Source organism: Mustela nigripes, chromosome 6 (genome assembly GCF_022355385.1).
Source record: "Mustela nigripes isolate SB6536 chromosome 6, MUSNIG.SB6536, whole genome shotgun sequence".
NCBI classification, from domain to species: Eukaryota; Metazoa; Chordata; class Mammalia; order Carnivora; family Mustelidae; genus Mustela; species Mustela nigripes.
In genome coordinates this window covers 50276283-50532752 of record NC_081562.1, presented here as the reverse complement: position 1 = coordinate 50532752, position 256470 = coordinate 50276283, and the positions used below count along the sequence as shown (strand labels likewise).

The 256470-nt window shown below is 41.1% G+C and overlaps 5 protein-coding genes and 2 long non-coding RNA genes across 13 annotated transcripts in view; 3 read left to right on the top strand and 4 right to left on the bottom strand.

The window, feature by feature from the left end:
• Positions 1–71578: 71578 nt before the first annotated feature.
• On the bottom strand, positions 71579–77127 carry LLPH (LLP homolog, long-term synaptic facilitation factor). 2 transcript variants are annotated; one of them, XM_059402534.1, is made up of 3 exons: positions 77018–77127; positions 74688–74907; positions 71579–71942 (listed from the first exon to the last, which is right to left on the bottom strand). In XM_059402534.1, exons 2-3 carry the CDS (start codon positions 74890–74892, stop codon positions 71764–71766), a joined length of 384 nt encoding a protein of 127 aa, XP_059258517.1. In that variant the 5' UTR covers positions 74893–74907; positions 77018–77127; the 3' UTR covers positions 71579–71763. The 2 variants fall into 2 exon arrangements, with proteins under 2 accessions (XP_059258517.1, XP_059258518.1); XM_059402535.1 differs by having other exon boundaries at positions 77030–77122.
• A 70-nt stretch (positions 77128–77197) lies between these two features.
• Positions 77198–102067, top strand: LOC132019451 (uncharacterized). The gene is made up of 3 exons (XR_009404783.1): positions 77198–77383; positions 95246–95309; positions 100770–102067. It is a non-coding gene; the product is annotated as an uncharacterized LOC132019451 (long non-coding RNA).
• Positions 82775–111976, bottom strand: TMBIM4 (transmembrane BAX inhibitor motif containing 4). The gene is made up of 7 exons (XM_059402531.1): positions 111776–111976; positions 97893–98001; positions 96485–96590; positions 93589–93622; positions 91379–91496; positions 83870–83915; positions 82775–83042 (listed from the first exon to the last, which is right to left on the bottom strand). The coding sequence occupies exons 1-7, from the start codon at positions 111870–111872 to the stop codon at positions 82836–82838; spliced, it is 717 nt and encodes a 238-aa protein (XP_059258514.1). The 5' UTR covers positions 111873–111976; the 3' UTR covers positions 82775–82835.
• Positions 111977–112975: 999 nt separating this feature from the next.
• Positions 112976–123016, bottom strand: LOC132019449 (uncharacterized). Its single transcript, XR_009404782.1, has 3 exons — positions 122931–123016; positions 118141–118380; positions 112976–113591 (listed from the first exon to the last, which is right to left on the bottom strand). It is a non-coding gene; the product is annotated as an uncharacterized LOC132019449 (long non-coding RNA).
• Positions 122148–172697, top strand: IRAK3 (interleukin 1 receptor associated kinase 3). The gene is made up of 12 exons (XM_059402530.1): positions 122148–123614; positions 139147–139329; positions 142145–142209; positions 142833–142887; positions 144380–144531; positions 148251–148315; positions 154118–154232; positions 155170–155288; positions 168575–168773; positions 169039–169101; positions 169190–169354; positions 171125–172697. The coding sequence occupies exons 1-12, from the start codon at positions 123458–123460 to the stop codon at positions 171671–171673; spliced, it is 1887 nt and encodes a 628-aa protein (XP_059258513.1). The 5' UTR covers positions 122148–123457; the 3' UTR covers positions 171674–172697.
• Positions 172698–209460: 36763 nt separating this feature from the next.
• On the top strand, positions 209461–244798 carry HELB (DNA helicase B). 2 transcript variants are annotated; one of them, XM_059402523.1, is made up of 14 exons: positions 209635–209714; positions 210903–211048; positions 211184–211594; positions 212712–212881; positions 215016–215894; positions 219262–219439; positions 220601–220742; positions 222939–223093; positions 226444–226525; positions 227253–227312; positions 228489–228717; positions 229675–229818; positions 235493–235993; positions 239972–244798. In XM_059402523.1, exons 2-14 carry the CDS (start codon positions 211045–211047, stop codon positions 240074–240076), a joined length of 3060 nt encoding a protein of 1019 aa, XP_059258506.1. In that variant the 5' UTR covers positions 209635–209714; positions 210903–211044; the 3' UTR covers positions 240077–244798. The 2 variants fall into 2 exon arrangements, with proteins under 2 accessions (XP_059258505.1, XP_059258506.1); XM_059402522.1 differs by lacking the exon at positions 210903–211048 and having other exon boundaries at positions 209461–209714.
• Positions 244799–244895: 97 nt separating this feature from the next.
• Positions 244896–256470, bottom strand: part of GRIP1 (glutamate receptor interacting protein 1) — a 672623-nt gene continuing 661048 nt past the window's right edge. For all 5 annotated transcript variants that reach the window (XM_059402529.1, XM_059402524.1, XM_059402527.1 and 2 more), the window contains 2 exons: positions 248357–248503; positions 244896–246379 (listed from right to left, as the gene is read on the bottom strand). In XM_059402529.1, the coding sequence (XP_059258512.1) occupies positions 246152–246379; positions 248357–248503 (375 nt within the window). In that variant the 3' untranslated portion in view covers positions 244896–246151. The remainder of the gene's footprint in view (positions 246380–248356; positions 248504–256470) is intronic.

Here is a 256470-nt window from a genome sequence, read left to right as displayed (position 1 = left end):
GAAAGAAAGAAGGAAATGGATACATGTGAAAGAGATGAAAAATTACCCAAAACACTCTCATTTTTAAAAAATATTTGTCCATTGGGGCACCTCGGCGGCTCAGTTGGTTAAGCGACTGCCTTCAGTTCAGGTCATGATCCTGGAGTCCCAGGATTGAATCCCGCATTGGGCTCCCAGCTCCACGGGGAATCTGCTTCTCCCTCTGACCTTCTCCTCACTCATGCTCTCTCTCACTGTCTCTCTCTCAAATAAAAAAATTTTGTCCACATATTTACCATCTGTATTGCTCTTCATCTCTTTCTGTAGATCCCAATTCCCACTTGGTATCATTTTTCTTCTGCTGAAGGAACTTCTTTTAACATTTCCTTCAGTGAAGTTCTCTTATCTTTTATTGACCTGAAAGGTTTTTATATTGCCTACAGTTTTGAAAACACTCTTTGCTGGGTATAGAATTCTAGGTTGGTTTTTCTCTTTCAGCACTTAAAAGTTAGCATTCTATTATATTTAGACCTGCATGGTTGATGATGAAAACTTTGATGAAATTATTGTCTTCATTCCTCTGTACAAAATGTAGTTTTCCCCTCCAGCTGCTATTTAAATTTTCTGTTTGGCATTGATTTTGAAGTTTAATTATGATGTGTCTTAGTGTGGTTTTCTTTGTTACTTCTGTTTGTAGTTTGATGAGCTTCTTGGCTCTGTGGGTTTATATTTTCATAAAATGTAAGTACTTTTCAGCCACTGTGTCTCCAAATAGGGTTTTCATTTTCCTGAAACACATTTCTAGGACTCCAACCACACATATGGTTTAATATAATCCCAGAGTACACTGAGGCTCTGTTTGTATGTGCACATTTATTTTGGGTTTTGTTTTTAGTCTTTTTTTTTTCCATCTACAATTCATTTTGGATAGTTTTTGTTACTGCGTCTTCAAGCATGGTGATTTTTTTTCTGCAAAATTTAATATCCTGGTAATCTTAACTATTCTATTGTTTTATTCCATAAATTTTCATACCTGCAAGTTATATTTGGGTCTTTTCTTTATATCTTTCATTGTCCTTTCATTATGTTTGTGATTTTTTTACATCTTTAAGCATAAGAATAGTTTTGTAATGGTACTGTTATGGTCCTTGTCTTCTAATTATCTCTGTCATTTCCGAATCTGTTTCTATTGATTAATTTTTCTCTTGTTGTGAATCATATTCTCACACTTCTTGGCATGTCTAGTAATTACTTTTGGAATTTTGCATATTGAATTTTATTTCATTGGGTGCTGTATTTTATTGTCTTCCTTTAAAGAACATTGGATTTTATGGCAGCTCAGTTTGATCCATGAGAGCCTTGCCTTTAAGCTTTTTATGGTAGGTCCACAGGAGTAATGTAATCCCTTACTAAGGCATGACCTTTCTGAGGACTCTAGCCAATGCCTGAAGTATTTTGAAGTTTCTGCACTCAGGTTGGTGGAAACACAAACTCTTCCCAGTCTTGTGGGAGCTCTAGGTCTTGTTCAGCCCAGTGCATTCTGGGTAGTTCTACCCAGTCTTGGTAGTTTCTTCACATGTGTGTACAGATGATAATATTCAGCCAAATATTTGGGGTAAACTCTGCAGATCTCCACAGTTCCCTTTCCATTTAGTTTTCTCATTTCTAGTAATACACCTTGTAAATGCTACCCTCCTTGTTCTTCCCAAACTTCGATCTCTGCCTCTTCAACTCTGTGAGACCACCAGACCCTCTTCTGGTTCCCCAAACTAGGAAGTAGCCTGGAAACTCTCTCCAAGCTGGAAACTGTGACAATAAGAGGGCTCACTTCATTTGCTTTCCTACTCACGGATTTAAACCTTTTGTCTAATATCTGACCTTTTGTCTGATTTCTAATTGTTTACAGTCAGATGGCAATTGTGGTAGTAGTTAATCATTCATGAGCAGAAGCAGGAGTTAGTGTAGTTAGGAGAAGAGGAAGACAAGAAGAGGGAAGAATTTCAGGCAAGAATGATCACATAGGCCAAAGGAAATAGGTGAGAGACAGCAAACACGAGTATGAGGAAGTAACACTTTGGTATTGCTGCACCATAAGAAATAGGCAGACAGAGACTAGGAATATGTGAGTCTGGAGTTGGTGTCTAGAGCCAGATTTTGGGACCTCAGAGATCACATGATTCAGAACTGTGGAATAGGAAGAAAAACAATGGACAAAAAGGAGTACTTTGTGTGAGTTTTAGCCTATTATTAGCTGTGTAACCTTGACCAATTTTTGTGCTTTAGTTTTCTCATTTGTAAAACAAGAGGCCTTCACCAGTTCTTACCCAAGACTATATTTCAAGGCAAAATCTCTCTAATTGGGCTCAGTGGAGGCAGAGGACACTTGAGCTTGTGATGTTTTTAGAGAAAATAGGTTATTAACAAATAGTATTTACTTCTCACCTACTATAAACCAAGATTTTTGCCCAGTTTTAAATACATCATCTTTTATTCTTACAACAACCCCATCTCACACATTAGGAAAAAGAGAAGCTAATACTTTGTCAAAGGTCATATAGGTTAAAAATGATGCAAACAAGATCTGAAGTCTGGGTGGCTACATTTTGCTGCTGCTGTCCTGGGACCAGGAAGCAGTATGTCCTTAAAGCTCCTTGGATGATTCTAATGTGCTTCCAGGACCAACAAACATCTACTAAAAAGGCTAAAAGCAAGTTCGAGATATCTACCTAATAATAACAGGTAACACCTTCAATACTTTCAATACCTTCAATACTGTCTCCCCTCCCCCATTCCACTAATTCAGACAAACTGGGATTACACCTGTACGATACCCCAACTCTGTAAGAGATGGAGAGGTAGATGGATAGAAAAAGCTTTAATTTTTCCAGAAGAGGATACATTCAAGAGGTGTCCTCTTCATGGACCTTCTTGGCTCAGTGAGTGGTCAGGTGTCCTAGCTTGTCCTCTCTGTGCTTTTAGCAACCATACTAACTGACTGAAAATATATTATTTAATAATGTTGGAGTAAGTTGGCCCGTATTTTATGCAACTTGGTTTCTGGAGCATACCGATGGCTTTAGGGCAAAACTTTACTGTACTCACAGCAAGTAACTGAAACCTTCCTCGGGTCCAGCTGAGCACCGTACCTGTATTATCTCAGCTGATCCATATAACAGCATGGTAATTATTTCTGTTTTACAGGAAACCGGGGCCCAAAGTTACACAGTGGGTCATCCAGAAATGAGGCCAGGCCGTCTGGCTCCAGAGCCAAAAATTTCTGAGCCCTGCATTGCCCTGCTCCTCCCCTTGCCATGGCTGCTGGTGAAAGGGTGATGGTCTTTATTTCTCTTTCAACAATAAATAGTGAAACTAGAATAATCAAAAGAATTTTAAAATTTTGTCCTCCCACTCTTTGAAAAGGTAGACTACAACAGAAAAAGGAAAGTCTTGATACCCTGAGACCAAACTCTTACATTCCTCTGTTCTATTGTGGATGAAACCTCATTTTTGGCACACGGGTCATTGCTCAAAAGCAATGTGTGCCTTTATCTTTTTAATCTGTGTGTGGTCTCAGTAACGTACGTGTGTTATGGGCCGTGCCACAAATCTGGCTCTCCCTTCACTGGCAAGGATTTTACTACACAGACCACGTTAACATGAAAAACCTGGAACAAAGAGCAACACTGACTAGCAGCATTGTTTCTACAGCTAAATGGGCTAAATGATGTATATGACCCCTTGATGAGAAAAACAATTTCAAAATATTTTCTTGCACTATGGGAATCAACAACTCTAACTAGGAGATGAGTGCTTAAAAGGTCTAGGGAGGTAAGAAGCCAGCGATTACAAGTATGCCTCTGCATGCAGGTCTCTGATAGGAAGCAAAATGTTTTACAGAAAGGAATTGTACCTGAAACAAGTCTTGATTACCCAGCAGGTAACAGGCCTCAGTGAACTTCTCCAGGGGACAAACAGACATTTTTTTCCCCATGTGAGGTGACTTTTCATACTTCTGGAAGAAAAAAAATAGGGGAAGAAGTTGTTTTTCTATTAACCTCCAATCATAGATACCCATCCCCTCCCCAGCAAGACTGGCAGGGAAAACAGTATACATAAGAACAATGCATAATGACTCTATCATTTCATTTAGGTATTAGTTTCCTCAAACAAATGGGCAAAACTCTCTGATCAATCTCACCACAAAATATGAACATTAACATATCATTCCACACATACTCCCAGCTCCAAACACGGAGGAGCTAACAACAGCAGAAAGAGAAGCCAGATCCAACATGATAGCAAATCGGGTAACAGCCCAGAATAAACAGCTGGTCAACCTTACATTTTTATCACTTTTCATTTAAGAAGCTTTGGACCCAGCATAAAGTTTCTCTATAGTGTGGAAACCTGACAGGGGCGAGGGCTCTGTCCCGGGGCATATTCGGTGTCAGTCCTGCAGAAGGGAGGTACCCTTTGAGCAGGAGCCTGGACTGAATGATTCTGGATGTTGGATAGCACATGCTGAGCTGGCTGACAGACACATCCATCCAAGAAGAGAGGAATGCCTACACTTGACCTACTTGAGCTACCACAGAAAGTCACCTGGAGATGGGCTAGTTCCTTCTGAAGTGAAAACCCCACGCAGCCCTGGGTGTGCTCTAGTGGACAATTGCTATGTGGAGGGTGGGTGGGTAAAGGGTGCTCCCCCACCCCCCAGAGATTAGGTGGCTGCCTCTCTTCCTATTCTCTGTGGTCCACTGGCAAGGGTCAAGTTCCTGTACTCCACCGAGGCATCAATGCCTCCAGGAACTCAACCCCTTAGATCCTGGTTTTACACAGTAATGGGGAGATCTTTGCTGGGACTCTGCTGTATGGGGTCTGAGGCAAAGCAAAGCCCATAGCAGAACCCAGTGACCCCGTGGGCCCCAGAGAGGTGATCCCAATGGCTGCTGAGCAGCCCCCGGCCTGCCTGCATCATTCGAACAGCTGGACTCCCACAGTACTCTTTCTCACCTCCTGGTGAATCAGAAAGGTCTTCTCCTTTCTGATTCCAGTTCTCCAGATTAAAAGCTGAATACCCTCTGAATACAGTCACGTGGATATTGTCTTTTAGTTCTAAGTTTTAAAAAATTAAAATTACTATTAAAAGGAAAACCTTCATCACTGCTTTTGTCTTCTGAACTGCTAGTGAGTTATACAACTCACTTGGTCACAATCAAAATGTCCGAACCTGACCTGAAATGCAGCTCAGACCTGCACAGAGCCTTGGACTTGACGGCCACTTGAGCTGGGCTGCCTGCTTGCAAGCCTCAGAGAATGCAATTCCTTCTCTTTCCCTGTGCAGACAACTTTTGCAGGGCTGTGAGCCGAGCAGTAAGTGTCCAAGCCTATGATGAGAGCTTTCCTGTGTGTTTCATCAAAACCAAAGCCAAATCCAAAGGGTTATGTCAAGGAAATCACGTTAGACAGTGCCCTTTCAACATCTAAACACCCGTGCCTTAAAGACACTGAATAGAATCCATGATTTTTTTTTTCCCCCGGAGCTGTTTGCTCTAAGTTCATGACAACACCAGGAGAACCATCTCTCTTTTCTCTTGTTTGCAAGAAGCATTAGATGCAAAGGACAGGCAAGAATCAAGGTTGGGGGGGGGGGCGTTACTAGTAGACAATATTAATGAGACACCACAAAAGTAAATGCAAGCTGTTGTACTCGTCTTCTCTTAAGCTATCATGGGTAGCAAATGGAAATAAATATAAAATAAATGCATTTGCTGGTGGTGAGCGGGGCTAGGAGCGGAGTGGGGAAGGGATTCTTTCTGGTGCTTTCTGGTGCAGCTAGAAACTGCCTCAGGACAGGCTTCGGACTTTTGCAGCCAAAAGGAGTATTTGGCAGTAGAAGGATATGGTTAAGGGAAAAGTTACCCTAAGCTTCAGAAAGACCTGAGTTCGAGGCTTAGCTCTGCCACACACACACACACACACACACACACACACACACACCCGTTTATACTTGTGCTTACTACATTGGGCAGTTGTAAAAATAAGTAGTATTTATAGAGTACCTATTCCATGCTGGGGGCTCCTCTTACTGTTTTGTGTCTATTCATTCAGGTAACCCTCCCAGTGGTAGGAGGTACCACTCTCACACCACTCGATAGAGGATACAATGATGCCCAGTGCCATGCAGCTCAGAAGTGGAGGACCTGGGATTCCGACCCAGGTGTTCTGACCCCAGAACACAAGCTCCTAATGACTACACTGTCTTTCACCTGCACAAGACTGCACGAGCCCCGTCTTCCCTTCTTAACAGATGAAGGTTATAAAACTCATAGATTTATCATACGTGTTCAATGAGATAGGGTGCAGCACAGGGACTGGGGTAGGAGAGACAACCGAATAATGTGAGCTGGGATCTTCGGTCTTTCTTTCCTTCTCCTTTCATCCCAGACCCGAAGAGGCAGAACTCGCAGGGAGGACTTGAAAAAATCATGCTAGTTTCTTTTCTTCCCCACCCAGGGAATCCTGTGTCCATACACTACCGTGCTACACAGCTAATACATACAGGGATAACAATGGGGCTGTTGGGTGCCAAGAACATGGTAGGCATTATACAGAACCCGTCTTTCTCCAAAACCTGTCTGCTTCCCAAGCCTGCCCAGTCTCTGCCGCGGGTTTAAGATTACTAGCAATATATCCATCTCAAAGCCCTTTAGTCAAGAGGGTCGGCTCCTTTGTCTTTAGAGCCTTGTGTCTGCAAGAATACAAAACTTGTTTATTTCGGCTGCAAGAGTGTTTGGGTAGCAGCCAGAGTCTGTAACATTTGGGCTCCTTAAGCCTTTATGCCTCTGTTGTTTGGCCATCACGACTGACTGCATTGACTTGGTTGGAGTTACAACTCAATTTACACCCCGTATTCCCCCTTTACTTATTCTGCATCATACAGGACCAGAGATTTAACAGCATTTCTCTGACTTTCTGGCCTCCTCTCAAGACTTGATTTGATTTCTACAAGCCATATAATGGTGTTCTCTGCAGCCAATAAGAAGTCTTCAGTAGGATGTTTGAACGAGGCTCGTTCCCTGAGCAACAAGCCCCTGCAGCCTCCTCTTCACTCCTGCAGGCCGAGAGAGACAACTCTGCCAAAAACAGACAAACAAACAAAATATGCTCCATTGTCAGAACGAGGCTAAAGTTTGCTCAACAGGTAAAAGGAAGCAATCATCCGAGTGGGAAGGGTGGTTCCTCTGGAAGAAAACTCTCCCTCCGCAGGCACGTGATTCCTGAGAAAGCGACGAGGCCCATAGACCCGCTTGTAAGCCAGGCCATGAGGCATTGTTCCTGATGCTCACTTGGCCCGTGATTTAAGCTTATTTGCTTCTCTGGGACTTAGTTTTCACCTGGCACTTTCACCACAGAGCTTAAAACATTTCACCGTATGTGACATCGTCTTCTCACAATCCTGTAAGTCAAGCCAGATGCTTTGCTTTAGGACCTGAAAGGAAGCAGAGGAACAAAGAAATTGAGGGACCTGCCCAGAGCTGCAATATAGCTGGGATAGGAATTCACATTGTTCATCTTAAAGGTGAACGCCCTTGTTCTCTAGAAATATCTTTGCCACAGAATGGAATAATATAGAATTAAACCATTTTGCTTGCAAGTTGCTTGATTTGGGTATTCAGATGAACTTAGGGGGCTTTGAAAAACCTGTCGAATAGAAAACATTTACGTTCAGTCAGGAAAAAAAAAATAGGTTCACCAAAGCTGCACATTATAGAAATATTTCATCCTCGGGGTCTGCTACCATGAAACACTGACTACTTAAATCTACCTTGTGAAAGACATTATTAGTCATTATTAGTTCCATTTTACAGCTGGAGGAACTAAGGAAGAGTGTTCAAATGGCTTCTCTGGGGCCTCAGAGGAAGTCAGTACTGCACGGGAGAAATTCTCGTATTTGCTCTCTCTCCCTCACACAGATAGAGAAAACAGGTTGTCTGGAGAAGTTCTCACAGCTGAAATCGTTCCGGCAGCTAGAGGCACAGTCTGCTCACGCCAGCTTGGGGGTACCGTAGGAGCAACAGGATTTCTAAAAGACAAAATAAAAACAAATGTGAGCTCCATAGTGGAAAAACTCCTTGGAGGTTGTGTTTCTCTAACCATCGTCACTGGGTCACCAGAAATTTGGGAGGACCCTACAGCAGTCACAGACTGGGACACTTACTGTAGTCCTCATGAATTAACTCCGTATTTGATGGCAATCGAAGAAAAGCTGATGTCTTCATGTGTGCCAGGCTTTCCGCTGGTTTTCAAGATGTGGAGTGTTCGGTGTGGTGCTGAAGTGTGTGTGTGTCACTTCCTGAGCATTAGCTACCTATCAAGCTCTGTGCCTACTTGTGGGAAATAGAAACAAAAGTATTCTCTCTTCCCCTGAGGAATTTAAAAGTTAGAGAAGGAAACAAAACACAATATCCTAGGTTTTGATAAAACCTGGAGTTTAAATATGTTATTTTAAATTTTGCTGAACCCCCACATTCCTTTAGTTTGTCAAATTCTGGAAAAGGTTTGTTTTCTTTTTCAAAATGCACCTAATAACATCATTACAATTAGTTCTTTACACTTGAAATTAATTTTTTCCTCTCCCAATCAACATTTAGGATTAGAACTTCCTAAAAGGCCATTGCACTTAAACCCCCATATAAAGCAATTGCGTAAATAAAATGCAAACCAAGGCTGCTTAAATCACATCTACATTCCCTTCTTTAAGGGAAATCATGGCCTTCCTTCTGCCAGGGGCTATGCCATGTGTTGAGCATAAAGGAATCAAGCGTGAGCCCGACTGGAGGTTGGGGGGGGGGGGGGGCGGCCTCAGCGGGAATGAGACAGAAAGCACTGATTTCAATACAGTAAGGTAGACGCCGGTTAACACCCCTACAATCTACAAGGAGAGCCCAGAGAGCAGCCCCACCACCACGTGGGTGTGTGGGGGTGTGCCGAGGGAAGGCCGGCTTTCTTTATGGAGGAGGTGACGTTTGAGCCGTCCTCCAACAACAGCAGGTCCCCCCGGAGCAGGATGAGGACTTTTCCAGGCAGAAGGAGAAGCATGTGCAGAGACAAAATGGCATGATTTGGGAGTCTCCGGGGGTCTGCCGATCAAAAGAAAACCTCCTGAGAAGGTTGACAAGTCGGGCCGTGTCCGCAGGGTGCTTTGCACAACCAGCTGAGTCAGACACCAGACTGCTTCGGCTAATGAAATCTGCCGGCCGGCCGGCATCCTCTCCCCCGCGCCTGCGCTCCGGGAGACACCCCTGGCTTCTCTCTCGTCTCCCCTTCTTCCTCTGACAAATAATGGATGGTAGAGTCTGCTTCTAACTTTCCCAAGCATGGAAAAAAAGACCTTGAGCTCCACCCAGGAGAATCCCCGAGAAGCCACTGGCGGGTCCTGGGTGGTGTCGTCTTTGTCAATTGCAGGAACGAGCTTCCCGCAATAGGAACCTGTAGTGAAAATTCCAAGGCGTAATTGCTTCATATGTGTGTTAGCCGAGCCTCCAAGACCGCCTCCTTCTGTTGCTTACCCGTGGGCTATCTCACTGTTGACCCTTATGCACATAATTCATTGTGCCCTTCCAGTGCTGGCTACTGTGACTTCTCAGGGTAAGGAAAGTGAACACCGCAGAGTGTGATAAGATTTGGGAATGATTTGTGTGGACTGTTTCCAGTTTGATCTAGATCACGGAAAATAGAGATTTTTTTTTTCTATTTTGTGTAAAATTAACACAACTGTCAAAATGTTCTTTTACAGTGTTTTCAGCTGGTGTCTAAAGTCGTTGGACAGCTAAACTGCTGCTGAATTTCTTGAGTCTTCAGAGAAGTCCCCACAGCGAGGGTAAGCCCGTTGACATGGATAGCAAGGGGAAACACTGTGTAAAGATAATTCTGTTGTGGCTAAAGACCTATCTTAAACTAAAGACCTTGAACAAAGAACAGTTCCAGGTATCTGTGTTTGAAGTTTTGTGGTGAAATAATAATCGGAAGCTTGTGTAGATACGCCTTGATTGATAACTGTTGTATGAAAATATTTTTAAAAGGCTGGACATTTGCTAGGTGATACAAAGTGCGGTTTAAAAATTCCGTATTGACAAGGTTATATATATTCACACAAATCTTTACTGAGTTACTTCATTTGTATAGATACACTCAGATATAAAAGCTTGACATGTCATCTTTAAAAGAAGTAATAATTAGGAGCACTTGAGTGGCACAGTTGGCTAAGCGACAGACTCTTGGCTTCTGCTCATGACCTGAGGGTCATGAGATCAAGCCCAGTCTTTGCTCAGCAGGAAGTCTGCTCGGGATTCCCTCTCCCTCATCCTCCGACCCTCCCACTCATCCTCTCTGTATCTCTCTCTCTAAAATAAATAAATAAATCTTAAAAAAAAAAAAAAAAAAAAAAAGGAATAATGATTATAATGACCCAAGGAGAACTTATAGTGATTACCATTGGCAAAGACAAAAATGTAATAATATTCTATTACTATATATTAAGCAATTACTAAGTACCAAGCACTATGCTAATCACTCAATGTATATATTACCTCATTTAATCCTGTTGGTAACCCCTTGAGGTAAGTTTATTATCTCCCTTTTTATAGGTGAGGAATCTGAGAGCTAAAAAGATAAAGAAATTGGTCAAAGTTTGTCAAAGCTGATAATAACACACACAGCTAGGTTTTGAACTCTGGAGTCGCCTAACTGCAAGGACTGTCTCTTAACCACTATCTCTTCATTGTCTTAGGCAGTTTGCTTCCTAATAGGAGAGCTACTTGTGGTAGATACTTATCCCTGGTTGGTAATATGGTGACGTTCTCTAATAACAGTCTTTGATGTAGGTATTATTAATTCTTCCTTTTTAGAACTGAATACCTTGAAGCTCAAAGAAATTAAGGAACTTGGGGAACCTAGGTGGCTAAGTCGGTTGGGCATCCGACTCCTGATTTTGGCTCAGGTAGTGATCTCGGGGTCATGATTTCAGGGTCATGGGATCGAGCCTCAAGTGAGGCTCTGCACTCTGTGGAGAGTCTGCTTAAAATTCTTTTTCTCCCTCTCTCTCTGTCCCTCCTTTACTCACGTGCCTGATCTTTCTCCCTCTCTCTCTGTCCCTCCCCTACTCACATGCCTGCTCTTTCTCCCTCTCTCTCTTAAATAAATAAATAGAAGAAATTAAGGAATTTGCCTAAAGTCTTACCACGAGTATGAAGCAGAACAAAGACTGAAAGCCAGGTCTTTCCATCTTAAACCCTCTGCTACAGTTATGATTGTCGTTCTTATTCCAAATAGGTAGAAAAAGAAGTAATAGAAAGTTTGCTCTACACAACTATATATGCACATACACTCAACAAGTAAGGAGGCATTCCTATATGTTTTTGTATAAATAAAATAATAATTCACATCAATTTTTATTTTTTTACAAAAACTTAGTGGCAATTAAAACTTCTATCAATCTCATAATAAAGGTTAAGAGACTCAGATATTTATCAATGCTTATGAAATAAGATTTTACGAATTCTAAGATATAATTTCCTTAGTTCAGCGACTTAATAATCTTTCAAAAATGGAGACCTATTAAAATTATAAACAATGATGGGGCACCTGGGTGGCTCAGTGGGTTAAGCCGCTGCCTTCGGCTCAGGTCATGATCTTAGGGTCCTGGGATCGAGTCCCGCATCGGGCTCTCTGCTCGGCAGAGAGCCTGCTTCTCTCTCTCTCTCTCTCTCTCTCTCTCTCTCTCTGCCTGCCTCTCCATCTACTTGTGATTTCTCTCTGTCAAATAAATAAATAAAATCTTTAAAAAAAATTATAAACAATGATGAAAGTCTTTATCATGGTAGGCCAAAAAAAAAAAAAAAAGGAATAACTCACAATCTACCTGTTTTAACATGGCAAAGGGGAAATTTTTCCAAAATGAATTGTTAATGAAAATTCTGAAAAGATGATGTTCCTTGAGACCTTTGGATCTTGTTAGTTCTTGGAGTTGAAATTTTTACATTTAAAATGGAGAGAAGAGTAGAACGTTAGCCCTCTGAAGGATGTTTAGAGGATAATATCATTCAAAAAGTCGGTGCCAACAACAATTTATACACAGCATGAAGAGCAACAAATTCCACTTCTGTGGTTTGTATCTGGAGAGGCAAACAAGCCAAAAGGAAAAATTCCAAAGAAGGTTCAAATTTATTCTCTAACCTCAGAACCTAGTTCAGGTTTGCCTGTGTGGTTTTATTGCTTAGTTCACACACACAAATTAGCACTGGAGATCCTAAAAGCCAGCAGCTTAAAAAAAAAAAATCTTTTGCTCCTGGTGTTGATGAAAGAAAACACTCTTTCTCAAAAATGTGATTATTTGGTTCCTCACAAGTTCAAGATGTGTGAAAAGAGAGAAGGAAATTTCTTTAAAAGAACTTCCTTCTACCACATTTTAAAATGTTGCTCTTTCGTCAGTGATAGGCAATCAGGAGCTTCTAAAAGTAAAGAAACATAATGGTATCTTTCAAATTAGTCAACAGGGAACTTAGTGTCAAATTATGTATATGACCAGAATACCTTGGAGCTGCTTTCTGTAGTTATTTCTTTACAGGGAAAAAATACACACACCACACACACACACACACACACACACACACACACACACATTGTAATTTACATTCTAAATCATTGGAAATTAACAGTGACCTTTCCTACAGTAAAATCTCATTGAAAAAAAAAAAATCTTGCTACAACCTTACCTCAAGAATAACTTTTTATAGTTATAGTCAGATAAAATATGATTTGCTTTAAGGTGAAAGCTACTACTATATCCTACCATCTGCATTATATATTACTGTGAAATTATATTGAAGTTATAGTGAAACAAGTATTAGAATAAGACCAATTGTCTAACCAAAGAAAACATTCACAAATATAACAGTTAAAAAAATTATATGAGAAATGTAAGTTACCAAATACGTATTTTGCTCAAGTTCTATAACAACCATCAGGGAAAGAGTGTGCACACGGCGCAGGAGGCCAGGAGCTCAGAGTCCTGCCTGGAGCTCTGGGGTGAGAAGATTCTCTGTCCTGGCTTAACCATATGAGTCACTTGGAAACACACCACATGCATTAGCGTTTGAGCTTTATCTAATACCTTTCCACGCTTCTCAGGCCACTGCCGATCAAACTAGTTTTTAAAAATACATTGGCTCTTTTTCTCTCGGCCAACCTCATGAGGTTTTTGTGACTTTGCCCTGGGTCGCATCACAGCACATCCTAGATCTGTGATCAGGAGAATCTCCGAACTCATTTGTTTTCTCCTTAAAACATGTACCAGCTCCTAAATCTGTGTTTTCATTCAAATGTGTTCATTTCCAGTTATTTTATCTCAGCATCTTTTTTTACCTTCTGCAGATGAAAGTTTTCTTCTCGATTTAACAGTGTCAAGACCTATGACCTCTGTTACATGTGAGGATTTCCAAGCTGCCTCCTAAATTGGAAAGTATTATTTACATCCCAAATATTTTTTAAAAACTGAAAATGCTCAAAACAAAACAAAACAAAAGACCAAGATGCACCAATATGCCCATTTCAATATTTTGAATAAATCTAACTTTTAAAAATGATTTAAAAACCCAAACCGAGTCCCTTTGGCTGAACCCCCTATGACCACCTACTCTGGGTAGATGTAATGAAGCTGAGGTATTGGGGTACGACATCTGGCAAGGACTTGTGAATTACAATTTTCTTTTACAACTGAAAACCATATCCTGGGCAGGCCTCAGTGGGGTTTAATGCTGTCAGAGCACACAAGGTTTGTTTTGATCTGTTATAGAGCAACACACATAGCTTTCAGTTCACACTAATAACATCTCCATGTCTGGTATACACCAATCCAGAGGCTACTAATTAAAGGCTGGAATTAACCAAACACAGTTTCACTACAAGACATGTGAAACTTATTAAAACTTAAAAGTAACTGCTGATTCTCAATACAGGCAGAACTAAAGAATGTGGGAGTCTTGTGAGGTTACTTAAGCAAAAAATTTTAAAGCACTTTCAAGATGCTTTGGGCCGGCCTGTTCAGTACACAATGTGTTAACATAATAGGAAAATGTGCTCAACTGAAGATTACTGAAACCAAGAGATGAAAAGGATTCAACAAGGAAACAGATCATTTCCCTCACCAGGGTTAACTTCTACTCTGAGTCTTTGGTCTAACACGTAATTCTATATACACTTGTTGGAACAATTACCTTACCATTTTCTCACCAGAAACTGTGTGTTGATTTGGAAATGAAGGGGGAGTGGGGACCAATGGAAGACGGCGGAGAGGAGGTGGCTTTCAGCAGCTAAGTTGTGTAACTCAATGTGAGCCTACAGCTTTATTTATTTATTTATTTATTAGCAACGTGTAATGTACTAATAGGGAGGTGGCATGAGTATACAGTTTGCTGAATTTTCACAAATTAGATTTTTCCATGTAACAGGGACCCAGATCGAAGAATAGAACATTCTTGGCACTCCTACAGATTTGTTTTAACTTAGCAACATATCTTCACCCAGAGTAGGCATTTAGATCTCACTCTATGTCATGATTTGAAAGAAGAGCAAATCCCCAGACCTGGAAAGCAAAAGGGAATGACAATAATTTTCAGTTTTCTCTGCCATGTAGGTTTTGATAGGGCTACTGGGTCCTAACAAGCAGTGTGTGACACCAGCTGCTCAAGCTGGTTCCAAGAATGACATAAGAGAGGTGGAGAATGCTTCCGTTAATGTTCTTTTCCTGGGAGGTTCCCTCAAAGCTTAGGCTTATAAAAGTTATGGAAACACTGTGGTTTGGGAGGCGAAGCTCCCCCATTTCTGGAATCAGAGATACCATCCCTGCAACTTACTATAAAGAAGACCCAGTCCAAGAAGTGTAATCTCTCTGAGCCTCAGAGACCTCATCAATAAAATAAAAAAGTGCCAGTCTCACTGAGTTGCTGAGAGGGTCCAGTGGGAGTCCTAGGTGGCACGCAGAAGTACGGAACGCGAAGAGGCAATCAGAAGATGGCATTCATCATTGCTATCATTAGTACCGGGCCCAAAAAAGCGATTCCTCCATTGGAGAAAAGACCTCCAGCTTTCCCCTCCGTTAGATACCAACTCCTCCTCTTGGTGCAGACTTAGTTGTCTATCTCTTAGCCTTTAGAACCAAATTCAAGTCCAAAGAGTGTGTGACCCCTATTGGTGAAAGAACCTACTGTACCCCATCCCTTCTCTTCCGGACTTACCTCAATCTTTAAACAAATACCTCTTACCTTTTACCCTACCTAAAGTTTTCAAACTCTGGTGTGCCTAGGCGTCCCCTGGATGTCTGGGACTCCGCAGCTACCCATTCTCTTTCACCAGATCTGGGGCGGGCCCCAGGAATCTGCATGCTAATCAATGCCTCGGTGACTCTGACTTAGGTGGTCTCTGGGCCACCATTTCAGAAACACAGACCTTCTGATTCTAAGACCCCAGAGGTTATAAAGAGCATCTGTGAAAGCAGACGAACACTCACTTAATCTATTTTCTGTGCTGAGTAGACAGTGTCCACAACTGACACTTTCCAACCATTAAAAGAATTTTCCAAGGAATAAAAAAAAAAAAATTCTCCAAACATACGGGCTACTGGTTTTCATTTCAAGTAGATTATTGGCATATCATTTAAGGTCCTAAGCAGAAATGAGATGCTAATGAAATCAGGTGAGTTGAATCAATGCAACTTCAAAATTCATGAAAGAAAACTAAGATTCCTGCTAACATATAAATGAAGCATTTTTCTCATTATGGTTTCCTATTTCTTGGGCTTATTTCTTGGTAGCTGACATTGACTGTTTTTTCACATTTTCAGTTCCTCTTATTTTTTTTTTTCTAACAATAGGACCATCGGCACCACAGCCCAAGACATGTATGTAGAAAACTTTATTTGTACATATGCACTTAGAGATCTGTATGTATAGATATTCATTGAGATGAAAATAATGCTCTGTTGAGTGGATAATTCTTCCCGGCTTTCACATTTCCTCTCTCCACTGGCATTATCATCACTTCATTCAGTGTATATTGAATTACATCCACATTCGCTTAAAAGATATATCCTTTAAATAAGTTCAGTTATAGGTCATTGAAAAAAACAATTTGGCTTCCTTAAGTGAGGTTGCAGTCCAGATGGTGAGTTTCGATTTCTTCCATTGTGTTCCATAAATATCTCTGTAAGACCTACTGCGTACTCAATTCTGTTTGCTGCGTTGGGTGTTCTCCCTAGTTGAGAGGGAGATGAAAACCACATCGCGGTGGAGCACACGTTGAGGTGAGTACCTGGAGTCACTTCTCTCTACCGAAGAAACACCGTTAGCAAATCTGAGCTGTGGATAGACAGATCATTCGGCACCCAATACATCTGAATTTGCTTTCAGGGAACAGATCATTTTCATTTCCCTTCCTAGACACCCCACCCACAAATTCCTACCCAGAGGACACAGTTGTTGGAAACTCCTCTCTCACACAGTTCTTGGCTGCCCAACCCTAGTTCATGGCCTGACATTGTCAAATTTGCTTGCCTTCCTAAGACAACTTGAACCAATCCATTTCTAGGAAACCACCTGCTGTAGTGAGAAAGAAAAAGCTTTGGGACTGGGTGAAAATATATCAGCAATAGTGCTTATCTTGAGAACTGGGAATAAAGAAAAGTGTTTTTTTGTTTTTTTTTATGTCCTCCAAATTTTCCATAATTAACATGTTACTTTCATAATTGGATGAAGTAACTTAGAAAAAGAATGAGGAAAGCATACCTTCAGTTGGGGTGTCCCACCATTAAAAAATAGGGTACAGAGTCATTGTAATCAGTGCTATTACCAGATATACTTTTATTGGTGTTTTAAATTCAACTGCATAGTAAGTTCAAAATATTGTTGCTTTGAGAAAGGACCCTCAGTAAAATATACAATTGCTTTTTTCTTGGATGTCAAGATTTCAGGCATGAGTAAGATTGAAGATGGTTTTGTTTTCTTCCTTTTTCCCTTTAAGTTTTCTAAAATAAGCATGAATAACTTTTATAATTAGAAACATACCAATAAATGCTATTATTTGAAAAAAGATTTTAGGCTTGCTGAAACCCACAGATATTTAGACTGTGCCCAAATTTATTCCTACAATATAGGAATTTGCCCAACCACTTTCAGTGTGGTGGACAATTTCTTAAAATAGCACTCAATGAATTCGTTTGCTTTAATGATTTTATAATTAGATATCTTATAAATATTCTTGATTTTTAAGTATCTGATATTGGTATGAGTAGAATCCAGGAAACTATACAATTAACAAAATTCAATCTCCTTTGGATATAGCCTTTTAAATAAGCAAGCTTCAGATTTACAATGTGGGACTTGTGAAAATGTCTCATTACCTAGGATTATCATAATCCTGGAAATGACAAATTTTAAAATTTGTAGATTCATTTTAAGACCACAGAGAAGGCTGAAAGAAAGAGCCTATATTTATTGTGACCAGGTGTGCCTGGCCACTATCTTTAATAGCCGAGACCACATTGCTCTATCCCCAGAGCTCTGTTCAGGAAGGCATAAAAGGTATGAACATTTAAGAGGGCCTGGTAAACTTTTCACCTTAACTGCTCAAAGAGTACCTATTTCTTGGGGTAGAACTTAGCAGCTTCCAACTTAAGGTGAGAAGTGCTGAGATTTCTGAAAACAGATGTTGAAGTCAATAAACTCAGTCTAGGGCGCCTGGGTGGCTCAGTGGGTTAAGCCGCTGCCTTCGGCTCAGGTCATGATCTCAGGGTCCTGGGATCGAGTCCCGCATCGGGCTCTCTGCTCAGCAGGGGGCCTGCTTCCCTTCCTCTCTCTCTGTGATCTCTTCCCTTCCTCTCTCCTACTGTGATCTCTCTCTGTCAAATAAATAAATAAAACCTTTAAAAAAAAAAATAAATAAACTCAGTCTATGTCTAACACTTGATCCCACTGGACCAAATAAGAGTGTAAGAAATTGAATTCATTAAAACCAACACAAGAAGGCAAACAAACAGGAAAAGACAAATGATAGAACTGCCTGATTCTAGGCTCAGCCCGAGTGCACCCATCACGGAGATCATTTTTATTCTTCTGTTTCCTCTTAGAGGCAATATTTCACACTAAAAACAAAATTTAAGACATACGGTATTTTAAAACTATACCAAGCCGAGAAAAGGAGAAGGAGATGCACATCTGTCTGGTTTAATTTCCAGGACTCAGAGTTGCAAGCCTGGAAAGAGATTAGATGTCTTAAATACCACCAAGGATAATTTTCCTCAATGGAACCATCACTGAAAAGGAAGTTTTCTTATCATTGGACCCTGTAAACAACCTTTGTCATAAAGATTGAATTGACCCTTAGAGGCTGCATTACTTTAAGCAGCAAAGGGATGAATGGCCTCCAGCCAAGGTCACAGGAGCTGACTGTTCTCCAACACAGAGACCCAGAGGCTACTGGTGGCCTTGCAAGCTTCTTCCATAACTTCCACAGTCCTTGGGTTTGAGCTACGGAGGCCCTCTCAGAGGGCCATTTTGCAAATACTAGGGCTTAAATGGCACTGGAGTGTTGTAGTCAAGAGCTGGTGTTACTCCACTGCCAGACTGCTTGGGTACAAATCCCAGCTCCCTTTCTTACTAGCTTGACCTCAGGTGACTTATTCTAGTTCTTTCTACCTCCTGTAGATGAGGATACTACTACTACTCTAACATCAGGTTGCCATAAGATGTTAATAAAGTTAATCCATGTGAAGTTCTCCCATCAATATCTAGCGCAGAGTAAGTTGTAAGTATTAACTGTATTCATAAATATAGTCCGTGTGAAGCTACAAATAAATGAGAGAGATCAAGAAGGAAGAGCAATCAGCGAAGAGAACTGTGAACATTGCCTTAGGAAAAGCAGAAATTATACGCGAACGGATTCATAGTTCCAAGCTACGCAGTTCAGTTCGGGAATGGTCTTCTCTTTTCTCTTACGTCCAGGTGAAAGCCTCCAGGAAATACGACTGGGAACTTCTCTATTATCATCCAAACTTTGCCGTAAACAAACATCAATTTCCCACAAGGCTGGGATAGCATTTTTAAAGGAATAGCCGTCACTTGTGAAACATTTTCACCTGTAAAAGTAATAGCCAAAGCTTGTTCTCAGTTTCACTTAGAACCCATTGTGTTAAGAAGTGAATCTCCTGGGGACTGAACATCAGTTCCATGTCAATGTAGAAAGTATTTTTAATTGTGCCCCACCAGTGGGAAATAGCACGGAAGACTAAGGAGGCTGCCTAACGAATGGGAAGTACAATGACGAGTCTAATTCACCAGATTTCTCAAAGGCCTTTCCAACAGCTATTACAGCAGTCAAATGAAGGGGGAAGGTAACAGTGGATTATTACCTTTCACTCAACACTTCTCCCTCTGCCAAGAATTTTTAAATGTCACAGGAATATAATTCACATGCTTCACAGATTGTGAACAATTTTCCCTAAACCTTCAACCATGTATCTAGCAAGCACTGAGGCTCCATATAATCCAAGCACGACAGCAACGGGACAACGCATCTTGTGCCCTGCCCCCTTCTCCTCCAAAGCCCCCAGGATATGGAAGAGAGGACTCCCGTGTGACACTTGCCCTCAGGGTTGGGTGGGGCACCAGTAACACCCTGAAGCTTTGCCAAAACATGTGAAGAACTCTGAACCAGAAACTCTCCTGGATGGTCATTTTGTCAACTTGACTGGTCCTAGTAAGAAAAGGAAAGATACTCTCCAGCGTTCCTGGGCCACTTATTCCTAAGCCATGAATTCATGAGAGAGAGAATCACCTCCTTTCAAGCTTGGATGGCCAGTTTAACACAGTCCCTGCCATAGCAAAATCATGACGATCACTAACATTGTTGGTCATCATCACTAACATCAATTAGAAACTTATTATCTGGGGTGCCTGGGTGGCTCAGTGGGTTAAAGCCTCTGCCTTCAGCTCAGGTCATGATCCCAAGGTCGTGGGATCGAGCCTCGAGTCAGGCTCTCTGCTCAGCTGGGAGTCTGCTTCCCTTCCTCTCTCTCTCTCTACCTGTCTCTTTGCCTACTTGTGATCTCTCTCTCTGTCAAATAAATAAATAAAATCTTTAAAAAAAAAAAAACAACTTACTATCTACCAGGCACTGTGCTCAAAGTTTGACTACAAGTATTACCTCACTTAATCCTAAGAATCCTATCTTACACTTCAGCAGCCTGAGGCTCAGAGGTTAAGTCACCATCACCCGTGGGCAATTGTGACTTCCGTAATCAATACCCAATATGTACTTGAATGAATAAGTGAAGTGACACATTTACAAGTAGGTCTAGTTTCCCAACACACAGATTCACCAAATATGCACATATAACTAGAGCTGAAGGGAAAAGACGCCAAAAACTGGGTGAGAAACTTTGAAAATTACTAGTACTGCTGAACACAATTAGGAAGAAATATCATTGCCTACTGCAGAGAAATACAGAAATAAGGATACAGCCCTCCTCCTCGTTATCTTTTTTAAAAAATCTAATTTCTTAGGGTGCTTGGGTGGCTCAGTGGGTTGGTCCTCTGCCTTCAGCTCATGTCATGATCTCAGGGTCCCGGGATCAAGTCCCACATCAGGCTCTTTGCTCAGTAGGGAGCCTGCTTTCTCCTCTCTCTCTCTCTCTGCCTGCCTCTCTGCCTACTTGTGATCTCTGTCTGCCAAATAAATAAATAAAATCTTTTTTAAACAAATCTAGTTTCTTAGGAATATGCTTCACCTGGCTTGTAACTGTTCTCAACAACTGTGACTATTATTGCTGTTTCGTTTGGAGCTAACAGTGTATTAATCTCCAATAAATGGTGGCTACTCCCTCCCTCTTCCAGTAGGAACAGGGAGCAGCATCATTCTCTTGTTCATTCATTCTGCAGTTATACATGGAATATCTATCCTGTGTCAGGCTCCAGGGATATGGTGATGAATCAGACATGGTCCGGCTCCCAGGAGCTTGCAGTCCACCCAGGAAGCCAAATGTTAAACAATTACCTGGAGAGTTAGCAAATTACAACCAGGATACACACTATCAGGGACAGACACATCATACATGAGGGTATAGGGGTGGTACTTGGCCAGCCTGAAGGAGACGATGAAGGTTGGCACTGATGTGACTTTGAAGCTAAGACCCCAATAGAAAGTATGGAAAATGCATGGAAGTTTGCTGGGGTTGAGTAGTAGGTAAAAATGTCCCAAGCAGAGCAAACAGCCTGTGACAGCTCGTATAAAGACGTTAAAGCAGGAAAAGAGCTGGATACAGTATGGATATTCATTTTCTTTTCCTTTTTTTTTTTTTTTAAGATTTTATTTATTTATTTGACAGAGAGAGACACAGCAAGAGCAGGAACACAAGCAGGGGGAGCGGGAGAAGGAGAAGCAGGCTTCTTGCGGAGCAGGAAGTCTGATACGTGGCTTGATCCCAGGACCCTAGGATCATGACCTAAGCCAAAGGCAGACGCTTAACAACCGAGCCACCCAGGCACCCCTTCATTTTCATTATTAAATAATTAACACGTCAGTGGTTGACATCAGAGCAGTATTTTCTAGAAACTGCTATACAAACTGAGCTCTAGAAAATAGGATACAGCCAGACAGACCAAGGATAGTATCCAAACCCTAAATGACACCACTGGCCTTGGTGCAGGAAATTCTTGGGAGCATTTGCTCTGAGAGCCACCTCAAAAGTGTTGGTGAGCCTACCAGAAAATCCTATTGCCTCTCTCAGTCTCTGCCTGTCCCATCTCCCACCATACAGAATGAGTATGAGAGAGAGATTCCTACAGAAGAACCTCTTCTGAAACATTCACCCAGTTCAAGTCCCCTGGCAAAGCAAAACAGGGTGGCAGCTGGCCCCATCGCATTTCCATTCTCTCCCCCCACACACTTCCTTCCCTGAATGCCTCCACCCCCCCTTTAACTTGGACTGATGTATCTGCCAAAGTAAACAAGGATGCCCTGAAAGAGGGAAAGAAAGAGAGAGAGAGAGAGAGAAAGGGAAGGGAAAAGGAGAGGAGAGGAAGAAGGAAGGAAGAAAGGAGGCAGAAAGAGAGAGAGAGAGAGAGAAAGAGAAAGATGGATGGAGAGGAAAAGGGGAAGAATGAATAAAATAAATCCCTTTAGGACTTCTTGCACTTTGGGATTCATACAGCAACACTATCTGAATGCCAACCTGACTCCTGCAGCTTTTCAAAGTCCACAACAACCCCATCACCCAGCTTAAGTGGCAGAAAATCAGACCCACCAACTAATTGCATTCATGATGTGTGGTCCAGAAAATCAATCCGGTAGGAGGACAAAGCCCACACCTCTTCTTTGCAAGTTCCTTTGGTTACTTCACTTACTGTTTTCTCCAGGTAATGCCTGCAACCTAAGTAGGATCAGTAAAGTAAGGAGCCCTTGATAAAGTGCAGGAAACACAGGCGGGAGGGAGAGGGGACAGGAGGGCAGAGGGGGAGCTGGAGGCCCTCCATTATCCTGGGAGCCAAGGAAAAGTGTGATCAAAGCCTTCAAAGGCTTCAGTGTACTCTCAAGTTATGGAGAACAGAGCAGAGAGCAAATAGTTCCTAAATGTTTACTTACAAATTCGTATAAAGCTCCATCACAGGTTACTCAGCATTTTCCGAATTTTGAATCCCTGGAGACGGCTCTCAAGAAAAGTGCCAGTTTGGCATGGAAATGGGGTGAGTGCCTCCCAGCACACCTGGGATTTCAACAAGCTCAAGCCTTTTTCAGGAGGCTGGGCGGGAATTTAAACTTGCCCACCTTACTACACAGAGTCATTCACTGTTCATGACTGACTTTTAAAAGTGAAGTCGGACAACCCAGTACTAGGTAAGCCTATCCTTAGTTCTGTTTTGAGTTTTAAAACAATCTCATTGTCCTAACCAAACAAAACGAGTTGGTTTGTTTTTTTGTTTTTTTCTTTAAGATTTCATTTATTTATTTGACAAAGAGAGAGATCACAAGCAGGCAGAGAGGCAAGCTGGGCGGCGAGGGGTGGGGGCAATCAGGCTCCCTGCTGAGCAGAGAGCCCAACACAGGTCTTGATCCCAGGACCCTGAGATTATGACCTGAGCCAAAGGCAGAAGCTTAACCCACTGAGCCACCCAGGCACCCCACAAAATGAATTTTGACTTGAGCAAAATAAATAAATGTTACCTGAAAGAAAAAAAACTATATATATATATATATATATATATATATAATTTTATATATATATAATATTGTGGTGCCTGGCTGGCTCAGTCAGTTAGGCATCTGCCTTCCTCTCAGGTCATGATCCCAGGGTCCTGAGATGAAGCCCACCATCAGGCTCCCTGTTTGATTGGCAGCAGGCTTCACCCTCTCCATCACTTGTGCTCTCTCAAATAAATAAAATATTTAAAAATATATATATAGTATATATAAATAAAAATTTTAAAATATGTATGAATTATAGATATAAATATGGATCAAGTTCTCTCTTTTGCAGAGGAGTTTCTCTCTGTCAGTAGTTCTCAAAGCAGGAAAAAGTTAGAGCTGCAGGGTAATGGTCTGGTTTCTATTTGGTTCACCTCAGTTTCCACAAGAGATAAAGCCAAGCTACCATGTTGACCGACCGCAGGAAGCTCCGAATTTTTGTAAACCACAGTGTGAATGGTGCAAGGTGGAAGAGCTGTTCCACAGAATATTCTGTTCACAGAACACTCTAGAACGTTGGTGAGATGCTCATCAGCTTCTTCTTTTACATGTGGCTTCTCTCCACCACTCTCCTAAATGATGCTTCTATTTAAAAAAAAAATATTTACTTATTTGTCAAAGAGACTGAGAGAGTGAGCACAAGTGGGACGAGCAGCACGCAGAGGGAGAAGCAGGCTTCCTGCTGAGCAAGGAGCCCAATATGGGACTTTATCCCAGGACCCTTGGGGCATGACATCCTGAGCCAAAGGCAGCCACTTCACCAACTGAGCCAGTTAGGCATCCCCAAAATGATGCTTCTTTTCATCACAAATATTCTGTGCACGGGAGATGAAGCAGAACTGAGGAAGCAGGGCCCAGTGAGAACCGAGTTTTTAAGAAACACACATTCAGGGGTGCCTGGGTGGCTCAGTGGGTTAAAGCCTCTGCCTTCAGTTCAGGTCATGATCTCAGAGTCCTGGGATGGAGCCCCGGCATCGCATCCAGATCTCTGCTCAGCAGGGAGCCTGCTTCCTCCTCTCTCTCTGCCTGCTTCTCTGCCTACTTGTGATCTCCCCCTGTCAGATAAATAAATAAATAAATCTTTTTTTAAAAAAAGAAACAAACAAACAAACACACAGTCATTCCGCTTAGCCCCTCTTGCCCCAAAGAAGCCTAAAAGCCATTCCTTTTCTGCGTCTTCTTAAAATGAGCTATTTTCCAAGTGCCACTTCAGCCACCCCTCCCGATTTTGTGAACATACACAGGTTCCCACAATTCTCAGAGCCTGTAACTGTGGTTCACTCCGCAGCTGAGACCCTGAGCTTCTCACTTAGTTTCCCATTTCCCCGAAGCTTTTGCTCTTCAAAAAAGGACATCTCTGGGCACTGGCACAACTTTTTCTGATAGAGCTTAAGTCGGCTTTAGGGATCCTGGGCAACTCGAATTTAACAAAGGATTCAAAGCAGGCAGGACGAGGGAAGGTGCTTGGAAACTAATGGCTTGGCTTTTAAATCCTCAGTTTCCAGGCTGTACTCCCGAGAGTATCAAGCTTCGAGGACACTTAATATGCTGGTAAAGAGAGCCCAGAGAGAACCCCTCCGACCCCCCGGAAGCACTGGGAACGCAAAGATACATTTAATAATAAAATTTGACGGGGGTGGAGAAAGAACTTTTTTTTTTTTTTTTTTAATTTCCCAGGGAGAACTTCCTTTGGCACCACAAAATTAAAGGATTTTTTAACCCTGTCTTCTTTTCCACCTTTCCCAGAGGAGGCAATTGTAAAGGCCGGCCCTTGAAAAATAATATAGTAAAATCTAACTTTATTCCCCTAATCTCTTAATGATGCAGCACCTGGCTGTGATCTATCCAGCATCGCACCAAAAATACTGTATTAATACCAAGAACGTTTGAAATGCTTTAAAATAGTGAAAGCTATTTACTTGATTAAGTTAAAGTGTTTACATAAAAGTGCCGTATTTTGACATCAGTCATACAACACCACATCTGGTACTTCTAATTAAATTGTGTGAAAAAGATGACATTTTTTATTCAGTCGCAACAATATGGCTAATGGGAAGTACAAACGTATGCGTCATGCCTAGTCTGGGATCTGCTCTTACGGCACGCGGCTGCCGAAATCCCCAGATTTGGATTTTGCAAAGCCCTCATAGCTTCCAACACATGTTTTGCCTGAACAAAGACAAAGTAACTGGGCCCCACCTCTGTGAGTCAACGGTTATTATTTTTCCTATTTTGATTTAAACCTCTCCAAGCGCCCTTAGTGAGCTAAAATGTAACAAGAATTAGAAAGAAGTTATCTTAAGGAATTGGTGCTCAGAGCCCAGGTAAGGCGTTTTGTTTTGTTAAGCGTTAGGCCTGCAAATTAGGAAGTAAACTGGAGAAACTTTAATGGGGGAACAGGGGAGTGAAACCCTATTCTTCATTCAGAGCTGAGTTCATTTGTATCTTTGTTGAAGTGTGGAACCCATACAGTACCTTAAAGACAGCCTGCTCCTTCCTGAAGCTCTTGATTTAAACCACTGGTGTTGTTTTTTTTTTCTTCCAGAATTGAGATGAAATATTTTAAATATAACAAATAAAGGACAAAATGGCTTGGCTTGTTAAGGCATGCTTATTTCACTTTTAATATAGACAAATAATACTTCAAAATCCTTTTCTTATTTTTTTAAGTTAAATTATGTCCACCCCATGTGCAGATTCAATTTACGGACTAAGTACACAACCAAATCTAGCTTCCCTGGGAACCATCCATTTGCCTAAGAAAGTAGAGGATTCACTGCTGTATTTTCTTAAAGAGATTCCTGGCATTTTTTTCCTCCTTCGTTTTGCCTTAAAGACTACCTTGAGAAATGTTGCCCAGCAGTAAAAGGAAAATGAGTTCAAGCTTCAAAAATCAGGAAATTGGGGCAGTAAAAATGTAAGTTATAAAGTCAATGTTGATCAGAAAATAAACCAAGCTCTTTTAAATGGGTTAAGTGTCAGCCATGAAAGAAGGAAAGACCATCGGACTTCCTGTGGAATTAGTCATCCTTCCCAGGACAACGCTGCCTCCAAAAGGCTCTTTCGCTGCAAGTGGATACGTTGGCCCAAGATGGTAAAGTATTTGAACACGCATATGGGGTATGCACTTATTTACCATGTACTATGTTCAATTTAAAGAAAATAAGCATGAAGGCAGGAACCGTGAACAAATAGAGGGCATGGTTTTCCATAATTGCAAGGAGGCTTAGGTAATGCTCTCTGTGGTGTTTGATTTAAAATGTTAAAATATTAACAGAAGTTTTCTATAGCAGAGTGTTCCTATCACAGTGAAATGACTCATAAGAATGCTAAATTCAAACCAGATGGGCACAAACATTAACTGGGGAAAAAAATCGGATTTTTAGGGGTCAGCATGGGTCTTCATAAAAATGAAGACCTTGTCTGAGTTCGTGAAAAATGAACTTGCAGTGATAAAAAAGAAAACAAGATAAAATATTAGCGACTTGATTTTAATTATACAAGCCACTGTCAATTAGAAGAACTAACATTTACAAAACTTTACATTGCCATTTTAATTTGAAAAAGATGACGAGGGTAATCTCTGAGACTTCAGACAAGCAGGGACTTGGGTGTCTCCTCCTGGTCAGCCAGAGCCTGGGATGCAGGAGTGCAGTTGTGTGCCACCCTCAGATTCTAGAGAAATCTCTCCGCTTCCCACCGAGAAGGAACCCTCCTTGAGGATTTGTGTGGTAGAGAAACCTCCAGCCGTCTGCCCACGGCACGATGCCAGGCTCTGCTCTTCTTTCAACAGACCACAGAGGAAAATTCTCTTTGCCGGGTCAGACACCCCACCAAATCTCTCCCCGGCTCTCTCGTTAAAAATACGTTCCCTCGCCTTTCTTCCTTTTTGTTTTTTCTACCAGAGCTTTTGACCATTTGCAGATTGTCTACAACATGGGCTGTGCTTAAATGCGTACATACCCTACAAGAAGAAAAATATGTGGGCTCAGAATTAATATTGTATTTGACTTATAGGGAAATTCCAGTTGTGTTTAACTTGGACTGTGGGATCCAGGAACTTTACCGAGAGGAGAAGCGAATATGTTTTGCACAAAAAAATGTGTATGGGGAGTTCCCTACTGTTTTGTTGCTGGAATCTTGGACAACACGGGGAAAAATGACAAGCACATAATTCAGTCTGGCAGCCACACGGCTTTGTGCTGTGAGCCTGTCCGTTCTTACTAGCTAAGCGAGGGCTGGTCTGCTCTGGTGCAAGGATGAGAGACCTCCCAGGAACAAGAAGGTACTTCAGGAAATGGTGTTTCTCATTCAGTAGGTGGCCTCTCCTCTCCGGGTCCGTGTGAATCGATGCCCTGCGTGGTGTTGGGGGCACTGTGCTGCACTGAGCTGTTTACCTTTTGGATGAAACCTAAAACCACAGACCTAACCATTTGTGGTCACCAGAGATCTTATGGCAGACTTTCTAAGAGCAGTTGTGTTAACTCTGGAATCCTGGCGTGAGGCCAACTAAAGTAATTACATTCTGCCTCCCTAAAATTCCCCCTGCAGTTTCCACCCAATCCGAGGGTCTCAGGCCCTTCCCCCGCCCCCCACCGGCTCCCAGCGTGGCCGGGCATGGCCATAAGCAGGCCATGTTGGTCCAGCCTGTGAGTCTGGAAGAAGTAGGTCCCTGGTCCTCGCCAAGGTGGGAGAAGGTTTTGTTGACTAGTGCTCGTAAAAGTTTGTGGAGAACCTCACTTTAAAAGTGCTCCTGGTATGCAAAGGGGCAGAAATGTTCACACGCTCATCTGTCCCTCAGAGCCGGTGAGCGACGCGCTATTAGGGGCTCCAAGGGAAGTACAGCCTGAGGAAGGAGGAGGCAGGACTAGAGTCCCGCTGCTCTCGAGCTGGAAATACTGGACGCATTTCCAAGAGGCACCTCATCTAAATAGAGTATTTCTTCAGGGACATACTGTCATGAGGAGGGATCTCAACATGCTGTCCGATGAGGCACAGGCCTGAAGGAACTGGGGATGTTTGACTAAAAAGAAAAGAAGGAAGAAAGGAACAGAGGAAAGAAGAACAGAGAAAGAGGGAGGGAGGGAAGAAGAACGGAAAGCTGAAGAGGGAACATGCTTAGCAGCTTCACAGAAAAGAACCAGGACTGGTGGGCAGAAGTTCCAGAGAGGCAGAGGAAAGCCCTTCCTCTCAGTCCCAGCCTAGACTATCTTAACCCACCACCCCTGGGTGTTGGTCCAACTCTTACCCATTCTCGAAGACTGAATTCCATTCTAGCACCAGATGAAACTCATGCCATGTAAACTTATACCAAACTCACTCAGTACTTACTGTGTGTAACACTACTGTGGCCCTTGTCATAGGCACTCAATGGATAACTCATTAATTCTGCCCTTCCTTTCTCATCAGTATGTCTCTAAGATTTATCCCAGCATCATACCTCTCCATAACCGCAGAAGTGTTAAGTAAGCAAAGTACCTTCTCTCAGTTCTTCCCAGGAGCTATTTATTAAGGGACAGTGACATATGTGCTGGGTATACAAAGATGAATAAGACAAGCCCACCCTCAAGAGTGGACTCCCACTGCAGGCCATATATTATTTTTAAAGTTAATAAATAAGAGGGAGGAAAAACCAACATACTAGAAGCTTCCGGAAAGAGTTTCATGAAGAAGTGATATCTGTGGTGGGCCTTGAAGAAAGTGTACCTTTCTAATGGGTCGAACTGTCAGTGAAAGTCATTTTACAGGGAGGGAACCTTAGAAGCAGAGGCTTGAAAGTGGGAAAACAGAGTAATTTATTGGACCTATATAAAGACGTTTCTGAAATAGAGGAGTAAGTTAGGGAAGAGCAAGAAATGAAAGGGCTAGTCGAAATCTATTTTGGAGGGTCCTGAGAAAATAGTACTTAATCCAGCAATTAACAGGTGGCAGTGAGAGATTTTATCTTTGTGTTCAGGGGGGACAATATTAAGATGAGACATTTGCATTAGGATACGATATGATATGATATGATATGATTGATAGGGTATTGCTGAGGACTGGAGTCCAGTCCATGTTAAGGTAATTGCAGGTCCAACCAGGGCGCTAAAGAGGTGCTGCAAGGTGGAGTCGGAGGGAACAGAGAAGACTCATTGCACAGAAATTCAACAAGTTTGCCGTGGGGATATGAAAGGAGATCTCTAGGTTGGAAACCAGATTTTTTAAAAAAGAAATAAAAAAATAAAAAGAAATAAAGAAATCAGGATTCAGATTTGTTTTCCTTGGGAAAATGATCAATTTTGTCTTGTATATGTCAAGTTCAGGAACTTGGGCCGAATCCAGAGGAAGAGTCCTAGCATGCCTTTGGAAATGCAGTACTGCTCCCTAGTAATAGAATACACAGTGGTGAATCTACCGCCTCCGTCGACAAGGTATAGAGTGTTTGCAGGAGCAAACTTCTCAAGAAAGAGAAAAGATCTACCAGACCGTCTGCTGCAGAAGCCAGGCAGGACAAAACTTAAGATGATTACTGGTGAGCTTCAAGGATTCGGTAGAAAAGTGGAAGTGCAACAGCTCAGAAGAAAGTAGGAATGGGAATGAATATAATAAACATTTGAGTCCGAGGAGATTTAGAAAAGCTTCTATCAAGCATATGATTTTAAAAAGTTGAATCAATGAGGGATGGATTGAGTAGTATTGAACTGAGTGAGTGCCCAAAAAATATCATACACACCAAAACAAAACTAAACATGAGGAATACACACTGGCTTATGGTTTTTCTTGGCAGGGGCACTGAGAAGACAATAAGTGAGGGCTGATCTGGATGTGGATTTGATTGTGAGGGAGACAGTGAGTATAGATGGATGGCAGGTGCAACATGAAACTGACTCTCTCAGATGGCATCTAAGGTGAACCTGGCCCCATGGTCCAGTTGTGTAGAAATAAGAACGAAGAAGGGGTAGACGCAATCCCGGACTCCAGCCCAGAACCATGGGAGGTACTGGGGGATGGAGATGAAAATGTGTGTATCTCTTGGGGAGAGTTCAGAGTGGGAACATTCATGTCGATGATGATGCAAGGGTATGATGACCAATACCAGGCCCCACCCCTTAATGGCTAGGGCATCCTTAACCTCTAAGCCTCAGTCTCCTATCCTGTAAAATGGGCGTGGCAACTTACCTCACAGGGTTGTTATGAGAATTAAAGAAAATGCTTTTGGCTCAAGGTAAGCACCTAATAAATGGATGTCCCATGTTGCCATGTTCTCTTTAACCTATTTTAATCTGTAGACTTCTAGTGTCCCTTTCCTGTGGTGTTACCATCCTGACCTTCTGTGAGTGCTTGCCCTGATTACTTTCTCCTCCACAGGCCAACTGTGTTGTTATCCCCTGGGGAATAGTTAAGGATAATGAATCTCAACCCTACCAAGTGTTGGTGAATTTTCCAGCACTTTCTCTCTCTGTCTCTATAACCCATAGCAGCTCAGATTAATAGCGGAGGGACTATACCCAAATAAGGATGGGTTGTATACTGAGGAAAGTGGATTCACTTTTTAGTAGCTGGGTCTATCTCCAAGATTTCTCTTTCCTCAGTGGAACACCTTAGCTACAAGTGATTTCCCAGGATCATATCCTCAGGGAATCGGGTGAAGGAGGAACATAAGTAGCCAGCTGGTTAGAGACAGCCATAGCTAGGAGTAGAAAAGGAAGAAATCAGCACATGGTGGGGAATTCCAGTCCTTGCACTCTCTGCTTCTCGTGGGCCCAGAGACTTTCTCTTTGTCAACAGTGCTGTCTATGTATCCGGTGGCTAAGAATTTAGCTCTTTGCTGCACTTTGAGGAGACCACAGTATATTTTGCCTTAAAAATAAACCCCAACATTTTACCAGCCTTGCAGACTTTACATTTCATTGCTAACATAAATTTAAGAGGGAAAAAAATGAATATAATAGTTTTTCTGAAATTGAATGAAATCAACAAGTTTTTCTATCTTGGGGGGGAACATAAATTGTGACCTTCCCCAAAGGTTTAGCAAATTACTGGGTCTAAATTCTTGGAATGTGCTTCTGCAGCTCCCCTGTTTTCAGGAGAATATGGATAGTCCAAAGATAAAATCAACTAAATGTCTTATCAAGAGACAAGAGGGTGGGAACATAGAATAAGGGTCTTTCAAAGAGGTTCGAGATCAGTAGAAAAAATAACTCAATGATCTGTCTTGGACCGGCGTTCAGACCTGGCCAGGTGTCAGCTCCCTCTTAGAGAGTCACTGGCAAGCTGGAAGTTCCCCTCATGCCCAAATTTTCACTTTACACGTGAGAAACACTAACCTGAAAGAGAAATTTTTGTAAGTCCCATTTTAAGAAATAAACATGTAGGAACAGACTAGATATATGGCAACTTTCATAGTTCCAAGGTTTGGTTCCCTGAACCTATATTTTGTTGATCTACTAACTACAAAATCTAATGCAAGAGACACCGCTGCCTAAAAATCCATTCCTTGCCTAGAGCCTTAAAGAGGCAAAAGTATTCAATGACCATGAAAAGAGAAGATGTTAGGATTTATCTATCGCAAACTGTCATCTCATTTCAATCTCTTAGAGTCCCTTAAGGCTGGTATTATCACCTCGTTGTTAAGATGAGGACATCTATTTGTCTGAAAGTCACACAACTTGTAAAATGTGAAGCTTGGCTTCCAAGCCCCGTTGTCTGTTGCTCTGGTGTTCAGTCATGACATTGCATTGATTTCTGAGTTTGCATGTTAAAATTCCATTCTTAATTCCATTTTAGAAATGACTCAAAAAGAAGAAAGAAGAAGAAGAAGGAGGAGGAGGAGGAGGAGGTGGTGGAGGAGGAGAAGTAGTAGTAGTAGTAGTAGTAGTAGTAGTAGTAGTAGTAGTAAAGTAAAAAAGAAACCCTTCTCCAAAAACAGTGACCTCTAAATCAGATCCAGGGATGAGGGAAAGGTGGACAAAAGGGAATCCATTTGATCCCACTTTCCCCTTGCTGGATCAAGGCTCTTTCTTCACTCATTCAGCCATGCCAAAGAGAATTCATTTCACTTAAAAATGGAACTGCAGCAACATTTCATTCAAAAAACAGCTAAGGTATCTTCTGCTATTTTTAGAAAAGAAGTTGAACCCAGAAATTCTGAAAGTTTTCCTACACGTACCATCTTTTTTTTAAATTGTGAACACAAAGGCAATGACAAGGAATATTTTCTTCAAAGCGATACAAATTGTTTCTAATGAAAAGATACATTGCAATGAGCTCTGTAATTAATACACCCATTCGTTCTTTTAACAAATACTTCTTGGGTACTAATTATGGATTAGACACTATCGAACTTGCAATTTAGCCTCATAATTGGGATCTGAAATAAACAAAGATTTAGGAACCCTTGCCTCCCTAACTAGAAATATGATCCTAGCATTAAGGTGTGTTTCCATCTGGTAATGCAAATCATTAGTTAGCCTTTTCCTAAAAAGGGAGGGGAAATAACCAGATTTTATTATAGAATCTACATGTATTGATGCTAGTTGCAAGTAGGAACAGCACAAAACTACCAAAATTGATAATGAATGCTCCAAGCATTTCGTGCTTCCCACACAAGCATATATCCGGCCACTAATATAAACATAGTCCTCCCACGGAGTCCTGGCATTGCCGAGGGGAGGCATAAAGCAGGAAGGCCTAACCTCATGACCTCTTTGTTTCCCAGCTAACATATGGTAACAGAATTCTTGCTGATTTATTTTATTGAAATCCCAATCAACTGTCCTTAAAGGATATGTATTTTTTCAACATCAAAAATATTTCCATAATGTTTCCAGTTGGGTCCTCCAGAAAGAAAATGAAGTTTTCATTCAAAGTTTGTACTCAACACTATTATTATTACTGCCTTGGACATAAATGACATTTTTCTTAGAAAAAGTCAGGTTTCTGACAGAGTAAGTGAAATTCAGATGATTTAATTAATTTATCCACACATACAGATGGTTTCTAAAGGACGAACATAAAAATAAAACACTGCTGTTGGAATTGCTACACCTATTTTCGGACACAACAATTTCACTTCCAGGATTTTACTCTGTAGATATGCTCACACGCGTGAAGCATGATTTGAGGGTGAGAGCAGAGGGAGGAAAATGCCTTACAGATGAGTTTGAGGCAAGTATTCAATAAATCTTGGGTTTAAATTCAAACACTGAATGAGTTCAAATTCCTTCAGAAGTATCTGAGCCATTGTTACTGAAGCATCCAGATTGCCACTAGTACCCAGTGGCTGCACCCTCAAAAGACAAAATTCATGGAAAAGAAGGATAAAACCAATTTGCCTTAGAGAAAAAGAAACCAAAGGTCTCTAAATGCTGAGGAAACGGTGTACCAGAATGTATTCCAGATGGGACACATTTTCACCTCCCATTTCCCTGCCTGGAGAAACCCTCTTCCACTCTCGCCTTGGCACCATAGATGCCCCTGCTTTGCCCCCAACAAGGTTGGGTTGTAACGGGCTGCAATTCTCACACCATCTGTACAAAACCTATGAAGTTTAGATTTTTCTAAGTGTAACTTTCAATACATTGTGTGAGTGCATCATTGATTAACCATTTAATTCAAGTGTAGAGCAAGTTCTAAAAGAACAAAACTATTGGGACCCTGGTAAACTTTGGTTCCAAGAGAGCTCTCTTAGGTTGACAGCTTTGCTAAGGATAGCCCAAGGTCCTGGGTTTTCCCTGGGTTAGTTTGTGGTGAATCTGATGGAAAGGCGAAGCCTTTGAAACCTCACTTTGTTGGCCCTTTGATGCCAGATACATTAGCCACAGCTTGACCTTCAAACCACTCCAGGGTGTGGCCCCAATATACATTTCCAGCCTCACGATTACATCTTACCTCAGCCTCTGCTCCACCTTTCCTCATCTAGCACTTTCCCCTTTTTCCCTGCAAGAAACTATGACAAATAATATTGTACAATCTCTGAGGTGAGAAAGGCAGAAACTCCCTCAAATTAGCTTAAGAAAAAGACAAGACATACAGTTGGCTCATATAAGTGAGTGTTCTATTACCAGATAGACATACTTGAGTGGAAGAACTCTGATCATATCATTAGGACTTGTTCTATCTTTCAACTCTGTTTTCCTCAGACTTACCTCTGCTTTTATTAAGATTGATTGATTGATTGATTGATTGATTTGAGAGAGAGCATGGAAGGGGCGCACAGAGGAAGCAGACTCCCCTCCAAGCAGGGAGCACCCATTCGACCCAGGCTCAGTCCTGTTGAGAAGATCATAACCTGAGCTGAAAACAGAGTGGGACTGAGCCACCCAGGGGCTCCGATTTATCTCTACTCTTATGAAAACTCTGCCCTGGGGAGGTAGGATGGCTGTCCATACTCCAGAAAAGCCCCATCTTTTCTCAGCTTTAAGAGATTTTTGTCTTTAGCTGCTTTGGTAAAAATTCTGAAACTGAGGTTTATGGATCTGCTTGGGTGCCATGCCCCCATGCACAGTATTCACTCTGACCCAAGGAATGCAATGTTCTGATTGGTTAGGCCACTGCCACTGGCCCTTCCCTGAAGCCAAGAGTGAAGTCAGCTCCCCATAATCTACATGGAGTAAGAATGGAGGTGCTGTTATCAAGAAAAGGGGGAGTGTGTGTGGAGGGTGGGAAACAGAAACAGATGTCTGCTACAAAGATTGACTTCCCTTGCTCCAAAAGCCAAAATCTTGTGAGGGAGCTATATGTAGGAATAGGTGATGACCAATCTTGCGAAATTTTGCAGTTCTTACTATTTCCCAAAGAAATACATCAGTGTGATAATAATGAGTTTATTTTACTTCACTGCCATTTTTATGAATTGCTGTTGTTTGAGGCAGAAAAACTAAAACTGGTTTGTGTCCAATTCAATAATCAGAGATTGTTTTATTTGGGGGGAAAAAATACACATAACCCCATGTCTGAAAGCTATTTTCTTTTTTTTGTAACTTTGGGTCCTTGTTTTTATGCATGTATTTTCATAGAAACCTTGGTGGTAAGCAACATTTTGCATTCATTTTTAAAGTTAGATCATTATAAATATGTTTCTGTATTTTCACCAAATAACCTAATGATCTGATTCAGCAATTGCCTAATACTCCATGGAGCAAATCTCTTCCGGTTTCCTTAGCCATTCTCCTATTGTGAGAAAGGGAGGTGGTTTCCAATATTTGTTATGATACAACCCACTGCAACAAACATCTGTGCATATGCAATGGGCTTTCTCTGTTTTCTTTTGTTTTTCTAAGAATCGCTTCCTTAAGTTACATATCCCAGGGTAACATTACTGTGACAAAAAGTTTAAGTATGCAAAGAGGGTTAAAGACATAGGATTTGAAATCAGATAGCCTTGAGTTCAAATACCAGCTCTGTCACTTAGTATGTGACCCAAGACAACCACCCAGGCTTTGTGAATTTCCCCTTCTTACCTGTTAAGTAGGGATGAAGATAACTATTGTTTTAGGGTTGTTGAGAGGATCATATGGAATAATTTGTGTAAAGTAGTTAGCACAATGTATGGCACACACATCCAACATTATAATTAATATTGGAATTATCATCCTAAATCTCTTGGTGATACAGTATCATATTGTTTCCTTAAAAAAATTATTAATCTGCACAGAAGTTTACCCAGTTTTAATACATTTGCAAAACATATTTGTAAATCCTATAGCTAACCAACTTAAATTGGTACTACAAGGCTATTTTAAATGGGAAGTTTTATGATAACTTAAATAAACTTCCTCCTTATATTTTAACACCAAGTTGTTCTCAACTAAAAGGACACCATCACCTCAAGTCTCAATAAGTGAGCCACTTACAATTAGTGGTTCTCAAGATTTTTCCAGCCTAAAATACCTGAGGGATATAATGTACTTCATCAATAACAGTGACATTTTATGGCAGAGTTTTTCCATCTGGAGACCATATCCCTTGGAAGTTACACTAGAACTAAAAAGAGATGGTTTGAATAAGTCTCTCAGGTGATTTATCTCTTTCAATTAAGAATCACCAATGTAAATAAACATATACATTTAATTGTATTAAAAGTTCTATATACCAATACCCACAATTGTACCAGCCTTGTTTTTCTACCTATGAATATGAGATTGCCCTGTCTACAAGGTTAGAGGACTGAGAAACAGGCTATGAGGTAGGGGTATCAGCAGAGAAATCCCCCTCAAATGGGACCTCAACGACATACTTGTTCCAAATCTCATAGGTATAGAGGCTTAATCCTACACCCAACCCCTGTAGCTGCTGTGAAAGCAAGCAAGTGATTAGGCACCACAGTGATGGAGAGGATGGTGATGTGGTACAGTGGGAGACTGAAAGCTCATTAACAGTTGGTGACAGATTGATTGATTTTCCAATTTCTTCCCTGACCCAGTGACAGAAATGGACTACAACCACACAGGACCATGGATGGCCCCAATCTCAGGGGGTCTCTCTTCACACAGAGTCAGTGTTTCGAGCCCAGGTAAGACAGAAGACAGGATTTTGTAAATTAAAAACCCAGTGGAATAAGGAGGAAGTGGGAGAAAAGTAGCCCATGGGAAGAGTGTAATGGTACTAATTATTAAGGGGGAAAAAAAAGGTAGCCGTAGCATCTTCTTTGCCCATCAGCATCCCAGAAAGAGAAATGTAGATTGAGTCTCTAAACTCATTAATAAGCCTTAGAACACTGACTCCCATCCCCCATCATTACTACCACCGGCCCTTACTCAGGATGGGGAATAAGTAGTAGTTTGTGTAGATTATGCACACTGAAGATTAATCTGCATAGCCTTTGAGGTAAAAGTGATGGAGTTTAATCCCAAAGTGGGGGGTTAGAGTTCCTTTGAGACTGGGGAACAGATGAAGGACAAAGTAGCAAAGGAATCATCGCTTTATAGAGAGGGATAGCTCTGAGATGCTCATTCTGTGATCAGGGGAAGATTATTGGGAGAAGCATCTCTAAGCCTGGCCAGAGCATGGAGCTGAAGAGACAGAGGGCAGAGGCTAGGACAAACCAACTGCAATGGGCAGCACGGGGCATGAGAGGAAAGCCAGAGTGGTCCCAGACTACTGCCAAGTCCCACCTTTTATTTTTACTTAAGACCAGGATTCTTGCCTGATAACATAACATGAAAGGAGCTTCCTCAATGACAACAGATCCATGGCCGCTCAAACAAGTAATGGGCTGAAGCAGAATAAACTTTATCTAGAAAAATAAAGTAGGCTTGTGGTTAAAGATGGCCATAGCCTCTGCTCTCTCCCAAGACCCAATTAAAGTAAGAGTAAAGAAAACATTTTTAAAGCATATACCCACAAGAATAAAGAAAAAGAGAGAGAACACAACAGCACTTTGAAAACTAAAAAGCTCATGGACAAATGCAAATGCATTTAGCAGAGTTAAGAGCTAAATCCTAAGCAAACACCTAGGAATACTGACAAGCAACCTGAATTACACCTACAACTCACAAAGGCTCAAATATTCATGGTACAATATCTCTCTGGTTGTAGGCATGAGATGGACTTAGAAAGATCTGTTGGAAGTCGGCAGGTGAAATCATTAACTCCTCACCAGATCCCTCTAGCTGACTCTGTGCTGTTGGTTAACTGTCCTCCTTCCACTCCAGCAGAAGACAGGAGGCTCCGTCTCCAAAGACAAGGAAATGGAAGGTATTCAGAGTGGGGATACCAAGCTCAGTTGAAGACAAAGATATCATGCTGAAAACATAATGATGAAGTGAGAAGTGACATTCTTTATGTTGAGACCACTGAACCTTCTTCCCCATAGAGCTTCCAGAATCCTGATATCCCAGCAGAATATTCAAAGTCTTCTCTAGGTCATGTGATTAGCCTAAGAGGAAAATCCTTAATCCAACAGCCTGAACAGCTAACCATCCACATACTCAAGCCCCTCCCACAAGTACAAAGTTCCAGTCATCTTTTTACAGCTCAAATATTAAATATGAGCAGATAATAATGATCACCAGGCATTTGAAGAAATCTTCCTATGTAAAAGAAAGGGGTCCAATCCAACAAAGAGCAAAACACAATAGAGTTAATGACTACTGCCGGAAAAATAAAATGTCAAAGATAGTCATTGCTATCCAAAGAAAAATAAAACATTCATGACACAAGAATAGGAATTTACTTAAAAAAAAAAAATAGTACATAGAATATTCAGAGACTTAGGGGCACCTGGCTGGCTCAGTCATTAAGCGTCTGCCTTCGGCTCAGGTCATGATTCCAGGGTCCTGGGATTGAGTCCCGCAATGGGCTCCCTGCTCAGTGGGGAGTCTGCTTCTCCTTCTCCCACTCCCCATGCTGTGTTCCCTCTCTGGCTGTGTTTCTCTCTGTTAAATAAAAAAATAAATAAAATATTTTTTAAAAAAGAATATGAAATACTTTGAAAATTTTTATTAAATGATATCTAGTCATTTTTCGATACTTATTAGTAGGTAGGAGTGAATGTGGAAAAGCTCTGAATGTCAAATTGCCATCAGTATGGAGGGCTTTAAGAAAACTTACAGAAACAAGTTCATTGAATTTTAGTTCTTGGAAGCATGACTTCATATCACCAAATTGTACCAAACACTTGCTAATTTGTAAACACCACTATTTCATAGCATCTGGCAGTTCATTGAAACACCTTCATATGGCAGATTAGATTATTTTTCAGATTTCTTCTTCACCTCACCAACGTTGGGCTCAGATATATGATTTGCCTTGGTCAGCAGAATGTGGGCTGAAGTGACCAGGCAATAATTCTTAGCACGGCCTTAAAAGTCATTGCTGGTATCCCCTCATTCCCCTGGCACTTTCTGACTTCTGCCATGGAAAGAACATCTCCCAGTTAACTGCTGTTCCTCTTGCCTGGGTGCTGGAATAACACATGAATTCCACCTACACCCTAGACAACACATAGACCCGTGCAAGAGTTACCTGCTTATCACCGTCAGCTGCTGATGTACTGTGGCTGGTTGCTGCCCAGCAGAATGATGGACTTATAGATTTTTTTTAAAAAATTTAGAATTTCTAAATTCTATTAAGAAAATCAGACCTAATATTCCACACTATATACTATATACAGGCAAATAAGGCTTCACACTCCCTTCTGCTGTTATACTTATCACTTTTCACCTGTATTTAGTTTTCATTTTACAAATATCTTTTTCTGAATTGCACACATACCCATTTCAGAAACCCATTACGGATAAACCAGAGCATTAGCCATCCTGTAAAGATGGCAGAACTAAATCTAAATGGCTTCCTACTGAAGAAAACCAAAAGAGTAGACACGTCCTCTTAAAAGCATCAAAGAACTAACAAAATAGCAAAGAACTGCTGGCCCAAAATCCAGGTGAAGACAAGACCCCAGAGAGGTGAAGACAAGACCCCAGAGAGGTAAACCCAGGATTCAAAGCTGCTTGGGCCTTAGGGCATTTGTTGATGTGTAAGAAACAATTTTGAAACTTAGCTGTACTTTGAGCGGGCTTCAAAGGATCAAGAGGATGAAGGTAAAAGCCTAGGGCTTGCCAAAAGCAAAGACTCTGGTAAACTATTTCTTAAGATCAGTAGAAGGATGAACTGAAAATAACCCAGTCTTCACATGGTTTTACATCTAGCATCATCTGGCTTGTTCAGGAAACTTTAAGCCTTAAAAGGAGATTAAGATACTCCCAGATTGGTAGTGTGCCCAGGCTCCTGGTTGAAGTCAAATAATATGAATTAGAAGAAGACAAGTTTTTAGGCCTCAGAATAGTTGTAAATGCAGTGTCCAACACACAGACAAAAATAATCAGGCAGACAAGAGAGCAAGACACTTCACGTGACACCTGGAAGAAATAACAACGGACACATAAACACTTGAGAGATTGAAACGATCAGATGAAAACTACAGAACAAATATGCTTACATTTTACCCAGAAAAGTGAAGCCTGAAAATTGCCCTGGAGAACTGGAAACTATAAAAAGTGATAGAACAGACTAAAATGGAACCAAATAAAAATTCTACATATGAGGAACACAATGGGAAAAATAGACAGAAATCAAGGTAGTAGACAAACCTAAGGAACTATCTGTATCAAATGCAGGACAGATTATGGTACTACTCTTCCTCCAGATTAAACCAACTTCTGCAGCAATAATTCTTGCAGTTAAGAGAACCCATTTAATTCTTTTAAGCTATCACTAATAGTTGGTGCACAGCCAAGTCCATGAGAGAAGAATGGCCTATGTGCAAATACAGGGTGAATTCTATTGAAGAGGAGCACCTTAGCTTACTGTAGTTTGCATTTCTCTTCCCCCACCTCTCCCTCTCTCTCTTTCATTTCAAGACTGAATTATTTCTGTTGACTAGGGTAGAAAGCCAAGCCCACAACCTTGATCTGACCTATGATTTGAGGTAGTTGCTGGCAAATGTAGAATCTCCAAATACATAGTCATTTTAAGAAGCAGGTCTGTTGTAAGATATTGGGCCAGAGTCCCCACTATTTGTGTCTATAAGACACAATGTAGCGGAAATAGGTTCAGAAGAAAACTTAGAAAGAATAACAATGAAGACACTAGGGAAATCTGATAATACATCTTTGTTTCTTTCTTTTTAAAACCAGAGTAATAATCCTTTTCTTTCCCATGTTTTTGTGAAGGAAAGAATAAGCTCTATCTTCAGAGAGCCTTGCTAATTAACTCCTGCATTTTGACTTTCTCAGTCTTTGGGGGAAACAGGTTCTTCCCCATGACACAAAGTCCTAAACCAGCATCTAGGGCATAATTATTTATGAAAAAAAATTTTATTGAGCATCTGTGTTTGAATATAGTAGGCATTTAGTAACTATCAATGTGAATGATAATATTTCTATATTCATTGTAGCATGTTTTCATTTTGTTTTGAAGTAGATAAGATTGTCTTAACTCAGAGAAGTTAAGAAACTAGCTGACAATCACACAATAGTATATGTTAGAGCATCAACTCTAAAACCAGGTCTGTTACCAAGACTAGAACGGTACAAACTGTACAATAATACTCCTTTGTTGAATGAGCTGAATAAACTCCCACACTTGCCAACATCACTAGCCCCCCTGTGAAGTAGAAAGCACCAGACTTAGCTTGTTTTAGCCACTTAGAAGCAATTAGGTGTATTTGCTCTCTGTGCTCTCTCCCCTTGAAAATCTGAAACATTCCTGTGGACACTAAAGCAATCTTGCTTTTGTGATTACCTGTTTGCTGAAACGATGGCCCGGTCCCTTTTTGTGTGTTTCAGGCAATTCCTCAATAGTCTTCATATTTACTTTTTATGGTTTGCCATTTGAGATATCTACTTGGAAGACTGAAAATAAAACTACTTTTCCCACAGACCAGTCTCTGTTTCCATTTGACAAACTCCAATGATTTGTCTCTCTGCATGTTTCAAACTCAACTGAAGTCAACAGAGCTTTGCTCTTGGCCTTCCTTTTACTATTATCATCCTTGTGCATCAAGGTCAATGAGCTCTTAAATGCAGTTGCTTTGGGGAAGGGTGATATGAAGACCCTTACAGCCAATTGCATTTGAATCTGCTTCCAAATGCGACATGCATTTTTTCCCAATAGAGCAGCACTCCTGGGGACACTTCAGACATGGACCACTGACATCAGGCCTTGGGCATGGGTGCCATTGATCAGGATTTCTCTCTTTCGGCAGTTCCTCTGCCCTCTTGCCCTACTCAACTTCCTGAGGGATTTCCTCAAACCAACTTGCAACCCACATGATCAAAATTCCTATAAAAACCCAATACAAGCTCATCCTCTCTGGACACCCCCAAAACTCCAACTCCCCTTTGCTACCAGGTTACCTCAAAGAATAATTATTGTATTTTCTAGAAGATATAATTCCACCTGTACCCCTGGAGCAAATAATACATTATGTGTTAATAAAAATAATTAATAAAAAAGATATAATTCTGTGCCAAAGCTAGAAAATAAATGAACTAGGAATTAATAATAGAAGTCAATATTGGGGATTAAAGAGATCAGTAAGTCTACCAAAAAAAAAAAAAAAGGAGTGCCATCAAGAAGGGCAAGGAGACATCCTTGAAGGCAGATCTTGCATCTTCCAATGGAATAAACTTATAACCAGAGTTCACCCCAGGAAGCTAACTTTGTTCTGCTTACAAATGCTCGTCATCATGTGTGTGCATTCTTCATCTGGAGTCTTGAATATTCCCACAGTTTCTCCTTTTACATGTACCTTTGGGACTTGGGTGTCTCTCATTAACACCCTTCTGATAATTGTCCCTGACTTTGTTTCTATTCCAAATACACTTGTGGCGTTAGACTTAAGTCTTTCACCCTCCACTCCGCCTTATACTTTTTGCTTCATATCTACCAAATCTTGTTAGACTGCTCACTCAGCAGGGAGAATGTCAGCAAAGAGATAGCTGAACGTTTTGTCCGGACTTCCACCCAAGGCAATGGCTTGTTTAGTTAAGAGGTGGCTTCTCTTCCAATTGCCGAATCTACCACTGATCGCAAAGAATCATTTCCTGCCATGAAATCTTCAGGTTTGGAAGTGGAGAGGAGTCTGAAAGAGGGGCGGCATCCTCTGCAAAAACCATATCGCTTATTTGTCAGTTCAATCAGGAGTTACTGTTTCTGTACACATCTCCAAACAGGCGCACTCATGGGAATAAAGACAGATTTTATGCTGGTCTTTTAAAAAAATACACACACACACAGAGCGTGTTACAGTGCATTTCAGCTTCTTCCGATAGGAATGAGTTTCTTCTACACGGGTACTTAGATCATGAAAAATAGTCTCCTGAGTTTTACTGGGCAATGGTATGACACATAACCACTAGACCTCATATTAGGAAAAAGTGAGCTTAAATAAGAAATTGAAAAATCTGCCTGCAAATAATACTGTAAAAGTTTACAGTCCATCCTAACCATCAAGGATATTTTCCATAACTTTAGGGTTTGATAGTAAAATATATACACACACATATGTATGTTTCTAATAACAAAGCACTAAAGTAAAATAAACCTGCTTGTCCAAATACGGTTGCGTTTCAGTCAAAGTTTTGCTTAATATTTTGAGAAGAGCTTTGAGAAGATAAATGGTCTCAGCCTTGGACGTGATAGCAGGTGCTCATGGTGCCATCTACTGGCTGTTGGTTACATGACTCTCAGTTGAGAGACCTTCAGAAAGTTGTTTGCAACACAGAGCAAACTCCATGGTACCCCATAAGCACAGCTCCACTCGTAGCCCAATTTTAAGGTAATGACACCCATGTTGATTTTCTTTTTTATAAAAGGATATCCAAATTCTTGAGTGTTTTCAGAATTATGAGGCATCTCTTTTCTGAACAGCAATGCATCTGCTAATAAAACGCCTGAGCTACCTTGTGCGGTAGGAACCACAGATAAAAAACCTAACTGCACTGCGATGTCTGGCTCTTCCCAAGCCCCAGAATGAGGAGAGGCAGCACACCTGTGGCCAACTGTGTCTCCATGGAAATACTATCTTAGGCGCATAGAATGTTCCCAGGAGGGTGAAGCTAGACAAGAATGGCAGTGTTGGGTGTTGGTCTAAAGTGATCATTCCTCTGTAAAGACAAGAGTTGAGAGACCTTGTCCCCTTACCCCCCAACCCCCCTTGGAAGTCATGAGATTACGGCAGGTCGCAGGAGATGGCTCACCTTCACCAGGTTCTCTCTTGAGGTCCATTCCTGGAGAGCAGATCCAATGTCTTCTTCTTTCGTTACCTCCCCATTGAATGCATGCTCTTTCTGTGGTATCTTTCGACTTCCATTTGCCTTTCAGAAGTTAAGCTTGTTCTCCTCTTTAATATTTTCTGGGTCTCAGTACAAAAGGCCTTTATGGAGATTCTGCACATCACTAATGGGTTCATGGATTATCCCGCGTGACCTCCTGGGGAGATACTCTAAGTTTGGAGCTCCCATGGGCCTGGATGCTTTCAAATGTAAGCCCACCTCAGCCACAGCAGGAGGCCTTCAGAGCCACCCCAGCTGTCGGTTAAGCGGGTTGACTGAGCAGCCATGTTCCCTCTTACATAAGAGGTCACGTGCAAATCAGGAAGTGGTCTATCGGTTTCTGTGTGGAGACCACCTGAACAGGCTTCTGAAATCTCCTTTTTATTAAAAAATCTATGAAGAAACTATTTTCCAAGAATTAAATTAAATTCCAAACCTGATGTATACTTTGAGGCTAGAGTCCAAGATTCTGAGAGGAGGGTAGAGTCCCTCCTGAACCAAATATCAACCTACCCCCTTCCAAATGCAATGATAATCTGTGGTCTCTAAGAAAAGATGTAGTGAAATATTTTGTAGAAATTAGGAATCAAAGACAATTCCTTCCTCCCTTCACAGCAAACCCAGGTCTATCTGCTGTCTTTAAAAATGCTAGTAAGACTTACACAACAATATTGGAAGCATATTGATGATTTTAGCAATTATCTTCTCCTCCTGAGAAATAAGAGTTGGAAACCTTAAAAGGATCTAAGTGTTTACAAGAGCAAAGAGTATCAAGTCCTGGACCAACGCACATATTTTAAACAACAGGTTTTATAGGCATGAGTTATTTTAAAATAAAGGTTGTTCCTAAACATTGTTTTATTTTTAAAAAGCCGTCTCAATTTAGTTGGCATGGAAAAGAGGTCTAGAAGAAAAATCGTTGTTTCCTGAATGATCATGGAGCTCTGAAAACCTTGCTAAAATGCAACTGATGCCTCTGTAACAGTGGGATTAATGGAAAGGATTTGTCAGAAGAAACAAAACAGCAGTTTTTCTACCCGGGATATCTGGGCTACATAAGAAGTCTTTTAGAGAAGGATAAGTCCTTAATAATATAACTAAAAATGAAAGGATACAAAATAGATTTGTGAAGCACAGAGAAAAAATACAAGGTAAAATACTGACATCACTGACTGCATCCAGTCAGCTAATATAATTTGTGACTTTTCTTTCTTTATTAAAAAAAAAAAAAGATTTTGTTCATTTATTTGAGAGAGAGAGAGAGCACAAGAAGGGGGAGTGGCAGAGGAAGATGGAGCAGTGGGCTTCCCACTGAGCAGGGAGCCTGATGTGGGGCTTGACCCCAGGACCCTTGGATCATGACAGGAGCTGAAGGCTGTCTGTCTACTGAATGAGCCATGCAGGCGTCCCTAATTTGTGAATTTCCAATCTGATATGTCAGGAGGTGTAAGTTTCTGTCTGGATCTCTTGAGGATCATTCTTTTGTTTCAAGTTCTCTAAAGAAAACTACCAGTTTGTAAGTGCCATGTTTACTCTAGGAAGGAACCCAGGTTGTTCCAGAAAGGCACCAAAAATGCACAGCTCCCAAGGAAAAAATGCTCCTGCTGAACTAAAACTTCAATCATATTTGCAATGACAATGATGGGATTATCTGCCCAGAGAAACTAAGATAACATATTTTCTTTTAAAAAAAAAATAATTAATTTATTTATTTGAGAGAGAGATAGTGAGAGAGAGCATGAGAGTGGGGTGAGAGGGCCGAGAGAGAAGCAGACCCCCCACAGAGCAGGGAGCCCGGTGTGGGGCTCGATCCCAGGACCCTGGGATCATGACCTGAGCTGAAGGCAGACGTTCAACCGACTGAACCATCCAGGTGCCAGAAGATAACTTATTTTCATGCCCAAACTTCTAAATACCCTAAGTGTTCATTCATTTTTTGAAAGAAACATACACCCATTCTGCTTCCTTTGATCAATCCTTCTGGAATTTTCCAATACTTGTAACTAAATGGTGTTGCAAAGGGAAAATAAGATAGGTTGAAGGAAAGAAAAAGAAACGTGTGAGGAAGAGCAGGAGAGAAGAGAATACTCAGAAAAAAGAGAGATACTACAAGGAGAGAGGAAGGAGAGACCAAGAGACAAGAGGGCATGAGCAGGGACACAGCAAGAGAGTAAAAGAACCAGAGAAAGAAATCAACGGAGAGAGGAAGGAAAGAAGGTGGGGGTGGGCGGGCAGGCACTGTAAGAAAGCTGAGAAAAGGGCGGGGGGGGGGGGGACAGGAGAGAAAGGGTGGAAGAAGAGAGAAGAAGGGAGACAAAATGACAAGACGGGGGTGGGGAGGATTGAAAAGCCAAAGAAAGGCTCCTGCGGGGTTGGATTCTTGGAGAGGTTGAGCAAGAGAGGTAAGAAAGTAGTCACCCAGCCATTCAGAAGCACAGCAGGTCCCAGCTGGAGAGAATATTATGGAACATCTCCTCCAACTCTCCAGAGCACACATTCCAAAATAGAGGCCAGCAAGTTAAATAAACTGGACGGATGTCACACAGCTAGATAGCGCTGGTGGAAAAAGTCATAGAAACAGGACCAAAGAGCACTCGACGTTTCTGCCATGAACCGTGCGCCGGCAGCCCGGCGCCTTGGGCAGGTGGTGGGCCGGCTGGTCGGCGACACGGGACAGGGCCCAGGGCAAGGGGTAGGACAGGCGCATCCGGAGAGGGTGGGGTGTTGTCTGATGTCATTACTCTGCTCCTAGTGAATTCCCAGGGCAAGTGGCAGCTCCACTGTCAAAGAGAAGTGTCAAAAACAGAAGAGCAGTTCTAACAAAACTCCAGTCGCTCTGGTGTTTAGAAGAGGATGCGAGCTTGATCTCCAAGGTCAGGCTGCCTCCGTGTGAATCCTCACCGAGCCACTGCCCCTTGACTTTGGAAAAGCGTTTTCTTGACCTCGGTCTCCTACTTGGTAACTTGAGATAAGAATACTATTTACCGCCCAATACTGCGGTGCAAATGAAACGAAATAATCCGGGGTCCTGTATAGACCGCGATGTCCCGCACACCCAACGGGCACACATGGTGTTTGGATTCCCTGTTGATCCCTCCGAGCGTTGTCGCCCCCCAGCTGTGTTTAAAGCACTGAATCGACTGCCTTTCTTCTGGGTAAAATACTTCATTCTGAAATGCCTTTCATTCACTAATAATTTCATTCAATTATGAATGAAGGAGGAAGGAGAGTCCTAGGCTGTCTCTCTGAGGCCACCGCTTGGTGAGGTGTTCCAAGCACCCCTGACCTATTTTGGAGGACCCAAATTTCTGATGTCACCAGCCTTGGTTATGAGGGATAAACTTCATTTGGCATCTGACGTGCTTGCCTGCAGACCTACTGAATGCTATTTGTTTTGAATGAAAACAGAAAATTTAAACTACGGCAGGGATTATTAACGAGCAAGCATTAGTGCTCATCTGTGGCTTTTCCTATTCAGAAAGCCTTCCTTGTGCCCATCTCAGCTGAGGTGCTGAGCCCTCAGTGACGGCCTCTGTGGCTTTCATGTCACTTCTGAGGGCTCTTTCATGGCAGGAAGTGAAGTAAATCAGTTGGGAGACTGATTAGAATCCCTGCTAGAGGCAAGTGGACAAAAATGAGATTAGGGAATGTGAGTGCATCTTTAAATCACTGCACGTGCCCAAATCAATTACATGTAAATATGCCTTCTCCTTCAATCCAGAGGAGTGCGCAGTGATCCAGGAAAAGAGAGACTCAAATTCACAGAGTGGTAAGCGGTAGTTCCTGGCTTGGCTTGGCTTATATCTCTCTCTCTTTCACACAAAGACACACACACACACACACACACACACACACACACACACGAGAGCATGCGTGATTTTCATCAGGTGAAGTGGTCATTTTCCTTCTCTAAAACTTCTCCAGATGTCCTTAAATCTGCTTTGCAATAACCACTCTTCTTATTTATGGCGTGCATTCTAAGTACCCAGCACTGGGTTAGAAATTTTCCATATGTAGCTTCACTTCATCTTCACAACAAATCTGGGACGCAGATAGCGTTGTCCTCTTAAAGATGAGGAAATGGGAGCTCAGAAAATAATAATACCAATCCTCAGAGTTACATGTTTTAATACTTACATGTGCTAGATGGCTTTACATATGCTGCTTCATATCTTCTTAATGATTATGTGAGATAGATTTTTGTCCCATTCCAGTTTTTAAAGGGGAGAAGAGTGTGGCTCATAATTATTTATAATTACCACTGTGTACTGGATACCAACTGTGTACCAAGCACTCTGTCACACACCCCCTTTTTTTTTAAAGATTTTATTATTTATTTATTTGACAAAGAGAGAGAATAAGAGAGGAAACGTAAGCAGGGGGAGCTGGAGAGGAGAAGCAGGCTTCCTGCTGAGCAGGGAGCCCAATGCAGACAGAGCTCTATCCCAGGACTCTGGGATAATGACCTGAGCTGAAGGACACTTAATGACTGAGTCACCCAGGCATCCCTGTGTCACACCTCTTAATACAACACATTATTTTTTTTTAATTCTTACAACCTAGTAACCTAGTAACACAAATCTTATCATCTCCACTTTATGAATAAGTAAATGAGGACATAGCAAGGCCAAGAACTTACCCAATATCATGCAACTAAGGCAAGACTAAGCCAGGATTTTACCCAAGATTTTGGTGATTTCAAGTCTGACTCTTTAACCTGTGCCATGCACCATTCCTACTTCATTGCTTTTCTAATTTTGCATTTTTAATTTTGCTCTATCTCTATTTAATGTAGCATAAAGGGTATAATGAAAGAAGCTCCAGATCTAGAAGACATGGATTTGAAACCAACTTGAAGGGGCTCCCACTGTCTAAATCTGGGACAATTTGAGCATCAAAATAAATAATGACAGTAAAGAATTGTAATCCACTTAGTAAGAATTTATGTGTCCACACTGATATCAATGAATGTATGAAAGAAGGAAGGAAGGAAGGAAGGAGAATAAAGACAATAAAGAAAGAAAGAATGATGGAATTGGAAGACCACCATAGTGGCAATTACCATAGTAATAATTAACTCTTGCAAAAAATATCAATGGACATCAGAAGTAGTGGGTGGATGTGGAGTAAGGAATGAGATTTTATTTTATTTTTTTTAAGATTTTATTTATTTATTCAACAGAGAGAGACAGCAAGAGAGGAAACACAAGCAGGGGGATCTGGAGAGGGAGACGCAGGCTTCACACGGAGCAGAGAGCCCAGTGCCAGGGCTGGATCCCTGGACACTACGATCATGATCTGAGCCGAAGGAAAATGCTTAACAACTGAGCCACTCAGGTGCCTCAGGGAATGAGATTTTGTAGTCTCAAAGTATCTTCCCACAAAGTATTTGTTAGTAACAAGGGAGAAAATAACTCTATAGCAGAGAGACAAAGACAGACGCTGCAATCTTAATCAAGAGCTCAAAGTTAACACTCCCAGGAACAGGGCAGACAGACAAACATGCCTCTTATAAGATGCAACAAAAAAGATCATGAAAAAAGTATCAGAAGAAAACACCAACTGAGGGACATTCTACACATCAAAAATGTCAAGTCATGAAAAGACTGAGGATCTGTTTCAGGATAAAGAGACTGGAAACTCAACTGAGTGCAGCATATGTCTTTAGATTAGATTCTCCACTGTAAAGGACCTAAGTGGGAGAATTGGACAATTTTAAGTGAGGTGTCTGGGTGAAGAATGCAGATTTCTTTGTGCCATTCTTGCAACTTTTCTTTAAGTCTGAAATTTGTCAAATAAAGATTTTTTTTAAAGAATTCAACCGCTTTTATGTGACCTTGGGCAAGCCATCAAAATTCCGAGTTTGTGTTTTGTTCTGTAAAAATGGGGAAATAATTCAGTACTTCTGATGGGACAATAAATGAGATGGTACACACAAAAACAGTGTTTTTTAGGGGCTCAGTAAATACTGGTTCCTTTTCCTATTCAATCTGCTTACTAATACTTTGAACTTGATCTGTTGGTGGGGAGAGGGGTCGGAAGCAACAACGTGATTTATGCTTTGCTTCACAAGGTGAATGTTCAATGTAACATCAGAAGAAACATTTCACAAGCTCCAAGCTTTTCTTTGAGTGAACTTAACATCTGCTAAAAAATTATCGTTCTGTAAGGCTGTGATTCCAAAATCAGGGTCCACAGATCTATTCTGGGAGGTCCAGAGAGTTTGAGTCCAGAGAGTCTGAAGCAAGTTTTGTGTGTTTTCGTTTAAACTCAAATAAAAATCAATACATTCTTATCAGCATAATGATTTTCAATTGAGTGACTTTAGTATGCATATTTGTGATTATTTTTGCAATTTCAGAGCCCAGATTTACAATGGTGTTTATAATTACTTAGAAACCAAATAGTCCTACTTTTATTATCATGGGCTAATGAGAAAAAGAAGTGGATCCTATAAGTAATTTATGAATTGGTACCAAGAAAAGGTTACTGCTAGTGAATGCAGACCCCTTGTGTTAATACAAAAAAGATGTCCTGTCCTCAAGACATCTTACCTCCAACTGTCAGACAGATTATCCTACCATAAATAATAGGCATAACAAATTGATAAATGATACACTGTTAGAAGGTGATAAGTATTTTGGCTTTAACCCACTGAGCCACCCAGGCGCCCCAGAAGGTGATAAGTATTTTGGAAAGAGAAAAAGTAGAGCAAGTGAAGGGTAATCAGGAATACTGAATCAGGATTGGAGAAAAGCATCAGGTTCAATATTAAATATATTGAACAGAGTAGGTTCCATGGAAAGGTAACATTTAAGCAAAGACCAAACAGAGGTAAGGGAGATGCCTGAGGCAGATATCTGAGAGAAGCAGATATCTGGCGGAAGAGTATTTGAGGAAGAGAAAGCCAAGTCACCAGGGCAGGTATGCCTGGTGCATTCAAGGAACAATGAAAAAGGCCAGAATGGCTGAAGCAGAGTGAGGAAGGGAATGGTAGGAGATGGAACAAGAGTGTGGGACCAATGATGTATTAGATTTTGCAGGGCGTGACAAAGATTTGGGTTTTAGTTTGGAATGGGGTTTTGAGCAAAAGAGTAACTTGATGTGAGTAACATTTGGAAAGGATTACTCTTAAATTAAATTTACTCAATAAATTGTAGGTGGCAAAAGCAGAAGTAGGGAGATGGGTTGGGAGGCTACCTTAGTAGTCTACATAAGAAATGACTGGTTCAGACAAAGGATGGTCAATGAGGATGGTAAGAAAAAAGATTCTGGTTCCATTTTGAAGATAAAACCAATTGCATATGCCTAAAGATCAGATAACAGTGTGAGACAAAGATAAGATTGATGATGAATTCAAGGTTGTTGGACTGGATGATTGGGAGATGGATTGTCCAATCACTGAAAGAGAGAAGGCTGGAGGTGGAGGAGTGAGACGTACATACGGAGTTTGAGATGTCCGTTAGGCACCCAGAAGGATATATTCTGGGCCTCCGAACTGGTGGAGAAAGAACGGTGGATGTCACAGGCCACAAAGCAGGAGTACAATGTCTGGGAAGTCAGATGAAGGTAGGAATCCTTGGTCCAATTCCTCACTTGCCTGTAACAGGACTATACATCCAAACCATTCGCTGGGTCACTCTGGAGCACCCTCCCATGGAGGTAGGGATACTTCCCCGCTTCCACGGGGCTTGGGCATGCGAATAACTTGGGGGTGTGACTACAGCAGAGGCTTGAAGTGGACTTGCATGGTTTGCCTGATCTCTTGCAGTCCTGGCATTTTCCATGAGAAGAACATGTTCTGAGTAGCTGTTGGTTGAAGGGAAATGAAAGCCTCATGGGGTACACCTGAACCCAACCTAGAGCTTTAGCAGATCTGCCCCCTCTAACTTGTAGCCTTGTGAGCGTGAGAAATATATGTATTGTTATGAGTCACTGAGCTTGGGATACAACTTCAAGGCAGCGTTAGCTGACGATTATGATCACACCTACGTCCTCAGGAACATTTACACAACCCAAAGAAAAAGGGAGTCCCTCTTCCTTGGTCATAACTGCCTGCATCTGATTTAGATCAATGATGTAACATTTCTTGCACCTGCATGATTCAATTCGTTCCTGCCAGTGTGTGTGTGTTTGTGCACGCATGCGTGCGTGCGTGCGTGCGTGTCTGTATGTGATTTCTCAGGTGATGCTTAGGATCAGCCACAGAAACCACTAGACTAGATGACTTCTAAGGTTGCTTCCAAATCTAAAACTTCGTGATTCTTTATTTTTTTAAGATTTTTATTTATTTATTTGACAGAGAGACACAGTGAACAGCGAGAGAGGGAACACAAGCATGGGGAGAGGAAGAGGGAGAAGCAGGCTTCCCACCGAGCAAGGAGCCAGAGCAAGGAACTGATCCCAGAACCCTGGGATCATGACCCAAGCCGAAGGCAGCCGCCCAATGGCTCAGCCATCCTAAAAATGGCTCAGCGCCCCTAAAACCTCATGATTCTACGTGTTCCTTTATTTTTTCCTTATTTTTCACCATGTCACATGTAGATCCTCCCTTCTGGTAGCTTCTGCTTTAAGTCAAATGTTGGTCACTGTCCACCCCTAGGCTTTAAAAGTACCATTACTTCTGAGGTCCTCTGCAACCAGCAAATACACAGCCTGTAGATGAGGGAGGAGATGAGCATGGGGATGGTGTGGCTCCTGCATGGTGTGGAGGAGAGCCATAGAGACTGTCAGTCTCGAAGATACCAGCTTCCAGATCCCCGGACATCAAACGACTGCTTGCAATAGACTGGGAGGGGTCTGGGAAATAGGGCAAAATTCCTTTAATAGCACAAATGTGGAAATAAAAGTACCATAGTAGCAATACTGGACCAATATTAACACTTAGGATTCTTAGTAGATTTGCCATTGGAACAGAAAACCTAGGAGGAAAAATGAAACTCTGTGGAGTATTTGAAAGTCTCATCATCACAAATGTTCGCTGATACAGTGGAAATTCCCAGACAGGACCTGGACTTAAATGTAGGTGGATATTGGGGAGGGGGGGGAAGAAACTGTTGTGCTCACTATCTCTCTCATTCTCTCTCTCTCTCTCTCTCTCTCTTTTTAAATAAGCTCCCTCTAACTTCTAGAGAGCATACACAACTGATGGGAGATAAAGTCCACCTTTGGGGGAACTCTCAAGTACTTTTAAAGTTGTTATTCATCTTAATAAGGTGTCAACATGGAAAGCAGACCAGTATTTACATCAGCTCCAAAAGAATTTTTTTCTACCCAAAGACACTGAAGTTTTACTGCATTCTAAAGGGATTTCCTTCTTTATCTTTAGAGATTTTAGAATTTCTTCTTTTGTTATTTCCTTCTCTTTCTTTCCTGGAGGGCTGATCTATTCCTACATTTTTCTTCCTGATCCATCTCATCCCATCCCAAAGAAAGTGTCGAAGGTTAGACAGACCACAGACTATGTTTCATTGTTCAACTCCTTTGAAAGAGCCATAAGGATCCTACAAGCCCTGATAACTTTTCTTGCTCATCGTTAGTATCTTTCTTCGTGAATCTTCCATTCTACCTCCAGTGGTGTGTCTGTGTGTGTGTGCATGTGTGTGAGCACACCTATTAGAGGCAACACTATATTTTTAAGACACAAAAAAAACCTTTCTTGGCAAACTTACCTGCTGTTCAGTGACTCTGGGAGGCCATATGCTCTTTCTAGTCTTGACTCATTTGTTCCTTAAGAAGTCTTTTTTTTTTTTTTTTAAGATTTTATTTATTTATTTGTCAGAGAGAGAGCGAGAGCAAGAGCGAGCACAGGCAGAGTGGCAGGCAGAGTCAGAGGGAGAAGCAGACTCCCTGCGGAGCAAGGAGCCTGATGTGGGACTCGATCCCAGGACGCTGGGATCATGACCTGAGCCGAAGGCAGCTCCTTATCCAACTGAGCCACCCAGGCGTCCCCCTTAAGAAGTCTTAAAGCCTGGCTACATTGACAGGAGTATAGTCATGTGACAATATACTTTCCATTAGATTCATCAAACTCAATTACAAAAATCAGTTCAACTAAATAAAAATTATGGTTTTTACCTACAATGGGAAGTATTTCCCACTCTCCACCTGTTAAAAATAACTATCTAGCTTACTTCCAGGATCCATTAGAAAGTGGAAAAAAAAAAAAAAGATGCAACAGTGTGTTGAGTGCACTACCATTTACATAAGGGAAGGAAAGAATATATATGAACGTGTTTCTAAAAGCTCAAAATATGTCCAAAAGAATACACAGGAAAAAATTAACTGTGGCTGCCAGTGTGAGCGTGACTGCGGGAGGAGTAAGGAAGGACAGAGACTTCTTTGTGCCTGTGTACTTGAATTTATCATGCATATATTTTACCTATTCAACAAAAAAGCAAAATCGCAGAAAGAAGTTTCCATTGGCCCGATTTTTAGGAGTCATGTGTTAGAGCGCTCTACTGACATGAAGCTAGGCTTTGGGGCTGGCAGGTTAAGATCGGAATCCACACGCTAACTCTGAGACTTGCTACCAGTGGCTGAACTTGCCTGAAGAATGTTAACTACTGTAAAGGACTGCCTCCTGCAGGAGCGAAAGCAATGAGTGGAGGAACACAGTAGGCACTCAGATTCGTAGCCTGGATTTCTGCTCTGAATGTGGGAAGGGGCTGGCTCTGCCTACATGATGTCCTTCACAAGTCTAATTTTTTTAAAAAGATTTATTTATTTGAGAAAGAGAGTGGCGGGGAGACGGGCAGAGGGAGAGAATCTTTGAGCCGACTCCCCATGGAGCACAGAGTCCCACATGGGGGCTCAACCCCATGACCCAAGGGATCACGACCTGAGCTGAAACCAAGAGTCGGTCGCCCAACCAACTGAGCCACCCAGGCATCCGCTTTGTTAACTTTAAAGTTATTTGGTTGCCGCCTGTTTTTTTCCATCGGTCGCATCCAAAGGAACAAAACTTTATTAACAATCTCCTGACTCTGCCCCAGGGACCAGTTCTCGGTGCCTCAAAACCAAGATCCCATTGCCTTGAGGGGAAGATGCGTTTGGAGAAAAAAGAGAGAGAGAAACTTTTTCTACTTGTTTTGGTACAAAACTTCACCATGAAATGTCTGCCTTTTATATCTTGGTAGCTAGCAAATCCTTAGCAGCCTTAGTATAGATGATATTTAAACCTCATCTGCTAACACTTTCCCAGAATTAGTTTAAGCAATTAAAATCATTCCCTTCTCCAAACATCACCACCTACCCATAAAAGAGGACTTATGAAAGGCGAGGCCCACCAACCAGCCTCCCGTCTGGTCCAAACCAACTTGCTGAGATTTTAGAAGTAACCTTCTCCCCAAGACCCTTTACCGCCACCTGCTGGAAAACTGTGGGTATCAACTAAACAGATGCCCCTACACTGTGAGACCTTGGCACCCCTAGGAATTGTGCAACAGAAAGCGTGCACAATCAGAAACAATGTCCCCAAACAAGCTTCACGGTTTTGCCAAGGGCTGGCACTACTCCAGGTGCACAGGCACCTTGGATATATAGCTGTCATCCTCCGAGGTGCGCCCCGCAGAAATTTTTGCCCAAAAGGACTCTCCTTGCCCATCCATGGTACTGGACTGCATTGCTCCTTCCTCTCCCTAAAACCTCCCAAATGGACTATCTGTAGGTGCCCTCCAGACCGTTTCTAAAACCCCTTCAGGAGTCCATGACCTCCCCAGGTGAAAAAGGTTTTAAGGCGCGTGAATTCATCTTTCCATCATTGCTCGAGGCAGCACCATAAATCGTGGCAGCCCGGGGAGGTCGAATGGAATGCAGCATCGCATGCAGGCTCCGAGGATGGGAAACAGATCTGACTAGGTGTCATCAAAACAAGGCAACTGGCCATTGGAAACTCTGCTGAGGTCTCGGGTGCTGGGAAGTTGGAGAGGAGAGGAGGGGGAAGAAGTCCTGCGGGGTGCACACAGCCAGCCAGCTCCTCATCTCAAAGACACAAATGAGGTTTGGCTTCCTTTCAGCCCACTGATTGCTTTATTTCAAATTACCCTAACTACTTAGCATGGTAAATTAAGTTGAAACCCCCAAAAGTTTGCAGAGGATGTCATCTAATCTGATTAAAAGGAATATTCCCGTCACAAGCGAGGGAGGAAATGGAAATTACTCTGAGCCCGCTGCTATTAAATAATTTGCATAGACTTGCATATGCTATACATCAGAAAAGCATATGCTGTTTAGATTTAATGAAATAATTTTCCCTCTCTAAAGACTGTTACAGTTTCTGTCCTTCCCTATCTGTCTTTTTCCTTTCCCATCTGTCTCTTTTTTAATGTTAAAATTATTTCATGGGAAGGGCACATAGCAATGTATGAATTACATGAAATATGCTAATAATCTTCCTGCTGGCGGGGCTGGGAGGTCCTGAAGCTGCAGGGCCAAACTTCCCATGTACCCTCCCCTACGTCCTCCTCACATAGTTGAAGTCTCCCTTTACAGCCCTTAAAAGGCCCAACTCGATTCATTTGGGGCTTCCATTGATGGGAGGACAGAGGGATGGGGCAGGGTGGTTAAAACCAACCCTTTGGCTATACTTTCCAAAGGATGTTTTCCTAACCCGGAGGAATAGCATCTAAATCAAAATAAAAAGGAAAGGAAAAATCCCCATCAAGCCCATGTCATCTGTATCTGTTGAGACTAGGACGCTGCCATTGTGGTTGCACGTGTACAATAATCATCCTTGAAAGATTTTTGTGCCTGCTCTGCTTCTCAACGTTCAAAACCCTTGACAAATGTTGGCTGCTGTTAAAGCATCACCCCTATTTTTATCAATGGAGACAAGGAAGCCCAGATAGATGAACACGATGCAGGGGCAGGGGGCGGGATGGGGGGGTGAAATCTATCTATTTTTGTATTTTGTATTCTCTATGGATATTCACTAGTTTTGGGTAATATTTTAGCAGATCTCATGTTCAGTTGTAACGTAGCCAACAGAGGAATTCTAGTGAATTCCCCAACAAAATTACATTAGGATCAAATGTGATCGTTATAAACACTATCCAGATGTTGGGGATGGACTGGATATAACTCTTTAAGCCCCAAATTACAGTATAATAAATGCAAGCATGGGGATCTGCCAATACATCTGAACTTCGTGTCGGAAACCAGGTCTGACCTTAATTTAACTCTATAAGGAACTAAGAGTTTCCCCACTTGTATAGTTAGGATGCATCCAAAGATCTCCAAGTCTTACACTGTCACAAGTTTTATCACTTACTTGAAGAATGACCATATCAGATTCTGGAGTCAAGCCAATCTTAATGCAAGCATTTTATTAACACATTTAGAAAGGAAACAGAATTGCAAATAGAAATAACTACTGAGGTTATGAAACAAACCTGTGAAATGAAATACAATATAATACTAAGGTCACATTTGTCCTTGGTAAATCTGAGGGAGTTAAGATACTATAAGAAGCACTAAAATATTTTACTACATAAACCAGGGATGCTAACTAACACAGGCCCACAGAAAAAGATAAAATTGAGCAAGGAAAAACTTCATCCTCTGCCCCTGAAGTTTTCCTTTCCGTTGGTAGGGCTGATATAAACTGATAACTTTGTATTACAGCTCAGGACCAGTACTGAATTGTATCCTAATAAGAACATCAGTGTCTGGGTGCCCAGTGGGTTAAGCTGCAGCCTTCGGCTTGGGTCATGATCCCAGGGTCCTGGAATCGAGTCCTGCATCGGGCTCCTTGCTCAGCAGGGAGCCTGCTTCTCTCTCTGCCTCTGCCTGCCTCTCTGCCTACTTGTGTGCACTCTCTCTCTCCTCTCTCTCTGACAAATAAGTAAATAAACAAAATCGTAAAAAAAAAAAAAAAAGAACATCGGTGCATATAATAGAAGATAAATATTTCAAATATTCTAGTGTCAAATAAAAAGAAAAACAGGTACTCCAAAAAGCAGGAATCAATAGATTAACTAATGTGTTAAGTAGCATACTATGGCACGCCTACTAGCCGCATACTAATGTTCTGGATGTTGCTGGAAAAAACAGAAAGTAAAAGGAAATGTTTTTTTTTTTTTTTAAAGATTTTATTTATTTATTTGACAGAGAGAGATCACAAGCAGGCAGAGAGAGAGGAGGAAGCAGGCTCCCCGCTGAGCAGAGAGCCTGATGCGGGGCTTGATCCCAGGACCCTGAGATCACGACCTGAGCCGAAGGCAGCAGCCCAACCCACTGAGCTACCCAGGTGCCCCAAAAGGAAATGTTTTAAGGAGAGTCAAATACGCATCAAGTCATTTAAGAGATGTATGTTCTTTCTCTGGATATGCGAAACTATAGAATAGTCTCCTCCCTGGAGAAACTTAAAACATAGCATCAAAAACCTGAGATATACAACCCCCCAAATTCAGCAGTTAAATCAGCGAACAAAATAATAAATGTCACAAGTCAGTATTAACTACAGCATTGAGAGGCTCTCTGTATCTCCCACCACCGACTTTCTAAGCAAACAAACAAACAAAAGCTATTTGTAGCAGTCAAAAAGGATTGGGGGGGAAAAAAAAACAAAACATAAAATCAGCTACCAAAAATGTGGAACTTACAGTATGATTATAATTTTTAATCACAAGTAGTTTTCTAAATCACACTTTTTTTATAAAAAAAAAACAAAAATCTATCACTATTACATTTATATAGTCTGTGAACTCTCCCTCTGCTCCTTCCTGATGGTCTTCCCCATTATTTTCATCACTCAGTAAAAGAGTTTAAGGCAAAGGAGTTCAGACAAAGGAATTTCAAGAAGGGAAGTTTGTCTGAGAGCGGAGAACCTGGCTTAGCCGGCACCGTAATGAGACTCAAGATATTCTCCGTAGATAACCCAAGTGTCCACTGATGTTTTAATGGAAAAACACAAGTGGTATATCCGTACAAGAGAATATTATTCAGCCATTAAGATTAATGAACTTCTGACACATGTCAATATGGATGAACCTTGAGAACATTATGCCGAATGAAAGAAGCCAGGTGCAAAAGTATAATTCCCCTTGTGTGGGGGGAATTAAATTCTTAGAGACAAAACAGAGTAATTGTTACTGGAGGTTGAAGGGAGGATGGGATGGGGAGTTATTGTTTAATGGGACAAAGTTTCTCTTTGAGGTGGTGAAGACGTTCTGGAAACTGATAGTGATGATAGTCGTACAACACTGTGAGTGTCCATAACGCCACTGAGTTGTATACTTAGCAATGATTACAATGGTAAATTTTATGTTTTGTGCATTTTACCACAATAACAAAAATTTTTTTCTGGGCACCTGGGTGGTTTAGTGGGTTAAGCATCTGCCTTCAGCTCAGGTCATGATCACGGTGTCCTAGGATCGGGTGCTGCCTCGGGCTCCCTGCTCAGTAGGGAGTCTTCTTCTCCCTCTCCCTCTGCCCCTCACCCCGCTCATGCTCGCTCACTCACTCTCCCTCCCTCTCAAGTAAATAAATAAAATCTTTATAAGAAAAAGTTAAAATGAAAATGAAAAAAAAATTTTTTTAAATACATAGGAGAAAAGCCAGTGGAAACCAAGGTGCGCTGACAGTAACAGATCTGAAATGTGCAAGGGGAAGATTAGTGAGGACTAGCAGAGAAGGTTTGTGGAAGGTAGACTTCCTCTCAGGGTCAATTAACTGTGTACGAAACAGTATGGAGTAGGGACTACTACAAGAACTTACAAGTACCTGGGGGCACCTGGGCACCTGGTTCAGTCTGTTAAGTGTCTCACTCTTGGTTTTGGCTCAGGTCTTGATCTCAGGGTCCTGAGGTCGAGCCCTGTGTCGGGCTCCCTGCTCAGTGGGGAGTCTGCTCAAGAGTCGCTCCCTCTCCCTTTGCCCCTCCCCCTCCATGTGCTCTCTTTTTCAAACAAATAAATAAAATCTTTTTTAAAAGTAAAAATGGGGCACCTGGGTGGCTCAGTGGGTTAAAGCCTCTGCCTTCAGCTCAGGTCATGATCCCAGGGTCCTGGGATCGAGCCCCTCATCGGGCTCTCTGCTCAGCAAGGAGCCTGCTTCCCTTCCTCTCTCTCTGCCTGCCTCTCTGCCCGCTTGTGATCTCTGTCTGCAAATTAAAAAAAAAAAAAAAAAAAAAAGGTAAAAACAAACACTGAGAAGTGTCTGACTCACCTAAAGGCAATAATTCAACTAAAAACCAAGTAGACACTGATCGAAGTGTCTTTAGGGCAAGGGTACCAATTTCTCACTCTGGATGTTAGACATCTATGTGATGTTAGACCTACAATAGATATTTTATTATAGGGCTATTTCAAAGGACATCATACCAGAAACCGGAGGGACAATTTGAGGAGTGACAGAGGGAGATCAGATACAGCAACAAAACAACCACTGGCACGTATAGTAAGCTGACTATGTACTTGGTAAGCACTGGAAGTGTTTTACCTGTGTTTTATTTAATCTGCACAACCACCTAGGAGGTAGGAACTACAATTGTCCCCCGTGTGACAAATGCAGAAACAGGGGCACAGAGAAGTTAAATCTTTCCCAGGTAGTTAAGTGGAAAAGGCAGCTGGCTATCTGGTTCCAGTGTAGAGTCCCAGCCCTCAAAACATTAAAAAACTAAATTAAATTAAAATAGAGTAGACCAGCGATTCTCAAGTTGGAAAGCTGTTTCAAGCATACAGTGTTGAAAGAGACATGATATTGAAAGTTGGGAGCATAAATAAAGTTGGCAGATGATGATGAGGTCAGAAGCTCGTCTCATATCCACACTTAAGTGGAAAACGAGGGATGAAAATGCGTTAGAGACTGAGGATAGGTTATAGATGGAGGAAAACACCAAGAGTGTTAACGGCACAAGACAAAAGAAAAGACGGCTTCAAGAACCTCAGAGATATCAAATTCTACAGAGGAAGAAGGACCAAGCATAGGCTCATACCACCAGATCAGAGCACAATCGCAAACAACCCCTACCCTCAGGCTTTAGAAAAGCGAAGTCTAACTCTCGCTCCAGGTGCACATCCATTACTGGGCGGCTGGGGATTCTTCTTCACATTGATGATCTCTGTCCAAGAGCCAGGCTCATGGAGCGACAACCTCCAGAATTGCCCTTTGCCATGGGCGAGAGAACGGGAGAGCAGCTGCCTAAGGGCTAGCTCTTACGAGGTTTTGCCTATATGTGCACCTGTCATTTCCATTCCTATTGTGTTGGCCAAAGTCAGTCACGGAGCCACATCCAAATTAAGGGGGGGTGGAGCAGGAAAGTGAAATTCTACCATAAACCTAAATGAAATTAGAAATATTTGGTGAGGGGCACCTGGTGGCTTAGCAGGTTAAGCCTCTGCCTTCAGCTCAGCTCCTGATCTCAGGGTCCTGGGATCAAGCCCCATATCGGGCTCTCTGCTCAGCGGGGAGCCTGCTTACTCCTCTCTCTCTGCGTGCTTGTGATCTCTCTCTGTCAAATGAATAAATAAAATCTATATTAAAAAAAAGAAATATTTGGTGAATAGCACTAATAACTACCACATTACCCCCAAGAGTAGTCTCCATAACAATATACCCCCCAACATTTACAGATTAAAAACATTTCTTGCATATATCATCATGCATATCCCACAAATCAAAGTCTATTTGATTATTTCTATTTTAAAGCTGAGGAAAAGGACTCGGAGAAATTAACTTACTTGCCCAAAGTCACATAATACAGAGTGTCGGGGCTGGGTTTTGAACCCTAATTTCCTGACACTTTGTCTAGTCCAGGACTGTTTCTCTGAGGCCTCCAGGCAGAAAATGGGGGCAGATGCCAGACCTCGGTAGTTGAGGAATCAGTTGCAAGTGAAGAAAAGGAAGAGTTTCACTAAGAAATTTAGATTTGACCTTGCAGCCACAGGAAGTTTCCTAGCTGGAGAGGGACATATTGAAAGGAATGTTTTAAAAGGCTTAATTCACAGCTCTGCCTCAGATGCACAGACGCACACTCCTGGAAGAATTATTCATTGTTTCAGCCTTTTGGGAAAGTGGTTTGGCAATATGGATTGGGAGTCTTGGTAAGAAAATTCATTCTCGGGACGCCTGGGTGGCTCAGTTGGTTAAGCAGCTGCCTTCGGCTCAGGATCCCAGCGTCCTGGGATCGAGTCCCACATTGGGCTCCTTGCTCAGCAGGGAGCCTGCTTCTCCCTCTGCCTCTGCCTGCCATTCTGTCTGCCTGTGCTCGCTCTCTCCCCACCCTCTCTCTGAAAAATAAATAAAATCTTTAAAAAAAAAAAAAAAAGAAAGAAAATTCATTCTCAAAATAAAAAAAGAAAGAAAGAAAAAGAAAAGTTTGTTCTCTAGAACTCCTAAAAGAATATAATCAGATAAGGATTAGTAATAACATTAATATCACTGGAAAATATTTTCATCAAAAAAAATTTTTTCTGGGGCGCCTGGGCGGCTCAGTGGGTTAAGCCACTGCCTTGGGCTCGGGTCATGATCCCAGGGTCCTGGGATCAAGTCCCGCATCGGGCTCTCTGCTCGGCGGAGAGCCTGCTTCCTCCTCTCTCTCTCTGCCTGCCTCTCTGCCTACTTGTGATCTCTCTCTGTCAAATAAATAAATAAATTCTTTAAAAAAAAATTTTTTTTTCTGAAAAACTTTTTAAGTACCCCAAAATAGACACACAAGAATATTTTCAATTTCCCCATGGGATAGAATATAAGGGAACTTTTCAAACAACAGTTTTGAAGAATTTTCAGTGGCATGGGAAAAATCCTCCTGATACGAACTGAAGAAAGCAGAATATAAATTTATACAGGGTTAAGGCAATTATGAAAATATACACACATACATATATTCTCTGGGTGTTTGGATTACAAATGATTGTATTTCATTGAGACTTTCCTGGGTTTTCTAATTTTCTAAAACAGATATATGTTACTTTCATGTACATGAAAAAATTAGTAAAAATTACAATAAGCCATAGAAGTTTTACAAAAGAATAAAAGTCATAAAAAGAAAATAAAATTGATAACCGCACAGGTTAAATTACAAGAATAGAAGCCCCCCCCCAAAAATACAGCCTTTTCTGGGGGGGCACCGTGGAAGAGGATGGTCTGTCATTGTTCTGTTTCAACTAAAACATGTAGCATGGGGCACCTGGGTGGCTCAGTCATTAAGTGTCTGCCTTCAGCTCAGGTCATGATCCCAGGGTCTGGGGATCGAGCCCCGCATCAGGCTCCCTGCTCATCAGGAAGCTGGCCTCTCCCGCTCCCACTCCCCCTGCTTGTGTTCCCTCTCTAGCTCTCTCTCTCTCTCTCTCTCTCTGTATGTATCAAATAAATAAATAAAAATCTTTAAATCTCTAGAAACTCTAAAAAATAAATAAAAATAAAAAATAAAATAAAACAAAACATGTGACACCACATGTGAGCAAGGGGCACAGCCACCAATGGGAAGGGCTCGGTTATCAACCACAGAAGCAGACCTGTGGGAAAGACCACCAGTCACACACCCTCACTGCATTTAGCCACCCCTGTCTTTATCTTTTTAAAAGACTTTATTTATTTATTTATTTATTTATTTATTTGACTTATTGTCAGAGAGAGAGAGAGAGAGAGAACACAAACAGAGGGAGCAGCAGGCAGAGGGGGAAGCAGGGTCCTTGCTGAGCAGTGAACCCGATGCGGGACTCGTTCCCAGGACCCTGGGATTAGGACCTGAGTTGAAGTCAGATGCTTAACCTACTGAGCCACCCAGGTGCCCCCTTTCCTGTATATTCTTCTTTTTTTAAAAGATTTTATTAACTTATTTGACAGAGAGAGACACAGGAAGAGAGGAAGCACAAGCAGGGGAAGTGGGAGAAGGAGAAGCAGGCTCCCCACCGAGCAGGGAGCCTGATGTGGGCTTGATCCCAGGACTCCGGGATCATGACCTGAGCCAAAAGCAGAAGCTTAACCAACAAAACACCCAGGCATCCCTTCTCTTTGTATTTGTTTTTGGTTTTGTTTTGTTTTAGTGGCCCCTCTCTTTAGCAAAAGGAAAGGAACAGAATTAATTGTAACATTAGTCGGAATGTTACACTTGCACAGCTAGGTGTCACTGCATTATGGTTTAGGAAATATCTGGTCTAAAAATAAAGAGACTTGGGCTCCTGGACTCTGTGCTAAACTCCTAATATCTTGGGAAAATCAGAACCTCAGTTTTCCTTATCCTTTGAAAAGCACAGTGCTAAAATAAGTGATCTCTAAAACATTTTCCATCCTTAAATACTATGGCTATTTTAAATCCATATTAATTTCATGACAAACCAACCAATAAGTTAACGTGTATACAAAATTCTCAATGAGACCACCTGCCAAATCAAACTGAATTGGAATGTTTTTCTATGTGCCCCTATTCTGGGTGCCATCCTAAATTAAAACAGTGCCCTTTCTCCAGCTTCTAACATTTCCAAAAACAGATCGTAGGTATAAAAGAAAAGTTAGTTGTTAGATTTTTTTTTTTTTTTTACATTTACAATGGAATTTCTTTCCCCAAAGACTAAAAACAGTCCAGTCAGAGGTGGAAAATGGGAAACACATGTCAACACAAACACACCACAAACAACAACCCTTCGGTGTTACCCACCTTGTTAGATAGGATGAGCTTGTCTTTTTTCTTTTAGATACCATTGTCTTCAAGTAAAACATTTAGGGGAACATGAAAATATAAAAGGCGACTTAATTTCATTAAGTAGGGATAGGAGATCTAAAACCAATCCAAATCGCCTGAATTTCCAAATAAAGAACAAAGCCTTCACTTAATACAAAAATATCTTAAAGCAAGATTCAGAAAACTTCTTGAAAAACTAGATGGTAAAAATACGGCTTTGCAGGCCAGAAGACCGTCTCATTCATGACTACTCAACTCTGTCTCTGTAACACAAAAGCAGTCATAGACAATATATGAACGAGTGAGTGTAGTCGCTATGTTCCAATAAAACTTTATTTTAAAAGCAAATGGCCAGCCTGTTTGTCTTTCCCTGTTATAAAGCATATTTCCTAGTCATGCATCCAGTTAAGGTGAGGCAAGAAGGGTGAAAAGAAAGAGGAAGAAAAACGTAAGGAGCTGGAAGACAGGTGAAAGGGAAGAACCAAGGGGAAGGGAGTCAGAGCATGCCAGGAGGGTAGTGATTTGAGCCTGGAGAGGAAATTAAGAAATACCCACACAGAAGAGGACAGTGTAGAAATAGGGAGAAAAAAAAAAGGGGGAGGGAAAACAGAGGAAGAGAGAAAGACAAAGTGGTGAAGAGAAATAGCACAGAAGCTGGAAATCTATTTCTACCATGGGCACTGGGCCACAGAGAAAAATGCCCTGCATCATTTATAATCAAGAAACACATAGAACTAAACTTAGCAGATTTTTTTTTCCCTAAGAGGTAAATTTAAAAAAAAAAGTCTGACTTACAGCTTTAAACTTTTATTAAATAAAACAATTTTAAAAAATAATTTGCAAGAAACACAGACTGAAGGAGAAAAACTAAAAGTGAAGACATGCAAAGAAAAGGGAGGTACGGAAGGGAGTGCCAAGTGGGGACAGGGGCAGGGTGGTGACCACCGGCAGGGAAGAAAAAAAAGGTCAATTTTCCCTGACCTTGGTCTTTGTTCTCTGGAATTCAAAGTGCCAAGTTAGATCTGAAACCTCTGGTCTTTCTGGAGACTTCCTGGGAAAAATATTCTGCTGGAATAGGCCCCGCCATGACATGGTAGCTGTACCTGCTCCCCGGGCCTCCCAACCCATCCCGAGCCCAGTGGTCTCAGCCTACCAACCACTTGTCCTTCCACAAATGGCTCAGTGTCCAATTCCCCACTGGCACACCACGAACTCAGTGTGTACGCTGGTCTTCAATGATAAGGGTGGAAAATTAACCCTGGGTCCGCTTCCTCATAAATTGGCCACACCTTAGCATTTCCTTCCAATTATAAAATATACCAAAAGGACATCCAGACCTAGGGGTCCCCTGGCATTTTAGTTCTAATGACTGAAGTCTATCTGTTCTTCAGGTCTGACCTTCTAAGCCTCATAACCTGAGATGGGAGTGTGAGAAGAGAATGAAGCCCTCATATCCATTGGGCAGAATTATACTTAAACCATCTTGATTAAGGGGGTTATCTCCCACTCTTCGGCCCCCTTCCATTTCTTTCTCTAGCACGCTCTCTCTCCTCCAGAGACAACTCAGACAGCCTCTTTTCAATCCATACTTGGCTTTCAATCACACTCACATTCAGGAAGTTCTTCTTTACATTTAACCCAAATCCCTTCTGCTACAGTTAAAACCCGTTTCGTCAGTGGAGATTTGGAACAGCTGGTTCCCATTCTCTTTATGGCAACTCTTCTTAAAGATTCATAGTCTTAGGCAGAACGTCCATACCAACTACACCTAAGGCACAAAGCTTCCTTTTCCTTAGCATTTTCCAAGAATATTTTCCTATACAGTTACTGATAACCAATTCCTTAGTTTGCGAAGAGCTGACTCATGGAGCAAATTTCTACAGCTAAAGAAAGACAATAGCTGCTCTCCAATTACTCAAGGGTTTACCTGAATTTTAAATACTTTGGCTTTTGTGAAGACACTGTCAGTTTGAGGTTTGGGACAAAACAAAGACTAAAACTAGGGCAGAATGCTTATGGCTGAGTAGCAAAGCATGTGGGAATGACCAATCTTTGGCCAACTGCCTACAGCTCTGGTCAAGAATATCATCTCTTTTTGTAAGGCGAGGCATTTTAGAATTTTGACAAATGGCGCCCAATGTTGGTCTTTCACTTAAATTTGTAACTCTACCCCTCACCCCACCATCATATCTCTCAAACCATTTCTTCTCTATAGGATTAACAAACAAAACAAACAAACAATCAAAAAACCCTGGAACAAGACAAAAGATCTTCAGCTGACCCTTAGGAGCAAACGACATATGTTCTTGAACATCTGGGCTTTTCCCAAGCTATTTTTTTCCATTATTGTCGAGAGAAAAGAACTTGAGTGGAATGTTTCTCCACAGAGGCACAAGTCTATAATACTCCCTGTTGATTACATATAAAAGACACAAAATATTAGTTTATTAAAAGCAGCTTCAACTGTTGCTGTGCAAAGCAGTTCTCCGATGGAACAGATTTATGAAGTAACAGCTGAAAGGTATGCAGATCACAAGAGACATGACAAATGTACTTTATTACACGGATCAGAAATACCATATGTACTAGCAGTTACTGTACAATGATACACAACACCAAACTAAGACCCTTTAAAGGTTTTGCCGATATTGAAAACTTATAAAGGAACAATGTGAGAGTGAGAAAGTGTTTCATAAGATAGCATAATGCCAAGACAAGTCATCGCTTTAGGAAATTAAATACATTCTGCATAATATAAACAATGTATAATAGAACTATGCCATTCTCAAAATTAAAATGCAAACAACTTTACCCCATTCATTGTTTAAAGCAGATGTTGACAAAGATTTTCCATCCTTTACAGTGGAACTTAAAGGAATAAATACCAGACTTACCAACATTAACAAATTTAAGATCTCAGATTTTGTTATTTTCACCCAAAAGAGACTTAAGCCTGTAATCATGGGGCACCAACAGATTGTAAAGAGTAAAATAAGCACAACACGTTTCAGACGTGACAACTTCCAGCCAGCCATTTCTTAGCCAAAAAGGACTTTTGCAGGTTTCAACCCAATTTCCAAGTACCACGTTTGAATCCATTCTGCTGTGCTCCAGCCAAGTGGCTCTCCAACCTCCCACCCAAGTTTGATAGGATAGGGCCCCGAAGGCTGCCTATTCCATTTTCCATATCAGTTAGAAGATTCTTCCTTAGACTGAATCAAAGTCTGACCCTCTGAACCCACCATCCGGGCATTCATTCCACAGTCTAGGGCAATCTTGCTCACATCTTAATAGGTGCATAACTTGAGGCATGTATACTGACCTCTTCAAAGGTGTTTCCCCTTCCAAAAATCAGGACAAGGGTATTGATCCCACAGTATCATTTTAAAGATTAAATGAAATAATATAGGTAGAGTATTTAACACAACATGCTCTAAATGTTGGTTGTGATCACTACTATTATTCTGCCAAATGAGTCTTATTTGGTAACATATATTTTTCTCTTGCTCTGAAATAGGTGACGACTCTTGGCATTCAACTACATGAATTTAGGGTTTTCTGTAAGCAGACACAAATCTGGCCCTTGCTCTCCTGTTGCCTCATGAGGCTCTGGGAACAGTCGAGTGGCCTTTGACCTGGCCTGAGTCCCTAACAGTTCTCCATACACACCCCTCCCTATCCAGCATTTCCTTGTAAAATTAGTGTGTGCTGCAGCGGCATTTCAGGGGAAAAGGATCCTTTCTTGTGCCTAGCATGGACTTTAATCACTCTGCCAGGTGGCATCACAAGTTAGTCACTTGGCTAGCAGACTGCTTCACAGCCCAGCATCTGCTTCTTGAATGCAATATTTATAAACCTGGGAATTCCTCAACATGTCTTCAGATGATGCCCATTTATGGTGTGGCCAGGTCTGTGCTGATTAAACTATACACCCCTAACCCTCACAGTCACAAACAATCCATTGCAGGTATTTAAATCAAGGAATTTATAGCCACTTATTTTGAATTTTCCAACTCCCCCAAATCATATCCCAGATATAGGAATTCAAATTTTGAAAATATCTAAATTTCCTAATGAGCAAATATATTCCATGGTGTATTTATTCTAGGCAGCATAGGGGAGGAACAAACATATCTACATCAGTGTAACAATAGGGAAAAAAAAAAAAAAAAGATGTACTCAAAGCCACTCCTTGACTCGGCCTAGAGCTTCGACTGCGGCTCGCGTGACTCTCTGGGCGGTCCCACACCACTGACTCAGGCCCACACCTTTAGAATTGGGGTGGCCCATTCTATAGGAGTACTACCTATGGAGCTCTGGTCTGGGTTAGACTGAAATTTGAGAAAAGGTCTATAAGTCATGAGCCTGCAAACAGATTGAACCCAACAGAGGTGCTGCTGGGAGGATTAAGTGAGTTAATACTTTGACTGAAGAGTTTAGGATTAAGTCATATAGACAAGACCTGTTTAACAGACAACAAATAAATGAAATCAATTTTGAGTCCCCTTATTTTAATTTCTTAAAAACAAAAATGGAATGTTCTAGGAATGTTCTATTCAAGTCCTATTGTGATTTAGGCCCCTCTACTTCCAAAAAGTGATTTGGTGCTTAGCTTGAGCTCCATCTGGTGGTTTTACAGCAATTCTCTGGAACACGGGAGTCAAATGAACAATTTTAAAAAGCTAATTGTATAAAAGACGAAAGGACGATGCTGTACTTAACATAGGATCCTTAAGAATAAAGCAACAAAGAAAAGAACTTTGGTGGACTATACCCCTGTACAGTACTGATATTTTGGAATGTCAGTCTAAATTTCCTACCAAGCTTTGGAGGTGGGATGAATCTTGCTGGCTATCCAGTTCAGGACGCCTCAGAGGCCCCAGTCAACAGCCTCGTGCAAGACAACTTCTCTCTCAGACCCACCTGTTGAGAAGCCCTAGGATATCCGAGAGCATGTTTCCCAAGTATGTTTTCCAAGAGTGCGTTTTTATCATCTTAAGTGAAATCCTGAACAGACACATTTGTCATTGGACAAACATCAGTGAATGTCCTAATATCAAGAGGCCCTGGATGAGAGCTCAGAGCTGTTACCACTGGAGTCAAATTAGAAGTTACCCACCACAGAACACATGAACATATCCCGGGCATTGGCCTCTGATGTCAACTTCAGGAATATCCAGGGGCACCTGGGTGGCTCAGTCGTTAAGTGCCTGCCTTCGGCTCAGGTCATAACCCCAGGGTCCTGGGATCAAGCCTGAGCTGCAGGAAGCCTGCTTCTCCCTCTCCCACTCCCCCTCGCTCACTGGCCTCTGTGTTGTGTTCCCTCGCTCACTGGTCTCTGTCAAATAAATAAATAAAATCTTAAGAAAAAAAAAGAAAAAAAGAAAAGAAAAAGAAAAAGAAAAGAAAATCCAGCTACAAAATACCGGACAACACTGCTAAATTTTAAGTAGGCACCAAGTGTGTAACATCATCAATACGGTCAATTCCTATGATAGTGTAACAAATAAATAACTCGGCTAGTATATTTAGGCCGATATTGCCATTGGCTTAGATATTGTTAGCAACTTTTTTTCATGGATACACATGTATTTACTTTTTCCTCACAAACTATTTGTTGTGTGCAACTATACCAAAAGGCAAAAAAAGACCATGGGTAACATTTTCTTCCCAACTCTTTTCTATTAGCTTTGAGAAAAATCTATTTTAAATATTTAAAAACTATCCACTAAACTTTGGTGAACTAGTCACTGAGTAAATTAAGAAGAGTCTATTATATAAGATAATCTATATAATATAATCTACTATATGAGATTTTACTGGCACTGAATTTTATTAATTCAAATCTCCTCAAAGACTTTGGTCTTGTCCTCCTATTCCTCTCTATGATGGTGTCATAACCTAGCAGCGTGCCTGGCATGAATCTGTGTCTTGATGACTAAGTGACTTTATTCTAATAAGTTTTACTTTTAACTTGGTTACCCTCTAAGCTAACAGCCTCTTCTGAGTAGATGCCCAAAACCTCCTCGGTCTCCTTCCCTATGTCCTGAGCACGTGGAAAAGTCCCTAGCACTTGGTAGGCATTCAATCAATGTTATTCCAGTGAACATGTAAGGATGGTTAAAAGGACTACAGTAAAATTTCAGAGGGAATAAAAAGTTTAAATTCCTTAACTAAAACTAAATTTAAATAAGGGTGAGATTAGTAAACTGTAGCAAGACATGACTTAACAAAAGTCATCTCATTTTATCAGCATTTCTGACAGCATATTCTATCCTTCAGAACACTAGTTTGAAAGTCAAAGTTGAACAGTTTTCTCGACTGTTAGATCTCTAGAATACTATACTAATACTTTCTGTGAATCTTCAAATATGTGGCATTTCCCAAACTGATGTGACTATCAAATGTGTTTCTCACCATGCATTCAGAAAAACTGCATCTGAGAAACATACTCTGGGGAATGCTGTGTTATACTAGGCTACATAATATAAAAACTGAAGACCATTAAACTAGTTTCCAGGATATTCTACCTCCTGAACAGATGGAGCATACAAATTGTAGATGTTAATACTCTACCCAAAAACTTCAGTTTTTTTTTAAACAATTTAACTGAAGGTGGTCTTCTCTACTACTAGAAAACCTGAAGGATAGGTGAAAGAAAAGCTCTTTAAGATCTTGACAAAATATCTTTTACTCTGAATTAAACAAAAGCAAAACTCCAAACAAGAAATGCTTCTACTCACATTGTATTTTAAATTGTATAAAAATTTTCTTTAAACCTGAATCACCTCAAATTTGTCAGTAGGTCTTTTTTTCTTCATCTTTACTGAGACCAAATAGTCACAGCCACAGTAACACTTGAGAGAACTGTGATATCTGAGAATCCCTTCACACTGGACAGCATCCAATTAAAGTACCAGCATAGCTCTCATTTATCAATGAGAATATTTTATTCAAGATCCCAAAACAAAGTTGAGGAGTTAAGGTAGGTTTGAATTGAAGAACAAGGTCAAGTTAATTCTGGAGACAAAGTTTTCACTTGGTGGAAGTTGAAATCCATGTATACATTGTAATCAAAGACCTGTCCCATGTAGGAGTTTTCAAGTTTTTAAGAGTCTACCAGGCCAAACCCTTGGGCGCCTTTGCTGCTTTTGCTTTGCTTTTCCCCTTCCCTTTTTCTCGCTTTGCCTTCAGCCTTTTCCTTTGTCTCTGGTTCATCCATATGGGGTACTGTCCATGCTGGTCTAGAAGACTCTTTTTGTTTCTCTTAATTTCAGTCTCCATTTTCATGTCATCTGAATAAGAGACAGAAAACTATTAATGCTCATCAATGAAGAAGCAATCTTATGAAAAAGCATGTTAAGGCAATAACAACATGAGACTTGAAAGTGGTCTGAAACTACAAAAGGAAAAAAAATCCCTTTTTCTGTGGAGCACTCTTTGACTAACACTGAAAACTTCTCACAGCACATTCAATGGACTGGACATCCTCTGATGTATTCCTACAACTGTGAAAGACATAAAAAGTGCTTATAAGGAACTAGAGATGTCATTTAGTCACTAAGAAACTTTCTGAAGAATGTGTCATGTGTGCCCATCTTTGGAATAGAAAAGTTAAACAGGAAACATGCATTTAGGCAGTGTAGGTTTGTGTCACTGCATGAAAGGTAAGTGTATGGCTGTGAGGATATGTGCATTAGAAGAACATTTCTCAGTGCTTTCCTGAGCTAAATAAGACAGTTGAACCTATTAAGAGCAACCACACTTTCAAAGGACAGGCCTTAGATGCAAATGAACTATCAGGAATGGCTGGCCACTTCCAGAGAAGTGTACGTGGAAGGAGTGGGGTAGGAAGCAACAAGACTGTGATGACAGAGATGGGCAGATGACAAAGAAAAATCTGGATGGGGGGGCTTGGCTAGCTCAGTCAGAGGAGCACGTGACTCCTGACCTCAGGATCCTGAGTGTAGAGATTACTTAAATAAATAAAAACTTAAAAGAAAGAAAGAAGAAAACCTGGATATACGGGCACCTGGCTGGCTCAGTTGGTAGAGCAAGTGATTCTTCATCTTGGGGTCATGAGTTTGACCCCCACAGAGGGGGTAGAATTTACTTAAAAACAAAATTATATGAAAGAAAAGACAGGAAAGAAAGGGAAGGAAGGGACAAAGAGAAAGAAAGGAAGACCTGGATATACACTGGGCTGCGTCTCTTTCTTACCCAGAAAACACGCAGAGATCCAGCTCCACTGAATAGAAGACCTGGCAGGAAGCCCAGTGTGGCCACACTACGGTACATCTATCACCAGCCTTATCTGCTGTGAATGGTCTGCCCAGAATGTCCCTCTCTGGGAACTTATCAGGGTATACAGGGTCTTTCATGATCGCCGCTGCCTGACATAACATTAATTCATTTATCTGGTTCACTTTTAGTCTCCTCCGATATAATGTAAATCACATCAGGATGGAGGCCAGTTCCCTTGTATGTATCATGTTTCCTCAGTGCCTAGAATAGTACCTGCTACAGATCAGCCATTCAATAACTAGTTGTTGAGTGATTATTTTACGTACTGCACTAGGTTCTGGGGATACAATGGTCCAAACATGCTGTCATGGAGCTTACAATGCTCTGTAGAAGGGAGTATAACAAAGCAAACTGTAGCCTATGTTAAGTGGATTTAAAAAAAAAAAAAAAGTACCAGAACCAGATTACTTAGGACCCGGTAAGCTCTGATGAGCACATGGAAAGACAATGAGATGTTTTAAGCAAGGGAATGCCGTAACTTACGGTAGGTAAAAGAAGTCAGGCACAAAAGGTCACATGTTATATGATTTCTTTTATTTGAAATAGCCAGAACAGGTAAATCCATAGATACAGAAAACACATTAGTGGTTGCCAGAGACTACGGGAAGGAAGGAAGAAAGGTACAAACTGTACAGGTTTTCCTTTTAAGGTGATGAAAATGTTTTGGAAAGACGTGATAGTTGGCCAACATCATCAATGTACTAAATACTACTTACTATATACTTTTAAATGGTTAATGTTATTTTATGTGACTTTTACCTCAATGACCAGAGAGCCAATGGGTAGAGGCAGTGTACCTATGAGGAAACACGAGTGTTAAGAAGCTTCAAGGAGAGCTGAATAAAGCAAAAGACTGAGAAATGTGAGATCAAAGGGAGGATTTTTTTTTTTCAGAAGGAACATTCCAGAACACAATGGTTGAAGAAACAACCCAAGGGAGAAGAGAGATTGATAAGCAGGATGCATGCCGACAGCCTTTGAGAATGGAGAAGATTCAGAACACAAACAGAGAAACTGGCCTTTGAGAGAGTATCGGCAAGCGGGAAAACGTCTCTGATTGGAGGGCTGAGGATTGCTGCTCCCTTCCTTGGACACCACATAAAATAATTCTATTTTAAGAAACTGATTATCATGCACGCTTATTTCAGTTTGTTGCCAAACTGTTACAGTATGCGAAAACCAATGAGTCTTTTCCCTTGCTGAAACTAATATGCTGATATACACAGCGTCCCTCTGCAGACTATGATTAAGACAGAGATACCTAAAATCTGTCAAAATTGAATACAGATTTTGAAAACTCCTGTTTTTTTCAGGAAAATGACATAATGGTATACAAGGATTCTTGGAATGGGAACCAGATGTTGCAAAGGATAAAATGAAGAAAGATCTCCCACCTTGCCTAGTCCCTGACTGAATAGTGTACCCTTCCAATGAGGATACGTCTACGTCTGTCTACTCGTGTTGTACTTTGTACAACTGAGACACTCAGGCTACTGCATAAGCACCTGAGGCACACTATGAATAATCCAAAACACGCCTATTCACATGAACCAGCTTTAAAATAGTTCAGCATAAACTACCTAGCAGCATTATAAGTCTTCAAAAAATTACACGGGCATGGCAGGAGGCTTGTACGAAGCATGTGCAGCAAAGAACGGAGGGCAGTCAAAAAGGGAAAAAGTCACAAAAGAAAACGGATAGAATTACTATTTGTAAAATGAAGCACATAAACTCACCTTTTTCATCTTGTACCACACACTGAGTTTTCTCTTCACAATGTTTGGGTACCACCACAGTTGCTATCTCTTGAACATCTTTCATTAAAACATCACTATCTATTTTAAGAATACTTTTCAGTCGGCTGAGTTCCTTTGGGGCATTCTTTTTTCTCTTTTCTGCACGCATCTTCCTCTTCCACTTACTCCGTAAGCTTTTAGCCATATTTTACCTGGAAAGCTAACAGAAATACAAATACCAAAGCAAAAATTTGCTATTAAAGAACGGCAAATCCTTGGAAAACCAGGTCAAAAGGTATCTCTACAGAACATGAACAAATGGAAGGTAAAATCACTCTGTTCATGATTTATGATGGCATAATGAATTACGTGAGGGTCAACATGTCATATACAGCCATTAAATAACAAGAGCACCAAGTTAAACTCCCTGTGGCCGCTGGCAAACTCTAAGTCAAGCCAATTTCTGAAAACTCCTGGTATTTCCATACAAGATGCAAAAATTTAATTTCCCCCCAAATGCAAAGAGCATCATCAACTTATATTTACACAACTTACAAATTACAAAATGTTTTTTTTTTGGGGGGGGGCGGTATTTTTAAAGTAGGCTCCATGTGCAGCTTGAACTCAGCAGCCTGAGATCAAGATCTGAGCTAAGATCAAGAGTCTGACTTACCTGACTGAGCCGCCCAGGTGCCCCTAAAATGTTTTTATAAATATTTTTAAACTTGATTTCCTCCAAGCCTATAGGACATCCCACCTGTCTTCCTCATTATCCTCCCCTCAATTCAATGTAGCTATTTTAAGGTTGTCTATTTCCACTCCTGCTGTTCTTCACCCTCAGCCTCAGCCCTAAATCCTCCACAAAGCAATAGTATGAGCTTTTTTGTTTTTTTTTTTCCTTCCTTCCTTCCTTCCTTCCTTTGGCCCTAGGGGTAGGGGCAGAGGGCGAGGGAGATACAGAATCTTAACAGGCTCCAATTCACAACCCTGAGATCATGATCTGAGCTGAAATCAAGAGTTGGGACGCTGACCCAACTGAGCACCAAGGCACTCCTAGTGTAAGCTTTTAAACTTTGAGCTTTTCATTTTTTTTTTTTTAAGATTTTATTTATTTATTTGATGACAGAGATCACAAGTAGGCAGAGAGGCAGGCAGAGAGAGGAGGAAGCAGGCTCCCTGCTGAGCAGAGAACCCGATATGGGGCTCAATCCCAGGACCCTGGGATCATGACCTGAGCTCAAGGCAGAGGCCTTAACCCACTGAGCCACCCAGATGCCCCTGAACTTTTCATTCTTTCATGGGATTCTTTACTGATATCCCACCTCATACTCATGATTACAAGATTATTTTGACTGAGCCCTGCCTCCTTCAACTCTTTTCATGATCCAAGCTCCATCCCATCCCCAAGCAACAATTACACCTGAAAAGAGTTAACTCAATGAAAACCTAGGGACAGGGTGAGGAAGGAAGGAAGTATGGGTATTACAGAGGGCCTGGAGGACGGCTTCTGGGAGTGATGTGCAACATTATCTTGATTGTGCTGATGGATGTTTGTATACATATAGGAAAACTTATATTACATACTTTAAACATGTGTAATTTATTATACACAATCAAGCAATTAAATAAAACATTAAGACATGATTTTAGAAAAAAAGAAAAATTTACAAGTCCCAATCAGGTCCACTTTAGCACCTTTCCAATGTGCTGCCCCTAAGCCTGGGAGTGATCTTCCCAACGCTTGCACCTTCACTTAAGTACCTCAGAGAGAGCTTCTCTGACCCCTACCCCTATAGACTCCCCTCCTTTTATTCTCCACCATATCACCATTTTCTTTCCTTTTAAATGGAATCTGGAGTTACATTCTTTATTTTCTGTCATTCCCTGTGGACTGTGGGCTCCACGAAGGCAGAGGCTAAGTAAATAGACCTTGCTCTCCGTTGGATCCCCCAAAGCAGTGCCCATGTGTTGAATGGCTAACTAATGGAGTACCAGTTTTTGGACGTCAGCAATCACAACTCACTCTGTTTCCCTGTCCACAACAACCCAAAACTTCGAGGTATAGAAGGGTTCCGGTAAACGACCTCGAGGGCCCAGATTAACCTAAGCGAGACCACCGAAGAAGGAGGGCTCCACCTCGCAAAAAGCACAGGGAAGCCGGGGGCCATCACCAAGACCACGGGAGACCCTCGTCCTGGAAACAGGTCTGCGTCTCTCCCGGACTCAGTCTTGTCCAGAGACGGACCGGGCTTGAGACGAGATTCTCTAGCGGCGACGGGATCCAGCGACAGGTTCCACAGCCCACTACACCGAGAAAGCAGAGAACTCACCGGGAAACTCACCGACGACACTCAGAAGCACGCTGACCGGAAGCTTCCGCACTTCCGCCTTCCGGCAGCCCCGTCCACAAACCGCAGGGAGTCCCGGGCGGGCGCACTGCACGCCGGGAGCCAAGATGCCCCGGAAAGCCTCAAGAGGCGGGGTCTCCCGAGTCCGGCGCACGCGTACTTCCTTTGATGGGCGGGCGACTCTGGAGCTTGGCTCCTCCCTTGTGGGTTTCCAAGGGGCATTTGGACAATGCGTAAAATAGCGGTGGAGGCTGGGCGTGAGCGAGTTAGCTCGGACCCCAACAGCGATCCTGGCCAGGTGACCCTGCCTGCCCAAAAGTGAACTCAGAGCGGACCTTCGCTGAGCAGGTACTGAGTCAGATAACGTGTTTTTCGAGAAGCGTTATTGAAATCTCTTTTGCTTGAAGCCCTTAAATTTTCCCATCTTGGGTGATGATCTCAGGAATGTGCCATTTGTCAAAACTGATCAGGAGGGCGCCTGGGTGGCTCAGTGGGTTAAGCCGCTGCCTTTGGCTCAGGTCATGATCTCAGGGTCCTGGGATCGAGGCCCGCATCGGGCTCTCTGCTCAGCAGGGAGCCTGCTTCCCTCTCTCTCTCTCTCTGCCTGCCTCTCTGCCTGCCTCTCTACTTGTGATCTCTCTCTGTCAAATAAATAAATAAAATCTTTAAAAAAAAAAAAACTGATCAGGAAACAGAGGGCAAGTTGAGGACAAAGCCTAAGCCGACACCCTGCAATCTCACCTCCACTCCTAGATGGGAAACGTGTGACATTCTTCCAGGAATTTCCCAAATGTTATTAACATTAACATTAGTGTTAATACCTTGCTAGAGGGAACAGAACCTTAACCGACAATGTCAAGACGTTGTTATATTGTGGGTACTTTGGAGGTCCGTCCTCTTTAGCATATCAAAGTTGTTTTGAAACCTCCCTTTTCCTTACTACCCCCAGTCCGGAGTATATACGCTCAAGACAGTGTGTGGTGCAGCAGCTCTTTCTGCACACAGGTCCTGTCCCGGTGCTTTAATAAAACCACCGTTTTGTACCAAAGACGTCTCAATAATTCTTTCTTGGTCCTCGGCTCCCGACTCCACCCCACCAAACCTCACTCGTATTGCAAAACCACACTGTCAGTATATTTGAAAATCTTTAATTCATTCCCTCATTCCTACATGAGTATGCATTCTGTGATAGGCTCTATGTTGGTTATACAAAGATGACTGAAACTCAACTACGGGTTTCAGGAATCTTTAGCCCCTGAGGGAGGGTCGAGGCTTAAGAGTCACTCAGAGCTCCAGCGGGAAAAATCCCCTGGGACCCCAGGCACAGTGGAGAGCCTGACTGGAAGCACACTGGTTGCTACACAGCAAGCACCAGTCAGTAGGGCCCATGGAACGCCCAATCTGAATAATCACTCAGTGAGGACTACAAAGGCTTCCTGGGATTCAGCTGGTGACCCCATGATGTCTAGGTTGTGGACATATAGGTGGTGGGGACTTCAAGGCAAAGCTCTACAAAGATGAACATACCTCTCTGGGAAAAGAGAATTGAGGATGGGTGGTATGTCAGGGCCTGCACAGCTATTTTTTTTTTTTTTTAAGATTTACTTTATTTATTTATTTGACAGAGATCACAAGTCGGCAAGAGGCAGGCAGAGAGAGAGGAGGAAGCAGGCTCCCCGCAGAGCAGAGAGCCCATGCGGGGCTCGATCCCAGGACCCTGGGATCATGACCTGAGCTGAAGGCAGCGGCTTAATCCACCGAGCCACCCAGGCGCCCCAAGCTATTTCTTATTATAGAGGGAATAGCACTTTTTTTTTTCTAATTGTATGTTTATTACTTTGATAAAAAACACACTCTGTCATCAACCTGCTCTTCCCTCCTGTACTCACTGGTACCTGTATCTGGCCTGGTCTTACCTTTTTCTTCTCACAGAGAAAGTAGTGTTTTCCTGTCTCATTATCTGTGACCTAGATCAGTAGTTCTCAGACTCTGCTTCACTTTGTAATCACCTGAGCCATTTTAAAAAATCCAACTGTCAGACCTCACCTCAAGTAATGAAATCAAGTATCTGTGGGTGAAGCTTAGGGATTTTTTTTAAAGTTCTACAGGGGATTCCAGTGTCCAACAAGTTTGAGAACCAGTAGTCTAGATTCTTGCTAATCTGAGATCTACAGAATAGTGGTATCAGCACCACTTGGGAGCTTGTTAGAAATGCAGAATGTCAGGTTGCACTCCAGACTTACTGAATACATTTTAGTAAGACAACCCAGGGATCCAGGTTGAAGTTTAGGACTCTTTAGTCTACATGTCATCCCATTCCTTCTCTTTTGGATATTTCATCATTGCTCCTTCTGCATCTATCAATTTCTTCAACTGTCTCCACTGATTTCTTCTCCAAACACATTCAATTCCTTTATATAATAAAATAAAACAGAACAACAAAAATACCAAAAAGAACAAAAAAATTTGAAAACAAAAACTCTAGAGTACTCCCTGTATTCCACTTTTTACTAATTACCTATATGCCTCCATTTTCTTCATAATCCATTTTATTGAATATATTATGTACACATTTTCTCCTTTATTTTGGATCCAGTTATTCATTGCAATCTGGAATCTTCTACCATGACATGGAAACTGCTCTTCAAAAACAGCCAGTAAATTTTAATGGACTAAAATATCCTTATTTTCACTATGTGTTACATTTCACTATTGATGTCATTCCATACACAGCCCTTTTAAGCAGTTATCCCTCTAACTTCATGATACTGCTGAAAATACACATAAGCAGGCTCTCATTGATCTTGATTGCTTCTAAATCCTAGGTTTTGTCCTCTTTTTTTCCCTTAAAAAATTAATGTAAAAGGTATATTGTAAATGTTTCAATGAAAATAAATAAAATTATAATACAAAAAAAAAAGATGAATAAGCAAAATTCCCAACTGTTCCAAAAAGGCCCACAGCTGGCTGCTGACACTACAAATCTCCCAAAGTGCATCAAGTGGATCAAAGTGTGGTGTGGAGAAGACTGCAGGAAAACATGTAGGCAGCCAAGCAGAGTCCACTGCACCTTTCGCAAAATTACATTCCGTACAAACAGTTCTCAGCACTGCTCTGTCTTCCTCCTACTTCTGGCTATACTTTGTACCTTGCGTGTGGAGTTGATCACTCTGTCCAAGTCCTGCTAATTCCACTTTTTAATATATTTCTGGAGTTTGCATATTTTCACCTTTACTTTTTATTAGAAATTGAAGTTGCATGTACCCTTTATCCAGCAATTCCGCTCTTAGGTATATCCCCGTCTAGGCAAACTAGTATCTGTGCACACTGTGACATATAGGGACAAACACAGCAGCACTGATTTTGCCAGTAAAAAAGAAGGAACCCCATAAAATTCTTCAACAGGATAAAGTACAAATAATTATGTTTCACTGACCGAATATAATAGTCTGCATCAGTGGTTTTCAAACTTCTTGGTCTTGTGATCTCTTTACAGTCTTAGAAATTCATCATTTGTCATATCAGAAATTGAAACAATTTTTAAAATTTAACTCCTTTAAAAAGATAACTGAATTACATGTCTAAATTATTTTTGTTTAAAAAAAAACCTATTTTCCAAACCAAAAAAAAAAAAAATTAATGAAAAAGAATGGCATTGTTTTACATTTTTTAAATGTCAAATATGCATTTGCTTACTTACTATCTTTAGTCACAATTCAATGCATTCTGCTTTTGGACTGCCTATAAGAATTAACAGTAGCTGACATTAAGCACTTAGTTTATATGACACATCCATCTCAATTATTCCTTACAGTAGTCCAGTAAGGCAGGTATTATGATTCTCATTATAAAGATGAGGCAAAAGACCTAAGAAAGGATAAGTAACTTGCCAAAAGTCACATCACCAGTTGGTTGCACAGCAAGGATTCCAATTTAAATGCTCTTACCCACTATGCTATGTTAAACTTGAGTATAACACCATGCAACTGAGGATTCAACAATTAATTGATAATGGTGGAGCCAAATTTGCATCTAAAATTCACCAAAGGCTAAATCTCTATTATTAATTTACTTCAACTTAATAGCTGGAGAATGATGCTTAGTGGGTGTTATGGACCGAGTTGTGGTCCCCAAAATTCAGATGATGAAGTCTGTCTTAAGTCATTTGGGCTGCCACTACAAAATACTAGAGCTAGTTATAAACAGCAGAAATTTATTTCTCACAGTTCTGGAGGCTAGGAAGTCCAAGATCAAGGTGCTGGCAGATTCAGTGACTAAAGGCCCTTTCCCTGGTTTGAAGACTGTGTCTTTTTACTGTTACCTCATGTGACATGAAGGGTGAGGGATCTCTGTGGGGTCACTTCTATAAGAGCACAAATCCCATTCATGAAAGCTCCATCCTCAGGACCTAGGCATGACCCAGATGACCTACCTCCTCATACTTCTACACTGTCATTAAGTTTCAACATGTGAACTGGCGAGGGGGCAAGGGAAAAGACAACAAACATTCAGACTGTTAAAAGGTCCTAACCTCTAGTATCTCAGAATGTGTCCGTTTTTGGAGACAGGGTATTTAAATAAGTAATTAAGGTAAAATGATGTCATTAGGGTAGGGCCTAATCTAAAATGACTTGTGTCCTTTTAAGAAGAGGAAATTTGGACACAGACAAGTAGAGAGAAAACCATATAAAAACACATGGAGAAGATGACCATCTACCAGCCAAGAGAGAGATCTCAGAAGAAACCAAACCATGATCTCGGACTTCTAGCTTCCAGAACTGGGAGAAAATAAATTTCTGTTGAAGCCACCCAGTATGTAGTACTTTGTTAATGGCAGCCTAGCAAATTAATACAGTGAAGGAATTCATGAAAGTTTGCTTGGTCACTGGTACACTGCTATAATTTCTATACAGAACCTGTAGTTTAAAAAAACTAACAAAGTCAATTTTATATCAAAATATCTGACTTTCAAGAAGATGTCGCACTTTTAATACATCATTTTATAAAGAAATGTCAATCACATTTTAATATAATGCTGAATAAGTCAATGGAATTTATCTTTTATACGTTTTCCTCTCTAATAAATAAGATCAAAATCTTCTAGTAGAAAGAAATTTATAATTTTTTTAAAGGATTTTATTTATTTATTTGACAGAGAGAGAGATCACAACGAGGCAGAGAGGCAGGCAGAGAGAGAGCGGGGAAGCAGGCTCCCTGCTGAGCAGAGAGCCCGATGCAGGGCTCGATCCCAGGACCTTGAGACCATGACCTGAGCCGAAGGCAGAGACTTAACCCACTGAGCCACCCAGGCACCCCATATACTTTCTAATGGTAAGAACCCCAGTACTTTTAAATCAAAATCAAATCTAACATTAATTAAGGAAAAATTTAGATAAAATCACTAGACACAGATAAACTGACATTCTAATCTACCCAGGAAATTATTTTTCAATTGCAGATAAACAATCTATATATGGCAAATTTCGGATTGAAAAAACTGAAAAACAGAATTTTGATTATCTCCTGAAAATACAAATCAAGGATTCAGAAATGAGACACCATAAAGAATAGTAAGATTTATATTATTAGTATATAATCTAGTAATTGTATCACATATTTAATATATTACACATAATCAGAATTATTATAATCCCTTTTATACAACAGTAATACAGATACTACTATTATACTATATAATAGCTCAGAAGTACATAGCATACGAAGAAAGTCACAGAAGTATTTAATAGTTAATTTTATCTCAACCTTTATTAATGAATCAGTTTCCACATACTGCTTTCAATCACTTTTTATTAATTGCTTCCAAAAACCGCAACACATGCATGAAGAGGTTGATGACATCCAAGTAGAGGCTGATGGCAGCTAATACATACTCTTCAGGTGACAGCCTATGCATCAATGAGTGTGTGTCATAGATGATGAATCCACAGAAAAGAAGGGCTCCCATGGCAGCCAAGACCAATTCCATTGTTTGACTATAGAAAAATAACTACAGGCAAGAGATTAGTAAGTTTATATTTAAGAACCCTATTAAGAAGAGTTACATATAGCTATATACATATTTAATAATGCTTTACAGTTTGAAATGCAAATGTTAAAAAGCAGAAAACGACAAGGCAGGTTCATCCTCATTTCTGTTGGATGTAAAGATGAATGGATGAATTCATTACATCCTTTCTATGCCATTACCCACAACTTTGAACAGCAGCATTCCAAATATAAATTATTTAAAAATATATTTCTTTTTCAGAATTTTATGTGCCACATACAACAGTAATTACAAGTGAGGGCCTCTTTCTTTGTAATTTAAGTCACATGTTTATCTTTCTCCCAATCAATAATATTAACATAAGATTTTGATGTTTTTAAGATTATTTTTCACAATTTATACAGAATTTCACAATTCTTTTTTTTTTTTTTAAAGTTTTTTTTTTTTTATTTTTTTTTTTTAAAGATTTTATTTATTTATTTGACAGAGAGAAATCACAAGTAGATGGAGAGGCAGGCAGAGAGAGAGAGGGAAGCAGGCTCCCTGCTGAGCAGAGAGCCCGATGCGGGACTCGATCCCAGGACTCTGAGATCATGACCTGAGCTGAAGGCAGCGGCCTAACCCACTGAGCCACCCAGGCGCCCCAGAATTTCACAATTCTTTAAATCATAAATCTTTATATAGAATTTCACAATTCTATATAAAAATGTTCCAGATAATCATAACTAAGTGTCCTAGCATAAGAGTACCTCTTACAGTTTTTGAAATTATTTATAGTGACATGGCCAGAATTATATAATTCAAGTTACCAATTTAAAACAACTTACCTTCAAGATTCCTGACAAGCACAAAATCCATAAAACAGCAAACAGTCTATAAAAACAAAATATTAGTAATTTAGAATATTGTTCCTTTACAAGCTATGTAAATGGATATAACATTTACTGAAAAAATAAATCCATCCTGGTATTTGCCAAAGAATAAGTAAAATATAAGAGTTCATAAACATACAATGAATACTACAAATACTCAGAAACTTAAAAAACAGCCATCCGCTCAACATTTGTTTTTATGGTGAACAAAACTAATTGAAAGTACCATTTTTAAAGTTTTTGACTGGAATACAAAGAAAATATTGATATAAGCAGAAATATCACTAGAAACATTTTAAGACAAGGACCTGCAAGACTTCTAGAAAATATATACATGAACAAATGAAAGATAACTGCATTTTTAAACCAAATAACAATAGCAAATTAGTCTGTGAACATGCATATCTGTTAAAGTACCCGATGTACTCCCTATTTTATTTTAATGTATTATGGAAAGTAATATACACAAATAATAAATTTGCCACTGGTATAATGAGTTACCACTCATATATATTATATATAATGTATAGTTATTATAATATAAAGTATAAATATATGACAAAGGACACCTAAGCAATCAGACCTTTGTTATCAAATATGTCTTAGAAGCCCAAACACACACATGCTGCTTCAGACCACAAGGAAGTACTGGAGTCAAATTTACCCTTCCTCCTTACATAAAAACCACACAAAACATATGACTGAACAGCAGGCAGCACAGTACAGTAATTCCCGAGATAAGGGAAGCAAGGAAGGTAAGCTCTGCACCTGACCCAGCTACAAAGTGTTTCCAGACCATGAGAACCCATATGAAGCCCCACAGTCTCCCTGAATTGAGATGGTGAGAATTCAGAGGTCAGAGAGGCCACGGGGGCTAGAATTTGTGGAGCAAAGTTCCAGAAAGGGGAAAGCTATAAAGAGAGCTAGCTAGCTCTGGTGATATGTAGAGAATTCTTTTCAAGTCGTTAGCTGAGCACAGATTAATGCATACATATGAAGAAGTGACAAAGCCTTCTGTGGAGAAGCAGGCAGAACAATCCTCAAAGCTCATACAGGGCCAGAAATAGTTCATGTTCACCCCAGCCAAAGTGGAAAGACTTCCTAAGACATGGGGCTTTGAATAATTCTTAGAAAGTTACTGTCTCAAGAGAGTGGCCAGATTAGCTCTCACCTAAATGTTGTTCTGGACCCACCTAACAAAGTGTGTAAAAGCAAGTGTCAAAAGGTTCAGACAGTTTCCAAGAAACGTAACAGCTTTCTAGAAGAGTAAAACCAACATATTTAAAGGAAAACAAAAAAACTCACTATCCAACAATATAAAATTTACAATGACCAGCATCTAATAAAACATCATAAGGCATGCAAAAGAACAAGGAAATATGACCTATAACAACAAGAAATATTAGTAAATAGAAACAAATTCAGAAATGACACAATGATAGAATTAGTAAACAATGACATTAAAAGAATATATTCTGTATATTCAGGAAGGTAGAGGAAAGCATCATCATGAGAAGAAAAATGGAAGACATATATTTTTAAAAGACACAAATTAAATTTCCACAAATGAAAAATATGTCAAAAGAAAAATATTCTGGTTGGACTTATAGATGCTGAAAAAGAAAAGATTATCAAACTGAAAACAGCAACAGACATTGACCAAAATGAATCCCAGAGAGAAAACTGGGTGGTGGCGGGGGGATAAACTGAGCATCCCATGAACCACAGGACAACATCAAGAAGTCTAACATATATGGTGAAGTCTCAATAGAGAGGAGAATGAAGGGGTACATAAAAATGTTTGAAGAAACAATTCTATTGGTGAAAACTTTAAACTGATAAATCCAAGGGCCAGAAGAAACATGAAAAAACCACACCGAGGAATATGATAATCAAACTACTAAAAATGTTAATCAAATTACTTAGAAAATATAAAAGGTGGCTGGAGGATAAAAGACACGGTGTACAAAGAACAAAGATAAAGATAAAAGACTTCTTGTTAGAAAATATATAAACCAGAATACTAGGGAATGGCATCTTTAAAATACTAAAAACAGAAAAATAAACAACAACAACAACAAAAAAAGACCTAGAATCCTACACTCAGCAAAAATAACAAATTCAAAAAACAAAGTTGAAATAAAGATTTTTTTCGGACATGCAAAAGCTGAGATCAAGACACCACCCAGCACTATAAGAAATATTAAAAGGGGGCACCTGGGTGGCTTAGTTGGTAAGCGACTGACTCTTGGTTTCAGCTGATGTTGTGATGACCTCAGGGTTAGGAGATCAAGTTTCCCATCAGGCTCCTCACTGGGATGGAGCCTGCTTAAGATTCTATCTTTCCCTCTTCCTCTGCCCCTCCCACCCCGCCCCCACTTATGTGCATGTGTGCTCTGCCCCACTCTAAAATAAATACATAAATAAAATCTTTTCAAAATATAATAAACATTAAAAGGAAATCGTTTGGGCAGAAGGAAATACAAGATGGAAATGTGGATTGACACAAAGAAATGGAGAACAGAAATGACAAAGTAGTGGGTGAACATAAAAGTCTTCAACTATTTTTTAATCTCATTAAAAGATAATTTAATGTGGGCATCTGTGTGGCTCAGTGGGTTAAAGCCTCTGCCTTCGGCTCAGGTCATGATCCCGGGGTCCTAGGATCGAGCCCCACATCGGGCTCTCTGCTCAGCAGGGAACCTGTTCCCCCCATCTCTCTCTGCCTGTCTTTCTGCCTACTTGTGATCTCTATCAAATAAATAAATAAAATCTTTAAAAATAAAAAAAAGATAATTTAATGTTTAGAACAAAAATAATATTATGAGGTGTATAATATATGTGAAACTAAAAGTCATAGCCACAATAGCACAAAGGTAGGGGAGAGGAGATGTAACTATGCTCTACAGGAAATGGTATATATTATTTACAGGTAGACTATGGTGATCTAAAGATATATAGGGATGCCTGGGTGGCTTAGTCAATTAAGCCTTTGGCTCAGGTTATGATCCTAAGGTCTTGGGATTGAGTTCTGCATCTGGTTCCCTGCTCAGCAGGGAGCCTGCTTCTCCCTCTGCCTGCACATCCCTCTACTTATGCTCTCTCTCTCTCTGACAGATAAATAAAATCTTACATTTATATATGTATTTTTTAAAGATTTTATTTATTTGAGAGAGACAGACACAGAGAGAGAGGGAACAGAAGCAGGGGGAGTGGGAGAGGGAGAAGCAGTCTTCCCACTGAGCAGGGAGTCCAATGTAGGGCTCAATCCCAGGACCCCATGACCATGACCTGAGCCAAAGGCAGATGCTTAATGACTGAGCCACCCAGGTACCCTATATATGTGTGTGTGTGTGTGTGTATAAATATAAAATACATTAAAATATATATATATATATATATATATATATATATGTAAAAAAATACACATACACACACACACACACACAGCCCCTGTAGGGGCAGCTGGTTGGCTCAGTCCATCAAGCATGCAACTCATAGGTTCGAGCCCCATGTTGTAGAGACCGTTTAAATAAAAAAGCTTTAAAAATCTGGAGTAAGAAGAAGAAAGGAAGGAAGGCAGGCAGGCAGACAGGCAGGCAGGCAAGCAGTATACTGTTTACAGTATACAGTATAACCTAGAGTAATACTTATTTAAAAGAGCTATAGCTAATAACTAATAAAGGAGATAAATCAAATCAAATAATCCAAAGAGAGGAAAAGAGGTACAAAGAACAGATGGGACATACAGAAAGAAACATAACGGCAAGATCGGAGGCTTAAATCCAACCAGGTCAATAATAACATTAAATGTCAGTGGTCAGGGACGCCTGGGTGGCTCAGTTGGTTGGACGACTGCCTTCGGCTCAGGTCATGATCCTGGAGTCCCGGGATCGTGTCCCGCATCGGGCTCCCAGCTCCATGGGGAGTCTGCTTCTCTCTCTGACCTTCTCCTCATTCATGCTCTCTCTCACTGTCTCTCTCTCAAGTAAATAAATAAAATCTTTAAAAAAAAAAAAAAATGTCAGTGGTCAAAACATTCTAAGAGCAGAGATGACCAGACTGGATAAGAAAAAAAAAAAAAGCAAGAGCCAACCATATTCTCCCTAGAAGAAAACCATAAAGCTACAAAGAAGCTAAAAATAAAAGGCTGGAAAATGATATACCATGTTAATGCAATCAAAAGAAAGCTAGAGTAGCTGTATTAATAAAGTAAGTTTCAGGGCAAAAACATTACCAGAGACAACTACTTCAAAATGACAAAGGAGTCATCAAAAGGACATAACAATCCTAAATGTTTATGCATCTAAAAACAGAACTTCAAAATAATATGAAGCAAAACTTACAGAAATGGTAAGAGAATCATACTCTAAATCCGTAATTGTAGTTGGAAATTTCAATATTGCTTTGACATTAACTGACACAATGAGCATGCAGGGATTACGAACTGTGCAGGGCACTTAAACAATCCTATCGACCAACTTGACATGATTGACGTTCATCACTCGTCCAACAGCAGCACAATATATGATTCTCTTCAAAAAACATTTACCAAGTACCACAAAATGAATCTCACACTAAATATTATGGGACTGATAATAAGTATAATATGTTATTTAACAACAAAAATAAAATCAGAAATTAAGTATACATAGTATTGTAGTCACACACGGCGAACTGAGGGCATAGTGAGGTTCCAGCTGTCAATTCTCATGCTGGAACAGCCACAAAATTTCTCTGGATACATCTGGAATACCTACTTAGAATGAAGTATCATGCCACCACATAGTATAGATCCTTCAGGATTAAAATGGACTCATGACTTACTTGGACTTACTTACTTACAGGACTTACTTTTTATTTTTATTTTATTTTATTTTTTTAGATTTTATTTGAAAGACAGAGATCACAAGTAGGCAGAGAGGCAGGCAGAGAGAAAGGGGGGAAGCAGGCTCCCTGCTGAGCAGAGAGCCCGATGCAGGGCTCGATCCCAGGACTCTGGAACCATGACCAGAGCCGAAGGCAGAGGCTTTAACCCACTGAGCCACCCAGGTGCCCCCAGGGCTTACTTTTTCATACATAAACTGCACCAAGGAGTGTGGGGAAGGTGGTACTAGTAACTATTTATCTGAGGTTTTACCCTACTCTCTGGATGTCTGCACAAGACAGGGGACAACCGGGTCTGAGGAAGAAGTTGATCACAGCAATAGCAGCTCTTAAGGAACAAGCACAACAGAGAGGTATTGGGGGCACAAAGAAATGAGAGAGCTAGTAGAAGGCGTAAGAAAGAAAGTCAGTGACTGGCATTTAAGATTTCTTCAGTGCAACAATCTCTAGTGGCAACAAGTTCCACAATGCAGTCATGGCAGGGAAATGAAAAGTTGCTCAAGAAGAGCTCCAGACACACTGAGAAGCCAAGGTGACAGATGAGCCTCACATGTAGTTTGATGCTAAAGTCTTTAAAGAATGAGGATGGGCTAGGGTGCCTGGCTGGCTCAGTGGAAAAGCCTGAGACTCTTGATCTTGGGTTGAGAGTTCGAACCCCATACTGGGTGCAGAGGTTACTTAAAATTAAAATTAAAAAAAAAAAAAAAAAGAGGGAGGCTTGAACAAAGGGAATCAGTGGCAATAATGGGGAAGATTGGGAAATGTATACCCAGATACTCAAATGTTAAAACATAAACCTTAAAGCATTGAATTTCCAGCATGCCAAGGAAATAATGAAAGCACAAGGAGACTGGTGCAGTTTTCAATACTAACACCCCACCTGAAACTATACGGGGTGGGGGAGAATAAGGAGCTAGAGAACAGTGTTCTCAAGGAGGAATCAAGTTTCAGCTGAAATAAGAAGAAAGAATATTATTATTATTAAGATTTTATTTATTTATTTAACAGACGGAGATCACAAGTAGGCAGAGAGGCAGGCAGAGAGAGAGGGAAGCAGGCTCACTGCTGAGCAGAGAGCCCGATGTGGGGCTTGATCCCATGACCCTGGGATCATGACCTGAGCCGAAGGCAGAGGCTTAACCCACTGAGCCACCCAGGTGCCCCAAGAAAAAACAATATTATTATGAAGAGACTGAAATATGGGCAAGATTGTTTATTAGAATGGGATTTCTAGAAACTATACTAGAATGGATGGGAAGAAGCAAACAGCAAATCTTCCATCATATATACCACATAAACGTGTATCTCCTCCAAAACACGAAAAGCAGGAAGTAAAAAAACTGCTGACTCTCCCGACATCACACTTCATTCTAATATAACTAGTTAAGCATCTTGCACAATTGTTAGTGTTGGCTGACCACTTATACTTTATCGCAATAAAGATTTCTGGTAATCTGGATTACCAGGGGGAAAAGGGGACAAAAAATGTTTTGTAAGAGCTTTTGTAAATTTTTAGTGTTGTAACAGGAAAAAAAAAAAAACAGAAGATGTTGACTAAGTGTCAACAGGAAGCCACTGTGAGCTTAGAACGGAGTATATACATTCTTACCAGGTGAGGGCAACACTGTATCATTATCCTAACATAAAAAGCTTCACCCTTCATATTTAATAGTTTTAAGAAGGATACAGGTTAATCTACATAGGTCAAGAAGTTTTTGGTTTTTTTTTAAAGATTATTTATTTGACAGACAGAGATCACAAGTAGGCAGAGAGGCAGACAGAGAGAGAGAGAAGGAAACAGGCTCCCTGCTGAGCAGAGTGCTGGATGTGGGGCTCGATCCCAAGACCCTGGGATCATGACTGGAGCCAAAGGCAGAGGTTTTAACCCACTGAGCCACCCAGGCGCCCCAGTCAAGAAGTTTTTAAAGTTCATGCAGATATCACCATCACCTGGGTCATTTACCCTGTTTCTGCTAAAGAAGCGGATGGTCTTGGTAACATTTATGTTAAAACAAAGACCTACATAATGTAGGCAAGTTCCATAGAGCATACAAGCCTAGCCTCTCTAGAAAACTGGGGAGATTTTTTTGGGCATTCCCTCTCTTTTCAATATAGAGAGGAAGCAAATGACTCAAAGCCACCTTCCATCTCCTTGTATGTTCTAAAAGCATAGAGCCTGGCTTTAGTTAGTACTCAGAGAGATGTCTTCTCATCACCCTCCATTTTATTTATTTATTTATTTTTAAAGATTTACTTATTTGAGAGTGCACATGCACAAGAGAGAGAAATGCGAGTGGGGGGGCAGGGCCAAGGGAGAGGGAGAGAGGGAATCCCAAGTAGACTCCCTACTGAGCACAGAGCCCCACTCCCAGGCATTTATCTCAAAACCCATGAGATCATGACCTGAGCAAAAATCAGGAGTTGTACACTTAACCAACTAAGCCACCCAGGTGCTCCTCATCACCTTCCATTTTAAAAGACAATATCTAAAGCTAAAGGTACAGCCATTCTCTTAAGATGACCTATAATATAATGTTAAAAATATTTATCTAACATAGCCATGAATATGTAACTTACCCCGCTCCAAATTTGCTGAAATCTCTCTTAGATTGCAGAGTATACATAGTCAAACCAAGAAATACAGCAGTAGTCAGTATAAACGCTTGCAGAACAATATATACATCATAGAAAGTAACTGTAAAATTAAAAAAACACCGATTAAAAATACATTTAAACATACTCTATATAAAATGGCTTTTTTCCTGGCGTTTAACAGAAATCCTATACTTGCTCCTGTACTACTTGTGAATAAAATTAACTATGAAAATATTCCTTATTCAGCCTTTAATACTGATAGAGTAAAACCACACTCATACTGCAATAAACAGTCATTCACACAAAATAAGGTAGCCACATTATTATGAAGCTAAAGAAATGACTGGAGAGGGAGGACATAGCCAGCAGGTTTGGAGTTTGAGGGATATGTTTGGAGTTTGAGGGATATGACAGAATGACTGTCATCTATCTCTGTCCCTGCTTCATTTTATTACCATCTGTGGTGACTGTTATGACTTAAATATCAATAGGGATGACTGGCTGGGAATTTCTGGGCAGTAGCAGCAATTTTAGCAATCATCTGGTTAATTGCATACCCAATTCATCGATCCAATCAAAGAAACTAGGCAAGGTTGCCATTCACCAACCCTGCAAAGAACAGGAATGAACCACTAATTGCTTTACATCCAAAAATGCATACGATGAATACATAATTGGGGGTTTCTTGAATACATACCAAATTCCCTTCTCAATTTTTAGAATGAACACCTAGATTGACTGTGTCTATTTTAATTGTAATAGAACTGCTTAGCATTTTAAAAAGAGGCTACATCCTAACCCCTTTAAAGGAAGTTAAGTGCTTTGAACCCAAAACCATTTAAATAATTTTTAATCTGCGAAGGTTTAATTTCTATTCCTAAATACTATATTCCTGGACAGGATTAGGAAAGTGAATGCAGAAATGAAAAAACAAGAGATTATTTTGCTTGTCAACAATTTAAGTGTAGGATTAGGTGGAAGGGATATTATAATTAATGAGGAAAACAATGTTCTCAGATTACCCCATCTATGTATTTCTACCCCCAATTCCAATAACTTTGAAATAGCTCTCTCTCCTTTATCTTTTACAAATGGTGGGAGCCAAGGAGGACAGAGATGGACTTGATGATAACATTAATAGATAGTAACCTTAATAAGTAAATATTAATAACACTTCCTTTCTATGCTGAAAATTTCAGTTCTATTTAATAGTTATTATTACATATATTACAGTTCCTTTACAAAAGGAATAAGTGAATTACCAAACAATATATAAATTTAATAAAACTGGCACAGAAAGGTTAAAAGCAGTAATGACAAAAGGAAAAAAATATATTAAACTGAGATATATGCAACTTACTATTATTGACAGCTAACAGTTCATTCTAACCTTTTTTGTATCCCAGGTTAATCATTTTGAGACAATCTGAATCTTTATTTTTAATAAATCATGAAATTTTTTACTTGAGACATTACATATGGTACATCAAACAACTCTAACACACACTTCCTTTCAAATACAAATTTAACATAAAATATACAGTAGAAATTACTAAGTTTCTTATGGGGTCATCTGATGAAATATGAGACTATATAACAAAGCACAGTTCAGTGCAGCAATTTGAGAGGCTGGGCTCTGTACTGATGATATATGGCTCAAAATATATTTTATCAGGGGCGCCTGGGTGGCTCAGTGGGTTAAGCCGCTGCCTTCGGCTCAGGTCATGATCTCGGGGTCCTGGGATCGAGTCCCGCATCGGGCTCTCTGCTCAGCAGGGAGCCTGCTTCCCTCTCTCTCTCTGCTTGCCTCTCCATCTACTTGTGATTTCTCTCTGTCAAATAAATAAATAAAATATTTAAATATATATATATATATTTTTTTTATCAGTTCCTTTGAGATCCCTCTAAATTAGGGGGAAAAGATTAGCTACAGTTGTCTTGTTTTTATAAATGGATAAACACACATGAATATTATTCTCATTATTTTCCTAGTTCTTTTCCACTTCCTCTAAGCTTAGTTGAACTAAGTATAAACCTTTAATTTTGCATATATTTTAAGAATTCTTCATCTGCTATGTATTTGAAATGTAATATCCCATGATATTAAGCTTTAGTCCTGAACAACTTTCAACTCGAGATTTATCTACATTGAAACACTATTGTAACATACAGAAGCACAAATTATGACTTACCGACAAAGGCCACAGTCAGAGCTTCGAATAGCGTCTAAAAACAAGAAACTAAAATTACATAAATGCACATAACATTTACACTATGTCATGTACATGTTCTAATTTCTAAGAGTTCCATGTGATTCCATATGTATGATCTCTCCTTAGCTTCAAAGCAGCCTTGTGAATTACATGGGACACATGATACGCCTACCACAATGAAAATGAGACCTCAGTGTATTGAGTGAGAAGACTTAGATTCTAAGAGTGATCCTATCACTCTTTAAACCCTAACTAGATTTTTTATATTTGTAGCAGGAAGATACAGAAATAGTATGGGAAATTCTATTTTTCTCACTCTGTGTAAGTAAAAATGAAACTGCAAATGATATGCACGTTCACAAAACTCCAACTTCACACATAAACATAGGAAGAATAAAATATTTATGTAGCACTTTAGTGTGGCAGTCCTGAAACTGCCTCCCAGTGTTCATTCTCTTTCTTTCCTAGTAACAGAACTTTTACCTGGACACATAGGTATTCAGATTAAACATTACATTTCTCAGTCTTCCTTTTAGCTACCTCTGGTCATAGGACTTTATTCTAGCCAATAGAATGTGCGTGGGGAGGGGTACAAGTGCTAAAAGCACAGTGGCTGGGGCGCCCGGGTGGCTCAGTGAGTTAAATCCTCTGCCATCAGCTCAGGGCATGATCCCAGGGTCCTGGAATGGAGCCCCAACTCAGGCTCTCTGCTCAGCAGGGAGCCTGCTTCCCCCCCCCCTCTACCTGCCTCTCTGCCTACTTGTGATCTCTATCAAATAAATAAATAAAATCTTAAAAAAAAAAAAAAAAGCAAAGGGGCTTGCTCTCCCTTTTCTCTTCTCATTTTTAAAAATAACTGGATGGCATATGTCTATGGCAGTGAGCTATCTTATGTCATACACTGCTTCAGGAGTCCTTGAACCATAGCAGGTGCCTGAACCCCTAACAACTTCACTACACAATCATGCAGACTTTTACATGAAAGAGAAGCATCTTGTTTCACCCATGTCATATGTAGCTGAACTCATATCCCAAATAAAAGATTTAGGGATGTTGAATTTTTATCCTCTAGCTTCTCTTTAACTACATACCTTTATTTTGCTTTAAATGCTTATTCTAGGGACGCCTGGGTAGCTCAGTCAGTTAAGCGTCCAAGTCTTGATTTCAGCTCAGGTCATGAGCTCAGGGTCCAGAGATCAAGCCTCACTTCAGGCTCCATGCTGAGCATGGAGTCTGCCTGAGATTCTCTCCCTCTCCTTCTGCGCTCCACCCCACTCTCACACATTCTCTCTCTCAAAAAAAAAAAAAAAAAATTAATAAATGCTTACTCTAGTTAGATTTTACCAACTACTTAATAGACCATATCATAAAGGCAAATCCAGAAGTAACATCTGTGGCTATGTACTCATACTCTTGGTAGAAGCACTCCTTCTAACTTTCCCCACCTGAAATCAAGAAACCTATCAGGACTAGAGCAAAAATGGCATTAGAAATTGCACATGGATGTGGAGGCAATATTTTGTCATAATGTTGTTGACAGTGTCAGGGAAGTGGTAGCAAAAGATGGCAGAAATATTTCTTTTTTCTGGAAAAATAAAATTAAACCTCATTCTTGGTATTTGTGACATGATTTTAGGTAAGAAATCCTACCCCATACTCAAGTATCCAAAAGAAACAGAAGAGGATGAACAGGAGAAAAGGTAATACTAGGAAAACATACCACCACCCCAAAACAGTACTCAGGAAACAAAAGAACCTAAGATTTAAATGAATAACCTTTCCTATAATTGAAATTTCTGAAATCATAAGCTTTTCTTTCATCATATTAATATAAACTTGTTACCAGAATTCATAATCTTTCTTAAGATTAAAGCAAATGAATCTCGTAAATAGCATTTTCACTCTTATTTGACTATAAATATTATTAATATTAGTTTGAAATATTTTGAAGTAAATTTTTGGTTAGAATCCAAAGTCATACTGGATAAGAGAACAAGAAAAATAATTTAAAAAACATGTAATTTGAGCTTTACCAACTTATTCTGGTCATATTACAGACTGGGTTTTTAAACACAGTGGTTTGGGTTTTCATTTTCACAAATATCTAAATAGACATGACCTAAAGTGAAGTTCCCCACTCGTGATTTTAAAACATATTAGTAGAGCACATCGATTGAGCAAAGAGGTTCTTTAAAAGAACAGAGTACTGGGGCACCTGGGTGGCTCAGTGGGTTAAGCCTCTGCCTTCAGCTCAGGTCATGATCCCAAGGTCCTGGGATCGAGCCCCGCATTGGGCTCTCTGCTCAGCAGGGAGCCTGCTTCCTCCTCTCTCTGCCTGCTTCTCTGCTTACTTGTGATCTCTGTCTGTCCAATGAATAAATAAAATATTAAAAAAAAAAAAAAGAAAAGAGTACTAAGATAAAAAGTAACACTGAGGGATTAATCATAAAGATTTTACTTTAAGGTCTATGATACTAAGGTTACAATTTCTTCCCAAGAAAATCACAGAATATTAGGGGTCCCAAGAATCACAGAGATAATCCACTTCAACATGTCCATTGTACATACAAGCAGACTTAGGTACAGAATGGCTAAACATCCTGCCAAATGTCACATAACCAGAAAGTGGCAAAGCCAGGTCATGAGATCCTACTTCACTATTTTTTTCTACTGTACCATTATTCACAGAAAAAAAACACTGAAACTGACAAATGTTAAAAATTCTAAAATTAATTGTAATTTCCTAAAATATTTGTTTACTAAAAACATTAATTTTGTTATGCTACTATTATATATGTATTTGCATTCAATTAAATAAATAAAGTTAAAATACAGAAATAAATGCTAAAGTAAAAGATATTGTCAAAATACTCACAAATCCAAAAAGCAGGTACAGGTTAAGGGGATGCTTATGTCTGTTTACAGTCAATACTAAAATCAAACTCAAAGATCCAAGGGCAAACACCAAAATTAAGGCAGGACTGAAAGACAAAATTGAAAGCATTTTTAAGTTTAAAAACAGTATAAATAGTGGGGTGTCTGGGCGCCTGAGTGGCTCAGTGGGTTAAGCCTCTGCCTTCAGCTCAGCTCATGATCTCAGGGTTCTGGGAAAAAGCCCCGCATCGGGCTCTCTGCTCAGAAGGGAACCTGCTTCCCCCTTTCTCTCTCTGCCTGTCTCCCTGCCTACTTGTGATCTCTCTCTCTCTGTGTCAAATAAATAAACAATAAACAATAAACAATAAATAAATAAATAAATATGTTATAATATAAATATAAATTAATAAATAATAACCTTTAAAATAATATAAATATTAACAAATTTAATAAAATAGCAATTTAATAAAATATTTTTTAATAAAAAACCAATTTAATAAAATATTTTGTTTGTGAAGGTAAGAAAAGGAAATCTGGAAAGAATGACACTAAACTGTCAAAAAAAAAGATCTCTCCATTCAGGGAATGGGAGGACTGTGAGCTGGGGAGGGGAGCAAGACAAAGAAAAGAGCCCACAATGAATGAGGAAGACTTTTCCTTTTTACTTCACGAACTTCTATCATATTTGAATTTTAATATTTACAATTACCATACTGTTTTTAACAGAAAAACAATAAAGAACAACTATTAAACAGTAAGTAAATTTTATATACATTTACTACATAGCTGTAATCTAAATTAAAGAACTTGAGTCCAAAGAGCAAACGCATTTTTTTGTAGGGGGAGGGATGAAATTGTCTACTTCTAGGAAAATATTCACTCCTTATTTTCCTTTAATATACAAAATCTATGTAACTTTTAGCCATGGTAATCATTATTTTGGAGGTCAGATCCTAAACAAATTAGGGATGAACCATACAAAGCTCCTTTTTCTCAGTGAAATTTCTCAGTGAAATTATCTTAGTCATGAGCCAACATTAAGAAAAATTACATATACATTTATTAAGTACCTTTATTTTTCAAGCAGTCTTAGGCTTGGGGGACTAGGCATAGGTGTAATAAAAGCAAAAAACAAATAAATAAATAAAACTTCAAATAGTTGCATACAGTAAAAATTCTTACTACTACCTGGGAGATGAAAGTTTAAACGTACAAAACTATAAGCTAAAAAGTTTAGAGATAAATATCATGTTGTAAGAACATTTTCTCAAAACTAGTCTTCTAAGAGTTAATAAGTGTTTTTACATTCTAACCTCAGGAGTTAATAGAAAAAAGAAAAAAACTTTGCGTATAATACGGCCTTTTGATCATAAGCAGCAGCTAGAAAGGTTTCAGAATCATCAGCTTACTTTTCATGTACAACTGTCCGTATAGACTCAAAGTATAAAAAAAAAGCAGCTGTCACTGTAGTTAAGAGAACTTGCAGAGAAAGGATGCTGTAGACTTTTCTTAGAAAGGCTGAAAAAGAAAAATAATTATACATGATTATTTTCTTAAGCATTTATCATAGAACAGCAAGATCAAATCTCCTCTTAGAAACATTAAACTTTTATATATAATCTTTAAATCCTAATCCAAATAATGTAGTCTATAACTTGAACTAAACAACAACAACAACAACAACAAAAAAAAAAAAAAAACAAGAAAAACACTTCCAAAGAAATCACAAATTGTAAATAAGTGTGAGTTTAAAAAATATTAATAGCCCTGGGTGGCTCAGTGGGTTAAGCAGCTGCCTTCAGCTCAGGTCATGATCCCAAGGTCCTGAGATAGAGCCCTGCACCAGGCTCCCCACTCAGCAGAAAGCCTGCTTCTCCCACTCCCTCTACTTACTGTTCCTTCTGCTTGTGCTCTCTATCAAATAAATAAGTAAAATCTTAAAAAAAATTAATAGCCCATAATGAAAATGTTTTCAGCAATGGGGCACCTGGCTGACTCAGTCAGTAGACTCTTGTACTTAGGGTTGTTGTTCAAACCTCCTGTTAGACGCAGAGCTTACTTAAAAAAAAAAAAAAAGTTTTCATCAAAATAAAAAGTATAAAACACATGTTTGTACACAGCAGCATACAACAAAGCAAAAAGATTAAAAAGAGAACATTTCTAAATAACAAATCTATCTTGAGACTGAAAACCAGGAAAAGAGGACATATGATTAGACATATATTTTAAAAAGATATCCAAATTTCCAAGCAGTACAAATGCTTCCTCAAAACGAAAACTTATCCCTAAAAGGCAAATAATATATAAACTTACTTTTACTCACCTCCTTTTATTTCTCACACATAGTACCTCTGCCTCTAATTTCTTCTACACAAAAGAAATTCTTACCTTCAGTGTATTTTATTACTAACATCCATAAATCAACTCTAAGGCCTAACGATGAAAAAACTTAGTAAAGTCATCTGCCATACAGATGATATAAATATGGTGAACACCCAACTCACCACCAATTTTAGAAAAAAAGACATTTTTCCACCTCCTCTATGTACACATACTGATAATAACATCCTTTTCCCCCTCACCCCCTTAGATGCTAATCTTTCAACATTCAGCCTTTCTCATTTCCCCAGTCTGAATTAAATGCTCCTTCTGTTCCCAGGAGACCCTGAACATACATCTAATTGCTTCATTTTATAATTATAAGCCTACTGGCCATTAACTCTCATTAAACTCTAAAGACTAAAAACCTCCCTAATTACAGGGAACACATCTCACTCGTTTTTGTACCCCAAACACCCAGCCAAGTGGATGGCACACAATGCTCAGTACATTTTATTTGCTTTTTAAATAATTTGTATTGAATTTATGAAAGGTAAGTTTTGCCACTCGACTGTGTTACTCTAGAACAATAGTGGAGCCACGTAACTTTTGTAGAGCACCGACTGTGCTTAGAGAGGCAGTAAAAACATTGTTGAATGGGGATGCCCAGGTGGCTCAATCGGTTAAGCAGCTGCCTTCAGCTTGAGCCATGATCCCAAGGTCCTGGGATGGAGCCCCACACCAGGCTCCTTGCTCAGCAGAAAGACTGATTCTCCCTGCCACTCTGCCTACTTGTGCTCTTTCTCTGTCAAAAAAATAAATAAAATCTTTAAATAAAATCTTTAAAAAAAAATTGTTAAATAACTTTCACCCAACAAACCAGATGAAACATCGATTCTTGCTTGTCATGACAATGCCCATACAATAAAAGTTCTCTTTGAAAAGAATCCCTACTAGACCCGGCTTCCCAAGTGAGGATGAAGTACTTTGATGGCAGGTCAGCTAAATATCAAGTAATAAATATTCTGTGAGAATAAAGGAATTTTCCTAAATACCAAAGATTTAATCCTTAAAATGACCCCAAATTAAATCTTAATTAATGTTTCCCACTGGTACCTTTTCCAAAATATACGGTCAATTTTTCCTGATGTCTTAAACAGGTTTTACTGAGCATATAAGTTAACCAAAGACTCACAGTAACACTGATTATCATGTGTATTCTGGCCTACATGTAGGTATATGACAGAAAAGAGACCAAAAGGGCTAACTTCCACCATAGATCTATAACTTGCTTTCTTAAAAAGGCCCTGATGTCTGCATGCTGTGGAAGGTCATTTCCACCTTTCTCACAAGAGCAGAGAAAAGCACATATTACTGTCGTGGACAATGTTATTTGGGCTATCTTTCTGCAAATTTAATTACTAAACTAAAGGCCAAATTATTACTCGCTCAAGGGATTTTCCAGACTGCAAAAAAAAATCATACATTTAATTTTGATACCATATTATATACCTCACATAACTCAAACCTATTCCATATATTTTCTCAATTAAGCAGTGAAAGTTAATGTTAATTTTTACCATTTCCTGGAACTGTTCCATAGTTCAAAATACTATATGCAATGTTTATTTGGATATGGGTGTGTGCACACAAGTGCATATATAATGGAAGTGTGGGAGAATATACACTAAGGTATTAATAATGGTTTTCTCTGAGCACAATGACTGAAGATGATTTGCATGTTCAGTTCTTTGCTAATCTGTGTTCTTTATATATCACCAGTAAATATTTATTACTTTTGCAATAAAAAAACATTTTGAGGAAACCTGTGCTAAGCTGGGGCACCTGGCTGGTAGGTCAAGAGAATGTGACTCTTGATCTTGGGGTTGTAATTTCAAGCCCCACACTGGGTATGCAGATTACTTAAAATCTTTTTTTTTTTTTTTTTTTTTTTTTTTAAATTAAAGAAGGGTGCCTGGGTGGCTCAGACGTTGAGCATCTGCCTTTGGTTCAAGTCATGGTCCTGGAGTCCTGGAGTCCTGGCATTGAGTCCTGCATCAGGCTCTGTGCTCAGTGGTGAGCCTGCTATTCCCGCTCCCTCTGCCTGCCACTCCCCCTGCTTGTGCGCTTGCTCTCTCTGTGTCAAATAAATAGAATCTTTTTTAAAATTAAAAAAGATTTATTGTGCTAAGCCAATAAATTCATATTCATAAAAATAATCCTTATGCCAATAGATTTCTAGTGTCTAGATTTCTAGATACTTTTTAAAAGGGACCTTAGCAGTGCCTAGTGGCTCAGTTGGTTAAGCTTCTGACTCTTGATTTCAGCTCAGGTCACGATCTCAGCATTGTGAGATCGAGCCCGGCAGGCTCTGCACTCAGTGAAGAGTATACTTGAGATTCTCCCTCTCCCTCTGCCCATTCCCCCATGTGCACATGGGCATGTGCACTCTCTCTCTTTCTAAAATAAATAAATCTTTAAAAAATAAAATGAAAACTTAAAAGGACCTTTAATCAGATCCAAAGGAAAAGCAACATGGGACACCCATTTTGAATAACTAATACAAAACATGGCACAGGCTATTCATACTTAGCTCACAGAGCAAAATAAAAGAGCCGACAGGAAAAGAATATAAACCAAACAGCAATTATCTTTCATTTTTTTTTTGACCCCTGATCTCTCCCCCTGCTACTTTAATTGCCCCCTTTTCTTCTACTCAAACTTAACATGGCCAGAACGGCAGCTCTTCATTTCTACCCAGATCTATCCTTCTCCCAGTCTTCTTATCAGTAACCAGCACCAACATTCCCCACACCAAAACTGTGGGGGCATCATCTCTGATTTGCCTCCCTTCTTCCAACTATCCACAACTACTGAGCCTTCACTCATAAAGTACAACAGGTCCTCCTCGTTGGTCTCTGCTACCTGTTGGCTGTAGGAGCAGTCACCTACTACTAAAGCGGTCCTCTTATGGTCTCCATGCTTCCATTCCTGTCCCACATCCTTCACACAGTGGTCTGAGTGATCTTTTTATAAAATGAACGATGTCATTTGACTCCCTGCTTAAACACTTAGAATAAAATTAAAAGCTCTGAGGTCTACAAGGCCCTACCTGATATACAACTTTTCCAACCGCATCTCACACCAACCACTCCTTCCTTTCCTCACTAGCTTCACCCACACTAACTACCTCTCTGTTCAGCAAGCATGCCAACTCCTTCTTTGTCTGGGCCTTTGCCCTTGCTGCTTCCCCTGCCTGGAATGCCTGTGTTCTTCTTTACATGGAATGGTAGTTTAAAAGGGAGTTTTTGACACTCCCTTCAAGGGACTCACTTCCAACAAAAAGAATAAGGCAGAAGTGACAATGTGTATTATTTCTAATACTAAGTCATAAATGGCAATTTTTTATACCTCAGTTGAAAGAAAAAAGTAAATTTTTTTATTATTTTATTACTATTATATTGTAAGAGTCTTCTTAGAAGACTCACTCTATGGCATTGTTTCTCAACTTTTTTCACTGTGTACCTAAGAAGCCTTCTGGACATTATTTTCCTAATAGTCCTCCAATAAAATTTTAATGGCACAAACATACTGTACATCTGTTTATGTATCATGATTCTTCAGGAGGCTACAAACCATTGTAAAATCTGAAGGTTTTCTGCTCTCCACCTCAAGAACCAGTTTTCACCCTCTTGGCAGCCATTATTGGCCCCACTGAGAATGAATGCTACAGGAGAAGCCAGCTGCCAATGTTGTGAGGAATCTCAAGTAGTACTATGGAAAGATCCACCAAATGGGAAAGTGAGGTCTCCTGCCAACAGCCAGTGAGAAGAAAGTCTGTTGCTAATAGTGATGTGAGTGAGAATTCTTGGAAGTATATCGTTCAGTTGACTTCAGCCCCACCCTATATTTTGACTAGAACCTATGACAAATCCTAATCTAGAGTAAGTAAGATGCCTGGCTCTTAAAAACTGATAAAAAAGATATTTATTCAAGCCATTATATTTTGTGGTAATTTGTCACACAGCAACAGAAAACTCATTTAGACCTTGGTACCTGAAAGTAGGGTGCTGCCACACCAAAAATCTAAAATACGGAAGAGGCTCTGGAATCAGGCAGTGGATGGAAGATGGCAGGTCTTTGAGCTAAAAGCTAAAAAAATCTTGAAAAAACTGTTTATAGAAGGAAGCTGTGGGTCACAGCTTAGAGTAAAGTGAGGAAAACCTTATTGGAAACTGGAGATAAGAAAATCCTTGTTTTGTACTGGCAAAAAAAAATTAGCAACACTGTCACCTGTGGGAACACAGAAAGTAGAAAATGTACCTAACGATGTGGGTTCGAACTAAAGGAGATTTCCAGACAAAATACTGAAGGTACTTGCTGGCCTCTTGCTGCTTATACTAAAATACAAGAGCAGAGACAAAGGATGTGATTGTAAAATCCTTTGTTAAAACTCACAAATATCGGGGGCGCCTGGGTGGCTCAGTGGGTTAAGCCGCTGCCTTCGGCTCAGGTCATGATCTCAGAGTCCTGGGATCGAGTCCCGCATCGGGCTCTCTGCTCGGCAGAGAGCCTGCTTCCCTCTCTCTCTCTCTGGCTGCCTCTCTGTCTACTTGTGATTTCTCTCTGTCAAATTAATAAATAAAATCTTTAAAAAAAAAATAAATAATAAAAGGGAAAATGTGAAAGTTTAAAAAAAAAAAAAACTCACAAATATCTAATTTTGCACCTCAGAAAAACCATTCAAACACAGGGCTTCTGAGAAGCTTGAGGAAGCCATCTCTTCTCTAAGCTGACTCCAAGACATTTCTCGGTGTAGCTTTTATCTATCAGAATGAACCTCAAGAAGAACCACAGGAAATCCAAAAAGGTTCTAAGAAATTTTATTGGAAAAAAATACCACCACATTATGCCTGTCCAACCACCACATACTGGGGGTGTGGGTACAGATCAATTTGTCTCTTTAGTTCCGAAGTCTTCAAAAGGAAATATACTCAGAGGATATACTTAAGAAACTACACCCAAGAGGCCTCATTCACATCTGAAATTTATTTAGATGACAAAAATGCTGGATCTTGCATTGAAGCTATACTCGAATAAGACTTTCTGAGGGTATTAGCCTTTCAAGTGGAAAACAGAAAAATCTGTAACCAGAGAAAAGGCTGTGGTAGTTTAAAACAATTATTTTATTTGGCCCACCAATTATTTGACACTTACCTTCTAAAGGTGAGGCCTAAATCCCCTCCCCTGGAGTGTGGACTGGACTTAGTAACTTGCTTCAAATGAATACAAGAAGGAGATGTGATGGTGCGTGAGTACCATGACTTAGTTCAGTAAAGACACTGTGGCTTCCTTGTTGCTCTCTAATGGATCACATGCTCTGGAGGAAGCTAGGTTCCATGCCATAAGGACACACAGGGGCCTATGAAGAAGTTCATGTGGCAAAGAACTGAGGGGCCTTCTGTCAACATCCACATGAGGAAGATTTTCAGGAAGATCCTCCAGTCCACTCATGCCTTCAGCTGACTACAGCCAAAGTCCCCATCTTGGCTAGAATCTCATGAGACACCTTGAGCCAGAACCAAGTCAAACCTCTCCCAGAATCCTGACCCTCAGAAACTGTGAGACAATAACTATATGTTGTTCTAAGTTACTAAGTTTAAGGATAATTCTTTATAAAGCAATAGATCATTAATAAATGTAGCTAGCTGCTTCTCATCACAACCACCATCTCCTTTAAGAGTGCGTTCCCTGACCATTCCTTACTTATACTGCTGCCAAATTACAATTCATAAAGACTGAAATGTTGTCTGGTCACTGCTATATCATAATATCAGTACAAGGCCCAATAGTTTTGTAAATAAAGGAAAATGCTCATCTTTACTTACAGAGCTAAAGAAATGCAAATTAAAACAAGGCAATATTTTTTACCTACCAGGAGAGTCAGTAACCTAAGGCTCCTGGGCTAACTGGAGCCCACCATTGGATTTTGTAAGTAAAATTTTCTTGGGCAAGATAGTGCTCCCAAGTATATATCGTGTATGTATCATCTCCAGCTGCTTCTGCACTCCAAAGGTAGAGCTGATTAGTTGCAACAGAGGCCTCATGGCCCCACAAAGCTGAAAATATTCACCATTTGGCAATTTGTAGAAAATGTTTGCCAACCCCTGATCCAACAGACTGCCAAATAAGAAAAGAGTCTGATGATATTCCGTGTTGGTGAGGGTGCAAAAAAGTACCCTCATATATTGTTTGTCAGGAGTCAACAGGTACAATCTCTTTGGAGACTGATAAAGCTACATGTACTGCTTTTTTTAAATAAAAAAAAAATTGTAAATGAAAATAAGTTGTAGTAACGTATAATATCATCCCAAAGATTATAATGTTGTGCTTCTGAGTCTATAAAATAGTATGTTTTAGTGTTTCACAAATATACACATAGCTAAAACAGACTAGCTTAATAGACTACTATGCTACATATATATTACAACTAGTTACATAAACTAGGTTAATTGGTACTGTAAAGAGCTCAAGACAGAGACTTACTCAGAAATTCATTCTCACATAACTTTCCTGTAGCTTCACGATTTGTGCTTTCCACCAATGAGTAATGACATTTTAGATATGATGTTCCGAAAGCATTTCCCAGAAAACATATGCATTACATTTTTAAAGGAACCTCTTTTTTACGCATCTAAAGGCAGTGAGGAAGTAAAATTTTGAAGTCACAGTGGTTCTCCTTAAGGCATTAGGTTACCTAACTTATCCTGCTTTAAAAGTCAGAGGGAGGGTTCACTTTGTTTTACCATTTATTTAGTAAAGAACAAGAGACAGATGAGAACCAGTTTTTTAATACAGACGTAGTCAGCTTAATTACCAGCTCAATTATCAGAGCTCCTAAGTAAAATGCTCCTGCATTATTTAATATTCATGAATTATTGAGTTTCTGGTATTTGATCAGCATTGTTATAGTGACGTTGAGACCTACGGAGGTAAATCAAGTATAAGGCTTATTATTTCTTTAAAAACAATCTACATACGTAGACATGTGGAAAGAGCATTCACCTAGGGATTATGAAACCTGGTTTCTAGTTCCCCTGCCTCACTCTCAAGAACTATGCTATTTTAGACAAGTGTTTGGAAACTTAGTTTTCTGTAAAACATATGTGTATATTATGTTAGGGACTGTAATTCCAGAGAAAATAACAATATTGTTATTACAAAATTTTTTCAGCATTTATATATCCAAACCAGCCCTCCACTGGGATTCTACTTCCTCCTTGAAACTTGCCTAGATTATTCTGGTTTACACAACTCTCACTTCCTTCCTTAAATTCCCTCCAGACTTGGCACTTTAGAATTTCATTAAGTTGCTATCACAGATTAGTTTGACCACTGGCTTACCCAACTAATGCCTTAAGGACAGCAACTGAGACTTCCAAAACTTTAATTTCCTCACTTCCTTTACATTCAATAAAATGTACTTTTAAAAAAATGTAGTGTATCTATGAAATGAATATTAATGATTCAAAATTTTCCTAAATGGCAGTATCCTAACTCACTAAGATTTCTCTAATAACTGCCTTCTATTCACACATCTGATACCACCTCCACAGAAATGTAATTTGCCGCACTAGCTGCAGTTGTCTATCCCTGTCCTTCCCTGAAGTAACTGATTCTCTTTCTTTATCATGTTTGGGATCAGCAGAGACCCTCATGTTCCCTCTGGAATCTATGCCATAGCCAGGAGTTCTAATCCCCTGGGTGTTCTTGCAGTAACAATTCTTAATTACTCTAATGTATTACATCGTCACATCATCACTGTGCACTTCACAGATGAATGGAATCTGAAGTGCCTTACTGGTTTAAGCAAACATATAGTAAAAAGCTGAGTTTGAAAACCAATCTTCCACAAACTATCCCAAAAAGCTGAAGAGGAAAGAGTACTCCCAAATTCATTCTATAAACCAGCTTTACCCCAATATCAAAGCCAAAGACACTAGAAGAAAAAACTACAAACCAATATCCTTGGTGAATACTGACTTGAAACTCATCAACAAATACTAGCAAGACAGACATACAGAACAATGGAACAGAAGACCAAAAGTAAACCTGTGCATATATGGTCAAGTGATTTTCAACAAGAATGCCAACACCATTCAATGAAGGAAAGCCCTATCTCTTCAATAAACAGTGCTAGGAAAACTGGATAGCCACATGTGAAAGAATCAAGTTGAACCCTTACTTTATGTCATACCCAAATATTAACTCAAAATAACTTCAAGGCCTAAACATCAGACTTAAAACTGTAAAAACCCCTAGGAAAAAAACACAGGGGAAAAGCTTCATGATATTGGGTTTGGCAATGATTTCTTGAATATGACACTAAAAGCATAGGCAACAAAAGTAAAAATAGATAAATTGTCCTACATCAGCATTTAAAACTCTGTACACCAAAGGATGTAATCAACATAGTAAAAAGGCAACCTAGAGAATGGGAGAGAATTTTAAGTCATTATATATAAGAGGTTAATATCTAGAATATATAAGGAATTCTTACAATTCAATAACAAAAAAATAAATAACCCAATTAAAATATGGGCAAAGTCAAGAGAATGAGATGCCACAGACTAACAGAAAACATTTGCAAAGATGCATCTGATAAAACTACTGTTATCCAAAATATACAAACTCAACCATATGAAAATGAACAACTCACTGAAAAAGCAGGCAAAAGACCTAAACAGACACCTCACTGAACAAAATATACAGATAGCAAATAACATATGGAAAGATGCTCAACATCATACATCAGGGAAATGCAAATTAAAACACTACACACCTATTAGAATAGCTGAAATCCAAAACCTGACACCACCAAATGCTGACAAGAATGTCTAGCAACAGGAACTCTCATGCATTGCTGCTGGAATGCAAAGTGGTATAGCTATTTTGGAGGATGGTTTGACAGTTTCTTACAAAACTAATCGCACTCTTACAAGTTCCAGCAACTGTGCTCTAGCAATGTCTTACAGAACTAAACATATTCTCATCATACAATCCAGCAATCATACTCCTTGGCATTTATCCAAATGAGCTGAAAACTTGTGACTACAAAACAATCTACACATGGAGGTTTATATAGTAACTTTAGCCATAATTGCCAAAATTTGGAGGCAACCAAGATGTCCTTCAGTAGAGGAATGAGTAAACTGAAGTACATGCTGACAATAGACTATTATTCAGCACCAAAGAGAAATAAGCCATCAAGCCATGAAAAGATATGATGGAGAAATCTTGAATGCACATTACTAAGTTAAAGAAATCAATCTGAAAAGGCTATATACTGTATGATTCCAACTATACAACATTCTATAAAAGGTAAAACTATGGAGACAGTAGAAAGATCACTGGTTACAGGGGCTGGTGGGAGGGAAGGATGAACAGGCAGAGCATAGAGGGGTTTTAAGGCAATGAAACTATCCCATATAATTCTATAATGGGGGATCTTTGTCATTACGCATTTATCAAAACCCATAGGATGTACAATAGTGAGAGTGAACTCTAAACTATGGACTCTGGGTGATAACGTGTCAGCTTAGGCTCATGGATTATAACAAAGTGGGAAAAGTTATGTACGAGTAGGAACAGGTTATGCAGGAACTCTGTACTTCCCACTCAGTTTGCTGTGAACCTAAACTGCTTAAAAAAATTAAGTCCATCTTAAAAAAGGGCGAAGTATTTAAAAAACATTTTTACAAAGAAGATACAAATGTCCCATAAGTATATGAAAAGATGCTGAACATTACTAATTATTAGGGAAATGCAAAGCAAAACCACAATGAGGTATCACCTCATACCCATGTGGATGGCTACCTTCAGAGAAACAGGGAAAAGAACAAGTGTCAGTGAGAATGTAGAGAAACTGCAACACTTATGCAATGTCAGTTAGAATAGAAAATGGTGTTGTCGCAATGTAAAACAGTATCTTAATTCCCTAAAACACTAAAAATACAATTACCATACCATGAGATGATACAAAATATATATTGGTTTCTGCCCCAGCTTCCTGGCACTTGAAACCCTTGTAACTTCCGAACTGATAAGAGCAATGAACAAAAAAAATCTTTTGTTCTAACATTTGGTCTTTCACCCCAGTTGCTGACACAGGGTTCCTGAAACCCTTATAATTTTCTGTGTAACAGGTGTGTCTTTTGTTCTACTGAGGTGATCCCACATGAGCTCTTAGATGAGGGCTGGTCACCAGAAAGAACAAGCCATAAGCAAGTGCAGAATTTTCAGCCCTGCCGAAGTGGGGAGAAGAGAAAAGGTTGAATATGGGGCTAATAACTGATATCCCTAAATGAGGAAGCCTCCATAAAATATTATGAGTATGGGGTCTAGAGAGCTTCCAGGTTGGTGAATGCATCCACATGCTGGAAGGATGACACAACTCAACTCTGTGGGGACAGAAGCACCTGTACTTGGTGCAGACCTCCTCCCAGACCTCCCACTATATCTCTCTTCATCTGGCTGTTTACCTGTATCTTTTAATAAACTGCTAAATATAAATGTTTCCTTGAGTTCCGTGAGCTGCTCTAGTAAATTCATCAAAACCAAAAAGGGAGTCATGGGAACCTTCAATGTATAGCCAAGTCTGACAAGTTATGGGTAACCTGGGGACCTATTACTTGCAACAGGCATCTGAAGTGGCGTGAGAGCAGTCTTCAATGGGACTGAGACCTTAACCTGGGGGATCTGATACTATCCACTCAGAGAGAGCATCAGAACTGAGTTCAGACTCATGTCTCACGAGTCTCATGAGTTCATGACACTGAGCGGGTGTCATGGAGACCTGCCTGATATAGGGAAAACATACACACACACACACACACACACATACTTTTGGTGACCACAAGTATCAAAACTGAAGTGTTCTGTGTAAGTAATAAAGGAGAAACACAGGAGGAAGAACTGGTTCTTACCCTACTCAGGTGGGAAAAAATGGGTTTTTCACTAAAACACATATGATCCAGCAATCCCACTTCTGGGTATACAGACAAAACAACTGAAAGCAGGATCCCACGTGGGTATTGTATACACATGTTTATAGCAGTGATTCCTAGTGAGGTGGAAGCTATCCAAGTGTCTACAAGTGGCTAAACAGAAAAACAAAATGTGATTTTGTCACACAATGGAAAATTATTCAGCCTTAAAAAGCAAAGTGTAACACATGCTACAAAATTGATACACCCTGGGGCATCTGGTGCCTCAGTGTGTTAAGTGTCAGACTCTTGAGTTTGGCCTAGGTCAGTTCTCAAGAGTTGTGAAATCCAGCCCCAAGATGGGCTCTGCCCCAGGCATGGGGCTTAATATTCTCTCTCTCTCCCTCTCCCTCGGCCCCTCCCCCAACCTCCCTCTCTTTAAAAAAAAAAAATGGATACAACCTAAAAACACGCTATCTGAAATAAACCAGTCACAAAAAGAGACACACCATATGGTTCCACTTACATGAGGTATCTAGTGGAGCCAAATTCATAAAGCAGAAAGTAGAATGATCATTGCCAGGCACTGGGAGAGGGGAAAACAGCAAGTTCTTTGATGATACAGAATTTCAGTTTTAGAAGATTAAAAAGTCCTGGAGACTGGTTGTACAACTAGGTGAATACCTACTGAACTGTACATTTAAATATGGTTAAGAACGTACATTTTTAAGGAAATGTGTTTCACCACAATTAAAAATTTAATTGAAAAAACTATGCTCATATGCCAAAATCATTCCAAAATTCAATTCCAGAAATATCATAGATGTCAGGGATCAAGATTCTTAGGGCATCATATTGTCCTAATTCTTTTTCCAGAATAAGTTCCAGCCACGGGAACAGAATGAAAATATGGGACAACCTCTGTAATGAACTGGCTGAACTAGAACTGGCTGAACTCCACTTACGTGAAACTAAGCATTTTATATTTTTAAAGCATTTTAAATTCAGTCAATACTGCATAATAACTTAAAACTAATACTGCATTTTGATTGGTCTCTAAAGCTTCCATTTCCAGCAACCGCCTCAATTAAATCTCAAACTTATGTTGAGTTCTAGGTCTTGCAGACTCCAAATAGTGAAGAAGAACAGAGAGGGTCCCTGTCCCCACACATCCTACAACCCAGCAAAGGACACACCCGAGTATACAGAAACTTGAAACGCGATCACACCCCTAAACCAAAAACATGTAAGCAAATAACTGCATTCAGGTGCATGTCACAGTAACCACCTAATAAACTTTTCACCTTAAAAAGTAACCCTGCATTTCTTTTAATATCAAGATGCCAAATAAAGGCTGCCGAAGTTTTCATGTCCCTTTGTAGGGGGAGGAAGTCAGGATTAAAGCGGGATGGGCTTGGGGTGCCTGGGTGGCGCAGTGGGTTAAGCCTCTGCCTTCAGCTCGGGTCCTGATGTCAGGATCCTGGGATCAAGCCCCACATCGGGCTCTCTGCTCGGTGGTGAGCCTGCTTCCTCTCTCTCTCTCTCTGTCTGCCTCTCTGCCTACTTGTGATCTCTCTCTGTCAAATAAATAAATAAAATCTTTAAAAATAAATAAATAAATAAATAAAATAAATAAAGCGGGATGGGCTTCAGCTCCGGTTCCCGAAGGGAGCGCGCAGCTACCCGACCACCGCGCCTCCCCAGGGCCGCGCTCTCCCCGGGAGCGCTTCTTCCCGACTCCCGGGGGAGGGCGCTCTTCCGCGGAGCCCGGGGGGCGGGGCGGGGAGCCGCAAGCAAGGCTTTCCTCTGAACCCCACGGGAGCTGCGCTCAGCCAGCGAGCCGGGCCCCGGGAGGAGCTGCCGGCGGAAGCCGAAAGCCACCCCTAGAGGCCGACAGCGCAGCAGGCTCGGCGCGGAGCCGCCCGCAGGGACCGGGCTGGGGGAAGGGGAGGGGGATGGGAAGGGACGAGGGGGATGGGAGGACGCACCCATTCGGATGTGCACACTGGCCGAGGCCACGCAGCTGCCGTAGTTGAAATCATCCTCGATGGAGGAGCAGGGGTAGCGGGGGTCGGGGTTGGCCATGTCGGCAGCAGCACCCCAGCGACCCCGCCGAGCTAGGGCAACGACGCCGAACTCAACGGCCTTCAAGCCACTTCCGGGATGAAGCGCTCCAGCCCCAACTAGCCGAGCGCAGCCCGCGCTCATCGATGCGCTCCCCCGGCGCTGCGGGAAGGCTGGGAGCGAGGAGGTTGCTTCAGCTTGGGGCGGGAGAGAAAATGAATGACGTTCTCGGCGTCATCTAAAATGCAGCTTTTCTCAGATTTTCCCTCGACAAGCTTTTTTAAATCCTCTGACCTGGAGAGTTGCTGAAAGTGATAGAAGCGAGGTCCCATCCATCTGTTCTTGCAACAAATACTCAGCTCATTCACATGGTCCTTCAGTAATCACACGGGAGATACACTTTTTATTATTTTTAATATTAATAATATTCCCTAAATTTCTTGAGCACTTTCTATTAGCCAGGCTTTCCGAATGAGGTAGTGCCCCATGAGCACAGAAGACAAGCGCCAACCAGAGAAGACTGAAGTGATGCGGGTAGGTTCAGGTGAGGGGCGAAGCTTAGGGTTAAGATACAGGTGACAAAGAATGAGACAGGGATGGGAGGGCACAGACAGTGCGAAGGACTGTTTTACCAATCTCTCCTTACCAATCGGAACTTACTATGAATGCAAAAATAAGGCGGTGGTGTTCTAAGAAGCATGAATGTCCAAGCAATCCTAGCCTATCCTTTTTCACTTGTGTTACTTCCCAATATTAGCCAATTACTAACACTAAAATGAAGCTATTGAGGGAAAGGAAAAGAGGGCCAACCATAATTTCTTTTCCTGTACATCCTTGCCAGTAAGCTGAAGGTAAAGAGTGTTAGTAGAATGTGTACATCTCAAGAAGTAAGATAAAAATATTTTGAGTTTGTTGTATATAGCTGTTCCACAGTTCTAGTAAGAATGAAATGCTTATGTATATACAGGCTAGGAAATACAAACTGATTTTGGTGATCTTTATGAGCTTGCCTTTAAAACTGGTATTATGCCGTATAAGGATCAATGATAAAATTAGTGCTAATAATTTTTTTAAAGATTTTATTTATGAATTTGACAGAGAGACACACAGCGAGAGAGGGAATACAAGCAAAGGGAGTGGGAGAGGGAGAAGCATGCTTCCTGTTGAGCAGGCTCCACCCCCCCCCATGTGGGGCTTGATCCCAGGACCCTGGGATCATGACCTGAGCCAAAGGCAGACACTTAACAACTGAGCCACCCAGGCACCCTGTGCTAATAATTTTAAGTGACATTTTTCCTTCACTTAAGCGACATTGAGTAGCAAGGTAAAAAAAAAAAAAAAAATCATGGTAAATGTGGAGACTGCAAAAGAAATGAGAGCTTTGGGAAGATTATAAATGGCTTCAAAGTGTTTTAGTTTGCTAGTACTGCTGTAATAAATTAGCACAAACTGGTGGCTTAAAACAACAGAAATGTCTTCATTTACAGTTCTGGAGGCCACAAGTCTGAAATGAAGTTGTCAGGGGCTTAGTTCCTTATGGAGGTTCTCACGGATAATCTGTCCCATGCCTCTCTTCTGGTGTTGGCAGTCCTTGGATTTCCTTGGCTTGTGGTTGCATCACTCCAATCTCTGCCATCATCTTCACCAGGCCTATATTCTGTGTTCCTGTGTCCAAATTTCCCTCTTCTTATAAGGACACCAGTCTTATTCCAGTGCGGCCTCATCTTAACTCGATTACATCTGCAGAGATTTTACAGGCATACCTCATGTTATCGTACTTCAGTTTTGAAGATACTGTGTTTTTTACAAATGGAAGGTTTATGGCATCCCTGCATTGAGCAAGTCTATTGGCATCATTTTTCCAATAGCATTTGCTCACTTCTCATGTGTCTGTCACATTTGGGTAATTTTCATATTTCAAACTTTTTCACTATTAAAATGTTTTTTATGGTGATCTACACAGTGAGTACTACCATGTGAAAGCTCATATGATGGTTAGCATTTTTTAGCAATATTTTTAAATTAAGAGATATACTTTTTCTCTAGTGATGCTATTGAACACTTAATACACTACAGTAGAGGGTAATACAGTATAGTGTAATATAGTATAAACTTTTATATGCTTTGGAGACCAAAAATTTATTTGACTCACTTTATTGCAGTATTTGCTTTATTGCAGTGGTCTGGAATTGAGTCTGCAATGTGTTCCATGTATGCCTGTTTTTCCAATTGAGGTCATGGTCAAAAAGACATCAGTAGTTAAGCCTTAAATGTATATCATGGGAGCCCACAAGCCAACCTACATCAGAGGTGGTGACTTTTAAATAGGATCTTGAAAGATAATTAGGGGCTCATCAGGTAGGAGATGCTGAAAAAATCCAAACATGAAACAACTAGTTGAAATTGGAAAAGATCCAGACACTCATGAAGGACATTACAGAAAAATAACATTTGGTGATTAATTGTATATAAGCATCAGCAAGCATAATGTCTGACATAGCAGGTGCTCAGTAAATTCTAACTATATCAATCAATCAATCAGTGGAACAAAAGTACAGAGTTCTTTTGGCTCCTGTGACCAGACAAAAAGAAGCTGATTTTCTAGGAAATGATCAGATTGGGGCATGCTGAATTGGGATGAAAGAAAGAAATCAAAATGCAATTATTCAGTAAACATTGGAGGCGGGAGTGAGAAGAAGCCTACAGGGCAGGTTAGGGCTAAGGACATATATATGAGAGTGGCCCACATAGAGATATAGATGTAGAGTGGATTATATGAAATCTTCAAGACCTGGAATAAAAAGATCAATAGAATTCAGCCTATGGGTGCACAGTACAAGCCAAAGGAAGAGTTAGTTGGGAAAACAGAAGAAACAATCAGTAAGGTAGGTGCAAAACACTGAGTATTGTCTGAAGAGACCAAAAAAAAAAAAAAAAAAAAAGACCAAAATTCACAAAAGATGGTGTGGTGAGGGACTAATGCTGTGAAACTGTCAGAATAAGCCCTAAAGAAAGACCATTTGATCAGAAGTTACTAATAGTTTTAGATCCAAATATGCCAGATACTTTCCTATACAGACATATTACCTTCAATATCAAGGCACCAGATTGGATATCCAAGCTTTTGTTTTTCTTTCAAAAAAACGAATGAATAATGAAACAAATTCAGTACAGAACAAGAGGAACCATGACCACTATGAAAGGCCAGAAGATACAGATAACTAATTACCAAGTATTGTTAGAACGTGTACTATGAAACCCAATGATGTGACATTACTTCTTGAACTTCTGTGCAGAGGGTTTGTTATGGACTGAATGTGTGGCCCCATTTATATGTTGAAGCCCTAACTCCCCTTGTGGCTGAATCTGAAAAGGGACTTGTAAGGAGTCAAGTAAGGTTAAGTGAGGTTATAAAGGTAGGCCCTGATAAGATGGAATCAGTATCCTTATAAGAAGAGACACCAGAATGCTGGTGTGCTCTCTCTCTCTTGCTCATTCTCTTTTTGAATGTGTGTTTGTGTGTGTGTGTGTGTGTGTGTGTGTGTGTGCGCGCGCGCGCACACCTCCAGAAAAGGCCATCTACAAGCCAGAAGGAAAGATTTTACCAGAAACTGAACCTTGTGGACACCTTGATCTTGGGATTTGTAGCCTCCAGCACTGTGAAAAAATAAATTTCTCTTACTGAGACCATGCAATCTGTGGTATTTTTAATGCCAGCCTGAACAAACTAATACAGGATTTATTGGGGGGGATTTACTAAATAACAAGGAAAAGAAAGCCAAATCCTTGAGAGGGAAAAGGCACACGATTTGTGCTGATAACTTGACAAGGAAATTTGGAAATCCTGAATGAGATTTTGTGTGTGTGTTTCTCCAACAAACATTGCATCCAGAGTTCACATAGCCCGCAGCAGTTTTGCTATCTGTAAAATGCAGTACTTGGATTAATATCCCTAAGCCATTTTCCATTATTAAATTGCAAATAGTCTGAGTAGAGTCTTGACTCCAAAAGAAAAAATTTGTGCCATAATCTCAGATTTATGTCACATGTTTGGGGTACTTCTAGAGATAAATAAATGATTGTGTCAAAAATATAACTTTAGCTAATATTGAAATTATCGTGAAAAGCCCTTGACTGAAATCTCTTCAATTAAAAAATCAGATTTTAGAAGTTAGTGGTGACTGGGCAAAAGTTATTATAGCAACACACTCTAGGGTGAAAAAATACTTTGAAAATGATTTAAAAAGAAAATGGTGAAACAGGATGAAGCATGAAAATGTTGAAAGATTATTTTCTATAGTTGAGTGTTTTCTAGTTGAGACAATACACGTTAACTTTAGAAAGTGTGGAAAACACAAAGTAAGAAAATAAAATCACCAGTTAACATTCCATCAACCCTAAAAGGATAATTGTTAAAATCATAGTATACATCATGTTATAAAATAATAGGGTTTTTTTTTAAGGATTTTTTTTTAAAGATTTTATTTATTTATTTGACAGACAGAGATCACATGTAGGCAGAGAGGCAGGCGGAGAGAGAGACGAGGAAGCAGGCTCCCCACCGAGCAAAGAGCCCAATGCGGGGCTGGATCCCAGGACCCCGGGATCATGACCTGAGCCAAAGACAGAGGCTTTAACCCACTGAGCCACCCAGGCGCCCCAAAATAATAGGTTTTTAGAACAATGTTTTTGATATCTTCGATGGGAAAAAGTTGAGTTACAAGACAATGGAAGCCTAATGTTCTTTATAAATACACACACATACACATACATCAGGGGTGCCTGTACCTGTGTTCAGTCAGTTAAGCATCTGACTCCTAGTTTTAGCTCAGGTTGTGAACTGCTGGGTCCCGATCTCATGGGTCCCGAGATCACCCGGCGTCAGGATCCATGCTCAGCTGAGAGTCTGTTTGTGACCCTCTCCCTCTGCCCCTTACCCCACTCAAATAAATCTTTAAAAATACACACGCAATAAACTGGAGGAGTAACTATTGCATGTTATTATTATTAGGTCATTTTTCTCTTTTTTAAATCTTTTATTTAAGTTAGATTTAATGAACATATACTTTGTTAATAGTTCAGAGGTAGAATTCAGTGATTCAGCAGTTGCATACAACACCCAGTGCTCATTACTTCAAGTGCCCTCCTTAATGCCCATCACCCAATTACCCCATCCTCCCATCCACCCCCCCTCCAGCAACCCTCAGTTTGTTTCCAAGAGTTAAGAGTCTCTTATGGTTTGCCTCCCTGTTTTTGTGTTATTTTATTTTTCTTCCCTTCCCTTATGTCCATCTGCTTTGCTTCTTAAAGTCCACATATGAATGAAATCCTATGGTATTTCTCTTTCTCTTTTTCTGATTCGCTTATTTTGCTTAGCATAAAACCCTTTAGTTCTATCCACGTCATTGCAAATGGCAAGATTTCATATATTTTGATGGCTGAGTAGCATTCCACTATATATATATATATATATATATATATATATATATATATATATATATCTCACATCTTCTTTATCCATTCATCTGTAGATGGATATCTGGGTTCTTTCCATATTTTAGTTATTGTAGACATTCCTGCTATAAACATTGGGGTACATGTGCCCTTTGAATCACTGTGTTTGTATCATTTAGGTAAATACCCAGCAGTGCAATTGCTGGGTCATAGGGTAGCTCTATTTTGAACTTTTTGAGGAAACTCCACACCATTTTCCAGAGTGACTGCACCAGTTTGCATTCCCACCAACAGTATTATTAGGTCATTTTTAAAATAAAGTTGTTTTTTAAAAAATTTATTTATTTGACAAAGAGTGAGAGAGCACAAGCAGGCAGAGCAACAGAGGGAGAAGGAGAAGCAGGCTCTGCACTGAGCAGGGAGCCCAATGTGGGGCTCGATCCCAGGACCTTGGGATCATGACCCAAGCTAAAGCCAGTTGCTTAACTAACTGAGCCACTCAGGCACCCCTTATTAGGTCATTTTAATGAAAGCCTAAAACTATCCAACTCTTACTTCTTAAAATTACCAAGTAATATGCCCTACAAACATTCTTACCCCATACTGATCTTTACCTCATCCCGAACCCCAGTGCACCTAGGACCTTCTAAAGCCCAGGGAAGGGATAAAGCTCAAAGATGGCATAGGCTAATGACCTTTATTTTGGAAATTATTTCCCAAACAAAAAAAAAATCTATGTCCCACAGTTGGTTGTCCTTTGAGCGTCCATCCTTAGGGATGCTGGGTAAATAGCTTATAGTTTTTCATATACACGAAGTGCTGTTACCTGACTCACCTGATTTTTTATTTCTTAGACTTCAATTCCTGTGCTTAGCTGGGACTTTGTCTCTGATAATACCGTGTATCTGTGCCATTATGCCATCTGTGCTCTGGCCTTCAGGGTTCCCTCAGCATCTCAATTGATTATGATTCTCCAGTGATCATCTCCAGTGATTGTGATCATCTCCAGTGATTCTTTGCAGTTCATTACTCTCTTGCCTCCAGCTGGGGTGGAAACTCTTTCTCCTTCTAGCATCTGAAATTTGGGGCGGGGTTAGGAGGGTGAAAAACAGTGAAAGTGTTTGAGGGTTAACCACAGCCACGTCCTTGCCAGAAGCATGTATGCTAGAAGTGGGTGCATGGATTGCCGGGCTGGTCTGGTTCTGCATGGATTTTCACTGCAGTCTCACGCGCCTCTAGAACTTCATACTGCTTCCATCCATGCTGCCAGGACCATTCCCTACTAACACTTATTTTTTCCAAGACACCCAGTTGTCTCTACAATGCAGTTTTCATACCCATCTGACATTCCAGAGATAGAACTGTATAGATCTGAACTCCAGTTTTGGACAGAGGTTAGTTTCTTTCCCATTCTCTTACAGGCCATCAACAAACCAAGAACTATCATCACATGTCTGTTTGGTGTATCCATTAGGATGCATTTGTCTGTGAATTACAAGATTCCCAGTTTAAAAACTGACTTACTAAGGAATTTGTGTGATATAATTTTAAGTCCAAAAGCAGGACATTCTCTAGGCATAGAACAAAAGAGCTGCTTAATGCCATTATGAAGGATCTGGTTTTCTCCCTCACGAGACCATCCCCAGGGCTCACTTCATTCTAGTATTTATATCCATGTGGCTACAAAATGGTTCCAGAGATGACCAAAGCTGCTGCACGTTCCTATTCAGATTCGGAGAGAAGGAGAAATCTCAATGATATTTGGTCCTCCAAGCCATATATTATTGCCATTTCAGTCATACGCCAACCTGACTCTCAGTGCATGGACCACTGCAGTTTTAAATATGGAGGTCAGGGTAGACTGTAGCAAGATGGGAAAAGCATCCCTGGCAAGGGAACAGCAAGTGCAAAGCCTTTAATGTGGGACTCTGCCTGGTGTGTTCAAGGACCAGCAAGGAGGCAGTGTGGTTATGCAGGATGAACAAGGAAACAAGATCAGAGGGTAACAGCGGAGTGGGAGAGGGAGAGTGAATGCACATCGGATAAAGAGTTTGACTTTCATTCTGACTGAAATTAGAAGCCATTGTTGGCTTCTAAACAGATGAGAGACATAATCAGATTTGATTTAAAAGGATGAATCTGCCTGCAGTGTTGAGGAAAGTCTATAGGAAGCAACAGTGGAAGCTGCTTTAGTTCTAAGATAAATGTAGCAAAGCAGGCAAGATACGATGATGGCTCAAACCAAGGTGGCAGTAGCGGAGATGGAGAAAAGGATGATTTTAAATATATTTTGAAGAGTCAACAGGGTTTGGTGGTGGATTGAACACGGGCTGGGAAAAAAAAATAGAGGAGCCTAGAATGACTCTAGATTTTGGTTCAAGCAACTGGAAGCAAGAGTGACTTGGATGGGGGGGGAAGAATGTCGAAGAGCAGGTTCAGGAGGCATGATCAAGGGTTCACTTTTGGAGATGAGTCTGAAGTTGAAGGGAGATGTCTGAGCTAACCATATGCATTTGGCAGTCCTTGGTAGGTGGTATTTAAAGCCTTGAAACTGGTTGAGATCATCAAGGGAGTGGGTGTACATAGAGAGAACTATGAACTGAACCCTGAGGCACTCCAGCATTAAGGGAGAAGAGAAAGGACAGCAAGGGAAGGTGACCAGTGAAATAAGTTAAAATGTAAGACAATTTGGAAGACAAAGTGTCACAGAAGGAGGGGGGTGATCACCTGTGTTTCAAAAACTACTGAGAGGTCAAATAAGATGAGACCTAAAAACTGTTATATTCAGCAATGATGTGGACATAGATGACCCTGACAGCAGTTTCAGTGGCGTAAAGTAGGAGGGGTGGCTCTAGAGTTGGCTTAAGAGAAGATAACAGAAGAAAAGTTGGGAGACAGTGAGAATATTCAACCCTTTACTATGGAAAGGAGCACAGAAATGGGGAGGGGGTAATAATTATGGCATCAAAGTAGGGGAAATGGCATCAAATAGTTTTTTGGTTTGTTTTAAGGTGGGAAAAATAACATCGTATTTGTATGCCAATAGAATTGATACTGTGAAGAGTGAGAAATTGACGACATAGCTGAAACTGAAAAACACTGCCCTTGATGTCTTTGAGGAAGAGGCAGGAAGGAAATCAGATCTAGTGCAGGGGTGAAGGGATTAGATTCACATAGGAACCTACATAATCTACCTATAGAAAAGGAGGGAGGCATGTATGTCTGTTCAGATACTGGTAGGTAGAAGATGTGATGCTGAGATTCTGTGGAAGGTTTTTAATTTTTTTTTCTGATACATCAGTACTCTTAATAAATATTCTCAAGATCATTAGTTGAGCCCAAGGATGGAGGAGAGGGTAATGGGCGTTGAGAAAAGAGAAGGCATAAAACAGTTGTCAAGGGGACCAGCAGGGTAACAGTGTGACAGCCCGGTAGCATAAAGGACCCATTTGAAAGTCATGGTTTTGATTTTAAATTAAGTCCAATCAACGGGTTTTTATTTCCCACCCCACTCCCAGCTACATTCTGGTACACAGGTATGCAGCCCAATATTACAAACTCGTATCTAATCAGGATGGTAGATTTAAAAGAGCTCAACAAAGCCAGAGAGGAGCAAGAGAATGGAAAGCATATGCAAGAGAGGGATTATAAAAATTGAGTGTGGACTTTATGGATAAAGAGAAAAGCAAGGGCATCAAGAGGGCAGAGCCAGAGAAGAGGTAGCAAGATTTTGGAATTGGTATCCTGGTAAGGGAGAAGGATTGTTGGGGTCAGAGTACTAGAATGAATGCACTAAAAGGGCAGGAGGTGTGGTCAGAGAGTGGATTCATGAAATAGAAATTACAGAAGGGATGGTCATTGATAACGACAAGATCTAGGGAATTTTCATGGGAATGACTGGCTAAAATAGGGTGGAAGATAGGATTACTGGAGGAGAGGAGAGCCAAAGAACTGGGAGGACGGGTCCTGGATCATCATTTGCCCAACAAATATTTCAGATCACCAAAGATTAAGATAGGGTTAGTATTGGAGAGGACTGCAGGGAGCAGGAGCTATATAGCCTAAAACAGAGAGGGCAGAATTAAGGTGGAGGAGAACAGTGGATGACAGCAACAGCGAAGCTGTGAGTGATACAACCTGACGATTTAAAATTCAAAAGTCAAAGGCAGTTTTAAGGAATAGGGAGGGAGCATGGTCTGATACTAGCTGCCAACACTGAAAATACAAGAATTGTCGCATAATCCATATAGATTTCACATAATCTGGCTTTCACATAAAATTCTTGCTTCTCTTGAAGTCAGAAGATCTGGAAAAGCAGGCCATGTTGACTGCTTCACTCAGCGACGGTGATTCGCTTGATCACGGTCCAGCGACTGGTTCCTCTTCGTGGGAGAGGTTAAGTTTGGGTCCCCTGTTCTACCAGTTCACCAACTCAACAGCTGTCAAATACTTGGACCCTGCCTCTCTTGCTCAGTTTACTCGGGTAGTCCCTTTGAGAGGTATAGGGCTTCTTAAGCGTGTTCAGATCGACAATAAAAGTTTAGCTATTCAAACAAAGGGATATAGAAACCTTTGCCCAAAAAATATTGTATTTATCAATTTTCAAGTGTATTTTGTGGTATATTCTAGCTGAGAACGACCTGGGACTACAGAGAGTGGTAGGGGTACGAAATGATAATGTAGCATCAACGTTGGTCTCTAGGGGGCACCATAGCCAAAGAGTACAAATCTGAAAGCTTTCAAATAGGGTTGCTATTTTTCAGTTGATGACAATTGTCCACTCTACAGTCATTAAGGTTGGGATTTTTTTCTCACCACTTTCAAAGCATCTCCTCTTTTCATTAGTAACATTTGTATCATGCCTGTGATGGGCTATTACAACACACACGATAGAATATTTTAAAAACAATACTCAATTTTACTTAAACTCCATGTTGGAAGCAAACGACTCCGTCAAACACTTTGGAGAAAGAAAAAGTAGTGGAACAATGTTTTATCAAAGAGCGCCTGGGTGGCTCAGTGGGTTAAACCTCTGCCTTCAGCTCAGGTCATGATCCCAGAGTCCTGGGATCAAGCCCCGCATGGGGCTCTCTGCTCAGCAGGGAGCCTGCTTCCCCATCTCTCTCTCTGCCTGCCTCTCTGCCTACTTGTGATCTGTCAAATAAATAAATAAAATCTTTTAAAAAAAAAAAAGAAAGAAAGAAAGAAAAGAAAAGAAAAAGAAAGGCCAGGGAGGGGGCGCCTGGGTGGCTCAGTCCTTAACCCTCTGCTTTCAGCTCAGGTCATGATCCTGGGGTCCTGGGGCTGCCTTCTCAGCGGGGTGCCTGCTTCTCCCTCCCCCACTCCCCCTGCTTGTGTTTTTTCCTCTCTCTCTGTCAAATAAATAAATAAAATCTTAAAAAGAAAGGAAGGAAGAAAGAAAGGCCAGGGAGAAAAGGATTTAGTAAAACCAAGTAGCAATGTGGAGAATGGGCAGCCTCATGAAGAAAATGAATACAAATTTTCTTCTGCTTTGTTCTCTTTTTTGTTTTCCTGTTGTTGTTTTGTCTTTCCCAACATTAACTTCATATATGCACATTTATCTGTTCAACTTCAGTAAAAGTTGGGAGGAAGAATGTGCCAAACCTTTTGAATGGTTGTCTTCAGCTAAGTGTTTTCTTCCTTCAGTTTTTCTGGGGTTTCCAAGTGTTCCTCAATAAACATGTGTTGCTTCCTGGCGGGGTAAATAAAAATGCATTTTTCAAAGAAGTCGTGGCAGGTCTCTGTCCATCCCGCCAGGAGCCGGCCCATGCAGAGTGTATGATAGACCCCCGCCTCTGTGAGTTCTGCCCTCCGGGTCTTTCCCCAGCTCTCTGTCTCTCCCGTCGCGCCCCAAACCCAGAGCAACGAAAGGGCCGGCCAAAACTTAAAGCCTGTGACAAGGGCCACACCGAGGCAGGGAGACCCCGCGGGCGCCCTCCCAGGCATCGCTGCCGGGCAGCGCTGTGCGTCATGTGGGGCCCGCCCCTTGCGGGGCTCGGCAAGTTCTGCCGCCTTGGCCGCCGCCGGGGAAGCAGGATTTCCGCGGTTGTGTAATCGCACCTCCCCGGCGCGGAGAGGCCTGCGCTCCGCATCCGTCCTCCGACCGGCCCCTGGTCTCCGGCGGCCGAGCCATGGCCTGGACGGCGGCGGCGGCGGCGGCGAGGAGCTGCGGGGCTCGCGGCGCGCTCACGGCGCACACGCTCCTGTTCGACCTGCCGCCGACGCTGCTGGGCGAGCTCTGCGCGGTGCTGGACAGCTGCGACGGCGCGCTGGGCTGGCGCGGCCTCGGTGAGTGCGGCCCTCGGGGGCGGCGGCGGGCGGCGGGCGGCGGGCGGCAGGCGGGGGCGCTGCGCTGCGTCGCGACGCGCATGCACAGTCCGACCTGCTTCTCTTTCACAGACGTTTTGGGTCCCTCGGTGGGATTAGGCGGCAGCTACCCTCCTGAAACCATCCCGTGTTTATCAACTGTTCCCGCCTTGCTTGGTTCAGAATATTTTAAGTTAAATCGCCCATGTGATGCCTTCTTATGGCAAAATTACCCTAGAATATAATTTTCATACTAAAACATGTTTATCCCTTTAAATTTATTCTTTGGTGTTTTCAGGGCACTTGCAAGTGCCCTTCTTAATTAAATTCTAGGTGAAATGGTAACGTAAAATACTATTTGTCATCAATGTGGCTCCCAGTTTTCTTAATATTTTTTGCTTAGTTATCATAGTCTGTGGCATGAAGGTTTATGCTAGATGATGTCTTTTTATATCCATGTGGAAAGTTGGCTTTACAACCATTCTCTGCAGTCATTGGGAAGTTGAGCAACTGCCTTTTGGAAGTCTTGAGTGTGATCACTGGAAATAATTCAGGGGGAAAAAATCTTTGTTTTATTAAGTACAGGCACTTTTGTTAGATTTGATCTTCCATGGTGACACATTTAATGTTAGTTGAAAATAAGCACAATCATGTCAAAACAACTCAGCCTTTATTCTCTGAAACATCTTTTTTTTTTTTTTTTTTTTTAAGCAATACTAGCAAAAGACCTATGAGAAAAAAAGTTTTGTTGTTAATGAACAATATGGTCACACTTTGTGGAATGTGGCCGTGGGCTTCTAGGTATATTTAAGAAGCAAAACAAGATCATAGGGAAAGGGAAAAAAATAAGACGGAATCAGGGAGGGAGACAAACCATAAGAGACTCTTAATCATAGGAAATAAACGGGGTTGCTGGGGGAGGGGGGAGGAAGTTGGGGGATGGGGCAACTGGGTGATAGCACATTAAAAAGGGAACGTGATGTTATGAACACTGGGTATTATATAAGACTGATGAATCACTGACCTCTACCTCAGATGCCAACAATACATTCTAAGTTAGTTAATTGAATTTAAATTAAAAAGTGAAAAAAAAAAAACCCTAAAACCATTTGTATATTATAAGGCTCTGTAATTTTAAAGTATGACCCTTATGTAAAAATATCAGAAAATACTTGACTCTTTGACTTCTGGAAAACATAGAGTATGCATTTGGGGGATAAGATCCTTCCCATACCAGATCTTTTGGAAATGGATGACATGGACGTTTTAGGACCCACTGGTTTCCTAGAATGACTACATTCATGAGAGAAGAATGTTTTTGTTGCAGTCCACAGTTAGTCAGTGGGGCCAGGTGGCTATCATAAATGAGTAAAGCACGATGAAGACTGAACATGGAAGAGTGTATGTCCCATCTAGTAGGGGTGGTTAGTTCTCAGTCCCACATCACTGGTGCTTTTCAGGAAGTCCAGCCCAGTATTGCTGCAGTCACTCTCTCTCTCTCTCTCCCTCTCTCTTCTCTGCATTCAAATCCAGACATTCACATTTTACATGGGTTGTCTCATAAAGCATTAACAGTTGCCCTTTGAGGGCTATTATCATCACCGATGTGTTAACGGATGAGGAAACTGTGGTACACATTCATTAAATGACACTTGCCCAAACTGACACAGCTAAGGAGTAGCAGAGCCAGGATTTGAACCATGGCAATTTGGATCACTGCCTGTGCCCTTACCCACAGCCACACTATTCTTCCAGACCATGACTTCCTCAAGTTCACAAGTACTGACTGCTCTGCTCTTTCCGCTCTAAAGTACACTCTCTAAAATAGCCTCTCTAAAGTACACTCATTTCAGCTGTGAAAGAACAATTCAGTGAGCCATTTCAGACATGCAGCCCCATTTTTCTAGTTGTGGAAATCAGTGAAGACCACCCAAATGAGAATAAGCAGAGGCTATTTATTCAAAGCAAGGGAGTTAGCTACCATCACTTGCATTTCACAGAGACCCAAAGGCAAGCAAGGAGTGGAAAAGCTTTGTGGTAGAAAAAAGAGAAGGCTTCAGGTCTTCCACTATTGGAGGAGTTGACATGGAGAAGCTATGGACAGGCTAACTAGCAGAATTGTTTAGGGTGTATATTTGGCTCTTTCAAGATGGTCCTGAATTGGAAGCAGGGGCGAAAATCAGGGAAGTTGACAGTTGTTAATTGAATCGTAACTATTTGGGACTGATTGCTACAGAGATTATCTTTTGGTTTCTTGGACTAGCTGCTACAGATGCTAACATGACTTCTCAGACTAGTTACTGTGTATAGTAGATTGGCATTCTGGACTGGGTAACGCATGTTGTGAGTCACCATTCTATTTTTGTATAGAGTCTGGCCATTGTTCCTTTGTATATTCTTTCATAGGAGAAGAATCTGAAATGCCTATTTCTTGATTCTCTAGCTTAATTTACTGTGCACATAGCTAGACTACGTAGCTCTGAAAGGAGACCTAGTACAGAGCAGCTGCTTCATGAATTATTGGCTCAGCCAGAAGGGAAGCCTGACTCAACTCAGGGTGGTTGAGGGCACTGCCCATGTTAAATAGATGCTGAGTTTCCCTATTGGCATGGGGAAAGGAGAAAGACGGGAAGAGGTAGAGGGAGGGAAAACTTGACCTTAGAGGGTGAAGGCGAGAGTGCTGGAAGACTGAATCAGGGACGCAGTCCCTTTTATGCTCAGGACAGCAAAGAGCCTGAAGATACAGAGTGTCCAAAATTCCATGTAGAAAACAATGCAGTGTAATAGTTAAGACTGTCTCAAGCTGATCATGATGCTTGATGATGGTGAATATCAGATGACATTTACAAAGGCAGCTCTGCCATAGATCATATGGCAGCTTGGTTGTTCACAAACCGGAATCATCTGTGTGATCTTTTAAAGATACAAATGCCAGAGTTCCTGGGTGGCTCAGTCAGTTAAGCATCTGCCTGCAGCTCAGGTCATGATCTCAGAGTCCTGGGATCAAGCCCTGCGTCGGGCTTTCTGCTCAGCATGGAACCTGCCTCTCTCACTCCCTCTGCTTCTCATTCCCACCACCCCCCCACTCCAGATTGTGCGCGCTCTCTTGCTCCCTCTCTATCTCTCTCTCTCAAATAAATAAATAAATAAATAAGATAGAAATGCTTAGGTCCCACACCCAGAGCTGTTGATTCAGCATTTGCTTTAAGGATCCAGCATCTTTCTGTTTTTTGCAGAGGTGAGTCTGATGCCCAGCCTGGCTTGGGAGCCATTGCTCTGGCCAAATTCTCTACTTTAGTAGCATCTTAATATAGCAGTTATTTTACCACACTCTTTCACTTCTCCACTTAATTGTTTTTTATCCTTAAACATATTCTTCATATTACTCCTCAAGTCCCTTTTGTCACATATGGTTATTAAGAAGAGGAAATCACAAGGTAATACATTCTCTGGTCGATGATGATTTTATGGCTTTGTAATGAAAGGAGGAGCCCAAGCTGAAAATGTTACTGATCTTATACTCCCTTCCAGACGTGGTAATAGAGCCTCTGGTGACAAGTCATTTCATTACATTATCATAGGGTAGTACTTGAATTAAATTATTTGGAGAAGTGCACACCATGACCCATTTCAACACTTGTGATACCCTGGGAAAGAAACCCTTTTACAGGTAGTCTGGAATGGGTTGTATTCAGTTTTTTTCCCTCTGAAAAAAAGAAATGAAATTATCATAGAAATTATTAATCACTTTAAAGCAAATTAAGTATAAAATCACATTAAATGTGTCTTTGAATATTCAACAAAGAATCAAAATAATAGTCCTAATAATAATAAAAGCTGCCATCTATCCAGGGCTTGCTCTTTGCCAGACACTCTCTGCTAAGCACTTCTTGTGGATTATGTCATTTGTCACAAAAATTCTATGAGGTAGGTATTTTTCCTATTTCCACTTCATAGGTAAGGAAACTGACTCTCAGAGAATTTAAGTAACTTAAGTTACGGTCTAGTAAAGTGCAGACTAGGATTCTAATCAGATGGTCAGACTCCAGAGCCTATGTTCTTTAAAAAAAAAAAAAAAATTTAGATAGATTTTATTATTTAGAACAGTTTTAAATTTACAGAAAAAATTAGGAGATTGTACCAAAAATTCTCATCTTTTATATCTTCTGCTTATACTCTCCATCCAGTTCCCCTGTTATTAACATCTTACATTAGTATGGCACAATTGTTACAATGTCAGTATATTATTATTATCAAAGTCAATATTTTATTCAGATTTCCTTCATTTTTTTCCTAACCCCCCTTCTCTCTCCCAGGATCCTATCCGAGATTACATTTAGTCATCATGTATCCTCGGGCCCCTCTTCACTGTGATCGAGTCTCAGACTTTTCTAGTTTTTGATGACCTTAACGGTTCTGAGGAGTACTGGTCAGTACTGGCCTACCATTTTGTAGAATGTCTTTTGATCAAGATTTTACTGATGTTTTACTCATGATTAGACTGAGGTTACGGGTTTCTGAAAGGCAGGGGCACGTGGGTGGCTCAGTTAGCTAAGCGTCTGCCATTGGCTCAGGTCATGATTCCCAATGTCCTGAATCAGGCTCCCTGCTGAGTGGGGAGCCTGTTTCACTGCCTGCCACTCCCCTCTGCTTCTGTGGTGACGTGCTCGCTCTCTTTTTCTGAGACAAATGTATAAGCAGAATCTTTTTTAAAAATTTTGAAAAACAGATTTTTTGAGAGGCAGACTGCAGAGGTAAAGTGCCATTTTCAGGACATCATATCAGGGATACCCACTGTTTATGTGACTTACCCCTGTTGACATTAACCAGAGTTGAGGTCATATCCATCGATTTGCTTTGCTGATACTCTCTCTCTTCCCCTCTTCACATATGCTTTGGAAGGAAGTCACTAAGTGCAGCGTACACTTAAGGAACGAGGAGTGATGCCTCCCCACCTTGAAAGTGGAGTAGAGCCTGTGTTCTTTTGACGACCACGGAATTTCTCCCATCTTACAGTGTTCTTTCTAGATCTTATTTTTAGTCTAAGTTACCACCCCATTTCTCTGTTCCCTTTAAGGTGAAATTCTGTAAAAGGGCTACTTATATTTCAGGCCCTCCATTCTCCCTGGAACCTGCTCCAATATGGCTCTCACACCCACTCTTCCATTAAAATACCTCTCATCCTGGGACGCCTGGGTGGCTCGGTTGGTTGAGTGACTGCCTTTGGCTCAGGTCGTGATCCCGGAGTCCCGGGATTGGGTCCTGCTTCGGGCTCCCAGCTCCATGAGGAGTCTGCTTCTCCCTCTAGCCTTCTCCCCTGTCATTCTCTCTCTCACTCTCTAGCAAATAAATAAATTAAATTAAATTAAATAAACACCTTAAAAAAAAAAAAAAAAACAACTCCAAGTCCCAGGGGCTAAAGCCAATGGTCAGTGCTCAGTTTCCTCTTATTTGATACACTTCCTTCCTCCTTGAGGCACTTTCTTTCCTTCTAGAACTTACACTGTTTATTTTCTTCTCATCTTACAGGTTCCTCTTTATCTCTCTGACATCCCCGAGTACCCGTGGAATTAGTCCACAGACCTATGTATCTACCATACCCACGATCTTGCCGGTTCCATCCATATGCTGATAACTGCCCCGGGTCTAGCTTGCATCTCCCTCTCCGACATCAGCACCATCTCTTCTATTTGCCTACTTGACAGACGTCTCCAATGTAACAGCCCAGAAAAGCTTCGCTCCACCAAAGATTTTCCCCATCTTGGCTAATGGCAACCCCATCCTTCACTTGTTCAGGCTGAAAATACTGGTCTTCTTGCTTTCTTGCCAAACCACATTCATGTCTCTAAGTCTATGTTGTTAATTCTGCCTTCAGGCTCTATCTAATAATCCGACTGTTTCTTAGGACTGCCTGGTCCAAACCACCATCAGGTCCCACTGATGCCAGTGGGCCAGGAGCCTCTTTTAAAGATTATTTATTTATTTATTTGACACACACACACACACACACACACACACAGAGAGAGAGAGAGAGAAGGAGGGAGAGAGCAGCAGAGGGAGAAGCAGGATCCCTGCTGAGCAAGTAGCCAGATGCAGGGCTCCATCCCAGGATCCCAGGATCATGACCTGAGCCGAAGGCAGACGCTTAACGACCCACTGAGCCACCCAGACACCCCTTTCAGCAGCCTCTTAACTGGGCTCCCTGCTACTGCCCTTGCCCTCCTGGAGTTCCTTTTCAGCCAGCAGCCAGTGAGCTAAGGTCATTGTCCTATTCAGAACCCTTCAGTAGCTTCCCTTCTCACAGTAAACCCCAAAGTCCTATATGGCTTTTCTCCCTTCCTTCTTGTTTGCCCCATGCCAGCTGCATCGGCCTCTCCTGGCACATGCCAGAAACATTTTCCCTGCAGGTAACCCTGAGGCTTATTTCTTCACTTCCTTTGTATTTTTAACTATTATCTACTCTGACCACTTTATAAAAATTGACACCACTGTGGTCCTTATGCTCCTTTCCTGCTTCGATTGCCTTCACATCACTTATTGTCACTCAAACACTTTATCTCTCTTCATTTGTTTTTTGCCCATCTAGATAACAGGCTTCAAGGGGAAAAGAGATGTTTTGTTTGCCTTGTTTCTTGCTTGCTCCTCGAGCATCTAAAATTGTACCTAGCACAGAGTAGGCATTCTGTAAATATATGTGATTGAATGAATGATGAACAGATGCCTGCTAAACATCCAAAGCTCGTGGGGAAGAGTATTAAACAAAGCACTGTACTAGATACAAGTTGTGGTCCCTGCTTGTCGAGATTTTCCAATTTGATTTTGCCAATTGGTAGAGGCAGTAGGCCTATACAGATTCTATAAAGAAGTTGAACAAAGGAAGAAAGTGAGGAGAAACAGTACCGATCATTACCCAGGTATGGAATCACACAGCTTCTGAGCTTTAGCCTGAAACGCTGGTGTTGAGGGTGAACTGTTCTTAAATTGTTTCCCAGAGGTAGTTAATGTTACATGCGTACCTGAATCTGGGCTTGAGGGAGCAGGGCACATGGAAGGATACCTGAGAAATCACGCACAGCCCTGCCATGGAAAATAAGTCCTGCTCAAGTATGGGTCAAAAGTAAACATAAGCTTAAGTATGGCTCAGAATTACTTCTCATAAAATGTATTAGCTGGTGGGTGTTATTGCGGTAGTCTGGTAAGAGGAGTTGAGCCAACTCACACATTTGACTTTTGTTTGACTTCTTTTGCAATTAAAAATGTCTTCAGTTGTGTGTTGTTTTAAAGAAGAAGGCCTTGGGGCGCCTGGGTGGCTCAGTGGGTTAAGTGTCTGCTCGGGTCATGATCCTGGAGTCTGAGGACTGAACCCTGCATTGAGCACTGCGCCAGGCGCTCTGCTCGGTGGGGTGTCTGTTTTCCCTCTCCCATTGCTCCGCCCCCTGCTTGACACTCTCTCTCTCTCTCAAATAAATAAAGTCATAAATGAATGAATGAATGAATAAATAGAAGGCCTGTGTTGTGTGCTTTGTAGAAAGAAAGAACAGAGGCATCTTTTCCTTTTCCCATCATGTTATTTCAAAAACAAACTGTGCAGTCTTAACTTACTAGGGATTTTGGCTTGGGGTTTTATGCAAATACAGATTCCAAACAAGGGTGTGTTGCCTTATTCTAAAAAACCCCTTCAGAGAGCTATTTGCATATGGAGTGATTTCTGCAGTTGAATTCCCCAGTGGTTAGCACCACCTAGATAGTTCTGCCCTCTCAAAACAAAGCCTGAAAGGAACTTTGAACATTAAATGATTATTAACAATCAGTGTCTTCAGGTAAACTAATCTCTGAACTTTTCAGGTGGACTTTTTGGCTTCTGTTCTGCCAAGATGCCTTTCAAACGAAAGATTTGCCTTCCAAAAAACAATGTTTGGGGGTGCCTGGGTGGCTTAGGGGGTTAAAACCTCTGCCTTCGGCTCAGGTCATGTTTCCAGGGTCCTGGGATCGAGTCCCACGTCAGACTCTCTGCTCAGCAGGGAGCCCGATTCCCTTCCCCTTCTCCGCCTGCCTCTCTGCCTACTTGTGGTCTCTGTCTGTCAAATAAATAAATAAAATCTTTAAATAAAAACAAAAACAACCCCCCCCCCAGTATTTTAAATAATGCTTAACTGCAGCATATTTTTCTTAATTTATCTTTTCCTTTAGAATGCTCGAGTTTACCAACGCAATTAGTCATTGAGAAGTTTACTTTTTGTTTAGTACTCTGAATAAACAAAGTTCTGTGTTCTGGAAGAAAACAAGGAAGATTAGAGAAAACCATGAATACTGAAGGCTGTAACTAACTTGTCAGGAGTCTGCATTCCTCTCTCATCACTCTGAAGCTCTTGTTTTCTAGAATCTGTTCCAAATGAAGTATACATTTTATGGATGCTAAATAATGCTGTTTCGTGGTGTTTCTGGGCAGAATGCATCATCGCTGAAGAAAAGCTATTAAGATTGCACTGTGAATCCCCAGTTAGAGAAAGAGAAAATGTATTTCATGTCTCATCCTGAAAGTAACCCCACACATGCAGTATCCATTTCAGCTGAGCCTGTATCCGTTTTACACGGTGAACTAGTACTATTGGAAAACACTTTGCTGGGCGCCTGGGTGGCTCAGTGGGTTAAGCCTCTGCCTTTGGCTCTGGTCATGATCTCAGGGTCCTGGGATCGAGCCCCGCATAGGGCTCTCTGCTTAGCAGGGAGCCTCCTTCCCCCCTCTCTCTCTGCCTGCCTCTCTGTCTACTTCTGATTTCTCTTCTCTGTTAAATAAATAAATAAAATCTTAAAAACAAGAAGAAAGGAAGAAAAACACCTTGCTTTATATAGACCTGGGGCAAACCCAGAACCCTCTGACCCTGCTCAGTGTTAGGAAACCCAAACCTCAGCTCTGTTGGCATAGGTGGTGCCTCAAGTAACAGGATGACAGGGCCCAGAATTGTGGCCTGTTGCCCTTTTAAAAGGGAAATTCAGAAAGTTAAAAATGGTAATAGAATTATGTGGGAAATCTGACTTGAAAAGTTAACTCCAGATCTCCTTGGCAGCTGTAAGCTGTTCTTTTCCTACTGTGAGGATTGTGAGCCATAGAGTGTTTTTACCTTTCTGTGTGCGAATATTGTTGGTGACATGCCTGCTAGTATTGCCACCAGATGGATTCTCCCACAACTGGAGCTACTCTCTTGGCGTCACCTCCTCAAAAGTCTTCTACTGACCTCGAGTTTGCTTTCAGGATGTTTTCAGTCTGTATGCTATCACTCAGGGCCTCTGTCTGTCACTCAGCAAATCTGCTATGTGTCGAGTGGTTCGTACCAAGGTAACACAGAAACTCTATGGGGCTTGTTCACCCCTTCTTTAACATGAAGCCTCCGCTGTAAGCCTACCCGCCTCCTCTTGACCCTATCAGGCCCTTTCCTTCCCTTCTGGAACAATTCCCCACCTGACTGATTCTCTTCTTTCAGCCCTTAAACCTTGCCCCAATCTATCCCCATTGTAAAGGGAGCGGATGTTGTAACCGAACCAACACGAGTCCGCCACGCCTTGGTGAGTCAGGCACCAGGTTCAGTTGTCCCACAAAGAAAACTTTCATCTGTAGCAAATAAGAAGATCACAGGGGTGGGGTGGGGGTGGGGTTGGTTTCCAAAGCCAGGACTCCTACAGAGAGGGTGAATGGGTTCCTCTTGTTTAGGGTTAGGAGGAATATTTAGCTAGGGAACTGTGTTGTCCTCAGTAGAGGCAGGCAAGAGGTCACATCCTCTACGGATCTTGTGTGCTGTGTTAAAGAGGCTGAAGCTCCCCCTTGGGCAGAGATCTTCATATTATGATGAAGTAAAGGTAGATCATTCCAGAGGCCACTCCGTGGTCTACCTGCAGAGACTCATGCCAGGTTTAACTCAAATGGTCTGGGTGGTCTGGACCAACAGGAGGTCTTGTGAGGGCAGAAGCCATACCCTGGAGGAGTGGTTTTGGGGTTTCACTTCTCTGAGTTAAGGGGAAAGCTGGAAAGAAGAGCTTAGGGAAAAATATAAGAAAAAGTGTACAAGCAGGGGGGCAGGCAGTAAAGGCCAGGTCTTGGGGTCTAACTGGTGACAATGTCACTCCCTCACACTCCTCCCTGACTGTGGGACTCCACAAGGGTGTCCTCTCTCCTGTCTATCCCAAAGTCATGTCATGTCTTATGCCAAAGATTCAAGTTGGAGGGGGACCTGGGTTTTTTTTAAGTTTATTTATGGGTTTTTTTTTAGTGACCTCTACGCCCATGGTGGGGCTTGAACTCACAAATCCTGAGCTCAAGTGTCACATGCTCTTCTGACCAAACCAGCCAGGTCCCCCCAGAGGAAGCTGTTTTTTTTTTTTTTTAAGCCTATTGTATTTTGCATAGATATTAATAACTGGTAGAGTTCATTATGCCTATTTTATGCCTAATACTCTATAAATAGTAGCCACTAATTTACTAATAGAAAAAGTAGAAACCTAAATTTTCACTTTGCTGAAATTTGATATTTAGTGTTCCCCTGTTGGCATGTTAATTTGGAGACTGGGAAGTGTTCTAAACACTGGGGTATTTTAAGGTCATCCTATAAACAGTAGACTAGAGAAACTTGGTGTCTGTTTTGGGAGGGATTTCAAATGGATTTCAAAGGATATTAATTAATGACAAGTTTGAAACTGCTCAGTGACTTGCCTGGAGTTGCACCATAGGTCAATGGCAGAGCCACCACTGAACCCACATTTTCATGCATATATCCAGAGGCCACAGGGTCCTTGGTCTTGACTGGTGACTTTCTCTTCTAAAGACAATATAACCTCAGAGTTCATTCTTTTATCTTGTTTTCCACTGAAAAGTCTGGTGATTCTCTTTTTCCTCCCCAATGTAGTATATTCCATTTAATAATTCCTTGACAATTGGTCTCTCTTTAGAAAGACTTACAGTTTTCAACTTGGCTCATGCTCCAGAAACCACTCCTGTAAGAAGCCTTCCATAATGGTCTCATCTTTTTTTTTTCTTTCTAAGACTTTATAAGATTTTATTCTTAAGTAATCTCTACACGGAACGTTGGGCTTGAACACACCACCCTAAGATCAAGAGTCCCATGCTCCACTGGACAGAGCCAGCCAGGTGCCCCCAGGATGCCTCCATCTTTAGTTAGGGAAACCTCTTCTTACTTCACACATGCTTTTTTCTTTTCCTTTTTCTTTTCTTTCTTTTCTTTTCTTTTTTTTTTTTTTTTTTTAAGATTTACTTATTTACTTGAGAGAGAGAGAGAATGCATGAGCATGGGGAGGGACAGAGGGAGAGAGAGAATCCAAAGCAGACTCCACACTGAGCATGGAGCCTGACACGGGGTATGATCTCATGACCCTGAGATCGTGACCTGAGCTGAAATCAAGAGCCAGGCACTCAACTGACAGAGCCACCCAGGCACCCCTCTACTCACACTTGATGTATGCAGTTACTGTACTGCTAGCACATCAAACCAATGTTCCAACTTGTTAAAAAAAAAAAAAAGTGAAATTCAATCAAGTAAATCTGAAGATCTAATTGGCTTTCTTTAGTGATTCATGAATCAGTCTGTATCCCATCTAGCAAACAGGGAAGTTCAGGGAGTTGTACAAGATGGAAGGTTTCTATAGGAAAGATGGTGGGTCAAGAAAGTTATTAGCAAAAGAAAAGGATTTGTCCTGGCAAGATCACTTTCCCTTAAGGAGAAGAACAAAGTTTCTTATCATGAAGATGATCTCATCTTCCTTTGGGGATAGAAAGAGCCCATGTAACAGATTACTTCATTGGCCCTGATTAGAAAATTTCTGACTGACTACGATTTATATTTCTGAGGGAGGTTGAAACTCCAGTTAGATTAGATATTAAGCCCTGTTTGGTGACTTGGCCTACGTGACGCCCTTTGGGGCCCATGGTTTTCTTTTTAACAAACTATACTGATTTGCACTATTTCCCCTAAGAGCTTCTAGAAATAGTGAAATAAAATGTTTATGAAAATTGTGCCTCAACCAAATAGGCAGACTACGTCATCAAAAAGAAATACATTAAAATAGTTACGATGTCTTGCCAAATAGTCTTGCTTTGAAGGTCCCCTTCCTTTTTTTTTTTTTTTTTTTTTTTTTGTAGTGATAAGCTATCTAAAATTTATATGGACATTTGGATAGTCCTTGTCTCTTGATGAGACATCATCTCTTCTAAGAAAGAAATAATAAAAATATTCTTGCCAGAACTTAAAATATGGAAGAAAGGCAAAGACATTCCAACTTAATGATGTCAGATAATTTATTGTAGCTGTTTTTTCCTCTGCAGCCTAAGCATCCACTCATATGGAATGTCTCAACTTCATCATCCTTTGACATGTAGTCACAAAAGCTGCCACTTCCTTTCACTCTTCTCTGAGTGACTGAAGCAATAGAACACCCAAGATAAAACTTTGTGTGTATTAATGAGGGTGGACCCAAGTGAGACTGCAGGAAAATCACCACTAAAATCACTCAGTGGTTGACATGATAAAAGTGTGCCTTTTGCTCATGGGAAGAGGGTTGAAGGTCCAGGCCTCCATGTGTTGGCCCAGCATTCCAGGCTGCTTTGATCCTGAGGCTCTCCCATATCGGCATGTCCTGCCACAGCAATCTGCTATTGCTGTGGCAGGAATGGGAGCCTGGTGCGTTGTGCCCTGGCTCTTCTGTGTTTCTGGCTGAAAGAGATACACAGACATAACTAACCCAAGCCAGGACCCAAGGTAACTAACCCAAGACCTAATCCTTCCTCTCTGGTGGGGTAGAGACAGGAAATGTTGGTGGGCACTGGTAATACTTACCACATCAGTTTTGGGTTCACAGAAAGAAGGGCAGTTATGATTTCATATTGTGATCTCTGTCAACTTTCAGGATTTACTTATACTGTCAGCAAAAACATAAAGCTAGAGGAAATAGAAGGACCCAGCAAAAGGTGGAGGGACGGAAAATGTAGGGAGAAGGGATGCCATATTGGATCAGAAGATGTTTGCCTTTCTGATATCTTGATTGAGATACTGTAACTGGTGTAGGAGCTTCCTAAGAAATTGTTTTTAAACTTCAGAGTCTGAAATAGAACACAGATAGTTCCCTAGGGAGTTTATTACGTGTCTCCGATCTGAGCCCCTGTTCGTCTTTTAAAAGGACAGCAATATTTGGAGAATATCATTGATGAATAGGTACATCCTTCAATGAGATTACCTTGGTTACTGCTGGAGAGGAGCTTCCAAATTTATGTGCGGCAGAGGAAGAGAAGGCTGATTTCCATGACCAGTTATGGTGAAATATTGGGGGTCCCCATGACCACACTCAGATGATGATAGGATTTTATCTACTGATGTGTATCTGACTTCCTAACTTTTTTAGACTTTCCAGAGGATAAAGGTAGGAGAGAATGCTGCCATCACCATCACTGACTCCCAATCACATTGCTAATTTTAGTGCTCAAGATGACTGGGTTAATCTGGGAGCATTGTCCCAGGGGCCAGAAAGACACCCATTTGATCTGTCATTTGGTTTCTTTCCCCCTCCTTTGCCTTAAAATACACTTCAAGATTTGGAAGTTGTGCAGAGAATCCCATTAACTTGGGGTGTCATACAAACTCATATACTCTCAGTAAGTACAGCTTCAAGATATTTATACCAGACCTTAAATAAGTCATATATTCTGTTTTTGAGCAATTGAAATCCTAATATCCCAGTAGAACGTTTCCCCCGATGCTACCCAGATATTAACTTTTAATTGCTCAAAATGTTTCAGCAGCAGGAGAGTATTGAACAAAAATTTAAAACAGCATTCCATTAAAACTGCAACACATGAACCTAACTATGAGTAACCACACCAAAGGGAGTGATGAAGAAAAGAACTAACCTAGTAACTTTGGGAAAATAAGCTCTTACCTGAATATTCTTAAGCTGAGGGCAAATAGAATGATACGTACATAATGTATTTTAGTTAAAGTGTTTCTCAGAGGGACAAAGAACAAAGAAGTAAAGACATTATAAATAATGAGAGCAAAGTTTCTTGCTGTTTGGGAATAAAGTTACAAATGAGAAAGAGCTGAAATATGCCATGTGGTATTGATTTAGAATTAGAGGTATCCGTATAAAATCATGGTTTTCAAGATGTATACAGACAGAGAAATATAGGTGTGTGGGCTCATGCACATACCTAAGTTTCTTAGCTCTGTCTGCTTGGATGGCCTAGAAGCAATGGAACTCTGGCAGTCATGAAAGCATCTAGCACCTACATCTTGTCCTCTAAATACATTATCTAATAAAAGCAACCAGGACTCCTGGGAAAAGCAATCAATTCCATGGCTGGGGTGCAAAATGAGCCTGGAGCTTCTCATAGGGTCAGAAAATAAGGAAGTGTTCCAGAAACCATGCGGCTATCGGAAGAACGTGGGATCCAACCTGAATGGACAGAGCTGGAATAATTGTGACACCAAAGTCAATAATAATAATACTGGATTTTAATCTGTAGAATAAAATAAACATTCATGAGTCCCTACTGATTTAAATAAGTTAAATAAAGGGGGGGGGAGTGGAGAACACTTTCTTGCAGAAGAATTATAGTAGGAGGAGGAAGGGGAAATAAAAGATCACCATTAAGCAAAGACCACAAAAATTATTATGATATGCACGATCCACTGGTGGATGCAAGTGTTTATGGGTAAAACGTGAGGAGAAACAGCGTATTTCCATAGTCTCAAAGTATCTCCACCAACATAGTTATTAATTTTACAGGGAAAGGTAATGTCATAGTAGAGAAACCCATTAAGGTAGCAGATACCACCTTAACTAAGCAATCAAGTCAGGATCACTAGTATAGGACTTGGACACCATGAACCTCTTGATACTAAACCCTGAAGAAGACGTAATCGTATTACGCTGTCCTTAAACTCAAGGAAAGACTGAAGTCCATGAGAATCGGGATTAAGAAGTGCCAACAGGGGCGCCTGGGTGGCTCAGTGGTTGGACCGCTGCCTTCGGCTCAGGTCATGATCTCAGGGTCCTGGGATCAAGCCCTACATCGGGCCCTCTGCTCAGCAGGGAGCCTGCTTCCTCCTCTCTCTCTGCCTGCCTCTCTGCCTGCTTGTGATCTCTTTCTGTCAAATAAATAAATAAAATCTTTAAAAAAAAAAAAAAGAAGTGCCAACAAATGGCACTGTGGGAAACTGGGTAGGATCATAGAACAGGAAAAGGACATTTGTAGAAAGAACTGGTGAACATAAAATAAGGTCTGCAGTTGAGTTATGACTGGTTCTGAACATTGTACGAGGTAATGTAAAATGGTAACATGGGAAGTTGGGTGGGAAGTAGACGCTGAAATTAGTTCAAAATCAAAAGTATAAATAATATGAAATAAATAGATAAAATACCCCCAAACAAGTATCCCAATCAAAGTAAAAAAAAATTATTATTATTAATATATATATATATATATTGGTTCTTCCCATTGCAATTTCCACAGCGGAGCGACTTTCAAACAGCTGGCTGGATGTTCGTCATATTGAAAAATATGTAGACCAAGGTAAAAGTGGAACAAGAGAATTACTTTGGTCCTGGGCACAGAAAAACAAGACCATCGGAGACCTTTTAGAGATTCTTCAGGAGATGGGGCATCATCGAGCCATCCATTTGATTGTAAACCATGGTAAACATTTTTGATTCTTAAATGTGGCTCTTGGTCCATTTTTGGGCGATGTAATTTTTAAATATAAATATTGCCTTTTATTCAAGATATTGACTGGTCATGTTGTGTCATTTGATTCCATACCTGAGGCTTTCTCTAAAGGCTTTTATTACTTTTTGTTGTTGTTGTCGTTATTTTCTTTCCTTATTGCCTAAGTTATACAACACATTCCTTTCTACCACTTGTTCAGTTTTTAAAATTTTTTACTTAGAAACTATATGTTTTAAAGTGTAGAATCAGTTCTCCACCCAAAACTCTGAACCTATTTGAATCATAACCAGAATCACAATATTTGAGTAAAATATACTTTTATAATTAGTTTTATTATATGATTAGAAGTCAAAATATAATTGGGTTCCCCTCCCTGTATTTTATTTTATTTTTGAAGATTTATTTATTCATTTGAGAGAGAGAGAGAAAGAGAGAGCACTCACACACACACGTGTGTGCGAGGTACAAAGGGGGAGAGGGACAGAGAGAGAGGGAGAGAGATAGTCCTTGTGCAGGACCCAGGGCTCCATTCCAGGACCCTGAGACCAGGACCTGAACCAAAACCAGCAGCTTAGCCCACAGAGCCACCCAGGCATGCCCCACCCACTCCACCCCACCCACTGTATTTTAGGACAAATGATATCTACAAACTAACCCTGGGATGTATCTTTTATCTTTACTGCTGTGTTTATGCCATGGCCTCTAATTTTACCATACTTATCTGCTATCCATTTCACAGTGGCCTAACCTTTCCCTCCTGTCTGTTTCTGATGCTGTGTCTTGCCTTCCATTTAGAGCAACCTGATAAGTAAAGCTCATGAAGCTCTTTCCATTCATCTTTATCAATAAAATAATTTATTAATGTCACCTGTTCTGTTTATTCCCCTTTAGATTTATTGACCTCAACAAGAGTGATCTTGGGTCTTACCTTACAGACTCTGGGCTCTTAGGCTGAAAATTCTTTTGAATCAGCATCCTTATTCTTTTGGCTTTTTCATCCAGACATATTTTTAGTCCTTGGTCTCATAGAATGATTTGGGTGTTGTTAACTTCATCTTCTATTTTGGAAGAATTTGTAAAGAACCGATGTTAAATTTTGTTCAAATGTTTGGTAGGATTCACCTGTGCTTTTGTTTGTGGGAAATCATAGATTATTAATTCAATTTCTTTCCTTGCAATACATCCATTCAGATTGTTTCTTCTTGAGTTAGTTTTGGCAGTTCGTGACTTTCTAGGAATCTATCTGTCATTTCAATTATCTGATTTTTTTACATACAGGTATTCATCACCTTCTCTTATAATTCTTTTTATGTCTATGAGGTTGGTGGTTGTGTCTCCTCTTTTGTTTTTGGTTTTAGCAGTTTGAATCTCCTTCTTTCTTTCTTGGTTAGTCTATCTAGAGGATTGTCAATTTTGTGATAATTCCAAAGAACCACTTCGGTTGCATTGATTTTTCCCTTTGCTTTTGTTGTCTATTTCATTTATTTCCACTGTAATCTTAATACTTTCTTTCCTTCTGCTTCCTTCGGTTTAGCTTACTCTTTCTTTTCTAGTTCCTTAAGGTGAAAATTCAGGTTCTTGATTTAAGATTTTTCTTCTTTTTTAAGGTAGACATTTACAGCTATAAACTTCCCTTTAAGCACTGCTTCTACTGTGTCCCATAAGTTTTGGTATGTTTTGTTTTCATTTTCACTTATCTCAAAGTATTTTCTGATTTCCTTTGTGATTTCATCTGAACTCATTGGTTCATCCTGAACTCATTGCATCTCCCAACCCTTCCAGAAGATTCCACCAGTGGTTGCTTGGTTGGATTTGTTGTTTAATTTGGTTGCTTATGGATTTGTTGTTTAATTTTCATGTATTTGTGAATTTCCCAAATTTCCTTTTGTTATGAATTTCTATTTAGGTCCATCGTGGTCGGAGAATATGCTTTGTATGATTTCAATCCTTCCAAATTTATTGAGGCTCATTTTATTGCACAGGATACAGTCTATCCTGAGGCTTGTTCAATGTACAGGTGTGAAATATGTGTATATTCTTCTGGATGGAATGTTCTAGAGAATGTCTGCCAGGTCTATTTGGTTTATAGTTTGCTCAAAAAGTCTGTTATTAACTGATTCCATTTTGTTGTCAGTCTTCTAAGCAAAATAATTTTGAAAACACTAGAATACAATCTAAGAAAAACTAGATGAAATAAAATTTTTCTGAAGTCTAAATAAAAATGTCAGACGTGATAGCGAAATAGTTCAGAGTTTTCATCTTTTGTAGGAAGCTACACAGACTGCCTCAATTCAAACAAAACAAAAATTACAGTGTGTATTCGGGAGGGGGTGGTAGGTATTTGTGGTTGAACACACACGTGTGCATGCACGCACACACGCACACATCTCTAACACCTTAAGGCATAAAATGGGATAAAAAATAAACTAATCTCGGGAGATAAAATCCCATGATTGTAAAACTTCAAAATATATGGGCAAAAAGCTGATACAGTGTTGCTTTTTCCTTTCCGTTTTCTGCTTTATGCTCTAATATATTTAATGATATCTAACAATAATTTAAGGTAGGTCTTTGTGTGTTAAGTGAACAAAAGCATGTTTGTATCATTTTTGATCCTTAGAAAGCTATTCACATATGCATACTTGTTACCATTCAGAGAATGACACTGAATTTTAGAAATTAGCATTACTAGGAAGGTGTTTATTTTCACTAAGACAGAAAAAAAAACCTGCTTATTAGAGACATCAATTTTTTCTGCATCTAGCTCCTCTTATTTCTCTTTCAGGAGCATCCGTGAATCCTTCAGAACAGAGGCATCAGGGAGATGGATTTCCAAACATGTTACCCAAGGTAGAGTGTATGTGCATAGATAACGAACCTTGAAGTTGGTTGCATGTATAATTGAGCATGGGAAATGAAACTGTCAGGCAGAAAAAGGCTGGATTTGCAGGTACTTTCCTAAAGCCAGAAAAGCCTTAGTTCTCTCATTACTCTTTGTTTAGTTGGGGATTGAGGAAATTAGAGATTTGTGAATGTTTGAAGAGTGAAAAGCTTTCTCCTCATGGTGATCTGTCATAGATGAGGCTTGGAACTATTCAGAGCGCCATGAGTTATGCATTTGTCTTAATTCAGTTTTTAATTTTCCTCTTTTAGTTGGCATTTTGCATGTTGCTGTTGGTTTTTATTGGAGCAAATAAATTGGCAGTAATCATCTTTTATAGCATTGGAAGTCATTTAAAATTGACTATAACCATGACATTGAGTTTTTGCAGTGGTATGGAAGGCTTAACTGTGTATGGCAATGAATACTATTGGATTAAATAAAGTAACTTTGCTTTCCACTAGATTTCTTCTAAATTAGATTCTACTCTACTGCACTGTATAGTCCAGGGGGAGCTTTGGATTTCTGTTAAGATTCTGTTCTTTCTAGACTTATGAAATGGAATTACTTCAGTATGTATTTCCTCTCTTAGGAAACAGCCCATGTCACAGTGGATAATGTTAGTATTCCTGAACGTAATGAAAAAGGTAAAAAAAAAAATTTTTTTTTTTTTTAATTTTAAATCACGTTTTGCTTTAAGTTAACTTACAGGGAGAAATAACCAATAAACCTATTGATTATTCGTTAATATGCAGGTGTAGGGTAAAATTTTCATGGATATTGAAATACTTGCAGTTTTGACTGACACAGAACTCTGATGGATGATATCTTCTGGTGATATTTTTAAAAAATCCATTGGCCAATGGGGAACATAATGGTGGTCTCTTCCCTTAGAGGGGTTTCATATTTTCCATTAGTGAAATTTGCATTTTTATATGTCATTGGAAAACATTTAAAAATTATACTGAGTTTAATATAGTTTTAGAAATTTCCATAGCCCTTGCAGAGATCTTTAGAGACGCCTGTAGAGCAATGCTGAAGGTCACTATGAAAATCCCGTTATTTTCCTTATCAACTTTATTACTGTATTAGCAGGGAGAATCATTCTGATAAACTTTAATGGCTAGTTAAGGCTCTTTGCCTCCTCTTTTACCACTAGATTTGCATCCATTCTTTGGTTCAGAAGAGAATTAGTAAAGATGGATAAGGTTTTGCTCCTTTAAGATTTAACAGTAAGATCTAAATCAAACATCAAATGTGGAAATACAGCCAAAATTGGGCCTGGAAGGATTTAGCTAAGATTTTCCCTGTAGATATGTATTTGATTACCTTTTAAATATTTTCTCCCAATCTCTGCTTTAGAGGATTTTTTGAAAAGCTGAAACATCTTCCTAATTTACTCTGAGGAAGTAAGTTAGGAAGAGAGAGGATTTGGCTCATGAAAAATGTTTCCATCAGTCATGCTTGGAGAAAATTGTTTAGTCATAACAAAATTTCCCTATGGTTTTTGGGTTTTTATGGGTTTTGGGTTTTAGGTTTTTTTTTCTTCATGGTTTTGGGTTCATAGTGAATCAAAAGCAACCCATTGATCTAATGACAAAGAAACCAAATTTTGGAAAACTTTCCCCAGCTACGTTCTTTGGGTGACCTCTTTGGAGGGGTGAGAGAATCACAGTGCTAGTGTTCAGATATCTAAAAAGCCATTTGCTCTCTGGAATGGTGGGTACCAGACCCGAGTAAATGGGCAGAGAGCACATGGTAGGCTTCACTTTTGGTTCCTGGGCCTAGCCCTGCTGGCTCTCTGTTGGACTCTGATGTATTTCTAGTATGGAAATCCTGGTTCTTTATAATGGCAGCATTGATTCTTAAGAAGAGAAAAAGTAATGGGGCGCCTGGGTGGCTCAATGGGTTAAGCCCCTGCCTTCGGCTCGGGTCGTGATCTCAGGGTCCTGGGATCGAGTCCCGCATCAGGCTCTCTGCTCAGCAGGGAGCCTGCTTCCTCCTCTCTCTCTCTCTCTCTCTCTCTGCCTGCCTCTCTGCCTACTTGTGATCTCTCTGTGTCAAATAAATAATAAAATCTTTAAAAAAAAAAAAAGAAGAGAAAAAGTAACTTCTATTCTCCCTCCTTTCCTTCCTAAGGAATATTGTTTAAATCCTCCATCAGCTTTCAAGATATCAGTGACGGAACCAAAAATTTCCACAAAGACTTTCTAATTGGAGAAGGGGAGATTTTTGAGGTCTACAGAGCTGAGATCCAAAACCAAACCTATGCCATTAAATTATTTAAACAGGTATGGAAAGAATTACTATCCCAGGATACCCATTCCATTTATTTGCTCATATTTCATACTAGAATGTGTCACTTTTCATCAACATTGAAAGGAGGTATATTTGAAAATAAAGTTTCATAAATGGAAAGAAGATCTATGAGCTCAGGTGACTGGAGAAAGACTGTGAAATGAATGCCTGTCTCCTAGGAATGCGGAAGGGAAATTCTTCCCATCCCCAGATGTGTCAAAGGAGGGGGACTTTACTGAAAAGACTTGCAGGACCGTTGGCCGTTTGTGCTGGTCTGCTCTGGTTCTCTTGTTCTTTTTAGGATGGGCGGTGTCCTCTCCAGGTAGCTTCCCAGGTTAAGGCACAGGCCGGTATTTATAAACTGTCATGTATCACGGTTATCACGGTTCAGGAGGGCTGGAAGAAAGAGACTTCGGGTAGGAGGAGCAAGGCAATGATCAGAGTAGGAACTTAAGAGAAAGCTGAGCGGCCACCGGCAGTGAAGCAGAAAGGGTACTGGAAGGTCAAACTCAGGAGTCAGGAGGAGATAGGGGTGCAAACAGACGCCCCAGAGAGCTGCTCTTCATCCTCATTGTTTGTCAATGGTCAGTAAGCCTTTATTAAACTCTTGCTGGGCTGGGTGCTGGGCAGGGACAGTTAAGGCATAATTCTGTCCGCAGGGAGCTCAGTCTTCTGGGGCAAACAACCGGTCAGGTAAAGACAAGGTGAACCTGCAGGGTGAGAAGCAGTTGAGGAGAGATTTGTAGGGAAGGTCATGGGAGCCCAGGAGACAACCAGCCCAGGGTGTACCCAGCACCTGGAAGAGGGGCTGGCCCAGAGGAACTACTCCATACACATTTCTGCAACACACACATGGGAAAGTGGGTGAAAGGAAGTGACCTTTCAGCTGGAGTTTGAAAGATGACTATGGCTTTGGCAGGCAGCGAGGGACGGGAGGTGCTTTCTGGGCGGAAGAAAGAGCAGGTGCAGCCGCATGGAGGTGTGCGCGTGGCGGCATACGTCTTAAAAATAACAGATCATTCGGTGGAGGAGAGCTTGGCGTCGGGGGTGGGAAGCTTGCGGCAGGCGCTCCTGGAATGACCGGTCAAGTGTGACTGGTTTGCTTCTATGTGGGAGAGTGAAAAGACTACGTATTGTGTTTTTGAAATAAAACTTAGATTACAGGTTAGATGATGGGCTGGAAGTTGGTAGAGGCATTGGAGAAGAGATGACAAGGGCTGGATAGGAGATGAAATGAAGAAAAGAGGGATTTTTAAGATGTATAATGAAGACACGAATGGGGCTTAAGCCAATGTCTTCAACCCTATAGCAGAGTCACCTTGGGAGCTTTCTGAAGTGAGCGGCCTCAGGTTAGGTCAGAGTACTGGGGACAGTGGCAGGCATCAGCATTGGTGAAAAGCTCCCCCCATGGTTCAGATGTGCAGCCAGTGTTGAGACCCAGGGCTGGGGAGCCAGGGCAGAGGCAAGGAGAAGGTATGTCTAAGAGCTGAGGTGAAATGGACGAAATCTCATGACCAGTCAGATAGAGCTGCGGAAGTAGAGGAGAGGATGGATCTGAGCCATTCCTCCTCTGCAGCTTGGATTATGGGCCCCCCTTTTTCTTTTATTATTAACCTGATGTTTCCAGTTCCCCAAAGTGCATTTTTGCCCACTAATTCTATATGGGCATCTCAAGATTCCTGAGGAGATGAACGTTCTAATAAAGGAGTGAAACTATTGGGGCATCTGGGTGGCTCAGTCAGTTGAGGGTCTGACTCTTGATTACAGCTCAGGTCGTGATCTTGGGGTCGTGATTTCAGATCCCTGTGTTGGACATGGAGCCTACTTTAAAAAAAAAATTGAAAAGAAAAAAGATATGAAACCATCTATTGGTAAAACCACTCAAGAGGTTGCTCTAGAGGTGGCCTAACTGAAGCCTCTTTCCTAGGGTCACATGCCCCTCCCCCATCTGTATGGTCTTTCAGGGTTGAGCCCCAAGGCCACCTCCCCAAAGGCTCCAGCCATCTGCTTTCCTCTTCTCTCTGCGGCTGCCACAAACTCACACTCCCTTTTGGGAGGTTTTTGGGTTTTGGGTTTTTTTCTTCAAGGAGTCTGGCTTCAGAATGAAATGTCATTGACTTTAGATCTCCTTTGCTTCCTGTCCCAGAATTCCTGTCCCACAACGCTCATTTCCTTGATTGCCTTCCAGTATAGTTTTGGTGACCCACCGACGTGCCCACACAGCATCACAGCATTATCTCCTAATATTGATTCTTCACCCACCTCTCCCAATGAACTTGATGGTTTTCTTGAAAGAGACTCACTTATCTTTGTTCCCTAGAGCCTCGTACAGGGCCTGACCCATGAAAGTTGCTCAATAAATGTTCATTAGGGTGGCTTGGATGAAGCATGTATGTCCTTTTCATGAATTTAGTGGCTAATCTCTAGGGGTAAAGAGACAGGAGCTGACAAAGTTACCAAAGACTGTATAAAGTCCTACACACACATCAGGAAAGATGCGATAATTTAATGAACACTTAGCCACAGAGCATTTGTTTTTAAAGAAACGTGTTTTTGTAAAATTGGGACATTAACTTCAGTAACCTGTCTTCAAGGGACAGAAGTGGGGAAATGTACAAGATGTGTTAGATGGGTGCGCACAGATCACCTGGAGATCCTACAATGCGGATTCTGATTCAGCGCACCTGGGCAGGACCTGAGCGTCAGCATTTCTCACCAGCTCCCAGGGAAGCCTATGTTCCTCACACACAGAAGACCAGACTTTGAGCATTAAGAGTGCTAAATTAGCATGAACACAAAAAAAACTAACCCCTTCATTTTTCAGATTAAGAAAACAACCACCTCAAGGATGTTAAGTGACAAAAAGTCACAAATATTGAGTGTTGGAAATAGGACCGAGACCCAATACACCTGACTCCTGGGACAATGGCTTTTTAAAATGTAAATTCTCATAAAGTGGTTCTGGAAAATGATTTTTTAGCTTAGTTTACTGTTTCTGACTTCCTGGATTAACTTTTGGAAAATAGCTTCCAGAATTCCTATTGGATTTCTCTCCCTTTCTTCCTGAGAACAGAGCTCTAAAAACTCTGGCCAGTCTTAGAAACTTATAGCTGATGGAGCTTAAGAATATTTAACTCTTTTGTGGTAGAAGTTAGGAACTGGAGATGTGGAGACATGGCAGTGACATCAGGTGTAAGCCATCAAGAAAAATGTCCGGTACCAGGAGTAGGTGCTCATACAATAATACTGAATTCATCAATCTGGTCAATAAATACTCATGTGTCAGATACTGAGCTAGCTTCTGAAACTCCTTTGAAGTTCTATTTCTGAATGTCTTAGTAAGACCTTTCCTTTTCTTTCTTTCTTTTTTTTTTTTTTTCAAAATCAATACAAAGGTAAACAGAGTTGCCATCTCCAAATGACCCAAACCAGAAATGGCAAATTAGTGAAATCACTTCTAACCGGAATATAGCAACAACAAACTGGATTCTTTGTGAGACCAAGTGGGGAATTTCTGTCCCCAAAATAAATAAATAAATAAAATAAAAATCTGATGAAAGCTAGGGATCCTCTCCCCGGAGATATATTTATATGCATTTACATGAAAAAGGGCAGCTAATTTCCAGGAAGGCTATGGGCCCTGGGTTAAGAATCCCAGAAATAGAGAACCTTTCCTTAATTTTTTTTCCTCATTTTTCTGTACGATATTTAGGAGAAAAAAATGCAGTGTAAGAAACAATGGAAGAGGTTTTTATCTGAGCTTGAAGTTTTACTACTGTGAGTATATTTTGTCTGGAATTTCTCCGTCTGTGCCTGTTTTTCAGCTTTGTGCATCTTTGATGCTAGAACACCATGTTTGGCATGGTCGGCATGTAATAAATGTGGGTTGGCCGTGAGAACACCGGGTACATTTTTGACATCTGCTTTAGTCTTTTCCTTAGAATACATTTTAAAATAGACCATTTGCGTAATTCACTTGAACATATTTTAACAAGAAACTGTCACAAGGCAGTGGGTGAAATCATGTGTGACTAACGTGGCTCAAGGTCAAGTAACTCCTAAAACATGAGAATTGCATATATTTGACCATTTCCCCCTTCCTTAGAGACATTTTAGTCCAGAAACTGTTTCATCCATATAACTCTCTGCAGGAAGAGAGTTTAGACAAAGAAATCAACTGCTTTTGATGTGCATATTATTTTCTGGGAATTCATTCATGAGCCCGGGAGTCCTCGGAGACAAACTAAAATGACTTCATTTTCATATATATTCATATCTGCAGCTGTGCATCTGCTCAGCGAAGGCCCTTAACCCTATAGAGCTCACTCATCACTCTTTATGAAAAGAAAATGTTCTTTTCAGATGTTTTCTAAAGCAATAAGTGAAGTGGGTGGTGGTGGAGGAGACTTTGTGCTAAATCCTTCTTTTATCCCCAGGACCAGAAATCAACACATTAAAAGTCTGATCATAAAAATTTAATGTGTATCATTTAGTCAACCAAAAACTAAGACCCAAATTGTAATAGCAGAGGGTTTCTATAGTTCAACTTTATTTATTTGCTAATGAATAAGTCATAAGTTGGACGATTTCAAAATTCCAAAATTACCAAAGGGTAAACCAAGAACAGATTTTTTTTTTTCCGCACTATTATCTTTAACTACCCCATCAATTTCCCCAAGGGCAACAGTTGCCTGTTTTCTGTATCTCCTCCCAGAGATACTTTATGCATAAGCATGCATGTATTTTGTTTTCTTATTTTCACACCAGGGGTAGCAAATATATTGTTCACTTTGCTTATTTTAACATTTCATGGTGTGCTGTACTGTGATTTAATTAACCACTCTCATATCGACGGATTTTTAAGGTTTTTTCTAATCTTTTAATATTAGAAAGTAAGATGCTGCAACAAGAAAAGCTCATATATGTTATTTTGTACCTGTTTGAGTTTATCTAAGTTCCCATAATACAATTGCAGGGTCTAATGGTTATATGCATTGCATAATACCAAGCTGTCCTCCAAAAGACATACCAATTTACATATACAAGGGCTCCTGGCTCCCCATGTTTTTGGCAACATAGTGTTTATTCTTAACTTTTTTTTTAAACTTTTTATTTTTTATAAACATATATTTTTATCCCCAGGGGTACAGGTCTGTGAATCGCCAGGTTTACACACTTCACAGCACTCACCAAAGCACATACCCTCCCCAATGTCCATAATCCCACCCCCTTCTCCCAAACCCCCTCCCCCCCAGCAACCCTCAGTTTGTTTTGTGAGATTAAGAGTCACTTATGGTTTGTCTCCCTCCCAATCCCATCTTGTTTCATTTATTCTTCTCCTACCCACTTAACCCCCATGTTGCATCACCACTTCCTCATATCAGGGAGATCACATGATAGTTGTCTTTCTCTGCTTGACTTATAATTTTTGCCAATGTGCTCAGGGAAAATGGTTTCACATTTTTTCTATGGTGTGGTTTAAATTTCTTTTTCTATTATGGGTGAATCTTTTCACATATTAAGACACCTTCCAGGATGCCTGGGTGGCTCAGTTGGTTAAGTAGTCGCCTTCGGCTCTGGTCATGATACCAGGATTCTGGGATCAAGTCCCACGTCAGGCTTCTTACTCAGCGAGGAGCCTGCTTCTCCCTCTCCCTCTGCCCCTGCTCATGTGCACTCGTTCTCTCTTTCTCTCCCTCTCTCTATGTCAAATAACTAAATTTTTAAAAATCTTTAAAAAAATAGAGACCTTCGTTTTCTATGAAATATCTGATACTATTCTTTGCCCATTTTTTAAAAAAATTAGGCTGTTGGCATTTCTCTTAATGATTTGTAGGAGCATTTTATATATTAGAGAAAATTCACATTATTCCTGTTTTGAGATTATTTTTTTTTACCAGATTGACAACTTGTCTTTGCCTTTTCTAGTGTTTGCTATCTGGAAATGGTTTTAATGTAGTGAATTTTTAAATTTAAATTCAATTAATTAATATATAATGTAGTATTGGTTTCAGAGTAATGTAGTGAATTTAATCTATATATTTTTTTTTCAAGACTCTACCCATCTATTTGACAGAGAGAGAGAACAAGAGAGCAGGGGGGGTGGCAAGCAGAGGGAGAGGGAGGCAAAGAGAGAGGGAAAAGCAGGCTCCCTGCTGAGCAAGGAGCCTGATCCCAGGACCCCAAGATCATGACCTGAGCCAAAGGCAGACACTTAGACTAAGCCAGCCAGGCACCCCAGATTCTGAATTTTATATCACAGTTTGAAGGAACTTCCCCAGTGAAAGATCATAAAATAATTCTACCATGGCTTTTTCAAGTCCTTTTATGGTTTTATTTTTTACATGTATACATCTGATCCTTTTGGATTTGTTCTGATGAGGTGTTTATGTATGACTTTAGAGAGAATTGGCAACTCTATGATGGTGAATATTCTTGGTGTGCTATTATTATTACTTATATTGCTAATATTTATTTAGTTTTAGGCTTTATACCAATTACATTACATTCAGTAATTCATTAATCCTCACAACAATCCTGTGAAGTAAATACTGCCCTTATCCCTATTTTGGAGATGAGGAAGATGAAGTAGATCCTACCTTTTTGATCCAACTCATCTCCTAAATCATCTTCAGTCTTCTTCTCAGGTATTTACTTGTGAATAAATCAGGTGCAGCCCTCTCCTTTCAGAGCATGCTGCGTGGTGTGGGGTTAGGAGAGAAGTACATAAGTCAACAGGCAATTTCAGTAAATGAAGGGGTAAGATGGGGACATAGAGGATGCTGAGGGAGGGAACATGGTGACCTGGGGGCTGGGCAATAGAATAGGCTTCTTGGAAAACGTCACATCCAAGCCAAGACCTGAAAGTGAGTTTTTTTTTAGCTCAATATTAAGGGAATCGCTTAACCCCTGTCCCTTAGACAGAATTGTAAACTCCTTGAGATGTGGCTTCTGATTCCTTTTTGCGCTTCTTTCCCAAGGGGAGAGGAAGCGCTAATAATTTTTGAGGATCCGGTACTTGGCTAAATATTTAACTTTTCACTTAATTTAATTAAGAAACTTGGGAAGGGGTATCTTAATTATTGTTTAAGTTGAAGAATGTTCATCTGCTAGGACTGCCGTCACAAAAGAGACAGGGTGACTTGAACAAAATCTATTTTCTCGCATTGCTGGAGACTGAGAAGTCCAAGATCAAGGCTGATCTGGTTCTTGGTGAGGATGGTCGCTTGCAGATGTCTGCCCTCTGATTCTGTCCTGACATGGTGGAGAGAGGGGGAGCAGATTCTCCAGTATTTCTTCTTATAAAGGCTGTAATCCCATTGTGAGGGATCCCATCCTAACCCTGACTAGCTCCCCAAAGCCTCTCTTAACACCTTTACATTGGAGGTTAGGGCTTCGATGTTGGAGCTGGGTGGGAGAGGAGAGGAGGGGTGTGGGGGAGAGACATAATTGCGACCACAGCAAAGATACAGGCTTACAGACACTAATTCACGTGGCCAAGTTCACAGCTTGGTCTTTAAGAAGACCAGAGATTCAAACCCAGGTCTGTCTGCCACTCGAGTGTGCCTGCTCTCCCACCCCGCGGGGCCCTGCATCATGTTTCCTCTGCAGCAGGCACTCACAAATATGTGGCAAAACGATTTTAAAGCTTTTGTATCTGCAGACCTTCGGATCTATGTAATCTAAAATCCCACCAACTTAAAAACTTGCAGTGAAAGGATGGGTGAGAAGCGTCTGTAGATGTGAAGCCAGAAATCTTCTTCTACGGCTGCCCCATCTTCCATACCTCGCTAACTGGTACAGTGTCCAATTTTCTGCTGGATTGGTAATATCTAAAAATAAGCAAATGCAAGCAGGCAGAGCAGGAGAGCAGAGCACCTGGCCGTGGCTGTGTCTGTATGAGGTCTGCTATCCGCTATCCAAAAAGATTTCTGTCTCTTTGAATTATTTTAAGGGGCAGGACTCCCAGATAGTGGTACAGATCCATTGTTTCGGCAGCCAAATATGCCAGCTGAATTCCTTTTCAGTCCCTTGCTTTTCATTGTACAATGATGGTCTGGATTATAGTAGGTGTAGGAATTTTGAGTCACGGGCATTTTTTGCCATATTTAAAAGAAAAATATGTCTGTGTTTGTGTATGTACACACACACACACACCACACAGACACACACACTTCTTTAAGGAGGGAGGAATAAAAGAAATCTGGAGCTATGTGTGTGTATGTGTGCGTATGTGCGTTTTATAGGGCAGTTTTGCTATTGAAGAAACTAATAATAAGTGTTTATAAATAGAATCTTTAAAAAAAAAAAGCTTTATTTTAATATCCCCGAGCATGCCTGGAACATAGTAGGCATCCAGTAAATATTTAAGTTGAACTGAGTTCCCAGTATGGGTGAATTTCACATTTTGTATTTCATAGTTGTTACCTGAGTTCTCCTGGTTTTCACAGTGATGATACAGGCATTCAAGAAATAGTGTTGAGGGGGTCGGTGCCTGAGTGGCTCAGCTCGGGTCATGGGATCAAGCCCTGTGTCCGGGTCCCTGCTCAGTGGGAAGTCTGCTTCTCCCTCCGATCCTGTTCCCTACTTGTGTTCTCTCTATGTCTGTCTCAACCAAATAAATAAAAATGTTAAAAATAAATAAATAAATAAATAGAGTTTTGGGGCACCTGAGTAGCTCAATTGGTTAAGCATCCGTCTCTGGGGCTCTGCTCAAGTCATGATCTCAGAGTTGTGAGATCGAGCCCCACATGTGACTCCATGCTCAGTGGGGAGTCTGCTTGAGATTCTCTTTCTCCCTCTGTCCCTTTCCCTTCTTGCATATTCTCTCTCTCCGTCACTTTCGCGCTCTCTCAAATAAATAAATCTTTAAAAAAAAAAAAGAAATAGAGTTATAAAAGAAAGGAGTCTGAAAATGTCTGCTACACTGACAGAACTCTGGCATTTACAAATCAGTGACATGTTCTTCAACATCAGACTTTATTAATCACATGAATTTTAGATAACTGTACAGCTTTATGAAGACACTGGATGTCACAGCCTTTAACGGTGTGACTGGTGCCTCGCACAGTATCTGACAGAGTGGATGATTAAATGGACGAATGAAAACAGTCTTCTGAACTCTTCTATTTTGGTGACTTACACAGTGTACCTAAAACAATGAAATAAATAATCTCATTTGTACCATATTTCTTTACTTAATAAATAAGTTGCATTGATAAACAATTTTGATAAACATAATTTAATATCAGATAGTGTTGTCTATTTATTATAAAGTTCCTAAGACTGCCAAATCTCCAGAAATCATTACTTTCTTAAATTTTCTCTTATATTTGGGTATTTTATTTATAGTTGCATGGTCATAATCAATCAGAGTGGCTAGTGTTTGTTAGATCTCTTTAGACCAATTTGGGAAACAAATCTGTGCTATGTGTCCAATGAGATTACTTCTCCCTTGGCCAAATTTATGTTTTGCTTTAGACCTATTCCCCATCCCACCTTATCACCCCCAAACCACAGCACTGTTCATTTCCTATTTGCATAAACAATCTGATGGATTTGAATATCTTTTCTTTCGAGGTTTCATCATCCGAACATACTGGAGTTGGCTGCCTATTTTACAGAGAGTGAGAAGTTCTGCCTGGTTTATCCATATATGAGAAATGGATCCCTTTTTGACAGATTACAGTGTGTAGTAAGTCATGCCTATGACTCTCCCTGGCCCTCTGACCCCCTGAAGCCCTGAAGAAGCTGCTGAAACGTCCTGTGGGATCTAGGAGGCCAATATGGATTCGCAGGAAGGGATAGCCTCCAGTGGCTTTCCCAAGGAAGTAGAAGTCTTTTTCATCCATTAATATTTTACTCTTAAAAAAGACTGCCTAAATACCCGAGTTGTGGTGTGTTGTGCAGCACGGTGGCCAAATGATTTGCTAGGCTCTTACTCCTTAGCGCTTCCATATCTCCAAGGAGTTTACATCAACTACCCTTATTTCTTAGATAATTTTTATTTGCATAACTTCACACAAAGTACCATTCAATACAAAGGATAGACATAAATGTGATACAGACTCCTTAAAGAGAAAGCGGTTGAATACATGCCTTGATTTCTCATGTCTTTGAAAGATAAGTTTAAAAATTCATTCTGAATAGGTTACATTTCAGTTAGGATAAGAATAAAAACATTATTCTTGATAATCCACACTATTAGGCCACAGATAATTTTAAGTCTTATTTAATGAACTTTTTTTTTTAAAGTTCCACACCCAGTGTGGAGCCCAATGTGGGGCTTGAACTCCTGACCCTGAGATCAAGACCTGAGCTGAGATCAAGAGTCAGATGCTTAACTGACTGAGCCATGTCATGCCCCTTATTAGTGAACTTTTAAACATAGTTACTGGCCATATTTTGATTAAGCTAATGTTAAAATTATTGGGTATTTCCATTGGCTATAAAAAGGCCTGGTACCGTTGGCTGCAGAGGAAAATGTATCTTGAATTACAAATAGGTTGTGGGAAACCAAAGTGTTCATTGCCTAGCCTTTCCCCGCCTTATCATCTGCTTTTCTTCTGGCACACTCCTATGTAATGAGGACACACGTTTCACTCCCATACCAACTACTGCTGTCTTTTTAGGGTAACACGGCCCCACTCCCTTGGCACATTCGGATCAGTGTTTTAATTGGAACCTCCAAAGCCATTCAGTACTTGCACAACACGGAGCCATGCTTGGTCATCTGCGGCAGAGTATCAAGGTAAATTATCCCAGAGATTTAGGTGGCACCCAAAAGCCCCTTTCATCATCATGGGTGAGTCAGACTTCACACTGTTCTCTACCTGTAGCTTCCCTGGTATGTGTATGTGTGTAAGGATTAAGAATTCTCATCTAAAGGGCGCCTGGGTGGCTCAGTGGGTTAAAGCCTCTGCCTTCGGCTCAGGTCATGATCCCAGTATCCTGGGATCGAGCCCCGCATTGGGCTCTCTGCTCAGCGGGGAGCCTGCTTTCTCCTCTCTCTCTGCCTGCCTCTCTGCCTACTTGTGATCTCTGTCTGTCAAATAAAAAATAAAATCTTAAAAAAAAAAAAAAGAATTCTCATCTAAGAAGGGTGTCTGGGTGACTCATGGTTTTGGCTTGGGTCATGGTCTTTGGGTGATGGTCCCAGGGTTGTGGGATAGGGTCGTGGGATCAGCCTGTGTCGGGCTCCGCCCTCAGTGTGGAGTCTGCTTGGGATTCTCTCTCTCCCTCTCCCTCTGCCCCTCCCCCACCCACCTCCACAGGTGCATGCGAACCTCTCAAGATAAATAAAATCTTTTAAAAAAAGAAATTCTCATCTAAGTATTTACAACCTTACTTTTTTTTTAGTGAAGTATAATTGACATATAGTACCCAATTAGTTTCAGGTGTACATTACAGTGATTCACATTTTTTTTATTAATGAAAATTATCTACCCAATTTAAAAAGCCACATTTATATGGCCAAAGGGAGAGTTTATATTATCTTTGGGAATTATTAATGAACAGCGTAGAATAGACACTATTTGTGTAATTATTCCTGGCACTAAACTTTGAAATGAACCTTATTACTCTCCCTTTTTCCCTTTTAAGTGAGTCTGAAGGAAAGGTTAAGTGACTTAAACAGAGATTCCAAGCAAGATAACAGCAGTAGACAGTAGACGGTAATTAAAATTCTCTGTCCCTGAGTCTCCAGTGTCTTTATGATTCCACTGAGCCTAAAGGCTCTTAGCTGTACGTATTCATCTGTGACAAGCCAAGCAGCAACTCCCGGTGTTCATTTTTGAGACATGAGAAAATTAGAAGCAACATCTTCCATCCTTTTTTTTCAGGAGACCTAAAGAATCATTCAGACAGAGAGTAGATACTCTGTAGCAAAATCCCCCTGGTAGATTTTTCCTGTGTGCCCTTCATCTCTAATCTGTCCAAAAGTAGGTAAATACATCGTGGCTGAGAAGCGGGGATGACTGAATTTAAAAGGCTTCTGCCTCTTCTGAACCATCTCCTGGTATCTTGAAAAAGCTTTTAGTGTGCTTTTGAGTTGAGCAAAGAGGGACCGATTGCTTACTTCTTTGTTTTTCTGGTGGAATGAACTCTGTATCAAAAGACTAGATTTTTCCTGAGTCCTGGGTGTGTGCGGAAACCACAGACAGGTGTCTGCTCCCATGGTGCTGGGGTAATTCATCAACTCTGCTGAGAATCAGCACAGAGTGGGTGCTCCCTCAGGAGACCTGGGTCAGAGATGCACAGCAACGGAATCAGGGATCTGTCCCAAAGGGCTGAGGTGGTCACCCCCAACCAGAAACGACCCACCTACCTCACCGCCAACTCAGCCTAGTATTTTATCTGATAAATAAATATCTGGAATATTGCTGTGCATATATTCTTTTGGTTTAAACTTAAAGTAAGCCTAGCTTCTTTTCCGTCCCAAGGGGTAACACATTAATGGTATTAATTTTTCTTTTGTGTGACTGAGCTCATCACATCCTTTCCTGAACGTGGAACTTGATGGAAGAGAAGAGTGTCAAGGTTCTGGTCCTTGACAGACGAGGGAGACAGGGAAGGCCACCAAGGGAGTGTCAGGATGGAGAGCTACACATCCAGTCCCTGCCCATGGCCAAGGTTTTCAGCAGCTGGGGATGTGCCCCGAAGCCTCTTTCTGCAGGGATTAGGTGAGAGCTCAGGCAGTGGTCTGACACCCACTTTTTCATTGTAGATAGGTGTCTTCAGGCGCGTTCCCAGGAAGTAGGCTCAGAAAGGAATGACTTGGCCACAGGAGGGTTTTAGAGTCCTCTCAGGAACAACAGGAGCGAGGAAGGGAGGAAGGAAGGCAGAATTGGGCAGTTGGAGAAGCTGAGCTGGGATATGGTGGTAGAGTCTGACCAGCCCTGTGTGGGACTGTGACTTGGACTTTGACTTGGGTGAGGTAGCTCCCCTCAGCCAAGGGCAGGTTCCAGGTAGAGGTTTAGCTGTGCACCGTCAGCAGCTGCTGGGGTTTGTCTCCCTAAGGAGGGATCTGGGCCGTACCCCTGCAGTCACTGTCGTCCCGGGGAGAGAGATGACTGCCTCGTGCTCTGCAGAATGGACCCAGATGAATCTTCTTTTTCATCTGCTTCCCTCCCCACTCACCTTCTTCCCATTCTTTCCTCTTATCTCACTATCCCCTAATGTTTCAGAGACATCTGATTTAAGAAACCGACTTTCTGCTAATTGTGATTCTGAGCAAATTGCTTAATTTCTGTAAGCCTCAGTGTTTCTCTGTGCAAAATGCTAATAAAAGACTAACAGCATCTATCTCTTAGGATTAGGTGACATAAACTACATATGGTGCTTGGCAAAGAGACTGTGCTTATCAAATGGTCAAATGGTGGCTTCTTTTATAATTGGTGGAGATGTGGTAGGAAGCCCGTGGCAAAGGCTAAGAGATACCATGGCCAATCTGTCCTTTTGCTTACGCTCTTAATCCATTCAAGATGCTATAATCAAAATACTAGAAAGTGGATGACTTAAACACACTCTTATTGCTCATGGTTCTGAAGGCTGAAGTCCAAGATCATGGCACCAGCTGATTCTGTGTCTTCTGAAGATCCACTTTCTGACTCATAGGTGCCCATCTTTCCTCTGTCCTCATAGGGTGGAAGGGGAAAGGGATCTCTCTGGGCCTTCTTTTATAGGGTTACTTATCCCAGTCATGAGGGCTCTGCCCTCTTGACCTACTCCCCTCCTGAAAGTCTCACCTCCACATACCATTCCACTGGGGGTTAGGAGTTCAGCTTATGAATTTGGAGAGGAACACAAACATTCTATGCATGGCATTCACTTCCATCATTCGCTTACTGTGTTTGGAAAGTAGGACCCACAAACCAAGCTCTGTTTTAAGAAAAACAACTTCTTATTTATTGAACATCTTGAACATCACTTTATTTTAGGTTACAAATATTTAGGGAACATCTGTTGTATGGAGAGTGTTGTATTAGACCACGTCAGGTAGATGCTGGTGGTCATGATATTGGCCTTGAAGGTTCCACCTGGTGAGCAGAGGGATAACACCAACACAGAAAATAATATGCTACAACGCTAGAGAAGCCCTGCCTGGTCTGAGAAGGGTCATTCTACTTGCAGAGTTCCAAGCCCAGCCTTTGAGGAGATGGGTCATAGCAGTGGATTGGTTGAAAGAACAAGAGAGAATATTCCTAACAGAGGCAATAATTTGTTCAATGGAAAGATCAAATAAAGAGTGTTTAATGAAAGCAAGAAAAATGGGTTGACTGGAGAGGAAGGGATGAGACTGGAGAAGGAAAGGGCTCCTGGGAGGGATGAGGAATGTGGGGGGCAGGGCTACAGTGGGGTTGCATGCTAAACAGGCTGGAGGGACTCTTGAGACGTTCCTGGGACTGTAGGTGAGAACAGAAAGATTCTGGAGTCTCTTACGATGTCTCACCCTTAGAAGGAGGCTATTTCTTCCTGGCTAGTATCTCAGGTACTTGTCTGGATGTGGCCAACTATAAAATAATTACAGAGTGCCCAAGAGAAAGAGCCAGTGGCATAATAGAGTGCCCAACAGTATCACAGATACAGAGCAACCAAAAGAGATCTGGTCAGAGACAGAGAATTTCAGGGAAGAGGCAGAATTCAAACTGGATATGCACTACCAGCACATTTTATGTTTTTTAGGTGGTGAAGGGGCTGCTGAGGGTTGTTGCCTTTCTGGGTTTTCCAAAGGGATCGAGGACTCAAACATAACCATCAATCAATTATGCCTGCTTGGGCATGTGTCAGGGTGTGGCATTCCGGGGCTGTGGGCATTTTTTTGAGATTATGGTTTCACAGGGCTCATCAGTGTGTCACTGTCTGTTCCAGAGCAAATCAGTCCCTTCTATGGCCAATGAACTCTTGGCCTTTCTGCTGAGCTTGCCAGCGAGAATGTTAATTAGTACCAACTATAACTATGGGTAGACCCTCCCCCTCCCCCTTTCCTTGTGTGCACCTGTTCTCTAGAAGCTGGAATGAGATCAACTTCTTTCATTTGGGGCACTGAACACCTAATGGTAACAACATTCAGCCTCCAGCAGTCTTGACTGAATGTGGATTGGTTGACCCAGATTACCCTCCTGATTCTTTCAAATGAACTCTTCACTTTGCTTTAAATTTCGACATTCCTGATTCTTGGTCCCTGTTAGTGCAGGCTAGTGCTTTGAGGAAGGTCTGAGATTTCTATTCTTCTGCCCGTGTCAAATACATTTTCTCATTCTTTGGAAGGAAAGGCCACTTCTAGGAGAGATGTCATTTTATTGCACGGCCCTGATAATTGGCTCGAAAAAAGACATCTCAAAAGGTGTTCGGCAGTGACCTTTTCTAAGACTAAGTCAGAGCTCTGTTTTTGATGGAGTAAGAAAAGGAAGATATCGTTACCTTTATTTTCTTTTCTTCATTTGGACCTCAGATTGATAAGTCGCAGGAGAGTTTTCTGTATATCATTTGACATCACTAAATAATGGTTTTTAATAGTATGAAATAACATGGAACAATGCATGCAAAGTAAAATGAAGTTTAAAAAGCCAAATTGAACTAGTATACAGTGTACAGTTATGACTTTGCAGAACTACAAATTCATGAATTTTTCAAAAGATTAAGGGGTGCCTGGGTGGCTCAGCAGGTTAAGCCACTGGCTCTTTCTCTTGGCTCTCAAGTCTTGATCTCGGGACCATGAATTCAAACTCTGTGTTGGACTCTGTGCTGGGCGTGGAGCCTAGCTTAAAAAAAAAAAAAAAAAAAAAAAAAAAAAGCTTAAAACATACCACACTATGAATTTAGATGGAGAGACTATGGCTTTTTCACGAATGGTTTGTTTTTTCCTTTTCTATCATGTTTTAAAATTTTTTAATTAAGGATTATGTTCTACTGTTATAATAAAGTAAAACTCCTTGTCTGGAAATGGGTAGGTGACTTCTGCACTTCTTCCCAGAGTTAGGGGGAGGCAGTGAGGTAATGAGTGTGAAGCCCAGGGCCAAGCTTGGCAGTAAGCTCTCATTCCTCCCACGTCATGGACAGTGTCTCTAAGCATCTCGTCCAGCCTGTCCTTGGACCCTTGCACAGCACGTTATTAGTACTCCATTTGGATGCATCTCTAACCCCCTGGAACTTCATTTATTTTGAGCTAAAATCTGTCTTCCTGTAACTTGCCCATTAACCGTTGTTCTGCCACTATGATTATCTGTATATACTCCAAGGAAACACAAGATGAATTTCATTTTACATTTGCTTGGTAATCAAGAGTTTCTTATCTTTTATGAGTAGCTGTATAAAAAGGTTTTTTTCAGCCAGCTATGGTAAATTGAAAGAGTAGCAAATGGAAAAAAAAAGGAGGGTTAGGCTTTAGTCCTGGCTCTGCCATTAAGAAGCTATTTTGCAAAAAAAAAAAAAAAAAAAAAGACAAATCTTTTTCATCCTACATTCCATCATTGATGGATTAGTAATGACTTTCCACCTGCAGTGTTGAAAGGGAACCTGGGGTGAACTCAGTTAGTGATGTCTGCCAAGGAACCTGGAAGATGCTTTGGCAACATTTGGGCCATCTATTCGCCATCGAGGGAGTGGTGTGGGTCCGCTTATGGTTTCAAATTCTCTTAATGAACAAATTGATCAGATCAACACATGTTTGCTTGATATCGCCTATGGACTCAGCATTATGCTTATGTAAACAACATAAGCTGGTTTCTGAGTAAGTGCCAAATGGTATCGTTGGGGCAGCACAGTGGGAAGTTGGAGAAAGGAACACCACTGGAATTCAGGGTAGCAGAGTGAAAACTTCAGGGAAGAAGTGAATCTTGGGCTGCAAAGAGGATTTGAAGGAAAATAAGGATTTGAATGAAAAATAAAATTTCATTTGAATGAATATGAAAATAGGTACCTTGCAGGTGAGGGGAACAGTATAAAGAAAGTCCCCAGATGGACAGTACTTAGCACTGCCTACGCAGACTGCCTTGGTGAGTGCTAATGGATTCAGGGGGGCTGATCAACTGCAGACAGATTAAGGAACTCAGTGAAGGTCAGCCTGACTTTAGACATGACATAAAAGCTCATTGAATAATTTACTCCTCCCAACAGCCCTGAGTTTGGGTATCATTGGTCTTATCTCAGTGTGACAGAGGAGAAAGCAGACTTAGAGAGGTTTGTAATCGGCCTCTATCCCGTGTCTGCAGATGGTGAAGGAGGTAAGGTTCCAGGTTTGTGTGGGTCCAACAACCACGGTCTTACTAAGCAATTAAGTGTTTGGAGCCAGGATTCCTGGGAGCATGTTGGTTTTTTGGGCAGACGGAGAAACTGGGCAGGAGAAGAAACCATCACGAGTGCAAACTTGGGAAATGTTGACATTGAGCACCTAGTGAAAATGGCAGTAGGCAGCAGACTTTTAGGGGAGATTAGGCCTGGAGGTCTATTTTGGGAATCTTCATCTTGTTCAAGCAATGAGAATAACTAGTCTTCTAAGGAGACACTGAGGACATAGCTGTAGAACACCCAAGGAGGAAGCCAAGCCCACATTTCAAAGGTATTTTCAAGAAGTCTGGTGGTTTAGTTAGCCCCAAAATGTCTTCGTAATTTGAACTCTTCAAAGAGAATGTTATAAAAACAAAATTCACTTCCAGATGGTGGAATTTAAGGAGGAAAAGGATTTAAAGAAAAGAATCTTGCAGAGTTGAAGTCTCTGTTCTTGGCAAAGTCTCTGTTCTTCGGGAAACGAAGATGTTTTTGACTTACAGAATCACATAAAAGCATCTGAAAGCAGTAAACCTTCTTGTTATTTCCATCCTATCCCTTAGCCGGCTTAATTGTTTTCACATTTATGAGTGATTTTAAAGTGAAATGCATTTTATCCTCGGCATTTTTCATCCCAGGCATTCATTCCTGTTAATGTTTCCAAAGCCGAGATAATCTCAGTGAACGTTTCTAATGTTTCCTCTAAGATCATGTTCTCTGTCCGTATTGCCATGTGTCTCCTGCCAAGTCAAACAGCATTTCATACAAGGGAGGTGGTTTCGGAAGGAAAGGAGGGGAAAAGCCATATGCTTGAAAAGGAATTCTTTAAAAAGGGAAAATGATCAGAGATGGATGGTGGTAGTTAATGCGTGGAGAATTCCCGTTGTGAGGGACTAGAAACACTGAGCGGCTGGGTGGGAGGCCAGAAGCCACAGATAGGCCCCTTCCTACAACCCTGACACTCTTGCCTGAGGACCCAAGCTCCGCCTACATTTACCCCCCAGACCTGATGTGTGTGGCCAGGACTCAAAACACCAGCTTTGTGTTTGGTAGGGTTGTAAAACCTGCCAGGAATGCAAAGTCCATTTGTTTGGTTGATTGTTTCATTAATGAGTCCTCTTCCCTCTCCTCTCCCTGCACATCCAAAGACGTACTTTTGTTTTTCAGAACCATTTTAGACACGAACAATTGCTTTTCCTCAGATTTCCCTATTTCCCCCGAATGTCTCCCTTCTTCTAAAATTTCCAGATAGGTTCATTTTTTTTCTCAGGGCTGCCAGCACAATGAAATAGTACATAAATTTAAATTTGCCCTATTAATTATGTTTGCCATCACTGTCTCTAAACCCCAACATTCACCTATTTACACACATGTGTACAGATGTGCATGCACACATTTATGCCAAAAATTCTATTTTTCTCTCCACGATCTGGAGTATCTGGAAATGTTACTTTAGTCAGGTCAGAAGGTCTCTGGAAGTCTTCTGGAACTCAACAGATGCCCTGACACTAATTCACCCGAGGATCCTCAGCTCTCCAGGGTCATCGTGCATCCGTCCCTCTGTACTGCGGTGACTTCAGACTGGTGCCTTGAACCTCTAGAGCTACCCAACCAGTTTCCTGGGATTTTAGGGTGGGTGTAGGATGGACAAAGGCCAGCCTACATCCTTCAGAGTATATTTCAGGGCCCTCCCTGTGTAGCAGGACTTCTGATTACATTTTCTCATTTAATACTTACAATAACCCCGAGAGGCGAGCCTTTTCAGATCTTTTACCCAGGAGGAAACTCAGCCTTAGGGAAGTTGTGCTGGTTTGGTTAGAGACAAAATTTCACATTAAAGGCGGGAATATGGGTCACTGGCTGGGCCTTTACATGGAGAGCCTAGGACTCATGAAGTCATCAAAAAGCAATAACCACCTTTAATACTGTCTCTGAGTTCTGCCTGGGTTCAATGGAAAAGAAAGAGAAGGTCATGCAATTGGAGGGAAAAGAAAGGGCTTCAGTTTCGACAGATGTATGGCTTGCTGAAGTGGTGGGGGAGAGGGTGTGTGTGCCCTTTTCCGGTAACCTATAGATTCCCTGAGAAGCTGGATCTTGCCTCATCTGGTGAGGTATCGGTATGGTGTCATAACAGCAGTGACACATAGTAAGATGTCCTGTTGCCTCAGGCTGTCACGAAGAGGGCAGTGGGTCCTCTATCTCTGCGACCAATTCGTGGGAGACCAGACTTTTCTGGAGAATTACCAGGCACTCAGAGACTGGGCTACTTTGTATCAATAACTCCCCCTAAAATCCCTTAAAAATACATCTTTTTAAAAACCAGTTGTGTGCTTCCCTGTCAAATGTGTATTTGCACTTCCATTCAAAATCTGCATTAAAATCTAGAGGTATCATCATGCTTTAGATTTTAGGCCCAATGGCTTTGACTAAATCAGGAGAAAAACTAGTGTGCAAAGAAAGCAAATCTTGTAGCCTTTGGGAGGTTCAGGTCCCCCAGAAAGAATTGTCCTGAAGACCCCCGGCAATAGAGAGATGGAGTATGTGACTCCCCAGAGGCAAGATACATATTGACCATCTTGTGTAGGATCTTCCCTGTCTCCTCAGTGTACCACCACTGATACTTGTCCTAGGAGAATCAGCTAGAGAGGTGATGGTCTGTGTTATAGTAAGTAGCTTTGTGGGAAAGAATAGAGAAGCAGGTTGTGGAGACACAAAATTGAAGGTGTGGACCATTACCTGTATTTCTCGTCTGCCTCGTTGGTAAGCATGATAGCTAGCAAGCTGCCCTTTTGTTCAATTAATTATAGGGTTATATGATTGCAGTTAGTTTATGTTGTCTTTCTTTTATTAGTCTGTTTTTACACCCATATTATTACTATATTATATATTATATATTATCCCATATTATTATATAATATATAATTATTTATAATTATATGATATTATATGTTATATATTACCCCCATATTCCATTGACCTGCTTGATAGTTGAAGGCATAGCGTGTTCTATTCAAGGCTGCAGTAAGGGAAAGAATTAGGATGGAACTTACTGTTGAAGGGTCTTTTGCAATTCCTACTTTTTTTTTTTTTTTTTTTTTTAAAGATTTTATTTATTTATCAGAGAGAGAGAGAGAGGGGAGAGAGCGAGCACAGGCAGAGGGAGAGGGAGAAGCAGGCTCCCCGCTGAGCAAGGAGCCCGATGTGGGACTCGATCCCAGGACGCTGGGATCATGACCTGAGCCGAAGGCAGCTGCCCAACCAACTGAGCCACCCAGGCGTCCCATGCAATTCCTACTTTCTTAAAACAGAACCTTCTTCTACGTCAGCTCCTGCTGACTTTTGTTTAGAACGGGGCAAATCACTGCACTCAAAATCCGTGTTACGCACTCAAAAGTGTGCTGGTCTTTTCACCAAATATCATCATTAAAAGTGTAAATGCGGTGCCCTAGGACAATTTCACACTCTTACTGTCGGCCTCTCACTGACCCGAAGTCCTCTGTGGGTGATGTTGTGTCACACATTGTGGTTACCCATTCCCCCAAAGTCTGTTGGAAGCATGAGTCAGTTGCTGACAACTTCCCACTCACTTTGCTGAGGGCCAAACAAAGGGATTAGATTACGATTTTGTTTTTGATGCTTGGTTGTTTTCTTTTCTCCTGTGCGTAGAAAAGACCCATTCTTCAGGAATTCTAAATGTTTTACAGAATCAGCTTTTGCATCCTCATGGGTCTAGCATTTTAAGTTATGATTTTATTATACCTTCCTTAGAGCTGGAGTTGAGGAGGAAGAGGGCGAGATGTTTGACACTGAAACTCTGGCCTTCGGAGCTTTGCTGTCCCTCTGTGCTGAAATCCAGTGTGTGCGTGCAGGGGGAGGGGGTGTGTGCAGAAGAGAGCGAGGCTGTCAGTGCGGCAGAAGCTGGAGAGGCAGAGGATGGGGTCCTGGTAATGGCAGTTAGTGAACCTCTCTGCCCATCTCACCTCCCGGCACATGTGGCAAACTCCTAAATTAAGTATCCTGGTGCTCTGAAATGATCAAGAGATCTCCAGAAGCTGCCTCCTTGGTCAGAACACAGAACACTTGACGTGTACACGTACCTATGGAAGAAGTAATTATGAACTCTATGTCTATTCTTATCTGGAGCTGGAGAGAAGGTAGGGTCTGCCTCTAGGGGGCGCACATCTTCAGAGGTTTGTCAGGATAGTCAACACTGTTTTCCAGAAGAGATAGAAGGTGAGTGACCTAGTTGTACGTAACCCAGGCTGCCCTTGGAAGCTACCAGGTTTGCCACATATGGAGAAGAGACAAGACCAGGAGAAAAATAAGGACTGGGATTGATACAGTTGAGGACTGATCCAAGTCTGGAGGGCTGGACCCTCTCTAACATTTTCATACATGCCTGGGTCCCACAATAGGTGTGGGCGCTGGGACTGACACATGAGGTGGGTTCTTTGGATTTTGCAATTCTCCTGCCACCCTTAAAGGACAGAGAGTGACATCAAGTTGAGAATGTGTTCTTCTGGATCCCTAAAGGGTCCTGTGGAATGTCTTCATGCTGTCGTTGGCAACTCAGTTCTAGACAAAGTCCAGGCTAGAAATCTTTTTTTTTTCTTCTTTTTTAAATATTTTACCCATTCACATGAGAGAGAGAGAGAGAACAAGCAGTGAGAAGAGGCAGAGGGAGAGAGGGAGAGAGAGAGAGAGAGAGAAGTAGACTCCTCACTGAGCAGAGGGCCTGACACAGGGATTAATCCCAGGAACCAGACACCGTGACCTGAGCCGAAGGCTGATGGCCAGCCAACCGACTGAGCCACTCAGGTGTCCCCAGGCTGGAATTCTAAAAGACCCCAGCTTTGAATCCTTGAAACAGAACTAGGACTCTGAGTACTCTCGATTATTAGAACACCTGCAATTCAGACCTGTGAAACTAGATTCTGCCTATCAGCCTACCTGTACAGGGCCAGCAGGGGACTTCTAGAACTTTTGTAAGATGCAATATTTTTTCAGGATTAAGAATTTCTTATTCTTTTCCCATAGCTATTAATACTATTTTTTAAAAAAGATTTATCTATTTATTTTAGAGAGTCAGAGACAGGAGTGGGAGGAGCAGAGGGAGAGGGAGAGAGAATCTCAAGCAGATTCTGCACTGAGTGTGGAGAATCAAGAGTTGGACACTTCACTGATGGGCCACCCCAGGGCCCCGCTGTTACCACCTTTTTTTTTTTTTTTAAGATTTTATTTATTTATTTGATAGAGAGAGAGAGAGAGAGAGAGAGATCACAAATAGGCAGAGAGGCAGGCAGAGAGAGAGGAGGAAACAGGCTCCCCGCTGAGCAGAGAGGCTGATGTGGGGCTCAATCCCAGGACTCTGGGATCATGACCTGAGCCGAAGGCAGAGGCTTAACCCACTGAGCCACCCAGGCACCCCATCCACTTTTAATCACAATATGTAACACTGTAACTATACCACTTGTCATTTTTGGATGGGCAGGCCTGGTATTAGAAGCTTTGGTTTCCAGGAACAAAAAGCAAACTCTGAAGACCTCCCCAAGCAAAACAGAGAAACAGAAACTTTCTCTTGGCCCACCCACCCCTTTATCAACATTTATCTGCCCTCTTATGATTCGTTACTAATTTTCATCTTCCTCACCATTTATTGGGCATTATTGTATGCCAGGGAGTGGGCTGTTTGTATTCAGGTCCGTGAGTCCTCTTGTTCGCCTCATTTCACAAGCAAGGAAAACAACAGGGAGGGGAACGGGACGAAGTAAGCCAGCCACAGTCAAGGAGCCAGGGAAGGGCAGAGCTGGGTCTCCCAGCAGGTGTGGGCTGTGTGAAATGCACGGGCTTACCCTGTCCCATCCCTGCTCAATTACCTTTGAGGGTAAAAGTAAGCTGAGGCTCACTTTACCGTCAGCCACGATGTTAAGTGATTCTTAAGGTTTTTATGGGACAGGTAGCTCAAACTGACTCTAAACACTTCAGCTTTACCGTGGCAGGTGTTTATCTTCCAAATAAGTCTCAAACACATTTTTGTCTTTACTCCATAGAAAGTCCGTAGAGATGGGACAGTGGACTAGGGTTATCCTTAAGGCAGGAGAATTCCTCACCTCACGGCAGGTTAGTGGCTCTCCGCTGATAGGCTGGGCATTCTGTGGCAGGGCTCTAGGCACCTAACAGGTACTTGATTATTAGCTGATTAAAACCCAGTTCATGTCCTCGTTGTGAATCAGAAGAGCACAAGGAAAGCTGCTTTGGTTTAACTTTAGTTTCTCTTGCTGGCAAAGCATCAACTTTACCCAGCAATTCCCTATATGTATCTATAAATTTGAAAAGCTCACTGTTCCTAAGTCAGGTTTCCAGCATACCTTATGTTTTTAGGATTGACTGATTGATTTGAAAGAGAGAGAGTGAGAGCGTGTGCACAAATGGGGTGAGGGGTGGAGGGAAAAAGAATCCCAAGCAGGTGCCCCACTGAGCATGGAGCTCAAGGGGGCTCAATCCCAGGACCCTGAGATCACGACCTGAGCTGAAATCAAGAATCGGTCGCTCAACTGACGGAGACCTGCAGGCGCCCCTGGTTTTCGTTGTAGAGTCTCATATAATACTTGTATATATACTTTAAGAAAAATGAGAAAATATCCTCTAGTTCATCGAAGACTATGTATGTCTTTGTGTTGTTGGCATTTGGAATTAACTGAGCTTGTCATTTTGTTTTTCACCAGAATGCCTTTATGTTTTTGTCTTGTTGGTCCTTGATTATAATTTTAGTGCAAACATACTTCTGGATGATCAGTTCCAACCCAAACTAACTGATTTTGGCATGGCACACTTCCGACCCCACCTGGAACATCAGAGCTCGACCATAAGCATGACCAGCAGCAGCAGTAAACATCTGTGGTATATGCCTGAAGAGTACATCAGACAGGGCAAACTTTCCATTAAGACAGATGTCTACAGCTTTGGGATTGTGAGTACCAGCTCCCAGTCAACCAAGGAGGAAAGCTGATGGCCAGGAATGCTCTAAATTCTAAGAAATTTTTTTTTAAGGGTTTCACTTTTAGACCTATTGATTTCCTGTTGCTCTTGTCTTATATGTTAATGTTATGTAATCAAAGAGTAAAACGTAGTCATTGAGTAGAGTGAACGTTATCTATTGTCAAGGTTAATCACTGCAACTGACTCTATGTAGGTGTTTAACATATGTAACTCATTTTATTTTATGTTTCCCATAGGTAATAATGGAAGTTCTGACAGGTTGTAAAGTGGTGTTAGATGATCCAAAGCATATCCAGCTGGTAAGAATTGTCTTTATTTCTGTTCCTATCTCTCCGTCATTTCGGGGGTAGAGTTCTGAAAGATAAAGTTGTCTTCTTGTCTTCCTAGAGGGACCTCCTTATGGAACTGATGGAGAAGAGAGGCCTCGATTCATGTCTTTCATTTCTAGATAAGAAAGTGCATCCCTGTCCTCGGAATTTCTCTGCCAAGCTCTTCTCTTTGGCAGGCCAGTGTGCTATCTCGCGGGCAAAGTTAAGACCATCAATGGATGAAGTGCGTACACATGGTTTTATTCAAAACCAAGCCCACAGAACAATGGAAAATCTAAATTGTGTCTAATTGAATTCTTTATCAGTGGGGCAAATCCAGCCCCTAACAGAGAATTCTAGTCTCATAGTTTTTGCAAGTCACCAAGTCACAGTATTTGGTACTCTGGCAGAGGTCATTGCTAAGTAAGACCAGGGCACCACAAAAATTTAATGAAAACACTTGAGTAGTCCAAAGAGAATTTTATTCAACACTCTTTTAGAGATCTGGCCCATTAAAAACGCATTCTATATTTCCTCTATTGATTTTTTAAATTTACTCATCAATTTAATCATCCATTCACTGATTTGCTTATTTGTTCACCAAATATTTAGCTAGTGCTTACTTGGCATGTGCCAGACTTGGTTCTGGGTGCTGAGGGTACAATAGTAATCAAGAGACAGTTGCTGCCCTCAAACTCACAGTCCAAAGTGAGAGTCAGATTACTTAACATGGCATTCCAAGATGGAGACATAAGCGTGATTGTAGGTGGAAGCCTAGATCAATATGGGAGCGTAGAGTCGGAACACATACCAAATCACAGAAGCCCTTCGATGGAGGTGACGGCTGAGCTATAGTCTAAAGAATGGTGAATTTAGGCAACAATAAGGACAGAAAGACATGTTAGTCAGGGAGAATCCAGCTCAGAGATGATGGGTTTTATGGCACTAATACCGCAGGCAGTTCATGGACGTGGGATATAGTGATGGAAAAGCTGGGGTGCTTAAAATGATAGAAAGTTTCAGGTGACAGAGGGACATGAATTCCATTCTGGGATTTGGGGCTTTACCCTGAGTCTATCGTGGAGCTATGAAAGGGTTTTAAACAAGAGGTCAACAGAATCTAATGTAAGGAGCACTGGCCTGGGAGTCAGAGCTACATTCTGGGCTTAGCACCACCAGTAAGAGCTATAAGAGCTGGAATCTTGGGCCCAAAAAGAGCTGTGAGATATATAGTGGAAGAAACATGGAATTGGGAGCCAGATCTGAGGTCAAACAACAGATCTGCTCCTTACTGGCCAGTGATACTCATTCCCTTTATCTGAGCCTCAGCTTTATTATCTGTGAAATGGGAACAATAATGTTGTTTGTGCGGATTAAATGAGGTGATGTGTATGGAAGCACTTTGTAAGTAGTGAAGTTCTCTAAATGTATTTTAAAAATTACACATGTGTGTGAAGAGATGTTACATGTTCTTCCAGACAAGGTCAGCAGTTTTCTCAACTTGGACTGCACATCCAAATCAACTGAGAAGCTTTTAAGATACAGATTCCTGGGCCCCTATCTTCATATGTTGTTGGTGATAATCTTTAGGTTGGGGCCAAGGGATCTGTATTTTAAGAAGGCTCCTAAAGCTAATTCTGGCATTTGACAACTACAGATTGTGTCCCCTGGACCCTGACCATTTCTAGTACTCCACATATTAAGGTTGAAGTAGAAAATGTACAGAGACTCACCCCAAGTCACACAGTAGTTGGTGGCAAATCTGAGCCTCAACTCAGGTCTCTTGGTATTTACTTCAGGCGAGTATCTTTTATATTTGGCTTTAAGTCTTTTAATTTACTCATTAAACTGAAGGAGTTTAGCTAATTTTTAATACCCTCCCATTCAGAACTCTATAGTTGAACTTAATTCATGAAAATAAGAGAATATTCCGGAATAGGTAGATAGAAAAAAAGGTAAAAGGAGAGGCTATGGAAGTTTAACGTAAATATTTCTTTGCTTCTTGGTGAACTAGGTCCTAACTACTCTTGAAAGTGCTCAAGCCAGCTTGTATTTTGCCGAGGACCCTCCCACCTCCCTAAAGTCCTTCAGGTGTCCTTCTCCTCTGTTCTTGGAGAATGTACCGAGTATCCCAGTGGAAGATGATGAAAACCAGAATAATCATTCATTGCCTCATGATAAAGGTTTGAGTAATCATTCATTGCCTCATGATAAAGGTTTGAGAAAAGATGGAGTGACTCGAAGAGTTCCATTTGAATGTAGCCAGTCTGAGGTGACATTTCTGGGCCTTGACAGAACAACAGGCAGCAAGAGAAATGAGGATGCTTACAACAGGCCCAGTTCTTCTTGTCCAGAAAGTTGGTCTCCTGAGCACGCAGCTGTATCCCAGGACCCAAGGACCTATGTTACAGATATGGAACCTTCGGCAGAAGCACCAGGCCATTCATACAGGAGCAGGCCAGTGGAGACCAGCAGTTCCTGTGAATTTTCCTGGAACGAATGTGAACCGTGCAAAAAGGAATCGATTTCACCAGAAGATAAAGAAGGAAGCAAGTATTGCTAAGGCACCGAGTATAGGTACCGTCTTGGGAAAATACTGTCACCATAAGTCATGCTAAGAGGACCATCAATGCTGAGTTTAGGTGATGGAGATCAACTATCTGCACAATGCCATTCCTTTCTTCCCAATCCCTAGGCTTAAACCTAGGCTAAATTAGAGCCATTCAAAATTACTTCAGATCATGAGCTCTGACTTCAGACAAACAAAACCTACCAAAAGGGGACTGGGTTCTACTGGCTTCTTCCTCATCAGCGCCATGAGCCCTCGGAGCCTACAGTCTGCTAAGTGGGTTCAGTTCAGTTAGATCCCATTGTCTGGTGTAGCTTGATAAGGTTGTAGGAAGTGTCTAATTTGTAAATGTTAACAGATGCCTTTTTAAAGAATTACCTTTTGGTTTGTTCTAATTAACTCTTAGTATGTTTTCTGTTCATCCCTGTCAAGCCTGCCTACCTGAAAATGAACCAGATTCGCTCTTGCCTATGACATGTTTGCCGTAGAATGGGGATTCTTGCCCAAGATCTGGATTTCTGTATTTAAATTCTTAGGATAGTTTATCATATATCATATGTTGTTGGCTATTACTACTTTTTTGTAAACAAATTTAGAGACCTATTATATCCTGAGAAGAATGTATGAAATTTTACTCAAGTAATTTTTGTTTCTGAGAAAAATGGCTGGTCACAAGGTCTGTGTCAGCTTTTTGTTTGATACTCTACCTGCCAACTCTGTGCCTTTACTCCTCCTGTTTACTGGGTCTCCCCCTATTGAAATCCTACCGAGTCCATCAAGGCCCAGCAGAACTGCCTCTTCCGGGAAGCTTCCCTGATCTCTCCAGCCAGAAGTACACACAGTTCATCAGCATTCCCATAGCATTGTTTTGTGTTTCTATTTTATACTTGTTACTTTCTGAATTGTAGCAAAGCTGCCTGTGCCACCTTCTCTCTCACTAGATTATAAACTACCTGTACTCATGTCCTATTGTTGCTATAATAAATTTTGACAAACTTAGTGGGTTAAAGCAATGTAAGTTGGGGTGCCTGACTGGTTCATTCAGTAGAGCATCTAGCTCCTGACCTCAGGGTCATGAGTTCAAGGCCCACATTGAGTGCAGAGATTACTTAAAAAAAATAGATATATATATATTATTTTTAAGTAATATGTATATAAATTATTTTACAGTTTACAGTTTAAAAATATATATGTATATATTTTGAAGATAATATATATATATATATAAGTTATTTTACAGTTCTTAGGTCAGAAGTCCTTGGCATTCTTTCTGGAGGCTCTAGGGGAGAATTTGTTCCCTTGCCTTTTCTAGCTTCTAGAGACTACCTGTATTGTCTTGCTCCATCCTCAAATCCAGCATTGTGGCATCTCTGAATCTAGATTTCTCTTTCTTTCTCTCTTTGATCTTTTCTTCATCTCCTCCTTCTCTTACTTTGGCTCTCCTGCCTCTCATAAGGATCCTTGTGATTGCGTTGGGTCCACTCAGATAATCCAGAGAAATCTCTGTTTCTCAAGACCCTTAATTTAATCACATAATTCACAGATTTCTGGGATTAGGACATGGATATCTTGCAAGAGGGGTGGTGGGAGAGGTGGCGGGGGAGAAAGCATTACTCTATTAGATTTCCCGAGTGTGTAGGAGCCAACTCTAAAAGGCCTAGTATGTGAGCCTGTACTGAGCTGTTTTTTCCTTACAAGTGAAGTTGAATTAAATTATCCCTAAGAACCCACATACTAAAAAATTCAGCCACAGTAAACATTGCTGAGTCAAGTGGGGATAAGGACTGTCTTTATGATGATGGATAGAAACATTTCAAGAAAGCCATTACCACGGGTTAATGGAATTTCCCTATCTAGAACATTTATAATAAAAGGGTAGACCTGTAGCCTTCTATGCATCAAAGGAATAGGCTCACACATTTTTTTCTTTTTTTTTTTTTTTTTTTTTTTGGTGAGTTATTAGGGTTGGGTTAATCATAGATTGGAGTCCAGATTTAAGAACAAATGATTAAAGAAGGAAGTCATCAGGAATCAGGGTCAAGTGAACAGACCAAGGTCAGAAACATGAAGCTACAATTTGGGAAAAGGGCCTCATGGTGAGGTTGAAACACAATAAGCCTTAGTCTGATTGAGTCTGATTGGCGGGCCACATAAAGACCCAGGTAAGCAGTTGGAAGAGGTCATGCTCAGGCTGGTCCTCAGGGACCCTGACTACCCCTTGCTCTCTTCCCCATATGTTCATGGCACCTGTTAACAATGCTCCCAAATTGCCCATGTCCCCAAACCAACAGGGGCAAAAGGGTTGAACTAGACTTTGGATGATTTCAATTCCTGCGACCTGTCCTACTTTGGAAACTCTTGATTATCCATGTTAATGAAAGGAAACATAAAAGCCTTTGATGTTTGGCTTTATTTATGTAAGCCATTACAGACCGATTTAGCTTATCTTAGAAATATAGTCTGAAAATCTTTTGGCTGAACTGGGGAATTAGCCTGGGATTGCGTGCAGTTGCCATTAATAACACAAAAGTGGTAATCAAGACAATCAAGGATTGACTTTATGTTAAACTGCTTTTCACTTTGAATACGGGCCTCCCAGAACCTTCTGTGAGAGGTCATAAAGGAAGCTGGGGTGAACACAAGCCCGCCATGACTCAGCCCATGTGGAGGCTGTTGGAATTATGTTGATCTGAATGTGCTTATTTGACTTAAAGCAGTGTTTCTCAAACTTTAGTGTGCATCCAAATGATGTGGAAGCCTTGTTAAGAACACAGATTGCTGGAGCCTGCCCCTTTCCGGTGCATGAGTTCTGCGGTTAGGAATTGGGCTTTCTGACAAGTTCCCAGCGGCTGCTCATGCTGCTGTTGTGTATACTCTTGGAGAAACACCACTTGAAAGTGTTCTCAAGTCTTTATAAATCAGTAGCTTCTACCTTTCCATTTAGGTGTACGTTTTTTGAGAGAGTAATCATTTTTAAAAATTCTTTTGTATTTACCCTATTACTTAGGATTTTGCTTAATTGGAGGAGGAGCTCTAGAAATATTATTAATCAATAATCTTTTTTGATAAGGTCACCTTGCTAAGGTATGACTACTTTGGAAAACTTAAAGAGCAAGTCAGATTGGCTGGCAATAACCTGATCAGTGATCCAGCAAGCAGATGTCACTATGGCTGGAAATGAAAAGAATCTTCTATTTGAGTGATCTAGTCCTTGATTTGCCTTCTGGTGAGTGTGTCAATAAATGTTAATCGATAGGAATTCAATCTTTCATCCCACTATGGGCAATAAGAATGTACCCTCGTAGCTTCAGGAGGTAGAGATTCAGGTACATGAAGAAACTGAGAATGAGCTTCCAGTGTTCCCTTCGATCAGCAAACATGAATTAATAAGGAATGTCAGTCATTTTCATCCTTATAACATACCATGGGCAATCCCCAAGGCCGATCCCATTTGCTTGTTAGGTTTTTCTTCCATTTTATAAGGCCCCATAGCATAGAGAAAAATACTTTGTTGTTTTTGAAAATAGGTATGGGATTTCTGGCACTGTCACATTTATTGACTTCTTGAGAATTGTTATAATGATCCGTGACTCACGGCATAATGGTGTAGTTTCATGGGGTGGTACGTTAGCCTGTGTAAAAACAGCTTTTAGGACCTGAGGTGTGGTGAGGGTAGCAAGTGATGTTATCACGAGTAGCATCTATTAAACATCTGCTAGATCAAGGCACTGTATTGGCTCCTGGGATACACCAAAGGAGGAGGAGAAGGCAACTGGCCCACTCAACAGTTTGGTGACATCTGTCTTTCGAACCGCATACCTATGGAACTGAAAGTAAAATGGTGAGGCAGTTACTGTGCACTTTCAAGAGGGGAAGGAAGGCTTTCGGAGAAGCTTGCTGGAGAGAGAGAGGGAGGAGAAGAAATAGCGAAGGGGGCCCAGGATGGACATCCGGGGATTGGGGGCCCAGCGCTATTGCAGAGTTCTGCACAACACCAGCTCTGAGGCTGGAAGGATAGGGCAGAGGGAGCTGGGTCCAGAGCTTTCTGTATTTTTTCCTGTTTATCCTTCACAGTCACCCCGGAGGTCCAAATCCCACTTTAGGGCAGAGAAGACTAACTTAGGTTAAGGAATGTGAATGGGGTCGTCCCAGATCTGGAAGAGCCACGATTTGAATGCACATCTGTCTGACTTCATGGCCCATGCTCTTTCTCATACTCCACATGGTACATTAGAAGCCCCCGCAGATTCAAGCTCTGATGAAAAGGAATGGATGTGAAAAGTCATTTGTTGATTCCACAGTGTTCGTAAGCACACAGGTCTCGCTGGGTCTTTGGCCTTTTTCACTGTGCTGCTCCTCTGTTAAAGTTACCCACATCTATAGTCATTAGATGTGAGCTAAATATACTCACTGATCCAACCATTCATTCCTTGAATGAATGTTTATAGACTGCTTCCTTTGTGTCAGGGCTGTTCTGGGAGCCGGGGACACAGTGAGGATCACAGCCAACAAAGATCCCTGCCCTCAGGGAGCTTATGTCCCAGTGAATAAATGAATGAATGCGTGAAAGGAAACTATTGTGGGGGAGTTTTAATTTTGGTTCTAATGCTCACTGGTGGCTCTCGGAGAGCAGCTTCACGGAGCTCTGTCAAGGTGTTGTCTGGAATGAGACTCTGGCTTCTTCTCCAGCTCTTTCTAGGGATTCACAGAGGTTCCTCCTTATGCTATCATACAGCTGATGTCTCCATGGTAGCTGGCTGCTTTACTAATAGTGAGCACGAGGCGCACTCGTGCCTTGTGGCAATCATAACAGACCTGATTCTTCTACTGATATGGGGTTTCTTCAGGACCTTTATTTGGCTTCTAATGGCGTCTTCCACTGGCCTCTTTTAAGAACTCTGAAGTACCTACATGTACCTCGCCTCCCTATAGCTCCATCATGTTAATTGTTGACTTCTCTCTTCTCCACAAAACTGAGACTTCCTTGAAGGCAGGGGCTATATCCTGCTTCTTTTTGTATCTCTAACAACTAGCATGGTACCTGGCACATGATATGGTTCAATTAAGAAGTTGTAAAATGAATGAACCAAACAGTCCTTTAAAACATCTTCAAATCATTGGCATCAAGATATCAAGACTGTCATCTACCCATCATCCAAAGTGCATCTTTCTTTTTTTTTTTTTTTAAGATTTTATTTATTTATTTGACAGAATGAGACACACACAGTGAAAGAAAGAACACAAGCAGTGGAGTTGGAGAGGGAGAAGCAGGCTTCCGGCTGAGCTGGGAGCCCAATGTGGGGCTTGATCCCAGAACCCTGGGATCATGACCTGAGCTGAAGGCAGTTGCTTAACCAACTGAGCCCCCAGGTGCCCCCAAAGTGCATCTTTCTAATACCCATACTACCAACATTCATTAGCCTAGATGGTTCCATCCTGCTATTCGCAGATAGAAAGTTTTTAATGTCAAATAGTAATGTCTGAGATATCTTGCAAAGGAAGAATTAGCCATTGTGTACATTGCTTATAAATTTGCCTCATGGTGGAAAAATTCCCAAACCATTTCTAAGCAGTGGTAAACCAACATTTTGACAGAGGATAAACTGGTATTTGTAATAGTTTGTTTCCATCTTTCTGTCATATTATTTATATATATTTGATGGTCTATTGAAATTGACATGCAAGTATTTTCTTGGAAAACATTTTTCCTCCAAAGATCTACATTGCCTACCAAACCTTCACTTCAGAGCCTTCTTATGGATGTCATCTGTCTCATCGAAAACTTTGCGGTTATCTCTATAAATAGCAAGGGAATATTTCCAAAGTTTGTTTTATTGGCTCCTTAATTTTAAAATTTCCTGTAGAGCAACACTGATTGCAATGGAGAGTAAGCAGGTGGAAAGAGCCACTTGTGGGAGATTCAAACTTAGTCAACACTGAGGTGTCTAATAGTGTGGTAGATGCATTCATCACTTATGCTTTGAATGCCTACTATAAGGCATTACTATAAGATCAAGGACAATGATATTTTTTTAAAAATGACTCTTCTCTGGAGACACACCAATATTGGAATGAGGATGCAAACTGAAAAATTTTTATTCAAATCCAGGAAAACATCTGCTCTGAAAAGGGGTGACTTAAAAATTAAAGGTATCCCCCACTTGAAAATAAAAATAGCAACAAATATGTGTTTATTATTTCATTTGTTTTAATTGTATCCTCCCAGGTTGGCAAATATTAAAGTAATTGACAAGAATATGAGCAAAGGGGCATTCTTGTTCATTCTTGGCAGGAGTGAAAATTGATACAACTTTTCTAGAAGACAATATGTATCAAATTTGACAATATGTATCAAAACTTTAAATGATAAACTTTTACCCAGCAGTTTGTTTAGACTTTATCCTAATGAATAAAAATTGCACAAGTATGTAAATATGAGGGTAAAGAAGTACTTTATGATGTTTATGATACTAAAACTTGGGGGGAGCACCTGGGTAGCACAGTCGGTTAAGCATCTGACTCCTGATTTTGGCTGCAGTCATGATCTCAGGGCTGTGAGTTCAATCCCTGTGTCAAGCTCCACGCTCAGTGTGGAGTCTGCTTGAGATTCTCTCTCCCTCTCCCTTTGTCCCTCCTTCTTGTTTTCTCTCTCTCAAATAAATAAATACATCTTAAAACAACAACAACAACAACAACAGCAAACTTTGGAAACAGCCTTTAGAAATATCCTTTAGTAGAAAAATGGATTAAATAAATTCTAGCACATATATACCATTGAGTCATATATGACTGTCATTAAAAATTATTTAGATCTTGTTTATTGCTATGGAAATTTGTTCTTGAAATATTATTGAATGAAAAAGCAGGCTATAGGATAATGTGTTCAATATGGGCCCATTTATAATACTGAACATTTTAAAATAGTATATGTTTCATGCAGAGATCTTTTCCAAAAATTATGTCTTTTTCCAGGCTATGGTATTTGGTTGACCCTTAGTTTCTTTAGACTTTTATGTATATGAAATTTTTATAGTGAGCATGTATCGTTTTTGTTACCAGGAAATAATACAGCTATTTTTATGTTGGAAAAAATATTCTATACATTTCTACATTTGCCTGGCTCTTCGCTTCATTCCACCACGATAACAACTGGCAACGACCAGTAATCTTATATTCCATTGCCCTTTATTATTTCTGTGTTCCAATCCTGGTGGCCGAAGCCCCCAGGAAGATCTGTCTGCTAACCCCTGAAAAAGAGGTTTTGAGAGGACTTAGAGAAAAGCAATGTGAGATGCAAAAACCAGACAAGCCGAAATACAGAAGAGTGGAGAACAGATCGCAGCGCACAGCTGAGAATGCTTTATAATTAATATTAGTTGATTTTGGTAAAATCTTTCAAAATTACCCTTAAGCTCTATACTTACAAATCAGTACTTCAAGGAATAGCCTATAGTTAAATTTTAAAAACTTTTTTAAAAAGGTCTTTGGAGAAATAGATTTTTATTAACCATCAAATATCCATTCTTCAGACTTGTGTACCACTATCCCTTTTTAGCCTATGTAAAATTTTTAACTTGATAAATTTAGTAGGCTCGGGGCTGTAGTTATCAGTTGAACATAAAACTTGCCACAGTGCAGAAAACATGTGACGAAATACCACGTTTTTCTCCAGCAGGTAGAGTTGGAACCTATGTAACAAGGCTAATGGGGCCCACAATACATTAATTATTATTTTTTTTAAGATTTTATTTATTTATTTGACAGAGACAAATCACAAGTAGATGGAGAGGCAGGCAGAGAGAGAGAGAGAGGGAAGCAGGCTCCCTGCCGAGCAGAGAGCCCGATGTGGGACTCGATCCCAGGACCCTGAGATCATGACCCGAGCCGAAGGCAGCAGCTTAACCCACTGAGCCACCCAGGTGCCCCATTTTTCTTTTCTTTTTTTTTTTTAAGATTTTATTTATTTATTTGACAGAGAGAAATCACAAGTAGATGGAGAGGCAGGCAGAGAGAGAGAGACAATACATTAATTATCCAGGGAAATAGCAAAGTGGACTCCAGGGTAAAATACCAATTCTAATGAGTTCTATCTGGAAGGACTGTTTTGTGGGCACAAGTTACAGAGGTAAACATGATAAAAACACTTCCGAGACAAATCCCGGCTAAAAGATAAATTAGTGCTGGCTTCTTAAGAGCGTAACACGGCCATGAATTTTTTTTCTCTTGGAACCAGATAAATGTGTCACTGCTATTTTTGTGTTTCCTGGAAGAGAAACACCAGGTAATACCATGGTACCATCACTGCAAAGATTTCACAAAAGAGCCGTTACGGAGCGGTACCTGGGTGGCTTGGTCAGTTAAGCCTCTGACTCTTGATTTTGGCTCAGGTCTTGACCTCAGGGTGGTGCGATGGGGCCTGACATGAGGCTCGGTGCTGGACGTGGAGCCTGCTTGAGAGTTTCTCTTTTCCTCACCCTCAGCCCCTCCTCCTTCTCATGCACATGATTCTCTCTCTCTCTCTCTTAAAAAAAAAAAGAGACAGTGAGAGAGAGAGACATTAGGGAATCTAATACATAAACATAGTGCAAAGCGAAATCATTCCAACAGCACACTTGGGAGAAGCATACCTAACTTCTGGTACTCTTCTTTATCCGATTATTCACTGATGATAATTTCATGTCCTCCTGAAAGTGTATTGGCTAATTATAGTGTACTTGCTGGACCATTAAACATTGGATCTTGTGATATTTCTTTTTATTTTACGTTTGTAGCATGGAATTTTTTTTTTCAGGAATTTTTTTTTTTTTTAAGAGCTGCAGTGGCTTTAGCCAAAGGCAAATATTAAGCTGTGACCTTTATTATTTTTATTTCATGTACCCTGGAGGAAAAATGTAAGATTCTGGTCTGCCTACAGAGCCAAGTATGCGTGTTTATATTAGGTCACTGCCAGCAGCTCTAAGGTGATTGCCTGAGACAGGAGGAAGAGCCATCTATGACATTTTCATTATGCATTTGTCTAGCAGTTTGAAGAGGGGGAAATAATTCATGTGACTACTGGTATCCCATCTCGGCTATGAAAGGGTATTTCCCTAGGGGTGCCGGGGGGCTCATTCTGTTAAGCCTCCAGCTCTTGATTAGGTCATGATCTCAGCATCCTGGGATGGAGCCCTGTGTCTGGCTCCCTGCTCAGCCTGGAGTCCCCTTGAGGATTTCTCTCTGTCTCTCTCTGCGCCTCCCACCACTCATATTCTCTCACTTTCTGAAATAAACAAACAAACAAATAAATAAAAGGTATGTCTCTAATGAAAAAATTATCATATTTTAGAAACCGTGGTCTGACATGTCCTCATCTCTCTCCCTGTGTCATATCCCAGCATCATCGGTCCTTGTGTCAATGCCATTTGAGCGAACCACGTAGTGTCTCTGCATCACAGTTAAATGATATTATCAATCCCAGCAAAACTACACCTCCACTCTACTTCTGCCACTATTTCCAGGGCACACTCCGGACCCCATTCTTACCCAAGGCTGCTACACATCAGATATCGTAGCACGTTGTCCTGGACTTGATGAAGACATCAAGTCTGACTTCTCCAGTTTTTCCTGGCCTGTCAATGACCATCCTTTTCCTAACCATCTGTTCCATGTTTCTCTTTGCCTAGGTTGAGCCAGGGGTTCATCTGTATCAGAGTTTATCCTTATGGAGAAATGGAACCCCTAGTAATGGTTTCAAATGGATGGAATTTAATATTGGGAATTGGTTATCAAGGGCTTGGAAAGGCTAGAAGAGAGAGAGAGAGAGAAGGAAAATGCAAAGTTATCCAGAGATTAATAACTACGGGAAGCCATCCATTGTCACGGTTCTGGGTGGAGGAGAAAGAAGAGAAAAGGTGTAACTAAGAGCCCATGATCACTGTTCTGCTAAGGTTGCAGTGCGCTTGCTGCTGTTGCTTCCGAAACATGCTGCCATGGAGGAAAGCAGGAACATGGACCACCATGGACCACCACCTGTGCAACTCCTACATGACTGCCAGGGGCCCGACAAGAAGCAGAGAAAGAAAAAGCTTCTCCCGTTCTTCTATGTTCCATAGGGAGGAGCCAGCTGTTGGGGGCACCCAGGATGTGGTTTTCTCTAAACTACAAAGGAAAGCAGAGAAGGGCAAGAACAGACAAATCCTGCCCTCTGGCTATTCAGCATTTATTTTCACCTTTCTACTTCAGGTTTAAACTTCCAGTAACAGTAACAAATATTCCTTAACTAACTGAGGATGCTGTCACTCTTTCAAAAGGGGAGACACAGGATCTCATCAGTCATGATCTCTGTCTCCAGGTGATTTTAATTTATCTTCTGCCTAAACTTTCTAAGAATAAAGGTAACCATCATCAACACTTCTTATATACTACAAGAGAAGAGAGAGGGAAAATCGGTAATTGGTGAATGTACACGGATACACACAAAGCAAAGGAAACCTGCAGGGCTGCTCTAGTCTTTGTTTCTGTAATTTGTCACAGGCTGCAACGTCACTCTCCTTCCAGGTTCCCTGTGCCCTGGGCCAGCACATTTGTTGTGTAGGGCCCCCTCCCGGAAGGTGTGCACCAAACCTTCATTCCTAAAGGGTGTGAGTCATCTGCGGTCTTTAGGAGCGCTAGGACCACACACTAGCTTTCATCACTGGATGTGGAACTGTTAGTAGGCAGGGTTCCCTGGATGCCAGTCGTAAGCCTTCCTGTCCTGCCTGTGCTCACCAGTCTGATTTCCCTCCTCAAGAGCTACAATCAATACCCAGAATCGGTATAATAACCTCTGTCTTTCTTCTTGGCTCAGTGGCGTACAGAGCCCAAAATGGAAGTCTCGACCTTCAGGCTTGTAAAACCACTATGCCTACATGGGATAACTTCTCACTTCAGATCTGAGAGTTTTAAATTAGCAGAGCTCATGGGGCAGCTGGCTGGCTCAGTTGGTGGAGCATATGACTCTTGAGCTCAAGGTTGTAAGTTTGAGTCCCATGTTGAGGTAGAGTAAGTCCATACATATAAACATAAATACATAAATAGAGGAATAAGCAGAGCTCAGAAATGACAAGATGAGAAGCTGAAAAAAAAATATATGAGTGGGTGTTTCTATTTTTCTCAGCACCCTTGTCATTGAATAATGGGAAACATTTAAAATCATCAATAGCTCTCTCAAAATTTATCATACCAAATCAAATATAATACTTTAAGTATTGTATGTAAAAAGAATATTAGTTTATTCTGTTAATTTGGGTCTATTTCTGTTACTTTAGTCTCAGTTGGTGCTAAGAGTGCATCCCGGTGTGTGTTAAAGCCATCACTTCATACTAGCTCTCACAGAGCTTGTGGGCCTACCAAGGCCTTGAGATCTTTTTCATGTAAACTGCTGATAGCATGTATCTCCTTCATTTTTCCCTTATGCAATGGATTGTCACAAAATAAAACATTGAGTTTATTATATTTTTATTGTCCTAACACTGTCCAACTATTTTTCAATGACTTCATATGGTTATCTTGTGTGTTTTGAGTCACTGATCCAACATTTTGAGGTAGCCCCTGTCTGACTCCGTTTCTTATCACTCAGCCTGTTGTTCGGCAACCGAAGCCACACTAGCCTTCCTGTGTGCCGACCTTGTTCCCACCTCAGGACTTCTGCACTCGCTGTTCTCCTGCCTGGAACTCTCTTTCCCCAGAATTTCTCTCTCTGCCATTACTCCCCCCTCCTCTTTGACAATGTGTCGGTATCCTTCAATTCATTTGTCAGTGCAGGACACTATATTATACACTTAGTTGTTTATTGTCAGTCTTCTTCCCTAGAATATAAGCTCCATGAAACTAAGGCTACTGACATGTTCACCACTAGATCCCCAGCACTTAGAAAATTTCTGGAAACATACTACGTGTTCAATAAACACTTTTAGAATGGTGGAATAGCTAGTTCTTCAAATTTTTAATTCCGTCATCCCAATGATTAGCTCATTTTTTTCAGGTTTGCATTATTGGCCAGTTGGTGAAGTTATCTTCTCCATCCACAAAATTGTTGATAAAAAGTGCTCTACATGATAAAGTCAACTTTGGAACCATGAGGCACTTCACCAAGTATCCTCTTCCAGATTAATGTCTTTCCAGTAATTAAAAAATCTTTAGGAGGGGTGCCTGGAAGCAGGAGGCCCCTGAAAGGGGTGCCTTGTACAAGCAGACTAGTTCTTAACATTTTCTTCCTGGTTAAAGTTTTTTTTTTTTTCCCCCAGAAGGCTTAAAAGTAATCTTGAAGACATTATTCTTTTTAAGTTTTTATTTAAACTCTAGTCAGTTAACATGCAATGTAATACTAGTTTCATGTGTACAATGTAGTGATTCAACACTTACATACAATATGGGGTGTTCGTCTCAAGCGTACTCTTTAATCTATTTCCCCCATCTCTCCACCCATCTCCCCTCTGGGAAAGATCAGTTTGTTCTCTATAGTTAAGGGTCGGTGTTTCTTGGTTTGTCTCTCTTTTCCCCCCTATGATCATTTGTTTTGTTTCTTAAATTCCACACAAGAATGAAATCATCTGGTGTTTATCTTTCTCTGATTGACTTATTTCACTTAGCATTATGCCCTCTAGCTCCAGCCATGCCATTGCAAATGGCAAGATTTCATTCTTTTTATGGCTGAGTAATATTCCATTGTACATAGATGCACACCACATCTTCTTTATGCATGCATCAGTTGATGGACACTTGAGCTCTTTCCCTAATTTGGCTCTTGTAGATGCTGCTGCTATAAACATCAGGGTGCATGTATCATTTCAAATTAGTATTTTTATACTCTTTGGATAAATAACTAGTAGTACAGGGACACATGGCTGGCTCAGTTGGTGGAGCATGTGACTCTTGATCTGGGGTTGTAAGTTCAAATTCCATGTTGGGTGTAGAGAGTACTTAAAAACAAACAAACAAACAAATAAATAAATAAATAAAAATAAAACCTAGTAGTGCAATTGCTGGATCATAAGATGATTCTATTTTAACTTTTTAAGGAAACTCCATACTGTTTTCCAGAATGGTTGCACCAGTTTGCATTCCCACCAATAGTGTAAGAGTATAAGAGGGTTCCCCTTTCTCCGATTCTCACTTTGAGATGTTATTGACATCTATGAATCAATCCTATGGAAATAATCATAGAGGTGCAAAAATTATTGTTTTAAGGATGTACATTTCTACATTGTTTATAATAGCAAATAGCTGAAATCATCTAAATGTCCAACAATCAGAAATTTTAGTTAAAAAATAAACTTCGGCTAAATGTAGTCCTTGACATAATGTTATACAAGAATGTCTGTCTTAACCATAAGAGACTCTTAATCTCAGGAAACAAACTGAGGGTTGCCGGGGGGAAGGAGGTAGGAAGAGATTGGTTGGGTTATGGACATTGGAGAGGGTATGTGCTATGGTGAGTGCTGTGAAGTGTGTAAGCCTGACAATTCACAGACCTGTACCTCTGGGGCAAATAATACATTATATGTTAATGTTAAAAAATTTTAGAAAAAGATAATATATGAGAAAAAAAAGAATGTCTGTCTTACATTGTTAACGGTAAAAGGCAGATTACTAAACACTGTGTAAAACAGGATCTTACTTTTTGTAAAAAGGAAGTGTATGGACACATAGTTGTAGAAAAAGGACTAGAAAAAATTAACAAATTTATCTAAAAATAAGTGGATGTTAGGATTATAGTGATGCCACCTTTCTTTTCTGCTTATCTATATTTTAAATTTTCTCTACAATGAACATGTGTTATTTTAACTTTTAAAATAATTGTCACTATTTGAATAGTTTTAAAATTACTTTTTTAATCTTCTTTGATGGGGTTTAAATAAAAAAATCATATGCAACAATATGTCCGTATTTTCATGATGCAGCTTTCTGTGTAAGAAACTGCTTTTATTTTATTTCACGTGTTATTAACATCCTGAAGTGATATTTCAGTACAGAAGCTCTTTAAACTTATTAATCGCTTGTATTTCTATCCGTATAAATGCAGACAAGGCTTTTTTGTTGTCGTCCTCTGGGAGAGACTAATGTAAGAGCAAGGATAATGACTCAACTGAATATATACAAGGGACTAAGTTTAATTTGTTAGAGCACTACAGTGATGTGATAACAATTATGATTTCGTTTCCAGCGTGGAAGAGTAGGCTGCATAATAAAACTTACTTACTGCATGGACTGGAACCGACACCACAAGAGAGCAAGGGCAGATCAGCATGAAACGTTTTCCCACTGGCCAGTCAGTAACACCGTGATTGTATATGAAGGGCAGCAGCCGGTGGATGGAGGAACGTGAATATTTCATTATAATTCAGTTCCATTTTAATTTAATTTCTAAATTCTGGGAATTAAAAACCAGCGTACTGAAAAGTACTGAAATGTAAAGTCCTCCATCTCTCTTCACACTCCCATCCCCGTGCGCTTCTCTTCTCGCCAAAGTTTATCTGCTCACTGCTGACCTCCCTCCCAGACGCTTCTCCTCTCTGCGGTGGGATGTTCACTTGTTTGCAAAGAAACTTTTCTTCATCCTCAACCCGCTCAAGGGCGTTTTACACCTTCTTTATTATCTTAACCAAACCTGGTTCTCACCAAGAGCCCAGCTTTGCTTCCTTTACAATCTGTCCAGGGAAGGGTGCTCATTCTGCTAGGAACCTCTAGGTCCGGGTTGGGGGAGGGGGTCCGAACCTTCCAGCTCCACACTGTTGCTCCTGCACCACGCATCTCCCAGTCCGGGGCTGGCTTCATGGGCATGTCCGGTGCCATCACCCAGGGTCCACGCACAGAAGTACCCCCTGCGTGGGGCTCAGCGCTCTGGTGTTGCTATCTAGAAACTTGTTATGGGCTGAATTGCGTCCCCCTAAATTCATATGTTGAAGACCTCACACTTAGTACCTCAGAATGTGACAGTGTTTGAACATAGGGTCTTTAAAGAGGTAATGAAGGTTACTGAGGTCACCAAGGAGAGCCTTAATCCAATATGGCTGGCATCCTAATACGAAGAAGAGGTGAGGACACAGCACAGAGGAAAGAGCTGGTAAAGACAGAGAAATAAGTTGGCTGTCTACAAGCCGAGGAGGGGGGCCTCAGATGAAACCAAGCCTACACATGGGACATCTTGAGCCAGGACTTCCAGCCTCCAGAGAATTGAGGAAATACATTTCTGTTGTTGAAGCCACTCAGTCCCTGTTTCTGTGTTCCCGCAGTGTTAGCAAACTAAGAGAACAATTTTACCTTTTAATTTGTGTTTAGCTTGTAAGTGAAGTCTGATGGAACAGTACTCAAGGGGCATGGAGCCATAGCTCACATGGAATCCTGCCTCCACCCGTGTCACCACCTTCCCTAGTCAGATTCTTGGTTGCTGTACTCCCTCTTCCCCACCCCCAGCAATCTCAGTAATGCCCAGTCTACCCCTTCCCGTCCCCTCCCTGGGTCGTTCAGCAGAGCAAGTCCACCTGTGTCCCATCATTTCTCCCTGTCCCTGGTTGAGGGGACATACATGCACCAGTAGGCTTAACGTTGGGGGAACATTCTCTTCCACATACATAGGGAAGGCACAGAAGCACAATCTCTGTTCCAGGAAGACAGTTGGCAAGGGCGAGCATGTTGCCCACCCTGATCCAGGCCCCAAGAAGGTCCTGGGACAGGGACTGGCTGTCCCTCTGCTCTGGGCTGGGGTGGCAGAACTGGGAAGTCAGTGGGCCACACACTGAGTCATGAGGTGGAGCCCCCATAGGGCATCTGTGAGGGTCTACATTCACTCTCCAAGTATCCCCGTGTCCAAGGAACCATGACACAAAACTGCAAATAAAAACACCATGACAGGTCAAGAGACCGCAGGGGCAAAGAGAGAGTCTTTTATATTTTAGTAATTTTAACAGCTTTATATTCAAATGAAAGCCTTCACAGATTCATTTTTTAAGATGTATTTATTTATTTTATTAATTTAATTTAATTTATTCATTTAATTAATTCATTCATTTATTATTAATTACATTATAAATTATAAATATATAAATATATCATAAATAATTATTATTTATTAATTACTATTTAATTCAATAATTTAATTTATTTATTTTAGGCGGAGCTCGGAAGCAGGGGGAGGGACAGAAAAAGAGAGAGAGAGAGAGAACCTCAAGCAGACACTCTACTGAGTGAGGAGCCCCAGGCGGAGCTCAATCTCGTGACCCTGAGATCATGATGTGGGCCAAAATCAAGAGTCAGAAGCTTAACGGCCTGAGCCACCCCACATTTTCATTTTGTACTGGGCCCTACAAATTATAGAGCCAGCTCTGCCCAGCCCCATCCATTAAAAGTACACTTTTAGAGCTTAAACAACCTGACTTTCAGTATCCCTGCTTCTGTGCTTAACCAAATACTCCCTTTGCTTCTATCTTCATCTCTGCTCCTGGCCTTCAGGGGGTGGTAATGCCTTATTAGTGAGTCAGAGCCAGCTACATCTCGCTCTGTCTCCCCGACCTTGAATCCAGTCTAGGAGAGCAACTCACTCTGGTGGCCACCCTCATCTTCCTTAGCCAGCCGCCCCACCTCTTGACCTCACGTTGCGATTTGGTGTACGACGTGCTATGGCGGAGAAGAGTGATGTTGACTTTATAGGTTTGCCGTAAGGCTCAATAAAATAATAAATAGGATGGGCTTAGCACGGGGCCTGGCACATAGGCCTTCTCCCTAGGAGGCTAGCATTTCCCCCTTCGCTCACGACCTCCAATTCTTCAGTTCCTCCCACTCTTTTCCTCCCACCAAAGTGGCCTCCAACACTAAGATCTGAGCTTTCAATTTTCCTCTTTCATGTCAGTCTATCACAATACCTCTCACCATCCCCAGGCTTCATTTTTTTCTTTTCTTCTTCTTTTTATTTTTTAAAGATTTTATTTATTTATTTGAGAGAGCGAGAGAGCACAAGTGGGAAAGGGGGTAGAGGGAGAGGCAGGATTCCTGCTGAGCAGGGAACCCCATGCGGGGCTCTATCTGAGGTGGGGATCGATCCCAGGATCCTGGGATCATGACCTGAGCTGAAGGCACAGGCTGGCTGTGCTTAACTGAGCTAACCAGGCGCCTCCTCCTCCACCATTTTTTTGTCATGTTGGTAGTATTCTCATTTTTTTCTGCCATATCTGATCTGCAAAATATGTGCCCTGTACAAATTTATCTGTTGCCTGAGGTCGGCTATCTATGTTCTGGGACCAAGTCCAGCTGTGTAGGCCTGGGCCAACACACCAGGGCAGCGGCTCCAGCCGGCCCCCTCTGGCCGGTCTCCGTGCTCGTGAGAAGGCTTCTCTTCCGGCTTCTTGTCCTTTCCTATCTGACTCTGAGCCAATGTCCCTGATTTCTACTTCAGAGGGGAAAAGAAAACAAAAAACAGGCATTGGACTTGACTCTTCCTTTCCTCCTCTGCCTAAGGGTGGATACACATGTGGTGGGGTCCACCTTCCTTCCCTCTCTTCCAGCATCTTCTTGCCCGTGTTCCTCTATGCTCTGGATCCCCCTTTTCTCCCAAACTCGGTCAGTCATTCTTTCTACTTACCTTCAACATTTGTCTCCTATGTTTGCTTCTTCTCCATGCAGAAACTGAATTATATCCTCTTCAATATTTATGGGGGAAACGCCTCTATTCTCCTCAGCCAGGCCCTTGATAAAGCAGACTGGCTTGCTCCCCTCCCCCACTTCCAGCACATTCCTCAGTTCCCCTCATAGATGGTTGTCCTCCATGCCACCAACATTTCTCTCTGTGAGACCATCAGTGGGCTCCTAGCTGCCAAACTGTGACTGACATTCAGGCTTGTTTTCTCTGCAGTGTCTGACATTGTTGAATTCTACTTCCTTCTGGAAAAGAATTCTGGAATTCTCATTTCTTTAGGTGCTCTCCCTCTTTCTCTTTCTGCTCTCTTTACCTTCTCCTTTTGCTCCTTCTCTGCCATGCCCTCAGACAGGGCTTCCATACTCCCCTCTTCTCTTTTCCCCTCGCAAGCCTCCCTTGATGAATTCATTTGCTCTGGTGGCTATGTTGGCCCTCTCGCTTCTGATGACCCCGGTAGTGCTTGGGGACAGGCCCTCCAGACTAGCTTAGCACAGTGGCCGTACAGTTGATCTGTCACACTGATGATCAGCTGAAGGGACTTGGGGCAAATCATTAACCTATGCAAGTTTCACTTGCCCTCCATGGTACAGTGAGACTAATAATATACAGTTCATGGGCTTATTGTGGGGATTAAAATAATGCACATAAAGCCCAGCTCCTGGCACATACAAATGACTTAATAGATAGTAATGATCCTGCTGCTGCTAATGGCAATGAACTTTAAAAGTTGCAGGGACTCGAGCCCTGATGGGTCCTTGTAAGATCTCACCTACACGTGTTAACCTGCCACCTGCTAGTGGTAGTAACGGCAGAATCTGGGTTTGGCCGCTGGCCCCGGCTTCCGTCCACACTCATAGCATTTCCAAGTGTTGCATAGTCTCTGCTCCTCTCCTGTATAACCCACTTCCCCTTTCTGTCTTTACTTCCTGACTTCAATAATCTTCTATTCTAGCTGACCTGATCTTCCCGAGATCTGCAAACTTAAAGAAACCCATTTTTAAACAGTCTCCCATGTCTAGGTAAAGCCTTGTAACATTCTCCATGTGTCTTCCTGCAGGATTTGCTACAAATCTGTTAATAGCCAGCAAAGACAGCATGAGGGACACTATGCAATAGGATGAAGACAGGTTCTTGCCTACTTTTCCACTTTCTCCGGTCTCCTGTAAGGGCACATGCACCAAATGAAACTGCTGACAAATTCTAGAAGGTACCAGGCTGTACTAGCTTCTCTGCTCCAAACAGCTCGTCTCTGTCGCTACCCTCCTCTGCGTACCGACCCCCGACCATCTATCCCCAAGCCCCTTGCCAAATTTGCTACTTCCACCAACTCCTGCAGCTCTGATCAGCTTTTTTTTTTTTAGATAAAGGGTTGTCTCTCAGCCATACTGAACTTCGCTTTTGTCATGTCTTTGTCTCCAGAGTCCAGCACAAGGCCTGGCACACCGACCTTTAGTCCCTCTCCATAGGGCCAAGAGGGAAATACAAAGCCCTAGAGAAGTGCTTCATCAGAATTCCACTAGGGGTCACTTTCTTTCCATTTTCGGAAGAAACGGCACAGGCACTTAGTAAATCAATTCTTTATGAAAAATTTAGCTCTGTGTTTAATTTTTAAAGTCATTTATTGTTTATTTAATGGAAACTGAAATTCTGCCGTGTTGTACAAGCCTCGGAGCACTATACAATCTGCAGCTCTTCCAGATTTTATGGATAATGTCAAAATTCATGTTTGGGCAAACAACAAAATTGAACGTGGCATTTAATTTTGCATATGAAGAATTCAGATCTCTGAATTTATATGAGAGTTTCTTCCATATTTTTTAGGTTAATATCTTTAGATAGGGATATTAGTATTTCATTAGTTCCTTTCAAATATGTTTATAGTTTATCCCGAAGACCTAATCTTCCAAAGCTTTATTTCTTTATTCATCTCAGTTGCAAAATTAATGGTGTATTCCTACCAATCATCTTGATGCCTGGCTTGCAGTGGGCACTGTAATTTGTATCATTATCATTATTGTCTCTACGAGAAGTGGCCACCACACAGAATGAGAAACCTGTCTTCTAGGGAGAGTCAGGGAAGACTGCCTTGAGGAGGTTACACTTGTCCAATGGTCTGGAACAAGAAAGAGCCCAACATTTGGACGAACTGCCCCAAATTCAGTGTGGCTGAAGCTTAGGATGGAAGAGGGCAGTGGTGGGAGAGAAGATAAACTCAGGGGTTACCTGAGTGATCCCAGTAGTTAGCTGGCACCAGCCAGCCCAGAAAGAAGCTTGTAATCACGTTTCATCTGCTGAGCAATGAGAAACCATTAATGGGGCTCGTTCTAGGATGACTCTGATTGCGTTGTGGAGAAGGGATCAGAGAAGCATAAGAAGGGAGTCAGCAAGACCTTCTAGGAGGCTGTTCACAAAGACATACTGGTGGCTTGGACTGGGGTGGTCCAGAGAAGCGGACACTGGAAGCTTATTCTTGGGAGGTAAAATTTATACGACTTCATGAAAAATTGCAGGGGTAGGTAGGGTGGAGAAAGCCAGGATATGAGGTGGCCTCTAGGATGCTAGCCTGGGCGATCGGGTGAAGGAGAGTACCATTCAAGGAAGGCCAGGTGTAATACACCTGTCATGACACCGCTTCTTGACCCAGCAGCTGATACCCATCACCCATTTCTCTGCTCATCCGGTGTATCATTTCTCTTTTAGCTGGAATACAAGTAAACTGTAGGAGTCTGTGGAGTACATAGACTGTCGGAGCGGGACAGGGTCTCACGGATTAGCAACAAGGTCATTTTTTAAAAAAAGATTTTCTTTATCTACTTGTTTGTGAGAGACACAGAGTGAGGGGTTGGGGGTGGGTGGGGAGGAGCGGAGGGAGAGGGACAAGCAGACTCCATGCTGAGCATGGAACCCAGTACAGGGCTCGATCCCACAATCCTGAGATCATGACCTGAGCTGATGCCAAAACACTCAACCGACTGAGCCCCCCACAAGACCCAGCAACAGCCTTGTTTTATATGAGCTTGAAGAATCACAGAATTCATCAGGCCTCTGTGGTCCTCCTATACACATAAAACATATCAGGTCCCCATGCTGTGTAACTCTAGGAAATATAGTGAACATCCAAGTATCTCTAGTTATTTCTAGGAGGATGTTTACACGGCCTCTTGTCGTCTAGAACCACCAATGCTCCATCCTTTCCTTAACCTCCCCCCACCCCCCCGACTGCCTCTTCCTCGGCTCCCCTTCATGTTCTGGCTCTCTCGGAATCCCTTCATTCTAAGTTGGCTATAAAGCTCCAGACATTTATTCCTAGGACCTATGAACCTAGCACTGTTGCCTGTAACTTGCTTTATGAAAGTAGGGTTACTAAGCCAATGACGGAACTTTAGACTCGGGTATCAGACTGTCCCTTATTCCTGGGCCCGGCCAGCTGCCATACTTCTAGGCATGCTCTCATTTACAACAGGTGTCTTCACCTGGCTTCTCTCCTCCCTATCTTCTAGGACCCCAACCCCTCATCTCCAGTCCCATTCCTAAATCAAGGATCATCCAAAGCAGTCCTCTAAGGACAACACCCTTTTCCCTATTATCTACAGCAGTTTGATCCATTTTATTTACTTGTGTTTAATTTTTCTCATCCTTGTTAGCTCTGGGTCCTGGCTTTGCGTGGCCACGAGTTTCCCCAAAGCTGTTATCTCTAGTTGAACTCTGCTGCGCTTTTCAAATAGTCATGATTTCCTTCTTTCTGTCTGTACTCTATTTTTGTTTTTAAAGATTTTGTTTATTTGACCGAGAGAGAGCCAGAGAGGGAATACAAGTAAGGGGAGTGGGAGAGGGAGAAGCAGGCTTCACGCTGAGCAGGGAGCCCGACACGGGACTGGATCCCAAAACCCTGGGATCATGACCTGGGCCAAAGGCAGACCCTTAATGACTGAGCCACCCAGGCGTCCCTGTCTGTACTCGATTTTAATGAGAAAGCAGAGCCCCCCAAATCCAAGTGCGTAGCTTGTGAGTGATAGGTATTTGAGCAGAACATCTCTTTCTGAGACATCTGACCTTGAATCCAGTGTGCTTTCTGTACAGATCTCTTGTCTTCTAGCCGGGCACTTCCCTGAGGGTGGGGAATTGCTAGCTAGCTCAGCACAGTGCCTGGAAGGAAGGAAGATCATGCTCTGTGAATGTTTGCTGAATGGACATGCTTCGTCCTGGTTCCCTCAGAATTCTTTAAACCCCAGCCAGCCTTTCCGGTGCCAGTGACCAGCTGTGACCATTAGAGGGCAGCAGAGGTACAAAAGCACTCCGCAGGGGACAGCGGAAGTCCCTCAGAAACCTGCAGAACCTAACGTCAGGGGACACAAAGTGCAGGGCTGTCAGGGTTAGGTAAAACCAAAACCAAAACCAAAAACAAGAAATAGGAAACTCTGGGAATACTTACATTGGAAAATTTTCATTGCTAAAAAGAAGAAGAAGAAGAAGAAGAAGAGGAGAAGAAAATTTTCATTGCTTATCTGAAAGTCGAATGATCCTGGTGTCCTGTATTTTACGTGGCAACTCTAAAAAGTGCTCAAGAGGTGGCTCTGGTTCCTCTCAGGAACCCGTGGGAAGGAATTTAATGGGGAAGGTGTATGGTGAGCTTACAGAAAACAACTGTGGGCGCTCATCACACAGGGGATTAACTAACGTGTTAGCTTAGCCCAGGCTGATTCTGCCGGGCAGAGAAAACTGTAAGGGGACCTGGAGCAATCAGGATGACACATCCTTCCTCTGTCTCTTCCTGCAGGAGATGAACCAGTGCAAAAGATGGCAACGGCTGAAAGAGGATGGGCGACATGTCTACATGCGGGCTCGGATTGAGCAACCATTGTTGAACTCCACACAGTGACAGCTGTAACTCCTGTTCACCCTCCTCCTTGATCTTGGCCTCTTTCAACTCACATGACATCGACCGAGTCTCTTATTCCAGAGTCTGCCATTTTACACATAGTTTTCCTAGGACACCTCCTTTCCCCAAGGTTCTTTTTCTTTTTAGAGACCTCATAATTGAAATTATGCTTTTTAAATGTACCGTTCTCTAATTAAGCAGAGACATCCATTCTTCAGCCAAATGAGAAACATAAACATTGAGTAAGTTGAGACACATTTGTTTCAATACATATTGATGGAGGGCCTACTAGGTAGGAGAAAGACTTCACCATGAAGAAACTTGTAATGTAAATAAAACATGCGAAACCAGAAGAGAACCCTTCTCCCCTGTAAAAAATGATTGATCCAGGTAGGAGAGAACGACTGGTTCCTTTACAAATCACTGTTCTCATAGTCCTATGAATTTACTTTTGGAAATAACTTCAGAGTAAGAGAATTTATGATTATGTTATAATTGATCTGTGGAATTAGGGAAGTTATCAGTAGAGGCTTCTTTTTTAAAAGATTTTATTTATTTACTTGAGAGAGAGAGAGAGCAAGAGAAGGGAGCAGAAGGAAAGGGAGAAGCAGACTCCCTGCCAAGCAGGGGCTCAATCCCAGGACCCCAAGATCATGGCCTGACCTAAAGGCAGACACTTAACTGACTAAGCCACCCAGGTGCCCCAGTAGAGTTTTCTTTAAATTCTTCCTTAAGGAGAAGTTGCTTGCATCCTCTTTTCGTGTAGGCAGATCTGTCAACATCTAGCCTCAGTTATCATTCTATATATAGAAGCAACTGAAACACACACACACACACACACACACACAAGCACACACACCTGCATGGCTTCAGGATGAACAGGCAGTAGTGACAACTGGCTGAAGGAGGAGGCTTCTGAGTATTCTAGAATGTTAGTACCTCAAAGACTAGCGATCCATAACCTGGCCCAACTTCCTTATTAACAGATGTAGTAACTGAGGCCCAGATATTAAAAAAAAAATTGTGTAAGGTCCAACACCAAGTTGGACATGAGCCCAACACTCCCATCTGTGTCTAAGATTAGGTTCTGAAGGACTAGATATGATGCTTGGTGACATCTAGCTACTAACCTTTTCCTCCTTGGAATCTTTAATTTAATCTTTAACCAAGGTCCTTGGCTTATATGACCATTTCTCCCTGGGCAGTCTCCTCCCCCTCCTGGATGTTCATTCTCTGCCTCCTTTGCCAGTCCCTTCCTCTAGTCTGAAAGGAATGTTCTTGAGGGTTCACTCTCCCACCGCCCTCTACGGAGTTTCATCATCTGTCATGGTTTTAGGCACTATAAAAACTACCTCTTCAACTCCCAAGTCTTTCTCTCTTGTTCTGACCATTTCTCCAGGATCCATATGTTCAACGGTTACTTGGATGTCTTTTTTCCAGATGTTCCACAGACATCTCAAACTGTCCAAAATGGAACCCTTAGCTTTTCCACACTGGGTTCTCTTCTTGTGTTCCATGTCTGACACGGTGATGTCATTATCTATCCAAGTCTCCTTGTCCCTACCCCCTTCCTACATGCAAATTGGTCACCAAGTCCTCTCAAGTTTGTCCCCTTAACACCTCTTTAAGAAGTGCTTGCTCTGCATTCACACACCCCTGCCTTAGTTTAGGTCAGGAGTTAGAGAGTCACATGCATACAGGAGGTAAACACGTGAGAGGGGACACTTCTGTCTATGAGGGAATGCAGCCCCAGTATCGCCAGATACTCTAAATTGAGAAGCCTAAAACTTTAATATAAAATATTCCGATTTTTAAGTGGGGCAAGTCATTTAACTCTTAAAAGACACAAATATTGGATGGAAAACAAGCACACCCTCCCTGTCTCCCCACTGCCACCACCGTCACCATCACCAGGCTTTATCTGCCCTAGAGCTCTGCGTCTAGCACAGTGCCTGAAACACACTAGGTGATCAGCAAGCGCTTGATGAATGAAAATGGACTGTGAGGTTGTAGAAGGAAGTTCTTATTGAGTTGTTTGTAGTTAAAACTTAAAAATAATTGTAATTACTGGATCATTATGTGCACATTTTAGTGAATGAAACAATCCAAAAGTATTTCAAGAAAAAGTCGATTATTTTCCTGCTCCATTCCTGTACCCTACAGGTAACTGATATTAATAGTTCAGTGTTTATCCAGTGACACGTTCCCTGTGGCCTTAAGAAAATTATGTAAAATTTTCTTTTTTCTTTTTTTTTTTTTTAAAGTGTAAAAGTACTTTACACATTACTCTGCAATGTGCAGTTCCCAGTTAATTATCCAGAATCGACATCTTTTGGCTTGGTAACTATCCACCTAACTTCATTCTTTTTAATAGCTGCAGAATGCTCTTTAATATGATTCGCCATAATTAATTCAACCACTTTTCTATTGATTAACACTCAGATTGCTGCTAGCTTCTTTTTGCTCTCAGAACAATGTATAATAAATATCTCTATAAATTTACACAAGATGCTTCCATGCTTTCTATTTCCATGGGAGATATTTGCCAAAATGGCATCACTATATTAAAGGATGTTTTAATACATTTTAAAAGACACTATGCAATTACTTTCAAAAGGTTGTAGCAATTCACATTCCCATCAAGGCCTTTGGCAGAGCGAACAGAGAAGTTCCCACTGGGAAAATGATGTATGAGCAAAGACTCAAAAGCTGGTGAGGGACCTAGCCACACATATCCCTGGGCAAGACAATTCCAGACAGAGGGAACAGATTGTGCAAGGACCCTGAGACTGATGTGTTCAAGGAACAAGAAAAAGGCTGGTGTAGCGGAAGCAGAATGAACAAAGGGAGAACAGGAGATGATAGAGTCAGTGAGATTGACGGTAGCCCAGAGCAGGTAGAAACTTACAGGCTTTGCCTTTATCATGAGTATGATGGGAAGTCATTGCTGGGTTTTGAGCAAAGGAGTAATATACTAAGACCTGTTTTAAAAGGATCACTCTGGATCTTAAATTGAGACATACTCTGTAGGGAGAGCACTGGAAGCAGGAGACCAGTTAGGAGGCCACTGCAATAACCTAGCACAGAAAGGATGGTAGAGATGAGACTAGTGGGAAAGTAGTAGAGACGGTGAAATGTGTTGGATTCTGGGCATATTTCAAAGGGAGGGTCAGTGGAATTTGCTGATGGGTTGGTGATGGGATATAGGAACAGTGAGGAGTTGGAGGTGAATCCAAAGAGTTCGACTAGAGCAACCAAGAGGATGAAGTTGCCATCCATTGTGATGGGGAAGAGTCTAGGTGGAGCAGATTTGAGGGGAAAAGGTCAAATTCATATTTGGTCATATTAAGTGTTAAATGTGTATTAGTGATGTAAATAGAGGTGTTGAGCAGGCAGTTGGAAATACAAGTCTGTAGTTCAAAAGAGAGGAAGAAGCAGTAATACAAATTTAAGAATTGCAGCATATTAGATGCTGTTTAAAGACAGAAGACCACGAGTGAAGAGACTGTAGAGAGAAGACCAAAGACAGAGAGCGCAGAGAGAATAGGGGGGACCAGGAATGGAAACAACATAGAAGCAGCAGCTACAAGACGGGGGAAAATCAAGAGCCTGTGGTGTCCCAGAGACCGGGAGCCCCAGATGTATCAAGGCAGAAGGAGAGATCAAGTGTGCCCAATACCACTGGCTGGTAACATGAGAGGACAGCTGGTCAGGGCCCCTCGATTATGTTCACAGCTTAGTCCCCAGAACCTGTGAATATGTGACCTTCTGTGGCAAAAGAGACTTGGTAGACATGATCGTGTTAACAGTCTAGACATGGGGAGACTATTCTGGATTGTCCGAGTGGGATCAATGTCATCACAAGCATCCTTAAAAATGGGAGGCAAGAGGTTTGGGGTCAGGCACAGAGAAGAAGATGGGACAGTGGAAGCAGAGGTTAGAGTGACGTGGCAAGGACCACCAGAAGGAAGGCAGTCCCACTGACCCGGTTTGAATTTCTGATCTCCAGAAGTGTGTGAGGATAAATTTGTGTTGTTTTCAGGCACAAAGTTTGTGATACTTTGTTATAGCAGCAACAGGAAACAAATAAGCCAATCCTTGGATTCACCCATGTGACTGTCACATGGTGACATTGGACCAGAGGAGTTTTAAGGGGAATGATGGGGAAAGTCTGACTGAAGTGGGCTAACGAAGTCCAGGAGGATATGCAGGACCGTTGGGCAAAGCCAGTTAAAAAAAAAAAAAAAAAAAAAAAGCCTGCTTCAGGCTGGCCAATTGGAAATAGTGATGCCTCAAGGCAGATCAATTGCAAATGTTGTTCCTCAAAAATGACAAAGTGCTGTGTCAAGCATTTTGCTTGTCAAACAAAGAACGAGGGAGATTTCAGCCTCTCCCCATCCCTCCTCTACCAAATGCCTTTGTGCAGAGCACAAGTTAGCAAGGGAGGAGAGGAGCCAAGGATTCCTTTTAAGTGGTTTTGCTGCAGGAGAGCCACACAGTGGGCTGGTGGCTGGTCGGGGGAGCAAGGACAAAGAAAGGATTTTAATAAGTTGGCATATTTGTGTGATGATGGAAGTAATTCATGAGACAGAGAGAGAAATGAATGATACAGGAGAGAGGGGAAGATAGCTGGATTGATGATCTTGAGACAATGAGAGGGGCTAGGGTCTAGACCGTAACCTAAACGAGGACCACAACAGAGGGCTTCATATTTGATAAAATCAGTAAGAAGGAACGTGGTACAAAAGGAGATAGTGGAATATTAATACTATGTTTGCACTGTGAGGACAATGCGCACAAAAGGAGGGAAAGGGGAGGGTGTGAGATAAAAAGGAGGGAGTTGTAATGAGTTCGGGGAGGAGGGACAGAGGAAACTGTTGCTGTAGCGTTTACACTTATAACTTAGGGCTCCTAACGAGGGCCCCAGGCATCAGGGGTTCTCACTATCTGAAGGGACTTCCTTTAGTCTTCTTAGACCCTCTCCGGTACCTGGATCTGGCTGAAATTGAATTGGCATCCATCTGGATGGGGTACATCAAGACCGAACTGGGACCCCATATGGGCTCAGTCGGTACCACGTTTTCTTTGGGGGGATGATCTCCCACCTCCTGTTTAATGAATGGACTTGACCAGATCTCTCCAGTTGCTCAATGATTCATGCTTATGCAGTCATCCTGGGGTTCTGTGGCTAGGTCCTCGCTCTGGGAGGCTGACCTGGCAAGCCAAATACACCTGTGGGGAAGTCGGGGGTGCTTGGTTTTGTTTTGGTTTTATTTTTGTTTTTAGGATTGTGGGAAAGTGAGATTGGACTGTCAGAATGATACTGGCATGCTGATTTCAGGTGGCTTCAATTGTTATATAGACAGGAGCCCTGCAAAATGTATTTGCACATGGCTCCATACACCCTAGGAATGGCCCTGAGTGTGGCATAGCAGTAATGAAAAGGCAATCAAAGAACCATTTTAGAGGAGGAGGAAGAGGGGCACCTGGGTGGCTCAGTGGGTTAAGCCTCTGCCTTTGGCTCGGGTCATGATCTTGGGCTCTTGGGATCAAGCCCTGCATTGGGCTTCCTAGTTCTCTCTCTCCTTCCCTCTGTCCCTCCCCATTGCTCATTCTCTATCAAATAAATAAATAAAATCTCTAAAAAAATAAAGGAAGAGGAAGAATAGACACAACTTAGGGATTAATTAGATGTTTTGATATCTGAGTGTCATCTTTTTAGATAAATCCACCCCCCTGACTACACACATAGCTCAAACCCTGTGTTTACCCCCATCATTTGGCAATAATGTGATTTAACACAGAGATAATAGGTGAGGCTTTTTTAAGAGCAGTGTGGGAGCTGTAAGGAAGTAGTTTTTCTCAAAATATGAAGTAGTGGTCAAATATTATGGGGCAGGTATCAGCCAACAATAATCTTTCCCAAACAGAGCTAGCCAGGAAAGAAGGAAAGAACATTCATTTCTCCCATGTGGACCATTGGTCTTAAACCACTGAGTGTGGAGTTGTTATAGGTTGATCCAGCAGCTATGTGAAATTAACAAGCCTCTGTGCAATTTGAGTTATTTATCACGTACGGATGACATCACCGTGTGGCCATCTTTTTATAATTGTTTTATATGTATAGTAGGATCACAAAGAAATGTGTGTATGTGTTACAAATCTCAAACACATAAGAGAAGGCAGCACATCAAGGAGTTTTATTTTGCAGTAATGTGCGTCCGCCCCAACGCTGTGTCCTCACTGTGTGTGTAGATGCTGAGAACATAGCGCTGTGTCTGAATGCTTAGCTGCGGAGAACTCAGGCACGGGAGCCAGACTCCCTGGGTTCAAATCCTGGCTGGGCCACTTCCAGGTATTCAACCTCCTCACAGCCGGTTCCTTGTAAGGAAGATGGCTGTTTTATTGATACTTATTTCACAGGGCTGTTGGGAACAGCCAGTGAGTTCACAAATTAGGTATTTTTGTTGTTCATAAATAAGATAAAAATACATAAATGTTCTATTTTTCTCAGTGTGAAAACCTTTTATGCACCCTCTTCAGATTGTTTTCTTCTATTAAAAATGGAATTTCACAGATTTTATATCCCTGAACGAAATAAGCCATTGGGTAAAAGAAGCTATTGTTAGAGCTTTATAGCCTTTTTTTTTTTTTTTTTTTTTTGCTGGGGGTGGGGGGAGTGGGGGAGAATTTTCAAATTCTTTTTTCTACTGCCCTGCATATGATGACTTTATCCTCAGTGTACTTCTCTTCCTGTACTACTCATTCCCTCCCTTTTTGCTCCTTATCATTCTAACCTAGTTCTTTGCACCTTATTCTTCTCTCATGCTCCAAAAGCTGGGCAATTTTTTTTTTCCCTCCCTGTCTTTGGCCAGAGGTATGAGTCATATGTAGAATCTTTTCACAAATGCAGGGGATTTTCCAGTCATTTAAAATGAGCCCAGGAAAACACACCTTCTAATCTGAAGGCAGTTTGACTTCTGCAACTAGGCTGACCCTGTAGAAAGCGCAAAGAGATTTCCGTTTCAGGGAGTCAGTCTTATCATCTGCTAATTATGGATTGCATAAGTGCTACATTTTTCACTTGTTCCTCAGTGTGCCTTGCTTCTGTTCAATAATTCATCCCAGAGACAGTATAACACACTCTCTCATCAATGTCAGTTTAATAATATCTCTGCCTCTATTTCCGTCAATCACCACTATCTGAAATAACAAACCTCCAGTCATCCTCTGTCCCCTTGATCTCTTTTATTCTGGTCCCTCATACTCATCACTACTTGGTATTTATATTTACTTGCTTTTTGACTATCTCCTTCCACTAGAATATGCAGGGACTTTTTTTGTTCGCTGTTCTTCTCTACTGCCCACAACAGTTACTGTCCTCGAATAAGTACTGACTGAATAAATGGATTATAACCACTTGCTCTTCTCACTAATACTTTTCAAACTTCTGCTGCTTTTTTTTTTCACTTATACAGAATGAGATTAATAATTTTCATAAAATGCCTAACAAAGACCAAGATGGCCAATGAGGGATCGATCGGGGGCATCATACCTCTGTGGTAGCAGAGCTGATCTGCTTTCACTTTGGGGCTTATCTCATTGGCGGCATATTTCTTAGGAAAGGAGGGCCTAAGAATATATTTAAGAAAGCAGTAATTTTTTTAATCAACAGATTGTCCTATAACTTGAAAACTTATATACTAAAATAGAAACATAAGGGCATGGATTGAGCCCTACAGATATTTTAGCTTGAGTAGACTTACAGAGTAATGCAGACTAAGTGGAACTGTAATTGAGGTAACTGGGGCCATTGCTTTGTAACATTTAGAGAGAAGGGCTTAACATCAATGGCGATTAATTATATCAATATTTCCACTGAGGCACCCATGTGGCAAAGAAGAGGGCATGAAGTCTTCATGGGATCTTGCAGTATTATTAACCTGTCTCCTCAGAGGGAAAATTACTTTTATCTTTTACCTTAAAAATTTGTCACTTTTTCATTCTGTATATCATTTTTTAAAAGATTTACTTACTTGGGAGAGAGAAAAAGAGAAAGAATGCTTGAGAGCCAGGGAAGGGGCGGAAGGAGAGGGAGAAACTCAAGCACTACCACCCCTACCACCACCTAGCCCTGCTGAATGCAGAGCTAGATGCAAGGCTCAATCCTGCATCCCTAAGATCATGACCTGAACAGAAATCAAGTGTTGGTCATTTAATCTACTGAGCCCCCCAGGCACCCCTCTGTATATCATTTAAAAAATATATATGTCGCTATATAGGTGGCTCAGTGGATTAAGCGACTGCCTTTAGCTCAGATCGTGATCTTGGAGTCCCAGGATAGAGTCCCAGCATTGGGCTCCCTGCTCAGCAGTGAGTCTGCTTCTCTCTCTGACCCTTCCCACTCTCATGCTATCCCTCTCTCTCAAATAAATACAAAAAATCTTTTAAAAATTAAAAAATATATAAAGACATATCTTACATATTAAACAATATAATATGAGCCAACTACACACTTCCCAAAGCCTTTTAGCTTCAGTCTTTTTGTCCCTTTTTGGTGTATTACTAAACTACTGAGAGTCTGAATTCCTGGTTGGAGAATTATGGAACTAGCTATCAGCTCTTTGTGGGTAGGGTTTTATGCGGCCTTAAATCCATTTCCCTACTGCACAATGCTGTCTCAGTGTTTCAGCATTTAAAACTCCACTGAATCACGTCCCCAGGTCAGTTTTGCAGCCCCTTGGCTCGTTAGCTTCTGATCTACATACCTTAATTAATTTACAGGAACATTTTGGCAAGGGCTATAATTGTTTCCATATGTCTCTCACTGTGCCCACCAGCACGACCACCTAGTGTAGATCAGTCTTAAGTCAGGAAGGGTAGAATAGGTTCTGTTGACAGAGAAACAACTCCGTAATCTTAGTGGATTAACACAACCAAGATTTATTCTTACTCACAGTTGACTGTAAGCCTACAGAACTCTCCTGGGCAGTTGTCCATGATACAAGGGCTCACTGTCACACCTCACACTCCCACAATCATCAAGGTAAGGAATAACCAAGGATAGAGAGCTGAGCACGCCCCATTAAATGTTTCCCCCTTGAAGTGATGTGCTACTCTTAGTTCATTGGCCAAAACAGGTCAGATGGCCATGACTCACCTTAGATTGGTAGGAAAGTACAGTTCTACTGTGTGCCTAGAAGGAGAGGGGAACTAGATATCAGGTGACAATAATACACATGTGTATGTACTGACTGAATGAAACTGAACGCATTTTTATTACAATTTCTGCTCTGTATATAATTACCAATCTTTTCTGTCATCCTGTTACTTAAGTCCTTTCTTGTTTTGATTCTACCATTCCCTTTCAGACATTACTTTAATAAACAAAAGGGGCAAATTGCTAATTCAAAAACACTCCTCAGGATAAATGAGTCGGAATCACTTTCATATAGCTGTGAAACAATCATGATCATGACTTCACATTAATTGCATGCTTTCCTTCGTCACATTAATTAAACAGGTCACTACATCTCATTCCCTTCCTGCTCTCCTGATAAAATGTTTAAGTTTTACTAATGGTAACTTTACAGTTACCTGCCTTGATACCATCCAGGCATTCGAAAACAAAGACATTTCCAAAATAACCAGAGGACACGTTACATATAACATAGAGAAACAACTTCCACAGGAGAAACGGTATGAATGAAATACCAAAAATTCTTTGCTTCATGATTTAGATTGATTTATTTAACAGGCATTTCTTAGGGTAGATTTCAAGGGGACATTGAAATGAGAGCTTGATTAGTATGAGATGAATAGCCTTGGTTTCAGGAGAAAATGGTTAAGCCTTCTAAAACCTTCTACGGCTTCTTGCTACCCTTACTGTGACCTCTCAAAGCACTGCGTGGTCTGGCTCCTGCACTGTTCTAGAGCCTCAGCTTGTACCTAATCCTCATGCTCTGGACTTCGGGCACTGGCCTCATGTGAATCCTGGAATCCCTCTTGTCCTTTCCCACCTTTTCCCCCCATGACACTGACTTTCTGGAAAACCCAGGTCTGTTGTCTTAGAGAATGTCACATATGCCAGATAAAGTTGCCCATATTAGGGCCTGTTTTTGTACAGCACAGAGCTAAGACTAGTTACTATATTTTTAAAGGTTGTGAGAAAGAGGAAGAGGAGAAAGAAGGAAAGGAAGGAGGAGGAGGTGGGAGGAGAATGATGTGATAAAGACCATATGGCCTGCAAAACCTAAAATATTTACTATCTGGCCCTTTACGAAACAGTTTTCTGACTTCTGTCTTCAATCTTTCTGTTTCCTTGTGGTATTAGTAGGTACCTTGGTTTCTTCGATTTCAGACAAGTTGGAAATTAGATCTGGAAATGTGCTGTCCAGTATGGTAGTCAGGTGGGTAGATGTAGTACTGGGCACTTGAAATGTGGCTAGTTCGAGTTAAGATGTGCTATAAAGGTAAAAGACACACCAGATTTCAAAGACTTAACATGAAAACAAGAGTGTAAACTATGTATTTTTAAAAAGATTTTATTTATTTATTTGACAGAGAGAGTGATCACAAGCAGGCAGAGAAGCAGGTGGAGAAAGAGGGGGAAGCAGGCTCCCTGCCAAGCAGAGAGCCTGATATAGGGCATGATCCCAGGACCCTGAAATCATGACCAGAGCCAAAAGCAGAGGCTTAACCCACTGAGCCACCCAGGGGCCCCACAAGTATAAAATAACTCATTAGTGATTTTTATGTTGATTACCATGTGGAAGTAATAGTATTTTGGATATATTAAATTAAATTAAATGCATCATTAAAATTAATGGTAGCTGTTTCTTTTTAAAATATGGCTACTAAAATTTTTAAATTATTTATGTAGTTCACATTGTATTTTTATGGACAATTCTGGTGTAAAGCCTTAACTTAAATCAGATTAAATGTTTCTGGCAAGAATGCTTCTTAGCTGATTTTACATACATCATACCATGAGACATACAATATCAGTTCCTTTCATTAATGACACTAAATTTGACAACCTGATTCAGGGGTGACTGACGAGTATCTTCATTGTAAAAGGAAATTTTTCCCTTTGCCTTTTGTAATCTTTTATAGCCATGAGACTGCTGAGCCGTGGTTCCCCACTGACTTTTCACTTAATGGTTTTAGTAACCTTTGGTGGTCCTCGCTTGAATCAATTATGACGTCAGGGATTGCAAAATGGTGTTTTATACTTTTTGAGTTTCTTTTTAAATGTCTTACCTGGTATTCTTTTCTTCCTTTCCTTTTTTTCCTTCCATTTCTTTCTTTCTTAAAAAGGTTTTATTTTTGTTTTTAGTGAATATCACAATGGACACATCCTTCTAAAAAAAAAGATTTATTTATTTCAGAAAGAGACAGAATGTGGGGGAGGCGGGGCAGAGGGAGAGGGGAAGCAGGCTCCCCGCTGAGCATGGGGAGCCAGTGATGTGCTAGATCTCTGGACCTGGAGATCATGACCTGAGCCGAAACCAAGAGTCAGATGCTTAACCTCTTAATCAACAGAGTCGCCCAGCTGCCCCCACATCACTTTTTATGTACTCAGTGTGTTACAGTCAAGTGCAGTAATTATTCTTTTTGGTTCCCAAACTTCCCTAAATTTGGCTAGTGGAAGTCCCTTCAAGTTGACTCCTGAATCCTTTCACCATAACCGCATTAGTTTTTGAGGGCTTCCTTGGCATCTGATTCAAGAAGTCCCAGGTCTGCCTTGTATTTTCCTTGTTTTGGAAGTAGAAACAGCTATTCCTCAAGAAGCCTCTGCTTCCTTGAATGAGAGATGGTACTCCAAAGCCAAGATTATGATGGTAGATGTGATCAGAGTTACTGGAGTGACATTACTTTTAGGCCCTCTCAGTAGACAGAACTAGAAAATATATTTTAAGAAATCACAAGATCATACTGATGTTTCTAATTTAAGTTTAATATTATAGGAGTTATTCCTATTTTGTTTGTATTTCTTTTCATGTACATTAAAAAACTTCATTTGATGAAACAAAAAGACATTTACTTATTTGCTTTCTCCTATAATATGTAATTTCAAAATTATAATAACATTATTAAAACTAACATTAAACATAGTGTGCGGTGAAGTTTAAGATTACTTTGTGGATCTTTTGTCCTCAGCGTATACCCTACTAAAGGTATATAATCAGAGTAACTTAAAATATTTATTTGAAGTGTTCAAAAGTTACTTGAAGTAATTATTTTCCCTGAAAGGTTATGTTATACATTTGAGAGACATTTTGATTTGTTTCTGTTTGTGTTCCGTTTTAGGTTTGCTTTTGGTTTATTTATTTTTGAACATATGAACATTCATATGAACATTCACATGGCTCAGAAGTTCAAACCATTACAAAAAGTTAAACTCAGGGCACCTGGGTGGCTCAGTGGGTTAAGCCTCTGCCTTCAGCTCAGGTCATGATCTCAGGGTCCTGGGATCAAGCCCCACATCGGGGAGCCTGCTTCCCCCTCTCTCTCTGCCTGCCTCTCTGCCTACTTGTGACCTCTCTCTCTCTCTGTCAAATAAATATATAAAATCTTTTAAAAAAAAGTTAAATTCGGAGATTTTTTTCCCCATCTTTGTCTCCTCTATCTTGTTTCCATTATACCTGAGGTAACTATTTTCATTAATTTCTGTGTTCATCTCTCCGGTGTTGCTTTTCCTTCCTCCCTTCTTCGCTTCCTTACATCCTTCCTTTTCCCCAAAACAAGCTTACCCACATACACATAAATTAGACTATATGCACTGTTTTTGCTTTTTCTTATTTAATATATCTTAGAAACCACTCCCTATCAGTTAAAAGAGATATCCCTCTTTCTTTCTTTTTTAAAATTACTGAAGACTATTCCCTCGTGGGGATATGCCATATTCTATTCAATAAATCTCTTAAACACGTTTCTGCTGTTTCCAGCCATTTGCCACTCCAAAACTCACTACACCGTGAATAACCTCATGTCTGTGTTGCTTTGTGTTCATGGAAATATACCTTCAGGGGAGAGCCAGGAATCTTATTTTTAGAAACATCCCAAATGATTATAATGCACAGCCAGATTTGAGTACTATTGCTTACTGTGTAAAAAAGGTAAAAATGGTATTCAGGAACATAGAATTGCTAATTTTTTTTTTTTTTTTTTTTAAGTGAAGAAACAACAGGTAAGGAAACAAAGTTCTCACCATCCTGAATCTTCACCTACACTACTTAGAAGAATGCAGTTGAGTTATATAAACAGCAGCTTAATTTCTGGAGTCTTGTGCCCAAATCACCATGTTGGTATCAAGAACATCCTATGTAGACTACGTACGCTTATGTGTATAAGTGACGTGGGTTTGGGGAGAAAATACCTTTTTGTTTAGATACACTGAGTCTGAAGCAGCCATGGGCCCTCCACGAGTGGCATCTAACAAGCAGTTGTGGGCACCTGTTTGCAGATCAGGTTAGGAGTTATGAGCATGTAGATGACAGAGTAGGTCAAAGATGATCGAGGGAAGGATTACAGAGTGAGAAGGTGCTCAGGATGGAACCCGGGGGAATAGTAGTACTAAAGACAACAGTAGAGGAGTGCAAGGGACTATCCATGGCTAGAGAGGTAGGAAAACCTGAGAACACAAGTCATGAACAATGTATTACAAGAAGAAAATAGTTACTAGTGTCAAAGGTTGTTGAGAATTGAGGTAAGACTCAGGCAAGAAGGTATTCACTGGATTTAGCAACAAGGAGACCAGTAGTGTGACAGAGCAGATTCAGTGTTGCGGAAACAATAGCCATTAGGAGTGTTAAGGAAGGAATTCAAGCTCACATAGTGGATTCTTGGAAACAATGGTGTTTTGTAAGCGGTAACACAGTTTTTCTAAAAGCAACAAAGGGACATACTTGTACCCAAAGGGAAAAATCAATTTTAGTATTTTTCTCCCACAATTTTTCTTAAACCTTTCGTGCTGGCTGTTGTTCATGTATATTAGAATCATAAAGTGCTTTAGGATTTAGCAGTGTCTGCTTACTTATTTTGGGTTTATTACTAATAGAGTAATTCCATAATAAACAATACAAAAATAGTGAGAATAATATATGTTATGGTGTTCCTCAAAGAGTAACAGGACTTTCAAACAGTATCCCCAGCAGGCGTGGAAACCATGGCTCCAGAATAAAGTTTTTAAGCCACTGTGCTTCTCTTCTACTTCCCTTCCCCAGTCCTTCTCTAAACTCTTGGCTATAATCAGGTGTTTTTTTTTTTTTTTTTTTCTGTTTTGTTTTGTTTTGTTTTGTTTTGTTTTGCCCCCACTGTGAGCAGGTGTAGTCCAGCTTAAAGAAGCTTGGGAGACCAGTTTGTACTCAGAGAAGAAAAGATGAAAAGACTTTGAATGTCAGGTAATCCAGCTGTTCCCAGACCTGGCTGAGCATCAAAATAGACAACCCTGGGACGTAAATTAAAAAGACAGAATCCGGGCGCCTGGGTGGCTCAGTGGGTTAAGCCGCTGCCTTCGGCTCAGGTCATGATCTCAGGGTCCTGGGATCGAGTCCCGCATCGGGCTCTCTGCTCAGCAGGGAGCCTGCTTCCTCCTCTCTCTCTCTGCCTGCCTCTCTGCCTACTTGTGATCTCTCTCTGTCAAATAAATAAATAAAAAATCTTAAAAAAAAAAAAAAAAAAAGACAGAATCCTGGGGTCCCTGCCCCAGATCTCGACACGGTGTGTATAGAATGGAGCCTTGAGAACTGTACCTTGATTAAGAGCCTTTGCTGACATAAGTTCAAGTCCTTAAGGAAACGGAGGACAAAAGCAGTCCTGAGTAAACGGGTCTCCCATCTGGAGATTCGCGGCTCTGTGCTTTGGGTGGTGGCCGTTTGCTCTGAAGTGCATCTGGGCTTTCGTTCCAGGGTGTTGGGGAGGGCTTCGCTTTTCCGGGCTCTCCAGGCTCTCTAGACACGGCCTTCCCTCTCATTTCTCTCTCCGGAAGTGCGATAAGTTCTGCGGATGCCACACCTGACGCTGCCCAGCGGGCGGTGCAGTCCAGGTACCGCTCGGACCCTCACTTCTGGATGCCGAGTGCGCAGGTTCTTCTCCAAACCCCCAATCGTCCCGCCTTCATCCCGCCCCTCCAGGGTCTTATCCCCGCCTTCCGTGGGAGTTTGGGGAGGAGCTTCGCCGCTGCCCCGCCCCTCCGCACATGCTCGCCGCCGTGGGGGCGTTCCCGGAAGTTCTTAATTCGCGGAACTGATTGGCGGATCCTGGCTGTGTGCCCTGCCCGGGTTTTCCGGAATTTGGGGAAAACTGCAGGGGGAATAATATGGCTTTTTCGAGTCAGCCCTTGCGGGAACTGCAGGGACCTCTGCTCCCACCCAAGGACTTGTTGGCGGAGGACGATGACTGTCTGAAGGAGGACGTGGAGGAGGATGAAGACCTGGAGTTTGTGGATGCCGAGGAGCTCTGCAGTGGGGGCGTCAAGGCTGGTACCCTCCCCGGGCGCCTCCACGGTGAGGAAGCCCCCTACCCCGAGGGGATGGGATTGGTGGGTGGAATGTTTCCCGTTCTGGCCTCGTCCTAAGTAAGACGCCCCATTGCTGCTAGCAGACGTGTTTTGGGGATGGCCTAGCTGTTTCCTCCTACTTAGGATAGGATTCGGTAAGTAAGTAACAATAGCCGTGACTTGAGAATACGTGACTTGAGCTTGTGCTCAACGTGTTTGATCTCATTCGATGTTCACAACTCTTTGAAGTAGTTTTATTTTTATAGTCCAGGAAACAGTTGGCTGTCGAGCCTGTATTCATACCCAGAATTAGAGTTTTTGAAACTATTTTCCTATCCTACCCGGAGACAAATATTTATTTACCAGCTACTTAGAAAATACACACACTCACACACACACACACACACAAACACCTCAAGGCATTGTGGATTCATTAACTTTGTGTCAGTAACGTTGTGATGAGAGCTTATCTTGCGCCGTTTCCTGTGTTATGAATAATACCTTTTATGTGTACGTTGTGAGTGATAGCTAGGAAAATTTTACGGGTAAGACCAGAAAAGTGTTGTGTGTTGATGGCATTGTTCTGAATTTGCGCTGTCCAGTACAATAGTCACCAGCCTCCCGTGGCTCTTGAGAACTTGAAGTGTAGCTGGTGTAACTGAGGAGGTGAAATTTTAAATTTTGTTTAATTTTAATTAATTTAAATTTAAATAGTCACATGTGAGTGGGCAACACAAGTTTAGACAGAAAGTTTTCAAGTATTTGTGGAGGGTTTAGTCATTTATCCTAAAAGTATTAGTGACTGGATACCATGTTCCAAGCAGGGTACTGTTTGTTGCCGGGGGGATACCCAAGAGCGGTAAGATAATAAGGTTTCTGTCTTAATGGGGCTTGTTCTTTGGTGAATAAAATAAGACATTTTAAAAAATAATTACAGAAGTAACTGTAATATTACTTAATGCGTAGAATGAATAATAAGTATTGCTCTGAGAGGTTATAACCTTGAGATTCAAGGAAGACTTTCGTGAGGAAGTGGCCATTAAATTTAGAGGTCAGTAGTAAATGGGGGTAAACAGTAAGGAAGAGAACATTTGAGGCAGATGGAACAACTTACGTAAAGGCCCTGTGGTGGGCCGGGGGGGGGGAGGGACCATGGGATATTTTAGAAACTGCATGAAGGTCACTTTTGGTTTAGGTCAGAATAGCAGAGAGGTGGCTGTTTTTAGAAGACGAACAGCAGACTTGCCATGTACCATATGTACCTCTTGGAATACAAGGACAAGTGGAACATTATCTTATTCTAGAGAGCTTACAGCACAGTGGAGGGAGACTGATAAATGGGTAAGTGGAATGTATATGTAGATACCCTAATAAACATCTGTACAGGGTGCTGTGGGGAGGAACAGAGTGGTAGATTTGGTAAAGCATTGAAAAAGAGGTTTTAAAATGTCTTAAATTAACTTTTTTTTTTTTAAGTTGTAATTTGTGATGAAAACACTCAAGAGAAATGTGACGTGTTTGGACGTTTTCCAGTAACGGGTCCTTGGTGGCGAGTGAAAGTGCACGTGAAACCTGTGGGATCAAGGAGCTATCAAGTTCAAGGATTTCCATCTTACTTTTTACAGTGTGATATGTCACCGCCAAATCAAGAACATATCTGTTCCCTGTTTCTTAAAGACTGCAATTTCTCCAGTGATTATATAAATAAATTTTTAGCATGGGTAAGTGCTGTATCAAGCTATAAAAACCTCAACTTTGGAAATATTAGGGAAACATTAAGAATGTTCCAAAAGGAAACTGGAAAGAAGGGTCAAAAACAGTCTACACAGAATGAAGAGGAAGAGTCTCTACTGGAAAATGAGATGTGCCTCCCTGTGGAAAACACGAGTAGGTGGGATTTTATCATCCAGTTTTATTGTAATTGAAATACTTAATGGCTAATGTGTTTTAAGATATCACCACTATAGTATGTTGGCACACTATTCTTTTTTAAAATCTGTTTTTGAAAATGTGTTTCTGTTGCTTTTGAGTTTGTCATTGTAATTTCTAGGTTACCTCATCATTAAGGTGGAGAGGTTGGGAGAGAGGATCTTTAAGCTCCTTTCAGTTCCTCCCCAGCCCTAAAGCTATGTTTCTCTCTGACTTTTGTGTGAATTGGATTACCTTGAGTCATTAAGAAAAAGTTCAGTTGTGGGGCACCTGGGTGGCTCAGTGGGTTAAGCCGCTGCCTTCGGCTCAGGTCATGATCTCAGGGTCCTGGGATCGAGTCCCGTATCGGGCTCTCTGCTCAGCAGGGAGCCTGCTTCTCTCTCTCTCTCTCTCTGCCTGCCTCTCCGACTACTTGTGATTTCTCTCTGTCAAATAAATAAATAAAATCTTTAAAAAAAAAAAAAATTCAGTTGTTAACTATTCAGTTCCAGTTATTACTCTGTTTAAGAAGGCAGAAGAGAAAAAGAAGAATACGAGTATTCCATTTTGGAAAGATTTCAGTCCAAAATGGTATAAAATAATTTTTTAGTATGGTGTTTTATCTGGACATTCACCTGAATGCAATATTTCATTTCTTAATTATTTGAAATAAATTTGGCAGGACATCACCGAATGACATCAGTGACAAAAGAATCTTGATAACAGAAAAATGATTATAAAGGTTAATATGTCAATGATTTATTTTTTGTGCTTAGCTTTAAATTTATCTTTATAAATGGAATCACAAATTTTACTCTGATTATATTGTACACAAAAGTAAACAGGAGGCTCAGGAGTGGTTGTCTAAGCATTCGAAGAACATAAATTTTGGAGTTACGTACAATGATGAAAACCACTTCAGTGCAAAATCGATTGTTGTAATACAATCAATTTTCTTGCTGGTTCAAGTAAATTTATTTATCTCTCTTTGATTTGGATTTTTGGAACTGGTTGTGCTCCAGAAGGACGTTCATCACATCGTTGTTCTGTGAGCTCATCTGTATGTTTTGATTTGTTCTTTTCTGTTATCCTGTAGTTCCATTTATAAATGTAATGACAGCTTTGCAGTTTCCAAAAGTAATGGAATTCCTTCCAGTTCTTCTGCCTCGACACTTTAAACGGCTCATAAGCTCGGGTTCTACGAAGGTGTTGGAAGACATAGAAGAGATGTTAGGTACGCATCCATGGAAACTTGGATTTAGTAAAGTAAGTAAGACACTCACTTTAGTAATCTTGTGTAAGGGAGGATTTCTCAAACTTTACATCTTTACAACTTTACATTTACAAACTTTACAGTTTTTGCATCTCTTTCAGAGGAAGAAAATTTGTATGGATCTCAATGTTGATTTTTCTTTTAGTGTTAGAACCAACTAGAACTTCTTATACTTGTAGCTCTTATGCAGGAAATTTATGAAGGACAACAAAATAAAAGAATTGATGACATTGAAATTGTCAATAATTTAATTATATAATTTAATTTAATAGAAAACATCTTTTTGGTTACTGGTCATTTGCAATGTGAATATAGATCTCATTGAAGACACAAGTTCTTAGTAATTTGGCAAATCCATTTAATCCCTCACTTTTCTATTTGAACTTTTGAAAACTTTCATTACTCTTGTGGTACATCATGATATGATTGGAATTTTTATTTGGCACAATAATACCACTTACATATGAATATGAATCCACTTCTGTTCTTACCATTAGAAACCAAGAGGAGGAGTGGCACTATGAGACTTCAGGGGTGTTGGAAACCAAACTCAGCACTAAAATGTTGGCAGTACTTGGTTATGGGTGGTTTTCCAAGTGAAATACAGTTTAAAAATTCTGAGATAATTCTTGGATCCCCAAGAATGCTTTCCAAACCTCTTTCCCCCCAATCTGAGAAATACTGAAATGATGCATTTGTTCCCTATGTCAAATGATGATGACTTCAGTATATCTTGCAAAATGAAATTCTGGAGCATTAGATTACTATATATATCCAGTAGAGAAGAGAGACAGAACAATGCACATACTAAGACTCAAGTGGGAACAGGAGACTTGAAATCCTGCTGTTCAGTATGGAAACCACCATCAAGAATAAAGACCATTAGTGAGGTATTAGATGGCTGAGGCTGCCAACCCTCTAAGTTGGTGCTTCACCCCATGGTCTGGGTTTAAACAATAGAATTTTATTAATAGAAATTTATTTTAAATAATAGAAATTCATTTTCTCATGGTTTTGGAGGTTCTAGGTCCAAAATCAAGTTGTTGGTTGGTTGGTTTCTTCTGAGTCCTTCTTAGCTTATACATGGTTGTGAGAAGACACTTCTCCCCAAGTCCTCACATAATCTTCTTTTTGGGCCTATCTGTTGTAATTGCCCTTCTTGTAAGGATACCAGTCATACTGGATTAGGGCCAGTGACCTCATTTTAACTTAATTACCTATTAAAAGACTGTATCTCCAAATATGGCCACATTTTGACATACTAGCAGGTTAGGATTTCAACATATGAATTTTGCAGGGACACATTTTAGCTCATAAAATGTATAGAGGGCTCCAGGAGGGATGTCTCTGTGGGTGGGGGAGAGAAATGGAGCTGGTGGAGAACCTACTGAGGGGATCATGGTGAAGGAAGTTTCATGCCCCTTCAGCAGAGTTTGGGCAGAATGGTTGAGAGGGATGTCAAAACCTAAACAAGCCAAGAAAGTGAGGCAGTCATGAACTTCACTATATATGCAAGAGTTTGACACAAAAGTTAATATAATTGTAGTATATCCTGTCACTCAGCTGTGAATCCTAAAATCGATTTAACCAAAATTGATTCACAAAATGTATAACTTTTTTTCAGAGATGGGAAGAGGAGAAGCATGTGTGGAGGCGATGGTGTGAAAAATAGAGAGCTTAAAAAAAAGAAAAAGAGAGAGAGCTTCCCTAGAAAAAGACTTACCATAGGAGGGAGTTAATATTAAATAGCAAAAATTAAAAAAAAAAAAAGGCTAGTATAAACAGTACTTAGAACAGTGTTGACTTTATAAGCCATGGAAAGGGTGAGTCAGGGGATTCCTATCTTTTGTGAGAAGCTGCATAGTGTTATTTGACTTTGAAAACTGCATGTGTATTGCTTTGAGAAAATATAATTTTAATTAAAAATGTATATAGATCTTTAATTACAGTATGGCAAAAACTTGGTAATGTATTATGTACCCAGTTTTTTTCCCCCAAATTTTGTTGATATACATTTCCTCTGGGACTTAAGCATTACTAACAAATAATACAGTTTCATGTAATTCTGATAATATTCATCAACATTTGTAATTTTTATAAACCAACTTGAATTTTATTTTCTTAAAGATAACCTACACAGAACTGAAGCTTTTGCAGTGCGAGGCAAGTTGGACATCATTTTGTCAGTGCAAGTCTCTTCTCTGGTTGATGAGTGATTTGGAGAAGAATGCATTAATAATATATTCAAAACTGAGGCACATATGTCGAGACCAAGGGCACACATGCATTGAAGAAGCTGACTTAACTTCTAAGTTGTCAGACCAGATGTCCTTCCAAGAGGCTTGGCAGTCTCTGAAGTTTTTGAAGGACATTGGTGTGGTGACATACGAGAAGGGCTGTGTCTTCCTTTATGACCTCTACCAGGCTGAGCGAGGCATTGCCTCTTCGATATGTGACCTGATGACGAGGCCTCCGTGGCATTTACGGGTGGATGTCAAGAGGGTGCTGTCATTAATTCATACCACGAACCCTGAGAATTCAAGAAGCAACGAGACGCTGAACGAAAGCCAACCGGACGAATCAAGTTTAGAAAACTCTGTGGATGTTCTGGACCCCCAGGACAGTGGTGACCACATTTGGGAAAACGGTGAAAATGACGTGAACGCAGAAATAAATGAAGCTCAGCTGGACCAGGGTCAAGTGGCTGCTTTGGAAATGGTTTGCTCCAATGCCGTGACGGTCATCAGTGGGAAAGGCGGCTGTGGGAAGACCACCATCGTTAGCCAGCTTTTTAAGCATATGGAGCAGTTGGAAGAAAGAGAGGTAAAAAAAGCCTGTGAGGATTTTGAACAGGACCAGGATGTCCCAGAAGAATGGATCACCTTTACCAAGCAAAGTCTTCCGAAGGCCGACAAGGCGCTAGAGGTGTTACTCACTGCCCCGACTGGGAAAGCAGCCGGCTTACTGCGGGAGAAAACTGGTTTTAATGCTTACACACTGTGTCAGGTAAAACTTTGCCCATTTTTAAATTTCTTCCTGATGGCACTCAGTAGGTACTTCTTGGATGTCTTAGGGCTCCCTTCTTTGTAGTAGAACATTTAGATCAGAGCCACTCAGAGCAGCCGGTCTATAAACTGCAACTGGTTTGCAGGGAGGCGGAAGCTGGTGTGGGAAGGTCAGTCAGTAACCTGCTTCTCTCATGGAGAAAGTCTTGCTGTGAAAAGGAAGTTGGCCAAATGGAAGTGTAGGCATCACGTCGTAGTCCGTGTAGATTCTGGTACAAGCTTTATCGGGGTGGGGCTGCTTACAGGCATGTTATTATCCACAGACCTTTTCCGAGAAGCACTTGTGTGGAAAGGACAACGTTTTATCCTATTTTATAGAAGGAAAACTGCATAGAAGTGAATGCTTTGATCATCGGGTTCAGTTCTTTAGCTCCTTGACCCACAACAACGCATGGCCCACAGTCACATAATAAAATTTTCAAATGAATTGATATGCTCGAAAAACATAGTTGGGGCTGTAGTTAGAACTCATGGAATTTTAAACTTGTCAGGAACTGAAAAGGTTTTTCTAGGTCTGACCTGTGATTTTTATAGATCAAGGAACTCAGTTGTTGGAAGATTTCTGAAGGAAATAATCATTGACTTGGACTGTAAAGGACAGAGAGGTTCAGGTGAGAAGGACGTTTTGTTTAGGGGGAAGGCCTTTCCACAGGCATTGAGGAGAATGATCATAGTGTGGATAGATGGTTTTGAGGTGATGGCATTGATTAGAATGAATTGTGTGTGCTGTAAAATAATGGAAATTGAATTTGGTTTAGACTGGGAACTTGAGCTTTAAAGTTTGCAAAGTATCTCATTAAATCCTTGGTAAACCAGTGAAGTGAGTAGGTGGTATCATCTCCATTTTACAGAAGAGCCCAGTTGAAAACTGGGGGTATTAAATGACTTGGCCAAGATCGGAACCAGGTGTAGAGCTACTGGCCCTTGGATTCAGGTTTGTGACCTCCCCTCTCATTGCGCTTCCTGTGGTGCCACAATTCCCTCCTTTATTATAGATCTCGTATACCTAACGGAGCTTGGACTTGGTTTACTGGGGAGCCATTTAGGATCCTAAGCAAGAGAATGAAATGAAGAAAGCAGTTTTAAGGAAGATTACATAGAATCATATAGCTATGAGCCACCTCAGAAAGGACATTACACATTACCTTTATTTGTCACATGAGTGAACATAGCCCTAGAGAAGTTCAGTGTAGCTCACTGATGGTAGAGTCTTCTGATTATTTTATGATTTTTCTCATTATGCCTTCACATCTGGTTAGTCTGAAGGGTTGGCTTAGAAGAGGAGAGCTAGAGACGCATTGTTACTAAGTTTCATCTTATGTTCTAACTCTGATCAATGAGTAGTATCTTAATATCTGTCTGGGACGCTGGGAGAGAGTGTAAGGCCACAGGAAAGGCATGCCATTTATTTATCCCTTGGGCTTCGGGTTGCCAGATGGAGCAGATAAAAAATAAAAGTATTTTTTCAGTATAAGCAAGTAGCAAATACTGCATCAAACATAGTTGTACTAAAATGTCATTTATCATTTATCTGAAATTCCTGTATTAATCAGGCAATCCCATTTTGGGTTAGAATATAGGGGAACATGATTGTAAGGCTGTGGGAGTAATCTAGGCTCATAGATGGGGCCTATATTGGCCTATATTGGCAACACCAGAAATATAGTGGAAAATGTCAACCAGGCATTTCTAAGATAACTGATTGAATATATAAAATCAAAGGAAGCAGTTGGCCACGATTCAGATGTTCTTTTGAGACAAGGCCAATTGAGAGAATGGGGGTTTTATTGAAGGGAATTGAAGCATTTGGGTGGAAAATATGAAGGCTTTTACTAAATAGTAGACATGTTGAATCTAGCTTCAGTAGAAAAATTAAATAAAGATAGGATACCATTTAAGAAATCTGTGTACATATATAGTTGTACATACTTGCAACGTAGAAACATTTTGAGAATGATGTATACCAATATATGTAATGTTCTCTGGTTTTATTTTCCAGATTTTTCTCCTCATCTGAATTTTAAATTTTTATTTATTTTTTTAAAAAGATTTTGGGGCGCCTGGGTGGCTCAGTGGTTTGGGCTGCTGCCTTCGGCTCAGGTCATGATCTCAGGGTCCTGGGATCAAGCCCCGCATCGGGCTCTCTGCTCCGCAGGAAGCCTGCTTCCCTCTCTCTCTCTCTCTCTCTCTGCCTGCTTCTCTGCCTACTTGTGATCTCTGTCTGTCAAATAAATACATAAAATCTTTTTTTTTTTTTTTAAAGATTTTATGTATTTATTTGACAGAGGGAAATCACAAGTAGATGGAGAGGCAGGCAGAGAGAGAGAGCGAAGCAGGCTCCCTGCTGAGCAGAGAGCCGGATGCGGGACTCGATCCCAGGACCCTGAGATCATGACCTGAGCCGAAGGCAGTGGCCCACCCACTGAGCCACCCACGCGCCCCGTAAATAAATAAAATCTTAAAAAAAAAAAAAAAGATTTTGTTTATTTTTGCAAGAGAAAGAAAGAGAGAGCACATGCATGAGTGAGCATGAGGGGGCGGGTAGGAGCAGAGGGAGAAGCAGGCTCCCCACTGAGCAAGGAGCCCAATGCAGGACTCTGTCCCAGGACCCCAAGATCATGACCTGAGCCAAAGGCAGATGCTTAACCAACTGAGCCACCCAGGCATCCTCATCTGTATTTTTAAAATAGTAAATATTATTACATCTTTAATAAATAATTTTAAGTTGTTTTGTTGGCGGTGGTGGGTGGGTTTTTAAATGTTGGGGGCGTAAGGGAACTAAGACTATTAGAAGAAAAATAGTGTTTTCATCATTAGGATGGGAAAGCAACCTTATTTCCAGAAGGGAGTGTTACGATTAGGAGGAAAGGAGGGCTGAAGTGACCAGGCCGTCTCCGAAGGCCAGCAGGTTTATTTGGGAATGGGAAAGAACAGGGAGCTCTGTCTGGTCGAGAGCGACAGGAGAAGGGTTGAGATTCTGCCAGTACTATAGTACCGGGTGTGAAGCTTGTGAAAGTTAACACACGTAGTACTTAGCAGAAAACCCTTTTTAAAACTGTTTGATCTTTTTGTTGTTGTTGTTGTTAGATTTATTTGATCTACTTCTCTGTGTGTCCATCCCTTTAGGGTTTTAAAAAGCTTTAACTTGTGTGTCCTCCAGTTTTTTAGACTGTCTCCCTGTGTGGCTTTACCTACATCCTCCCCCCCACCCCACCCCATTTAAGTTTTGTTTTAAAATTACATGTTGTTAAGATTTTGTTCTGTGAACTTTATAACCTGAACTTAGAAATGCCATACTTTGCTTGTAGGTCAATTACAGCTTTTATTTATGGGAGAAGAAAAGCCCGGACAAGAACCGTCCATGGAAGTTTTCTTCAGTTAGAGTTCTGGTTGTGGACGAAGGGAGTTTGGTATCCGTCAGAATCTTCAAGTCAGTTCTAAAGTTATTGTGTGAGCACTCCAAACTTTCTAAGCTTATTGTCCTTGGTAAGTTAAAGAGTGTTGGAATCCTAATTGTTTAGTTCAAAGCGTTGCAGTTGGTAGCCCGGCTTACACCATTTCACTGTTTCAGTATCCATATCCTACAGGCAGGAAGCCGTTTCTTAGAGCCCACCCCCTCAGCCCACCCTGAGTTCAGTCCGACCTCTCCCTCTATCAGCTCGGGTGGTTCTTCAATTGGGCCGGGATATTAGAAGAGCAAGCTGCAAAATGAAATAGAGTTGTCAGGGGTTTCTGCTAATCACCTGAATGATGACCGTTAAAACAGTAAAAATGTCCCGCACTTAGAGCAAATAATGATGTAGATCGTTTGGAAATAATAAGAAGACTGAACTATAGACCACTTAGGAGTGCATTTATGATTTTCGCTAATAACTCAAGTTGGATATCAGTAGCTGCTTAAATCCTTTCCCATTCCAGTGAGATTTAGATTCGGTTGGGTACCACTGGTCTGTAGACAGTATGATTTCTTGGAGAATCCTGCCTTGGAGAATCATACCTTGAGAAGCAAATTGTATGCAAATAATTCTCTTAGGTCTTTGAGGATGTGCTGTAAGCAGTTGATTCTGTTAATGGCTTAAGCATTTCCTCAGTTTCCATTGAGAAAATAGTTGTGGTTTGCTTTTTTTCTTTAAACTCCAGGGTTGGTTTGTTTCAAGAGATTTCTAATAAAGCCAAACATGATTAGTTATATTATGGGAATTTATCTCTTATCAAATACGTAGGGCTTGTTTGTGTTTTATATGTTCACTCTATTTATTTGAGGCCATGGATTCTTCTAGGTCCACTAAGATGTGAGCAAGATTGAGTAAGTGACTGAATACCATATACCTGAGATTCTAAGGCACGTTTTTCTCTAAAATGTATGCCCCTAGACAGTTTGCCCGGGGTTATAGGTATGAAGGAAGTTCAATTCAGATGTTACCTTACTGTGTTATCACTGTTTTTTATATCTCAACTGTTCCTTCTGAATGCTTTGTTGTTAAATGTTTTTAAAGAGTTGATGTTCTTAAGTAATTTGGGGGACGCTTTTTTTCTTAGAATAACTCTTTATAATTATAGCACATGGCAGTAGGGAGAAATAAAAACAACTTCTAAATTTCAGGAACCCCATTACCGAATACCTACTATATCTTATTCTCCTCTTAGGTGATATTAGACAGTTGCCCAGCATCGAACCTGGTAACTTGCTGACAGATCTTTTTGAGACTCTTAAGTCAAGAAATTGTGCTATTGAACTAAAGAAAAACCATAGAGCAGAATCTGAGCTAATTGTGAACAATGCCACAAGGTATAGTATAATGAAAATTTTGCATTTTCTCTCTGTTGTATTAGAGATTCAAAGTAAGAAAATACCTATTAGCTTTTCTATTAGGGCAGTTCAGTGCGGTACGTTTACTGTGCCCTTCTAGCACACTTATTCTGGCCTTCAGGCATATACGCACTCTTTGCCCCAGAATTAGAAAAACAAGGTAATGTTTTTCATTACTGGTCCGGCATGAATTATTGAAATTTAAGAGCAAATGTATTTTCCCGATTAAAAAAAATATATATATATATGAATTAAAATTACATCAAGCTTAGAGACTAGAATAAGCCCAAGGGAAACAGAGACTTGGAAATGAGTTCATTAGACTTCAAGGGAGAATGGGAAGAATTATCCCCTAATTTTTGTAAGGGGAGCCCCAGGCCAAAAAAAAAAAAAAAAGGAATATGGTATTTTCCGTGATGAATCCTGGTGGTACCCATGGCATATTATTCCCCTTAGAGTAGAAGAGAATCCTTCTCTTCCCTTAGTCTTTGCATACACCTTTAGAGTGACCCTCTGTAATTGATGTGATGGGATCCCAGAATACTAAGACTGTTTTATTCATTGGGCCAAGATTTATCTTTGTTTTTTGACACTCTTTTACAAAATGTTGGTTTTGTTGCTCGAACATTTTCATGGTTGGCTTCAGCAGAAATGAGAACATTCAAAACTTCCTTTCTCTATGCCCGTCTGCCCTGGGTAGGACTATGGCAGTATAAGAAGGATTGACAGGGATAGGGCGGATATGGTAGGTTCATATTAATTCATTAAGCACAAGAATGCAGTTGGATGTGTAATATCCTTTTTGTCTAACCGGGGTCCCAGGATCGAGGTCCACATTGGCTCCCTGCTCAGCAGGGAGTCTGCTTCTCCCTTTGACCCTCTTTCCTCTCATGCTCTTTATCTCTCTCTCAAAAAAATAGATAAAATCTTAAAAAAAAAATCTTGGAGGAATCTAAAGCACATTAGATTTCTTAGAACTTAGTTTATCTGAAACGTAGGAATTCCTTTTATTAACCCTTTTAGTGTCATTTGAGCTGTGCTGCTTTCATCATTACTTCTTAATTGTCATCACCAAATATTTAATGTCACATAGAATCCCAGTGATAGCAGAGAGGGGCTCATAGAGTTAGAAGTGTTTCAAGTTCTGGGTCAGAAGCAAAACAGGAATTCCATGGTGATTCTCAGCACCCCCAGATTTAGTTCTGGGATATTTATATATCTGGGATATATAACAATAATAGGACATTGCCCATGGAACTGTTGTGAGAGTTGAGGGCATTCATCTGTTTTGAGGCACTGTATAATTTAGTTTTTTGTGAATAACAGATATTAAATGATCTATTGCAAATCAGTTAAACCTTTTGATCTTTGTCTTTTTGATCTTTGATCTTCTTCCTTTTCCTCCCTTTCAACCCTATGAGGAAAGGTTGAAGATGGCAGTAGGGTACCACTAGCTTTGAAGCAAGGTTGCCATTAGGTCTTTTCAGGGAGTTGGTCTTCTTCCAGATAACCAAGGGGAGACCTTGTTATGACAAGGCACCTGCCCCATGCTCTGTTTTCTGATAGGATTTGCTAGTCTTGGGAAATATAAGAACAAAAGAAGGAGGAGGGCATAGAAGCAAAGAGAAGATGTGGATACTTGGTTCAACTGAGAAAATGAGGCCACATGTATGATACACACAAAAGAAAGGTGGAAAAGAGTGTGATGTAAGCCTATGGAAAAGGCCCCAAAGAGTCGGGGAAAGGGCTATGGAGCCAGAAGGGCCCAGATTTACCTCCTAGCCCTCTGCTTTCTACCTCTGTGTCTGGAGGCAGCCCACCGCAGTTGCTTAAGCCTCATGCTACTCATCTGTGAAATGAGGATAATACCTACCCTTGTATTGGTCTGGAGGAGACTAGGTCAAATTCTCAGAATGGTAAATTCCCTGGCAGTTTTAGCTAATGCTTTTAATTTGCTTGGGGGTAGGGGACTAACTGATACATGTAACATTACAGTCTTGCTAGTTCTATTTTCAAACTCATTTGCTTTTTATAATGCCTATATGAGTAGCCTTTTCATCTTATTTATTGTCTATTAGCAGATATCAGTTATTGTAATGCCATTATCTCTGATAATATATGAGGACACATTTTTGGATGTTAATGTATTGCTCTATTATTTTATCTTCACTTAAGAATCTCAAGACGCCAATTTCCAATATTTGATGCAGAGCTGAATATCTCTGATAATCCAACATTCCCTGTGTCAATACAAGATAAAACATTTATTTTTATCAGACTCCCAGAAGAGGATGCCAGCTCTCAATTATCGAAAAATGATCCTCACTCTTGTAAGTATAAACATCTGTATTATGTAGCGTTACGATTTCAGTTTTCTAATATACTTACTAAATGACTAGTTGCAATTTTATCTGGTGGTAAAGATAAATATTGCTAGTAAAACATTTAGGCACTGTTAATAAATAAACTATTTATTCATCATCAAATGCAGAGGACCTTGGATTTTGCAAAGAAGTAAGTTCTCCAGCCCAATATATGTAACCATATATATGTATATTTTATTTATTTATTTATTTTTTTTTTTTTACGGTTCCAAAGAAGTTGTTTATTTGCAGATACAAAACAAGGCCCTGGCCATGGGAGGGCTGCCCCTTGGGCTCACCCACAGCAATTTTTCCCTGGCCAGAGAGAATGAGTAAGACTAGAAAAACTTCATCTCTCCCATCCCACCCACCAACTCCTAGTCAAAAATAACTGGGACCCCAGCAGAAGGTCCCGTCTCTCCCGCCCCGGTTAAAACTTAAAACCGAGCCCAGTATATGTAACCAGATCTGCCTTAACAGATCCTATGTGTAACATCTCCTGGTGGAAGGATCTTGGAACGACTAATGACCCACATATAAATACACACATATCCAAGAAGTAAGCTCTTGACACATACATAGTAAGAGCTCAGTATTTGTTGAGTGAAGAGGTGGATGTAGATGATAAGTTTAAAATGAAGCAAAGCCCCAGGAATCCAAGTTCATTCAGGAGAAAGCATATGCTAATTAATGAAGATTTTCTTTTATAGCAGTTGGAAAAGTAATTACATTTGCTATTGGGTACATTTGAGAATCAAAAATAATGGTTAAACTGTTGCCAAGTTGAGTTCCTACTAGTTCTTTCTGTTTCTTATCAAATGGACAGGGATTGCTTCCAATTATGGGTCTTAGGATGACAACGTAACAGGGTCAAAAAGAGCACAGGATGCGGAGTCTTTTCGCTTACGTGTATGACCTGTGTCACATCACATAAGCATTTGTAAAATGGGATTAATAGGACACTGCCCATGGAGCTATTGTGAGGGTTGAGGGCATTCATCCATTTCAAGGCACTATATAACTTAGTTTTTTGTGAATAATAGATAGTAAATGATCTATTACAAATCCGTTAAACCTTTTGATCTTTATTTGTATTCTGAACATACCTAGCAAGCTTTTTTAAAATAGTGTAACGGTTTCCTCAAAATTGAATTCATGAAGGTTTAAATGATTATTACCGAGCATTTATTGTAGTGTTGTCATCATTCTTCAGGGTATATCCTAACCACTTAGCAACTTTCACTCTGATGTGAAATTCAGGGTTGTACTGCTTTATGTGTAAGCCTCTCCTGCTTTGTGGGTCATAGTCACAGTTCCCTTGGGTTGGGTTCCATTCACATGGTATAATAATTTTTTTCTCTTTTGAAATGGGATCATATAATACATAGTATTCTATAAATGCCTTTTTCATTTTTTAAATTATGGAAATAATTTCTATTTCTTAAAAAACATCAAATAGGGGCGCCTGGGTGGCTCAGTGGGTTAAGCCGCTGCCTTCGGCTCAGGTCATGATCTCGGGGTCCTGGGATCGAGTCCCGCATCGGGCTCTCTGCTTAGCAGGGAGCCTGTTTCCCTCTCTCTCTCTCTCTCTGCCTGCCTCTCCATCTACTTGTGATTTTTCTCTGTCAAAATAAATACATAAAATCTTAAAAAAAAAAAAAAAAGTCAAATAATTCAGAAGTGTCTGAAGTAAAAATGAATATTTCCCTGTTGTCTTCCTCTCCATTTCCCCCAAGGCAACCCCCAAAGAGTCACATACTATTTTTCTTCCTCATCCACTACTCTTACTATGCTGTAAGAATTTGGTGTTGATCCTTTAAGCCTTATTATATCCAGACACAAACATATAGTATTTATTTAATATGAATAGGATGATAAGCTGCATGTTGCTTTGTGATTTTTTATTAAATATATTTGAATCATTAATAGGTAACATTTATTCTCACAACAGCTTAGTTAAGAGTAGGTACTAGTACAGATAAAAAAATGAGACTTAGCTGGTTAAGGAATGTGCCCTCCTTGTCACTCCATTTGAGGCTACCTAAAATAGGATTAGTTTTATTTCCGGTGCCCATTCTTTATGTTAATGAGAATGTACTTTAAGAAAAGAGCGGTCTGCTTCAGAATGACAGCAGAGCTCAGCCGATGCTGTTTTTCCATCTCAATTATAAACTTCAACTGGGAAGTTAGTCCCTTCTTTAAAAGAACTGAATAAATAATATTCCATAGAGAGAGGCATGTTGTGCTTTTCCATTAATAATTAAGTTACTGAGTAAATGATTCCCATTATTACAAAGTAGAGAGATGGAAGACAGGCTTAATAGCTGGGCTAGAACTTCAGAGGTGCTGAAGTGTGAGAAAAATGCGTGTCTTAGAATCAATGAAATACAGTGTACGTATTGATCTGTAAGATGTCGAGAGAATAAAGAAAGCAAGGAGCAGAACAGCGCGATCCTGTATGTGTAGAGGAAAGCAATATCCTGTGAGACCTTTGGAAATTCCTGCTCTGGCAGGCCTGGGGTTGGCTGAGGGTGTGCTGAGTGGCCATTTGTTAGTCAGAATCTTCCCTTCATCTGAACAACGAAAGGCTCATAAGCAACTAATTTAATCTTCCTCGAGCAGGGCCTCACAAGGCCTGGGTTTTTTCATTCCACGTGATTCATCTGCTACAAGGGGAAGGCACATAAGCCTAGAATGCTCTTACCTAAGTTTTTCTGTCTTCTCTCTCTTGTGAGAAATGTTCACTGTTTTGCACTATTGGTAAGACAGATGAGAGGAAGTCTCCTTCTCAGCGCTTTGAGGGAGGCTCTAATCATTGTCAGTGATCCGAGGTCTAAAAGGGAGGCCGGCCACCTCTGCCATTTGGAAAGTGGCTTTTACTTCCAAGAGCCTCAGCTTCACATTTCTAACTAGAATATAATCGGTGTCTGCGTTTCAGCTATTTCCTAGCTGGCTAGGTTTGGCCCCTCTTGGGATGGACACCCCGGCTGTCAGGGGTTAACCTTTTAGTTGCTGGCTCCTGGAGGTCTGGGCATCTTGGGGGAGCAAATGAAATCAGTGCCGAGTGGTTATATTACAAATTAGGAGCTGTCCTGGCTAGTGGTTGACGCCTCTGTTGAGGATAGGGCATCTGGGATCTTCATCGTCGTTCTCGCTCCTGGTGCTCTGGCTGCTGTTGCAAATGATGTTGGCGTCCCCATGGCCTGCTTGAATTCCATTTCCCAGAGCCCCCTGAGCAGGAATTCTGAGCTGCTCCGTCAAAACAATGTTGTACTTTGGTGCTTTTCTCTATTAACTTTCTTCTCTTGAATTACCAGATTTATATTCTGCAGTTAGAACCCTACTCAAAGAAAATGACCTACAAGATGCACAAACATCACAATTTATTGCATTTAGAAGGTAAAGCATTTACAGCATTTTAATGTTCTCAGCCTTGCCTTTAAATCTCATAACTTATATAGATGCTGTTTAAATGGGAGACTCTCATCATTCATCACTGCGAATTCTCTCTCTAATCTTGAGGTCTTTCTTTGTTAGACATGGCAGAAGGCAGTTTTTAAACAGGGCTCTTTGTGTGGCTCAGTCAGTTAAGCCTCTGACTCTTGGTTTTGGCTCAAGTCATGATCTCGGGGTTGTGGGGTCCAGCCTGCATCAGGCTGTGCACTGAGCGCTGAGCGTGGAGCCTACTTGGAATTCTCTCTCTCTCTCTGCCCCTCTCCCCACTTGCACTATCTTTCTCTCTCTCAAAATAAATAAATAAAATCTTAAAAAAAATAAATAAGGCTCTTGCTACCGAATATTACCTTTGGAAACTCCCATGAAATCTGAGCGGAACAAAGATTTACATTGAGATAAAAATGACAGAGGCCCTTGGCTTGGCTCAGTCAGTGGAATGTGGTGCTCTCGATATCCGGGTTGTGAAGTCAAGCTCCATGTTGGGTGTAGAGATTACTTAAAAATAAAAACTTCAGAAAAAGAAAAGATAAAAATTAAAATGGTTTTTTCTGGACCTCTTCCTAGAAACTTTTAGTCTTGTGTAGTACATTGACATCGTGGATAATAGGAGTAAACACAGAACAGATACCATTATGGTGACCCTCGCTTCTTGCTTGTTCCTGTGTTCCAGGCAAGACTGTGACGTCATCAACGCCTGCTGTTGCAAGCACTACACGGGCCACCTAATCAAGTGAGCACAAAAGATCGGAAAGCTCCAGGACAGTCCTTCCTTTAGTCACTGTTCTTTTATTTGTCTTGACCTTTATCATTGTAGCCACATATTTAAAAATCATTTTTATTCTCACTTGTGAAGTCAGACGATCTCTTCAATTAAATATAATGTGTATGCTTAGGCACTGACTGTTTTGGCAATCCGTGTCATCAGAAAAATAAGGAATACAGTTTTCCTTGTGGTTTTCAAGTTGGCAACCTCCAGCTTCTCCAAGATGAGTGTGGGGAATTCAGAATGGTTTCCAAATACGATATGTGCCTAGGTGTGTCTGGGAACCTTAGCAACTGGATACCTGCAGAGAGCACCTTTGTGGACATCTGTCAGAGAAATAGGAGTATGGAAAAGTTGCTCTGTTTACACACCGGAAGAATTAACTCACTTGTCTTGCATTTATCTACACTTACTATTTAATAAGTGTAGAGAACGTAGAGATATGAAAGTTCTAGAAGAAGCTCCCTGTCTGTTGAGGGAAGCCACAATGAAAACCACCTGAGGTTAGGGAACACCAGCAGGAGGTCATCCAGTCTGTCCCAGTGACTGTGATCTTGGTGGGGGTGGGGGTCAGTTTCTTTTTTCCACATATGTAAAAAGAGGATACCGAGCAGCATTTCCTTTGTGCAGTTGTAGTGAGGGTGAAATGAAATAATATCTCTAAAGCACTTAGCCTAGTAACTGGTATATCACCAGTGTTTATTCAATTTGCTGCTGCTGTCCTGATAAAAATCATAATTATTAGACTAGAAGTATGTGTATGTGGGGTTAAGACGTGAAATTAGGGTAGTGATAGGAGAGATTGGCGAGGAGAGGATGAGTTTAAAAGGTAGACTCAGTAAGATCTTGGGTAACTTTTAGAGCATAGAGGAAAAGAGAGATGTCAGCATTTATGCCAAGATTTCTAATTTGAAAAAAATTGGCTGGGATGGGTCTTTGGGTTTGCAGTGCTGCGGAGGGGATAGGAGTTCAGACCATGACCGTGGGAGCCCGATTTCTTGTTGGCATTTGGAGAACAAAAGTGAAGTAAAGAGAGTATGGAAATCATCTTGAAAATTGGATCAGATCTGAGTCGGGATTAATGCTTAAAATGAAATCGAGTTTTTCTAAACCTCAATGACATATTCTCATTTTCTGACCCAGAGACCATCGGAATAGGCTTCAGTTTGGAGTTGGTGATAAAATTTGTTGTACCAGGAATGCATATCTCTCGGAGTTACTCCCTGGAACTGCCTCTCCCAGTCAGGAAAGTAATGAACGCGAGGCCAGTGGTGACGATTTTAATGGTACTCCTCATGGTTTTGCTAAAAATAAGCATGACTTTGAAAGTGATATTCGACTCTGCAATGGAGAAATATTTTTTATAACAAAGGCAAGTGATAACAGAAAAATAGTACCTTTTTACCTATTAGAGATAGGTGTGTGTTTTTTTTAAATTACCCTAGGTTTGATTCAGAATCTAATATCAGAGTTGACATTCTTCCATAATTTTTTGCTAAAAAGATTTTTGTATTCACTTTTTTTTTTTTTTTTTTTTTAAGATTTTCTTTATTTGAGAGAGCACAAGAGAGGGTAGGGTCAGAGGGAGAAGTGGATCCCTGCTGAGCAGGGAACCTGATGTGGGACTCAGACCTGGGACTCCGGGATCATGACCTGAGCCAAAGGCAGTCACTTAACCAACTCAGCCACCCAGGCACCCTGTATTCATGTTTATGAGGGATATTGTAGTTATCTAGTAATATCTTGTCTGATTTTGGTGTCAGAGTAATGCTGGCTTCATAAAATGACTTGGGACATGTTTCTTTCTCTTAAATTTTCTGGAAGACTTTGTGAAGAAACATTTTTTAATAAGTTCGAAGAGCTTGGGTAGCAAAAATAAGGGACAAATGACACACTTACTGTATTTTGCAAAGCATCATTTCTTTGGTTGCTGCTTACCTGTAGAAACAAGAAGTTACCTTGAATTTGTTCTCATTGTGTAAATGTCCTCTTAAACTTTGAGGTTATTCTTTACAAGCTGTGAGGAAAAATTAACTTTTTACAAAGAGTATATGCAGACTTACAGTGCAAGAAGTGAAATGTGTAGACTTCAGAGCAAGTCAGACAACACAGACTGTTCTCCAGAGAGTCAAACTGAGGTCAAGTTTTAAGCTGATTAAAATTTGGCTGTATATGTATTCAGTTTGTGCTCAGGTATAGGTTTTCAGCCTTTTAAAAGTTCTTAATAATCGTGAATATACATGCTATTTTATGTTCAACACAAAAATAGAGTATCTCTACAGTGTGCATATTTGAAAACATACAAAATAGTTCTTTGTTTTGGCTATAGGATGTCACTGATGTAACTTTTGGAAAGAGAAGATCTTTGACCATTAATAATGCAGCTGGTTTGGAAATAACTGTGGACTTCGAAAAACTAATGAAATATTGTCACATAAAACATGCATGGGCAAGAACTATCCACACTTTTCAGGTAACAGTGGACATTTATAAAGCTATTTGGACAGGTTTTCAGGCCACAGAGTACCTTCAGTGATTTTCTTCTTAACCTTTGCTGTCTTTATTTGTTGAATGAGAGACAGGTTACCAAGGTTTACATAAATGGTACCGGGGTGTTTATTTTTGCAGCTTGCTTTTTTACTGTTGTATAATCAACTTTATTGGGGTATAATTTGCATAGGCATTTATATTTATAAAGCTGGGTGCATTTTGATAAATTTCTCCTCTTCCTTTGCTCTTGTGAGGCACCTACTTTCTACTTGGGAATTTTAGTTTTCTATAAGAGTTGGAAAGATAGCACAGACTGTCCCCACGTACCCTTCCTCCAACTTTCCCTAATGTTAACATCTTATACAACTATGATGTTTTTGTCAAAACTAAGGAATTACCATTAGAAGAATACTATTAACTAAGCTACATACTTTATTTGGATTTCGCTCGTTTTCTAATAATATACTTTTTCTGTCCCAGGATCTTATCCTGGATACAACATTGCATTTAGTACAATTTGCATATAAATTCTGGGTTTTTTTTGTTTTTTGTCTTTTTTTTGGTGCTAGGGGAGTACACGATGAAGGGTAGAAGGAGACTGAGAATCTTAAGCAGGCTCCACACTGGGTTTGGAGCCTGACATGGGACTTGATCTCACAATTCCGAGATCATGACCTGACCTGAAATCAAGGGTTGGTTGCTTAACTGACTGAGCCACCCAGGTGCCCCTTCACTCTATTTTAACACTTTTGAATTCTTGTAAGTTTTTTTTTGTGGTTTTGTTATTTAACTCTTTGTTTTGAGCACACCTCTTTGATGTTGGTATGTTGCTTTAATCATGAGGCTGCGTCAGCCTACATTTGCATGGGGAAAAATTTAGGTTAGCCTGTATCCTCCACTGGTAGGCAAAAATTAATTAGCATAGGGATTTTGTTTTTTTTAAGTAGATGGTGTTTTATTTATTAACCTACTCCATCTCAGCTCCAAAAAGAATTTGAAATGACATACAAAAAAGCTCACAATTCAGCCTGATTTTTTTTTTTTAAATACAAAGTAATGATGTGAAGTGGAAAATAAAGGTAAGGCTAATAAAGAGTGGGATGGAATGCTGATCTGCGCACTGACCTATTTGCCTGCTAGTGTTGACGGCAGATTTGGCTCTAAATTTTCAAACCAAGAGAGAGGCAATCAGTGGACTGTGTCTGTGGGTTAAAAAACACAAAACAAAACAAAATGAAACAGACAGTTGTTTAGAAGTACAAATGTTCATGGCTGTGAGGTCCTGGCACAGTTTCTCCCATGGATGTTTATGATGGGCTCTCTATAATTCTGAAAACTTGTATCATGCAATTTTGGGGAATTTTCTTGAATAATTTCATAAGATTTCTTGTCCTCAGTTTTCTCTGTTTCATCTTTGTAGAATTTCTTCTATGTTCAACCTCCAGACTGATTATCCAAATATCCTGTCTCTGTCCTGTTTTCCATCTCGTTATCATTTTGCTGTATTTTCCGAGAGACTTGGTCAAATTTATAATCCAGTCTTTTTTTACATTTCTGGGCAAATGGAGTATGAAGGGGTCTTTTTAGTACTTGATTAAGGTTGTAGTAACTGTCTCTAAATGTTCCTTTTATTGAGTCTGGCTCTTATTTTGTGGTTGAAATAGCATCTCTTACCTCTAAGAACATTCACGATTGCTCTCTTGTATGAGTGTAGTTTGTTTCTTCCAAGTTCAGTTCAGTTCAACAAATACTTATTGAGTCAGACTGTTCTTGGTGCTTGGTTGAGATCAGTCCATGAAACAAAGGTACCTGCCCCTGTGAAGATTACATTTGGTGGGTAGGAGGAAGGAGACAGACACAGTAGTAAAACACTTAAGTAAACGGTAGCTAACCCTTGAACACTGTGGGTGTTTGAGGCACCGACCCTACCTTGTAGTCAGAAATCTATGTACAATTTTTTGAATTCCCAAAGATTTAACTACTAGTAGTCTATTGTTGACCAGAAGCCTTACCAATAATGTAAAAAGTTGATTAACCACATATCTTGTATGTTCTATGTATTATATACTGTATTCTTTTTTTTTTTAAGATTTTATTTATTTATTTGACAGAGACAGCGAGAGAGGGGACATAAGCACGGGGAGTGGGAAAGGGAGAAGCAGGTTTCCTGTCAAGCAGGGAGCCTGATGAAGGCTTAATCCCAGGGCCCTGAGATCATGGCCTTAGCCAAAAGCAGATGCTTAACAGCCAAGCCACTCAGGCACCCCTGTATACTGGTATTCTTAACAATAAAGTACATAAGGAGGTGCCTGGCTGGCTCAGTCAGTAGAGCATGTGACTCTTGGTCTCCAGGTTGTAAGTTCGAGCCCCATAATTTTAAAAACAAAGTAAACTACAGAGAAGAAAATGTTATTAAGCCAATCACAAAGAAGAGAAAATACATTTGCAGTGCTGTACTGTATTTATCAGAAGGAAAAATTAATATATAAGTGGACCCATGCAGTTTAAACCCATGTTCCACGGTCAGCTGTATGAGTTACGGTAGAGGTTGGCAAATGCTATGGAAATGGGATGGGGATAGTTGTGGGATGAAGCTGTCATTTTAAATAGTAGTTGGGATAGGCCTCATTGAGAAGGTGGCTCTTTTTTTTTAATATAGTCTAAAAGTATTTTGAACTTTATTTTTTAAAAAATTTCATGTTGCTATTTATTTTATTGTTTTATTATGTTCAGTTAGTTACTGTGTAGTACATCATTAGTTTGAGAAGGCGGCATTTGAGCAAAGACTTGAAGGAGGTAAGGAAGTTAACTGTGTGGGTGTCTGGGAGAAGAGCATTCTAGGTGGAGAGAATAGCTAAGGCCAGGGTTCTTAGGTGGGAGCCTGCCTGGTATATTTGAAGAACAGGAACAGCAAGGAGGCTGGCACTGGAGAGTGAGAAGAGATGAGGTCAGAGAAGTAACGTGAGGTAAGGGAAGGTAGAAGGATTGGGGACTGGGTCACCTCCTTCATCTTCTAGGACTATAGTATCTAGTATGATATCCATTTCTGGCCCACTATCAATTTTTTATAGATAAAGTTCTATTGGAACACAGCAGCACTAGTTCATTTACATATTGGCTATGACTGCTTTTGCATTGCAAAAGAATTGAGTAGTTGTGGTAGAGAACATCTGGCCTGCAGAACCTAACATACTTATTTTTTGACCCTTTACAGAGAAAGTGGTTTGCCCCCCCAACCCCACTCTAAGGTCCATATACACTTTCACATTCTAAGTCTATAAAATCTCAAAAGAAATGAATGTTTTGTGTTTATTTTTCCAAATGTTGAGTTTCGGGTCATATTTAGAGAAGAGAAGTAAATGTATAAAAACTTGCCTCCTTCAAGAAGTTCAATAGTTCTAATGATTCAAGGAAGATATGAAAAGAGGACGAATGATTTCTAGTAGGCGATGGAGGTGAAATTCGGTGTCCCCATCCTGCTTTCTGAGCACATCTTTGGCATGACCATTTCATTTTAGCATCATTCATTCAGTGAGACACTGGATAAAGAAGAGTGAATGAGGAAGAGCTTACAGTCCAGTGAGGAATACAGCCAGGGAGGTGGAGAGTTCTGTTCCGGCTTGGTGAGCATTCTGTGACGGAGGAAGTACAGGGGACTCGAGAGTGCACAGTCCGCAAGTGGGTCTGCCCTGGCAGGACCACAGACAGGTTCCTTGTGTCCAGTGGAGCGTGGCTCGGGGGGAAGGAAGAGGAAAGGGGAAGGGAAGGCAGCAGGCTCAAGGCTGGCCTTTGAAGGAGCAGGTGAGCCATATGATGGAGTCAGGACTTCGTTTTGAGAGCTTGGGAGCTGTTTATCAGCTCTAAGCAGAGTCCGATGCGATTGGATTTGCTTTTTACAAGTATCACGAGATGCTGTGAGGACAGAGGGTGGTAGCATGCGTGAGTCTGAGGGAGACCAACTATGACGCTGTTAAGTTTTTCTGTGTTCGTTGATTATTAGGAACTCAGTGAACTAAGTTTAGGTTAGGCATTTACCTGCCTAGGAATATGCAGTACGAAGTCCACGGGGGGAAGTGGTGCTGTGTATCTATAAAGTGTACTTAGTATTTGATCAGGTGTCATTTAGGTAGATTTCTGAGACTCAGCGGCACCTGAAGAAGTGCTTATCACACTTTTATCATCTGAAGACTGGATTCCCGTTCTCTGTGTCTAGAGAGCTAGAAGTGCTTGCTGAAAAAGAGGGTTTTAACTGTGGATCTGTATTTTCTGAATGCCCCGTCTTGTCATTCGTCTTCCCACAATTCTTTGGTCTAGGGGGATGTGGGGACACGAGATAATGATTCACAGCACTCCCTGGTTTATGTTGGCACTGAAAATATAGGGACTAAGAATAGCCCTGAAACTTGAAGTTGTTTTCTTACAGTTATGTGGTGACATTGGGCATTTTTCTTGCCTATATAATTCTTGGCTTGCTAAACTTAAAAACCAAATGTTCATTGTTCTTTTGCATTGTTTATCATGATGAAAGCAATAAATGGTTCAACAATGGGAGAATACAGAAAAGTAGAAGAAAAAAGAATCATCCATAGCGCCCTCCATTTTTGGAGACAGACTAGTTAATTTTTTTTTTTTTAAAGATTTTATTTATTAGAGCACAACCAGGGGGAATGGCAGGCACGGGGAGAAGCAGGATCCCTGCTGAGCTAGGAGCCTTACGCGGTACTTGATCCCAGGACCCTGGGAGCATGACCTGAGTTGAATGCAGACGCTCACTGACTGAGCCACCCAGGTGCCCCTAGTTAATTTTTTTTTTTTAATTAAAAAAGAACTTTTAAAAAAGATTTTATCTATTCATTTAAGAGAGAGCGAGCGAGCAGGGGGAGTAGCAGGCAGGGGGAGAAGGAGAAGCAGACTCTCTACCGAACAGGGACCCTGATGTGGGTCCTAGGACCCTGGGATCCTAACCTGAGCAGAAGGCAACCACCTAACTGACTGAGCCACCCCAGTACCCCACCCCTAGTTAAATATTTGATAGAATTTTTCCTCCTTTTTTGTGACTTTTCTTGTCAGATATTTATGTTCATTTTGTATGTACTTTTTTGGATCAGAGTAATTTTATTTTGTGTTACATAGTTGTGATCATTTTCTACGTGAAAGTATCCAGTTTTTAAAATGTTAGATTTCAAAGCATCTTTGATATTTGCAGAATAGTTTATCAAATGTCTGTATACAGATACTTGATATAAATGTAAACAAAGAAGCAAATTTATCTATGCGCTTATTCCTGAATATTTAAGGTGTCTATTTTTTGCTATTTAAGTACCAATGGGCCAACACATTTGTACATAGAGTCCATACGATCACTGAAAATTCTTTTATTAGGGAAGATTTGGCACTTCATACTGTCTTTCAAGTTTATTGTTGGGTTTCTATACTCTAGTTGCGCATCTCTAAGACCTGAACCTAAGCGCATAATTAGGAAACATGAGTTTTTGGGTGATGAATAAACTGGAACTGTAAGGTGGATTTATAGGAACATTCTGGCCAGGTAGCACTTTGGGGACTTCTCTCTTTTCTGTCTGGGTAGACTGAGGCTGTGTGAAGACATGAACCCATGACGCAACATTAACTCTTCTTCCTGCATTATCCCCTCCCAGGGGTCCGAGGAGAAGACGGTCGTGTATGTGGTTGGGAAGGCGGGCCGCCAGCACTGGCAGCACGTTTACACTGCGGTGACCAGGGGCCGCTGCCGAGTGTACGTCATTGCAGAAGAGTCTCACCTCCGGAGTGCAATTATGAGAAGCAGCGCTCCCAGAAAAACTCGCTTAAAACATTTTTTGCAAAATGAGCTCTCCAGGAGTTGTGCGCCTCCAGCAGATGTCGCCTCCCCGTCGCAGAGCTCTGGAGAGTGCAGAGGACCGAGCACACAGCCCTCAGGGTCCCCATTCCCTCCAGTGACAACCAGCAATGTGACCACCGATATCCCCGGAAAGGGAAGCGAGGCCTCTGCGGCTGAGGACCAGACATTTGCCTATCCTGGAGAATGGACAACAGCTTTCTCTGTTCAAGTCGACCCAGAGGAAGATCTAGCAGAACTTCGCGGGTCCAAAAGAGCCTGTGGCCTGAGTGATGCTGAAAGTCCAAGCAAAATGCGGATGGTAGGAGTTTTAAGTTTTTAAAGTTTTTTAAGTTAAGCTCCAGTTTTAAGTGCCGCTCACTTCGGTGTGCTCATCCGTGGCTATGTGTTTTCAGTAGCGTCACCTTGTGCTGAAGCACTTAAAAACAAGGTGTTCTCACCTCTGTCAGCTGTCCTCTGTTCTGTGCCTGTTCGGTTCTAGCACCGTCTGTCACTTGGCTGGAGGCCGGCCACTCTAGGCCAAACGTCGGTCTGTTGATGCAAGAGGGTGTGCGGAAGAAACCGGCCACTCTGCACCTTCTTTCTGAAATCTTCCATATCCCCCACCCCTCCCTTCGGTGGCCCCAGCCTCACATTAATCCCCACTTTTCACTGGCGGGCTGGTGGTCTCCAAACCCAGTGGTCTCCAAACCCAGTTTAGATTGTTGCTTAAGGTTGCTGTCTGTGCTGCCGAGTAGACTTGCTCCAGTGTCCTGAGGCTTTCAAGGCCGTGCCAGGGAGAAGGGGCCATGGTGGGAGCCCAGGGGAGGATGTGCTCATGGAACCTGCCAACGCCTCTGACCCCACATGGCATGGAGACAGTGAAACAGTTCTCTAAGCGGGTGCCCAGCCTATGCAGCGGGCGATGTCTTGGTGTCTTAGGCAGCCACAAGGATGGAGTATTGTGGCTGGAGCACAGTGTGAAAATGGAGGTTGAGCGGAGGACCCTGGAGAGTCGGGAAGGCACAAAGGCTCTTCCAAAGAGATTGGACATTCTCCTGAATGCGATGGAGAACACTAGATGCATTTTAAGAGCTCTGCGAATTGAAATTTATGAAGGTCACTTTGGAGTTTAGTAGATTATGTTTTGGGAGACTGTAGGGGCCAAGTTCCTTGCAAAAAGATGATTTCAGTAGCTTGAACAAAATTATTAGGTTCTAAAGTCAGGTAGTAGTGATGGGGTTGGAGAAGAGATGTTTGGGGGGTGGTGCATGGGATTTAATGGGCATTTATATATTGGGGGGTGAGGTTGGGCCTGAGCGTGTGTCTTTGGCTTCTGGCTTGGGCATCCAGGGGGATCCAGGTACCATCAATCGGGACTGGGAAAAGAGGCTGAGACCCAGGTTTTGTAAGGAAAGTGATAAAAGTAGGCATAGTAAAAGAAAAGGTTTTTTTTTTCCTTCTTGGTAGTAGTAGGATCCTGCTGATTCTAAGGTCCGTTCTTTTGTGTTTAAGGATTTGATTTTTTGGCAGAGAGGGAATACAAGCAGGGGGAGTTGGAGAGGGAGAAGCAGGCTTCCCATTGAATAGGGAGCCCAATGTGGGGCTCGATCCCAGGGTTTCGGGATCATGACCTGAGCCCAAGGCAGACACTTAATGACTGAGCCACCCAGGTATCCCTCTAAAGTCCATTCTCTGCTCCAGATCAACTCTCTGATACGGAATTTCCATCTCAGCACAATGTCTTTTTCTGAAATGGAATGTGTTACCTCTTCCAAAGACCCAGGGATAATAAGGAGTTTGGTGTGGAACAGAAAATTCCAAAGAAAGTCATTTCCTAAAAGTTTCCTGATTTTTATTTCTTCGCACCAGCATGGGGTGGGCGAGTTGTGGTTTCTGTGGTAGTACAGAGAGACAGTGACAGCATTATCCATCTTACCTGCTGAACTGCCCCAACGTTTGACATTCCGGCCAAGACCAACCCTGTAGAAGGTCTACGAACAAAAAAGGCGAGTGCTGGCTGCTGTCACTGTCCAAAGGCTCCAGTGTGAGTGAAGTTTTCTAACTGAAGAGGATAAGTTTCCTCACAATGCTTGCCAGAAATGTGTGACAGCTACAGAAATCCCTAACAATGAGGAAATTAAGAATTCAAAGCCTCAGGCCTGGTAAATTAGGGACTTCTGTGTCTAGACTTTGTAGTGCATTGAGATGTGTGATTTCTAAAAGCTCAGATACAATGGCCAGGGCTGTCCCCTTTTCTGTCCTTCATATCCTCCACATGGCTACATCAGAGCCAAATCAGCATTTAAATTCTGCAGGTGCTAAATGACAGAGTTCCTCCTAGATGAAAGCTTTTCTTCAGTTCTGTGGGTTAACAGCTTTGGGTTTTGAAAAAAAGTTTTAAAAGAAAATGTCCTGATTTTGTTTTTTGGGGTTGTGGGGTTTTTTTGTTTTGGTTTGGTTTTTTTGGCCTCATGTTCCACAACCAAAAAGGGAAACACAAAAATGTCCCTTTAAATAAAAGCGTATGTATAAATATTCTAAAGTTTATCATATAAAGCAGTGATTTCCAGAATTCTTTGAAAGAAAATTACATTTTGTCCTTAAAATAATCTAGGAAGGATATGATCATAAAATCCCAAATAGGGCACCTGGGTGGCTCAGCTCGGGTCATGATCTCAGAGTCCTGGGATCGAGCCCCTCATCGGGCTCTCTGCTCAGCAGGGAACCTGCTTCCTCCTCTCTCTCTGCCTGCCTCTCTGCCTGCTTGTGATCTCTCTCTGTCAAATAAATAAATAAAATCTTAAAAAAAAAATTTTTTTTAAATCCCAAATAAAGATAGTTCTTATGTTAGTCAAGGTTCTCTAATGAAACAGAACCAATAGGCTGTGTCTGTATTCCTATCTATCTTTTTACCTGTCTACTTTTTATTTATCATCTGTCATCTATTTAGATTGTTTTTAATTTTAATTTTTAAAATATTTTATTTATTTATTTGACAGAGAGACACAGTGAGAGAGGGAACTCAAGCGGGGGGAGTGGGAGAGGGAGAAGGAGAAGCAGGCTTCCAAAGGAGCAGGGAACCCGATATGGGGCTGGATCCCAGGACCCTGGGATCATGCCCTGAGCCAAAGGCAGAGGCTTAACCACCAAGCCACACAGGTGCCCCTATTTATTTATTTTTAAAGATTTTGTTTATTTATTTGACAAAGAGGGACACAGCAAGAGAGGGAACACAGGCAGGGGCAGAGGGAGAGGGAGAAGCAGGCTTCCTGCTGAGCAGGGAGACTCCTGGCGGGGCTTAATCCCAGGACTCTGGGATCATATGAGCCGAAGGCAGATGCTCAACCCACTGAGCCACCCTGGTGCCCCTATTTAGATTTAGTTAAGACTTGGCTCATACTTGTAAAGGCTGAGAAGTCCAAAATCTCTGCATGGTAGGCTACCAGACTGGAGACCCCGAGTTGATAATGCAGTTTGGGTCCAAAGGCAGGCAGAATTCTCTTTTTCTAGGAGGTGGCCAGTCTTTTTTTTTCTGTTAAGGCCTTCAAATGATCAAGTGAGGCCCCCTGCATGATGGAGAGTAATCTGCTTTATTCATTGTCTGCTGACTTAAATATTTAGCTCTTCTAAAAATACGTTCACAGAAACATCTAGAATGGTGTTTGACCAAATATGTGGGTACCATGGCTTGGCTGAATTGACACATAAAGTTAACCCTTACAAGTGCTCTAAATTGAGCAGATTTAGCATCGTGAAAGATGAATTGTGCTTATTTTTCTCATTTCCCTATGATGGCGAAGCTTTCTCGTGACCATACTGGTCCATTGCCTTGTGCTTGGGAATCACCAATAGCACCAGGGATGCGGGTCTTGCCCTGTCAAGTCTTACCACACCTGATGCTGGCATCATGGGTGTGCATCCTGAGCAGCCAGTATGGGGCTTTGTGCTTCAGACCACTCATACATGTTTTAATGTTCTGTACTTGTCATCTTGAACATCTTTGAACAAAGGGCCCACATTTTAACGTTGAACTGGGCTGCCAAATTATGTAGGGGCCACACCATTAGAAATTATATACATGTACTCATTCAACCAATGGTCACTTCTTCATGCCCGTCCCAGAGCTGAGTTCTGAGGATACCACAGGGAGCTGATAGCTCGGGTCTGCTCAAACCTTCCAAGGGGAGGGTGGGGGAGGGGGAACGTGTTATGTCTTCCATAGAAGTTGTCAGTTGGAATAGAAGTACATAGGGCAAACTATATTTTCACAAAACTATTTTTATTGCTGTCCTTACAGGTGGAAGAATCCTCTCCGCATGTGTCTTCCAGACTACAGAATTTGAGACTAAATCGTTTAACCCCCAAGCAACTTTTCTTACCCACAAATAATCAAGAAACTTAATTTTGTTTCAGATGGCTCAAAGTAATTCTCTGTCTTTTTTCCTACTCCACACGAAATGAACATCATACCTTCAAACTCTCAAGAAACAAAACAGGATGTCTGTAACTGGAGTTTTATTTTAAGGTGTTTGTGTTAGCAGATATTTTAAATTCACTGGATCCGAGAAAACCATAATGATTTCAACATCGGTCATCATGAGAATTGGTAGCCCTGGACATAAATGCAGGCAAAATTTGTTGTCTTTTTTGGTTTTTTAAAAGACTGTACTCAGTAAGTTTTATTTTTATAATAATGCCTTTATTGACTTCCGTGATCATTGTGGGTGATTGCGACCAGCGGTTTGAAGCCATGGTCGAGAGAAACCATAATTACACCTCCTGTGTTTTTGACACACATTTCAGGATGTTGGGTCTCCCGCTGGTTGTTCAACTTGCAACGTGGCTGCTCGCTCCGTCCCTGCTAGCCAGACCCACTTCACGCGGGACTGTTTTCCTGGAAATTGCCTTCTGAGTTGGGAGTACTTCTTTTTCCTTAATTGGAGATATAATTGACATATACCACTGTGTAAGTTGAAGGTGCACACCGTGTTGATTTATTTATGTAGTCCGCATGATTACTGCTGTCACATTATCTAACACCATCATGTCACATGATTGTCATTTCTTCTAGGAATACGTTGTTTTGAAAACATACCACTTGGGAAAATTATTCTCTCTCAGAGTGACTTTTATTATTATTTAGAGTGTTATTTATTGCTAAATGGTAAAAGAAAAAGTTAAGAAAAAAATTTACCCGTGATTCCAATATTTGAAAAATAGCCTCAGTGGGATATAATTTACACACAGTTCACCCATTTAAAGTGTACAACTCCACGGCTTTTAGTATATTCACAGAGTTGTGCTAGTACCACCACAATGGGTTTTGGAACATTTTGATCACCCTCCCCGCTCCCCCCAAGAAACCCTGTACCTCTTGGCTCTGATCCCCTCAACCCCTCCAGCTGTAGGCAACTGCTAATTTGTTTTGTCCCTACTCATTTGCCTGTTCCAGACATTTCGTAACAATGAGATCATACAATACGTAGTCCTTTGTGACTGACTTCTTTAACTTAGCAGAATGATTTCGGACTTTCTGTTGTGGTATTTGTGCTCTACTTCTCTCTCTCTCTCATTATTATTTTTTACTATGTTAGTCACCATACAGTACGTCACTAGTTTTTGATGCAGTGTTTCCAGGTTCATTGTTGACCTGTAACACCCAGTGCTCCATGCAGTACATGCCCTCCTTAATTACCAGGCCAAACCATCTCCCCTCCCCCTGCAAAACCCTGTTTGTCTCTTAGAGTCCACAGTCTCTCATGGTTCGTCCCCCGCTCGGGTCCCCCCCCCCCTTTTGTTTTTCCTTTCCTTCTCATGTCCTCCATGCTATTCCTTATTCTCTACAAGTAAGTGGAACCATATGATAATTGACTCTCTCTGCTTGACTTATATCACTCAGCATAACCTCCTCCAGTCCCATCCATGTTGATGCAAAAGTTGGGTATTCATCCTTTCTGATGGCTAATATTCCACTGTGTATATGGACCACATCTTTATCCATTTGTCTGTTGAAAGGCATCTTGGCTCTTTCCACAGTTTGGCTATTATGGACTTTTTAAAGATTACAAAATATTATGTAGAAAGAGCCAGCATTGTTCCTTTTATTGGGTAGAGGTCTTGGAGTGTCCAAGCAAGGAAGCTCACTCAGTCAAACCTGATGAAGCCTGTATTCTTTGCGGACTGATGGGGAAACTGGCAGCGTCTATAGAGGCTGTATTTCTGGATCAGACCATGTGGGTTTGAGCTGATGGGGCAGAAATCAGGAACTCTGGCCGAATTCTTGCAGGTAGCCCCAGCAGAACTGCCGCTGATCTATCTTGCTGTCATTATTACCATGAGGCAAAAGACCTTCCTCTCCTTTTATTACCAAATACTACGCTATTGTGTGGGTGTAGCACATTGAACTTGTCTGTTCATCAGTTGAAAGACATTTGGGTTGTTTCCACTTTTTGGCTATTATAAAATGCTACTATGAAATCCGTGTACAAGTACAAGTTTTTCTGTGGACGTGTATTTTCATTTCTTTTAATTATATACCTAGGAGTGGAATTGTTTGGTCATATGGTAACTCTGTTTCACCTTTTGAGGAGCTGCCAGATTGTTTTCCAAAGCAGCTGCACCATTTTGTATTTTATTTTCACATTTCTTCACATTCTCTCTAACACCTATTATTATCTGACTTTTTGATTATAGCCATTCAGTGGTTGTGAAGAGATACTTCAATGTGTGTGTTTTTTTTTTTAAGATTTTATTTTATTTTTTTTTTTAAAGTAATCTCTGTATGCACTGTGGGGCTTGAACTCGCAACTCAAGAGTCACGATCTACTGACTGAGTGAGCCAGCCAGGCAGCCTTCCCACAATCTGGTTTTGACTTGCATTTCCCTTATGGCTAATGATGTTAATGATCTTTTCATGTCCTTATTGGTCATTTGTAGGACCTCTTTGGAGAAATGTCTATTCAAATCTTTTACTCATTTTTAAATTGGGTTATTTTTCTTTTTATCAAGATACATGTTCTTTATATATTCTATATACAAGGTCCCTTATTAGAAATGTTATTTGCAAAAAAAAAAAAAAAAAGATTCCTATTCTGTGGATTTTACTTTCACTTTTATTGATGGTGTCCTTTGATGCAGATTTTTCAGTTCTGATTATGTCCAGTGTATGTCATTTTTGTTGTTGTTGTTTATGCTTTGGTGTTATATCCAAGGAACTTCTGCCGATCCAAAGTCATGAAAGTTTACTCCTGTTTTCCTTCTAAGAATTTAAATAGTTTTAGGTTTTACATTTAGCACTTGGATTCATTTTGAGTTAATTTTTGTGTATGGTGAAGTAACAGTCCAGCTTCGTTCTTTTGTACGTGGATATCCAGTTTTTCTAGCTCCATTTCTTGAAGAAACTATTCCTTCCTCATTCACTTGTCTTGACACCCTTATCAAAAATCAATTGATCATAAATGTGAAGGTTTTTTTCTGGATTCTGAGTTCCTGAGCCTATTCCATTAATGTATACATCTATTGTTATGCCAGCACCATGTCCTTTGTTAGCTTTGTTTTGAGATCAAGAAAAATGAGCCCTCCAATTTGTTCTTTTAAGGATTTTGGACTATTCTGAGTCCCCTGTACTTCCATATGAATTTTAGGATCAGTTTGTCAGTTTCTACAAAACATTCAATTGGGATTTTGAGGGGTGATTGTATTGAATCTATAGATCTGGGGAGAATTGCCATCTTAATATTAAGTCTTCTGAACCATGAACATGGGTTGTCTATGTCTCCTCTTATTTTTTCAACATTTTGTTTTGCATTTTATTTTTATTTTTTTTTTAATTTTTAAAAAAGATTTTATTTATTTATTTGAGACAGAGCATGTGCGCACAAGTGGGGAGGAGGATCAGAGGGAGAGGGTGAGGCAGATTCCCCATAGAGTAGAAAGCCTGATATGGGGGTCGATCCTGGGACGCTGAGATCATGACCCAAACTGAAGGCAGACATCTAACCAACTGAGCCACCCAGGTGCCCCTGTTTTGCATTTCTTAAACTTATTCCTGGATATTTTATTTTTGATCCTAATGTCAGTGGAATTTTTTTTTTCTTATATTTGGTCTGTTAATTGCTACTGTATAGAAATACGATTGATCATGTATCTTTCAATCTTGCTAAACTCATTTATTAGTTTTAAGAGGTTTTTAGTTAATTCCTTGGGATTTTCTATACATAAGGTTATATTATCTGCAGATGGAGATAGTTTTACTTCTTTTGAATCTGGATACCTTTTATTTAATTTTCTTGTCTTAAGGCTCTGGCTAGAACCTGCAATAAATTGTTAAATAGAAGTGGTGAGAATCCTTGGATGGTGGTGAACATCCTTGCCTTTTTCCTGTCAATTTACAAGGCCTGCAAGATAGTTTGCAAAAATGAAAATGTTGGGACTACAGTGTAGATTTCTTTTTAAAGATGGCGTACATTAAAATTTGTATATTTCAATAGTTAATGTAAATGTATTTCATAGAATATATATAATGTTCTCTGAGGGCAGGTGCTATTATGATCCTTGAATTAAAACCTGCCTTTGTTACCTAAAATAAATGTATCATTAGTCTGGGAGGGTCTCTGTCTGCAGGCTGTTTTAGGACTTAGACATATATTTTACATCTTGTCCTTACAGCAGTCGTGGGGTGCAGATATGACCTTCAATACCATGGGTGGGGAAACTGACTCACAGCAACTAAATTTTATGAGTGAGTACCAGAGCTGGAATTCAAACTGAGATCTGATTTTAAAAGCCATGCTCTTCCCATTCTTCCATGCTGCTTTTCAAATTGATGGCAAAACCTTTCCTCTTTAGAAAATTCTGTACAGTAAGCATCGTGTAGGGCTCATCTAGAATACCAAAATATAATCAAAGTATTCCAAAAAACCATGTCATAATTTTGACTTTTTAAAATCACTGTTTATTCCATTTGGTAGAGTATTTTTTTCCATACAAATATTTGCAACAATTTTGAATTCCCCAAAACCATACATAGACGATAAATACCATGCTATTAAAGTATTAAATTTGTACAAAAATACTTTACAGCTTAATACTTGTTTGTTACAAATAAAAATACATATTTAAGTGACTCATGATCTTCTTTTTCTCTTAACATGATTCTGCTTTATACTCTCTTGCCCTGGCGGGTTGTGAAATATGTCTGAAATAATATATTTCTCTGCACAAAAAGAAAGGTGAGCTTTCTCCTTAAACAAAGGACACAGTGTTCAAATGCTTTACCTAAGCAGTTGTTGGAACCATTGACCAAAATGAAAATGTTTGGAAAATAATCATTTCAATATGGAGATTCTACAATCAATATACAGATCTATTTTTTTTTAAATATTCACCAAATAACAGTTATTAGCGTAACTATTCAAAAGATCTGAACAAATGAGAACAGTTGCTGACGAACATCTTAAAAGCAACTGTCACAGTTTATTGCTTTGAGGGATGGTGATAATTGGCAATGCATTTTCGTGAAAAATGTATTTACAATTTCAGTAAAGTAGCATGGCTCAGAACAAAAGACAGTCCAGTGTCATCTCAAACGTACATGTGCTGTCCACCCCTCTGTAACCAGTTTTCAAAACATGGCAAGCAAGATGAGTTTGATCTGCCTATCATTAAGATAAACCTCACTGTAATAGACTCTTCATTCTCTCTTAAATTCTTAGTCTGGAGTTTTAAAAATAACTACTTCTCAGTGTTACTAAGCACCCTAATCCATTATCAGAGATTCGCAGCTATTCAAAGTGTGTCCTTAAAAAAAAAAAAAACAGGTCACAAGACATATCCTGTTTGTTAATTTGTTGCATAGGGAATAGCATACATCTTAGTTAAAATCATTCCTATATTGGGGCAAAACATTTACCACCACCTATTATGGTCTCCTACGTGCATCGTCGCTGAAACGTTTCAAATAATGTTCCACCTGGACCCTCCCATGGCAGCGGTCCCAGCCGCGTCTCAAACCCCAGATCCCCTAGGAGAGCCAGCTTTGTGACAAGCCTTGTTGGTCAGGTCCTCAACGCTGACGGCTTCATAGTAAGAAACTGTTGATTTCAAAGTGACTTAAGGAAATTGTCATAGAGAATATTTTCAAACAGACATTTCTCTTTTTAAAAAGTGACTGGAAGATGAACTTGTAAAAAACTTCCTCTGATGTTAATTGCGGGGAAGGGGCGGCCTATGTAGTTTTCCTTTTCTCTACCATTGGGCCTGGCAGGGAACCCTCTACCACAGCGGTCACTAAGAAAGAAACCTCTTCAGCTTGAAAGGGGAAGTGAACATGAGCCATGAGAGAGATTTAAAAGACCCCTGTGCTTGCGGTTAATGCCACGTGATATCTGTGCTTTAAATGCCACAGAAATCTCAAAGGGATTTTTTTTTTTAGCACCATGTAGATATTGTCTTTTGTCCTGCTTTATAAAAAGCATTGCTATAATGTGTTAGTGGGTTCTCGTATCTCCAAATTACCACCATGACTAGGCTGTTGGAAAAAAGCACTGTTCTGTTCACTCCATTCTCCTCCCGGTAGAGTCTGTTCTATAGACTTCTGTGAAGCCAGTGGGTTTCTACTAATAACCAAGTCCAGCTTATTACCAGATTCTGCTATGAGGGGCACAACAAGGCAGCAGTCAAAGTCTCTCGTTCGGACATGATTAACCTGAAAAATCAAGAAGAGCCATTTTGAATTACAGCAGTAATTCTCCACACCGAGTAACCCTTCCTGTGTAACAAGTCGAAGGTGCCGAAAGGAGCAGCCTGTGCTGAGAGGTCTCCCTTCTCTGACCACACGCGGAGGTGGCTATTGGCTGACTTATTCTTTGCTACTAAATCATAAAGCCCTTAAGAGCTGGGAACAGGGACACCTCCCAACATCCCCATTCTGGGCAGGCTGCCTTGCTCATGCTCCAAGGGCTGAACATTGCCCCCCGTTTCCAGATGAGGTAAGTGAGTCAGAGTGGTGAAGAGATTTGTCTCAGAACAGTAGTTGTTAAGTGGCCCAGCTCGGATGGGCTCCCAGGCAGTCTGACTGACTCCCAAGTTATGCTCTTGACCGTGATGTTGAACTGCCTCTCGCAAGTGAACCCATTCCTGTCCTCAGCTTGCACATGTGCTCGTCTTTCATTTCTCCTTACTCTTCGCCAGCAAGGAGTTTCAACCCATCTACAAGCTGCTTCTACTCTTGGCCTTTCATACTCAATCTTCTCACGTCTGGAACCTGACACTTATACTGTACCACTGACCCCAAATGTCCAATACCCAAATGGTGTCTCCAAGTCTCGTCCACTTTGGCCTTTAGCACCGGCCGTGCTTCACGCCCACTCACCCTGAAAACTCCTTCCTTGGCACTTTGTGACACCGCTTTGTTTTGATCCCCTTACCATTCTGATTCACTTTCAGTTCTTCCCTGCCTTTATCTCTTCCTGTCCTTCAAATTTGTTTTTCTCAGGATTCTAGCCTTGATTCTCTCCTTTTTCTTACTCTAAGCCCACCATAGGTAACTGTATCCAAACACATGCCTTCAGTGTCCTCAATCTCCTAATTCTGGCTCTAACATCTCTGCTGGGCTCTAACATCTCTGCTGGGCTCTAACAGCTCTGCTGGGCTCTAACATCTCTTCTGAGCAACGTCTCCAAACTGCCCCCTGCCCCCAAGGCTGCTCTGCCAGGATGCATTGAAGGAAAAAGGACCCAGGTCTGACACAGGCATCTGGTCTCCTTCCCTGCAGCCTCCCCCCTCCCCATTCTATGCCAATCCACCTATAGTATTATTCTATTGTCGCTCTCAATTACGAACGATGTCATTATTCTGCTTAAGAAGTTGATATCCTTGAGGGTTAAATCCAAGAGCTTTCTCATGGCATTCAAGGCCCTCACAGTCTGAATCTACTTTATAATAGTCTCACTGTCTATGGAAGGAGGGACAGCACATCCCCAATTTAGCGATTGGGAAGAGCCACAGAGTGGTTAAGTAACCATTAATTCAGCAAATATTTATTAATTCAACAAATATTACAGTATCTGTGAAAAATGAAAGCATCCCATAATGCCAAGATAAGACCAAATGTTCTGCTGCCATTGTAAAAGTAACCAGAATTTGTTTTAAAACTACCTAACTGGTCAATGATGACGCGCCTTGGTGAACACGTGTTGGAAAGCCAACCGCCCTTAGTACAGCCTCGTGCTCTGAAAGTCAACTCTTTGGTTCTGGACTCATTCCAGCTAAACACACTGTCAAGACTGATGTCAACCCTCTCCTTTTTGCCTACAAAATGCTATTCCTAAAAATTGTGAATAAAATCAGGGATGGGCTTGGTTCACTGAAATTATTCCTGACCGTGACAGCATTCCGCTCACTAAACAAGATCTGGCTTTTCGCTTTCAGAGAAATTGTGTGAGACACTGAGATATCAAGTACTGTATAAGGGGAAATGGGAGCATAAGTTCTCAAGAAGTTTATAATCTGCTGGGGAACATATACAGAGAACCAGACAATTTTGATTAACCTAAGGAGAAAGTTTCTACCCCATATAGGAAGGGCCCCTAATCTCATCTTGAGGCCAAGAAAGATGGGTAGGCATCGATCAAGTAAGACTTTGAGAAGTGAAATTAAGCAAAAAGGTCACCTGCGGTCTTACCTGTAAGAGTCTATCATAGGGCTTTAAGCCACCAAGATCTCCTGGCCCAGCTGGGCGAATATTCTTGACATACACTCCTTTCTCCAGCAAGCCATCTGCGACGCTGAACCCAAAGTCCTCCATGTCAGAGCTCTTGTACAGGGTCACCTGGAAAGTGAGAGCATGCGAAGGACACATTCAGCTTGGCTGCAGACTTTTGCGTGTGAAACTTCTTGTCCAGCAATCTTTGCAAATTAATTTATTCAGTAACATCATAGACGTGTAATATATTAGGCAGCTCCTTCTTCCCTTCTCAGAGAACAGGCTTAGAATTTGTAAAGTCCCACCCAGAGCTGAGAAGGAAGGAGAAGGGAAAAAGCTGCTCCCCCCTCTCCCTGCCCCACGCCCACCCGCGCAGGTGCACTTCTCTGTTTTCTTGGAGCGGCACGCTGCTGTCCCAAGCAGCGCAGCAGCCCATTGCACCTGCTGGGTGTCAGGACAAAGCCAAAGGCCCTTCCTTCCTGCTCACTCTGCCTGATGCTGCTCTGGGGACAGTGCTCAGCCTATCACCTTCCTTTGAGCAAATGCCAGCCTGGAGCCCATCATTTGATTTGTTCTGGTATTCTAATCAGAATGTCAGTACTGACTGCAAATTGAGTTAAAAGACCTGAAAGTGTTCTTATAACCAACATATTACTCTGGGGTCCGGCTTGACTAGCAACCAGGCTTTGGTTTAGCAACTCAAGTCCTTTACCCTTCCTGGCTATGGGTCTCACTGGTGCCCTCCGCTCCTACGGCCATCTGCCAGCCAAGGCTTCCCCCGATCCTCGTGCCTCCTATCTGACCACCTGGAAGAGTTAGTCTGAGGCTCAGACATTCAGCCAATCATGCAAACATTCACCAACTGTGGACTGAGTCCCTACCCTGTTCTAAGGACGGCTCTGGGTGCTGGGGGACAGCAGTGAATGAGAGAGAGAAAAGGCTGCCTTCCAGAGGCAAACACATTTCTGTGTAATATTTACAGATCACCTGCTGGCCAAGGCCCTGCCAGGAGGCATATGAAGCACTTGGTGCTCATTTAATGTCTTAAGCTGGTCACTGATGTCACTAGGTTTTGCCTGATGCCTTCCATATAAACAGATGCCCTCTTCAAGTACTGATCTGGGCTGATACGTTGTTTTACTCTAATTTCTTTTAAAAATGGATTTTATTTTCACCCAACTACACGAATATTTTCTTGTAAAATAGTAAAAATTTCAGGGCTCCAGAGGGCCAAAGGTAAAGATAAAACAGGTCCATTTTTTATACCCAGCTAGTTTATTTCAGAGAAGTAGAGAATATTGAAGGAACTACAAAAAATGGTGTTAGTGGTGGTTGTTGTTGTTGTTTTAAATTTTGCTATGCTAAGAGCTAAAATATCAAGCTGGCTGAGTCTATACTACTCACCAGGCAGCCCTCGTGGTTATTGCCATATTAGAGGTGAGGAAATTCAGTTTTACAGAGGTTAAGTCATTTGCCCAAGGTCACAAAGATAATGAATAGTGGGGCCCGTTTGTCTGATTCCAGACAGTAAACACTTAATCATTCTACACTACTGTCACTCAAAAAGCTTTATTTTTTAGGTTCTAAGATATGCTTTATTTTTCATACTTTAAAATCTCTGAAATCAGGTGTGTTTCATAATCCATGGCCCCTTAGAGCCTATGAATTAAGATATATAAATGTTCTATTGCCACCTGCCTCTTTCCTACAAGGGCACTAGAAGGAAACGGGCCACAAGTCTGCTGCAACTTTGTTTTAAGAGGAAAAAAAAAAACGTGCTTTGCAAGTTCCAGTGAGGTCCAGAAACAACACCATCTCTCAGGAGCATGTTAAAATGCCGAGTCTCAGACCTTGCCCTAAGTCACTGACTTAGCCACTGCAGATCTCTGGGTATTCCTGCTGGGTGTGGTTCTGGGCATACAGGGGGGCTATCACACGCTCTGAAAAGACGAATCAAGAAAACTAAGGTTTAATGGGATGATACTCTTTGCAGGCTCATTCCGTCATTGTGTGTGTAAATGTGTGTATGTGTGTGTTGCTTAGTAAAACCCAGCCCCCCATGAGACATGGACTGTGATAATGCACGGGAGAGATGTAGGTTCAAACTGCATGAGTGAGAGCATTCCCTCCCCACCAAACCTCAGGAGGGGAGGGGGGGTCTTTTGGTGATCTGGGCTCAGATGGTCTTAGAGAGTATGTGGAAGAGGCACCCAGATCCCAAGCTCCTTGAGGTGAGGAAAGAATCTTTTTTTAGTTCACTGATACCTTGAATCCCTAAAATGATGTCTGCCACATAGCAGGGTTAGTGCTTGTCAAATAATGAAATGAATAGGTTTTGTTTTTTGTTTTGACAAACTTTTTTTTAAAAATTAGTTTTGGAGGTAGAGTTTAGTGATTCATCAGTTGTATCTAACACCCAGTGCCTTCCTTAATACCAGTCAACCAGTTACCCTATTCCAGTCCCCCCCAACACCGCCACCTCCCCTCCAGCAACCCTGTTTGCTTCCTATAAAGTCCAGCATCTCTTATGGTTTGTGGTTGAAATTATAAGCCAGTTCGAATTGGCCAAGATGTGCTGTGAGCTTGAACCAAGAGGGATTTAATTCAAGCGGCGCCCCACCTTCTCCCGCCCCAGGGCTCTGCCGGGAATTCTCAAGGCTCCCCCAGGAGTGGGGCTGGGGTCCGGGCCAGTTCGAAGTTCCAATGGCGCCACCGTGTGGTCACCCAGGTGAAACATCGCAGCCAAGCCGGCCCTGCCTAAGGGCTGAGGAAGCTCCGGGATATGAAAGCACATGGAGGGTTAGAAACTTCTCCACGGAGAAGTGGTTCAAACCCAAGTGTAGTGGCTGTGACGCTCAGATATCCCCACGGCACACCTTCTCTATACCTAGAAGGTGGTTGATTAATAAGCACTCATTATAGAGAAGAATTTTGAGGTTCCTCTCTAGTTATGATTTGCCCTCAGGCCACGGGATAGGAAGAGTCCTGCCTCTTTCTTAAGGTGGGGCAGGTGGTTATTGGAGAAGACTATTTAGAAAAAATTTTTAACTTCCAGTTTTGCTGTGATATAATTGACGTACAGCTCTGTATAAGCTTAAGGTAGACAGCATCATGATTTGACATATATATATATATATATATATATATATTTACCACAGTAAGTTTAGTTAGGAGAAAGTTATTTTTTAATGGAAAACATTCAAAATGTCTTCAAGAGCAGAGAGGCTAGAACAAACAACGATTCCCCATGTGCTCATCTCCCAGATCCAAAAACCATCAAGAGCTTGCCCCATGGGCTCCACCCCCCTTCTTTCTTCTTCTTTGGGGGATTATTTTAAGGCAAATGCCAGTCCTTAAGTCATTTCACTCCTACATACCTCAGGATGACTCTCTAAAAAAGAAAGATCACTCTTTTTACATACCCTGGATGTACGAATTCATTCACAAATTCACCCTGATTCCCTGATATCCTCCAATACCTAGTCCATAATGAAACGTCCCTGATCGTCTCAAAAGTGGTTTTTAGAGTTGTTTTTTTTTTCAGATCAGTATCCCAAGATCAACACAGTAGCATGAGGTTTCCATAAGTCCTCTTGTCTAGAGCATGGCACCACACTGCTGATTTATTGCCGGGAACTGTATTTGTCCTGCACTGTGTTCTTCCAGTCTTTGTGTCCCTCTACATGGAAGTGACCCTGGCTGGGTCCTTGACTGGAGTCAGAGTCAGCTTTGTGGGGAGGGATGTGAATGGATCACGGATGCGACAGGGTGCTCCCTACGACATCACGTGATTCAATATCTAGTTGTCCCACTAGGTCCAGGGGAGGACAGCTTAATGCCTTCATTGGAAGGCTCTCCCTCTCATCTAAATGTTTTTGACCATTGATGACCATTGTCTGAATAATTTCATTAGGGGTTACAGAGTGATAGTCTTTTTCTAATTCCATAATATCTTCCGTATTTGTTAGCTAGAATTCTTTCATAAATAACTGTCTTCTCTTCAAACAGTGCTTTTTATTCTGATGTGCACACTGATCTGTCAGAAAGGCAGAATGAATGTTAATTCTTTTCTTTCCTTTTTAGTATAGGGCATTAGTACACTAAACACTTCTAAGACATCTTTTGTTTGTGCGGGGATGACTTTCATTAAGTATCACTATGAACACATGGGTTTCATATAGATGTTTGTATTTCAAGTAATTTTCATCATTATTCTTTTGTGTGCTCAAATTTTCTCATCTTTGGCTAAGGGGAGTCTTTCAGGTTAACCTCTGTGTCCTTTTGATATGACTCATTTGTGGTGATAACTTTTTTGCTTTCTGGCTCAAGATCTCATGACTCATCATGAATATTCCTTGCATTCAGTCTGGAATCAGCCACTCCTCCAAGGCACCTTCATTGGAGGAAACATTTTTAGGTTATATTCCAGTTCCTCCCCGCCCCCCATCCTCATGCTCCTTTCTCAAAGGAAGGGAGGGAGGAATGGGGAAGGAAGGCCAAATTGGGGGCGGAGGAGGAGGAGGAGAAGCAAGAAATAGCTAACAGGATTGGTGATAGCCTGCCATTTGGGGGCCCTCTTTATTGGTAGATGAAATCTCTTTGCTCAAAGTTGCTGCTTCTACGGCCCTCTTTGGCTTTGCCTGTGCCTTCTCTGTGGGATTTCTCGTCCTTCTGCCCCACATGCATTCTTTGTTTCTAGTTGCATGTGTTCTCACCATGTGACAAGCAGCCTGCCTGGGGCAGGGAAAACCACGGCTCCTAGAGGCTGGTGCCTCCTACTTCTCTGTTCCACTTGCTGCTAGATACAGGGGAAGGTGCTAGGGACCCTGTGCTCATGGCTGGATGGGTAAGTGGGTTGGCCCAGCCACTCTCTCTCAGTGCCTCCGAAAGTGAGGGTTCCAAAGCCTAGGCTTGTGATGGACATTAAGGAGCCCACTTCTTCAATCTGAGACCGGTTTTCTGACACAGTGAACCAGTAGCCTTGCACGGGGGCGGGAGGGATATTTAGTGTGGGCCTGGAATGACAGTGAAGTTCTTCATTGCTCAACTGGCCTGGTTCTAGGATGTCAGCTCCATTGCCAGAACTCAGGAGGGGCACCAAATACCGCCAACACCAGTCAGGGGGTAATACATTAATGAAAATATTCAGAGCCGGATGTCAGCCGGAGCAGGTTAACAGATTAGCTCCCTGAAGGTCAGAGTTGCTGGCTGAGAGGCTTGGTGTTTCAGAGCCTTAGACCAGATGGCAAACTCTTCAAGATGAGAGCCTAATCAATGGTTTACATTTGAGATGAATCTGTTTCTCTGGAAAGATATCCTAAGGTTAGAGGAAACTGAATTTTCATAGCCAACTCTATTGATCTCCTGGAGAGAGCCAATAACAAAAAAGAAATTATTTTAAAGTGACACAACAGATAAGGATTCCTGGAATCAATAATTCACAAAAATGGGGAGTACAGCTGGCCGCTCCCACAGCAGCGACAATAAATTGTGCCGTGTCACTGCTGCCCTCCTGCTTGTGTGGAGACTGGTGGTAGTTACTTCTGATTTATTTCCTATCCAAAAAGAATCCAAAGGATTCCAAGGCTTAAGTCTTTTTTTTTTTTTTTTTTTTTGCCACAGATGAATTCCTTACCCAGGCACTTTCTTCTATATGATTGCTTTTGAACTAGTAACTCTGTGCAGCAGAATTATTCCCTTCCTGTTAATGAGAACACGGACTCTTAAAGGTGATGGACGTACTTGTCTAGTTGCAATCAGAAGCTAAGAGGCAGTAGTGGAAAAGTATCTGACCTCATATACTGTGTTCCTTCTACTACATCGTCATTTTTTCCCCCTGGACATAAAATCTCCTAACTGGTCAGGCAGCCTTTATCCATTTCCAACTGCCCAACCAGCTAAAGATGAATAATTGATCATGCCTGCTACATTTCTTCTGATCGGGCCCCTTTGTGGCTTTCCCTGAACGTCTGCATAAACTCCTGCTCTGAGAGCTCTTCGTGGTCCACTCTGGCTCATGGGAATCAAGATTCTTCCCGTGGGGTCTCTGTTTTGTGCTGACCGAAAGATTCAGCTGCAAAACCTGGGCTATGAACCCAAGGCTAGATTTTCCTGTTCTGAAAAGGGCCAGTGAGACTCTTGGAACATTAACTCTGGGCAGGAACGTGGTTCTACAAAGCTCGGTTCAATTTTAACTATTCGCCAGTGCACGGTGCAATTGCTTCTAGCCCTCCTGAGAACAGAAGCTTTAACGGGAGGCGAAAGGGTTCACCGCAATTCAAGCTGTGCCTTGTTTTCTATTTCTAAGCAAGTCTATTCACATGTCTGAACAATGTCCTCAAGGCAAAGAGTAGAATCCTAATGTTTCTGTCTTCGGTTTTGACACACGTGAAAATCTTTAAGTAGCAGAAACAATTCTCCCTCCTTGGAATTTAAAGGCGATGTGTCTACCGTCTTGAGCAAGTCACAGCAAGTGACGGCTATCGCAGAAGCAGTTTCTAAGCCCTGGCCGCCTTCCTACCATTCAACCCCTGGCCTGATGCCTTAAGGGCCAAACCAACACCTATTTCTCAGAGATGGTACTAGTTTCCCCATAAATCACCAGGCACTTGGGTTTATTCTTACAGACACCACTGGGGCAGCTCTCTTCCTCTAAACCTGCTAATTCAAGGAATGTTAGCCTTGAGGATAATCCTATATTCCTTGTGGGGCTGGGGAAAAAAAAAAAAAAGGTATGGCCTTCCCAACTGCATCCTTCCAGCCCAAGAGGAAGTGACTTCAGTTTTTGCCACTCAAAGTGGGCATCAAGACAAGCTGGGTCGGGAAAGGCAGCTGCTGCCCTCCTGTCTGGGGAGCCTCGTTGGCAGAGGAGAGCAAGGGACAGCTGCTTCAAACAGTGCCTCCTGCTGCTTCCTGGCAAGCGTGTGGCACCACAGGCTTGAAAAGTAGAGGCTCAACAAGGACAGATTCAGAAGCTCGGAATCTGGCTCTAAGCAGGAGCAAGTAAGGGCTGACTTGGCCTTTGGAGAGCCGAGTCCTAGGCAAGGGAGTGTCGCAGTTCTTAAGATCTGAGGTGGATTTATGTGCTGCTTCCCCCATTCATGTCAGAGCAACGCCACCTCTCCCATTTCACAGCACATCAAAGAGAAAAGAGCTAGATCTGTCTCCAGGTTCTCTAGGAGATCAAACCGAGCCATGGGCACCTTGGTCCACTAGTCCCCGGCCCCTTCCCCTTGCCACAGCCACCACCAAGTTAGTTGGCTGGCAGAGTCTCTGTTCCAGGGTTTTTCTCAGGACTGCCCACTGGTTACTCAGCACCTGCTCCTTCTGCTTCTGCTTTCAGGCTCCCAGCTCTGCCCTGGCCTGGCTCTCCTCCAGTTCTTGACCCTTCCCGATTCCCTCTGCACCCCACCAACCTCTGTTCTCCTCAGATCTAAGGGCCTCCTTGCTCCCGGGGCCACCTACTTCGCTGGGTGGGGGGCATGCCTTCCACTCATCCTCTGGCCCTGTGGGAATTCAGGACCAGGATCTCGCGGCCATTCAGGAAGCATGACAAGTTACATAGAACAGACCAGACCCCTGCCGCACTGAGCGCTGACAGTCTCGATTTTATTCCTCGTTCCAGGTGTTGCTGTGGTCAGACACGTCAAAGATCCTCAGAACAAGGAGAGAGCTCTGTGTCTATCTAAGGGAAAGAAAGAGACAAGCCCTAGGCAAGACCATTATCAATGTACTCCTTATGATAGCCAGACAGGTCAGAGGACAGAACAGTGGGGAAGGAAGACGTTGAGCAGGCTACTCTCCAAGGACCAGGGGACCAGAGTGACCCTCAGAGAGCAAGCCATTTGTGAGGGAACATCCTAGATAAAATACAATATCTTACAACCTATAAATGAATATATTTGATCACCACAGAGAGACATAAAAACATGAGGAAGATATGCATGATCTCTGGCCAGAGCTAGACTTAAGGGAAGCTATTAACATTTCTGAAGAGGTCCTTGACCAAGTGCCAAGATGAAGATCAAAAACTAGGAAGTAAGGCACATTGGAGCCCTGACACCGCCTGAGGGTCATCTGGGTCGGGGGGGGGG

Bases quoted from the DNA above. Each gene is read 5' to 3' on its own strand.
- LLPH (XM_059402534.1), bottom strand. From the start codon at position 74,892: ATGGCTAAAAGCTTACGGAGTAAGTGGAAGAGGAAGATGCGTGCAGAA. The intron at 71,943-74,687 runs GTGAGTTTATGT...TCTCTTATTCAG, and splicing joins TGTGGTACAAGATGAAAAAG to ATGACATGAAAATGGAGACT.
- TMBIM4 (XM_059402531.1), bottom strand. From the start codon at position 111,872: ATGGCCAACCCCGACCCCCGCTACCCCTGCTCCTCCATCGAGGATGAT. The intron at 93,623-96,484 runs GTGAGTATTTTG...TCTTGTTTTTAG, and splicing joins TGTACCTGCTTTTTGGATTT to ACGCTATTCGAAGCTCTGAC. The intron at 83,043-83,869 runs GTAAGTTGTTTT...TCTTGCCTGTAG, and splicing joins GCTTGTCAGGAATCTTGAAG to TTATTTTTCTATAGTCAAAC.
- IRAK3 (XM_059402530.1), top strand. From the start codon at position 123,458: ATGGCCTGGACGGCGGCGGCGGCGGCGGCGAGGAGCTGCGGGGCTCGC. The intron at 139,330-142,144 runs GTAAACATTTTT...TTTCTCTTTCAG, and splicing joins CCATTTGATTGTAAACCATG to GAGCATCCGTGAATCCTTCA. The intron at 142,888-144,379 runs GTAAAAAAAAAA...TTCCTTCCTAAG, and splicing joins TCCTGAACGTAATGAAAAAG to GAATATTGTTTAAATCCTCC.
- HELB (XM_059402522.1), top strand. From the start codon at position 209,528: ATGGCTTTTTCGAGTCAGCCCTTGCGGGAACTGCAGGGACCTCTGCTC. The intron at 211,595-212,711 runs GTAGGTGGGATT...GTTATCCTGTAG, and splicing joins CCTCCCTGTGGAAAACACGA to TTCCATTTATAAATGTAATG. The intron at 220,743-222,938 runs GTATAGTATAAT...TCTTCACTTAAG, and splicing joins ATTGTGAACAATGCCACAAG to AATCTCAAGACGCCAATTTC.